Genomic DNA, 232,388 nt, shown 5'->3' with positions numbered 1-232,388 from the left:
TGGGCAGCTTCCAACCGAATATTAAAAACGCAATACATCATTAAACATTAAAATCTTTCCTAAACAGGGCTGCCTTCAGGTGTCTTCTAAAAGTCAGACAGTTGTTTTTCCTCTTTGACATCTGGTGGGAGGGCATTCCACAGGGCGGGTGCCACTACTGAGAAGGCCCTCTGCCTGGTTCCCTGTGACCTCACTTCTCGCAGTGAGGGAACTTCCAGAAGGCTCTGGGCACTGCACCACTTATTGACAGCACCAGAGCCTTGACAGCGGATTCATAGCTGTCAACTTTTCCCTTTTCTTGCGAGGAATCCTATTCGGAATAAAGGAATTTCCCTTAAAAAAAAGGGAAACGTTGACGGCTATGAGCGGCTTGCAGATGTGGGCATTTCGACAGAGGCTGGATGGCTACCAGGGATGCTGAAGTGATTTGATTTCCTCCTTCCGTCTTCGGGATGGAACACGATGCAGCCGCCCCCGCCCAGCTCTGCCAAAAGCTTTTTAAATTTCCCCATTGCTTCCTATGGGGAGCAGTCGCTTGTAGGATGGGTGGAAAGGGGTCAGAAAGCAACCCGGAAGTCCTGCCTCAAGAAAATCGTATTGTCAGTCTACCACTTTCATAAGTCTATGATGACACTAGAAACAGGGGAGGTGGCGGTGGAGGAAAACCATGGCAACTGCGGCGCAGGCGCAAAACGCCTCCTCTACGTCACCGGCCCTAGAAAGATGGCGTCGCGAGGCTCGTCTGCGCATGTGCGGGTCGTGAGGGAGCGCGACTCCCGGCAACGGCCAAGATGTCGGCGCAGGGGGACTGCGAGTTCCTGGTGAAGCGGGCGCGGGAGCTGGTCCAGGGGGACCTGTGGGCGGCCAAGGCCTGGCTTATCACCGCGCGGAGCCTCTACCCCGCCGACTTCAACATCCAGGTCGGTGAGGGCGCGCCAGGCTCCGTGCGGCCTCCCTTTACCGGCTCCTTTTCCCCACAATGCTTTGCGCGCTCCCTTTTTTTTGCTGCTGTCCTGCGGGCTCAGCTCCATAGAGATAGGAACGCTTAGCACGCCCTCTTCCTTTACCTATTTGGGGGACAGCGCTTCCGACTTCCCCTGTTTTCTTTTCCCTACTTTGTTTTTATTTGCCTGCTTGTTTAAAGATGGGAAAGCTGCTCTTGGGAGGCGGTGGAGAAATCCAGGCTTCTGCCATACGAGTCGTTGGGTAGCAAGAGCGCCCACCCTCAGTAGCAGAAGCCAGTAGCAGTTATGGTGCCTGGAGGCGGTTGGAGGATGGATGGCAGCTAACAGATTGAGGTTGAATCCTGACAAGACAGAAGTACTGTTTCTGGGGGACAGGAGGCAGGCAGGTGTGGAGGATTCCCTGGTCCTGAATGGGGTAACTGTGCCTGAAGGACCAGGTGCGCAGCCTGGGAATCATTTTGGACTCGCAGCTGTCCATGGAGGCACAGGTCAATTCTGTATCCAGGGCAGCTGTTTACCAGCTCCATCTGGTACGCAGGCTGAGACCCTACCTGCCCGCAGACTGTCTCGCCAGAGTGGTGCATGTTCTGGTTATCTCCCGCTTGGACTACTGCAATGCGCTCTACGTGGGGCTACCTTTGAAGGTGACCCGGAAACTACAACTAATCCAGAATGCAGCAGCCAGACTGGTGACTGGGAGTGGCCGCCGAGACCACATAACACCGGTCTTGAAAGACCTACATTGGCTCCCAGTACGTTTCCGAGCACAATTCAAAGTGTTGGTGCTGACCTTTAAAGCCCTAAACAGCCTCGGCCCAGTATACCTGAAGGAGCGTCTCCACCTCCATTGTTCTGCCCGGATGCTGAGGTCCAGCTCTGAGGGCCTTCTGGCAGTTCTCTCACTGCGAGTAGTGAAGTTACAGGGAACCAGGCAGAGGGCCTGCTTGGTAGTGGCACCCGCCCTGTGGAACGCCCTCCCATCAGATGTCAAAGAGATAAACAACTACCTGACGTTTAGAAGACATCTTAAGGCAGCCCTGTTCAGGGAAATTTTTAATGTGTGACATCTTAGTGTATTTTTGGTCTTTGTGGAAGCCGCCCAGAGTGGCTGGGGAACAAATAATAAATTATTATTATTATTATTATTTGAATTTGTTCACTGCTTTATTCTGCCCTGGGCAGCCCAGAGTGGCTCTCACAGCCAAGCAACCTCCCCCCTCCCCCGCCACGTAGATACCTTAAAACCATGGGTTGGGAAAGAAATACATTAGAATAATAATTTAATAATAATAATTTATTATTTGTACCCTACCCATCTGGCTGGATTTCCCCAGCCACTCTGGGCAGCTTCCAACAAAGATTAAAAATACATTAAAAATCCATTAGAAACACCCCAGTCTCTTCTAAAAGGCCATAGACTGTTTTAACTAGCCAAAGGGCTGTCTGTGTTTTAAGGCTTTCATCAGGTAAAGGTTTTTGATGGATTGGAATGCTTGTTTGCTTCTTTGTGTTTTCGTAGATCCTAATATACTAAGGTTACCAGATTTTTTTCAATGAATCCGGGGACACTTTTCAACTTCCTACTAAATAGATGGATTTTGTCAGGGGACTGATTTGTAAATCTGGGAACGTCTGGTAACCTTATTAAATATACCCCACTGCAAAAGTGTAGGAAGTAGTACAGTACTATAATAGGATATACAGATACCTCAAGTGAACTCATTTGTTTATGTTCTAGTGCCCATTGCTCTAAATTGCCTGAAAGTATCACACTGCAATGTTGAGAACAGGCAGCGGTGTAAACATGCTCCAAACAAAACACACTTCACATTTTGGTAAAGATAGATTTAGATGCAATACTCCCATCAACTTACGTTTCAACCCCTACTCTCCAATCTCTACATTAAGTTACTCTACATTACTCTCTACTCTACATTAAATGCACAGGCACTTTGCTTTCATACCTCTCAGAGTTCTAAATGGAGATCCCAAACAAATAGGGAAAGGGTTTTTTCTGCCTGTGTCTCTGCCTGCCTTTTAAAAAAACACATGTGTGTGTGTGAGAGAGAGCATGTGCATGGATGTTTCTGCCCTCCTCATTTTTTACTGTGGTAAGGTAGAAAGATGTGATATTGAGAAGTTTGATGGAAGGTGTTCTGTATGGCTCATCTTCTGCCCTTGTTTTTTCAGTATGAGATGTACACTATTGAACGGAATGCAGAACGTACGGCATCAGCAGGCAGATTGCTATATGACATGTAAGATGCTTTCCAATTTTTTTCTCTCTAATTGTCTGTAAACCACTCTACTTAAAATTGTACTGCTTTACGGCAGCGTTTCTCAAAGCTGGGTCTCCAGCTGTTGTTGGACTACAACTCCCATCAATCCCTGACCACTGGTCCTGCTAGCTAGGGATGGTGGGAATTGTAGTCCCACAGCATCTGGGGAGCCAAGTTTGAGAATCACCAGTTATAAGGCACGATAGGGAAAGTTACAGAAAATAAACAACCTCAGTTGGGGGTTGATAAAATTATGTATGGTGTGACAGAAGTGGATAGATTTTCTTAATCTGTACTGAAACTTGTTGTCACCCAGTGAAACTGATCGGGATGGGCAAAAAAGAGTACAGTGGTGCCTCGCAAAACGAAAAGAATCCCTTCCGCGAGTCTCTTCGTCTTGCAGTTTTTTTTGTCTTGCGAAGCAAGCCCATTAGCGGCTTAGGGGCTTAGCGCTATTAGCGGCTATTAGCAGCTATTAAAGGTTTAAGGGATTAGCGGATTAGCTGCTAAAAGGCTATTAGCAGATTAGTGGGCTTAGTGGATCAGCTGATAAGCGGCTTAGTGATCAGCTGTTAAGCGGCTTAGCGGCTTGGGAAAAGGGGGGGGGGGAACCCCGCAGGAACTCGCAAGACATTTTCGTCTTGCGAAGCAAGCCCATAGCAAATTCATTTTGCGAAGCACCTCCAAAACGGAAAACCCTTTCGTCTAGCGGGTTTTCCGTCTTGCGGGGCACCACTGTACTTGTTCACATGGAATCTGCTGCCCCAGTAAGTGGTGGTAGGTATAAAAAGGTTTAGATATAGTCATAGAAGCGCATAGGTCTATAGCTACAGTAGCTAAAAAGAACCTCTAGCTTCAAAGCTAGTGTACCACATTTGAGGGATATTACCCTGTCTTTGGTCTTCCTGGAAGCATTTACCTGCCAATTCTTAGATTCAGAAAAGAGGAGACCTGCTTTAGTTCCTAGAGGAAACAAGAAACGTTTTCATTTTAAGTAGTGTGGCTTTCCTAGTAAAATTTCTGTTCTTGATTGATTACAAATATAAATAATTCCAAACTTTTCCCCATTCTTTATTTCAGGTTTGTTAATTTCCCAGACCAACCAGTGGTGTGGCGGGAGATTAGTGTCATTACAGCAGCATTAAGGAACGATTCGCAGGACAAGCAAACTCAGTTTTTAAGAGGTATGCCTTTCTTCCACTGAATCCCTTGCAAAACAGTTGACTTGATGATGATCAGTGCTGCAATGTATATGAAGGCTCTTGAGGAACGTTCCTCAAGTAGCTTTTCTCCAAATTCTCCCAGCCAACAAATTACTTGGCTTCTAGTTTCCACTCAAACCCTTTTTATTATTTTAAATTCTCTCTTCTTAGCCATACCCCAGATTGTTTGCTTCATTGCAGGGCCTGCAAGACAGAGCTGTTCCACCAGGCCTTTGGCCGGGGCACAGCCTGACCCCCCTCCTTTGGCAATCCTCACAGAACTCTAGCCCAATGGTTGCCATTAATCTGATTTGAACTGATTTTATAATGAACTGGTTTTAGAATGTTGTATCATTTTACTGTTGTTAGCTGCTCTGAGCCCGGCTTCGTCTGAGGAGGGCGGGATATTAATAAAATTATATTTTTATTATTATTACTATTATCTTCCCTGCTACAGGTTTATTTGAAACCCTTCCAGGTCGGGTTCAGTGCGAAATGTTACTGAAAGCCACAGAGCAGTGCTTTAATACGTTGGAACGGGCAGAAATGTTGCTTCTGCTTTTGCGGCGTTTCCCTGAAACTGTGGTTCAACATGGGGTAAGAGAGTGGTGTTTTCTGTATTTCAAATACTTTTTTGTTCTTCCTCATTCTCATACCTGACTGCAGATTGGTAGAAATAAAAAAAAAGTGGCAGGACATTCTTTGGAGGACTGTGTGATCTTTGTGCTACAACTCCATGAGAGTTGTGTGAGAGCCAGTGTGGTGTAGTGGTTAAGAGCGGTAGTCTCGTAATCTGGGGAACCGGGTTCGCGTCCCCGCTCCTCCACATGCAGCTGCTGGGTGACCTTGGGCTAGTCACACTTCTCTAAAGTCTCTCAGCCCCACTCACCTCACAGAGTGTTTGTTGTGGGGGAGGAAGGGAAAGGAGAATGTTAGCCGCTTTGAGACTCCTTAAAGGGAGTGAAAGGCGGGATATCAAATCCAAATTCTTCTTCTTCTTCTTCCATGCTAAAATTAATCAGAATAGCAAAGCAGTCCGTGGCTGTAGAAGAACAACTTTTGCCAATGCTAATTTAAGACACTCAGAAATACAAAACTTGTTGATTTATGAATATTTTGAATTTTAAAACCCCCCACTGTTTCTCAGCTTTGTACTGCTGCTAATAAAATAGTGCAGGTGTAAACTGTACATTGTTCAGGAAGAGGTGAGGCAGGAAGCAATTACTTTTCATTGTTCAATATGGTTCTGGGGAACAAAATCTTGAACTAATAGATTTAAAATTTTATTTAAACTTTGCAAAGGTGGGCCTCGGGGAAACATTATTAGAAGCAGAAAATATTGAAGACCAAGAATCACCTGTCAATTGTTTTAGAAAATTATTTGGTAAGTAAAATAGTACTTAAATGACAGGACTTGACGCTATTTATAATAAACGGATATTTTTGCTGTCTTGCTCATCATAACCCACGTATATAAAGAACAAAAAACTGGATAAATCCTTGGGAGATTATCCTTGTTGGGGAAAAAAACTTTGAGCTTTATCTGACTCCACCTGACTTGCGTTAATCTTTTTTGCAATATTAAATGTGCAAGCGAGGCTAAACTTACGAGGGGGGTTATGTCCTGGGGATAGTGCAATACATCCGAAATCCCATATAATCAAAACACATTGGGTGCAATGTCGGGTGGGATTGCCAAAGTCTTTTTTTCTGGGCGCCTGCCAAGTGCATAAAGCTGAATGCTCACAAGTTAAATGTTGTGAGCTACCTGTATAATAGAAAAGTTGTATTCTAGTTCATACTGTGGCTCTGAGATCCAATAAAAGGGGACAAATCTACAGTAGGCCTGCAACTGTCCCTCGCTGCCCCACAAGCTGGCAGAAACATTATTTCTTGGGGAGAAACTACAGCATTGTAATTGTAAGGGATTTTCTGGAGTTTGAAAATGCACCAAGAGGTAAAAGCTCCTCTCAAAAGTCAGGCCTGTCAAGCCTCCACTATTGATTTAGGTTCCATAGAGGTGTTAATAATGTACCGTATTTTTTGCTCAATAGGATGCACTTTTCCCCCTCCAAAAATGAAGGGGAAATGTGTGTGCGTCCTATGGAGCGAATGCAGGCTTTCGCTGAAGCCTGGAGAGCGAGAGGGGTCGGTGCGCACTAACCCCACTGCGCTCCCCGGGCTTCAGGCAGCTATCCGCAAGCCTTCTGAGCGTGGTGGGAGTTCCCGCCGGGCTCCGAAGGCTTGCCGATAGCAGCCTGTTCTGGGGGCTGGGGTCGGGGGAAGCTCGGGCTTCCCCCGCCGCAGCCCAGCGGCTAAAAACGAAGCCGCGCGCAACCTCTCCCAGCTGGAGAGGTTGTGCGTGGCTAAAGAGGAAGCCAAGACAGCCAGCGGGATGGATCCCGCTCGCTGTCTTGGCTTCTTTGCTCTTTGGGCAATTTTTTTTCTTTATCCCCCCCCCCTTAAAACTAGGTGCGCCCTGTGGTCCGGTGTACCCTATGGAGCGAAAAATACGGCAATAGATTTAATTGCATGGCAGAACCTTATATAAAGTACTTTAGTAGAGTTTCTTCTGGTGTAGGGATGGGGAACCTATTGCCTACTCCCATTTGGGGGGGGCGTATTTCATTGATTTATTAGGGAGATGACTCTTTTGAATGGTTTTCAGTGGAGTGCTTACTACGGTAATAGTTTTCATCTCTAAAATAAAAACAACTAGGGAGAAATGTTTTTTGGTGGACTGCTGCCTCCGTCATGCTTGACCACTGGCCATGCTGGCCGCAAATGATGGAAGTTGTGAAGTTCAGTGACAATTGGAGGGCCACAGGTTCCCCATACCTGCTTTTAGAAGATGACGTGTATCTTTGAAATCTATTGCCTAATTTAATAAGCTATTGGTTTAACCTGTTGTTAGCAGGGCCTTGTTTTAGAGAAGTCTCAAAGCAGCTTGTCACTCACTTTGCTTGGTTAAATTGCATTGTCAGGACAACTGGAAATCCTAAAATACTGTTTTTGGGTCCTTTTTAGTCTGTGATGTCCTTCCCCTAATAATTAACAACCCTGATGTGCGTCTTCCGGCCAACCTGTTATATAAGTATCTGAATAAAGCAGCAGAGTTTTATATTAATTATGTGACAAGATCTGCGCAGACTGAAAATCAATACCAAGGTAAAAGCACTGGAGCCAAATGCACTAGCAAACTTCGGAATGGAGGTTACTGCATGTCAGAACAGTATGTGGGATTTTGTGAGGGAGTGGGGGGTGGGTGGGTTTGGACTGTGAATTGCTGCAGAGCTCATCTGTGTCTGGCTGTAGCAGTCTCTATTTCCTCCCCACATCTCCCGCAAAATATTAAAGAAGGCTGAGCTAATTGACTTGAAGGTAGCTTGGTTTAAGACCAAAAAAAAAAAAAAAAATGCCATGGGTTCCATTTCTAGAATATTTGTTCGAGTCAGATTTTGCTTGTATTTTACTTTTGAATAGATGCCTTGGGAAATTTTAACTGCCACCTGCTTTGTTAGAACCACAGCCCATGATTCTAACAAGAAATAAGAAAACTTGTTTGAATCTTCACATCCTTAAAAGTAAAAAGGTAAAGGTACCCCTGCCCGTACGGGCCAGTCGTGTCCGACTCTAGGGTTGTGCGCCCATCTCACTTAAGAGGCCGGGGGCCAGCGCTGTCCGGAGACACTTCCGGGTCACGTGGCCAGTGTGACAAGCTGCATCTGGCGAGCCAGCGCAGCACACGGAAATGCCGTTTACCTTCCCGCTAGTAAGCGGTCCCTATTTATCTACTTGCACCCGGGGGTGCTTTCGAACTGCTAGGTTGGCAGGCACTGGGACCGAGCAACGGGAGCGCACCCCGCCGCGGGGATTCGAACCGCCGACCTGACGATCGGCAAGTCCTAGGCGCTGAGGTTTGACCCACAGCGCCACCCGCGTCCCACTCCTTAAAAGTGCTTGTCACCTAATCCCACACAAATGGATAATACCAGACTTTGTGCAGTCCAGCAGTGCATTAGAGGGGAACCAGTCCATGAAGGATTTTGAAGGTAGATATGAGCAGTTTGTGCAGAATCCAGAATTAGTTTTCTCCTCTGTATTTGAGATTTGTCCCTTTATTCAAGTTTGGACTATGATATATGTTTGTGTGTTTGCGTATGGTTGGGTGTGTACGTACACACACATGCATATAAACAGTGTAAGAGGCATGGCCTGCAGGATCTTAAGACTGTTGGACTGATTTTGGGTGATGAACTCAGGTATGCTTCTGTTGGTTTCTAGGTACACAGGATACATCTGATCTTGTGTCCCCCAGTAAACGAAGCTCTCAGAAATACGTAATAGAGGGCTTAACTGAGAAATCTTCTCAAATTACGGATCCTTGGGAAAGGGTGTTCAAGATACTGTCCATAGTGGGAGTAAGGTGTGAATGGCAGATGGACATGGCAAGAAGGTTTGTTGTTATTACAGTATAATCCCGTTATTATTATTATTATTATTATTATTACTAGTACTACTACAGTGGTGCCTCACAAGACGAGATTAAATCGTTCCGCGAGTTTTTTCGTAGAGCGAGTTTTTTTCGTCTTGCGAAGCACCACGGCGGGGAGGGGAGGGGAGAAGCAGGGCAGCTGCCGCAGCCGGTCCTTGGACTCACCCGCGCCTTGTGGACACCGCGCGACGCGGCTGCTGGAGGGCGGCGGGGCTCAGGAGCGCGACTCCGGCTGCAACGCTGGCTGCTGGAGGCAACGGCTCTCTCAGAGGAGTGCGCGAGGGCGGTGGGCAGCGGCGCGAGGCAGCCGGAAGGTCAGAGGGAGCCGGAGGAGCCGTCAGCAGGAAGGTGGGAGGGAGCCGGAGGAGCGGGGAAGCGAGCGTGCGTGCGTGCAGTGACCGTCGCCATGACAGGAGAGGCAGGGCTGTTTTGTCTAGCGAAGCAAGCCCTTAGAAAAATCCGTCTTGCGAAGCACCTCAGAAAACGAAAAACCCTTTCGTCTAGCCAGTTTTTCGTCTTCCGAGGCATTCGTCTTGCGGGATACCACTGTATTATGTTTAATCAGAAGCAGGTCCCATTGCGTTTCATAGCACTTAATGGCATGTAAGGGTGTCTAGGATTGCAGGCTGAAGGTGAATGGCTTGGATTCTAAAATAAGTTCAGAGATGGAAAGTTTCCTTTTGTCCTTGCAGTCACCTGAAAAGCTCTCCAAAGAGCATGGGTCCTGAAAAATAGGGAATGGGACATGCGAGTACAACTGATCTCTGTGCGAGTTTGGGTGATTTCTTCCCGTGTCCTGTCCCATCTTGTTCAAGAGTGCCCTTGACCATCCACGATGCTTGTTGAAGGGTGCAGCTGGCTGCAGGAGGAGAGGGCATACTTTGCTTCAGTGAACATATTAAAAAGATAGCATATTAAAACTACCGGATTAGAAAGCCTATTAACTTTGTATGCTTGTGTCTTCTTCAGAAGCTTTGGTGACACATTGCTCAAAATGAAAGATGTCTGCAGATACATCAGTAACTACGATAATGAATCTCACGCAAAATACAAGACCCAAGTGGTCTATTCCACAATGCTGGTCTTCTTCAAGAACGCATTCCTGTATGTCAGCAGCATCCAACCATCTCTCTTCCAAGGTGAGTTCATGGTCAAGTACTTAGTTAAGAGCAAGTGTAGGTTCACCTGCAGCCCTCCAGATGATGTTGGACTCTTTGGTTCCCATTTGGACCCCCTACTAACATGGCCAACGGTCAAGGATAATGGGATCTGTAGTCCAGAACATCTGGAAGCCCATAGGTTAGCCCATCCCATAGATGAACCTGTTTGGTTGTAGGTTTTTATTTCGTTTAAACCAAGAATCCTGGGATTCTTTGAAGATACAGTGGTACCTCTGGTTAAGAACTTAATTCGTTCTGAAGGTCCGTTCTTAACCTGAAACTGTTCTTAACCTGAAACACCACTTTAGCTAATGGGGCCTCCTGCTGCCGCTGCGCCGCTGCTGCACAATGTCTGTTCTCATCCTGAAGCAAAGTTCTTAACCTGAGGTACTATTTCTGGGTTACCGGAGTCTGTAACCTGAAGCGTGTGTAACCTGAAGTGTCTGTAACCCGAGGTACCACTGTATATCAGGGGCTCCTCAGTGAACAAGTCAGAAATGAACAAGCATCTTGACAAGAGCCCGTGCAGATGTGCATCCCACACGGCGCCCACAATAATAATGAATGCACTGACTGTGGGGAAGAGTAGAATATTCCCCTAGCAATGGAGTGTTGCTGTTTTGGGTGGTGAGCAAGCGCAGACTTGAGGGGAAACATGAGGAAGGCCATAGAACATACAGCCCTGTGTGCATGTGATGCCAAACTCAATGTGACACTAAACTCATCATTAGAATCCATCTGTGCGAGGTGCCAATAGAAATTGTTTTGGGGGCCGATAGCATTACCTAGGAGGGATTTTCATCAGGACCATAACAGATTGGATGGGGGGGGGGGGAGTCCTGGTGAAATTATACAGCTCATTCCTGATTGCTTTAGTTAAGAGGGCCCCTTTAGATCAGGGGTCAGCAAACTATTTTAGGAGGGGGCCAGTCCGCTGTCCCTCAGACCTTGTTGGGGGCTGGACTGTATTTTGAGGGGGGGGGGAATGAACGAATTCCTATGCCCCACAAATAACCCAGAGATGCATTTTAAATAAAAGCATACATTCTACTCACGCAAAAACACCAGGCAGGCCCCACAAATAACCCAGAGATGCATTTTAAATAAAAAGACACATTCTACTCATGTAAAAACATGCTGATTCCTGGACCATCCGCGGGCCGGATTGAGAAGGCGATTGGGCCGGATCTGGCCCCTTGGCCTTAGTTTGCCTACCCATGCTTTAGATCTTCCTACAGTAGCCCAGGAGTTTGTGATTTGCTCAGTGTACCACGACTGGCATAATATTTGTGGGCTTTATATTTTGATGATGAACCTCCCTTGTTATCTCAGTTTTATAGATGATAGAGAGATTTAGCCCTTAAATGGCTGGCCAAGGATTCATGGGCTCAGAAATAAATTGTGGGTATGACCTCGTGTCAAAATACCTGATTACTTTTAGGAGGATTTGGCATGGGTGTTGATTTCTCCATAAAATTATTATTTTACTTTTGTGTGGTATTGTGAAGTATACACTTAATAAGTTGCTTATAGTACAACTAGATGCTTTCACCATACTGCTGAAGTGAATCTTCTGGTAGCTAGAAGCAGATTCCAGTAGCAGTCTCTCAGTTGCAACTGTGCTTAAGTGGTGTGTTTCATTTTAAACATAGGACCAAATGCCCCAAACCAAGTTCCACTGGTTTTGGTGGAGGATGTTTCCAATGTTTATGGCGATACAGACATGGAACGGAGCAAACATGTGCACAAAAAGAGGAAGCTTGCCGAAGGGAGAGAGAAAACCATGGTAACGTGTTTCATTCTTGGCATAAATGGGATGTAATTTGGCATAGGGTTTTAGGATGTGCGTTTGTTCACAATTATTCTTTCCGGAATTTGCATGTATTTTTTTTTTTTTAATACTTACACATCACACAAACAAGCATTGAATAAAACAAACAAACAATACAAAACAGAAAAAAATGAAAAAACAAATTTACAAGGATGTAAACATAATAATATAATCTGCAATCAAAAATACAAAACCTAATGTTCTCCCCAAAAAGGAAAAAGAATGAAAACATGAAAAAAAGGAAAAGGAAAAAAGAAATTGACTTCCAACTAACTCCATGTGGATCTTTATTCCTCATATCACAGGTTGTCTGTAATGATTAAATCTTTGGCCAAACTTGCAGGTTTAATAAGAAATTATTCTAATGAGAAAATAAGGAGAGAGTGGGAAGTCTTTATAAATTATATAAAGAGAACCGATTCCCAGATTCATGCTTGGCTTAGCTTAGAATAAAAATCTCACAGGTTATTAGAATAATTCTCCAAGAATTTGCATGTATTTTGGTTTAGTAAGAAGAAACATCTTTCGTTTTGAAGCCTACATTGCAAGCATTGCGTGATGAGTGAACACCTGAACTGACCTTTAAAGTTTGCAATAAGTCTAGCGTCATTAATTTCATTCGGTGGTGGCCCTCATTCATTCGGAGTTGTAATGTGAATAGAAATTGATTATGCTTTGTTTGTTGCTGTGTTGCAACTGGCTGAGAACTAGTGAGAGTATTTCCTTCAGTTGTAGTCAACACTATATCATGTGACTTAAGCAGTGCTTAAGGTGATATTTGTAAGAAGTTGTTTGTCAGAGTCAAAGGGTTTAGAATTCAAAGCATATAGTTTGACATGATACTTAAGCATTGTCTCAACCTGCAGAGAAAGAAGATTGGGGCTCGAAGAACAATTAATTTTGGGGTGCAGGGAAGTTAAGCAGTAAATGAGCGCAATATGTGATATTGCAGAGCTCACATGACACAGAAGCTAAGGCAGGTTATTGTTGGTTTGAGTGAATATTTAAGCAGTTTTGACAGTTTCCTTGGAACAAACACTTTTTGATTCTGGAATACCTAAATAAGTGTATTGGGTTACTTTAGAAGTGGCAGAAAATAAGTATTTTTACTATCCTGCCTGCAAAGTCATTTTGGCTTTTTTAAAAAAGCATTGCCAACTTTTTCAAAAGTTTGCTACCAGGAATCCGGGAGTAACTAATGTTCTACAAACATACGCTATGGACTGCCAGTTTTTTACACAGTTATCTCAAATACAACATTTATGTTAGCCTATTGCTCAGTTTATTTATTTATTTTATTTAAAATGTTTTACGTAAGCATATTTACAAACAAACAAACAAACAATAAAGTACACACACTTAACCCCCAAAACCAAAGAGAGTAAAGGGAAAGGGCAAGAAAGAAAAAAGTACCGCACCCATTTGACTCCCCTCTATCAGCACTCGTCCTCTTTGAGTCATTTAAGTTCTTATTTACATTGCATATCATTTATTGCTGTAATTACTTCTTTTATAGTACTGTTATGGCATAACATCAAGTCACCTTACAAGCTTAGTCTAAACAGTTTATTTTGCATTGGCTTTTGACCAGAGCTCTGATGACGAGGATCCTTCTGGGAAGGGGAGGAGCAGGCACATTACAGTAAATGCCGCAGACCTTCCAAACGCCATTGAAGTACAAGAAAGCTTTAGGTTGGCTAGGGAGAGCTGGGAACTTCTCCATTCTCTTGAATCTTTGGATAAAGGTATGTATGATGGTGTGCTGACAAGCTTTATGTATGGGGAAATACACACACACACACACACACACACACATATCTAGATCTAGATCTAGATAGATATGGACGCGGGTGGCGCTGTGGGTTAAACCACAGAGCCTAGGACTTGCCGATCAGAAGGTCGGCGGTTCTAATCCCTGCGACGGGGTGAGCTTCCCGTTGCTCGGTCCCTGCTCCTGCCAACCTAGCAGTTTGAAAGCACATCAAAGTGCAAGTAGAGAAATAGGTACCGCTCCAGCGGGAAGGCAAACGGTGTTTCCGTGCACTGCTTTGGTTTGCCAGAAGCGGCTTAGTCATGCTGGCCACATGACCCGGAAGCTGTACGCCGGCTCCCTTGGCCAATAAAGCGAGATGAGCACCACAACCCCTGAGTCAGTCACGACTGGACCTAATGGTCAGGGATCCCTTTACCTTTATATATAGATATAGATAGAGATATATAGATATATATGTATATAGATATATAGATATGCTTCTGGAACTTGACAGTTACATCATGTTCCATCCAGGTCTTCTGCCTTTTGGCAAGGGAACTGGCAAGTGTCTTTCGAGTCTTTGCTCTAATGTGACTCACGGAAAGCCTTGGTAGAAGCAAATGGTTCTTCATTTGCCAGCCTGGTGATCCCAAATGAACTGTTGACATGGGGAGTGGTTGACCCCTTTTTAGAGCAGGGGCTCCCAACCTTGATTAATATGGTTCTCCCTGAGCATGTTGTTGTTGTTGTTTAGTCGTCTAGTCGTGTCTGACTCTTCGTGGCCCCATGGACCAGAGCACGCCAGGCACTCCTGTCTTCCACTGCCTCCCGCAGTTTGGTCAAACTCACGCTGGTAGCTTCAAGAACACTATCCAACCATCTCGTCCTCTGTCGTCCCCTTCTCCTTGTGCCCTCCATCTTTCCCAGCATCAGGGTCTTTTCCAGGGAGTCTTCTCTTCTCATGAGGTGGCCAAAGTATTGGAGCCTCAGCTTCACGATCTGTCCTTCCAGTGAGCACTCAGGGCTGATTTCCTTAAGAATGGATAGGTTTGATCTTCTTGCAGTCCATGGGACTCTCAAGAGTCTCCTCCAGCACCAGAATTCAAAAGCATCAATTCTTCGGCGATCAGCCTTCTTTATGGTCCAGCTCTCACTACTCACTCCCCGAGTATACACATCAATTATTTTGACTTCCTACAGGAGGTCCAGGAACCAGATGCAGCCCCCTGGGCCTTTATTTGACCTTTGAAACTCTCCCCAGACCACACACCCTCCCAAACTACTCTCCCCAACCCTGCTTTGCACCCTCCTTGAGTGTTGTCTGGCTTAAAAGTGTATTTGACTTGCTCATTGCTTGACCCTCTTTTGCCTCAGACCTGGGCCCCCGCCACTGACATCTGAACCACCCTCCCTCCACCCTCCTGAAGGCTTTCCAGAAGAGAATATACCGTATTTTTTGCTCTATAAGACTCACTTTTTCCCTCCTAAAAAGTAAGGGGAAATGTGTGCGCATCTTATGGAGTGAATGCAGGCTGAGCAGCTATCCCAGAAGCCAGAACAGCAAGAGGGATTGCTGCTTTCACTGCGTAGTGATCCCTCTTACTATTCTGGCTTCTGAGATTCAGAATATTTTTTTTCTTGTTTTCCTCCTCCAAAAACTAGGTGCGTCTTATGGTCTGGTGCGTCTTATAGAGCGAAAAATACGGTAGTTCCTGGGCTGCAAGAGGTTCCCCCATCTCTATTCTAGAAGAACCAGGTTGTCTAGCAGCAGAGTTTGGGTCTAGGCCTGAGAACAATGTCTGAAGAGTGTTCACTACCAAGTTCATGCCAGTGTATTTCTGCGCTGTGTTTGCCTGAAGGCTTGCAGAGAGAGCTAAAGCAAGCAATTGCCCTGATATATTTGCCCGTAATCCATTTTATTTGCAGAATTCACAAGAATCTGTGTGTCATGGAAGACCGAAACTTGGCTTTGGCTGCGGATTTTCCTCACAGATATGATCATCTATCAGGTAAAAGCTGCAGATTCCTTCCGTTTTACTGTAATGCTTAGCCAAGAATTCTTTTCTGTAGGAACTCAGCCCAAACAAACAAATGGTTGCGTATTGCCTATCAAACCGACTGTCAGTGGGGGCACCTGAAGTTCAACTGTGTGTACTTGTGCTCAAGCATACAAGGTTTGGACTTCAGGGTTCCTGCTTGGGTGTCATCAGTTCTCAGCCCTGTTCCCAGCAGTAACCATCAAAAGTTGGGCTGCTCTGAGGATTGCTGAAGCAATGCCCTTTAAGTGTTCTGAACCCTCAGTGTTGTATAAATACAGTAAATATAGAGCTGGTGTAACTAGCAGCAAAGAGCCATGAATCGAGAATCTCACCTCTTTCATGAATTCACCAGGCGCTCTTAGGCAAGCTGTGCTCTCTCAGCCTTCAGCTCTTCTTCTGCAAAATGGGTGTAATCATGCTCACCCTCCTTAAGAAGCTGCTGTAACAATTACTGAGAGCGCACATGTAAATAGTAGTAGTCGTAGTAGTAGTAGTAGTCTTGTCTCCATTCTTAATATTAAGCATGGTGTTTTTTAAACTTAGCTTTATTTAAAGTGTAGTATTTTGTTGCCTAGAGACCCCTGATTTCTGAAAATGGTCAAATTAGAGTGGTCTGTCTTTTGTTTCTGTCTCTGGAAAGGGTCAATATAAGAAAGCAATTGCCAGCTTGCATCACTTATCGGCTCTGCAGGGATCTCACTCTCCGCAGCAGATCCTGGGGCAAGGATCCCTAGAGAATCAGCGATCCCTAATCCAGCTTGCAACCTGTCACTTTGCCCTTGGAGAATACCGTGTAAGTCCCTGTGCTCCTCCTTAATCTAGCCCGCCTCTTCCCTTTCTTGCTGTTGACCTGCTGCAAAGAGTGGGATTTATGGGACAGAGTGCAGGTCTCAAAGGCTCTCAGCTGGGCTGTGGATGCTAACCAAAACTATTGTAGTCTTTCCTCCCATTGGCTCAGAAAAGGGATGGTGCTACCCCCATATCTTCTATAGCACTGCTTGGCTGTTGCAAGCAAAACTGGGGAGCCTCCTGCTCGAGATGGGCTATGCTTCTCACACCAATTCTGTTTGCAGAAATCAAGAAGGACCATTGGCTTCTACAAGCAACCTGAATCGACCCCTTAACAAGATAGTGACAATCTCAACTGTCTAATTATTGCGGCTTATCTGCTGGCTTGTGTGGGTTCGCTTCTAAAATCGTTGATCTTCTTTTTTCTTGTAGTTGACCTGTGAAAAGGTACTTGACCTGATGTGCTACATGGTGCTTCCCATACAAGAAGGGGTTAAGCTTCCGGAAGAGCAGCCTACAGTGAAGTCCAAATTCAGGAAAGGTACTGGATTACTTGATCTCTGAATAGCAGACAAGAAAACTCTGAATTAAAAATCCTAGTGATCTAGCCCCTAAGTCTGTTCAGAAAAAGTCTGTAGTAACTGCTAAAAATACACCTTTTCAAAAAAGCATAAATGAGGTCCCTGAGGTCCCCCTCCAATCAACCAACCAATCAATCAATCAATCAATCAATCAGTCAGTCACTGGGTTAAATTATGATGATTTGGATCTCTGTTCTTGTTACAGATGTTATTGAGTTGGGAAGAAGAGGTGGCACTGGCAAATTGGGAATTATTTTTAATGGCTAACTGTTGCGACTTGGTTCTTAGCAAAGTCACAGATTTTGTAATAATTATCAATCTGTCATTTGTCTTTAGCTACGGAGTTGAAGCTCTGGCCATGTACCAGTAAAGCAATTATGCCCTATTGCCTACGCTTACTGTTAGCTTGTTTTAAGGTAAGCTGTTACTCCATTTGTAGTGAGGAAAATATGCCTTGTTACCACTTGGTTTCTGGAGTGGATAGACTTGGTCATTTCTATGATCCTGTTAAACAGAATCATAGAATTGGAAGGGAAGATTTTTATCATCAGTGGGGAATGGTTACCTATATCCACTGAAAGAGTTTACAAGATTTGGCAATAAACTTTCTGACTATGTTTGCTCCAAATTAACATTCCCAATTATTGTATTTATCCTCCCTCAAAAACAGGAATTTTTTTTTTACTGCTTTATATGAACTAGCATATTGACTAAGAGGCTCTGCTGTGACTTAAGGGAATCCCCGGTTCAAAGCTTGTATCCTCCATGAACCCAACCAGGTGTCCAGGGCAAGCCACAGTACCCCATCTGAAATATCATTATAATACTAGTGGTCTACTTTACAGTGTTGCTGCAGTTGTGCCCAGTTCTGGGCACCACAATTTAAAAAGTATATTGAAAGGCTGGAATGTGTGCAGAGGAGGGTGAACAAGATGATCAAGAGTCTGGAAACTTATGAGGAACAGTTGAGGGAATTGGGTATGTTTAGCCTGGATGAGGGGCGCGGATGGCGCTGTGGGTTAAACCACAGAGCCTAGGGCTTGCTGATCAGAAGGTTGGCGGTTCGAATCCCCGCGACAGGGTGAGCTCCCGTTGCTTGGTCCCTGCTCCTGCCAACCTAGCAGTTCGAAAGCACGTCAAAGTGCAAGTAGATAAATAGGTACCACTCCAGCGGGAAGGGAAACGGCGTTTCCGTGCGCTGCTCTGGTTCGCCAGAAGCAGCTTAGTCATGCTGGCCACATGACCCGGAAGCTGTACGCCGGCTCCCTCGTCCAATAAAGCGAGATGAGCACCGCAACCCCAGAGTCGGTCATGACTGGACCTAATGGTCAGGGGTCCCTTTACCTTTACCTAGCCTGGATGAGAGGAGATTTGATAACAATCTTCAAATATCATAAAAGGCTGTCACAATGTGGGTGGAGCAAGCTTGTTTTCTCCTGTTCCGGAGAGTAGGAATCAAACCAACAGTTTCAGTTTACAAGAAAGGGAGATTCTAACTAAACATCTGGAAGAAATTTCTGACAGTGGGAGCTGTTCGACAGTAGAACCGGCTCCCTCAGAAGGTGGTGGACTCCCCATTTTAAGAAGAGGTCTCTTATGTCTGATCTAGTTGAGATTCCTGCATTGCAGGGGGTTGGACTAGATGAACTTTGGGGTCCCTTCCAACTCTACAATTCTATGAATTATTGAGATGACACAAATTACTTTGAATGCTAAGTGGTGGTGTGTCACAAGTCTCTAAAGTCTGCTTGCGACTGATTCAGCCTCATTCCAAAAGCCAAACAAGTACCGTATTTTTCGCTTTATAAGACGCACCAGACCATGAGACGCACCTAGTTTTTGGAGGAGGAAAACAAGAAAAAAAATATTCTGAATCTCAGAAGCCAGAACAGCAAGAGGGATCGCTGCGCAGCGAAAGCAGCAATCCCTCTTGCTGTTCCAGCTTCTGGGATAGCTGTGCAGCCTGCATTCGCTCCATAAGACGCACACACATTTCCCCATACTTTTTAGGAGGGGAAAAGTGAGTCATAAAGCAAAAAATATGGTATTTTTGGAGATTCTGAACAGTTCCTTGAACTTGTAGGTTCTGTTCTGCCAGCCGTCTACATTGACATGCTGCTTAGAGCAGTGCTTTGTGGATAGATATGAATGTCGTAATCTGTAGCCTGGCAGAATCTCAGGAAATGAGATTCACATGCAAAATGGGAAGCAACTCCTCTCAAGTGTCTCTGCATTTTTTCCCTTGCAGCTGAGAGCTTTCACAGACAACAGAGACGATATGGCATTGGGTCACGTGATTGTGTTGCTGCAGCAGGAGTGGCCAAGGGGAGAAAACCTGTTCTTGAAAGCAATTAACAAAATCTGCCTACAAGGAAACTTCCAGTATGAAAATTTTTTCAACTATGTTACAAGTATCCTTTTTCCAAAAATGCCCTGGGGCCAGCTTAACCATTCAGGAAGCTAACAGTTTCAGAATTTCCCAAGAGAAGAGGGGTCTGATCTTAGAAAATGTGGGGTAGAGGTCTAGTGGAATGGAATTTAAGTTCTATAATAGCTGGGAAATGAAAGGGGCGATGGAGCAGGAGGAAAGAGAGAGACTCAGGAGAATGGTGATACACATTTAGGATGGCACAGGGGCCCAGACACTTCTGTTTGTGGGACAACCTGTTCATGGGAACTATGGCATGTGTTAACTGCTGGATACCTTTAAGTGTAAAAAGTTCCCTTCCTATTGCAAGACTGGTCAATGTGCCGCAGCCAACACTGTACTAGCTGCTTACAGCAAAAGATAAATTAAATCCATCCATTTGCCTACAGTTAATAAAGGGGAAACATAAAGTGATTTACTAGGACAATAACAAGGGACAGGATTTTGAAGATCACTTGCAAAACACATCGTAATACTTTTTTCTGTGTTCAAATCTTTCCTTTTTGGACCTGAACAATTGCTCCAGATATTGATATGCTGGAAGAATTTGCCTATTTAAGAACACAAGAAGGAGGAAAAATTCACTTGGAATTGTTGCCAAATCAGGGAATGTTGATAAAGTAAGAAGACTATTTTTTCCAATTTTAGAGTTGATGAGAATATAATTTATGTGATGTGGCTAGTTAAAGCAGTGTACGTACTGGAAAGCATCCGACTTAAGTTGATAGGTCTGTGTCTGTTGTACATTTAATATTCCAGGTAAGCAGGCAACTAAATGCATACAATATATTGGGGAAATGGGAATTTTAAACTTATTTTTGGCATTGGAATCAACTGTGGGTGATCTTGTCAGTGCAGTGGGACTGTGTGAAGCCTGGCCAGTAAGTGCTAAGTCTCTGCAGGGCTGTAAAAACTTAAGTGGCCTAGAGGGGAAAGTGTTTCCAACTGTGGCACAATGCTAGGGAGATGGTATTTCATAGCCACATAGATTATTGCCAAGCAGACTGCTCCATTTAATACTGAGGGCAGAATCGCAAGACCTTTTGTCTAAAAGCATATAGTCTTCTGTGATTGTAACAATGAAGAACGGGTAACAAATAATTTTAAACAATTGCAAAGTCAGCAGCTGGTTAGTCCAGGAATCTCAAATAAGAGTTCTGTCATGGTGAAATCCCCAGGTGGGTTGATAACTGGAAACTGCTACATTCCCTTTCCATAGATTGCACAAAAAAACCCCATAAGCTCAGCTGTATTGTTTCAGGCTATTGAATGAATGGCTTTTATCCATTTTTAACTTTTCCTATGAGAGAAAAGTTATTTTGCCTCTTTAGTTCTATAAGGGTGTGATGACTGTTTCAGAGTGTATCCCGAATTGGGCAGGTGTGGGTTAGGGGAGTCCTGTGATATTTGGGGTACCGAATCCAGTGGCATGTTCCCTGGTAGCTCTGATAAACAGTTTCCTGTGTCCAGTCTCTTTCCCTTGCCTCCTGTTCATATTCCTTTCGGCCACAATTGTGGCTTCCCTCAATTATTATTATTTTTTTTGTATACCTGAATGTCCATCAGCTGATCTTTGTCAGCACCAGACACGTGCCTGGGTGAATTTGAGGAAGTGACCATTCATTTGAGTAGAAATATTCAGGAATTCATGGCAGCCCTGAAATGGCTCCGCACATTGGCAGTCAAAGGGTAGCATGGAATTTGTTCCCTAGGATGGACACAGGGAGCATCCCATGGGAATGAGGGTGAGGGGAGCTAGGGGTAGCAATAAGTCCACTAGTCTCTGACAGGGGAAAAGCAAGGCAATCTCCGAAAAAGGGTGACAGCTTAGTAGCATGCCTCGGCTGATGACAACAATCTCACAAGGCGTCAGTCCTCATAGGTGTTCATATCTCTGAGAGATTTGGATAAATGATCAAGACGGAGGAGGGAAGAAATAATAATGGAGAGAGGATCTGGCAGAGGCTCACTATTTATTTATTTTTTAAAGTGCCTTAGATTCTCAGGATGCTGAATTATGAGTTTGTATGGTAGATACAGGGACGCAGGTGGCGCTGTGGGTTAAACCACAGAGCCTAGGACTTGCCGATCAGAAGGTCGGCGGTTCGAATCCCCGCAACGGGGTGAGCTCCCGTTGCTCGGTCCCTGCTCCTGCCAACCTAGCAGCTCGAAAGCACGTCAAAGTGCAAGTAGATAAATAGGTACCACTCCAGCGGGAAAGTAAACGGCGTTTCTGTGCACTGCTCTGGTTCGCCAGAAGCGGCTTAGTCATGCTGGCCACATGACCCGGAAGCTGCACGCCGGCTCCCTCGGCCAATAAAGCGAGATGAGCGCTGCAACCCCAGAGCCGGCCACGACGGGACCTAATGGTCGGGTCCCTTTACACAATGCCGTGAACTTCACTTGCTGATATCAAAATTGATGCTGAAGCTTCTTAGGATGTGGAGGGGCGGCACCAGTGTGCCCATTGGAGCAAGAGGTCACAACCCAGCCCATCTGAACATACGTGCTTTTGGGGAAAGGGGATACAGCACACTGCTACCCAAAAGATGAGCAGGACCAATCTTTACTTTCCATTAGGCAATGAAAGCCACTTGCTGATGAGGGCAGCAGATCAAGAATATTGTTTCCAAACCTGGTTTCCCCCACCCCAATATGCAGTGAAATGAAATGCACGGGACAATGTACCATTTTGGTTATCAATAAGTGAATCAGGGCAGGAAAGGGGTAATTCCTCTAGCTGTGAAAGCACGGCTAGCTGACTTGCAAAAGGAGACACCCTCCACCTTCCGCTTGAGAGCAGGAACCCTTTTGCTGCTCCCAGACTACATCTGGCAGCAATGTTAGAAATGAACAATCTCCTGCTTTCTCCGTCTGTTGCGTGAGACAGTTCTCTCTTCCTGCCATGTAGAGTATTCCTTATCCTGTGCTGTTGGGGCACAGGAAAGGAACACAGAAAGGCCACATTCCTAGTCACGCAGGATAAGGAATACTCTACACTGCCAAGCTATGCCTGCTTTCTTCCATCTCCCCACCCGAAAGGATGAGAAAGGGAGCATTCACCAGCAAGTCCAGCCTATGGTTCATGCCAAGATGCCTCTTACCCCAGCTGCCTGGGGAGGAAAAGAGCAAATTGAGAGCCACATGACTGCTTGGGAAGGCCCCCTGGGGGAGGAAGACCTTGATAGTGGCTGGGAAGGAGTTATTCTGGTAGAGGAGTATGACTCTGCTCACAATTATGATTAGTCAACTGTCCGAGACCTGTCTGCTCCAATGGAGGTCCTCACCATCTGATTCCATGACCCTTGATGCCTTAGAGCAGGCATAGGCACACTCGACTCTCCAGATGTCTTGGGACTACAACTCCCATCATCCCTAGCTTAACAGGACCAGTGGTCAGGGATGATGGGCGTTGTAGTCCCAAAACATCTGGAGGGCTGAGTTTGCCTATGCTTGCCTTACAGGTTATTACTTCTGGAAGCTGCCTGGCGGATTAACCAGGGGGTGGATTAATTGGGTGGTAAGGAAGGGTGTTAGGGACGCGGGTGGCACTGTGGGTTAAACCAGAGCCTAGGACAGAAGGTTGGCGGTTCGAATCCCTGCGACGGGGTGATCTCCCGTTGCTCGGTCCCAGCTCCTGCTGACCTAGCAGTTCGAAAGCATGCAGTGCAAGTAGATAAAATAGGTCCCGCTCCGGCGGGAAGGTAAACGGCATTTCCGTGTACTGCTCTGGTTCGCCAGAAGCGGCTTAGTCATGCTGGCCCTGTGACCCGGAAGCTGTACGCCGGCTCCCTCAGCCAATAAAGCGAGATGAGCGCCGCAACCCCAGAGTCGGCCACGACTGGACCTAATGGTCAGGGGTTCCTTTACCCTTTAAGGAAGGGTGTTGCAGCCTCTCTTGCCAAGATTAAGTGCCTAGTGCACAGAAGGGAGAGGTGTTTTCAGTCCCAGCTCCAACCTTTCCTCCTGTTCCACTTCCCTGCCCCAGTTGAGGTGACAGGGCAGGAGCTATGAGCAGCCTCACCTTTCTTCCAGCCCACTAGATAATTATGCCCTGAGCGCCAGTAGTAGATAGCACACCTTTCCCCCATGACCCTACTGCAAGGGACCTGTCACAGTCCATCTCGTTATGCTAGAAGAGGATGTCCTCAGGAGCAAGACACAGAAGACTTGCACCCTCTATCTTTTTTACCAGAGCCAGGAATCAATTCTGCCAAACTTCTCCCCATCTCTTCTGTCCCAAGAAGAAATATGTTTCACAGAAACGTCATGCCAGATGTACAGATGACATTCTGATAGTCTCAAACCCAGATCCCGGGGGTTAAAATTGCCAGATCAAGTATTAGAGAGATAACTGAATGGGTACAGATCAGTCTTTCTCTGCCAGTGAATATTGCAGCCCGCTCCATCCCTAGCGCAGCTACACCACCCACCTTGAGCACCAGTTCCCTTCTGGAAGCTAACGAGGAGACAGCAACCTGGGCTTCAACTTCTACTTTTTTGTGTGCCATTATTGGATAGATAGGGACACAGGTGGTGCTGTGGGTTAAACCACAGAGCCTAGGGCTTGCCGATCAGAAGGTCGGCGGTTCGAATCCCCGCAACAGGGTGAGCTCCTGTTGCTTGGTCCCTGCTCCTGCCAACCTAGCAGTTCGAAAGCACGTCAAAGTGCAAGTAGATAAATAGGTACTTCTCCGGCGGGAAGGTAAACAGCGTTTCCGTGCGCTGCTCTGGTTCGCCACATGCTGGCCACATAACCCGGAAGCTGTACGCCGGCTCCCTCGGCCAGTAAAGCGAGATGAGTGCCACAACCCCAGAGTCGGCCACGACTGGACCTAATGGTCAGGGGTCCCTTTACCTTTTATTGGATAGATGCCTTTGCCTCTGATGCTGCCTTTTGGTAGGAAGGTCCTCTAGCAGGTTCTGTGTAGCCAAGGTACAGTGGTACCTCGAGTTACAAACACCTCAGGTTACAAACGCTTCAGGTTACAAACTCTGCTAACCTGGAAGAGTTACCTTGAGTTGAGAACTTTGCCCCAGGATGGGAACGGAAATCGTGTGCCGGCGGCACAGCGGTAGCAAGAGGCCCTATTAGCGAAAGCACGGCTCTAGTTAAGAAGAGTTTCAGGTTAAGAATGGACCTCCGGAACGAATTAAGTTCCTAACCAGAGGTACCACTGTATAGTTGTCCTGACCTGAGGTTCCAGCATGGCTTTTCACATCCCTTGTTGACTGATAATAGAAATTGGGATTACTATGGATTCCCTTCTGGTTAGTAGGCCAACCCACCCTGTTCCATGTTCTGGGGTGGATCGTGATCACATGAGTAGTTGCCCTAGAATAGGACTCCATTGAGTTCCTTCTGCCTCTGCTCTTTTCAGTTGCAGCCTGTTACCTCGGGCTGGATCTGATCTTTAGTTGAAGCTTGTGTGCCAGGCATTTGGATTTGAGGAATTGGCTCTGCTGCTATATTCTGAGAACCAGAGTTCCCCTCTCCAGAAGGGCATAAAATTCTGCCAGCTGTCCCTTCAGCTGAAACAAGTTACTCCTTGTGTGTCTGCTGACCACAAGGGAACTTCATGCGGGTCTAATTTCCTGATTGTCCACAGAGCTATAGCAACTGCATTCCCCTTAGGTCAAATTTATGTTGAAATAAAGCTGATTTTGTTCTTTTATCTTCCATGAATTATTGGGGGTTGGCAGCGCATCTGAAGTGAAGAGGAATGGAAAAGATTCTGAAATGTCTATCAAAGCACGTCCCACCAACTTAATCTAATTATATATTGAATGATGAAGAAAGCGGGCTAACTTGTGGTTCTGATTCATGTTTGCTGCTGATGTTTTAAGAGGCTCACCAGAATTGTAAGCTCATCCCCTGTCAGGGAGACACTCTGCGCACTCTCCACCCCATTCCCTCTGCCTTTACAAAAAGCTTAGTTGCCCCATCTCTGGAGGCTTTTGGATAATTCCCCTTTGGTTAGTTTAAATGATTGTGGGAAATAGATTTTCTTCTTGATTAAAATGAATCAAACACAACCATTTGGGCCAAATTTTCCCCCGTTTGAGGCATCTCTGAATCTTGACTTGCATCTCCTTGAAGTTACTATAGCTTTTTGCTTTGTAACATTAACACTAAAGCTGGAAAAGGATTCAGTAAGGTTGAAGCCAGCCAAATATGGGAGCTGCTCTCGTCTGTACCTTAACAGTTGTGAAAACCAAAACGAACAGCAAAACTTAAGTGGCATCCTGTTACAGTTAATGCGCCCAGAGTATGTACTCTATTTAAATATATGTTTGCAAAAAGAGATCCCTGGGGCTTTATAGCAGAACAAACCCAATTGCTGCTTACGGACCCATGGCCAAAGTACCGTATTTTTCGCTCCATAAGACGCACCATACCATAAGACGCACCTAGTTTTTGGAGGAGGAAAACAAGAAAAAAAATATTCTAAATCTCAGAAGCCAGAACAGCAAGAAGGATCACTGCGCAGTGAAAGCAGCAATCCCTCTTGCTGTTCTGGCTTCTGGGATAGCTGCGCAGCCTGCATTCGCTCCATAAGATGCACACACATTTCCCCTTACTTTTTAGGAGGGAAAAAGTGAGTCTTATAGAGCAAAAAATATGGTAAATTCCCCAATGCAGTTGTGCGTAAGGATGCTTCTCCCTAGCCAGAAAATCTTTAACCATTTCTTTTCCAGTCCATTTTCTCCAAAAACTACCACGTCTCCCTTCCCCACAGTTGCAGACCTGTGTGTGGAGAAAAGACTACCAAAGGAAAGGAATAAACACCCACCGCTGCTTCTCTGGTCCTCCCTGGCAGGCTTTGCAAAGAAGAAGGGGATAGCAGGACTTCATTATTCACTTTAACGTGAATAAGTACTTGCTGGGACTCCAGGCTAAAATGTTGCTACACCCGCTGAGGAACATAATGCAGGAATTATTTTGTCGCAGTTTGCAATTCTTTGTAAATACAACATATTATGTAGTTCATATTATGCCGTTGGTTTTTTGTTTTTTAACTTGCAGCGGCTTCTCCAGTATTGCATTTGGGACCCCCAAGCCTACTGGATTTAGTTCGTTTTGCTTTCCTAATCCCAAACGAAAGATCCATTGTGTGCCTTCCGTACTAGGGTTTGGGCTCTTGGTCTGCAGCCCCTTTCCTCTTTTCTGTGTCTAGTTCTCTGGAGCGTTGATTCTTGTAGCACAGGGGAAGTTGGTGTGAGTATTTGAATGCTGCTGTTTGCTGTTTTTTAAAGGACTTCTAGCCCTCCGCTGGGGTTACTGCAGCAGGAATTCATGCCTGTACTACAGCCCAGCATGCAGACTGCTGACAGGTACCAAGCAGGGGAATTTCCCTGCTCATAGTGTGCTGTCTTTTTTGTCAATATGTTTTACTGCCCATGGTTATCAGCCCTTTGTTAACTCCGTAGTTTTTATCCATGCTTTCGTTCTCCATTTGTGCCTTACATCACTTGGAAAGCCATCTTTTTACAGTTGTTAACATTTTTGTTGTTTTTCCATAAGTTACCGGCACATGTATGTTACTCTATTTTTAAATGGGTCTCTCTACAATCAAACAAGAATGGTGCCCCAGAAAGATTTTTGTGGACAGTCCAGTCTGTTATTTTATTCAAATACTCCAATTTGGGTAAAGAAGCCCCTCCCAATTGTTAAATATGTTAATTATGCTGCTAAGTTCTCTTGCCTTTTACTTGCTTGCTCCTGTTTTCTTTGCCTCTAAGATCTGGATTTGTTTCACCATCAGCAGTTAAAAATTCCATCCTATGCACATTTCTGCTAATAATCCTTCAGCACTGCAAAAATATGTTGGCCGTTTTCTGTCTGCAGTTTGCACAGGAATAGGAAGTTAGTCCCCCCCCCCCCAAATGTTACTTGGGCAAGATGGAGGCACTGAAAAAGCAGGGCATAATACCGTTTAAAATACTAGGTTTTGGGGGGAGCAAGTCTCATTGAATAGGACTTACTTCTGAGTAGACATGGTCAGGATTATGCTGCCAGGTGTGCAGGGGTTAAAGTTATTTTCAATCAAGTTAGATGCATTTACTTAATGAAGCCATCTTTTTCAGGGGGTGCACACACTTATCCACTTCTTGTGGGGTAGTGTGTATTGGATTTTGGGTAAAGACTGCCACAATAACATATAAGTTTAGGTGGTATACGAGTCCTGCCTGCTGCCTGTGTCCCATTCTTATTTTGGAAGTCTCTGCAACCAGGCATTGCAGCTCTGCAATGCCCTACTTAGCGCAAGGCACCCTGTAGCACCCTGTTTAGTAGATGTGTAACTGTTAGGCTCTAACAGTTCTTTCTCTTATTGACATCCTGATTCCCAATCCATGGAATGGACCCTTTTTAAGAGACATCTTCCCCTTCCCTCCCAAACTGCTTGAAAATTAGTGGGTCATTTGCAGCAGCGGGGGGAGCAAATTCTATTATCCTCATATTCTGATGGGGCAGTTTTGCAGCTCTTGGAGCTTCAGTAGTATTTGTTAAAGAAGCTTAGTGTTAGGACCAAGAATAATGGGACTGTTGATTTCTCTGGCCCTACTGGGCTTCAAGACCCAATGAATTTCTCAGAGAGTTAGTCTTTGGGCAGGGATCAGATTGGTTGCTAACATCTCCAACTTTCTGCATGATGCTCATTTCTTAAGCTGTTTTTACCTTGCCTTGGGCGAACAACTTACACTAGCAAAGCAGCTTGTTTTGGTTCTTTCACTATTTGACACACCAACATGAAAATACCATTCGTAGCAGTTGTTCTTTTATACATGAAAAATCCTCGAATCTCCCTCGCTAGGGTGTTGCCCAGAGGTTTAAAAATCAGGCGGAGATTTGTTGTATAATTTTGTGATAAAAGTATGGCATTCCTGGAGAACAGGACTTTTTTCCCCTTAATGAATGTTCTTAGAAAGGCTAAGCTGGGAAGCTAGGTTCCACAAAAACCCACACAGAATGCAAAAACATTTAAATGGAAATGGTAGCTCCATGCTGTTTTAATTATTTTGTGTATTATAATTGCAGGCATCACACAGTTACCAGGGGAATAACCAAAGGCGTAAAGGAGGATTTCCGCTTGGCAATGGAGCGCCAAGTGTCGCGCTGTGGGGAAAATCTGATGACCGTGTTGCACAGATTCTGCATCAATGAGAAGATATTGCTCCTTCAGACGCTGACCTGAGTACCATGAACTTTCTACTGGAACAACTTGCTAAGGATAGGCAAGCAGAGTAGAGAGCCATGTGGTTGCCTTGAAGTCGGACTTGAATTCCCCTGAAATCCATAGCTCGGCTTGCTGAAGAAGTGCTAGTTGAGCATGGTTAACTAAAGTCTCAATGGGTGGTTCATACCACCAAAACTTCAAGCACCATTCAGTGAAACCTTTGAGCTGGGTACTGTAAATAAAAATGTTTTTTTTAAATGCATTTGAAAGTTTAAGTTTTTGATAAAAGGTGCTGGGTTTCAGCCTTAAACCCTCGGACTCTCGGGGCCTCTTCCAACTCTACAGTTCTATGATCCTATAATCCCCATTTGTGTACAGTGGTGCCCCGCAAGACGAAAAGAATCCGTTCCGCGAGTCTCTTCGTCTTGCGTTTTTTTTCGTCTTGCGAAGCAAGCCCATTAGCGGATTAGCGCTATTAGCGGTTTAGCGGCTATTAGCGGCTATTAAAGGCTTAAGGGATTAGCGGATTAGCTGCTAAAAGGCTATTAGCGGCTTAGATCAGCTGATAAGCGGCTTAGATCAGCTGTTAAGCGGCTTAGGGGCTTGGGAAAAAGGCTGGGAGGGAAAAAAAACCCCCAGGAATCGCAAGACATTTTCGTCTTGCGAAGCAAGCCCATAGCAAATTCGTTTTGCGAAGCACCTCCAAAACGGAAAACCCTTTCGTCTAGCGAGTTTTCCGTCTTGCGAGGCATTCGTCTTGCGGGGCACCACTATATCTTGGAAGAGGGAAGAATGAATGGTCATTAGCTCAAGGTGTCATGCAGCAAAGAATCTATAACTCTGGGTGGAATTACGGTCAGTTTTTTTCTGAGGCGATCAGGATGAAGGAAGCTAGCGAGTCGAAAAGGCACGGCTGAGCTCATTGGTTTGGCCTAGTCGGGTCTATCTTGGGATGGAGCCATGTTGGAGCTTCAAGAGCTTATGAATGACTCTTTTTCATTCCACTCTTGTCATTTTGAGTAATGTCCCACAAACAGCAACAGCATGCAGATGAAAAGGTTCCTGGTTGACTTCTGCCAGTCTCAGGCACAGTTGTTTGGCATGGTAACAGTCTCTTAAAAAACATTTTTTATTTTCTTCTGCGTCTTCATATGAACCACGCATGTAACAGAGCGACTATCAGCTTGTGAAAGTCCTTTCAAATTGCTCAGCTTTTAAAAGCTGTTCAGTGTGTCGAGTTAGAAATGGAATGATACACTAAATACGTAGAAGCCTTGATTTAGCTAAATGGCAAGTCGGTCAGCAAATTTTAAATATGCAAGTCTCTTCGAGATGACCTGGAATGTAAACAAAACACACGATCCCTTTCTTTAAAAAAAGTAACATCAATATGTTGGGAGTAATTAATCCAGTATTCTTATACCACAAGTTCCTTTGGCTTCTTCAGTTAGATTTTCCAGAATATTCTCTTCCTGTAGAGTATATATGCTATGATAACCCATAAAGATGTAGCCGTTAAGTTCTGAGCCAAGTGTTCACTATGGGATTGATTATCCTTCAATTTCCACTTAAAAGGAAAGTAGTTTTCAAATACTTCATGCCCAACGTAGACGAGAATGGAGTTCATACCTTTGAAAGAGAACAAGAATGCCATCAGAAAAATTGCATGTTTCAGCCATACTGCATGACAGGAATTGTTAAGCAACAGAACACGACTGCTGACATTTTGGACCTGAGAGAAAAGTGATGTAGGCTGTTGCTGCCAAACTCAAGAGTGGAGTTGAGCAAAATAACATGCTTTAGGGGCATGTCTTCTGCTCTTGACACCATGTTTTAGTGACAAACAAGGCTGAAAAACGTTTTATCAGTGTGTAGCATAGAAGAATTCTGGGCTGCTGCCTGAACCTGCAGTCTGTCCTCTCTGTTTCCCCTCATTTCTCTTTACTACACTGCCACCACCGAGTCTCATGGCCCAATTGGATGAAATGTTTTCCATTTGGCATTCAAACACCTGCCTGTCTCTCCCCAATATCCTGACATATTTATCTCGCAAATGGGAGGAGACTCCCAAAAGGATTGCCATTAGGGTTTCACGAGACTCACATTTTTATCCTTTCCCTATTTTTTCTGGGTTTGTCAATTTATTCAGGGTCAAACTAGACAGTTGTGTAAACCATCTCCCACCATTTTTTTTTAACCAAGCAAACTTAAAAGCAGTATCGGAAACTTGACGGGGAGTAGAAGAGTAGCGGGTTTCTGCTCGAAATCGCACATACTTCATCTGCTTTCTCTTCCAACAGGAGGATGAATATGGCTCTGTTTCCCCCCCTTGCTGACTAGAGAAGATGATTTTGAGGGAATGAATGATTGGAACTGAGAGGCTTAAGCAGACTTTCCTACTGATGTGTATCATTTAGATTGGCCTTCATCCCAGGGACTTACTCTGCGCTTGTTGGACTTGCCACAAGAACTTCTGCTTCCACCACATGTCTGAACAGGGATGCTTTGCTGATTTCAGGGAGATGAGCCAGTTGCTTAGCAACTGCTAGGCTTACTCCCTGCTAGAGGCAGTGGTGAGTGTGTTCAGTGACTGATGGATGCAATCAGCAAACCACTACATATTGAACGGGGGGGGGGGGGGGCAACCATGGCAAATGTCCAATCTGAAATACTAAATCTGGGTAGAAAACTGATTTCACAGACTCCCAAAATTAATTCAGAATTGTTTAGAAACCAAGCAAGGATTTTAGATGGAATAAATTGGAACCCTCACTGTTTTAAAAAGAAACCCAACAGGATATTCATGCTTTCCCCTTCCATTTCTGTATTTACTTAGTTCAAATAAGAACAATTTGCTTTAAAGCACACTTACCTGGATAGAAAAAGGGAGCACCTGACCACACCTTCTTCACATCTACAAGATAGTACACTAACAGCAGAAGCACAAAGGCAAAACAGCTCAGTGTCGTCACGTATGAAATGGACCTGCAGGAATTTCAAAACAGCCATTCAGGAAATGTCTAGCAAATGCTACCATACAGCATTGAAGCGACTTTTTATTCTGCTCACCATAAATTCTTGTTGACAGGAATAAAGCCTTGGTCTTTTGTGCCTTTGGTCAATACAGCGGAAATAACACCCTGAAAAACAGGTAATTTTCTGTTTATTAACTAAAAAAAGAATCCTGACACTAAAAGCAGCCAAAACAATCTAACGGAGGATGAAAGAAAGCCTATCACCCCAGACTCAGAACTATTCTGTACTGAAATTGCTACCCTTCATTTTAATAAACTTCCAAAGTGACTTAAAGCAAACGTACAAAGCGCAGTATTCCAGGTGTAGTTGCACCATAAATCTGTACAAAGGAGTTCAGATATTGACCGTTTTATTTTTCAATCCCTTTCCTGATGCTCCCTAGCATATATTTCTTTTTTCACAGCTATGACATGCTGGGTTAGTATTTTTACAGAGCTATCAACTTAGTCAGTCGGACCCTCCTCCAGCTAAAACTCCATCAGTGTATATGTGAATATAGGATTTCTTGCTCCCATTGTGCATCATTCTACACTTACTTACACTGAACCATATAGTCATACCTCATGTTGCATCCACTTCAGGTTATGTGTTTTCGGGTTGCGTCCTGCAGCAACCCGGAAGTACTGGAACAGGTTACTTCTGGGTTTTACTGCTCGCACATGCACAGAGGCACTAAATCGCACCACGCACAGACGCAGCACTTCAAGTTGTGTCGGTTCCGTGTTACGGTCGGGCCTCCGGAACAGATCCCGTCCATAATACGGGGTTCCACTGTATTTGTCACTTTGTCACACATTCCGTTTAGGGAGATTGGAATTCTTCACAATTTATTATTGTTTTATCTACCATGAGTAAATTGGTGCTATCAGCAAACTTGGTCACCCTAACTGCTTACCTCTAACTCCAGGTTATTTGTGAGCATGTTAAAGAGCACCAGTTTCAAAACAAATCCTTGTGGAACCCCTTTTCTTACTCCCCACCACTGGGGGAAACTTCCATATATTCCTGCTCTTTACTACTACTGATATGTAGACCATTGTCCAACACAGATTTAGATGCCTTTGGGCCTTAACTCTGTACTGAATTATAGGGGTTGCATTTTTATTAAAGGTAAAGGGTAAAGGGACCCCTGCCCGTACGGGCCAGTCGTGTCCGACTCTAGGGTTGTGTGCTCATCTCACTTAAGAGGCCGGGAGCCAGCGCTGTCCGAAGACACTTCCGGGTCACGTGGCCAGCGTGACAAAGCTGCTCTGGCGAGCCGGCACCAGCGCAGCACACGGAAACGCCGTTTACCTTCCCGCTATAAAGCGGTACCTATTTATCTACTTGCACTTAGTGGTGCTTTCGAACTGCTAGGTGGGCAGGAGCTGGGACCGAAAGACGGGAGCTCACCCCGCCGCGGGGATTCGAACCGCCGACCATGCGATCGGCAAGTCCTAGGCGCTGAGGTTTTACCCACAGCGCCACCCGCATTTTTATTAGGCAGCAATAAAAAATGAGATATGATGGGTTTTGAAACAGACATTCACAGAAAAAGATATTCAACAGAGGATTATTCTGAACTAAATTCTTCAGAAGAAAAAAATGCTTTAAAAGGATTGGGAAGGAAACACTTTGAATTCAATTAATTCGGTATTTGTAACTTGAATTGTATTAATACAGCATTTGAGACTTACCATGACTATACTCCACACACAGAAGCGGAGCATTATTTGTCTGTGCTGGTCTTTGTAGAACATGAGAATTTTTCCTGCCTTAGAAGTAAAAAAAAAAAAAAAATGTTGGAAACATGAACATTGAAGAGAAGAAGAAGAAGAGTTTGGATTTGATATCCCACCTTTCACTCCCCTTCAGGAGTCTCAAAGCAGCTAACAATCTCCTTTTCCCTTCCTCCCCCACAACAAACACTCTGTGAGGTGAGTGGGGCTGAGAGACTTCAAAGAAGTGTGACTAGCCCGAGGTCGCCCAGCAGCTGCATGTGGAGGAGCGGAGACGCGAACCCGGTTCCCCAGATTACGAGACTACCGCTCTTAACCACTACACCACACTGGCTCTCTCACATTGGCCTTGCCTAGAATGGGTTTAATAGGGAAAGGAACTAACTAACTGAAATTGGGGGTGGTGGTGGTGACAAGAGCATCACAGCCAAAATCTAAAGTAGAATTCAGTAATTCTGCAGATTTTCCAAGATATTGATGCAAACATTCTCCCCACGTCTTACATAATAATGCTGCTTCAAAATATCTATGCAAAATCTCTAACCCCCCTTCTTGTTGTTTGTCCTCTTTGAGATGGATTCTTTCTATTTCTATCCTGGGACAATCGTCCGTGGTGCTGAACACTGCGTCATATCTGCAATGCCAAGATTATATTATGGAGAGATGTTCTGAGATAGCCATTCATACGCCCTACAAGTTTATAGGTTTGGGCTGTTATGCTCTGTAGAGAAGGAACTTAATCACTACAACACCTGCGTTTTACAGTAATATGCCATACGGCTTTCCTGCCTAAATGGGACAATAAGGTATCCTACCTGAAGTCCGAAAAATGCCATGACAACAGAATTGATGGTTCCCAAAATTCCTTCAGGGTCAAAGGCTACTGTCGTCAGGTAAAGAACCTATAAATGAAGAAGTGCACACTATGAAAGGCTGGCAGACTTTCTGCGAGGTGTTTTATAACATGGTCCCAACTCTCTAAACAAGGTGGTGGTATCCCTGCTTCAAAGTGTATACCTGGGGTCTACTGGATCCTTCCTTGCCATCTGAACTAAGCAGTGATAGATCAGAGAAATTTGAATTATTTTTAGTTTTTATTAAGGTACAACTGGAACAAACATAAAATAAAAAGCAACACATACAAAGTTATTGATTAATATAAGTTAGTTTTGCTTGGTAAGTAAAAAGTGTGTAAAATTGCATAGAAATCATTAAAAATGATTGCCAAGTACTTGCAGTTATATTATAATTATTATTTTATGCATTACCTGACATTTTCAGAAGGAAAAATTAAAATTCTTTGGTTTTCCCAAAACAGTTTATGTGCTGCTTCATCAAATGTAAATTTACCAAGCTAGATGTTGTTCAGTCACAAAAATTATAGCACATTTGAATTCCTCACATCCAAAAACGCTTTTTTAAGATGCCTCACTGAAGAAATTTACAAAAATTAAGTTTGACCCCCTAAAATGACATGCCCTATTCATCCAGGTCCTTGCCTTGCTTGTTCCAGACAAGCTAAGCAAATTTGGTTTCCAAACACAGTATAAAGGCTCCCTGCATTAGGTTCCGCATTTCTTAATTTAGATGTTTTTCAGACTGGCATGCCAAATATCTAAGCACATTTCCTGCTGAAATCTGTAACTTAAGCGTATTTCCTGCTGAAGATTCAGTTGTTTTTCTCTTCTTGTCTGCGTATGTTGAGAGTTCATAACTGCTCTTAGCTATGTTAGTCCGTTAATTCTATGTCCCCATATTTTGTGTCTCTTGATTTTCCTTAAAATTAATCAGAATATGATTTATCAGCTACGTGTATGTATGTGGAAATGTGCGTGTTATTCTAGTCTTACAAGTCTGCTTAAGCTAGAGTCTCCTTTTTTGTCCACATACTATTCTGGTATTTATTCTCCTCAGTTCCAATTTGGGTTTAGCACTGGAATCACTGTTCAATGTTCAGAAATGTTGTCTGCTTGCATGTTACCTCTGTCCCCAAATCCCTCTGTGAGATTAGGGGAAAGTCTGGGGCCCGTGCGCTTACTCTCTGCACTCTGAAAGTAACACTTGCACTGAGAACCCACCCCCACCCCTTACTGATCTCATTCACAGAAATTCAGAGATGGAATAGCAACTGAAGAAACCCAAAGTTGGTTCACTCGAGTTACTGTGATATGGTTGCAATATTGCTGTAGTGATAGCAGCAACCCATTAAACAGTACAATGGTGCCTCGCAAGACGAAAAGAATCCGTTCCGTGAGTCTCTTCGTCTAGCGGTCTTTTCGTCTTGCGAAGCAACCCCATTAGCGGATTAGCGCTATTAGCGGTTTAGCGGCTATTAGCGGCTATTAAAGGCTTAAGGGATTAGCGGATTAGCTGCTAAAAGGCTATTAGCAGCTTAGTGCCTTAGAAAAAGGAGGTGGGGAGCGAAAAAAAATCTCAAGAATCGCAAGACATTTTCGTCTTGCGAAGCAAGCCCATAGAGAAATTCATCCTGTGAAGCACCTCCAAAACAGAAAACCCTTTCGTCTAGCGGGTTTTCCGTCTTGCGAGGCATTCGTCTTGTGGGGCACCACTGTATTTCCTTGGCTATGAAGCCTCACTTGTGTATCCTTGGCTATCAAGCGTCACTGCAGTAAATAATTTGGCCGCATAAACTACCTTAGTGAGATCTGCTCCTGGTCCTTGCCTAATTTTTTGGCATGAGTGAAATTTGACTAATCCTGGGGTGTGCGGCTATAAAGCTACTACAATTAAAGTACAGGGTGTTGATTTCGTTTGAGCAACCATTTATAGAACATGATTCCAAATCTGAATGGAGCTGAGAGTGAACCTTATCTCGTCAGGTGTGTGTTTACATGCCGTGTCTTCTGCCACTAAAAATAATACTGCATTCCTGTAAATTATAAATCCAGCATCTGTTCTAAGTAAAGGTAAAGGGACCCGTGACCTCTCTTCTAAGTAAAGCAGCGCCAAATAGCTGGTAGTTGCATTAAAGAGCTGAAGAACTGAAAAAATACACACCACATTTTGCCATGTAACTTTGTTCTTAAGAATAACCAGATGATAAAAAAAATTAAGCAGGCCACTGATAATCGATTCATTTTGGAGATGGCCGATAGGTGCACGAGAAGCTTCAACCCACTTACGTTAGAAGATGGATGTTGGTAGATGTGTTTTTCTCCTAGAAGCAATTGATCAATATAAGCAGCTGCTCCTCCAGTACAGTTGGGGTACATTCCAAAATCTCCAATGCCTCCAGGGCCAAGGTAACCTCTAGAAGGGGGAAAAGGAAGTGAGCCACATGGTCAGAAGTGGCCTGAGATGAGTTATTGGAAAAGAGACGATTATCTCCTTTTGTTCAGCACTCTGGGGAAATCTAGTGTGGCTGGAAATCAGCATCCTGAGTTGTCAGGTTATCAGAGTGGCAAGGCATTTGCTGGGACCCCACCACCTGGAAAACAGCCCACCACCCACCTTGGCTGCTATTCTCACTTTGCATGGAGCACCCAAGAATGTCACAGGCAGCAAGACATTCTGCTGGTTGCTGGCTCCAGGATTTGTGGGTCCTTGGGAAAGGCACTGAAGGCACAAATCCTGGAGCCAACAACCACTAGAGTTGCTTGTCCATCAAACTTCAGCATTTCCACACAGAGGTCCTGACAGAAGAATAATAGAATCAGAGTTGGAAGAGACCACAAGGGCCATCGAGTCCAACCCCCTGCCAAGCAGGAAACACCATCAGAGCACTCCTGACATATGGTTGTCAAGCCTCTGCTTAAAGACCTCCAAAGAAGGAGACTCCACCACACTCCTTGGCAGCAAATTCCACTGTCGATCAGCTCTTACTGTCAGGAAGTTCTTCCTAATGTTTAGGTGGAATCTTCTTTCTTGTAGTTTGGATCCATTGCTCCGTGTCCGCTTCTCTGGAGCAGCAGAAAACAACCTTTCTCCCTCCTCTATGTGACATCCTTTTATAGATTTGAACATGGCTATCATATCACCCCTTAACCTCCTCTTCTCCAGGCTAAACATGCCCAGCTCCCTTAGCCGTTCCTCAGAAGGCATCGTTTCCAGGCCTTTGACCATTTTGGTTGCCCTCCTCTGGACACGTTCCAGTTTGTCAGTGTCCTTCTTGAACTGTGGTGCCCAGAACTGGACACAGTACTCCAGGTGAGGTCTGACCAGAGCAGAATACAGTGGCACTATTACTTCCCTTGATCTAGATGCTATACTCCTATTGATGCAGCCCAGAATTGCAGCGATCATAAAGTGACTGCCACAGGTAGTAGATGAAGATTGGCAGAATTGTAGGAGACAGAATTGAGCTGTGGGCACTATTCACCCCACCCCGTACCAGGAAATTCCCCTACATAAGCCCTGCTAAAATCAGCAGAGGCTGCCCAAGGACGTAGCAGTGCTACTGCACAACTTCTATTAATTTCAATCAGGCTTGCAGGTGAAAATGTCATAGCAAGTTCTGCCTCCAAGTCAATTGGGGGCAGGGTGGGGGGGAAGGAAGGTGTCATCTGGATTTCCAAATGTCAGACACCAAAATGTGGGTGGCCTGGAGTCCAAATGAAACCAGTTCTCTAGATATATGGAAAAGACCACGCTAAGAAAAGCAAACAAAGTGAAAAAAAGATCGAAGCTTTGACTGACTTTGGACACCCAGGTACGTTTAACAGGAAGGTGAGGCACAGCCAAACTGCTTCAAGCGTCATCATGAAAAGCCACTGGGGCCAATATGGAAGAATATCTTGGAGAGCAGAGTATGGAGCTTCCTGTTGAAACAGAGAAGAAAAAGTAAATTTTGACCGAGTAACCCAATAGATGATGAACGCAGGTGGCTCTGTGGGTAAAAGCCTCAGTGCCTAGGGCTTGCCGATCGAAAGGTCGGCGGTTCGAATCCCCGCGGCGGGGTGCGCTCCTGTTGTTCGGTCCCAGCGCCTGCCAACCTAGCAGTTCGAAAGCACTCCCGGGTGCAAGTAGATAAATAGGGACCGCTTACTAGCGGGAAGGTAAACTGCGTTTCCGTGTGCGGCTCTGGCTCGTCAGAGCAGCGATGTCACGCTGGCCACGTGACCCGGAAGTGTCTGCGGACAGCGCTGGCCCCCGGCCTCTTGAGTGAGATGGGCGCACAACCCTAGAGTCTGTCAAGACTGGCCCGTACAGGCAGGGGTACCTATACCTTTTAACCCAAAAGATGACATGCTTTCAAGAACAAGCACCACCACTAATCATAACTGCTCGGCTATCTAAAAACATCCTGGCTTGTTTTTTCCTATGCCTTTGTCAAGTGACCCCTCCCCCAAACATTTTCTACAGGTTCCAATTTCATCATATGATATTTTTCTTTATTCTATTTTAGGTATTGGATCTAGGCTTTAAACAGGTGGATTACCACCTCATAATGTCAGCAAAAGGCTTTCTTTTTCTTGGTTGGCAGTACCGATTAGAGTACTGCTTTTATGTGTTTTTGCTTTAATTTATGGGTGGGAGAGAAATACAACAATAAAAAGGGGACACTGCACAAGTTGCAAAAAAATCATAATGAACAAGTTACAAAATTAAATGCCCTTTCACCTTTATAGGACCACAAATTGTGTCTGAGCAGTGAATGAAGGTGCAGCGTATTTCTGCAATTGCTAAAAGACCATTTCCTTCTACATGCCACATCCTCTTATGGCTGCTGTTTTACATAAAAAGGTAAAGGGACCCCTGACCATTAGGTCCAGTCACGCATGACTCTAGGGTTGCGGCGCTCATCTCGCTTTACTGGCCGAGGGAGCTGGTGTACAGCTTCCGGGTCATGTGGCCAGCATGACTAAGCCGCTTCTGGCGAACCAGAGCAGCGCACGGAAATGCCGTTTACCTTCCCGCTGGAGCGATACCTATTTATCTACTTGCACTTTGAGGTGCTTTCGAACTGTTAGGTTGGCAGGAGCAGGGGCCGAGCAACGGGAGCTCACCCTGTCGTGGGGATTCGAACCGCCGACCTTCTGATCGGCAAGCCCTAGGCTCTGTGGTTTAACCCACAGCGCCACCCACATCCCTTCAGTTTTACATAGGTAGCATTATATTTCATTGGGTACTGAGTTTAGGTTTTAGTATCATCTTGCTGCTTCTTATTTTATGTTCCTATGAACCTTATCTTCTATTTATTGTCCCGTGCCTCATGTAACTTTTTTAACAGCACTCATTAAGAAGAATGTATGCACAGAAAAGGTTCTACTTCTGGAGCCATTTCAGCTTTCCTCTGTTAGACTATGATTGTGCTGCTGCAGGCAATGGTGACCAAAGAGGCCTTCTGTTCACTCCCTATGTTCAGATCCAGCTGTTCGGCCATTCACTTACCAGAGCACTGTTCTCAGGCACAGGTGTGGCAAAGAGGAGCTCAAGCACAGCAACCACAAGGTATGTGCAGCCTAGTCTCTGAAGCACACCTGGAATTCGGAGGTTGTCCCAGGACACTGCAGAAGGCATAAAAAGCAATGTAAAAGTTCTGCATTATTAGAGAGCTAACTGATGCAAATCTGGGTCTGATGAGAAGACAATACATGCTGTTGGAGATGGAAGTTTCATCTTAAGATGTTTCAGCTGCTTATTTTAATCGGCGCCTTAATTGTGCCCAGAATATTTACTGCAGAAGTAACTGGGACTGAGTCTAATCCTATGATAACCTCTGGACAACCCAGTTCTGTACTGCTTATGCTATATGTTAAGCTGAGCTTTTCAGTACTGTATTCTTCTATTATAAAGTCTGAAATTCTATTCACTAAATAAAAACTTAGACAAAGGGCCTCTCTCTCTCTTGTTTCTGCAGTCCTTTAGGTCTGAGGGCCCCTGGTCTTCTGCGTGACCTTCCAGGAAGTCAGACTAGAAAATTATCCTTTGCACTGTGGGGTCTTGAAAAGGCTTCAATTCTTCTGGGACCATTTTATCCCATCTAATACATGGGGGGGGGGGGGAGTAGCGTCACAACTCTAATGGGATTTGCCACAGAGATTAAGGGGGAAGCAAGCAACACAAGGGGAAGCTCTGTAAAAGTGAAGCGGCACATTTTGCAGTCGGCATGAAAATAAACAAGTCTCTCAACACTTACATGGCCCAGCGCAGTAATTTGGGTTCACAACTATGACTCCTATTAAAAACAAGAGGATGCTTCTCCACAAGACTTTCCCCAGCAGCTGCCATTTGGAACGTCCCCTTCTCAACATGGAACTCAGCGACAGTGAAATGGAGGTGCCCATGATGAACACAAACCTAAAGAGGCAAGAGGAAGAGGGGGGAAAAAATCATGCCTGCTCAAGGCAGATCTAACCAGCATGTCGTCCAAAGAGCAGGGGATTTGGGGAGCCCTTCACTAACAGATGTGGTGAAGGCGACGGTGGGAGAGGAATCCACAAATACTGAAAAGGTATCCACCCTCATTCGCTCTACGCGGGGCTGCCCTTGAAGCTGTCCCAGAAACTCCAGCGGGTGCAGAATGCTGCAGCGAGGCTCCTCACGGGGTCTCTGCCATGGGAGCATATTCACCCAGTGCTTTTCCAGCTGCACTGGCTCCCGGTGGAGTACAGGGTCAGATTTAAGGTGCTGCTTTTGACCTTTAAAGCCCTTCACAGCCTAAGACCCTCGTACCTACGGGACCGCCTCTCCTGGTATGTCCCACGGAGAGCCTCAAGGTCCATAAATAGCAACACCCTAGTGGTCCCGGGCCCTAAGGAAGTTAGATTGGCTTCAACCAGAGCTAGGGCCTTTTCAACGCTGGCTCCGGCCTGGTGGAACATTCTGTCTCATGAGACCAGGGCCCTGCGGGATCTGATTTCTTTCCACAGGGCCTGTAAGACAGAGTTGTTCCGCCTGGCCTTTGGCTTGGAGACAATTTGATTCCCTCCCCCTCTTTCTTTTTTCTTTTCCTTTCTCCTCCTGCGATGAGGCTACATTTTAATATTTTAATGCTTCAATATTTTAATCTTGTATTTTAATTTTGTTTTTAAGTTGTATTCATTCAACTTATTTTTATTATTGCTTGTTTTTCTGTTGTTTTTTTTAAAATAATATTTATTAAATGTTTAATAGTTACAAAAAGAAAAAGGGTGAAAAGAAAAAACAGTGAAAAATTTAACAAACAATACATCAAAAATAGAAAGAAAAAACAATACAGCAAAACAACAAGAAAAAACTAAAACATTTAAAAACACATCGAAATTTCATTCCTTTATCTTTCATATGCTTGTTTCCTCGACTTCCTCGCACCTCCCTTTTTTGTATTCTAGTTCAAATTAGCTGGTTCAGCAAATCCTTTCCCTCTTTCTCATTTTTTGTTCTATAATTTATCTTGACATAGTTTAACTTTAAATTTTCCACTTTAGCCCATTAACAATCAATTTTTATATAATTCTTAATAACACTTCTGCTAAAACCATGTAACTTCATTCCAGTATTTTTATTATTGCTTGTTAGCTGCCCTGAGCCCGGCCTTGGCTGGGGAGGGCGGGGTATAAATAAAAATTATTATTATTATTATTATTATTATTATTACACCCATCACCCCTGAGCATAGGCCACGCTGGATGGTGGTGGTGATGGGAGTTGTAGTCCAGCAACATCTGAGGCCCCTCAGTTGGGGAAGACTGTCACTGGAAAGTTCAGTGTCTTATTTTGTGGGGTGGGGGGGGTATATTCAAGGTGTGGGCAGTCTTTAAAACAGGACTTTGAATCTTTTTCTCTTATATAAGGTGAGCCCACTTTCACCTATTCATGCGTTGCCTATTGGCATACATATTCAACAGCAAACTGAATTCTGTCGCATATATGGCAGCTCCCAATTTTCAGGCAGGCTGTCTGTCTTCTGTACTCCGGTTTTAAATTTGATTTTTAAAAAGCCCAAACCAAATCAGTTTTTATTAATGTTGAGAAACTGGTAAAGGCGATCGGTGTTCATAAATAATGCCACGGTTCTGCCAATTGGTGCTGTGCACAGTGGCCTTCTGTAAAAAGGCAAAATTAGTCTCCCCAAATTTTATGAACAAAACAGAGCCGCATCGCAACAAGCATACGCCCTCAAACATGAGAACTCCGTCTCTTCATGGTAACTGTTTCCAAGGGATATATATTGAATTTATATACAAGCACAACATGTAAAGTGAAAATCGGTATATAGGTGTATGGCAGGAATCTGTCTGTCTTTTCAGGATTTCAAAACTGATTTGTAAACTTAAACATCAGCTTATTCATTTTTGGACACCCTGTTTCAGGAAGATTTAAGATTTCATGCTGCTATTTGTGCTTTTTTACTTTAAAATTACAAGAGTGAGGAAAAACTACAGTAATTCTAAAAAACAATTCTGACGATTGAACCTGTTGAGAATTCAGGACAAAACAAGTTTGATCCAACTGACATGCAGTAAAAGAAAACCAAGTATGGGTCTCTGCTGAATAAACTTCCCTGACTTCTGTAAAGTCATAATAACAATCAGGATGAATTACCATGGAAAGACAAGGTCTGCTACGGTTAGTCCTATAAAGAGAAAATGAGAAATCAATTAAACTTCATAATAAAGGGTCAACTAGTAGTTAGTCTCTAGGTAGAAACCAAATGTTTATTTATTTATTTAAACAATTTTTATTGATTTTCCAATAAAAAAACATCCAATTAATATATCCAATCATAATACTTCAATTAAAATAAAAAACTAAAATAAAAAGATCAAATTATAGTCCAAATTGTATTTATTAATTTCTCGGAGCTCCTCACAATCTCTGAAGCATATCTCCACCATCTTAGTCCTGCTTCTCCTTGTCGTTTCCATATTTTCCACATCTTGATTTTAACGGTTCCTAATTCTTTGTCCCTGGGTCCACCAAATGTTAATAATAATAATAATAATAATAATAATAATAATAATAATAATAATTTATTATTTATACCCTGCCCATCTGGCTGGGCTTCCCCAGCCACTCTGGGCGGCTTCCAACAAAATATTAAAATACTGTAATACATCAAACATTAAAAGCTTCCCTAAACAGGGCTGCCTTCAGATGTCTTCTAAAAGTCCGGTAGTTGTTGTTCTCTTTGACATCTGCTGGGATGGCGTTCCACAGGGTGGGCGCCACTACCGAGAAGGCCCTCTGCCTGGTTCCCTGTAACTTGGCTTCTCGCAATGAGGGAACCGCCAGAAGGCCCTCGGAGCTGGACTTCAGTGTCCGGGCAGAACGATGGGGGTGGAGACGCTCCTTCAGGTATACTGGACCGAGGCCGTTTAGGGCTTTAAAGGTCAGCACCAACACTTTGAATTGTGCTCGGAAACGAACTGGGAGCCAATGTAGGTTTAGACCTAAAACATATTAATAACTTTCTTCCCTTGCTAAAATATGTGCAACTGAGAGTTTAACTAATTGTTACAAGCAAAATGCGTGTAACCAACAACACTTTTCTTCTTTTTAGGAAAAACCAATAGAGGAAGAGGGACTTTGTAGTGGAGAAGTAAAATGGGCAGGTGAGCCTTAACTCGTTCCAACCTTTTATTCTCTGCTCCAATTCACACACACACACACACACACACACACACACACACACCACTGCTTTTCTTCCCGCATGGCTATGAATGTGTGCTTTCCCTCCAAGCGTAGGATAAAAACACTTCAAGAAGAGCAATTTAGAGCAAATAAGTGATAGGAACGCGGGTGGCGCTGTGGGTTAAACCACAGAGCCTAGGACTTGCCGGTCAGAAGGTCAGCGGTTCTAATCCCCACGACGGGGTGAGCTCCCGTTGCTCGGTCCCTGCTCCTGCCAACCTAGCAGTTCGAAAGCACGTCAAAGTGCAAGTAGATAAATAGGTACCACTCCAGCGGGAAGGTAAACAGCGTTTCCATGTGTTGCTCTGGTTCGCCAGAAGCGGCTTAGTCATGCTGGCCACATGACCCGGAAGCGGTACGTCGGCTCCCTCGGCCAATAAAGCGAGATGAGCACCGCAACCCCAGAGTCGGCCACGACTGGACCTAATGGTCAGGGGTCCCTTTACCTTTACCTTAAGTGATAAATAGGTAAAGACTTAAATATCCCCTCACCCTCCCACTGTTTTTCCACTACAAATTGCCCCCTCCTGAAGAAGCTTTTCCTGAAAAGGGGGGTTGTTGGGGTTCAGCTATGTGCATTTACATGCCATCTATAGTTAGGCCTTGGCAAGTGTGGCCTAGAGTGGGCTTTGTTACCTGCACACTCAGCTTCTCTTGCAGACATTTGGTATTTGGTCCCAGAAAGCAGATCAGGCATGTTTGGCTCTCTCTACCCATTTCTATCCATTCTTATGGAAATCAGCCCTGAGTGCTCACTGGAAGGACAGATCCTGAAGCTGAGGCTCCAATACTTTGGCCACCTCATGAGAAGAGAAGACTCCCTGGAAAAGACCCTGATGCTGGGAAAGATGGAGGGCACAAGGAGAAGGAGACGACAGAGGACGAGATGGTTGGATGGTGTTCTCGAAGCTACCAGCATGAGTTTGACTAAACTGCGGGAGGCAGTGGAAGACAGGAGTGCCTGGCGTGCTTTGGTCCATGGGGTCACGAAGAGTCGGACACGACTAAACAGTAACACCCATTTTCTATGAATGAAGTGAAAGTCAAGAACAACATTTACCATTCCAGCTCTGATGCTTGAAGAACCAGTACTTTCCTCCACCGTAATTGACGAAGACCATAATTACAAGGGCCAACCTACAAAGGGGAAAGCAAAGGAAGATTATCTACCTCATATATTTCACCATGAAAATGGTTAACTATCGCTGTCTGAGAAGAAAATTTCTAAATTATTATATATTCGGTGCTTTTTTCCTAAAAAAAATGTCTAGGGGTACTCTAATTTTGACTCAAGAAAATCACCGTTTTATACTTCAAATCGGGAAAAATAAATACAGTAAATGGACAAAAGTACAAAGATTCACAAAATGTTTAGGGATATGCGTCCCCCCAGAAAAAACCCACTGTATTTATTTAATCCTACAAAGTATGGTTCAGAGGCTTCTCTGATGTAACCTTATCTCCTTGTGAGAGGAGGCAAAAATCTAGTCCAACCCCCTGTAATGGAGAAATTTATCACCCAGAGTGGGGCTCAAACCCACAACCCTGAGGTTCATGCTTTCGACTGAACTATGTACTTTGTTAAGAGGAGGCTACCTTGTTTCATTACTTCCACAGTGGTTGGTTTGCAGGTGATTATAACTGACTTTAAGTTCTGAGACTCTAAATAAATCTATTACGCTTTTTTGGTCCCAGTTCTGTTACAAATGGGAGAATGGAACAAATCTGCATACGGAAGGCAGAAGGTGACAGTTCCTACCAAATGCTCTTCTCTATCTGCCAAGCAAAGGTTATAATGCAGAGTTTGTGTTTTCCATTTTATTCCAGCATTTCCCTGGGCTTGCTATGTTTTGGGGACTGCCCACAGTTAAGGGATAGAGAATGAACCAAGAGATCATGCCTTCTTTCATGTGCTGGAGCTGAGAGGAACTGGGGAGGGGCGGCATGTAATCTGTGGCTGGGTTGAATCCCTTAAGAAACAGGCAGTGTTCTGTTTTTACGGTTGCTGGATTTTTCATGGCAGCTAGCACAAACGGATTCTCATCTCTATGAGCCCTACTGCCACAGAAAACAGCATTACCGTATTTTTCGCTCTATAGGACGCACCCGACCATAGGACGCACCTTGTTTTAGAGGGGAGAACAAGAAAAGTAATAATTCTCCCCCTCTCTGCTCAGCGCCCCTTCAGCGAAGCAGGAGAAACAGAGCCCCTTCCATTTCTCCTCCCGCTTCGCTGAAGGGGCGCTGCGCAGCTCTCCCTCTCTGCTGAAGCCAGGAGAGTCTTGCTCTCCCAGCTTCAGCAAAAGGAACCCGAAGCCTTTGGAGCACAGCGCAAGTTCCCACTGTGCTCCAAAGGCTTCAGGCGGCTATCCCTGAAGCCTGGAGAGTGAGAGGGGTTGGTGCGCACTGACCCCTCTCGCTCTCCAGGCTTCAGCAAAAGCAACGCGTAGCCTCCGGGGTACGGAGGGAGCGCTCCCTCTGCGCTTCGGAGGCTTCGCGTTGCTATCGCTGAAGCCAAGGAGCCTGCATGCGCTCCATAGGATGCACACATATTTCCCCTTAATTTTTGGAGGAGAAAAAGTGCGTCCTATAGAGCGAAAAATACGGTAACTCTGAAAGCAACTGGTTTTAATTTCCCCGAACACATTACAGAAAAGTCTTTGAAGCTTTCTGGTATGAAATCCTTCAGAGCTGAACGTTACCCTCTAAACGTGTCCAGGGACCGAAGCCTCTGCAGGGAGGAAGCTGAACTCCATACCCCAGCCGGCAAATCGCCACCAGCAGAATCTGCTCTGCTTGGGGATCCAAGCTCCTTGAACAGAAAGGAAACAAGGAAAAATTATAGCAATGAGGTGGATGGTCTCGAATAAAGCCCAAGCCATTTAGAACAGGTTTATAGGCATCAGAGTCCCAGGCCTCAGAGAGGTTAGGCTGGCCTCAACTAGAGCCAGGGCTTTCTCGGCTGTGGCTCCGATCTGGTGGAACGCTCTGTCACAAGAGACTAGGGCCCTGCGGGACCTGACATCTTTCCGCAGGGCCTGTAAGACAGAGTTGTTCCACCAGGCCTTTGGTCAGGGCGCAACCTGACCCCCTCCTCTGGCAATCTGCACAGAATCTTGCTTAATGGTTGCCATCAACTTGATTTTAACTAATTTTTATAATGAAAGGTTTTTAGAATGTTGTATTATTTTGATTGTTGTTAGCCGCCCTGAGCCCAGCTTTGGCTGGGGAGGGCGGGGTATAAATAAAATTTATTATTATTATTATTATCTATTTATTTATCGTCTTTTGTGAGAGTTCCTCTTTAGCGTTACCGAATTCCAAATATGAGACATGGGTCCAGTGCCTTTCCAAAAGCGCAGCTTCTCATCATGCTACTGCCGTGGTGACAGGAACCACACCTACAAAAGTATTTCTCTACACAACAGGGCCACTCACTCCAATTAATCTACTAATCCTATGATTATTCCCATTGGGCTGGCTATTGATCAGATGTTGGGTGTTACCCTGCTTCCTGTATAAAGAAAGACACACTAAAGGAAGGTAAAAACCATTCCTTACACCAAAAAATCAGCCTTTCAGTGAAATACCCTCCCCTATCAAAGCTATAACAAAATTAATGTTACATTAGTAATTTGTAGCCAGCATAGTTTCAGGCTTCAATCCTATATATACATTTACCAAGCAAAAAAACCCTTAAAAGCAATCAGTACTCTTAATGTAACACTAATGTCTCAACAAATGAAACTGATCTGTAGAAAATGTAACTTGAAAAAAGAGACATTGCACATACTTTTGTAAACCAAGAAATCTTTAATAAAAAAATATGTTTAGAAAAAGAAAGGCAATCCGTACTCTTTTTCAGCCAAGAGACCTGATTCATACACATGTACAATCATTTGATGTCTGACTTAACTGCATTGCCACCCTGAAAAAGGACTGCATTTAAGGTAACACTGGGTGATGGCTGATCCGTGATAGTGGTTTCTAGGATGGAAGTAATAACTTTGGTGCTGCACTCATCAAGTAATCAACAGACATGTGTGAACATGCCTTAACTCAGTCAATTTACAAGGCAAAAAACTGAATTGTTATACAGTGTGTTTAAGTTTTCATGACCTATGTGTGTACCCCTCAAACTTCACAGCAAATTCTTGACAGTGGTTTTTTTTTTTTAATGGGCAATTTGTGTTATTCCAAGAACTTACTGAATTAATTAGTCGATCAGTTTCTGTAGGGTTCATCTTCTTGTAAAGCCAGTTTCTGATTGGTTCGATGCTGTGAATTAAGCAGTAAAGAAAGGTCCCCTTTTATTCTTTACTAGGAACACCTTCAGTGATTGAACTAGCTAGCTAGCCACTTAAAGCATTTGATCACCTGTCCTTCACTTTGCAATGAAAATCTGAAGGACGTTTACAGGGACGACTAAAACAGTAAAAACCAAACAAATTATGCAAGGCAGAAACAGCCTCAAAGTTTCCACGGTTTCCGGGGGCGGCGCGAAACCGTGATGGCGGACCTCTTCGAGCTCTGAAGAGGGGCACCGCAGAAAAGGGTTGTTCGCGACGGCGCAGCGACAACCCATCAAGAGAAACCACGGGCAGAGTGAGTCCGTGGCCGTGGGACCCGGCGGGCACCTGGAGCGACCCCGAAATCACGAAAGGAACCCCGTAAGGGGCTCCGGAGTGAAGGAGGGGGAGTGGTGCTGTGGGTTCATCGCTCTTTCTGCGGAGGCGAAGCCGCGCGGCTGTCACGGATGAGCGCTGATCCTTCTTCCAAGAAACATCGGGCTGAAACATCAAACCCGTGAGTAAGGACCTAAGATCCTACAAATTAATTCGGAAAATTTGGCTGAAAACGGGAGACGAGAAAGAGGAAGTCCGTCTTCCGGCACTGCTTGCAAGATCAAAGCAGATGATCTAAAGAGCGGAAAGCGCTGTGAGTAGAGAAGCTTTCAAGCTTTAAATTGGGACTTTCGTGCACATTGGAAACTTTCCTTTTAAGAATAAATACAGCATAAATTGGACCTGAAGTGGTCCCCCAAGGGGCAAGGGAAGACTCTAACTCCATATTCCCGGGTGGCCGGTCAAAGTTGTATAAACTGCGGAACTGTTGCAAACTTCCAGACACTTTTTGTAATTGGAAAGTGTAACTTTGAGCTTATTTAGCTGAAGTGGATACATTTGCAGGCACCTTGCTGGAACTTTGTTACATGTTTAAAAGTGCTCTGCAGGACTCTTTTCTTAGTGCGTTGGAACTAATTCGCCTTTAAAGGTGCTTTCAAAGGTGCTTTAAAGGTGCTTTCAAAGTTGGAACAAAGGGACTTTGATGGCGGAAAAGTTACCTTCTTCTCACTAAAATTTTGGTGGCACTCCCCCTAGAGGATATTGGTAATATAGAGGCCTGGGAAAAGTTTTTTGTTTATCCTCTCTCAATGGACTGTGTTTAAATTTGGGCTTGTCTTTCCCATGGGACTATAACATTTGACCTTGAACATTGACTGATGAGTGGCGCAGGAAAGACAAGAGCAGCCAAAGCTAAAGAAGCTAAGGAGAAAGAGAAAGCAAAAAAGCAGGCACAGCTTGTTCAAACAACTTTAACTCAGGGACGCAGATTATCAGTTCCAGCTGTGCTTGCGACACAAAAAGTAGAAACCGAAAAGCCTGAAAAATCAGAGGAGGGAGATATGGCAACAGGAGGAGCTGAGGGTGTACTGAAACAAGTTTTGGAACAATTGGCAGTGATAAATCAAAAAATTGATAATCAATCAATAAAAATTGATCAATCAACATCCTCAATCCAGAAGTTGACAGAGCAGGTTTCCCTACATAACCTAGCAATTGAAAAATTGCAAGGAGCATCAGAAGAGAATCGTAAACTGGCAGGGGAAGCCGCTCAAATTGCAATATCGGCTAAAAAAGAGGTTGAGGAAGTTAAAGCGGAAGTCAAACCTCTTTACAAACAGATAGGTGACCAACAAACCTATCTCTCATTGGTGGAATTGAAAAATCGGGAGACTAACCTCAGGCTGAGGGCAGTCCCAGAAATTGAGCAAGAAGATTTGATTGGACTCTTGACAACAGAGTTTACAAAGTTCTGGGATCTAAAAGAAGAAAGTGACTTTAAAATTGTATCGGCTTTTCGGTTGGGAAGATTGGTAAGAAAAAATAGATCCAGAGACTGCTTAATAGCTTTGAGATCAAGGGAAGAGAGAGACAAAATACTAGGCCTACACTTTAAAAACTCAATTGTGATACAAGAGAAAAGGGTGGAAATTTACCGAGACATTCCCAAACAGTTATTGGATTTGAGAGCCACCTATTCAGAATTGGCTAAATTGTTGAGACTTAACACAATTCCTTACAGGTGGGAGTTCCCACAAGGACTATCATTTACTTACAAACAGAAGAAGGCTAAAATAAGATCACCAGAGGACCTACAAAAGTTCCTGCACGACCACGGAGAAGATCTCCAAAAAGAAGCAGCAGCTAATTGGCCTTTACCCAACCCAGGTGGACCAACGCCTGCACCTTCGGAACCAGAGGAGAAAGAAGACACACCGCTCTAGGTGTGACAGAATAGTTCAGGATGTCTCTGCGGCTACTCAGTTGGAATATTAATGGCGGAAATTCCCCGGAGAAAAGAAGGAGGTTATTTCACATATTGAAGAAAGAACAATTGGACATTATTTGCCTACAAGAAACTCATGTGACCAGGCTCCATAGAAAGGTTTTAGTTAATAAAAGATTAGGCCAAGAATTTATATCGTCGGACAAAGTAAAGAAGAGAGGAGTGGTGATTTATGCTAAAGAGAGTCTGACACCTAAATTTTTATTCAAGGATGAACAAGGTAGAATTTTGGCAATTGAAATTCAAGCTCAAGGAGAAAGAATATTGATATTAGGAATTTATGCTCCAAACGATGGGAAATCAGAATTTTTCAAGAAGCTGCATGAGACGCTGCTGGACTATCTGGATTATGCTAACATCATAATGATGGGAGACATGAATGGAGTGGTGTCTACACACATGGATAAGTCTTACAATCAGAATTTAACATCAGATGGCAGACTGCCTAAAACTTTTTTTGAACTGACTGACAATCTGGATTTGATTGACATATGGAGGACAAAGAACCCCCTAGGTAAAGAAGGAACTTTCTTCTCTGAGGCCCATCTGTCCTGGTCAAGGATCGACCAAATTTGGACCTCCAGGGGGATGGCACCAAAGACTAAAAAGGTGGAAATCTGCCCAAAAACATGCTCCGACCACAACGCCTTGAAAATAGAATTTAGACTAACTCAACCCGGTTCCTTCAGATGGAGAATGAATGACACATTATTAAGAGATCAAGAGATTGTGAAAAAGGCCCAAAAAACACTAAAGGACTACTTTGAGATAAATTTGAATACTACAGTAGAAAAAAGAACGATCTGGGACGCAAGCAAAGCCGTTATGAGAGGGTTTCTGATACAGCAGAATACAATCAAGAAAAAATTCTGGAATGGAAAGAAAGATAAAATATTGGAGAAAATACACCAAGGAGAGAAAAAATTGAGAACTAAACCAAAGTCAAAGGAGGTGCTGAGAGAAATTAAATTCCATCAAGCAGAATATTCAAAATTGATTAATCAGGAGATTGAATGGAAAATAAAACAGATGAAGCAAAGATCCTTTGAATCAGCGAATAAATGTGGAAAGCTGCTAGCATGGCAGCTGAAAAAAAGACAAAAGTTAAACACGGTTACAAATCTAGAGATTGAAGGAAGGATGATTCAGAAACCAGAAGAAATCAGGAAGTGCTTCCACAGATACTTTAAAGAACTGTATGCACAGGGGCCTCAGAAAGAATCAGAGATAGATCAATTTTTAAAGACAAATGGATTATCAAAGATAACTCAAGATAAAAAATTAATCTTGAACTCTACAATAACTTCACAGGAAATTGAAGGTGCCATTCAGAATATGCAACTAGGCAAATCTCCAGGCCCGGATGGGCTTACCTCCAAATATTACAAGACTTTGAAGGACTATTTGATACAACCCTTGTTGGAGGTATGCAACCAGATCATGGAGGGGAAGAGGGCACCAGAAACGTGGAAAGAAGCCTTCATCACATTGATACCCAAGTCAGAATCTGAAAAGACTCAGCTCAAGAACTACCGTCCCATCTCACTCCTAAATGTGGATTACAAAATATTTGCAGACATTTTGGCAAATAGACTTAAAAAAGTATTAAATGAAGTAATTCATAAGGACCAAGCAGGCTTTCTCCCTGGTAGACACTTATATGAAAATACTAGAAACATCATTGACATTTTGGAACTTTTGCAGACTGATAGGAACACAAGGGCGGTGTTAATCTTTATTGATGCGGAGAAAGCATTTGACAACATATCTTGGATGTTTATGAAGAAGAACTTGGAAGGGATGGGAGTGGGACGGGGGTTTGAGAATGGATTACAAGCAATTTATTCAGAACAAAAGGCTAAATTAATAGTGAACAATGTGGTGACGGAGGAATTTAGAATTGAGAAAGGGACACGACAAGGGTGCCCCCTATCCCCTCTGTTATTTATTTCAGTCCTGGAGGTGCTATTGAACATGATCAGAGAGGACCGGTTGGTACAAGGGATAGAGGTCGGAGTGAAACAATATAAACTGAAAGCATTTGCAGACGACCTAGTTTTGACACTGCAGGAGCCAGAACCCAGTACAAAAAGAGTTCTTGAACTTATATCTGAATTTGGTCGGGTGGCGGGATTTAAGTTAAATAAACAAAAAACTAAGGTGTTGACCAAGAATTTGACAATTACAGAAACAGAGGGGTTTCAGAGAGAAACAGAATTGAATGTGGTAAAAAAAGTGAAATACCTAGGGATCTATTTGTCCTCCAAAAATTTGAATTTATTTAAGGATAATTATGAGAAATGTTGGTTGGAAGTTAAAAAGGATTTAGAAATTTGGTCAAGATTGAAACTTTCCTTGTTGGGAAGAATCGCAGCTATAAAAATGAATGTGTTGCCGAAAATGTTATTTTTGTTTCAAACCTTGCAGATCGTGGACAGAGTGGATTGTTTTGGAAAATGGCAGAAGGACATATCTAGATTTATCTGGCAGGGCAAAAAGCCCCGAATAAAGTTTAAAATACTAACAGATTCAAAAGAAAGAGGGGGGTTTGCCCTGCCGGACTTGAGGTTGTACTATGAGGCTGCAGCCTTCTGCTGGCTGAAAGATTGGTTTTTGTTGGAAAACACTGATGTCCTAGATCTGGAAGGATTTAATAATGCTTTTGGTTGGCACGCATACCTATGGTACGACAAGGTTAAAGTACATAAATTGTTTAAAAGCCACATTGTCAGAAAAGCAATTTTTGCAGTCTGGATGAAATATAAAGACCTACTAGAGAGTAAAACTCCGAGGTGGTTATCACCAGTGGAGGCCAAGGCCCGAAAAAGACCCAATATGGAGGCCTACTGGCCGAAATATTGGGAACTAATTGAAAAAATTGGAGACAATTGGAAGCTGCAGAGCCAGGAGAAATTAAAAAACAAGGTGCGAGATTGGTTACATTATGCTCAAATTCAAGAGGTTTTCAAAATGGATAAAAAAGTTGGATTCCAGGTGGAAAAGTCGAAACTAGAGACAGAATTGTTAGAACCAAAGACAAAGCTGTTATCTAGAATGTATAACTTGCTGCTTATGTGGAATACACAGGATGAGATAGTTAAATCTGCTATGATTAAATGGGCACAGGATGTTGGACACAACATTATGTTTGAAGACTGGGAAAGGTTATGGAACACCGGAATGAAATTCACGGCAAGTACTGCCTTGAAGGAAAACATCATGAAAATGATATACCGGTGGTACATGACCCCAGTCAAGTTAGCTAAGATACATCACCTGTCTGACAACAAATGTTGGAAGTGCAAAGAAGCAGAGGGGACATTCTTTCACCTCTGGTGGACTTGCCCAAGGGTTAAGGCCTTTTGGGAAATGATTTATAATGAGTTGAAAAAGGTATTTAGGTATACCTTTCCCAAGAAACCAGAGGCCTTCCTGTTGGGCATGGTGGACCAGAGAGTGTTAAAGAAGGACAGAATTTTGTTTATGTATGCTAGTACAGCAGCAAGAATACTCATCGCTAAGAACTGGAAGACACAAGATCTACCCACGCTGGAGGAATGGCAGACGCAGTTGATGGATTACATGGAGATAGCTGAATTGACCGGCAGAATCCGAGATGTGGATGTAGAAACAATTGAGGCGGACTGGAAAAAATTTAAAGATTATTTGCAAAAGTATTATAAGCTGTATGAATCTTAAGATTATGCATGATTTGGAAATGATATGCTTTAGCAACTATGATTAAGTGAACAGTAAATTAAGTGAGAAAAGAGAAAAGGAGATAATATGAATTGAACATGTTACGTTTATTTTTAAAGGTATAAAAATGGTGACATAATATATTGAATTTGGATACATAACATGTGAAAGTTACAATAAGGTATGATATAAGGTAACAAATTGCTGACATTGTTAATACAAAGAATGCAGAATCGGAAGGGGTGGGGAAGTCCAAGTTAGGACTCTTTTTTTGGTTTGATTTATATTGTTTTGCTATACAAAAAAAAAAAAAAAAAAAAAATGGTTTCTTGTAAATTTGTAGGTATGTTTGCAATGCACAAAATTTGGAAAGAAACGCAATAAAAAATATTATAAAAAAAAAAAAAACAAAGTATCAGTGGTATTAGCAAGCTGAAGAGGAAAATAAAAGTAAAGAAATAAAAAATGTAAACGTCTCATTAATAAAAAGGTTTTCACCAGACACTAAAAGGGAAAAGTCAGTGCTCTCTGGGAAAAGATGGGCCCTTCCCACTCCACCAAAAATGTTCTTTTCCCTGCAACCCACCTTCAAAAGAAAAATATATGCATATAACCTCTGTGTTTGGGCAAGATCATGTAGGGTTAGGAAGTCATTGGGTCTTAAGCGGTATAGGGGTCTAAAGGTTAAAATCAGAGCTTTGAACTGTGCTCTGAAGTAGACTAGCAGCCAATGAAGTTATTTAAGCACTTGTGACATTTGTTGTTGTTGTTATTATTATTATTATTATTATATTTATTTATTTATTTATTTATTTATTTATTTATACCCCGCCCATCTGGCTGGGCTTCCCCAGCCAACAAAATATTAAAATACAGTAATGCATCAAACATTAAAAGCTTCCCGTTTGACTAGTTCCAGTCTATTGTCAACCACTGTGTTCTAGACAAACTGAACCTCCTAAGCAGCCTTCAAAGGCATCACCCATGTGCCACATATTGTGATAGTCTAATCTGGAGGTTACCAGAGCACCGGCAACAGTGATCAGGTTATTTCTGTGCAAGGTGTCAAAGCTGGTGCACCACCTCAGCTAGTAGAATGTTGACACCAGCTGGGTGTCACCAACTTACTGATGGCACCCTCACTCCAAATTTCTAAATAACTCCACTTGTACATTTCACATAGACTCCCCCAGCCCCCCAAAAAGAAGGCACTGTGGAATACCAGAGCTCAAGTGCTATGCGGTAGAGCAGTTGTCTTCCAGAAGCAGTTTCTGGCAACATCCCTGCATCTAGAGAGAAACGGAGCCACTAGATTTCAGTGCCCTCCATCCCTGTTCTGGAATGTCAGTCCAAAAGGATACGAGGATCAATGATGCATACCCTTTGGAGGGAGCAATGTGATCCAGCGCCGAGGGCCTTCTGGCGGTTCCCTTGCGACGAGAAGCCAGAAGACAGGGAACCAGGCAGAGGACCTTCTCGGTAGTGGCACCCGCCCTGTGGAACGCCCTCCCACCAGATGTCTAAGAGAAAAATAACTACCAAAATTTTAGAAGACATCTGAAGGCAGCCCTGTTTAGGGAAGCTTTTAATGTTTAATAGGTTATTGTATTTTAGTGTTCTGTTGGAAATTGCCCAGAGATTATTATCATCATCATCATCTCTGTAACACCAGAGAGGACCCTTTAATTGTGTAGGGTCTTGCTCTCCATAGTGGAATCCCTGGATCCCAGTTACCCAGATCCCTGGCACCCAGGACACTTTCGTAACAATGTCCCAGCAAGTGATGCAGAGGGAGGCCTGGACACATCAAGAAAGGTTTTGCAGTAAGTGCTGGCACCAGGCAAGTAATAAAAGGAATGGTGGAAAAGCTGCACATAGACAGTCATCAATGGCAGCACGACATTGTTCAAAGAAGGCTTGGAATAAACAGAGATACTCTGTTCTTTATTTTTCAGGGAGATTTGATTGTTCATTATATATTTTGCACTTAGGAGCCAGGTTCTCAGCTAATGCTCTTTGAGACAGACCTGAGGACTGCTCCACAAGCCACATTCCCAGACTGCATAAATGGACTGTTCTCAATTAGCCAGCAGGAGAAACATTTAAAAGGAAGTAACAGGAATATCTTATTAAGACATTTTACTTACTTCACACAAACCTGTCCCAATGCCAGAATGGAGAAGAACCCCATGTAGATGAGGAACGCAAAAAAAATTGCTATACAAAGGAAAACAGGAAGTTTTAATTCCTCCAAATTGCAAAGTAGAATCCTGGGCCAGAATTCCACATATCTGCAGAAACTAAAAACACCCCCAGCCCAGTTTTTATTGGAACATTTGCTAACATCTCAAGACAGTAAACAAAACGTAATAAAAACACAGAGGAGGAAAAGTGTGATAAGCTCAAGCATAGAAGCATCTCCAGCTAGATTCTTTTTCAAACTGTCTAGCTCTCTGTGATGATCCAATATTACAGCTACACCTCTTTCAGAATGTTTCCTGCAATAAACAGCTCACAGGAACATGAACAGGGGCTGGAATATCTGCTCAGGAAAGCAACAACGGGAAAACAATCCTGGTTAGAGATTGCAGGGGAGAGGGGCTTGTTAGTCAGGCTGTAATGAATTAACTGAATTGAAAAAAATATGCATACAAACAGGGGCATTGATAGTAGATGAGCCCTAGTTTTTTAATGCAGGGTCCTGGATTGCCCACTTAATGATTTTTCCGCCTCTTGTAGCAATTTTAATGTGATGTGCTAGATGCTGTGTGGTTTTTAATTGTGTTTTTGCAGACATGCCACGGACTACCTGAATGAAGTTACTGTCAGTGGACCAAGGTTCCGGAATCATAGAATCATAGAGTTGGAAGAGACCACAAGGGCCAACCCCCTGCCAAGCAGGAAACACCATCAGAGCACTCCTGACATATGGTTGTCAAGCCTCTGCTTAAAGACCTCCAAAGAAGGAGACTCCACCACACTCCTTGGCAGCAAATTCCACTGTCAAACAGCTCTTACTGTCAGGAAGTTCTTCCTAATGTTTAGGTGGAATCTTCTTTCTTGTAGTTTGGATCCATTGCTCCGTGTCCGCTTCTCTGGAGAAGCAGAAAACAACCTTTCTCCCTCCTCTATGTGACATCCTTTTATATATTTGAACATGGCTATCATATCACCCCTTAACCTCCTCTTCTCCAGGCTAAACATGCCCAGCTCCCTTAGCCGTTCCTCATAAGGCATCGTTTCCAGGCCTTTGGAACCCCTGATCTACACTGACTGGCAAGGGTTCTCAAGTGTTTCAGACAGCAGACGTTCGTTGCCCTACCTGGAGATGCCAGGGATTGAACCTAGAATCTTCTGCATTAAAACTAGATGTTCCACCTCAGTGCTACGGCCCTTTCCTTAACCTTAATTTGCCCAGAGGCATCCATCCATATAGTCATACCTCATATTGCGTCCGCTTTAGGTTATGTGTTTTCGTGTTGCATCCCGCGACAACCCGGAACTACCGCAATGGGTTACTTCTGGGTTTTGCCGCTCACACACGCTTGCTAAATCGCGCTTTGTGCATGCACAGAAGGGCTAAATTGCACTGTGCGCATGCGCAGACGCAGCGCTTCAGCTTGCATCAGTTCCGTGATATGGACGGGCTTCCGGAACGGATCCCGCCCGTAACACGAGGTTCCACTGTATAAATTAGAATATACAATTTTTACTTTTAGTATGTTTTGATATTTGGGATTAAATAAAAAATTAAAAAACCATAAACATATAAAGCAACTTACGGAGGTAGCTGTTGGAAGGTCTTTGATTGACAGTTATATTGCATGAAATCTTCGGTATGCTGCCCTGGAGACTCCCAACCACTAGGGAATAGTTTCCAAATTCTCCAAAATGATAATGTAACCTGCAAACAGCAAAGGGAAAATATCCGGGAAGTTACTTTTAAATTAGAACTACCTCTGAAATCACACTGACACAATGCAGTGTGATGATACCTTCGAAGAGCCAGACTTAAATAATTACATGTTAGCACGGCCTAAAAGCTGACCCACTGTTTTCTGGTGTGCTAACACACTGCTATAGGTAGCTGTGTGATGACTTGATGCAAGCACACCCCCACACCCTGATGCCAGCTGATCCAATGATCACAAGTTGTGTAGAAACAATGCTTTAAATATGCCTGCTGTGCTCACCACCCCATGGCCTGCAGAACACACAAAACAAACGGTTTAGAACCTGTGTCCATTTAGCTGACAGCAGGGTAGAGTCTTAAGAGGATCTGCTAAAACTTTTGGGATTAGTTCTGTTTTCTGCTTACCTCTCTTCACTTTCCTGATATTATGCAACTCTTCTGCTCTACAGTCTCTTCTATCTATGCTCCCATCTAAGTTCTTCAGCACTAGGCTGATTTCCTACGTCTTTTTCTCTCATTATGAATTCAGATTGTCTTTGCTAGTTCTGCTGCTACTGAAGAAATGAACCTATGCTGCCAATTCTCATAGTAGACTAGTATAAAGTAAGCGGCACATAAGCAGCACACAAAACACTAAAAAACATTCTAGGTTCTAAATCTTACGTTAATAATCCAAAAATTGAGAGAGCTATGTACAAGATCTACTACAGAAGCCACAAACAGAAAACTCATTCAACTTGTGTCCAAAAGGAAGATTCAGTCTTTAAAGGTTCCTTTAGCCAGCCTCCTGTAGATATCAACAAGGATAAGTTTGATCAAACGGAGTGTCAGTGAAGTTACTAACGCACAAGAGTTAGACAAGGTGCTGGCATTTGTCACCTGTTTCGCCCATGAGGAGTCTTGGGCTTCTTCAGTAAATTCTCGCTCATGGTTTTGATATACAGTGGTGCCTCGCAAGACGAAAATAATCCATTCCGCGAGTCTTTTCATCTTGCAGTTTTTTCGTCTTGCAAAGCAAGCCCATTAGCGGATTAGCGCTATTGGCAGTTTAAGGGCTATTAACGGCTTTTTAAGGCTTAAGGGATTAGCGGTTTAGCTGCAAAAAGGCTATTAGCAGCTTAGCGCTTCAGAAAAAGGGGTTGGGGAGCGGAAAAAAAACTCAAAAATTTTCGTCATTTTCATCTTGCGAAGCAAGCCCATAGGGAAATTCGTCTTGCGAAGCGCCTCTGAAAACGGAAAACCCTTTCGTCTTGCGGGTTTTCCGTCTTGCGAGGCATTCGTCTTGCGGGGCACCACTGTATTTATAAACATTCAAGTCCATATGTTATATTTCTTCTTAGATTAAGCTATAATATTTAATTTCTTTCTTCAGGAAATTCTCCCTCAAGATTTTGGTGTATTTACATACATTCAACTTCATATGCCAAGTTCTTTCTTGACTTAAGCATCTATTCATTTACTAAGCCTAAGATTTAGAAGGTAGAATGGTTTTTTAGTGTTTTGTGTGCCGCTTATGTGCTGCTTACTTTATACTAGTTCGGCTGCTTCAGCTGCTGCAGAATTACATAAACTCTCCAATAATGGTTAATGATGGAACTATGCTTACATTACAGTATATTACTGGACTTTCATTAAAGCCTGTAATTTCACTAAATAAATAACCACAGCAGAGTCATGGGGACATTGCAGATGCTGGCAACTATGAACTATTTCAAGGAACAGTACACTAAAATAAGGTTCTGACCTGCAAATTTCTTTGTTGTCTTTCGTGTTACTGACCAGCAGGGTGACTGCATGCTGAGAATCCACAGCAGCAGTGCTAATACTAGGCTCTTCAGGTGCTTTGTTGATGGGAATCAGTTCCTGAGGCAAGCACTGGAAAATAAGGGGAAATGAACAATAAGATATAGAAGTGACCAAAACTAGACACCATAAAAAGACCATCTTTGAAGTACAGTCATACCTCATGTTGCGTTAGGTTCATGTTGCGTCTTTTCAGCTTGTGAACGCAGCAAACCCAGAAGTGTATACTTCCAGGCTTTGCCCTGCACACACACGCAGAAGCGTTCTGCGCACTTTGTGCATGTGCAAAAGCGTTCTGCATGCTTCGCATATGCACAGAAGCGCTCTATCGCCGCCGCCCCCCCGCACTTGCGCAGAAGTGCCACTCTAGTTGCAGACTTTTCGGGGTGCGAATGCCACCCCGGAACGGATCGTGTCCGCAACTAGAGGTACCACTGTATAACACAAATAGAAGGGTCTAATCCAGCGGTTGTCAACCTGTGGGTCCTCAGATGTTGTTGGACTACAACTCCCATCATCCCTGACCACTGGTCATGCTGGCTAGGAATGATGGGAGTTGAAGTCCAACAACAGCTGGGGACCCACAGGTTGAGAACCACTGGTCTAAAGGAAAGTAGTGGTTTGTTCTGAAAAAAAGAAATGATTATCAGACAAAATTGTACAATGGTATCTTAAAATAAAAAATACTACGTGATCTGTTTCCTATGTTAAGAGTTATACTAACTGAAATGTGCATTAGCACCATTGGTTTGTTTGCACATTATCTTGGGATTAGAGTCTAGAACTAATTTTCTCCACTGAAAATATATCAGCATTCATGCAGGCTCAGTTCAGACATGGATAATGGTTTACAAAGCTTAACTGTGGTTTGTCACAACCTCTAAATCAACAACCCGTGGTTTTACCCATCGCTCTACCTCCAGCACATTAGCAGGCCCCAGACACAGGAGTGGATAGAAAATTAGACCATTTCAGTTCTCAGTGTCAATTTCCTGAGTAAGTACCCTCCCATACCATTCTAACCTATAACCATGTCTCTTTCCCCAGTTTTTATTCTGCAAATCAGGAAAAATTCTGGAAAGTACCCATATACCCATACTTGCATAGTCTTAACTACTGAGCTGAGACTAGGCTTCTGCATGGCTATAATGAGCCAGCTATAAGCAATAATGCCAAAATCTGGCTTCTTCTGTGTGTTTCTTCCCTTTACCGTGAAGTTATTTTGTTAAATTGTACATGACAGGGATGCTCTTCCACACCCCTGAGTGCTGGAGGGCCCCTCTTAATTTTCATGGTCCTAAATCCCCGTCCTCCTTTCCCAGGGGAGAAATGTCAGATTCTGGAAAATAATGACGTGTTAAACTATACTGCATCATTGCTTTCTAAATGTGAAAGTTTTAGGGCATCATTCAATAACTCCCACCTACCCATCAATTGAGGGACGCGGGTGGCGCTGTGGGTTAAAGCCTCAGTGCCTAGGGCTTGCCGATCGAAAGGTCAGCGGTTCGAATCCCCGTGGTGGGGTGCGCTCCCGTTGTTTGGTCCCAGCGCCTGCCAACCTAGCAGTTCGAAAGCACCCCCGGGTGCAAGTAGATAAATAGGGACCGCTTACTTGCGGGAAGGTAAACGGCGTTTCCGTGTGCGGCTCTGGCTCGCCAGAGCAGCGATGTCACGCTGGCCACGTGACCTGGAAGTGTCTCCGGACAGCGCTGGCCCCCGGCCTCTTGAGTGAGATGGGCGCACAACCCTAGAGTCTGTCAAGACTGGCCCGTATGGGCAGGGGTACCTTTACCTTTTACCCATCAATGAGTATGAATTACCTGGTAGCAATAATCAGAGATCCAGGAGATGGTTAAGTTCTCACCAAGCAACTCATTATGAATTTGTAGCAAAGCCTGGTCAATTTTCAGATCCCAGGGTTGTCTTCTGGATACGTCTGTGAGAGATAAAGCATGGAGAGAAAGCTTCACCGTTTAGCCAGTGTTGCTGATGAACTGGGAATTCTGCAAAGACAGATCCTTTCCAGATTACATACTCTGAGGCATCATACAAACCCCAAACACCTTTGCAAATGGGCTCAGAGGCAGAGATGGAAGCTAAGTCACCTCTAAGCCCAAGAGGATGTCAGCCCATGAAGGTGCAGTACCAAGCTGTGCCCAGACACCATAGTGCCTGGCTTAGTCCTCAGAAGTAATGGGCTACTCAAGCACAGCAGTTTCCTCACAAGTAGACCCAAATCCTTGGTTAGCTCATATGTCCAACAGCTGTGCCTAGGAGGGGGGCTTATAAGGCTGCTGCACATAAGCATTCAGTCACTGCAGAGATATTGGAACAATTTCTTTACTCCAGCTCTTTGGTATGTCTTGTTGCTTTGTTGTGAACAATCTGGAGTGTGGGTGATATTGGATTGCTACTGGCTTTTGCCTTTCTCGCCGACACCCCCAAACACGGCTGTGGGTCACGACTTGCCTTTGTTCTGGGAATCTATGTATTTGCCAAACAGGTAAAAATGCTGATCGTAGAAGACTATAATGGCTAATCTTTAGAAATGACAAACTCAAAAAATCATGTTCCAAAAATATATTTTTACATCAACAATCAAACATAATGCCAGGGACTGTGACTACAGCCTAATGAATGCAAAACATATGCTTGACCACTGGACGATGTCATATCCTCTGAGCTAGGGGCCTCTAAGCATGGGCTAATCTTTTTAAAAGAGAAACTAATGGCTAATTGGCCCTGATCCCTTATTGCCTTCTGCTGTTTGGCAAAGACTTTTCTGTTCCAGCATACTTTTGTCTTGCTGAGTAGATACCTTTATACAATGAATTTGGCTGAGCCAGTTTCTATGTTTATATTTTTTATAAAGCCTATGACACTTTAAGCTTCCTTGAGAAATGCATCTGCACAAGGATGAGGTATAGCCTTTTGAATAAATAAAGTACCGTATTTTTTGCACCATAACACTCACTTTTTTCCTCCTAGAAAGTAAGGGGAAATGTCTGTGCGTGTTATGGAGGGAATGCCTACGGGTGGCGGGGGAGGATCTGCTGCAGTCGTGAGCAGAGGATCCATGGTTCCCCTTCCTTCCCTCCTCCGTGGCTCACTTTGAAACAGCAAAGCGAGATAAGAGCCGCTGAGTGGGGAGAAAAGAGGGACACAGAGCCTGCTTCTTTAAAGGAGCAAAGCGGGAGAGGAGAGGAGCCTTCTCCCCTTATACCCCTCTTCTGCATTATTAGCAACATCCTTCTCCACACACCCCACACGTGCTCCTTGATCCTTGAGTGCTTTTCCTTCCCTCCCCACTTAAAATGTGGTTACAAAGCATGGATCCACATGGATCCTCAGGATTTTTGCATTGGGCTACTCCAAACTCACTGTCAGATCACATGTCTGTGGCCACAGCATGAACCACAAAAATCATACATCCACTGTTTCGTTTAGAATATTTTTTTTCTTGTTTTCCTCCTCTAAAAACTACGTGCGTGTTATGGTCGGGTGCGTGTTATAGAGCGAAAAATACGGTAAGTGTGAAAAAATGCTTTTCCATTGAGAAACCTGTCTAGCTAGACACTTGTGGGGATGGTCCCTGGCAAAAACATTAGGATTTGTTTGTTTTAAACCATGTTGCTTAAGTGCAATAACCTCTAAGCAGTTCACAGAGATAAAATACAAAAAATGAAAATCACTACAAAACCAAACTTCAATTAGAATGCCTGCTGGAATAAAAATGTGTTCAGTATAACCCAGAAGTTCAGAAAGGAACTAAGCCTGCAATGCTAAATGCATACCTCCTGGGGCATATGAGCTGTGTATCGAGCCATGGCAGACCACTGAAAATGACCTCAGTGATCAGGCAGGTTTATAGAGGATTAGGCAGTCTTTCAGGTATCCTGGGCCCAAATTGTTAAGGGCCTTGTAAATTAGTACAAGACCTCTGAACCTAGTAGCGAATGTGGAGTCAGTGCAGCATTTTGGACACTGGAGTTATGTGCTAGTGATAGTATGTTCCTATCAACAGTCTAGCTGTAGCGTTTTGCACCAGCTGAAGCCTCTACATAGAGTGCATTGCAATAAGCACTGCAAGGCTTGAGCCTTGAAGTCCCCCATGCATCGATCATTGGGGTTAGACCATATCTGTTCAAGAACAGCTGCAGCTGACATACCAGCCATAGCTGGTAGAAGGCACTCCTAGCCACTGAGGCCACCAGAAGTTTCCAGAGACAGAGACGAATCCAGGAGCACCCCTAAACTCTGCACCTGTTCTTTCAGAAGGAGTGCAACTCCATCCAGAACAGGCAACTGCCCCAAAACTCCTAATGGCTGCACCCAGAGGCTTTTAAAACCAGCATTGGGGAGGAAAATTTACTGTATTTTTTGCTCTATAAGACTCACTTTTTCCCTCCTAAAAAGCAAGGGGAAATGTGTGTGCGTCTTATGGAGCGAATGCAGGCTGCGCAGCTATCCCAGAAGGCAGAACAGCAAGAGGGATTGCTGCTTTCACTGCACAGCGATCCCTCTTGTTGTTCTGGCTCCTGAGATTCAGAATATTTTTTTTCTTGTTTTCCTCCTCCAAAAACTAGGTGCGTTTTGTGGCCTGGTGCGTCTTATAGAGCGAAAAATACGATACCTTGTGGTAGACTGCAGCACAAAGTCCATGGAGTGGAAAGAGTCTCCCGTTGCTACTTTCCAGACATGACCTTCTTGGTAGGAGCGGAAGCACTGAGAAAAATTGTCCCTTATACCCATCCCACAAGTGTATACCACAGTCTGTGACATCCCCTGGCCTATTCCTGATACAGGTCACCCAGCTGATTTAGTTCCTGAACCGTGCCTGAATCCAGATTGTGAAATGAATCCAGGCAATTCGTATAATCCAGTAGCTCTTCCACCGCCCTCTCTACCACCTTGCCCAATCAAGGGTGGAAATTATCATTTTTTAACATCTGCCAGGCTGATGAGTCAATCTAGGGAGACATTGCAAAACTTTTTGAAATCCAAGTAGTGTGGGAATATTGGATGGGGAAGTGGGTTAAATATGATGATATTTAAAGCTTTACCCCCCAAAGTATCTTATTTGGTTGGAATATTGTTCTGGGTCTTGGGCTGGGGTTTTGTTTGCGGCAGGGGAGGGGAGATGTTGTTGCCACCACTGACACAGTATTAATTTTTGGTATCTTTATTTTTCGCTCTTCCTACGATTCATGTGGAAATTGTTCTGTTTGGTTGCGTTCTTGCTGACACAATTTTATTTATTGTTTATGGCTTCTGTCACATTCATGGTTACACAGATCTATGAGTCGGCTTGAAACTGTGGGAAAGGGTGGCATGCAAAACAAAATGGCGATGGTGGCGGCGGCAGCTTTCCATTTTAAAAGCTAGGTTAAAGCATATCTTAGAGCTTGCAGCTTTTTATTTTAATCTGCGCCGTTTTGTCTTTCGCGAGCTATACTTCCGTGGTTGTTAAATGGAAGACAAATGAGCCTGTAATAATATTTTCTTTTTTTAAGCCTTGCTGAATCGTTCCAGCAAAGGCCAGCTGAGTCCAACATCCTATTCCCAGGGCGGCGCAACCAGAGTGCTAGTGTGCTAGTGTGTTAGAGCACCGGACTAAGAGACCCCAAGGCTGAGGCAGGCAGGAATGAGATCAGAATTCGAATCCCTCACTAATCCTGTCTCTCAGCCCCAACCTGGCTCACAGGGCTGTTGTGAGGCTGAAGCAGGGTGGGGATGTGGGGGGAGAGCCATGTACATGGGTGTAGACAGGATTTATTTGGGGGGGGGTGGCAGGAGACCCACCTGTCATCCTCTGCCTGGCTCTGTCTAGCAGATTGGGAAGGATGTGTCTCAACAACCATTGTTTTAAATTACAGTGGTACCTCGGTTTACGAACTTAATCCGGAAGTCCGTTCTTAAACCGAAACCTTTCTTAAACCGAGGCGCGCTTTCCCTAATGAGGTCTCACACTGCCACCATTTGTTCGTAGACCAAGGTAAGTTTGCAAACCGGGACACTATTTCCAGTTTTGCGGAGTTCATAAACTGAATACAGTGGTACCTCGGGTTACAGGCGCTTCAGGTTACAGACGCTTCAGGTTACAGACTCCGCTAACCCAGAAATATTACCTCGGGTTAAGAACTTTGCTTCAGGATGAGAACAGAAATCGTGCTGCTGCAGCACGGCGGCAGTGGGAGGCCCCATTAGCTAAAGTGGTGCTTCAGGTTAAGAACAGTTTCAGGTTAAGAACGGACCTCTGGAATGAATTAAGTACTTAACCCGAGGTACCACTGTAGTTCGTAAACAGGGTTGTTCGTAAACTGAGGTGCCACTGTACCGTATATTTCTGTGTACAGTGGTACCTCTAGATGCGAACGGGATCTGTTCCGGAGTACCGTTCGCATCTAGAAGCAAACATAACCAGCGACGGCACGTCTGTGCACGCGCACATCGCTTTTTGCCACTTCTGCGCATGCTCGTGATGTCATTTTGAGTGTCTGCGCATGCGCAAGCGGCGAAACCAGGAAGTAACGTGCTTCCTTACTTCCGGGTTGCTGCGGAGCGCAACTCAAACGCGCTCATCCCAAAAGACATTCAACCCGAGGTATGACTGTACAATGGTACCTCTGGTTGGGCACGGGATCCGTTCCGGTGCTTGGGTCGGATCCCGAGGAATTTGCAACCAGAGGTGCCGCTTCTGCGCATGCGCGCGGTTTAGTGCTTCTGCCCGTGCAGCGAAACCTGGGGAAATACTTCTGGGTTTGCCGCGTATGTATCCCGAAGGATATGTAATCAGAGGTGAACGTAATTAGAGGTACCACTGTGTAAGACGGCCCCATGTATTATTTTTTGAGCCCCAAATTAAGAAATAAATATTTTCAACGTTTTGTGTATAAGACAACCCCCAATTTTAAACTTAAAAAATTTGGTTTAAAAATACAGTCTTATACAGTGGTACCTCGGGTTAAGTACGTTCCGGAGGTCCGTACTTAACCTGAAACTGTTCTTAACCCTGAAGCACCACTTTAGCTAATGGGGCCTCCTGCTGCCACCGGAGCACAATTTCCATTCTCATCCTGAAGCAAAGTTCTTAACCTGAAGCACTATTTCTGGGTTAGCGGAGTCTGTAACCTGAAGCGTATCTAACCTGAAGCGTATGTAACCCAAGGTACCACTGTACATGGGAAAATACAGCACTCTCTTTTGGCCCCTAGTGCTCAGGGAAACCTGCCAAAACCTCCAGTTTCTTAACTTTTGTTTTTATTTATTTACTTTAGTTGTCCCCTCAACCCCCCCCCCCGCCACGCCCAGGACCATGTGCACCACCACCTGAGCTCCTGGGAGGGGATAAAGTGGCATATAAATGTAATTTAAAAAACCTATAAGCACTTAAAAACCTATAAGCAGCGCCAACCACCTACCTTTCGCCCTGAGAGCAAAAGCGGGGCAGGCGAAAAGCCTTTCAATGGCGCCACCCCGTTTTCCTTCCCTCACCCCAAATAAAATCCGTGCCTTTAACTCTAGCATTATTAACTAACTTTGCATAACAAGCCCTTCAGCCGCGCCATTAAAAAATAAAAAATAAAAACACGAGATGGAAATATGCATTATAAAAACGGGGGGGTGAGGGAAACAAAAACCCGAAGCGAGAGAGGAGCTGGAGGGACGGAGGGCTGAGGGAGGGAAGGCGGCGGCGCTTACCGTGGCGTTGCGTGTGGTGGGGCTGCGCCAAGCCCAGCACGAGCAGCGCCAGGAGCGGCCCGCCGAGGGAGGAGGCCCGCTGGCCCCAGCCGCCCGGCCTCAGCGGTGCCATCCCTGCCGCTGTCGAAGCCGCACGGCCGCCGACGAGGGACGGGCCCTGCGCCGGCCGGCCGCCCTCCTGGAGGAGGAGGAGCAGGAGGAGAGGCGGTGGCGGCTTCCCGGTTCCTCCACCTCCTCTTTTTCCCCTCAGGAAAACGGCCGCCGCCGCCGGTTGGCCATCGCCGCCCCGTTTGCCTCAGCCAGTACAGTATAAGCTCAACAAGCTATATTATAGTTTAGGGCAGGCGTAGGCCAACTCGGCCCTCCATATGTTTTTGGGACTACAACTCCCATCATCCCTGGCCTCTGGTCCTGCTGGCTAGGGATCATGGGAGTTGTAGGCCAAAAACATCTGGAGGGCCAAGGTTGAGGAAGCCTGAGCTATAGCTTAGGGCAGGCACAGGCCAACTCGGCCCTCCAGATGTTTGGGGACTACAACTCCCATCATCCCTGACCACTGGTGCTGCTAGCTAGGCATCATGGGAGTTGTAGGCCAAAAAAACAGCTGGAGGGCCGTTGAGGAAGCCTGAGCTATAGCTTAGGGCAGGCACAGGCAAACTTGGCCCTCCAGATGTTTGGGGACTACAACTCCCATTATCCCTGGCTAGCAGGACCAGTGGTCTGGGATGATGGGAATTTTAGTCCCAAAACCGCTGGAGGGCTGAGTTTGCCTATGCCTGGCTTAGGGCCCCACTCTCTTGGGGGCCTCCCAAAAAACTAAAGGAAAAAACAACAACTGGATGTATGTACATTTCCAAAATATAAGACAAAAAACAAAGAAGATGAAACCTACATACAGCAACAGTGTTTTGTGTTGATGTAAGTAATGGGCCCCACCTGCTAGCCTGCTCCCTAAAATATCAACTGGTTTGCTCATTTCTATGTATAGGGTGCTAATATTCTGCATGTGCAAATGGCTTTAGATACCTATTAGGTCCTATAGGGACCTATAGGGACACGGGTGGCGCTGTGGGTAAAAGCCTCAGCGCCTAGGGCTTGCCGATCGGAAGGTCGGCGGTTCGAATCCCCGTGGTGGGGTGTGCTCCTGCTGTTCGGTCCCAGCGCCTGCCAACCTAGCAGTTCGAAAGCACCCCCGGGTGCAAGTAGATAAATAGGGACCGCTTACTAGCGGGAAGGTAAACGGCGTTTCCGTGTGCGGCTCTGGCTCGCCAGAGCAGCGATGTCACGCTGGCCACGTGACCCGGAAGTGTCTCCGGACAGTGCTGGCCCCCGGCCTCTTGAGTGAGATGGGTGCACAACCCTAGAGTCTGGCAAGACTGGCCCGTACGGGCAGGGGTACCTTTTCCTTTACCTTTACCTATTAGGTCCATAAATTACCATATAGCATATATTCAACACAAAAAACAGCGGCAATTTGTTGTTGACAAAGGAGAGCTGGACATATAAAGGGCCCCATTACCTTCAGTAGTTTAGGGCCTCATCAAACCTAAATCCGGCCCTGGGTGGCAGCCACATCCCATCAGTGTTTAAAGCTCAACCCCCAGCATGGTTATTATATGGGGCTCAGATTTGAACAGAAGCTGTTCAATCTATAAGTTCCTAAGGCGATCCCCCCCCCCGCCCCCCATTCCAAATTCTGTGTTCAAAATTCTTCATTGCTCTTGAAGGCTAACCTCCCCTCTGTTGAATGACAGATTTGGCGCAGGACATTTAATTGCTGGCTTCACTTTAAACCCTATTGGCCTTAGTATTGCAAGATTGTCACGAGAGCGCTCGAATTAAAATTGTCAACCAAAAGCTTTGTTTTTCTTGGTTTATTATCGCCACAACGGTTATTAACTCTGGGCTTCAGTAAAGCGAATAATTTAATCGGATGGCGCCTCTATGATATTGAGCGACAGAATAATTTGGCCACAATAAGGAAATTTAGCACATCAGCACCCTGTTTGCAAAATTGTAACAGTTCCAAAGTACAGATGCGCTTTCGCAAGATGGAATATCCCGACTTCGGCTGCACTTGAGGGTCGATTCCAAAAAATTCTGCTGGAAAAAGGCTGATGTCCCTGTGGAGATGGCAGTATTGAGTCAGTGGCTCATCTTTTACCGTGGAAAATGTTTAAATACTTGCCCTTTTCTTTTTTATTTCGCTTCAGATAATGTGCTCTAGATGCTACATTTGCAAAAAATGTACTAAATCTGTACTGATCAAGCCTGTACATTTAGCAACTTAGTGGACTGGATTTACCGGTACTTTTTTCCATAGAGTTTTGTGGCAGTGTAATTGGTGTCAGTGAAATCTCATGGAATGCACCTTAGCCTGCAAAACGACGATTGCTGCACCTTACTCTTGCTGAACAAATCCTGTAGCACCTGGGTGGGGCATAATCAGCATGCAATCTCTATTTTTGAATTGAGATTATATTCACATATTACTGCTTATTCTAAATCCAGTGCTCACCCGCTGCTAATTTTTGTAGTCACATTGACACGTTTGAGTCAGTCCTGTAGTTTCTTGACAAATACTGCTGTTTCTGCTTCAATCAAACTAGCAAACTTGGCAGTTGGATGGTGTGTGAATAACTTGTATTAGAAAGATAAAATGATGACTGCTTAAGACAAAATGTAGGAAATCGGGACCGGATCATTAACAGTGAATTTGGCAGTGTTGTCCCTGTTCCCTGTTTTACATCAGTAAGACTGAAGTTACCGTCCCCGTGTTATATATTTGGGTGGCCAGGGTCTGAGACTTGCAGATATAACTCTAAAGTCTTTTAAGAACAATCAATGGGTGGCTTCCAGACAGAGACCTTATATGTGCTGTAAGCTGCCAAGAGTAGCTGGAGAAACCCAACGAGATGGTCAAGGTATAAAAAATAGATTTATTATTGTTGATGTTGTTATAATAATATTGTGGACGAACCATTCAGATCCTATTTCTCTCTCTATCTGTTTGGCACATTGGCTTCCATACATTCCCCTTTTTTAAGTCCTGGTTATTAATTGCTAATCCACTGCTTGCTGTTCACACTCCCACACTCTCCACTGTCTTTTGCTTTTCTGGAAATTGCATGCAGATATTTCTCTGTGTGTTCCTTTTTTAAAAAATGTCCAGGAAGTGTACATGTTTACATTGGACAAAACGGAAGCTTGTTTTTTATTCTTTCTTCCTTCTTGCAGGTCCAGGGACCTTATTCATTTCCATTAAAAAAAAATACTGAGGTCTTGCACAAGTGTTACTGTATATTTGCCTGAGTAAGACTTGCGAAAGAATGGCAGAAAGGTCTTGCATAAAACGTCTCTGTTTTTCCCACAGAGTCAAATGTATGTACTAAATTTACAGTTTCCAAGTTGCTGAGATTCCAACATGCCTTTTAAAGTTGGTGTAAATGGGCACACTTGTATCACTTGGGCCACTGGCAGAAACAAAATGCCTAAGTTGTGCTCAAGTGAGGAGCAAACTGAAGTAGAAGTCTGGAAGAAGCCACATCTATCAGAATGCCGCCACACATGACAAACTGCTTGCCAAATAAAGAAATGCACCAAAGAGATTCCACAGCAGCAGAGACTGCAGATTTATAAAAGTACGAACAGGCATTTTGATGCTGTTGTGTGAGTGCTGCAAAAAACTTGCATGAACAGAAACAATTTCTCAATAAGCTAGTATCTGGAAGTGCACTGATTTGATATTTATTGGCAAAATAAAGGGCTGCATATGCACATTTCTAGGACGCGGGTGGCACTGTGGGTTAAACCACAGAGCCTAGGGCTTGCCGATCAGAAGGTCTGCGGTTCGAATCCCCGCGACGGGGTGAGCTCCCGTTGCTCGGTCCCTGCTCCTGCCAACCTAGCAGTTCAAAAGAACATCAAAGTGCAAGTAGATAAATAGGTACCGCTCCGGCGGGAAGGCAAACGGCGTTTCCGTGCGCTGCTCTGGTTCGCCAGAAGCGGCTTAGTCATGCTGGCCACATGACCTGGAAGCTGTACGCCGGCTCCCTCGGCCAGTAAAGCGAGATGAGCGCCACAACCCCAGAGTTGGTCACGACTAGACCTAATGGTCAGGGGTCTTTACCTTTATGCACATTTCTACTGTGGTGCAATGGGTCAGTATGCCTTGCTGCTAACCAGAAGGTTGATGGTTCAATCACACCCAGGGATGTCTGTGGGCAGGATTCCTGTACTGTAGAGATTTGGATTAGATGACTCTTAGGGTCCCTTCCAACTTTACAATTCTGTGATTCTGTGCTTCTAATACTATGCAGCCTGCAGAAAACTCAATAAAACAAAACACAGTTCAATCTCAAGTGAATCCATTTCACTTGCACTGCTCACATGTTTAAAAAGGTAAAGGACCCCTGACAGTTAAGTCCAGTCGCGAATGACTCTGGGGTTGCAGCACTCATCTCGCTTTACTGGCCGAGGAAGCTCACGTTTGTCCACAGTTTTGCCGGGTCATGTGGCCAGCATGACTAAGCCGCTTCTGGCGAACCAGAGCAGCGCACGGAAACACCGTTTACCTTCCCACCGGAGTGGTACCTATATATTTACTTGAACTTTGACATGCTTTCAAACTGCTAGGTTGGCAGGAGCAGGGACCGAGCAACGGGAGCTCACCCCAGAAATCAAGCAGAAGACACTTCATTCAAAGCACACCTCATGTTGCAGCCAATGTAAACCTGGTTATTTCCCTAGCACCAGTAGCAATTGTTAAATGCAAGCGCGATCTCTTCCCCATTCAGCTCAATCTGTTTAGCTTTGCCCCTTCCCGAGGCTGTGAAATGACGATCCCAAATTCAACTCTACCCTCTTATCTCTATGTTCAAAACAGGGAAGGCGTCACGTGACTCATGTCAGGTGGTGTTGGCACTGTCATGGCAGCTGCCAGCTGATGAGAGTGATGCACTTCAGCCCAGGGTAAGGTAAGCCTCGTTTCTTTGAGCAGCAAGCTGCAGAGTTGGGCGCAACCGAGGTTGCTGCTGGATAGCAGAAATTATTGCGAGGTGATGCTGAGATCTTGAAACGATTTTCAGTCTTTTTCTCCTGGCTGGATCTGCTGCTTCCTCTTTGTTTGGAAGTATCCAAATTTTAACCTTATCCCAGGCATAGGCAAACTCCGGCCCTCCAGATGTTTGGCACTACAATACCCATCATCCCTGACCGCTGGTCCTGTTAGCTAGGAATTATGGGAATTGTAGTGTCAAACATCTGGAGGGCCACAGCTTGCCTATGCCTGCTAATCGATGTATGAGAAGACGGGCTTTCTGTAATCAAGACATGAATGAAAAAGCCTGCAATACTTTAAACAAATGTTGTTGTTGTTATACATTTATTTATACCCCGCCTTCCCCCCTAATGGACTCAAGGCAGCTTACAGATAAAAATTGTTGTTGTTGTTTAGTCGTTCAGTCGTGTCCGACTCTTCGTGACCCCATGGACCAGGGCACGCCAGGCACTTCTGTCTTCCACTGCCACCCGCAGTTTGGTCAGATTCATGTTTGTAGCTTCGAGAACACTGTCCAACCATCTCGTCCTCTGTCGTCCCCTTCTCCTTGTGCCCTCCATCTTTCCCAACATGAGGGTCTTTTCCAGAGAGTCTTCTCTTCTCATGAGGTGGCCAAAGTATTGGAGCCTCAGCTTCACGATCTGTCCTTCCAGTGAGCACTCAGGGCTGATTTCCTTCAGAATGGATGGGTTTGATCTTCTTGCAGTCCATGGGACTCTCAAGAGTCTCCTCCAGCACCATAATTCAAAAGCGTCAATTCTTCGGCGATCAGCCTTCTTTATGGTCCAGCTCTCACTTCCATACATCACTACTGGGAAAACCATAGCTTTTACTATACGGACCTTTGTTGGCAAGGTGATGTCTCTACTTTTTAAAATGCTATCTAGGTTTGCCATTGCTTTCCTCCCAAGAAGCAGGCGTCTCTTAATTTCGTGGCTGCTGTCACCATCTGCAGTGATCATGGAGCCCAAGAAAGTAAAATCTCTCACTGCCTCCATTTCCTCCCCTTCTATTTGCCAGGAGGTGATGGGACCAGTGGCCATGATCTTCGTTTTTTTGATGTTGAGCTTCAGACCATATTTTGTGCTCTCCTCTTTCACCCTCAATAAAAGGTTTTTTTAATTCCTCCTCACTTTCTGCCATCAAGGTTGTGTCATCTGCATATCTGAGGTTGTTGATATTTCTTCCAGCAATCTTAATTCCGGCTAGGGATTCATCCAGCCCAGCCTTTCGCATGATGAATTCTGCATATAAGTTAAATAAGCAGGGAGACAAAATACAGCCTTGTCGTACTCCTTTCCCAATTTTGAACCAATCAGTTGTTCCATATCCAGTTCTAACTGTAGCTTCTTGTCCCACATAGAGATTTCTCAGGAGACAGATGAGGTGATCAGGCACTCCCATTTCTTTAAGAACTTGCCATAGTTTGCTGTGATCGACACAGTCAAAGGCTTTTGCATAGTCAATGAAGCAGAAGTAGATGTCTTTCTGGAACTCTCTAGCTTTCTCCATAATCCAGCGCATGTTTGCAATTTGGTCTCTGGTTCCCCTGCCTCTTCTAAATCCAGCTTGCACTTCTGGGAGTTCTCGGTCCACATACTGCTTGAGCCTTCCTTGAAGAATTTTAAGCATAACCTTGCTAGCGTGTGAAATGAGTGCAATTGTGCGGTAGTTGGAGCATTCTTTAGCACTGCCCTTCTTTGGGATTGGGATGTAGACTGACCTTCTCCAATCTTCTGGCCACTGCTGAGTTTTCCAAACTTGCTGGCATATTGAGTGTAGCACCTTAACAGCATCATCTTTTAAAATTTTAAATAGTTCAGCTGGAATACCATCACTTCCACTGGCCTTGTTATTTGCAATGCTTTCTAAGGCCCATTTGACTTCACTCTCCAGGATGTCTGGCTCAAGGTCAGCAACCACACTACCTGGGGTGTACGAGACATCCATATCTTTCTGGTATAGTTCCTCTGTGTATTCTTGCCACCTCTTCTTGATGTCTTCTGCTTCTGTTAGGTCCTTACCACTTTTGTCCTTTATTATGGTAATCTTTGAACGAAATGTTCCTTTCATATCTCCAATTTTCTTGAACAGATCTCTGGTTCTTCCCATTCTGTTGTTTTCCTCTATTTCTTTGCACTGCTCATTTAAGAAGGCCTTCTTGTCTCTCCTTGCTATTTTTTGGAATTCTGCATTCAATTTCCTGTATCTTTCTCTATCTCCCTCGCATTTTGCTTGCCTTCTCTCCTCCGCTATTTGTAAGGCCTCATTGGACAGCCACTTTGCTTTCTTGCATTTCCTCTTCATTGGGATGGTTTTCGTTGCTGCCTCCTGTATAATGTTTCGAGCCTCCATCCATAGTTCTTCAGGCACTCTGTCCAGCAAATCTAAATCCTTAAACCTGTTCCTCACTTCCACTGTGTATTCATAAGGGATTTGGTTTAGATTGTATCTTACCGGCCCAGTGGTTTTTCCTACTTTCTTCAGTTTAAGCTTGAATTTTGCTATAAGAAGCTGATGATCTGAGCCACAGTCAGCTCCAGGTCTTGTTTTTGCTGACTGTATAGAGCTTCTCCATCTTTGGCTGCAGAGAATATAATCAATCTGATTTCGATGCTGCCCATCTGGTGATGTCCATGTGTAGAGTCGTCTCTTGTGTTGTTGGAAAAGAGTGTTTGTGATGACCAGCTTGTTCTCTTGACAGAACTCTATTAGCCTTTGCCCTGCTTCGTTTTGAATTCCAAGACCAAATTTGCCAGTTGTTCCTTTTATCTCTTGATTCCCTACTTTAGCATTCCAATCCCCTATAATGAGAAGAACATCCTTCTTTGGTGTCACTTCTATAAGGTGTTGTAAGTCTTCATAGAATTGGTCAATTTCAGTTTCTTCAGCACCAGTAGTTGGTGCATAAACTTGGATTACTGTGATGTTAAAAGGTCTGCCTTGGATTCGTATAAAATAAGAACAGTTAAAAACAGAGTTTGGGGAATAAATAAAAACAATTAAACACTGGTAGAATAAAACTTACGGTATATATAAAAGCATACAGATAACGACAAAAAAAGCCTAATATGGCACCAGCTCTTTCATTCAAAATGTCATTTCCCAAAAGCTTGTTAAAACACTGAACTAGAAAATCTGAAAATACATTCCTTGTGTTTTACTGTTTCCAGTAGTTTAAAACTGTGACTTTTTGCTATGCTACATGGCTGAAAATATAGCTAGAACACTCAGGCAAATTATTAGGCTGCTGGGATAAATTCAGGATTTACACACTTGCTTGCACATTTTGAGGTGCAAGGCTATTTCTAATATTACAAAGCATAAGATATAATTGTGGGAGTTCATTTATGCCTCCTTTAGTTTTGTTACTTCAGTATCAATAATATTTCAGTATCAAGAATTACACATAAGTGAAGAATAAGGAGAAAGCAAAACAGCTTGATTTGGAAAAAGGAAATTTATCAGAAGAGTATTGTGGAATATTTTAATATTCATTTTTAAAATTATATTATAAATACTTTCTTATTTAGTAGTTATTCTGTACTAAATTGATTATCATACTTGATACATTACTTGTGTTTAAATATGAGATACTGTATTAGATTTTTTAAAAAGCTGATTAATATAAAAAGCTGTAAAGAAAAACCATACACCCATTTTAATTGTAAAATTTTAGTGTGTGTTTATAGTTATGTGTGTGTGAGAGATCTTTGAGGGGACTTGGTTAGTAAAAAGTACAATGTTTTCAACATAACTGAGGCATTTAGTTCTGTATGAACCAGCCAGTGGCGTAGCGTGGGGGGTGCAGGGGGGGCCGGCCGCACCGGGCGCAACATCTGGGGGGGGGGCGCGCTCGCACTCGCAGCTCTCTGCCCCTACCTGGCTCACTCACTCTCTCTCACTGCAGTGCTGGCTGTGCGAATCCGATCCGAGCCGCCGGGTCGCCACCCACTGTGGAGGGGAGGGTGCCAGGCGTGCAGTGCGGTGCGGAGAGAGAGCGAGGGACTATCTGGGGGAGGGACAGTGCAGCGGGGGGGGGGGGGGGCGCAAATTACTTGCCTTGCCCCGGGTGCTGACAACCCACGCTACGCCACTGGAACCAGCCCAGACCCTGTGATCATAATCTGCGGTCCTTCTTCGTGTACCACCTCCACAAGAGGTCCTGAGTCTAGTAACATGAGAACAGGCTGCCCATTTGTGGAATGCTCTCCCCAGGAAGGTTCGCTTGGCGCCTTCATTACATATCTTTAGGCGCCAGGTGAAAATGTTTCTCTTTAACCAGGCCATTGGCTGATGTTACTTCTATATAATTTTAAATGTGTTTGTGGGATGAGAATTATTTGTTTCTTTTTGGTTTTATTATGTATTTTTTTTTAAAAAAAATATTTATTAAAAGTTTAATAGTTACAGAAGAAAGAAAGAAGAAAAAAGGTACAATAAGAAAGAGAATAATAAAAAAAGAGAAAAAGAAAAAAAATTAAAAATACATAAAACAACACCTCCACCCCACTAGAGAAAGAACAAAAACATTAAAAATACATAAAACAACACCTCCACCCCACTGGAGAAAGAACAAAAACATTTAAAAACCCTTCCATTTTTTCACAATTCTATCCTTCAATGACTTATTTCCTCGACTTCCTCCCACCTCCCTTTTTTGTATTCCAGTTAATAATTAAGTCAGCAAATTCTTTCCATCTTTCGCTGCTTCACTGCTTCACTGCTTCATTTTAACCTTATCTTCCCATGTTTTTATTATGTATTTTGGGTTATCATTTTGTATTTTTAAGTTGTGAACTGCCCTATGAATTTTGGATGAAGGGTGTTATAAAAAATTATAAGATACTATGTTGTGTTCATTTTATAGTTGTTTTGCATTCCATCTATAGTTACTGTATTTTAATATTTGATTGGAAGCCGCCCAGAGTGGCTGGGGAAGCCCAGCCAGATGGGCAGGGTATAAATTAATTATTATTATTATTATTAGTAGTAGTAGTAGTAGTAGTAGTAGTATTTTCCCTACAATTGCTGTATATAATAAATTATTATTATTATTATTATTATTATTATTATTATTATTATTATTTTCCCTACAATTGCTGTATACCAATTAAAAAAACATTCTAAGTCTCTTTATTTTCAGAGGGAGAGTTAGTTACATGCTTAAGGCTGCAGTTCTCTATAAACTTATTAGAAATAATGCCTGTTGAATTCCATTGATCTTCCATATCCCTACAGGTATATGATTGCCTCATTGAGATCTCCCACTGAAATTAATGGATGGTACCCATGATGAGTGGGACGCGGGTGGTGCTGTGGGTTAAACCACAGAGCCTAGGGCTTGCCGATCAGAAGGTTGGCGGTTCGAATCCCCGCGACGGGGTGAGCTCCTGTTTCTCGGTCCCTGCTCCTGCCAACCTAACAGTTCGAAAGCATGCCAAAGTGCAAGTAGATAAATAGGTACCGCTCCCGTGGGAAGGTAAAGGCGTTTCCATGCGCTGCTCTGGTTCGCCAGAAGCGTGTTAGTCATGCTGGCCACATGACCCGGAAGCTGTACGCCGGCTCCCTTGGCCAATAAAGCGAGATGAGCACTGCAACACCAGAATCGGTCACGACTGGACCTAATGGTCAGGGGTCCCTTTACATTTACCCATGATGAGTAACTGGTTTTCATCAGGGGCCCACAAAATTGTCTTATTACCAAGTGCTTTTGTGAAAACAAGTGATACTTAAATTACCAGTATTTTTGGTCCAAACACTTATTGGTCCTAATGGTAATCCCTGAAAAGACTAGACTTCTTTCCTATATCCACATCATATTGGCCATTGCAATGCTTTCTCTTTCCATGTCTGTAAAGCTGTTTGCTGGATCTCTATCTATGGTAGGAAACCATCACAATGGTTAGCAGAGCTATTAATCTGCTAGTACAGTGGTACCGCGCAAGATGAATGCCTCGCAAGACGGAAAACCCGCTAGACGAAAGGGTTTTCCGTTTTTCAATGCGCTTCGCAGGACGAATTTCACTATGGGCTTGCTTCGCAAGACGAAAATGTATTGCGAGTCTTGAGATTTTTTTCCGCTCCCCACCCCCTTTTTCTAAGCCGCTAAACCGCTAATAGCCTTTTAGCAGCTAATCCGCTAATCCCTTAAGCCTTTAATAGCCGCTAATAGCCGCTAATAGCCGCTAAACCGCTAATAGCGCTAATCCGCTAAGCCGCTAATAGAGTTGCTTCGCAAGACGAAAAAACCGCTAGACGAAGAGACTCGCAGAACGAATTAATTTCGTCTTGCGAGGCACCACTGTAGCATGTTTCATGTTTAATGCCTGTTTGTAGTATTGCTATGTAAAGTTAGGAGAGATTGACTGTGTTGGAATCTCACCCCCCCCCTCAAAAAGAAGTGTATCTCAGCTGGCCCTCCCCCAGAATTGCTAAATTAAAGTAACAATTATAACTCTAATGTCTTGCAGAAAATCTGAAAGATGACTGTTACAACATGGAGAAAAAATCGTTTGATACGAAATCTGATCTTACGCAAAAGCTGATTCCTCCCATCTTGTATCTTATTTTGGCTGTGCTGCTTGCGAACTTGCTCCTCTACCAATATTTCAGCTACATATATCCTTCCTATGGACAGGCTGATGTTGAACACAACTCTTGCCAGCACGGTTACTTCAGATTAGGAACAGTGAAGAACTGTTCGCCATGGTTGTCTTGTGAAGCGCTGAAAAGAGAAGTCCGCAAACTGAAACGCATTGGTGAAGGAGCTGTGAAAAGGGTTGGTTTGTCATAATGAATCTTGAATATAATAAAAAATGTTGCTCTGTAAATTTGAAATTCACGTTTTTTTGTACCACAGGGGGAGTGCCTTGACATATGCTTCAGAAAATGAGATTGTCAGCTGGGAGAAAGGCTGATAGGATTGTCAAGCTCCAGCCATGGGGGCAAGCGGACTGGTTCTGGCTGGCTGCGAGCTCCTGAAGTGGAGGCAGCTGCTCAGAGCTTGCATGCCAGCCAGGAAGTAGCTTAGAGGCACACTACATCTCAGCTGGGGACGCGGGTGGCGCTGTGGGTTAAACCACAGAGCCTAGGACTTGCCGATCAGAAGGTCGGCGGTTCAAATCCTCGCAACGGGGTGAGCTCCTGTTGCTCGGTCCCTGCTCCTGCGAACCTAGCAGTTAGAAAGCACGTCAAAGTGCAAGTAGATAAATAGGTACCACTCCGGCGGGAAGGTAAACGGCGTTTCCGTGCGCTGCTCTAGTTCGCCAGAAGCAGCTCAGTCCTGCTGGCCACATGACCCAGAAGCTGTATGCCGGCTCCCTCGGCCAATAAAGCGAGATGAGCGCCGCAACCCCAGAGTCGGCCATGACTGGACCTAATGATCGCTTTACCTTTACCTTACATCTCAGCTGAGAAGCAGGGAAAAAGCAATGTGTTCACGTTGCTGCATATAAACTGCAGCTGACGCCATGAGAATGGCTAGGAGGCGGAGAAGGAAAGGTGGACAGAGATCAGAATAACAGGGCAAGGAGGGTCCAAAGAGGAAGAAAGGACTGGATAGGTGGGGAAGGCACAAAGGGGGGGACAATTTCAGGGTGAACTGGAGGTAGCAAGGGAAAGAGGAGGGGTGTTTGGGCTTGCCTGAATGGAAGCTCGAATCCTGTAGCAAAAGAGAGTAACAAGGGAGGGAGGACTTAATGGAGGACTTAGAGGTCCCCTCTACTCCATGGACACACCCAATGGGGGTATAGTTGACAAGCCTCTAAATTGAGGATGCTGTATGTTCGTTCCGCCTGTGACCTGGGCCACCTCAGATGTTAAGCAAAACCTTCCGAAGGAGGCTAGAGGAGATGCTTGCTTACTTGCAGTGGATTCTGAATAAAGACAAGCTTTGGGAATGGCCACTTGAGATAACTGGTCAAATATCCCGCTTGCCTGAATTTGACACCTGACCGAATCAACTCAGAGCTGTAACGAGGGTCATAAAAGGGAAACTTACCATGAACAACTGAGGGAAGGAAGGTGATGGATGTGAGTGGCTTTGATGTATGTTTCAGTGAATCTTAAATTTGTCCTTGTTTATATGTGGATGCTGACAATCCCAGCCGAATCTACGTCTAGAAATATATATCTACAGTGGTACCTTGGTTTACAACCATAATCTGTTCCGGAGGTCTGTTTGTAAACCAAAACAGGTTGTAACCCAAGGCATGCTTTCGCCAATGGGGCCTCCAAAAATTTTTTGTTCGTAATCCAAAATAATGGGTTGTAATCCCAAAAAAGGTTGTAAACTGGGACACGTACCACCGGGCTTGACTTGTTGTTCCACCAGGCCTTTGGTCAGGGCCCAGCCTGACTCCCTCCTCTGGCAACCTGCACAGAATTTTGCTTAACGCTTGCCATTAATTTGATTTTAATTAATTTTTATAATGAAATGTTTTTAGAATGTTTGATTGTTTGATTATTTGATTGTTGTTAGCCGCCCTGAGCCCGGCTTCGGCTGGGGAGGGCGGGATATAAATAAAATTTTTTATTATTATTATTATTATTATTATTATTATTATTATTATTATTAAGACGTATGCAAGCCAAGGTACCACTGTATTTCCTCATGTTGCAGGAGCACAACTCTTCTCCTCACAGAATGCTCACAGTTATGTTTGAGTGACTGTACATATCCACCTCTCTGTTTCCAGACACTCTGGGATTTGTAAACCTTACCAATTTTCAGATATTTGCTGTGACATAACTTGCTTTGTTGTGGCATAGAGCTTGTATCTATTCATGTTTTTTTGTTCTTGTGTGTGTGTGTTTAACACATAGGTTTGAATTTCCGTTTGTCAAGACTAATTGTCCCCCATATTGAAAAACAGCTTGGCTTTCACAAACGGCATTTCAGAGTTTGGACCTCAAAGTCTGAACATTGTTCTCCTTGTTCTAGGTCTTCCTTTCTGAGTGGAAGGAAAACAAAGTCGCCCTTTCCCAGCTAACTGTGCCGGAACTTCAAGAGGACTTCATTCATGGCTTGCAGATGCTGAAATCTCTACAAAGCAGACATGTGGTCAAGCTGATTGGATATTGTGAGGAGGAGTTCACCGTTCTTACGGAGTACCACCCCTTCGGCTCTCTGAAGAATCTGAACGAGGTATTGAACCTCCCAAAGTACAAGAGCTTCAACACATGGCACACCAGGTTCTTGCTTGCCATCGATTACGTGAGCATCCTCCATTACTTGCACAACAGCCCCCATGGCACCCTTGTGATGTGTGACTCCAGCGACTTGGATAAAGTTCTTTCTCAGTACTTGCTGACGAGCAGCTTCCATGTTATTGTGAACGACTTGGATGCTTTGCCTCTTGTAGACAAGAATGCTGGCAAACTGATCAAATGTGGCCATCGGGAACTTCAGGGTGACTTTGTTGCTCCAGAACAGCTTTGGCCTCGTGGGAATGAAATGGCTTTTGAAGACAGCCTCATGCCTCCTTACGATGAAACGACAGATATATGGAAAATCCCCGATGTTTCCAATTTCATCTTGGGGGACGTCGATGGGAGTGATCTGGTCAGGTTCCACCTCTTTGACATCCACGGGGCCTGCAAAAGGAGCCCAGCTGAAAGACCTTCTGCTCAGACTGTTTTGGACACATACAAGAATGTGCTAGCGTCGCTTGTGAGAGAAACAGTTATGCCAAGGACAAGGGACATGTTATAAAACACACACACACACAAACCTCATGGACATGCCTTAGTACATATTTAGCACATTTGACTCTTCCCGATCTGAGAAGTACGTGGAAACTTAAGGATAATTAGAAAAACTCTAAAATGGCTTTTTAAAAATGACTCCCGATTGCACCTTCTGTGACAAATTGTTGAGAAAATGGGGGGGGGGGGGGAATAGTATGTGTTATGTGTGGTAAATTTCTGAACAAGTATTTCTTCCTAAATCAAGTTGGCATAGGCAGGATAGATGTAGCTACAGTGGTACCTCGGGTTACATATGCTTCAGCTTACAGACTCTGTTAACCCAGAAATAGTACCTCAGGTTAAGAACTTTGCTTCAGGATGAGAACAGAAATCGTGCTCCGGCGGCGGCAGGAGGCCCCATTAGCTGAAGTGGTGCTTCAGGTTAAGAACAGTTTCAGGTTAAGAACAGACCTCCGGAACGAATTAAGTACTTAACCCGAGGTACCACTGTATATGATCAATGGTTCCTCTTCATCCTGGAGAAGAGTGACTAGTGGGATGCCACAGAGTTCTGTCTTGGGCCCGGTCTTATTCAACATCTTTATCAACGACTTGGATGATGGGCTCAAGGGCATCCTGATCAAATTTGCAGATGACACCAAACTGGGAGGGGTGGCTAACACCCCAGAGGACAGGATCACACTTCAAAATGACCTTGACAGATTAGAGAACTGGGCAAAAACAAACAAGATGAATTTTAACAGGGAGAAATGTAAAGTATTGCACTTGGGCAAAAAAAATGAGAGGCACAAATACAAGATGGGTGACACCTGGCTTGAGAGCAGTACATGTGAAAAGGATCTAGGAGTCTTGGTTGACCACAAACTTGACATGAGCCAACAGTGTGACGCGGCAGCTAAAAAAGCCAATGCAATTCTGGGCTGCATCAATAGGAGTATAGCATCTAGATCAAGGGAAGTAATAGTGCCACTGTATTCTGCTCTGGTCAGACCTCACCTGGAGTACTGTGTCCAGTTCTGGGCACCACAGTTCAAGAAGGACACTGACAAACTGGAACGTGTCCAGAGGAGGGCAACCAAAATGGTCAAAGGCCTGGAAACAATGCCTTATGAGGAACGGCTAAGGGAGCTGGGCATGTTTAGCCTGGAGAAGAGGAGGTTAAGGGGTGATATGATAGCCATGTTCAAATATATAAAATGATGTCACATAGAGGAGGGAGAAAGGTTGTTTTCTGCTGCTCCAGAGAAGCGGACACGGAGCAATGGATCCAAACTACAAGAAAGAAGATTCCACCTAAACATTAGGAAGAACTTCCTGACAGTAAGAGCTGTTCGACAGTGGAATTTGCTGCCAAGGAGTGTGGTGGAGTCTCCTTCTTTGGAGGTCTTTAAGCAGAGGCTTGACAACCATATGTCAGGAGTCCTCTGATGGTGTTTCCTGCTTGGCAGGGGGTTGGACTCAGTGGCCCTTGTGGTCTCTTCCAACTCTATGATTCTATGATTCTATGATAGATGTAATAGAAGTGTAAGTATTTCACGCCTCTGATGCTCCAGATGAGATTTGTGTAAATCACATGCCTGTCTGGGAAGAGTGTGGGAACGGAAGACAGTCTTATCTCTTCCGCTGTATGTCCTGTTGTACTGTACTTTTGCTTTTACTTGTTCCTGTTCTTCTCTCGGAGCTGGAGAGAGAGGTTGCCATGACTCCTTTGTCTGTACATAGTGTGTAAATAAATACATAGATTAGCTCTATGATCTCTCACGCTTCTTGCTGTGTTACGCTAGAAGATTAGTGTGCATATATCATTTGATATATGTCGCTGAAGCGTGCTGGAGAAGAAGGGAAATGCCGTTTCCAGAGCTGCGCATATCGGAGGACGCTTGGAGTTTGGGGGCTGCAGGGGCACCCCAGAGTGTTTTCCAACAGTTCTTGTTCTCTTCGAATTATTGCCTACTTTGCTTTTCTTCTCCCCTCCCTTTCAGCATTTCTGGACTCCTATTTACCCCCATCTCCTCCAGCAGAACAAAATTGCTCCTTGGAACCTAACTCCATCCAACCTAACATTAAGGCGGTCCTGAGTACAGCTTCTACAGTTTCTTCTTATCAATACACATAGGCAAATAGATTATATAGAGCTAGCAGAATCAGGAAGTGAGGCAAACTTGTACTTTTGTATCTAGTTGTGGTTAGTGCAGGAGTAAGTTATGGGTTCAGGGACGCAGGTGGCGCTGTGGGTAAAAGCCTCAGCGCCTAGGACTTGCCGATCGAAAGGTCGGCGGTTCGAATCCCTGCAGCTGGGTGCGCTCCCATCGCTCGGTCCCAGCGCCTGCCAACCTAGCAGTTCGAAAGCATCCCCGGGTGCAAGTAGATAAATAGGGACCGCTTACTAGCGGGCTTAGGGACGTGGGTGGCGCTGTGGGGAAAACCTCAGTGCCTAGGACTTGCTGATCGCATGGTCGGCGGTTCGAATCCCCGCGGCGGGGTGAGCTCCCGTCGTTCGGTCCCAGCTCCTGCCCACCTAGCAGTTCGAAAGCACCCTTAAGTGCAAGTAGATAAATAGGTACCACTTTATAGCGGGAAGGTAAACGGCGTTTCCGTGTGCTACGCTGGTGCTGGCTTGCCAGCTGCAGCTTCGTCACACTGGCCACGTGACCCGGAAGTGTGTTTGGACGGCGCCGGCTCACGGCCTCTTGAGCGAGATGAGCATGCAACCCTAGAGTCGGACACGATTGGCCCGTACGGACAGGGGTACCTTTACATTTACCTTTTTCTAGCGGGAAGGTAAACGGCGTTCCGTGTGCTGCGCTGGCTCGCCAGATGCAGCTTGTCACGCTGGCCACGTGACCCGGAAGTGTCTGCGGACAGCGCTGGCTCCCGGCCTCTAGAGTGAGATGAGCGCACAACCCTAGAGTCTGTCAAGACTGGCCCGTACGGGCAGGGGTACCTTTACCTTTTTTAAGTTATGGGTTCTGAGATGACTGCTGTGTCCCGAGCAAGCAGTGCTGTTCACACAGGGAAGACATGTTAGATGCTACAAAGCAAACACCAGGTTCCCAGTCCCTTTTAATGCTAATGTAGGAATAAGCAATAGCTGGCTGTGCTTTCTTGAAAAGGACCCCCTCCTTCAAATACCGTATTTTTCGCTCCATAAGACGTACTTTTTTCCTCCTAAAAAGAAAGGGGAAATGTCTGTGCTTCAGATGGAGTGATTGTGTGATCCCTGGAGCCAAATTGCCCAGGGGCAAAAAGCAGATCATGCGTTGTTTTTTTTTAAAAGAAAGAGGGATGGGTGTGTTGAAACGAAGCCGCCGAGCAGCTGATCAGCAGGGAGATAAGGGATGCTGGTGATAAAGGAGGCTGCCTGGGAGGGCGACAGGAATACTAAAACATGCAATGAGGAGAGAAACTAGAAGAAAAGGAGGAGCAAAAAACTGCTGCAGCTAAGGAAAAGACGCTAAGGCAAACAAGAGGGAAGGGGGTGTTGAAACGAAGCCACTGAGCAGCTGATTGGCAAGCGATCAGGAGGGAGATAAGGGACGCTAGTGATAAAGGAGGCTGCCTGGGAGGGGAGAGGTAAAAGCACATGGATCCTCAGGATTTTTGCACTGGGTCACCCCAAATTCACCATCAGATCACATAGCATGTCCATGGCTACAGCCTGCACCAAAAAAATCACGCATTCACTGTTTCGTGAGGCTGCAGTGGCGCAAAATCTGGTTACAAAGCACGGATCCACATGGATTCTCAGGATTTTTGCATTGGGCTACCCCAAACGCACCATCAAATCACATATCATGTCTGTAGCTACAGCGTGAACCACAAAAATCATACATCCACTGTTTTGTTCAGGATATTTTTTTCCTTGTTTTCCTCCTCTGAAAACTAGGTGCGTCTTATGGAGCGAAAAATACTGTGCTCTGTGACTTGCAATGAGCCCACTGGGGGCGGTGGGCAAGGAATCCATTTGCAGGGGAGAACTGGTGGGTGTGAGGAAGGTTAAGCAAGCACCCCCCCACTAGCTGATCTGAGAGATATCTGCACTTCCTCCCCATCCTTGAAGCAAATACAAGTTTGGAGGCATCCTATGGGCAAACACATAAGTTTGCCAGAATGATAGAAAGTTCCATCTTATACAAATGGAAGAAATGAGCCAAATTTTGGGTCTAAAGGCAGGGTCCTTTATAGCTGTCTGGGCCCCCACAATGGGAATATCTGGATGGAGCAACAGGCCAGGAGAATTCCATGCTGTCAGCTTCTTTCATACTGTCAGCTGAGCCCCTAGACCCCTAGATCTGTCCTATGTGACCAGGGCCCTGCAGGATTTAACTTCCTTCCGCAGGGCCTGTAAGACAGAGCTATTCCGCTTGGCTTTCAATTTGAACTTAGCCTGATCTTTTATTCCCCTTCCTTCCCTCCCCCCCCCCCTTTCTATGAAGATTACCCGCTCTGGGATCCCACACCTAATTCTCCTCACGGGCCAAAGAGGACTAATTTAGCCAGCTAGCCCTGGTGATCATTTAATGTTTATTGGATGGACTCCCCCCCCAAACTGATTTTTGAATTCTGAATTTATTGTTATTCACGTTTTATACTGTATTTTATGCTGTTTTTTTGTTGCATCAATTGTTTTAAATTTGTTGTTAGCCGCCCTGAGCCCGGTTTCCTGAACTGGGAAGGGCGGGGTATGAATAATAAAATTATTATTATTAAGATAAATAAGTGAGTAAGCAGTGAAAGATGGAAAGAATTTGCTGACTTAATTATTAACTGGAATACAAAAAAGGAGGTTGGAGGAGGTCGAGGAAATAAGTTATTGAAGGATAGAATTGTGAAAAATGGAAGTGTTTCTTTTTTAAAGGTTTTTGTTTTTTCTCCTGTTGGTGGGGTGGAGGTGTGGTTTTTATGTATTTTTAATTTTTCTCTATCCTTGTTTTTTTTCTTTATTTTATTGTATTTTGTCTTTTTCAATTTTTTTCTGTATTTGTTAAAATTGGAATAAATATCATTTAAAAAAATAAATTATTATTTATAACAGACATGGAGTGTGGGGGTGAACTCAGATCCCTCTGTTAGCTGCACCCAAGTGACCTCCCTGGGTGCAAGCTTGGGCAGTGTGTGTGGAGGTCTTGAGCTGCCCAGACAACAGACTCTCAGCCTTGTTGATGTGGTTGAAAGGAAAGGAATATGTTTGGCACTAGCTTGGCTGCAGGAGTTGACGGAGGGAGGTGTGCGAGAAGCCCTCCAACCGCCTTAGGGTCCCCACTCTGGATTTGTGTAGGGTTCAATCTTTTCCAGTGGCGTAGCATGGGTTGTCAGCACCCGGGGCAAGGCAAGTAATTTGTGCCCCCCCCCCCGCTGCACTGTCCCTCCCCCAGATCCCTCACTCTCTCTCCGCACCGCACCGCATGCCTGGCACCCCCCTCCCACAGTGGGCGGCCACCCGGCGGCTCGGATCGGATTCGCACAGCCAGCACTGCAGTGAGAGAGAGTGAGTGAGCCAGGTAGGGGCAGAGAGCTGCGATTGCGAGCGCCCCCCCCCCAGATGTTGCGCCCGGTGCGGCCGGGCCCCCCTGCACCCCCACGCTACGCCACTGATCTTTTCTTCTTCTGCAGATGTCCCACAAGGCAGCAGAGGTTTCCTGCTCCTAGACGGGTTAGAGATGATGGAAATTAAACTTCAATAACATCTGGAGAGACACCTGTTTGTTGGCCTCCAACCCTGTCTGTTTTTGACTTTACAGAAGCTGAATGGGAGTTGTTTCTCCATGGGTTCATATCATGTCGCGGCTGTAATGTGTGGATCAATCGTGTGGGCGCTCTACAGCTTCCCAGTACGTTTCCGAGCACAATTCAAAGTGTTGGTGCTGACCTTTAAAGCCCTAAACGGCCTCGGTCCTGTATACCTGAAGGAGCGTCTCCACCCCCATCGTTCCGCCCGGACACTGAGGTCCAGCGCCGAGGGCCTTCTGGTGGTTCCCTCACTGCGAGAAACCAAGTTACAGGGAACCAGGCAGAGGGCCTTCTCGGTAGTGGCACCCGCCCTGCGGAACGCCCTCCCTCCAGATAAGGAAAATAAGCAGCTATCCTATCTTTAAAAGGCACGTGAAAGCAGCCCTGTTCAGGGAAGTTTTTAATACTTAATGCTGTACTGTTTTTAGCATTTGATTGGGAGCCGCCCAGAGTGGCTGGGGAAACTCTGCCAGATGGGCGAGGTATAAATAATAAATTATTATTATTATTATTATTATTATTACAGATGATTGTTAGCTGGCTGGCATTGGGGATGGCATCAGGAGGTAGGGATCAGTACAATTGGTCCCGCCCATCTATAGTGGCAAACTTCTTAATGTTTCAGCAACCCAATGAGATGAACCTATCAAAATTATGACCGGCTGTCTGAAGGCACATTGCCCTAACTCTGATTTACAGAATTGCCTGAGATACCCTGCAGGAACACTAGATGACAGCAGACAGTAGAACGTATGCAAACCTCCTGTGGTTTCTAGCTCCAAAATCGCTTCATCCATTGCCTGGTGAAGCGAAACCTGAACATGAGTAGGGTATCAATGGTCACAGAGCGTAAACTGTAAAATAGACTTTACTATCAAACAATGGCTTAAAGGCAGGTGTGTTTGTATGTGTGTGGTGGCTGAGAGAATAAACCTAGCGTTTCCCACCAGTGTTACCAGTGAAGTTGGCTTACTGGAATAAGAAGTCATTGAAGGGCTCTGACCACATGGGTAAGTGATAAATATTGTTAACGGTAAAGGTCAAGGTAAAGGGACCTCTGACAGTTCAGTCACGGATGACTCTGGGGTTGTGGCGCTCATCTCACTTTATTGGCCGAGGGAGCCGGCATACAGCTTCCGAGTCATGTGGCCAGCATGACTAAGCCGCTTCTGGCGAACCAGAGCAGCGCACGGAAACGCTGTTTACCTTTCCGCCGGAGTGGTACCTATATATCCGCTTGCACTTTGACTGCTTTTGAACTGCTAGGTGGGCAAGAGCAGGAACCAAGCAACAGGAGCTCACCCCGTCATGGGGATTCGAACCACCGACCTTCTGATCGGCAAGACCTAGGCTCTGTGGTTTAACCCACAGCGCCACCTGCATCCCTTAACAGTAGCTTGGTCCTATTGTTGCAGACACTGGGGCGCAATGTTCAGAATAGCAGTGTGCTGGGAGAGGGAGAGAAAGTGAGAAGAGTTCTGCTGGACCATCCCAAAGGTTTTACCTGGTCCAGCATCTGGTCCAGCCAATTAGATGCCTCTGGAAAGCCCATAAGCAGGGTGTGAATCATAGAATCATAGAATCATAGAGTTGGAAGAGACCACAAGGGCCATCGAGTCCAACCCCCTGCCAAGCAGGAAACACCATCAGAGCACTCCTGACATATGGTTGTCAAGCCTCTGTTTAAAGACCTCCAAAGAAGGAGACTCCACCACACTCCTTGGCAGCAAATTCCACTGTCGAACAGCTCTTACTGTCAGGAAGTTCTTCCTAATGTTTAGGTGGAATCTTCTTTCTTGTAGTTTGGATCCATTGCTCCGTGTCCGCTTCTCTGGAGCAGCAGAAAACAACCTTTCTCCCTCCTCTATGTGACATCCTTTTATATATTTGAACATGGCTATCATATCACCCCTTAACCTCCTCTTCTCCAGGCTAAACATGCCCAGCTCCCTTAGCCGTTCCTCATAAGCCATCGTTTCCAGGCCTTTGACCATTTTGGTTGCCCTCCTCTGGACACGTTCCAGTTTGTCAGTGTCCTTCTTGAACTGTGGTGCCCAGAACTGGACACAGTACTCCAGGTGAGGTCTGACCAGAGCAGAATACAGTGGCACTATTACTTCCCTTGATCTAGATGCTATACTCCTATTGATGCAGCCCAGAATTGCATTGGCTTTTTTAGCTGCCGCGTCACACTGTTGGCTCATGCCGGCCCTTTCCCATTGTTTGCCCCACATCAACTGGTTTTCATAGGATTTCTGCCTCGCATTCAGGAAGTTCTCTGTTGCTATTTGATGAATAGTCATTGATAGATCTTGTATCTATAGAGGCTCCCTGTACGTTTTGGAAACAAAAACGTCAGCCGTAACCCTGATACTCAAAGGGACACAAACACACCATTTCCCCATACAGTGGTACCTCAGGTTACATACGCTTTAGGTTACATACACTTCAGGTTACAAACTCTGCTAACCCAGAAATAGTGCTTCAGGTTAAGAACTTTGCTTCAGGATGAGAACAGAAATTGTGCTCTGGCGGCACGGCGGCAGCAGGAGGCCCCATTAGCTAAAGTGGTGCTTCAGGTTAAGAACAGTTTCAGGTTAAGTATGGACCTCCGGAACGAATTAAGTACTTAACCTGAGGTACCGCTGTACTTCCATTCCTCAAAGGCAGGTGAAACGGTCAAGAAAGCAACTCATACGAACCCTTCCAACCACCTGTTGGTTCACATCATAGAATCTGAAAAGGGGAACTCATGTCTTCGTGCAAGTTCCTTTGTAGGGCCACAGTGAATACGTCACATGAAACTCTCCAATGGTGCCTACTGCTTTTGCCCATAGATTTCAGAACATGGGGTTCTGTCTGCCAATAAGGACATATGCAGCTTTATTAAGGTGGCTGTTGAGGTCTAGCTTTTCCTTCTTACCCAGGGTGAACTTATTCCATGGGATAAGGTAAAGGTAAAGGGACCCCTGACCATTAGGTCCAGTCATGGACGACTCTGGGGTTGCGGCGCTCATCTCACTTTACTGGCCGAGGGAGCCAGCGTACAGCTTCCGGGTCATGTGGCCAGCAGGACTAAGCCGCTTCTGGTGAACCAGAGCTGTGCCGGAAACGCCGTTTACCTTCCCACCGGAGTGGTACCTATTTATCTACTTGCACTTTGACGTGCTTTCGAACTGCTAGGTTGGCAGGAGCAGAGACTGAGCAAGGGGAGCTCACCCCGTCATGGGGATTCGAACCGCCGACCTTCTGATTGGTAAACCCGAGAGGCTCAGTGGTTTATCCACGGGATACAGGAGTTAATGCTCTTTATATTAATAAACTATGGTTTATGGAGCCATGGACTAGTGCCATGGCTGCACACTCCTTCCTAAGGAGGTGTAAGGGTAAAGGGGATGGCCAAATAATTTCACCAGGCTCCTAGAACCTCAGGGATAAAGGGTGCTGGGTTGAATTGAAAGGCTGCCCTTAGAACTTCCTGGATCATCATGAGTAGCAAGAAGGCATGAGTTTAGTTGGGAGACTGAAGACCACGTCCGTCAGGTTGTTGTTGTTTTAATTAACACGTACACAACACACTACCTAATTTTCATAACATAAAACATACCTACATTACTCTACATCATAGCTGTCAACCGTCCCTTATTTGGCGGGAAACTCCCTTATCCCAGCGCCGTGTCCCGCTGCTGTCCCTTATTGATGAGGTCCCTTAAATTTCCCGGGTTTCAAAGGAAGCAGCTCCTCTCCCTCCCTCCCTGCTGTCCAGGGAGGAGGGAGGCTCCAGCTGTGTTGCTTGGCTGTTTTGCTCACCCAATAAGGAGTCTAAGAACGACTGGGGGGTAGAGCTTGCATGCCTTGTGCCGATCAAATTGGCCGCGTTGCCTGGGGACTCGCTTTTGCTCAGCGCTTCCCAGTGGAGAGGTGACGTGGTTTTCCTTGCTGCATCCCCTTTGCCGGGTTGCTGCGCTGTGGGAACCACCGCTTGAGGCTTCGTTTGGCTGCCTGCTGGGCTTTCTGCCTTTGGCTTGGAGGGGCTCAGAAGTTGAACATACCTGTGCCTGGAAAATCCCTTATTTTGGCTGCTGATCCCTTATTTTTGAGGTTGCTGGTCCCTTATTTTCAAATCTGTAAGTTGACAGCTATGCTCTATATAATACCTACCTATACTATACATACATACCTACACACCTACCCCATACGAACACCCACCAAGTGACTTGACTTCTTGTTATGCTACTTTGTCTTTCCAACTAGCTTAAATGCATTCCATTATTTCTTTAATCTCTTCTTTTTCTCTTAACTTTACTCTCCTTTCACTCTAATCATTTTCTGGATTCACTCGGTATCTGTCAGAAATTTGACTTTTTCCACATAAATTTTGATGTATTCCTTAAAGATAGCCCAGTCCTTATTCACTTTTGGTACCGTATCTCCTCTTATCCTCCCTGTTAGCTCGGCAACATGGAAGTATTCCATCATTTTAGGTCAGCTTGTTTTGACCATCTTCTTTAGTGATTGTCCAGTGGGGAGAAAAACAAATATTTGATTGTTAATGTACAGAGCGGTCTCCATTCAGCATTGCAGACTTGACAGGCTGTATAGAAGGGGAACGGGAAGGCGGGAAAGCACCAAACCTCACGACTGCATCCTATCTTATTGCTGCATGAAATGAAAGAGGGGAATAAGTAGCCATGTAGGGCCATAGCAAACCCCCCAAAGGCCTTTCTGAGAAAGGAGAGGTCTGTCAGGAGAACAAGGCTGGCATTGATGGAACAGGCTCAAATGTTTCTTATTCAAGGTTGTAAAGAGATAAGCAAACTCAGGAATACACATGGCCCTGGTGTAGTGGAGCCATGGCAGGAAAGAGGGAGTCAAGAGCTTACATGGTGTCAGGGAACTGCCATCGGAGCCAGAGGGAGAGGGAGGGCTCCAGAGGGATTCCGGAGAGCGTCCCGGGAGGGAGAGAAGCAGCACATCTTCTGGGGAAGGAAATCAGCGTAGCACCAGTGGAGGAGGGGGGCAGATGGGGGAATCGGCGAGGTGGCTCCAAGACTCCTTGCCGGGGACCAGCAGGGAGAGTAGAAGTCCTCCGATGCCTACGCCCTCCTTGTGCAGAAGGCTTCCGCGCAAGGAGAGTAGGCGGAGACTAGGCGTCAAAGAACTTTTATGCTGGAAGAAGTTCAAGAAACGCCCACTGACGGATTCTGCCAGCGATTGAGACAGCCACGGGCGAGTGGCTGTCCAGACAGAAAGGGTTCACTCAGGCAACCCACCCAGGTGTGGCGCCGATTTACGCACGAGCAATCCCTAGAACCATTACACATGGTAATAGGAACTTGCTATAACTTTCGATTTCCCAGAAATCAGGTGGTTTACAAGATATCAGGTGGTATTGTATTCTGCAAATGTATAAAAAGCTGGCTAGCTCAGAATTCGGGGGCAGACATCGGGCAAACGCTTGTCTGTACCATTTTTTAAAAGGTAAAGGTAAAGGTACCCCTGCCCGTACGGGCCAGTCTTGACAGACTCTAGGGTTGTGCGCCCATCTCACTCAAGAGGCCGGGGGCCAGCGCTGTCCGGAGACACTTCCGGGTCATGTGGCCAGCGTGACATCGCTGCTCTGGCGAGCCAGAGCCGCACACAGAAACGCCGTTTACCTTCCCGCTAGTAAGCGGTCCCTATTTATCTACTTGCACCCGGGAGTGCTTTCGAACTGCTTGGTTGGCAGGCGCTGGGACCGAACAACGGGAGCGCACACCGCTGCGGGGATTCGAATCGCCGACCTTTCGATCGGCAAGCCCTAGGCGCTGAGGCTTTTACCCACAGCGCCACCCGCGTCCCCATTTTTAGTCATGACAAAAATAAATGATTTTACTGCTGTCCAATTGACTCTTTGAAGTGACTTCTGATGCTCCAAGGATTACAAGGAACAAAGGGAAGGTCCTACAGCCACAGCACTTGTCTGTGGCTTCATAAACCATGGTTTATGAAGCTATGGATGAATGCCAGAAGCAGCCGTTATATCCTTGGGAGAAGGAAGCTCTAGCAAACAGAAGACAGCCCGTTTCCTACAAATTCAATCAGAAACAGGGGACTGCATTCTCAATGACATAAGTGAGATAATTTTGTTGGGTTGAGTTCCTGTGTTTCATTCTCTAATGGACCAGCGGTTATAAGGGTTAACATCACCATTAAAAATAACATAGTTAAAGCTTAGAAATTGGTTCCCTCTGGCATCTTAAATTAAGCAGACTATTATTATGCACTTTATTCAGTGGAAGCAGCTGCTTCAGGATGCTGCAATTACTGTTTAGCAGAATTTACTGCTCTGCTCAAAACCTATGGTTATAGACTCGGCACCCGATGGAAATTGAGAAGACAGTGGGAAAGGAAAACTAAGACAAATGCATCCTTCTTTTTAAGTATGAATTAGAGGTTTTCCTCACATTTTTTCAACAATTGGAAGCTATTGGAAAGTATATCTGAAGGAGTGTCTCCTTTCCCATCATTCAGTCCGGACACTGAGGTCCAGCGATGAGGGCCTTCTGGCAGTTCCCTCCCTGAGAGAAGTGAGGTTACAGCTTTGATTCCTTTTTTCGTTTCCAGAGATTTCACTTTTCTCACGCTTCTTTTGCCTCTTAGGGCTTTCCCCCCTGGGAAAAACAACAACAGCTCTTTAGTGCTCATTTGGAACAAATGGCCATTCGGGTTTTCTCCAGGTGGATATTTGCTCCAGTTTAGAGCTAAAGAGCTCCCTTGAAAGGAAGAGGGCAAGAGGAAAAGCAGAAAACTGCTTGCCTATAAACATGTCTAGAAACCATGGGGCAATGACTGCTCCCCGCATAAAATGGGGGGCGCCCTTTGCGTGGACGCGCCTGGCCCCTGGATCTGGAGCGGCTCCATCAGCACAGGTTTGGCTTCGCCTTCCCTCAGGTGGCATACCTGGAGGTCTCCGCCTACCTCAGTCAGTTGCCCAATCCCGCCTGGGGGAAGCGTTGCCAAGGAGACCAGGCCAGGTAGGGGAGGGACTACCTGCCCACACAATAGAGGGAGGATCTTACCTGGGAATCCTCACTTGGCTCCAGAGCTTCTCCCACCCTACCCACCCTCAGTTAATGTCTTATTTTGCAGGTTAACTTTTCTTCACAGGTTTTGCAGGTTAACTTTTCTTCACAGGTATGTGGGCGCTGCTACGTTAAGGTCGCTGTTAAAGGTCCAGAAAGGAATTCCCCTGCATTGGCAGGTTTCGCCTTTCCCGTAGCAAAACGTCACAACTTTGGCAGTATCAGGCCTTGGGCGGAATCCTTTAGTCCATCTTCCTCTTTGCAGCGGCGATACCAGGGTTCCCCGTTAAAGGGTTTCTGAAGGGAGGCTTTGACCATACGCCGAGAGGTCGTCATTGCTCTCCCCTGCGGCGGCGGCGTAACGGGGGCGGCTATCTCTGCTTGAACATATGTTCTCCAGAGCCAGCCCATCCCCCCCCCCACTGGATAACCCTGATGCTCCCTAGGTCCCCGGCAGGTGGACTGGGGAGGGAGAACGTCCAATGCCTGAGCCAAGGTCTACCCACATTTGAAATTTAATAAAGTTGTGGCCAGTTTAATCCCATAGCATGTTGTCTTGAGTCGTTATTCCACATGACAGGGGGGGGGCACTCGGGATCTGGGGGACTCCGCCTGTCCATGCAAACAGAGGTGTGGAGAAACCCTTAGCTGGCAGTGTGTGTGTGTCACACAGAATCCCTCAGAGGGACCCTAATCGATTCCTGCACCAATCTATCACATGCCACATTACCTGGCCATATCTCTAATTCCCACAGGTCCACATCCTTAATTTTAAACTCTATTAGTATACTGTATTGCATTTGCTATACTTAAGAACTACTAATCTCATGTAGACATTCTCAGTGCCGCAGGAATAAAAGAGGCTCCGGAATATGACTCCACAAGGGAGGTTTGTTTCCTCCTTGGATCTGCCTTGAGAACAGCGATGTTCTTTTGGCAAAATGATCTCTGTAACCTCGCTAAAATTAAGCCCTATTCTACTCTAATTTACTCGAGTAAGTCAACTTTCAGTTCACCGTTTCAAACAGTGTGTGTGTGTGAAAGAAACAGGAAACTTTGTTTAGTGGTTCCCACAACATTATGGTGTTTCCTTGGTGTGTTTTAATGAAGTATTATTATGCCTAACTGATATTTATAGTTTCCTTGCATCATTTAACTCCCCCCCCCCCTTCAGGAAAGGAAACACAGGTATGGCGATTGGAAGCAAGTGTATTGTTCTTGTAAATCTGTCCCTGAGAACTTTCCAGTTGAAGACCGCGGAAAAGTCATGAGTCAGTGTTTAATTTGCTGTTTACAATTTTGCTTGTTTACTGTTTTCCAAAAGTAGATTAAGCAATACCCTTAAGTATATGCTATTATGGATGAATGAAGCATAATTACATATAATACATATTTATTAATTCCTACCTCTAATCTAATGGGACGCGGGTGGCGCTGTGGGTAAAAGCCTCAGCGCCTAGGGCTTGCCGATCAAGAGGTCGGCGGTTCGAATCCCCGCGGCGGGGTGCGCTCCCGTTGTTTGGTCCCAGCGCCTGCCAACCTAGCAGTTCGAAAGCACTCCCGGGTGCAAGTAGATAAATAGGGACCCCTTACTAGCGGGAAGGTAAACGGCGTTCCGTGTGCGGCTCTGGCTCGCCAGAGCAGCGATGTCACGCTGGCCACGTGACCCGGAAGTGTCTCCGGACAGCGCTGGCCCCCGGCCTCTTGAGATGGGCACACAACCCTAGAGTCTGTCAAGACTGGCCCGTACGGGCAGGGGTACCTTTACATTTACCTTTACCTCTAATCTACATCATTAGATCAATGTAATTTATTCCAAACAACAAACGCCCAGAGTTGTTCACCCACTATCCAGAAACAAGAGATCGTGTCCCCACAACTCTATTACTTCCTCACTCTTGAGCGATAGGAGGAACATACTGTGGAAAGAATTGATGGAGCCTCAAAAACTGGAAAACTTTACTGGAAGTTGATATAGTAAGAGGCATTAGGGAAAAGGGAAAAGGACCCCTGGATGGTTAAGTCCAGTCAAAGGCAACTATGGGGTTGTGGTGCTCATCTCGCTTTCAGGGCCAAGGGAGCCGGCGTTTGTCCACAGAGTTTTCCAGGTCATGTGGCCAGCAGGACTAAACCGCTTCTGGCGCAACGGGACACCGTGACGGAAACCAAAGCACACGGAAATGCCATTTACCTTCCCACTACAGTGATACCCATTTATCTACTTGCACTGGTGTGCTTTTGAACTGCTAGGTTGGCAGGAGCTGGGACAGAGGAACGGGAGCTCACCCCGTCACGGGGATTCGAACCGCCAACCTTCCGATTGGCAAGCCCAAGACTCCCAGTGGTTTAGACCACAGCGCCACCTGTGTCAGTAGGAGGCATAGAACTAATTTGAGACACGTCTCCCTAAAAAAATCAAACTAGATTTGAGGCGACACCAGTATTGGGAGCCGTTTCAAGATTTCCATCATATATGCAACACACATACATGCATGCAGTGGAGATTTAAAACCAGGGTTTTTCTTCTCTGCGATGGGCTGCCTTGCCAGGCCGACAAGCCCCTCTGCCCCTCACTTCCCTCTACAGTACCTGCAGACCACTGGAACCACAACTGGTCTCCTCTGCTCAATCCACCCGAGCCTGTCTCTGTATTAACTCTCTGAGGGTTTGAGAACCATTGGTTGCCCTCACTTGCTTTAGCTGGCTGGTCAAAGCCTTCCCTGGGGTGTGGCTGCTGCTACAGGCTGGTGGCTTTTACAGACCCTCCAAGTGTCCCTATTTTCCAGGCACATCCCTAATTTGGAGAAGCCGCCTCGGTTTCTGATTTGATCCCACAACGCCCCACTTTTCCTTAGGATGTCTCTATTCTCATTGGAGAGATGTTGGAGGGTATGGAGTTATCCAACCCCCGAGCTGTCTGAAGACAATCCTGTATAGGGAAGGTGTTTTTTTTTAAGTTTAATGTTTTATTATGTTTTTATATATGTTGGAAGCTGCCCAGAGTGGCTGGGGCAACCCAATCAGATGTAAATAGTAAAATTATCATTATGGAATGGGACATCCCTATTCTCACTGGCGAAATGTTGGAGGGCCTGCTTTTAGAAGCCCCAGGCGACCATTACAAGACATTTGTACTGACAGTAAACACAGAACGAAAGTAATATATTGAAGCATTTAATGCGCCTTGTTTTCATCAAGGTAAACCACATTCTTTGTTATTTTAATTCCAGTAAAACCAAACCAAATACAAACAGCCAACAAGAGTACAAGTCCCTGCTCTCTGAGGACAAAGGGCAGCAGGGAGGGAGGGAGGGAGGCAAGGAGCCAACTCACTGCTCTATTAGTGGGGAGGACATTCACTGTGTTCACCTCAGCTATGGCAGGATGGATGCTTGGTGGCCCAGCAGAAAAAGGATAAAACCCGCATGGGGGGAGGGAAAACCTAAAACCAGTGGGCCGGTCCCTTTCCCCTAAAGCAGCCTTTTTTCTAAACAAGCAGAAAGGCAGATCAGATAGGTGTGGAGACCCCTTGTCCCACTGGCTAGCAATTGTACAGGAAGGCAGTGAGAGACTGCTGACGAAGGCATGCCAGAGCACTGCCAGAGCCAGTCTTCCTGAGCAAGGAGATGGTGCAGGGAATGGATGGGGGCAAGGCAGAGGGGGAGGTCAGCGCCCTCTCTTTAATCCACCTCCTCCATGCGTGAGGCATCCTCGTCTCCTTCCAGAGGGGGAATATCTTCAGAGACAGCGGCACTAGGCTCTTCAGCAGCAACCTCATCTTTCTCAATCCCGAGCCCCAGCTTGATCATCCTAGAGATACGCTTGGAGTGAGTCTGTGGATCCTCCTTAGAAGCCAGAGGAAAGCAGTGCTGTCTCCAAGAGCAGCACCACAAGGTCCTGGACGGCCTGGTCGTTCTTGTCTGCCTCGGCCTTCTGACGCAGCGTCTCTACAATGGGGTGGTCAGGGTTGATCTCCAGGTGCTTCTTGGCCATTATGTAGCCCATGGTGGAGTTGTCTCGCAAGGCCTGGGCCTTCATGATACGTTCCATGTTGGTGGTCCAGCCATAGGTGCTGGTGACAATACAGCAGGGCCAGGAGACCAGCCTGTTTGAGACCGTCACCTTTTCAACTTTCTTCCCCAGGATTTCCTTCATGAGTTTGCAGAGGTTCTCAAACTTGGCTTTGCTTTCCTCCATCTTCTTCTTCTCGTCCTCATCCTCTGGCAGCTCCAGCCCTTCTTTGGTGATGAACACCAAGGTCTTGCCATCAAATTCCTTCAGCTGCTGGACGCTATACTCATCAATGGGCTCTGTCATGTACACCACCTCAAAACCACGTTTCCTCACTCGCTCCACAAAGGCAGAGTTAGCCACCTGCTCCTTGCTCTCACCAGTGATGGAAGAGATGCTTTTCTGGTTTTCCTTCTACAGGATACATATTCGGAGAGGGAATTCATCTCGGCGCCGGAGTGGGAAGTGTGGTACTGCAACAGTTCTGACAGGCGTTTCCTGTTGGTAGAGTCCTCATGGATCCCCAGCTTGAGATTTTTGGAGAAGGCCTCGTAGAACTTCTTGTAGTTTTATTTGTCCTCCGCCAGCTCTGCAAAAAGCTCCAGGCATTTCTTGACAATGTTCTTGCGAATCACTTTGAGAAGCTTGCTTTGTTGCAGCATCTCACGGGAGATGTTCAGGGGCAGATCCTCGGAGTCCACTACACCCCGGATGAAGTTCAGGGACTCTGGGATGAGTTCATCACAGCTGTCCATAATGAAGACGCACCTCACATAGAGCTTGATGTTGTTCTTCTTGTTCTCAAAGAGGTCAATGGGACCCGGCGTGGGATGCAGAGAAGCGCCTGGAATTCCAACTGCCCCTCCACAGAAAAGTGCTGAACAGCCAGATGGTCTTCCCAATCATTAGTCAAGCTCTTGTAGAACTCGCCATACTCCTCCTGAGTGATGTCATCAGGGTTTCGGGTCCAGATGGGCTTGGTCTTGTTCAGTTCCTCCTGGTCGATGTACTTTTCCTTGATCTTCTTGGTCTTCTTCTTGCTCTTGCCACCTTCCTCCTCTTCATCTGAGCCCACATCTTCAAACTTGGGCTTCTCCTCCTCATCCTTGGGGGCTGCCTCTTCATCCTCCTTCTCCACTTTTTCCTCTTCCGCCTCATCGTCGCTGATTTCCTTCTCACGCTCCTTCTCCAGATAGAGGGTGATAGGGTAGCTGATGAACTAGGAGTGCTTCTTCACCACTTCCTTGATGCGACGTTCCTCCAGGTATTCAGTCTGATCTTCCTTCAGGTGCAAGATCACTTTGGTACCACGGCCAACGGGTTCACCATGGTCAGTTTTGACAGTGAAGGAGCTGCCTGCAGATGACTCCCAGGCATACTCTTCATCATCGTTGTGCTTGGTGGTAACCACAACCTTCTCAGCCACAAGGTAAGCAGAGTAAAAGCCCACACCAAACTGTCCAATCACGGAGATGTCTGCACCAGCCTGCAAAGCTTCCATGAAGGCTTTGGTGCCAGACTTCGCAATGGTGCCCAGATTGTTGATAAGGTCTGCCTTTGTCATGCCAATACCACCAATGTCCACCAAGGTGAGGGTGCGATCATGGGGATTGGGAATGATATCTATCTTCAGCTCTTTCCAGCTTTGAGGGATCTGTCAGACTCTCATAGCGGATCTTGTCCAGTGCATCAGAGGCGTTGGAAACGATCTCCCGCATAAAGATTTCCTTGTTGGAATAAAAGGTGTTGATTATCATGGACATAAGCTGGGCAGTCTCTGACTGGAAGGTGTGCATCAAAACAAGTGCTGTACAACTACTGTTTAGATGGTTTCCTTGAACCCACAGGGACACAGGTAAGAAACATTTTCATGAACAGAAGGATGGAGGATGTGCGCATTATACGAAACCAAGTTTGTGTTCAACCAAAAGATGAGGATCTCCCATTCCTTCACTCTGTGCCGGGTCGTTCAGAATATCTTCAAAACCGATGCAGTCACAGTTGCCTTTCCAGATATCCAGGGACAAGTTAGCACTAGGAAGGAAAGGAAAACGCTGGAGCTGCTTCACTGCTTGGAATTCCACCTGCAGCTTCAGTGGTGCATGCAGCCCCGGAATATTTCTCAGAGTAGAAAAAATAATCTTATCTTGAATTAGGAACAACAACAACAAAATTATCCGGTGTGTCCAAAGGATGAACAGGGAAAAGTTCACTCTTCACATTCAAATGCTTCAGCAGCTGACAAATCAGAAACCGGAATACAGTCCTTCAGCTGAGATCCAAACGCTCTGGAATTCGCCTCAAGCTGTGTTTTTTTATAAAAAAAAGAAGGGAGGAAAGGACAGTGGTCAAAGACAATGGGAGCTGTAGTCAAGCAACCCCTGTAGGAAGGCCCCCAGCCTTCTCCCCGCCCCATGCAAGGTTCCCTTCCTCTTACCTGGTCTTTGGGGGGGAGGCTTGGGCAGCAGCCACAGCGGTGCACGGTCGAGATCCTGCAAGAAAGAAGGCATCTTTGAAGCACTGCTTCTTGGGCTCGAATCCTGTTGGCTGCTTTCGCAGTGGCATCTGGGTGGCCCCCGGGAGAAGAGGAGGCTGGACCAGATGGGCCCTTGGCCTGATCCTGCAGGCCCTCTTTGTGTGTTTCCTAGGGCCCCCCTCCTCCCCCCTGTCCCATTACCTCAGGGGCGAGAGGCCGTCGTCTGGGCTCCAGTCCCTCCCGGAGGAATGCGGCGGTTCCACGGCTGATCTTCTCCCTCGCTGCAAAACAAACAGAGACATCAGAAGGCTCCTGTATCCCAGCCACGCTAGCCCCAGTCTGGGGCAGGAGGGGGGGGGACCTGGGAAGGGGCATTTCCACTTACCTGATCTTATCAGGCCTCCCCACTTCTCCACCGTACGGGCATCCGACCGGCCTAGCACAGAAGCAACAGCCAAAGTCTCCTCCCTCACCTGAGAAGCTGTTTTAATGGGAGGAAACTTTGGCTGCTGCTTCTGTGCCAAACCGGGCCAGGATGGAGCCATGCCCGTACGGAGGGGGGGCAGTGGGGACGCGCCGCGAGGGACGACAGCCGGGAACCGCCGGGCTGCTGTTCTGTTCTTCATTCCGGGAGCCGGATCTGGAGCCTCATCCCTGGAGGCGTGGTCCTGTGGAGGAAGAAGGACATCACATGAGAATGGAAGCCACAGGTGGGAGAGTATTTCTAAGACTCCCAAAAGATGTCTCACAAGGATCCCTTTATTCCCTCTGCCCTCGTACCTGATGTTCGCCACGCCTCTTCAGGGACTTGGCCAGAACAAAATATGTGTTCGGGAAAGGCTCCCACACTGCAAAGAAAAAAGAAACATGAGCCTGGCTCCCTGCCATTCTAGCCCCAGTCTGGGGCAGGAGGGTGGGGGACAAGGGAAGGAAGCATTCCTAAAATATGGGGCACTCAGTTGGCATTTCCACTTACCTGAGCTGGGAGCCTTTCCCGCTTTGCTCTGGCCGGCCTCTCGCCTAAGGAAGAAACAAGCTCAGTTAGTATGATTGGGGGAGACAGGGAGAAATCTGGGATTGATCTCCACCAGAGCCAGATTATTCAATGGAGAGAGTAGGCCTATGGGCCAGGCAACAACGGATCAGAATAAGTACTGTTTGTTTTGCCTATTAATTATTGTTGGTTGCTAAAATCAAAAACGTATCAGGATATGATTTGCAAGGAGCCCAGGGATATTTTGACTGCCTAGGGGCCTCCACAGGTTTTAATCTGGAACTGTGCCCAACCAAGCGCCAACTTTGGGCTCTCAAATGTCAAGGGCGCCCTGTAGGCAGAGCCGTAGCTGGGTGATCTTGCGCCCCTGGAGAACCGTCCAGATCACGCCCCCTAGCCACGGTCAAATGAGCTCTTCTTTCTGCCTCTCCTCCAACCCTCCACCCATTCAATTCACCCTCTATCAAAAACCTTTTCTTATGAGGCAATAGCCCAGTGTGAGCGCACCGGCCGTGCCATCCTCAGACTGCCCCACCCCTGCCACAGAAGGGCACAGCATACCTGCAGATGTTGGTTTGGGACGTGGCACCGCTGGGCTGCTGCTTGGCCGGAGCCTTGACCGGCACTTCCAAACCACGGCCCTGCAAAGGAAGAAGGACATTTTACTCTCCTGCCATAGGCATCCACTCTAGGGGACAGAAGATTTTCTTCTGGGGCAGATCGCCCTCCATATTTTCTCTCCCCCCAGCCACATCAGGGGGCGGCCAGCCAGCGGAGGGACCTAGGGGGCAGGTGGGAGGGTGAAGGCCGCTCCCTGCAAGGCCCTTTCCACCTGGCCTGGGGGGCGAGGCCCAGACCCACCAGCCAGACCTACTGAAGAGGCTCCTCCTGAGGCCAGAGGAACATCGCCCAGCTATTGTTTTATTGTTTTATTGATTTATTATGCTGTAAACCGCTTGAGATTTTTATTAAAAATATAAAGCGGTATAGAACTATGAATAAACAAACAAACAAACAAACATGTGGGAAATGGATTCCCCATGGAATTAACATACCACTACTTCTAATGGCTCCCCACGGCGCCAGAGCAGCGGTTGTGGCCTTCCTGCCTGAGAACCTGTGAGACAGAAAGGAAAATAAAAACAGAGGAAGTTACCAACCAGTAATTCACAACAGAAAATATCCTGCCCACAGCCAGCCCTAGCTGGGTGCCAAACTCCGACCATCTCCTTCCAGCCAGATGCACTGACCCCTTGCAATTCTGCCTGGGCTGGAGAAAGGGGAGAGATGTTTTGCTCTCTGTCCCTCAGGACATAGATATGAGAGCCACACCATGCAGCCCTCTCAATATCTCAAGGGCCGTCACAGGGAGAAGGGAGGAAGCTTGTTTTCTCCTACTCCAGAGGCCCTTAGGACCTGATGCCGTGGATACAAGTTACAAGAAAGGGGATTCCAACTCAACTTCAGGAAGAACTTTCTGACAGCAACAGCTGTATGACAGTGGGAAGAAATCCCTCAGTGGGCAGTAGACTCTCCTTCCTTGGAGGTTTTTCAGCCGAGGTGGGATGGCCATCTGCCATGGATGCTTTAGCTGAGATTTCTGCATTGCAGGGGGTTGGTCTAGATGACCCTCAGGGTCCCTCCCAATTCTACAATTCTATAATCCTATGGGGTCCCAGGTTCTCACCTTTGCGAAGCTGACTCATTGCGGAGCAGTAGAGCAGGGTCAGGTTTGGAAAGCCGTACAGCAGACTTGAAAGCAACTCTCCTTCCTTGAGAGTCTGAATGTTGGTGGGGAGGCGGTTGAGAGTTGGTTGAGAGTGGTGGGTTCTAGAAGGGGGGGGGGAGGGAAGGGACGGCTTCTGATTGGCTGCAGGAGCTTCCTGCATTCAGAAGGAAGCCATGTCAGATGTTGGGCTTCCAAAGAACGTTCCCAAGCTGGACACTCACTTATAATTATTTTATTGGTTGAATTTATATTGCACCCTTTCTCCCGAAGGAGGCCAGAATGACATGAGATGTGGGTCTGTTCTTGGCAGTTTCCCGTAGATATGACACAGCTGAGGCGCAACTGGGAACACTGTGTGAATAAAAACCACTGACTTCAAAGTGCCAAAACTTACCTGCTTCTTTAGATGTGTGTCAGCAATGCAGACAGTAGTGGCTAGCTTTCCTATTCTGTTGGATTGCTGCTAGATTCTGGCTTCCTCACATATAAATGTGGCAGACACAACTAAAGAAGAAATACTGTTGCTCCCATCATGCCTACTTGGACCCATCAACCCTTACATCTGTGCCCTATTTTGCATGCTTAAATAATTCAGTAAATAAACTCAAACTGTGGATATGTGAAAAATTCACTCTGTGTGTTTTTCTCCTATATTGTTAGTTATTCCCCTTGCAGAAGAAGAGGGTGGGGCTCTTTGTCTCCCTGCCCATCCCTTTCCCCACAGAAGCAGCCTTCCGCTTTCCTTACACTTGGCTGAATCAGGCCCCACAGGTTTAATCAGATGGGCATCCAAGGGCCAATTCTGACTATCTGTACTATCTGCACCCAGTCTTCTGTACGGTCCTCTAAGGAGGCCTTTCCCATCCACTGTCCTCTTTTCCAAAGAGCGTTGTTGGTAGCGATGGTCTTGGCTATCCATGCCAATGAGCCTTTGATAGTATGTCCACCGCTTAGGAGTCCCAACGAAAGCAGAGCAGCAGGGGTGCTGCTGCTGCTGCTATGGAGCTTGTGGCAGAGCTTGGGCTCTTAACTCTTCCTTTAGCATCACAGGATTGTGAAGGGACCACAAGGACAATCCAGCCCCCTGCAATGCAGGAATCTTTCAACCAAAGTGGGGCTTCAACCCACGACCCTGAGGTTAAGAGTCAGGCTCTCCTGGCTGAGCCATGATTGGTGGTCAGCATTGAATCTCGGCCTCTCTGGCAGTGAGGAGCATTGCACCCCTTTGCACACATTTGGGGGTGTTTTTGGAAGAAGCCAGAGGCCACCACTGTATACTCTCCCATATTACATATTTAAGGTTACATGTTATCTTTATCATCCCCATTCTATAAATCAGAGCTTCCCAATTTTAAACACAATATATGCAGAATAAGGTCTTGGGGCTTACTTGCATATGAAAAGATTTTAACCCAAAGATATTGGAAGTAATAATAACTACCCACTGACAGTTATGTCATTTTAATAATCCATCGTCCTTTTTCCCCCTTTATTTGTGTTCTTCTGGAGACTGGAGTTTTTTCCCCCTTAAAAATTTTTTGGGGCCCCCAAATGTTTTGAAGAATACATGGATAAACACTGCTCAAAAAAGAACAGGCTGATATGCTTAGACTAAAGGAGTGAAGTTGGAAAGGCACGTTTTAGAGAGATTAAATCAAAAACCTAATGATTGCAACGATAGCATTGAATATAACATATGAGGAAGTCTAGGAGTTGTGGAGGGAGTCATGGGGAAGTCTGTAAATAGTGGTTTATTTTTGTGTGTCTCTGTATTGGTCTTGTGTTGTGTTTTTTCCTTTTTGCATTATCAAAACTCAATAAAATTTAAAAAAAATTTTTTGGGGGCCCTAAGCTATAGGTTCTTTAGCTTATACGTAAACCCGGCACTGCGTGTGCCAAAAAGGCGCTTGCAAAGCTCCGTCCCAACCCACCCGGAAGCCAGCAGCGGCGCGCGATGGCATTGCAATCGCCTTTCTTTGCAAATCCAGGGCTCTTTCCGCAGGACGTGACATCAGGCGCCGGCCTCTTCCTCCCTGTTTCCCTGCCCGGCTGCGGGCGCATCTCCGCTGGGCGCCGGATTCTCACCCATGGCCGGGGCGCGCGTACTGGGCGAGAGCGGGGGCGGCGGGGGCGCGGCCGCTGCAGCCGCGGCCCCCATGGACTACTCGGTGCACGAGGCTTGGAACGAGGCCACCAACGTCTACCTGCTGGCCGTGCTGGCCAGCCTGGCTCTGCTGGTGTACGCGCGCAGGTGGGCTTCCCCCATCTCTCTTTCGGTGCCAATAGAGGCCGGCAGCACTGCAGCCTGCCCATCGGAACTCCCCGCCACTGGGATCCAGCAGGGCGCCTGCAGAGACACCCGCTGCGCACTGTTGGGAACCCCTCCCCATCGCATTTAGCGTGGCGGTGCCTGCCCTTCGGAACTCCCCGTCACTTGAGATCCAGCAGGGCGCCTGCAGAGACGCCTTTAGCGTGGCGGTGACTGCCCTTCGGAACTCCCCGTCACTTGAGATCCAGCAGGGCGCCTGCAGAGACGCCTTTAGCGTGGCGGTGCCTGCCCTTCGGAACTCCCTGCCACTTGAGATCCAGCAGGGCGCCTGCAGAGGCACCCGCTGCGCACTGTTGGGAACCCCCCCCCATCGCATTTAGCGTGGCAGCGCCTGCCCTTCGGAACTCTCCGCCACTTGAGATCCAGCAGGGCGCCTGCAGAGACGCCTTTAGCGTGGCGGTGCCTGCCCTTCGGAACTCCCCGTCACTTGAGATCCAGCAGGGCGCCTGCAGAGACGCCTTTAGCGTGGCGGTGCCTGCCCTTCGGAACTCTCCGCCACTTGAGATCCAGCAGGGCGCCTGCAGAGAGGCCCACTGTGCACGGTTGGGAACCCCCCCACCGCCTTCAGCGTGGCGGTGCCTGCCCTTTGGAACTGCCCGCCACTTGAGATCCAGCAGGGCACCTGCAGAGACGCCCGCTGCGCACTGTTGGGAACCCTCCCCACCACCTTTAGCGTGGCGGCGCCCGCCTTTTGGAACTCCCCACCACTTGAGATCCAGCAGGGTGCCTGCCCTGCGCTCTTTCCGGCGCCAGCCAAAAGGAAGCCCGCTCAGGGGCTTGGGAAGTCGAGGTGGCATGAATCTGCTTGAGTGTTTCATTTTTTTTTTGCTTTGCGTGTTTTCGAAGTAGGGGTGTGTGGATTTTTCTCGATCTTGTTGTTTTGAGTCATTTTGTGTGGGGTTTTTTCTTTTAAGCTTTGAAGACGTTTTATGGCACATGCAAATAATGTGTAAAAAGGCAATTGTGATAATGGCGTGAAGTGCATTTGGAAGGATGGGATAGAGCAAACAGGGACGTTCAGAGTGGGGCCAGCCTGTGTGGTCTTTAATAATAATAATAATAATAGTCTCTGAAGGGGTGGTATGCTGCAGTGGTGGTAAGACTTGCCGCCTAAAGGAACAGGCTATTTCTTGTGCTACGGTCGTCTAATAAATGTCCTAAGCAAGCACAAATTTCATGGTTCTGCAGATTATCTTGCCACTTGCAACCGGAGGAGACATGATATGACACTTTATTATTTAGTACTTTATTGTTTACATGTTGCTTGTCCTTTTGGATTTTAGAAATAAAAGGAAGATCATGAGGATTTTTACGCTACCTCCTGCTGTAGAAGTACCACCTGAGCCAAACTTTTATGATAGCGTGAAAAAAATTCGTCTACGGCAGCAGCTAGAGATGTACTCTATCGGTAGGTATACTCCATCGGTAGGCTCCCAGTACGATTCTGAGCACAATTCAAAGCGTTGAATTAAAGCTGTAAAACGGCCTTGGTTCAGGATACCTGAAGGAGCGTCTCCAGCCCATCATTCAGCCCTGGCACTGAGATCCAGCTCCGAAGGCTGCCTGGTGGTTCCCTTTAAAAATGTGTTGTTGTTTTTTTGGGGGGGGTTATTGGGTTGTTGTTTTTAGTTTATGTATTTTGTGGTTTTATATTCTGATTTTATTCTGTGAGCCGCCCTGACACCTGCAGGTATAGGGTGGGGTGTTGTTGTTGTTGTTTATTTAAAGATACAGAGCTTCTAAAGATACAGAGCATCTATTCCCTTTTTTAAAAAAATATTTTTTATTAAATTTTCCATTTTAACAATCCAATCAAATCACATTAAGTGTTCCAGATTATACAAATACATATCATATAGTCCAAATATTCTGCCAAATTATAAATTCAACAAAAATCCAGAACATCTATTCCTTGTTGGAATTCATAACTGAATATATGTCAAAAGGAGACTCAAAATAGAAATAAACATTCAGGATATTTCAAAACTCGTAACAGAAGGATGTTTCAAAAGTTTCCAAGCTTACGATGGTACAGCTCTCTTCGTGCATGTTATACAGAGAGGTGCAAGAGGAAAGTCAAAACCAGGGGTCAGCGGGGGGTCCAGTCCACTGTCCCTCAAACCTTGGGGGGGGGGGCGGACTATATTTTGGGAGGGGGGGGAAATGAAAGCATTCCTATGCCCCACAAATAACCCAGAGAGGCATTTTAAATGAGAGGCACAAATACAAGATGGGTGACACCTGGCTTGAGAGCAGTACATGTGAAAAGGATCTAGGAGTCTTGGTTGACCACAAACTTGACATGAGCCAACAGTGTGAAGCGGCAGCTAAAAAAGCCAATGCAATTCTGGGCTGCATCAATAGGAGTATAGCATCTAGATCAAGGGAAGTAATAGTGCCACTGTATTCTGCTCTGGTCAGACCTCACCTGGAGTACTGTGTCCAGTTCTGGGCACCACAGTTCAAGAAGGACACTGACAAACTGGAACGTGTCCAGAGGAGGGCAACCAAAATGGTCAAAGGCCTGGAAACGATGCCTTATGAGGAACGGCTAAGGGAGCTGGGCATTTTTAGCCTGGAGAAGAGGAGGTTAAGGGGTGATATGATAGCCATGTTCAAATATATAAAAGGATGTCACACAGAGGAGGGAGAAAGGTTGTTTTCTGCGGCTCCAGAGAAGCGGACACAGAGCAATGGATCCAAACTACAAGAAAGAAGATTCCACCTAAACATTAGGAAGAACTTCCTGACAGTAAGAGCTGTTCGACAGTGGAATTTGCTGCCAAGGAGTGTGGTGGAGTCTCCTTCTTTGGAGGTCTTTAAGCAGAGGCTTGACAACCATATGTCAGGAGTGCTCTGATGGTGTTTCCTGCTTGGCAGGGGGTTGGACTCGATGGCCCTTGTGGTCTCTTCCAACTTTATGATTCTATGAAATAAAAGCACACGTTCTGCTTATGTAAAAACACCAGGCAGGCCCCACAAATAACCCAGAGATGCATTTTAAATAAAAGGACACATTCTACTCATGTAGAAACACGTTGATTTCCTGACCGTCCACGGGCCGGATTGAGAAGGCGATTGGGCCGCATCTGGCCCCCAGGCCTTAGTTTGCCTACCCATGGTCAAAACTATAGCATTGTGGAATGTCAGTCAGTATACAGGATCAACATAGCTTGTGAATAAGGGGAGTCACAAATCCCAATGGATGTTCCAGAATTTGCAGTTGGTTAGCTATGCTGGTGAATCTTGCCGCATTACTGCCTAGCTGGGCAGTAGGCTGTTATGACCACGTGGTCATAAGAAGGCATACAACTGTTCATATGTTTTGCCTCCTATTTACTGTTAATGAGAAGGGAGTAGTGTTCATTTTAGTTATGATGTCCTGGTAAATGGATGTTCAGCCAGCATAGATCAGAAACAAGTAGGTGCAAAAGTGGGACTTGCAAGTAAATGTTGCAGGGTGCTGTTCAGGGGGCCAGCCAGCCATGCTTTTTTCTAGGATAATTCCTCCATGGGATTTCATGTGTCCAGCCACTCCACCCCACCCTAACAGATACTTAGTGTTGGACTTTTGCGAGAAAAATGTTTTTTTGTGTGTGTACGTCTGCAGACCCCAAGACTGCTTGATGTTGTTGTTGTTTAGTCGTTCAGTCGTGTCCGACTCTTTGTGACCCCATGGACCAGAGCACGCCAGGCACTCCTGTCTTCCACTGCCACCCGCAGTTTGGTCAGATTCATGTTTGTAGCTTTGAGAACACTGTCCAACCATCTCGTCCTCTGTCGTCCCCTTCTCCTTGTGCCCTCAATCTTTCCCAACATCAGGGTCTTTTCCAGTGAGTCTTCTCTTCTCATGAGGTGGCCAAAGTATTGGAGCCTCAGCTTCACGATCTGTCCTTCCAGTGAGCACTCAGGGTTGATTTCCTCCAGAATGGAGAGGTTTGATCTTCTTGCAGTCCATGGGACTCTCAAGAGTCTCCTCCAGCACCATAATTCAAAAGCGTCAATTCTTCGGTCCAGCTCTCACTTCCATACATCACTACTGGGAAAACCATAGCTTTTACTATACGGACCTTTGTTGGCAAGGTGATGTCTCTACTTTTTAAAATGCTGTCTAGGTTTGCCATTGCTTTCATCCCAAGAAGCAGGCGTCTCTTAATTTCGTGGCTGCTGTCACCATCTGCAGTGATCAGACTGCTTGATACCTCTCTGTTTTGGTGTTGCTTTGGTTTGATGTTAGTATATAGGATGACAGTGTTTATCCTTTGAAATCATGGTCCAGGTATTCTCCAAAGGAGGTTCTCCATTCAGCATAATGAAAACAAAAGGAATACCTGCGAGACTGATGTGCACAAAGCTTTGCTCAAAGCCAAACACAAAATACAAAACTAGAAGTTGGCCAGTTTTCCCTGCAATAGAGAGCGACATGGTTTTTTTTGGGGGGGGGGGCTACTCTTGGCCTTTTTGTCAAGCTTCCCATTTTTTATTCTAGGGATGTAAAACCAGTTTACAGAATCTAGGTTGCAGAATTACAATGGGTTTCTTGTTTGCGAGTGATTTTTCTTACTGACAGTGTCCCATTACACCCCCCCCCCACTTTTCCTTCTAAGCTAGCCCTCTGAAAAACAAAACATCATTCCATGTATAACCTTAGTATCAATCTTTGTTAGCAGGTTGGGGGTGTGATTTTGCAACTTCTTACTGCCTGCCATTGTTGGACATGTGCTTACATCGATCGCTTCTATGACTTTAAATCGCTAAATGATGTGCCTTTAACAGTTACTATTAAATGTGGACATTTTGCACTCGTGACAGAAGGCAAATTTTTATCCTTAAAATGTGTGCATTGGAATTTGCTGAATGTGTATTGTGCTGAATTAGTTTGTTAGCTAACAGATAAACAATGGGTTTGAAGTAACTACATGTTGTGGCTGTTTTTTTGAGGAGGGGCAGAATCTTACAATAGGAATTTAACAATTCCCTGTATGTTTACTTGGAAGCAAGTCCCACTGAGTTCAGTAGGGCTTAGTTTCTAGTAATATCGCCTCTCCTGGTATGCCCCACGGAGGATCTTAAGATCCATAAATAGCAACACCCTAGAGGTCCTGGGCCCTAAGGAAGTTAGATTAGCCTCAACCAGAGCCAGGGCCTTCTCAGCACTGGCCCCGGCCTGGTGGAACACTCTGCCTCATGAGACCAGGGCCCGGCAGGATCTGATTTCTTTCTGCAGGGCCTGTAAGACAGAGTTGTTCCGCCTGGCCTTTGGTTTAGAATCAGTTTGATTCCCTCCTCCTTTCTTTTTCCTTTCTCCTCCTGTGAAGAGGTTGCATCCTAATGTTTTAATGTTGTATTTTAATCTTGTTTTTTAAATTGTATTTTAATCAACTTCTTTTCATTATTGGTTGTTAGCCGCCCTGAGCCCGCTCTTGGCTGGGGAGGGCGGGGGTATAAATATTATTATTATTATTAATACGTTTAGAATTGCAGTCTAATATATCCAAATGTGTTTATTTTTCTAGCAAGGAAATATGATCACCAGCAGCAACCGCAGAAGCAGACTGATAGTGTACAGCTATTGGTGGAATGAAGTCTCGAAGCTCTGAAGCTGAGAGGATGACGGAAAGTTTGGGATGTAGTCATTTTCAATGCGACTTGAATAGTATAGTGAATTGTATTCGTAAATATGGCCTTGAGAAGACGTATGTAAATGTACAGCGAGCATTTTCTGAAATCGGGAAAATTAACATGGCTGATACATATTGGTCCTGTTTCCCAGTTTGCATTACAAATGATTTCCAGTAAAAATAGGAGTAGATAAAGTTAAAGCAGGGCTGCTGGGACATTCAGTGTGGGTATCACAGCTATTCCCATTCAGAAGGGATGAGAAAGGCTCACGACATTTGATGTGCCCCAGTGCGGTTAATAAAGTAGTTGGTGCTGGCAGAAAACAGAATATATACTTATAGGCTCACAATAAATACCAAATGTCCTGTTTGGGTTATAGAATATAGATGAAGAGATAAAAATATTAGAATGTACAAATTTTCCTTTTTGACCTGGTAAAGAGTGGTGGATAAAACAATAAGTAGTTAAGGACGTCACTTATTTTCAGGTGGAGGCTCTGCAGGGCATGAATATATTTTTATAACCTGTTTTACTTGTCTTCCTGGTGTTTTCTTTAATCTTGTTAAGTTCCATTGTTGTTGCAGCTGCTGTTATTTTTAAGCCAGGAGACTTCCAGTTAAAATTACTTAGGACCATTGAACTCAGTGGAATTATGCTGTTTTGGCAGTTGTGCCTGGGTAGTCTGTGGTCCTAATTAGAATTAAAATAAACTTAAAATGTTTCTGGAGAAATGCCCATTTGACTAAGTCAGTAGCAAAGCTGCAATTCTTTATGGGGTGAGCACATTTTCTTATTGGGTTGTTAAATGGCGCTTTAATGCGGCACTGTTACAAAGAGGGTTACATAGCTGGAGCACAAGGTAATAAAACTGTTCTTAGCGATTACAGCCAGAAATGCTTGGAATACAGATCCACCTTTAATGGTCAGTTATAACTGTATTTGCAAATATGTCAGACAAAACGGATTATGATGGAATTATGGAGTGATTAGGTGATGCAAATAATTTATATGTAGGTACTCATAAATATTTGAAGAAATGGGAAAAAATTGCTCTAGGCACGTTTGAAAACATAAACATGTGATGAATTAAACAATGAATTGCATCCCTAAGTAGGTGGTGACTTTCCAATTATGGTCAAAAATAAAAAGAGCAGATTAACAAATTCCTGTCTAGTGTTAAATAGCCATTTCCAACACTTGTCAGTTTTTTTTTTTGTTTATGCCCCACGTCTCCTGAACTGCTGTCCTGTGCATAAAAGACTTCTAGGAAAGTAATGTGCTCAAGTATCTGATCACAGCCAAAGTTCCTTATTCTCCCTTCCACTTCCAATAGCATTTCTGGTGTGAAAGTTTAATGCTTTGGCTGTAGTGAGAAACTATTCAAAGAGTTTCCTATTTGGACTGCAGATGGAGTTCAGTAGTCCATCCTTCTATACTTGGGATTTGGCCTCTCATTATATCACCACGACCCCTCTTTGTGATTCTTTGCAGATTTCATTACATTTGCAGCACAGACTAGTGGGGATGAGCTTTCTATTTCAACAAGTGTAATCAATCAGATGAGCAGTTTGAGGGCTGATGTTCACATCACGTTGGGGCAGCTTTTTGTAGATATAAAAGTTATCCCCAGATCTGCATCTCTGGGTGCTATATCGTGGGAGCTTGGCGCTTGCTGTAGCGACTTCAGTGATTGTGTAGTAACAACAAAAAGGAAAGTGAATTTCTTATGCTGTATGAGTATGAGGAACCCAAGTACGTCCTAGTGCAGGCATAGGCAAACTCGGCCCTGCAGATGTTTTGGGACTACAACTGCCATCATCCCTGACCACTGGTCCTGTTAGCTAGGGATGATGGGAGTTGTAGTTCCAAAACATCTGGAGGGCCGAGTTTGCCAATGCCTGCCCTAGTGTATGACTTGTGAATATACAACTACATAGTATTATTGTAATATAATGTATCACTTCCATTGGACTGTCTGGTACTATTGTGCCCTGGGTAGCAGCTGTACACTTGCCCTTGCAAAATGCTCCCGTACTTTCAGTGTATAAAATGTTTTTGTATTTTATTTTTAACAGTAAAATGCATTTAAAGTTGGGTCTGTGTGAAGCTTATTTTTCCTGAGCTAACAGCATTTTGATGGGTAACATGCATGTAAGTTTTAAAATACATTTCTTACAAGGATGCACATTTTTTTATTTTATTAACTGGCACGTGAAGAATTATTTATCAGACCTAATCTCTAGTGAGGGATGAGGGTGGCGCTGTGGTCTAAACCACAGAGCCTAGGGCTTGCCGATCAGAAGGTCGGCGGTTAGAATCCCCGCGACGGGGTGAGCTCCCGTTGTTTGGTCCCTGCTTAATTTGTTCCGGAGGTCCGTTCTTAACCTGAGGTACCACTTTAGCTAATGGGGCTTCCTGCTGCCGGCGTGCCACTGGCGCACGATTTCTGTTCTAATCCTGAGGTAAAGTTCTTGACCAGAGGTACTACTTCTGGGTTAGTGGAGTCTGTAATCTGAAGTGTTTGTAACCAGAGGTGTTTGTAACCCGAGGTACCACTGTACTCTATTCCGAACTTAAAAATGGAAAGCTTAATGCTGGTAGTCAACAAAAGAGGTTTAAAGACTCTCTCAAGGCAAATCTTCGAAAATGTAGTATAAACACCAACAATTGGGGAACGCTGGCCTGCGAGTGCTCCAGTTGGAGAACAGCCTTCACCAAAGGTGTTGTGGGCTTTGAAGACACTCGAACTCAGGACGCAAGGGAGAAATGTGCTAAGAGGGAGGCATGCTTGTCAAATTCACACTGTGAACAACTCCCACCCAGAAAACAATGTCCCCACTCTGGAAGGACGTGTGGGTGCAGAATTGGCCTCCACAGTCACTTATGGACTCATTGTGAAAACTGTGTCTATGGAAGACAATCTTACTTGGCTATGAGGGACTGCCAAAGAAGAAATACTTTTAGAAAGAGCATGGACCACGCCACATGCTGGATCTCTACGGGCAGCTTTCGCTTCTGGCCCAAGGGCAGCGTGTGCCCAACCCAGGAAGCGCCAGTCAGACATGCCTAGAGGCACAATAATAATGTTGTTCAGTTGTGTCCAACTCTTCGTGACCCCATGGACCAGAGCATGCCCGGCACTCCTGTCTTCCACTGCCTCCTGCAGTTTGGTCAAACTCATGTTCGTAGCTTCGAGAACACTGTCCAACCATCTCGTCCTCTGTTGTCCCCTTCTCCCTGTGCTCTCCATCTTTCCCAACATGTTTTGTACTGAGTTGAATAGGATCCAAAATGCAGCAGTCTGATTGGTCCTAGAACAATTGGATCCAGAATGCAGCAGTCTGACTGGTCCTAGAACAATAGGATCCAGAATGCAGCTGTCTGACTGGTCCACAGGAACCACCCAATCCAGCTACAGGTGGAAGTGAATCCGCAACCTGATTGGCCTACAGGAGAATCCTGGAATTAGCCAATCACGTGGGGCCCATTGTGTAAATAATGTATATAAAGCAGACATTCTGGGGGGACTTCCATTCCTCCTCACCACTATGAGCTGAATAAAGAGAATGAAATCTTTTCCAGGGAGTCTTCTCTTCTCATGAGGTGGCCAAAGTATTGGAGCCTCAGCTTCAGGATCTGTCCTTCCAGTGAGCACTCAGGGCTGATTTCCTTCAGAATGGAGAGGTTTGATCTTCTTGCAGTCCATGGGACTCTCAAGAGTCTCCTCCAGCACCGGAATTCAAAAGCATCCATTCTTCGGCGATCAGCCTTCTTTATGGTCCAGCTCTCGCTTCTATACATCACTACTGGGAAAACCATTGCTTTGACTATACTGATCTTTGTCGGCAAGGTGATGTCTCTGCTTTTTAGGATGCTGTCTAGGTTTGTTGGATGGATATAATATAATAATAATAATAATTAATAATAATAATAATAATTTTATTATTTTTTTATACAAATAAACCACCCCTAAGCTCTTATTCGTGCCAAACTAGGCTCCGGGGATTTACTGAAGAATGGGAAAAGTTTGCAGAATATATGCATAATTTAAGTGAAAAACAAATAACGCTTGTAACTTTTAATGAAGCTTTGTAAAAAAAGAAAGATTAGAACTGGAGTGAAACAAGATTTAATTTATAAATTAGATGAGATTTTGGAAATGTGTAGGAAATTAAGAAGGGAAGGAGTGCCAGCCAAGTTGAGGGAAGTCAAAAAAAGAGAATGGATTTAAAAAATTGTATGAATTGTATTCTAAACTGAATAAAAATTATATTGAAAAAGAAAAAAGGGGAATAAAAACTAGGCTCCGGGGAACCTGCCCGCCCCATAAAAACCAGAAGCACCCAGGCGGCGGGGTGTTACCCCATTCGCCCTCCGTGCTTCTTCCGCTTCCGGCGGCGCTTTCCTATTCCCCCCCCCTCCACCTCTCCACCGCGATCTTATTTTCCTGGTGCACATCCGGGTCCTTGCCGGCGTGCTTGGCGCCCGTTGTGTAGGAGAGCGGCGGGCGCGCGCGGGCGCGTGACACACATACACAGAGCGAGAGCGAGAGGCTGAGAGAGGAGGCGGGCAGGCGAGGCGCCGGGTCTGCAGAGCGCGTGGCTGGACGGTGAGGGAAGAGAGCGGGCGGGCGCGAGCGCGTGTGGAGACGGCGGTGTGTGGAGACGCGGTCGGTGGGTCGGGCCGCGTGTCCCGGTCACGGTCACGGTGACCGTGAAGAAGTCACGCGGGCTTGGGACCGGCGTCGCCGCCGCCGCCGCAGCGGCCTCCCCGACCCCCGCGCCAGCCGCTTTCCTTTCCCCCTTCACGTGTCGAGGCTGAGACCCGCGCGTCTCGTGTGAATAGCGAGCGGCGCGGGGAGAAGGCGGCGAGGGCGTGTGAGGGGGCCGGGAAGCGGGGTGGGGGGGTGGGGGAGAAGAAACCCCCCACCAAATAAAAACGGAATAACGCCTCACCTGCCCCGTGGAAGCCAGGTGCATGTCCCCTCCATGAAGGTTTGCGTGTCGCTTCTCTCCTTGGTTGAAGAGAACTTTTTTGTGTTAGTTGCTTGACTCGCCGGCCAGGATGCACATGAAGCCCTTTCCCGCCCCCTTCCCCCCCCCCAAAAAAGTTCAGCTGTTACCACTGTTTTTTACCTTTTGGTGAAATGTCCCCTGATTGTCCTGTCTGGCTGGGACGAAGTCCCTTTTTCAGTCAGTTCCTACCCAGCGTCGAGGTTGTATCGACTATTCTTTTCTGTGTTTGTTTGTTTGATTGATTGATGGATTCCCCTTTTCGTCTTGAAGAAGAGGGGCAGCAGCAGAGATAATCTCATTTATGTTTGTTCCATTTCTCAAGTTTCATAAAATGCAGTGGCGTAGCGTGGGTTGTCAGCACCCGGGGCAAGGCAAGTAATTTGCGCCCCCTAACCCGTGGATTTGCGCCCCCTAACCCGTGGATTTGCACACCCTAACCCCCAGATGTTGCGCCCGGTGCGGCCGGCCCCCCCTGCACCCCCCACGTTACGCCACTGATAAATGAGAGGCAAAAAGAGATGATAGGTGGGAACTGAAGGGGGTTTTTCTAGCCAGAAAACCTTGGAAGGCTGCTTAGCTAAGCATCCCTGCACTAAGTGACTCGTTTTCTGTTAATCTTATGTATGATCCTAAGCATGTCTGTTTAAAAATAAGGGCACGTTACTTTACCCAGGATTTAAAATGCCTACGGTCAGAGTTATAGCCCTACTCTCTCCCCCCCCCCTCTTCTCCATAAGGCAGTCAGGCCAACATTTGCTATAAAAAGGTACCTAAATTGTTGAGGAAGTGGTACACTGCTGTATCTGGGAGGGGTTGTTGCACATAAAGTGGGCATGCCTGAACTATTCCTGTGCTGCTTTGTAAAGATAATATTTTTTGTTTTATTTTAAGCATTGTTTCCATGTTATGTGACTGGACAGGCCAGGCTAGGCTTGATGTTAGTTGTATGGCTAGCTTTGGCATGCATGAGTTTTAATACATAAATACCTACCAATGGGAGCTTTTCTCCCCATGCCATTGTTCCAATCTGATTTAGCCCTGCACTGATTATTTATGTCAAACTATGCACAACATTACTAACCACTAACAATATCTAGTTAGGCCCTAAGATATACAGTGGTACCTCGGGTTACATACGCTTCAGGTTACATACGCTTCAGGTTACAGACTCCGCTAACCCAGAAATAGTACCTCGGGTTAAGAACTTTGCTTCAGGATGAGAACAGAAATCGTACTCTGGCAGCGTGGCAGCAGCAGAAGGCCCCATTAACTAAAGTGGTGCTTCAGGTTAAGAACAGTTTCAGGTTAAGAACGGACCTCCGGAACGAATTAAGTACTTAAACCGAGGTACCACTGTATTTACAAAGAGGTTCAGACGTGCAGTTATTACTGTGTTCCCCTTTAAGGTTCCTGCCTTATTTGAAGGACACACAAAATAATACTGCATTCCTAACTACACTTAGGAGACACGGGTGGCGCTGTGGGTAAAAACCTCGGCGCCTAGGGCTTGCTGATCGCATGGTCGGCGGTTCGAATCCCCGCGGCGGGGTGAGCTCCCGTCATTCGGTCCCAGCTCTTGCCCACCTAGCAGTTCGAAAGCACGTCAAAGTGCAAGTAAACCGCTTGCAAGGGACTGCTTTCTAGTGGGAAGGTAAACGGCGTTTCCGTGTGCTGCTCTGGTGCCGGCTCGCCAGAGCAGCTTCGTCACGCTGGCCATGTGACCCGGAAGTGTCTCCGGACAGCGCTGGCCCCCGGCCTCTTAAGTGAGATGGGTGCACAACCCTAGAGTCGGACACGACTGGCCCGTACGGGCAGGGGTACCTTTACCTTTTTAACTACACTTACCTGGAAGTAAGTCCCATTGAATTAAGTAGGACTTCTGAGTAGGATTGCACTGTAAGGAAAGTTTGTAGGCAGTTCTTCCTTTCTCTGTGCCTGAAGACCTATTTTATGTGTCATGGCCGAGTCTTTTATAGACAAGTTTCAGCTAATATTTTTGGGTGGGTCCTGAAAGTACTTTTGTAGGCATGTTGGCACATGGACATTGTAAAGCTCAATACCTTTTACATGCATAAACATAAGGGAAACGAATAATGTCTAAAGTACAATACATTGCAATACTTGTAGTTATCTATGCTGAATCAAATATCTTGCTTGAAGAGGGCAAAAGAGCAACAGGTTATATCTAAGACAAGCTGGAGTGGCTGTTTAACAGGCATTTTGGGAATGCTAAGTATGTAACAAAAGTAATAATATGGAAGACATGTGGTCATTCACATCCATTAAAAGCTTATGGCAACATTTTATTGATGGCTCTGTATTGTCGTGCAGCTAGGCACATGACTGAAGAGCAACAGACCATTGTTAAATAAATATGCAAGTGGTGATGAGTGTGGTAGGTCCTCATTGACCTCAAATTATAGAAGGTGCTTGTGTGAAGCCTCCTGAATCTGTTGAGGCTGCCTGCATGTTCTTCAGCCTTGATTTTCCAAACAGTTTCAGAATGTCCCTCATTTTTGATCAGTCATTAAATTTCCTTCTGTTCCCACCATGAATCCCACTCTTAGTGTGATTCCAGTGTGTTCCAGGAAGACTTAACTTTGCACTACTGTTAGAATACTGCTTTTTGTAGGCTGGGAGGGAATGGGATAGCAGCAGTAAATAATATCTTAATATTTAACCCACCTCTGCCTCTGTTGGTCTTGCACTGCTGGTACAGGCATTGTTTCACAGTTTGCCTTTTGGCTTGTGCCAAGTGTGCTTCCTTTAGGTTATCTAGCGGGGAGAAGAGATAGATCAACCTAGTGAAGAGCCACAGGCAGCTATGGGTATGCAGTCATTGACCACACAAGAGGATAAGTGTACTATGTAATTGCATTGTCTATGTGAAATTTCACAATATTTTAACTTCAGGGTGGTAATGGCTTCATATTTCACTGGAGATAACTTTTAAAGACACACAACTTTGTCTTCAATCTCCTGCCACTGAGCTGGTAAGATTTTGCTGCTACCCGTAACCCCTGTGCTTTGGATATACAGTGGTACCTTGGGCTACATACGCTTCAGGTTACAGACTCTGCTAACCCAGAAATAGTGCTTCAGGTTAAGAACTTTGCTTCAGGATGAGAACAGAAATCGTGCTCCGGCAGTGTGGCAGCAGCAGGAGGCCCCATTAGCTAAAGTGGTGCTTCAGGTTAAGAACAGTTTCAGCTTAAGTATGGACCTCCGGAACGAATGAAGTACTTAACCCGAGGTACCACTGTATCAAGTATTATTGGCAGAGACAAAGAAAGCTACCTATTACCTCAACGGGCAGTCCTGACGCTGTTTGGTCCTGTGCCAAGTTTAAGGTTTTGTTGCTGACTTAATAAAACATTGAATACTTTTGGACCTGGTTTTCTGTTCATCTAAAATAGTATTTGTTCACCCAGGCCTTAGCTGGTCATTGAAACCAGTGCCATTAAGAATTTTCTAGCGACTGTGATTGTTACTGGTTTTAATGTATTTATTGGATTTTAAAATCCTGCTTTTATTGTTGTGTTTGAAATTTTCCTGGAACTTTTAATGAAGTGTGGTATTACCTGCCAATAATAAACTAGTGTGGTTGCAGCTAATCAAGACGCCATCTGTGAGGAGATGAGGGGAAATGTTTGCTGAATGGTGTTCTTTGCCCATTTCTATGTGTGATGTTGGTGCTAGAGTAGTATGATGATTTGGACATGAATTCTGTTCTTTCTCTCCACCCAACATATCTCCACAAGTCAGTTGTGAGGAGAAAATGGCAAGAGCGGGGTGCCCTATGCATGCTTCTCTGAAATCCTTTGGGCACAAGCTTGCTTCAAATGTAAAAAAACCCCAATAGATTAGTGACTGGTTTTGGGTGCTTCTTGCTGTGCTGGATTGCAACACGGGTCACCATTAGTTCCTATAATTCTTGAATACATTTAGAAAAACAGTGGCTGAATCCTGAAAGAGGATAAGGAGATATTGTAAAATTAAATATCTCATTAAGAGATTTAAATTTCAGGTGAGATACAAGATGTTAGACTGATATCCTTAACTGGGTTTGTTACTTGCCTCATTGGTTAAAAGAGAATGTGGCAAACATTTGTGATTTAATGAACAATTCAGGCAGAATGCAAAAGCATGGGTTACTTCTCAGTTCTATACACATAAAAAGATGGATAAAACAAGCACTAATTTCAGGTGCAGTATTATTCCAGTCATATCATAAGGTTCAGGCCATACTGCTGGGCTTCTAGTAATAGCCTATTATTCGTTTAATGTCTCCTGCACAGAGTTTCCTTTTTAGGGCAAATACTGAAAGACATTATAGCTGCAGTGTGTGGAAGGAAATGTTCGAATAGAAGTGCGGTAACAAGTCTGATAGTTTGTGATTGTTCAGTTGCTTCCAGTTATTGTATACACGTATGAATGACTGAAATAAGCAGACCGAAGCTTTGCTACTGCCTTAGTGAATATGTTGACCTATGGTAGATTTACCAGCATGCTCTGCATCTATCACTGTTTATGTCTTGTTTACCAAGGTTGTTGTGGTGATCTAACAATGTTTTGCATACAGGCTAAAAAACATTTTCCCATTTAATGTACCAGAAAAGCTCTGAAGTTTTAATCAGATCCTTGTATCCTTTTCCATTTATAAGAGTTTACCTTACTAAAGCTATGTTCTTTATCTCTAGGGCTGGTATAGTGACAGCCTTTCATCTCTAGAATGCCATTAATTAATTAATTAATTTCTATACCGCTTTATATTTTTAAGAAAAATCTGAAAGCAGTTTACAGCATATTAAATTGTTAAAACATAAATAAAACAATCTTAAGAAAGTCAAATGTAAAATATACAGTCAAAGCAACATAACAGAAAACTAAACTATTATCTTAAAGATTTCAAAATAAAACAAATGCAGTGGTAGCGATGTAGAGAGGAAGGGATTTCGCCTCAACACTAATGTTAATTAATTTTGTTCTTTATAATTATTGTGCTTTGAGGGCTGTTGAAAGAGAAGGCAAATGAGGGGCAATGCTAGTGAATGAGAGACCATTTGCTGAAATGCACTGAAATTGGGTAAGCAGTTCTAGGCACTGCTGAAAATGTTCATTTGAAAACTGAATAGTTTTAGTCCAGATGAGCTGAAAACACTATATCTAATCTCTGTAGCTGATTACCATTCCCTCAGTGCTCACCTGATGGTTGGAGCATCCTGTTCTATGGGGTCTTGCTGATAGTGATCAAAGGCTATGCCCATACGCCAGAGGCAAATGTGTACACCAAATTCTTTTGGGGGGTGTTGACCTCAGTGAGCCATATTCAGAAGTATTACAGAAGGCATACTATAGATGCAGATCTGGGATTGCATTATAAGGAGCGGAGCGGCGGATCAGACTGGGCCCCAAAGGCCTGGCGGAACAGCTCCGTCTTGCAGGCTCTGTGGAAAGATGTCAAATTCCGCAGGGCCCTGATCTCTTGCGACAGAGCGTTCCACCAGTTTGGGGCCAGGGCTGAAAAGGCTCTGGCCCTGGTCAAGACCAGTCTAACCTCCTTGAGGCCCAGGACTTCCAAGATGTTATTGTTTGCAGGGCATACAGGAGAGGCGGTCCCATAAGTATGAGGGTCCTAGGCCATAAACCTTTAAAGGTTTAAACCAGCACCGTAAACCTGACCCTGTACGCCACTGGGAGCCAGTGCAGGTGGTATAGCACTGGATGAATGTGATCCCACGGTGAGGACCCCATAAGAGCCTTGCCGCGGCATTCTGCACCCGTTGGAGTTTCTGCATCAGCTTCAAGGGCAGCCCCGCGTAGAGCGAATTTCAATAATCGAGCCTAGAGGTGACCGTTGCATGGATCACTGTGGCAAGATCAGGGCGGGAAAGGTAAGGGACCAACTGTTTAGCACAGCAGAGGTGGAAAAATGCTGCCTTTGCTGTAGCTGCAACCTGCACCTCCATAGAAAGGGAGGCGTCATGACAGAAGGCGCTGGCACCAATTGAGCCCCCGTAAGAGATGAGTTGGCCCCCCCAACCCCATGTCACCCCGACCCAGCCAGAGGACCTCTGTCTTCGAAGCATTTAACTTCAACCGGCTCCCACACAACCATCCAGCCACAGCTTCCAAACATCTGGTCGTTGTGTCTGGGGCCGACTCAGGGTGACCACCCATCAACAGATAAAGTTGGGTGTCATCAGCGTATTGATGACAGCCCAGCCCTAAACTCCAGACAAGTTGGGCAAGGGGGTGCATAAAGATGTTTAAAAGCATCAGGGAGAGGATTGCGCCCTGTGGCACTCCACACACCAAGGGGCGCCGGGACGACAACTCCTCCCCTAGTGGCACCCTCTGTCCCCGACCTGAAAGGAAAGAGTGCAGTCATTGTAAGACTGTGCCCTGAATCCTCATGTTGGCAAGGCGGTGGTCCAAAAGTTTGTGGTCAACCATGTTAAAGGCTGCTGACAGATCTAAAAGAATCAGCAGTCCTGACCCACCTCGATCCAGCCGCCCACGGAGGTTGTCAAAACCAGAGCCATCTCGGTCCCATAACCAGGGCAAATGCTGGACTGAAATGGATCCATTATGAAGTAATCATTAAGCTGTGGCATATTTGATTCCTGCATTGCCTGAAATATTTGCAGAAAAATAATGCAAGCTCTCAAACTGACACCCACACATTCAATAAATAGTCTCCTGACCCCCCCCCCCCTTTGAGCTGCTGTTTCCTTATAACGTGAATATTATACAAGTAAGTGCAGGACAAAATGGTGGGGCAAGATGTTACATAAGGAATGGAATGAGTTGAAGGATCAACCATTTCTGAAGCATGTCTATAAATTGCCAAAAGTGATGCGGGACTTTTATTTTTCTGTAGAAAGTTTTCCAGTTTCAGAACTTCATTGTTAGATGACATTAATTAGTAACATGATGAACATTAATTAGTAACATGTTGAACACAAGGTCAACTTGGGAAACTGCAATGTATGCAGGACATAACAATCTGAAATCAATCTTATAGAGTTGTGTGCAACTAAGTTTTACTAAGAGTAGACCCATTAAAATTAATGGGCACCGGTTATTTATGTTATTGTTTTCAGTGGAAAAGCAGGTGGCACTGTGGTCTGAACCATTGAGCCTCTTGGGCTTGCTGATCATAAGGTCGGCGGTGCGAATCCGCACAATGAGGTGAACTCCCATTGCTTTGTCCCAGCTCCTGCCAACCTAGCAGTTCAAAAGCATACCAGTGTAAGTAGATAAATAGGTGCCGCTAAATAGGTTTAGTCATGCTAGCCACATGACCTGGAAAGTTGTCTGCGGACAAATGCCGGCTCCCTTGGCCTGAAATGAGTGCTGCACCCCATAGTGGACTTCGAATGGACTTAACCACCCAGGGGACCTTACCTTTACCTTTGCCTTACTCAGGGCTAGCACTGATAGAAGCAATAATGTTTCCTTTCCCTCCCTCCCATGACTATTCTTAGGAAACACGTATTTATGTGCACACCTCTTCTAGCATGTTAAAATTAGTATGTTAATAGTTCCTCAGTCCTTAAAATTGAAGGCTCCAAACCTGTGCTCGCTTAACTGGGAGCAATCCCCATTTAACTTGCAAGTAGACATGCATAGGGACGCAGGTGGCACTGTGGTCTAAACCCCTGAGCCTAGCGCTTGCTGATCGGAAGGTCAGCGGTTCGAATCCTTGTGACAGGGTGAGCTCTCGTTGCTCAGTCCCAGCTCCTGCCAGTCTAGCAGTTTGAAAGCATGCGAAAGTTCAAGTAGATAAATAGGTACCACTCCAGCGGGAAGGTAAACGGCATTTCCATGCGTTGCTCTGGTTACACCAGAAGCGGCTTAGTCATGCTGGCCACATGACCCGGAAAACTGTCTGCGGACAAACACCAGCTCCCTCGGCCAGTAAAGCGAGATGAGCACCGCAACCCCAGAGTCGTTCACTTAACTGTCAGGAGTCCTTTACCTTTACCTTTTAGACATGTATAGCATTCCACTGCAACTAATATATGAAACGGTATGCTATTAGGTTGGCATATCCTAAAATACCTGTAGGTATTCCAACTATTTTTAACTCAGTACCATATTTGCTGTATTGTAAGCTATTTTATAAACGTGTGGCCTTGTAAAGCTGGATATGAATACATTAATAAATTTCCAAGCTTTGAACTTGTCAGCATAAGCACACCGGCTCAGATCCTAAGTTTTTCATTTTGTGAATGGTGATTTTTGCCAGTTTCTCCCAGCAGCACCTTTCACACAGTTCTGGAGGTGCCTCAGCCCTTTCTGAAGATGGAAAGGGCTGCAGGAAGAAGGGTGAAATAACTGAAATTGCTCTTCCCTTTTCTCTGTTTGCTGGATCACAATGCACAATTGATTTAAAACCAAAGGATCTGTGGCACTGGCACCTTTTTTTCTAGAAGAAAGGCACTGGTTAAAGGTGTGGCACATACTGTAACAACTTCATGGTGAGTACCAGTGCCATTTTTTCTAGAAGAAAAGCACCGATTGTAAGCATTCCTTGTAAGGACTGTCTTAACTGTTGATCTTTGTAAGTAGTTTGGGAACTTTTATAGCTGGGTATTTTTTTTTATAATTGGCTAACGTAAATATAAAAAAAGCTTTCTAACCTTCATGTTACTTTATTTTTACTGGATGAATGATTCTCATTTGGAATATATATATCACACATTCACACCAGATTTTCTGGAAGAATCTGTTTCAGAGTGGTGCAGGGGATTGATCATTATTTTCCTGGAAGGCTGCCTAGTCCTTTGAAAAGGATAGCATGAAATCTCAGTATAAGTAAATTATAAGTAATTGCCTAAAACATATGAAGAACAGCTTTTCTAGTCATGACTTTGTCATCTATCACAAATTGATGTTTCAGGGTTATGATTTCAAAGGATAAAATTTTGCTGTGTTTCATAATTAGGCAATGAGAAACAAAATATATATCCTAACATGGAGTTAGAAGCTTAAATTAGAACTATAAATAGTGTTATCCTCAACACTTTTAAACTATTAAGATGATATAGTTTCTATCACTGGCTGCTGAACAAAGGCGCTGGTGTGGGGACTTTTGGGTGTTGGGTATTAGGTGACACAGTGAATGAATGTATTTTGAAGTGTACTCTTGTAATCTGAACTAAGGAGTTGCTGTAAATCTTGGGGGAATATGGGGTATCTGACGCCCCATATCTTAAAAGGCATTTTGCTCATTCCATGACAGGTCCCCTTTATTCCACGTTTATGTTTCCATAAAATGCATTGGAGTGTATTTGGTCAGGTCCTGTTGATCCAAAGTGGTCCTTTCATTTTGAATGGTCATCATTATATCTATGACATAAGTTTTGCCTGGTAGGACACTGGAGGAACTTACACTTTAGGACTGCAGTGGAGCTATCCCTGCACCTTTAACAGTAGTGTGGTTGCTTTAAAGACAGAGGATGAAGAAAGAGCCCTTGTTAAAATAATGATGGCCTTGCAGGAGCGGGAAATTATAGTTCCTTCTTTATGGGGAGTTGCTTGAGGAGGGACACAGCACTGATTGATTGATTGATTGCTGTTATAGCCTATTTCATACCAAGGGTTTGGCAAGGAAACAGTACATTTAATCTAACAAAAAATTGACGAGGAAAGGTCTTCTGAAAGATATGTCAAGTCTCAAGGAGGAGAGTATTCTTAAGTTGCATGACAGCCACTGAGGTTTTTTCATTATGCACTAGAACTCATCTGCAAGTGCCTATAAAAGTTTTAACACAGTAGAAGAGCCCTGCTGGTTCACACCAAAGGCCCAGTTAGTTCTGGCATCCTCTGGAAAGCTCCAAATCTGGTCATTAAAGTATTAACTCTTTATTGGTCCCCAGCAACTGGTATTCAGTTGCTTATAAGTCAGAGTTGTTCCGCCTGGCCTTTGGCTTGGAGCCAATTTGATTCCCTCCCTCCCTCTCTTTTTTCCTTTCCTTCTCCTCCTGCGTTGAGGCTACATCTTAATATTTTAATGTTGTATTTTAATTTTGTTTTTAAGTTGTAATCATTCAACTTGTTTTTATTATTGCTTGTAAGCCGCTTTGAGCCCGGCCTTGGCTGGGGAGGGCGGGGTATAAATAAAAAAAATATTATTATTATTATTATTATTATTATTATTATTATTATACTGAATGGGTGTTGTGTATAGTCACTGAGGATGAGCCAGTGAGGACACTGATGCACCCATCTTTCACACAGCTTAAAGCCAAGCTGTTGGCCATTGCCACATAATGCGATAGTGAATCATAAATTCCATATTGTGTGAGGCTGTATTTGCCTTTGTCCAGCAGATTCTGATCAGACAATTTTATTGGGTGTGCATGAGTTCTAGGGTTATGAGAGAGGAAGAAAAGTGTCTACTTTTTCCATGTTGTCCATAACTTTATAAACTTCTGTTGTGTCATATCCCTCTTAGGAAAAAAATATCATAGAATCATAGAATCATAGAGTTGGAAGAGACCACAAGGGTCATCGAGTCCAACCCCCTGCCAAGCAGGAAACACCATCAGAGCACTCCTGACATATGGTTGTCAAGCCTCTGCTTAAAGACCTCCAAAGAAGAAGACTCCACCACACTCCTTGGCAGCAAATTCCACTGTCGAACAGCTCTTACTGTCAGGAAGTTCTTCCTCATGTTTAGGTGGAATCTTCTTTCTTGTAGTTTGTATCCATTGCTCCGTGTCCGCTTCTCTGGAGCAGCAGAAAACAACCTTTCTCCCTCCTCTATGTGACATCCTTTTATATATTTGAACATGGCTATCATATCACCCCTTAACCTCCTCTTCTCCAGGCTAAACATGCCCAGCTCCCTTAGCCGATCCTCATAAGGCATCGTTTCCAGGCCTTTGACCATTTTGGTTGCCCTCCTCTGTACACGTTCTAGTTTGTCAGTGTCCTTCTTGAACTGTGGTGCCCAGAACTGGACACAGTACTCCAGGTGAGGTCTGACCAGAGCAGAATACAGTGGCACTATAACTTCCCTTGATCTAGATGCTATACTCCTATTGATGCAGCCCAGAATTGCATTGGCTTTTTTAGCTGCCGCGTCACACTGTTGGCTCATGTTAAGTTTGTGGTCAACCAAGACTCCTAGATCCTTTTCACATGTACTGCTCTCAAGCCAGGTGTCACCCATCTTGTATTTGTGCCTCTCATTTTTTTTGCCCAAGTGCAATACTTTACATTTCTCCCTGTTAAAATTCATCTTGTTTGTTTTGGCCCAGTTCTCTAATCTGTCAAGATCGTTTTGAAGTGTGATCCTGTCTTCTGGGGTGTTAGCCACCCCTCCCAGTTTGGTGTCATCTGCAAATTTGATCAGGATGCCCTTGAGTCCATCATCCAAGTCGTTGATAAAGATGTTGAATAAGACCGGGCCCAAGACAGAACCCTGTGGCACCCCACTAGTCACTCTTCTCCAGGATGAAGAGGAACCATTGATGAGCACCCTTTGGGTCCGGTCAGTCAGCCAGTTACAAATCCACTGAGTGGTAGCATAGTCAAGACCGCATTTTACCAGCTTCTTTACAAGAATATCATGGGGCACCTTGTCAAATGCCTTGCTGAAATCAAGGTAGACTACATCCACTGCGTTCCCTTCATCTACCAGGCTTGTAATTCTGTCAAAAAATGAGATCAGGTTAGTCTGACATGACTTATTTTTCAGAAATCCATGCTGACTATTGGTGATCACAGCATTCCTTTCTAGGTGCTCACAGATTGTTTGCTTAATGATCTGCTCCAGAATCTTCCCTGGTATTGATGTTAGACTGACTGGGCGGTAATTATTTGACTAAACTTTAACAATCCCAGATATTTAGCCTTTCCTTATAGGGCGTGTCGTTTATACTCTTGATCCTTTTGGTTATCCTTATCTGCATCTCTACCAGCTCTCAAATATCCCTTTTTAAATGGGGAGAACCAGAACGCTACATAGTATTTTAAAGGAGTAGCACCATAGAATTGTATAAAGGTGCTACAATACTAGCTTCTTTTTCCTTAATAATTCCTAACATTGAGCTTTGCTTTTTCATTGCTGCTGAACACTGAGATGATTTTACATGGAGTTATCCACCATGACTTCAGGATCTATTTCTTGTTTAAATCTGCCAGTCCAGTTCCTGAATATATGATGTTTGGGTTTATTTATTTTCTGACCTGATGTTTATCACTTTACACACACCAATCAGTCTCCTTTGCCATCTTGTTGCTCAGTTTAGATGTAGCATTTTAGAATGGAGTGATTAAATTTTCATCACCTTGAATTATTTGGAGTCATTCACAAACTTGGATACATTACTTTTCATTCCTAATGCCAAATCGTTTACAATTTTTAAGTGGAACCTGTCCCAATAAAGATTACACTGTTCAGTTCTCCCCATTGTGAGAATTTATCAATAACCTCTGATTCCTGTTGTTTAACCTTAATCCAGAAGACAACCCACCTCTGTGTCCCATGTCTTCTAATTTTACTTAGTAGTCTTTGGAAGTCCAAAATATGAAATGTCTCCTGCACATGTGGGCAGCTGTTGGGCTGCATGTGGTTCTCAGACCTCCCATTTATCTTTCAGTGGGTGCCAAAGCTGCTTGCTTCTCAATCAGTGGAGAAGTAGATCAAACAAAAAAGGGTTAAATCCTCTTCTGGAAGACAGGGGAGCCAGAAGAGAAGAGAATCATTCTCAAGTCCTGACTTTTTACGTTTGTTTGGACAGCAGGATTTATTATTGGCTCCTGAATGTTATCCCTGTGTACAGGTGTGGTTCTTGATCTTTTTTGAAGTGTTAGTTTTGGATTTATTCTTTGGTTATATTCTGAAGGTGCTCCTGAGGAGCTATTTCTCTGTCCTAGTCCCTCCGTCAAGTTTTTAGCTAGAGTGGCAGGACTCCTAGAGAGGTGAGTAGCTGGAGGAGCCCAAAAACACAGGAAGAGCGGCTCAGAGGCACAGCTTTGCATTTGAAGTTGCTGGGAACCTTCCCAGGCCCCTTGTATGCTTTTCTCTAACATTTTGAGTGTCTGATGCAGTTAAAGAATGTGAGAAAAGCAGCCAATCATCCCACAGTACCCAGGGAGTGGGGAATGGAAGGGTGGTGGGTTTTTGGATCAACTTTCTTTATTCTGCTCACTGAAACATGCATGTCCTTTCTTCTAGCTGGCCATTAATACGTTCTTATAGTTTTGACCCTGCTTTCTAGAAGAGGATTTAACTCTTCCCTGTATACTCCACACTCTGCTGATCAGAAGAATACTTCGCACCAAGTTCAACTTTTCATAGCTGCTGAGTTTACCCCCTTCACACATCTACTTTTGCTGCTTGAAAGGGAGTGTAATGTCGATTGTGTTCTACATAGCCTGCCTAACAGCCTCCTTTAGTCTTCCATTCTTCCTGCCTGGGTGGAGAGCACTCTACCCTTCTTCATCCCAGCAGGGATAGATTTTGAAAGCAAGAATTATGCTGGAAACGAACCAGCAAAATTCCTGCTTTCAGAGGACTTCCCCACCCCACCCCTGCTGCGGTGGAGAGGACTCTGACCTTCTATGTTTTCAAAAGATATGTGAGTGTATGCACCCACACCATAGCTACTGGCATGCAGCCCCTGAGTGTCCACCTATCAATGTACATAGCCTTGGGGAGGGGGGAAGGTTGTCCACCCTTGGTCCACTGGATATCCCTTATGCAGAGGCTTGTGGGCACTCTCCAAGAACTCTAGAAGGCTGTTGAGGGACAACTTTTCATTTACAGATGCAGTGCTGATTTTCAGCAAGTCTTATGGCTTTCCATCATTTTTTCCAGGAACCAAATATAAGCTAACTGGCATGTACTTTACTGGATGAATTTGTTACTTGGGTTACTTTTATGCTCTGGTATGGCGGTACTTTTAGAGACACGTTGCATATTCTTGTTAGATTAATTTCACATTTGAATTCTTTCAGAACTATTGGACAGATGCCATCCAGACCTAGCAATTTGATGTTGCTACTTAACTCAGTTTTTCAGATGCTGTTTCTGAAACAAACATGTTCAGGCATCTGTCTTGTAGCTTTTTCGTCTTTGGCATCCAGTGATCAGGCTCCTAGGCTGCATTCTTTTTTCTTATTTACCTTATTAAAGTTTCATTGTGAGTTTCAGTGGATTTCAAAAGCTCTCTTTGGAATCTTTTTGCTTCCCTTATCAACTTGCACTTGTTTTGCCAGTTTTGTGTTCTTTGTTCTCCTCATTTGGGCATGAATTCCTTAATTTGAAGGAAGCCTTCTTGCCTTTTATCAGTTTCCCTGTTTTGCTTGCCAAACACACCTGCTTCTTCCTGGGTTTGTTGCTACCTAATCTGTTATATGCCCTGTTAGTGAGACTTCTGTTACTGTGGTTTTAAATGATCTCCAAGCATCTTGGAGAGAATTGGCTTTCCTAACCCTCCCTTTCAACTTCCTTTTTCATTAATATAATTTTTTTTAGCAACTTTATCCTTTTGGGGGGGGGGGGAAACAATTGTGTTGATTGGTCTGTATTATTACTGTGCTTGCTTGGGACATGCATCAGGAAAATAGGCTCAGTGATAAAAAAATAACATCCCAACATACATGAAGCAGCAATGTCAGCTATATGCTTGACTGCATTCTGAAGGCCTGGGTAACCAAAATATTTGTTTGTTATCCTAAACCTTTCGGTAATGTATGTTCTGCCTGAACACATCAGCTGGAGGTCAGGCGTGGATTCTTGGCATCAGGGTAAATCCAGAACGAGCAGAAGCTATTCTGACACCATGGCAAGTCTTCACTAGGCCAGAAAGCAAAGGGTTAGGATGCAAAGTTGGGCACACACACCAAGACTTCAAAGTGTGGGTTGGGCAAAGTAGCTGCCTGACGGACTGCTCTCAAGGAACAGGCAAAAATCCAGAAAAGGGGAGGGAGATTCTCAGTCCAGTCAAATGAGCAAAGAACGCAGCGGTACAAGATCAGTTTCAGCTTTGAAAAAACAAAAACTAGGGTGGCATTTGAAAGGGAGATTTCCAGCAGAACAAAAGGGCTGGGTTGTTGTGCTTTTCTGAATAGGGGGTGGCTTCACTCTAAGTGTGTTTTGCTACCAACTGGTGTATTGCTTGCATTCGGATATGAGGGATTTGTGGCCTTACTGGATCTTAGCTCAAAGCAAAGAAATCAGGATCTAGATTGCTGACCTTGTCTAGCTGAGGTTTCAGACAAGATGTAGAATGACTCATTCTCATAGTGTGGGGACAACATGGAGGAAGTTTGGTGCTCTTTGGTAATGCTTAGCATCTTTCCAACTACATATGTGTTGAATACTACAGTTCTATGAGTCTATGAATGTAATTAAGAGTACATTGCTGATTGATTCTGAAGGTCACGCTGTACCATTGGGGGAGAGATGGAATCTTAAAAAGGTAAAGGTAAAGGTACCCCTGCCCGTACTTGCCAGACTCTAGGGTTGTGCGCCCATCTCACTTAAGAGGCCGGGGGCCAGCGCTGTCCGAAGACACTTCCGGGTCACGTGGCCAGCGTGACAAGCTGCATCTGGCGAGCCAGCGCAGCACACGGAACGCCGTTTACCTTCCCGCTGGTAAGCGGTCCCTATTTATCTACTTGCACCTGAAGGTGTTTTCGAACTGCTAGGTGGGCAGGCGCTGGGACCGAACGACGGGAGCGCACCCCGCCACGGGGATTCGAACCGCCGACCTTTCGATCAGCAAGTCCTAGGCGCTGAGGCTTTAACCCACAGCGCCACCCACATCCCTATGTAAGATGGAATCTTACACAAATTCAAATAATGCATGCATAATGGAAGGAGACATGTTAACATGTAATACTAAAACCATGGTTTGGTGCTATCTAAATGAGCCTCAGCGGGTCCAAATGAAGCTTTCAGTTTGCACACTTATATCTCCCCCTCCTGCACATCCAGCTTATTTTTAAAGAACCTTGAATGAATTTTGGATTTAAGCCCGTGACCATACTTTAAAACAACAAATAAGCGTTAAAACCTGGAATTTGAAAATGACTTACTATGTAGTTGACTAGTGTTTGTTTGGGGGACGCGGGTGGCACTGTGGGTAAAACCTCAGCGCCTAGGACTTGCCGATCGCATGGTTGGCGGTTCGAATCCCCGCGGCGGGGTGCGCTCCTGTCGTTCGGTCCCAGCGCCTGCCAACCTAGCAGTTCGAAAGCACCCCCGGGTGCAAGTAGATAAATAGGTACCGCTTTATAGCGGGAAGGTAAACAGCGTTCCGTGTGCTGCGCTGGCTCGCCAGATGCAGCTTGTCACGCTGGCCACGTGACCCGGAAGTGTCTGCGGACAGCGCTGGCTCCCGGCCTGTAGAGTGAGATGAGCGCACAACCCTAGAGTCTGTCAAGACTGGCCCGTATGGGCAGGGGTACCTTTACCTTTACCTTTAGTGTTTGTTTGAGCTTACAAAACTGGTTTTCAGTATCATGTCTTTGAACTAAGCCAAGTGAATTGAACTGCTGTAAATCTGAATTTGCAAAACATAAGAGCTGACTTATAATTTGTTTTGGTCATGTAGGGCAGTTGCCATAACGTTTCTGATGTTCACAGCTTTGTTTTTAGTTGTTTTGTTTTTAAAAATTACTGCGATGGCAGTTCTCTTCACTCTCCCTCTGTTACGTCAAAGTGATTGAATATTAGAACTAAATTTCTGAGGCCAGGGTTTAGAGGAAATACTTGCAACAAAGTATTAGTTGGTTGACTGCCCACCGGTAATAACCCCATCCTTAATTTCTCGTGATTAAGTAAATTGAGGGTTATCAGGCAAGAGGTTCAAGGTGAAACTCAGCCTTTTCTCCCCACCCCAGCAATTTTGTTACATGTTACATATGTTCTGCAAGATAGAAATATTGTTGCAGAATGAGAAATGGCAGTTAAAATTATTGTAATACTGTATATACACAACTGGCAAGGATGACAGGACGAATCAGAGACAATACAGAACAAGCGTTTAATAGAGAGTGGGACCCCTATATAAAATATCTTAAATAATATTGTAATAATGAGAATTCCCTGACAGACTTGCATTGATTCCTGTAGAAACATATATAACATAATTATATATCGGAAAAGTGTTAAGGAAAGTGTGGAAAAAAGAAAGAATGAAACTCTCGATGGTGTGACTGGAAGTCATAACTGAAATTGTGATGTAAGAAATTAATTTACTTTATGTAATCTGTTTTATTATTTGGTGTTTTTCTTTTAACAATTAAGCAAATTAAAAAAAGAAAAGAAATACTGTTGCCGAACATAGTTTCAAAGCAGTGTCTCTGCCTACTTTAGGAAGGTTTCAGTTTATCCATCTTTCCTGCATTGCAGTAATATTTCTGTGGACCTGAGTTAACTGAGGGTGTCCAATATCTTATAAACTTGCTGGCCATCATGCTTTGTCCAAGCCATGGTAATTGCAGACATTAGATCCCTGCAGGAAAAGTGCTGTGCATTGGAAGAAGGCATAAATCTTAAGGTTGCCAGAGCCCTCTCATAAAAGCTTGTTAAATGAGGTGACGATTTTATATGCCACTCTTACACTTAGAAAAGAGGCTGTGTTTTATGCTAGCGAGAGTGGGACTATTTTCCTTCATCTTTTTCCATGGCATAGAAACAGTATGTATACTAGAGTTCATGTCCCTCAGTGGGTTTGCATTTAATAATTGTCTTCAACATGACTCACTTCCAAACTTACTGATCCTCTTATTTGAAAGGTGGGGCATGTGATACCTTTGGGAAGAATACATCAAATAAGAAGCTGTATTTTGGATTGTATGGAGCTTAACATATGCTTTAAAAAAAAAAAAAAAGATTCCTGTCACAGGAATCGGAGGGAACATATTTTTTAAAATGGCACTAGGGTGACTTCCAGAGAAAACCAGTGGCTATTTAAGTGTGCCATATAAAGTCTGACTTCTTGAACCATTTTTGTATTGTCTTTTAAAATAACAACAACACTAATAATTTTATTATTTGTAAGTCGCCCATCTGATGGGGTAGCCCCAGCCACTATGGTGCCTCCGAACAGAATAGTAAAAACATGATAAAACATCAAACATTAAAAACTTCCCTTAAACCGTCTGTAAAAGGCAAATGCTTCTTAGGAGTTCTGAGTTGAAACTGCTATGAAGTATTTTGAACCTCCATTAAGAAGCTTTGCTAGTTATTCATCAGTATTCAGTAAAACACTCATTTTGAGCTTTGCTTCTGTGTTTTGAGTTTTTTTTCATAGCAGAATAGATTCTTTGCTGAAAACTGAACAACAGTGCCAAATGTAGGCAAGTGCCAAAAGCTATGATTTTATAATATAGGCATGCATGTTCCTAGGGATAGTCACCTGAAAAAAATTAATTACAACCTTGAACCCGCCCAACTTGAGTAATAATGTCCACTTATCATGTCGCTGATTCCTAAATATGTATAGTTTTAGAAATGGGGAACTTCACCCCACTTTAACCCGCATATAAGATGGGTACTCAAAACATGCACTGAATTCGTCATACTATGGCCAGAATGATCAAACTTACACACATTTTAGGAAAGGAAGGAAAACAACAAATTAACAAGTCACGATTAACTGTGCTTTGGTAGCCCCTAGGCTAAACAATTGCAGTTAGTTGACTCTCAACTTTTGCAGGGGTTATGTTCCAGGATAGCTCGTAAAGCTATTATTGCGTGTGGCCAATGCAACCATTAAAAAACTAAAAAGCACAGCTCAGCACTTACTACTTTCTTACTACAGACTCGACCTGCACTCTCCCTGGGTGAGTGTAATGGTGGGTGGGATTGCCAGTGGTTTACCCCTGCACTACCACCCCATTTTTTAAAATTTTATTTATTTATTTATTTTCATGTTTTCAGCCAAGCGAGTAAAGATGGGATAGCGCAAGCACATGAAGGTGTTAAATGTGTGTAATTTGTGAGTCTCCTGTATTTGGAGTTACCTTTTGAGCTTTATTCAGGAACCTGCAAGGCTGGGTAAATGTGACACACCAGTTTAGCATGGTGCACAAGTTGGGCCAATGCATGTCAAGGATTTTGAACACTTTCAGTATAAAGACAACATCTAAATACTGTGTTTTGTTGGTCACACTAAGCTACCTGATGGGCATCCGTTGAAGTCGTGCCATGATCCCTCCATTATTTCTTAGTGCCTCTGGTTACAACCTCTGCAGTCCGCATTTGTAACATAATGATGGGAAGAGAATAAAATGCTACAGGGTCATAGTGCTGATTGAAATGTCACCTGTGTCATCCCCAAAATAGAGATTGCAATGGCTTTTGACTGTGAGTGTAGGGTGTCAGTTCTGAGTTCCTGTGTAAGAAGGATGCATGGTGTTGTGTAAGGCTTCCATGTGATGTTATTTATAGAACTTGTCTCAGATGTCTTTCCATGGATAAATCAGCTGTCAAGAACTTTATACAGCTTACAGCAACAAGAGTAAGAATCCTGCACTGTAAGCTATATGTAATTTACAAAGCACAAATATTTGGCTTTTTTTTTGTTTTGTTTTCCCCAATTAAAAGTGTATGTTTTAAGTCTACACATTGTTTACCCTAAAGCAGTTGCTGCTGATTTCCTGCAAATTTCCAAAGGAAAGAACTTCAAGGTTAGTAAGACATTCATATGTGCAGAAAAACCATGCAAAACTGTCAGACCCACCACCTTATCATATCTAAGCATGTGTTCTTGTTGGATTTAGCTGTTAAGGAAAGGAGATACCTAACTATGCATTTGGGAAGTTAACGTACCATTGCACCATCAATTGTTGAGGCTAAACTTAAAATAAGCAGAGAAAGCTGTAGCTATCACCCATTTACAGGCTTAAAAGTAGCAATTTTAAAGTAGGGATTTCTAGAGAGCAGCAACAAGCAGCAAAAGACCCAAAATGAATACCTTCATTGGTTCCTAATAAGTTTCCAAGTTAGGGTGGATAAAAATCAATGATTTAAAAAAAAAAAAGGTTTTTTTTTAATTTAAATAGTTTTTTTTAAAAAAAATATAAGTTGGATTTTTAAAATAAAACACTTTTGGAGGAAAAATCTTTCTAAAGATAGTTTTCCATTTAAGTTACATTGTAGTCCAAAGGCTATTATTCATCAGGAAATAAGGGTTTGTTTTAAGTTCTTCATTTGTGCTAAAACTCAGTCTTAGGTGGTGTCAGGGGTTCAGGAGCAGAGTCACAGGAGAGGGAAGAAACGGAGAGCGAGGGGGAGGAGTCGGAAGGAAATGTCAGCGGCGACAGTAGTCCGAGGTCTCTGAGTCTCTCCAGTGACTCGGAGGATTCACAGAAAGGGGCCCCCATGGTCAGGGCAAGGGGAGAGCCCAGGGGGACACCTCGGGAAGGAGGGGACTCAGGGAGTAGCAGCTGGAAATCCGGGCCAGCGTCCCCCCCAGAGTGCAGTAGGGGGGAGGAGTCCAAGGCATCGGGATCAGGGAGCGCGCAGGCAGAGGGAGAACGTGAGGCAGGACTGACCACACCCTCGTCAGGGAGCGAGGAAACGGTCATCCGGAAAGTAAAACGCGCGCGCGCGCCAAGTTCAAATGTACAGGAGGGCGGCAAGGTGGGCAGCCCGGGTAGGGAGCCAGGTCCTAAAGCCCGCCGAAGAGAGGGGGAGGAGTCAGAGGGGTCAAGCTCTGCGTCGGAAGAGTCCAGGAGGAATGAGACCCCGGGGGGTAGTAAGACCCAGAGGAAGAGAGAGAGAAGGAAGAGGTGGAGTAAGATTAGAGTATTAAACTGGTGCACAGGGGGCGGAGATCCAGACAGAGCTTCGCCGGTCTAAAGTCCAGACGTAGGGCTGGGACGCTAAGACTTGTAAATGGAGACTATTCTTCAATAAAGACTTTGTTACTGTACGATCGGCTAGCGTTGGTCCTTGGTGAGCTGGGACCCGGAGCCAGCTCTGACAGTAAGCTCTGTCTCCAATTTTAAAGTTTTGGCACCAAGAACCTCGCCACGTGAGTCGACGCAGCGAGGACAGAGGAGGGGTGCTTACAGAGCTCACAAAACTCAGGCAAGATGACGACGGAAGAGCAGATAAAAGCCCTGCAAGAAGCGGTGACGCACCTCAGCACGGAGGTAATTGCATCCAGGAAGAGAGAGGAGGAAATGGTTACCTCCTGCCGGGATCTCCAGGCCAGGTTGGACGTGCTTTCTAAACAGGGGCAAACGGGATCCAAGGCAGAAGGCATTGGCTTGGGGAGGAGGGGAGGCAGCCTTGTATCGCATTTCGACGGGAGTTTGCAGCAGTACCCCAACTTCAGAGCAGACCTGCTGTTTGCGCTGGATCTCCTTGACAAAGACTTTAGAGATGAGAGAGAGAGAGTGGGGTTTATCCTGTCCCATTTGCATGGGGAAGCCAAAACGTGGCTGCGGAATCTATGGAGGGACAATGATCCAGCGCTCCAAGATGCGAAGGCTTTTATTAAAGCAATGGACTCATGCTTTTTATCAAAGGTAGACGTCGATATTGCCAGGAGGGACATACATGGACTTAAACAAGGCAAAGCCAGCGTGCGGCAGTACCATACTCGATTTTTCGGACTGGTTCATGCCCTGGGGTGGGAAAAAGATTCTGCGCCAGTCAGAGACCTCTTTTGGGAGGGGTTGAATGCAGATGTAAAAGCGGAGATTGGAAGAGGGGAGAGACCAAAGAGCACCCAGCAGGTAGTCCAGAGGGCTCTGGAGATCGGGGTGCATCTGGAAGAACGTCCTTGGAACAGGGAAGAAGGGCGTTGGGGAAGGGCACCAGCCAGAGCACCTCCCTTCTTTCCCAGAGAAGCAGCGCGTGCGCACTCCACACCCTCGCAGGGAGGGGGAGAAGAGCCGATGGAGATAGGAGGTGCCAGGGCTCAGTCAGCTAACAGAGCCCTAACGCCGGGAGCAGCCAAAACGAAGCCTCCTAGAGGGAACAGGAAGTGCTACATCTGCGACAGTGCTCAACACATGGCGAAAGAGTGTCCCCAGAGGCTCCACAAGCACACTGCAGCCTCGGCAACAGTCGCTGAAGCAGCTCAATTGAAAACGCAGCAACAGTTAAACGACGGAGTCTGGCTGGAGGAAGAGGCACTGGGGTCCAGCCAGACAAGTCAATGAAACAATCCCCAGCACTTTTGCAACCCACAGACCCCCTCCCACCCAAACCAGTGGTGCAGCTTACAGCGTCTCTCCAACTGCCCAATGGACGCACTGTGGAGGTGCCGATCACCATTGACTCCGGCAGCAACGCTGACTTTATAGGACTGGAATTCATTCAGCAGCACAATATACCACTGCTACCAGCCACACTGCCCCTGAACGTTGTCACGGTGGATGGCAGAGACTTGTTAGGGGGGCAGGTGGTGCAACAAACGCAACCAATGGTGATGCGGATTGGAAATCACCGAGAAGTCATCAGCTTTAACGTCACCCACCTGTCGGACACGCCTGTAGTCCTGGGCATGAGTTGGCTGCACAGGCACAGCCCAGCATTAGCGTGGTACCAGCGCCAACTGACCTTCGGCTCCTCCTATTGCGCGGAACATTGCATCCTTCCTAGCCCGGAAGAAGGAGGGGACGACCCGCAGCTACAATTAGGCACGCTGCAAGCAGTGCCGCGCAAGTACGCAGCGTTTTTGGAGGTTTTCTGCGAGAAGGAAGCGGACAAGCTGCCTCCCCACAGGCCCTATGACTGCAAGATTGACCTCCTGCCAGGAGCGACGCTGCCAGCCGGGAAACTGTATTCCATGTCTGAGGACGAGCTGCAGGAGCTCAAGGAGTTCATAGACCTCAACTTGAAGCGCGGTTTCATCCGGGAGTCGAAGGCAGCGGGGGGCAGTCCTGTATTCTTTGTGAAGAAAAGGGACACGCCCCAAAAAAGACTTGTGGTAGACTTCAGGCTCTTAAATTCAAAGACCAAGCCCGCGGCCTTTCCCATGCCCAAGATAGATGACCTGCTGGCGATGGCGAGGAAAGGACGCGTTTTTACAAAGTTGGATCTGCGAGGGGCGTACAACCTGATTCGCATACGGGAAGGAGACGAGTGGAAGACTGCCATGTTCACGCCCCTGGGCACATATGAATACAGAGTTATGCCCTTCGGTTTACAAAATGGCGCCCACTGTTTTCAAGCTTTCATGCATCACGTCCTGGCGGGTCTCCTCTACAAGACATGCGTCTGCTTCTTGGACGACATCCTGATATTCTCAGAATCTGAGGAGACCCACGAGAGAGACGTCAAGGAAGTTCTGCAGAGACTGCAGGAGCATCGACTGTATGCCAAGCTGGAGAAGTGCCAGTTCGACAGGAAGGAGGTGGATTTCCTGGGCTACAAGCTGTCGGACAAGGGGCTTGCCATGGACAGCGCCAAGGTTCGCGCAGTGTTGGACTGGAAGAGCCCGCGCAATCGGAAGGAGGTCCAGCGGTTTGTGGGGTTCGCCAACTTTTACCGCAAGTTCATCAAGGGGTTTGCGATGCAGACGGCGGCCATTACGGACACGCTCAGCTCTAAGAAGAAGAAGTTCATCTGGACGGAGCAAGCGGAGCAGTCCTTTCAGAACCTTAAGCGTCTCTTCTCGTCCGAAGGGCAGCTACTGCATGTGAATCCCAGCAAACCGCTGAGGGTTGAAACAGACGCCTCAGACAGAGCCGTGGGCGCCGTACTGTTGCAAGAGGACCCGCATGGGGACTGGAGACCGTGTGCCTTCTACTCTAGGAAGCTCAGCAAGTCGGAGCAAAACTACACCATCTGGGACAGGGAGTTGCTGGCCATTCATGCAGCATTCAAGGCGTGGCGGCACTTCCTCGTCGGGGCCAAGCACACCGTGCAGGTTCGCACGGATCATAAGAACCTGGAGTACTGGCGCACGGCAAGATTCCTAAACCAGCGGCACATCAGATGGGCGGAATTTTTCGCGGATTTCGACTTCAGGATAGAATACATCCCAGGCGACAACAACATCATGGCGGATGCACTGTCCAGGAAGCCGCAATACCTTGAAGAGGCGGCACCAGCAGCGGCCAAGCACATTTTCGCTCCGAAAGCGTGGGCGTGCGCTGCAGCAACCGTGGACTTGGAGGCGGTCCGTCGAGCACTGCAGGGGGACCCCTTTGCACAAGCCAAGATGGAGGAGGTGCACAAGGGCACGGTGAAGGACGACGAGTTCCAAGTACGAGACGGATTGCTCATCCGCAGAGGAGCTCTCTATGTACCGGGAGACGACCTCCGGGCGAAGGTACTGCAGCAGTTACACGACGCACCCACCGCCGGGCACTTTGGCAAGGAGAAGACGGCAGACCTTGTTGCCAGGGATTTTTGGTGGCCCAAGATGCGGGGGGAAGTCGCGGAGTACGTCTCGAGGTGCGACACCTGCCAAAGGGCCAAATCAGTGCACAAACCTCCGGCGGGACTGCTCGAACCGCTGCAGACTCCGAGCGAACCGTGGGAGAGGGTGGCCCTGGACTTTGTCACGGATTTACCCAGCTCAAGGGGTAAAACGGCAGTGCTAGTGGTGGTGGACATGTTCACTAAAATGGCCCACTTCATTCCGTGCGCGAAGGTGGCCACGGCAGAACAGACCGCCAAGCTGTTCATAGACCACGTCTTCAGAGTGCATGGACTGCCACGGTCTATTTTGTCCGACAGGGGGCGCCAGTTCATTTCGAGCTTCTGGCAGAAGCTGATGGGTTTCCTGAATGTCAAGATCAACCTAGCGTCGGCGAGACACCCGCAGACCAACGGACAAGCGGAACGCGTCAACGCCGTCATGCAGCAGTACCTGAGATGCTATGCAAATCAACAGCCGACGACATGGGTGGACTACCTGCCGCTCGCTGAGTTCGCTTACAACAACACGAAGCACGTGTCCACAGGGGTGACGCCGTTCTTCGCCAACAACGGGAGGCATCCCAGAACCTTCCCGGGATTAGAGAGACTGGGGGAGGGGGAGCCACAGGCAGCGGAAGTCTTGGCGGCGGAATTGCAGGAAGTTCACGAGCAGCTTCGGAGGCAGTTAGAGCTGGCAAAGCACGCATACAAACTGCAGGCTGACAAGCACAGGAGGGTTGGTGAAGACATACAGGTGGGAGACTGGGTGTGGTTAGCGGCCCACGCAGTGCCGACAAGATCCTTAGCTAAGAAGAAACTCGGACATAAGCAGCTAGGACCTTACCTAGTTGAGGCACGGATCAATCCGGTGGCCTTCCGGTTGACACTTCCGGAAGGATCCAGAATGCACCCAGTATTCCATAGGTCGGTGCTCACGCCCTACAAAGCACCTCACCGATTTCAGGCGCAGGGCACGGCACCAGACCAGTATAAGGAGATCCCCCCAAGGAGGGAGTCGCCAAGAAGGGAACCCATCAACCAGGTCACAGAGATTTTGGACTCGAGATGGGGGGAAGAGGGAGTCGAATATTTTCTCGCAAGGGAAGGTACCCCGGCCAGCGCCAACAGTTGGGTGCCGGACTATGCCCTGGACGAGCCTCTCCTCAAAGAGGAGTTTCATGCCTTGTTCCCACACAGGCCCATGCCAGCCGAGTATTTCGACGACTGGCTTTTCACACCCACGCTTTCTACCAGCACGTTCCAGGGATTCACCTCGGACGAAGAACCAGCATTAGAAACACGTTCACCGGAGGGCTCGCCCTCGGGGTTTGCCTCAGACCGCTCCTTTTGGTGGGACAATCGAGGAGAGGAGAGGTGGCTGAGGGGCCCTTGGCAGGCAACGGACCCAGAGGGGAACGAGGGTGAGAGGGACATGGACGTGATGGGGGAGGACGTTGGGTTCGAGCATGGCGGCACGGAGATGGAAGCAGAGGAGAACGAGGTCGGCGAAGACATGGAGGACGAGCCGGATTTCTCTAACTGGATGCACGCCACGGGGGACGAACTGTATCCACCATTCACCCCCACAACGACGGAGCACCCAGCACCCCCGCCGGAGGAAGGGAAGGGGGGAAGGGGGGGCTTCGAGGGGGGGATGGATGTCAGGGGTTCAGGAGCAGAGTCACAGGAGAGGGAAGAAACGGAGAGCGAGGGGGAGGAGTCGGAAGGAAATGTCAGCGGCGACAGTAGTCCGAGGTCTCTGAGTCTCTCCAGTGACTCGGAGGATTCACAGAAAGGGGCCCCCATGGTCAGGGCAAGGGGAGAGCCCAGGGGGACACCTCGGGAAGGAGGGGACTCAGGGAGTAGCAGCTGGAAATCCGGGCCAGCGTCCCCCCCAGAGTGCAGTAGGGGGGAGGAGTCCAAGGCATCGGGATCAGGGAGCGCGCAGGCAGAGGGAGAACGTGAGGCAGGACTGACCACACCCTCGTCAGGGAGCGAGGAAACGGTCATCCGGAAAGTAAAACGCGCGCGCGCGCCAAGTTCAAATGTACAGGAGGGCGGCAAGGTGGGCAGCCCGGGTAGGGAGCCAGGTCCTAAAGCCCGCCGAAGAGAGGGGGAGGAGTCAGAGGGGTCAAGCTCTGCGTCGGAAGAGTCCAGGAGGAATGAGACCCCGGGGGGTAGTAAGACCCAGAGGAAGAGAGAGAGAAGGAAGAGGTGGAGTAAGATTAGAGTATTAAACTGGTGCACAGGGGGCGGAGATCCAGACAGAGCTTCGCCGGTCTAAAGTCCAGACGTAGGGCTGGGACGCTAAGACTTGTAAATGGAGACTATTCTTCAATAAAGACTTTGTTACTGTACGATCGGCTAGCGTTGGTCCTTGGTGAGCTGGGACCCGGAGCCAGCTCTGACAGGTGGGTTTTTTAAAACCGTTTAACCACATCAGTTAACAAACATGGATACATATGCTCTAATGTTATTGTTTTAGTTAAGTAAATTGTTTAAATTGTTATTGAGGAAATGATTATTTTTCTCCTTCCAATAAAGTACAGCAGAAAAGTTGTCCAAATATAAACAGTTAACTTATTAAGCCTCACAATAATTTCATAATTATCTATGTATTTCTAATAAAAATTTTTCCAAATCAGTAATTTTTGATATAACTGTAAAAACTACTCTGAAAATTTATTATTCCAAAAATGAAACCTTCATGTGGTTGTAAATATTAAGATTATTCCAGCAAGAATGAGTCTTTCTGTAAAAAAAAAGAAAAAAGATTTAAAGCAAGTCTTACTAACTAGTGATTTAAATTGAGGTCTTGTTACTATCATTTAGCCACCATGCAAAAACGTTTGTTTTCCTAGGAGTTTAAGAACTGGTAATGTAAACCTTTTTAACTTGGAGTAATTTGATTTTTCGGCCTATTGGACGATTGCTGCTTTAGTTTATTTTCTTTTTCTCTCTTAGTTTGTATGCTTTTTATTTATTTTTAAATTGTATTTTTGTTTCTTACTATTCTGTTGGCTACCTTGGGGAGAAAAAGATATGTTGCACGTGTGAGATATAAATTATGCAAATAAATTTTCCACATGGTGCAAATATCGCAAGAAAAATTCAACACTTTTATTTTAGTATCTTATGCGAAAACTGTCTTAACATTATCTTGGGCTGAGTCATATGAAGTGGAAACAATACCTATTTGAGCTAATGTTCCCTGGGACCAATTCAGATCCATGTCTAGTTATTTGATAAATTTATTTCAAATAAAAGCCTATTTTGCTAGTACAGTGTGTTGGTGTAATTTTATCTTGGGGTGAGGGTCCAAGGCTAAAATGGTGTCTCTGTTTAGCCATCACAGTGCCAGGTGCACAAAGCATAGTAAAATGCCTGTCTTTATCATTAGGTTTCTGTCTTTATAACTGCATGAACAAATGGAAATAGAGTTTGTTGTAGTTATACTGCAAAACAAGACCGTGATGGTTGATCCTCTAGTTTTATTCTCATCAAAGACCAAATCAAAATAAGGGAACATGCCAAACCACTCTGAATTCAAAAGCAGCATCTATTTTTTTCTTTTGTTATGAGACAGCTGTCTGTTTCTTTAAGGTTTTGCTCTTTACAATTTTTATTTATTTAACTAAATCCTTCCCCCCCCCCGCTCTTCAGTGGGTGAGGGAACCTCCCAGAGTGCCTTCTAAGTAAGGCAGTTCATGCCTTTAAGGCTTATCATTTGAAAGGCATGACACCAAAGGAAAAGAGATTGGGAGGGAGGAGGGGGGAAAGCACATTGGGACACTACCGTAGTTCTTAGTCACATAATTTCCATAATGACCAATTGGACTGGGGAAAGTTCAAGGAGAGGAGGAGCCAAATGTTGCTGATCTCACAGCTGAGACCCTGCAATTCCAACTCTGCCTCTAACCTGTTGGAATGGCTATGGAAAGCTGTGTAATGTGGTACTAGTTGTGAGCTGGGGAGGACTGTGCACTCTTGCATTTTGGCACATCATTGAATACTGCAGGCTTAAAGAAAGACAACCTTATAGTGGATCAAAATGTGGTTGTTTTATATTGAAGATTCTCTACCAAATTGTAGTCACTTAATCTCACTGCATGCAGTGCTAACCATCAAGAGAGCTGGTTCCCTGTAGTTCTCCATTACAAGGGAACCATTCCACAATGCCATCCATTCCTTTGGCCAGTGTGGTGTAGTGGTTAAGAGCGGTAGTCATGTAATCTGGGTAACCGGGTTCGCGTCTCCGCTCCTCCACATGCAGCTGCTGGGTGACCTTGGGCCAGTCACAGTCTCTCAGCCCCACTCACCTCACAGAGTGTTTGTTGTGGGGGAGGAAGGGAAAGGAGAATGTTAGCCGCTTTGAGACTCCTTAAAGGGAGTGAAAGGCGGGATATCAAATCCAAACTCTTCTTCTTCTTCTTCTTCTTCTTTGCATGTAATATTCTAAGTGTCAGCCATATAGCAAGTGGTTGCCATAACGTAAGCTCTTAAAGATGCCTCCTAAAATTACCTTCAACTACATTCTGTAGTTGTCATATAACTTGATTTGTTTTCTTCCTTAGCATGCAAGAAACTTCTGCTGAGTTAGGAGGACAGTCTTCCGCGCCTGTGGGAAGGGGTAAAATTGACTGTAATTCTGTTCATAGAAACTTTGAGAACAGAAACTCAGGCTGAGAAGCTATAGATGTGCACAGTTATGTGGGGTTCACTGTATTTCCCCCTTAAAATGTCAAAAGATTGATGCAAGACTCAAAGACAAGAACCATCCTTCTTTCTGGTGATGTTTCCTGTTTTGCTTCTTGAGATACAGGTATCATGAAGGGGAGCGCTTCTGGAACAAGTTGGAATGGAGAAGCACAAAATCAAGAAGCTGATTCAAGCGGTCATTAAACGCACTGGATGTTTTGGGGATCACACTCTGAGAGGAAATCGGCAAAGTGGAGACATATAACTCCAGTTATTGAGCAGGGACATCAGAATCTGTAACACACTTTTTAAAGTTGACTCTTCATCTCTTATAAATGGTGGCATTCTGCACCGTTGTGTATTATCTGCCATTGCTTCAGAAAAAAAAACAACAGCTTCTACTCTTGTACCTTGGACAACTTGGTCAATGCAGTTTGCAAATCTCATTTTTATGAACATGCAAAATCCAGAGAAATCAATGCATCCCAAGTACAGATGGAATATGGACTTGTGCACATACAGAGCGTGTTGTGATCCAAATGATTAAATATACACCAAGAGTTGACAGAATAGCCAATTGGCAATATTTTGCAAATGCAGTGCATGTCTTCAGAAATAGGTTTCATCCAAAATTCTATGGTGCATTTAAAACACTAGAAAAATGGCATTCGTAAACTGACCAGAAATCACTGAACGAAATTTCCCCCCCTCTTGTTATTTAAAAAGTTTGGAGGTAGTGAGTGCTCTCCATTGACTGTAACTTTGGATGGTGCCTTTCTTACATTGATCTAAAGGAGCAAAAGCTTATGTTGTTGGGGATATCCAAACGATAACAGTTTAGCAACGTATAGGAAAAATTAAGGTTCTGTTGGAAGCTGAGAGTCATGCAAGGTTTGTTACACATACAAGTCTCCGTAATCTCTTTAACGCTCTGATCTAATGGCATTTTTGTGAAAGAAAGTTAATGGATTTCTTTGGAACTTTGAAGTGATGTGTGTTGAATAATTCTGCAAGTTGGAGTCTAGAGGGGGAGTTCTGTTAACACAATACAGTGCTCTTGTTTTATCTTAAATACTAAAAAAATCATTGTGGCATAGGCTTTTGTGCACCAGACACCATGCCTTCAAAAGCTTGAAGGATTGTGCTCAGTGGCAGATCTGCCTTTTCATCTGTTTCATGATAGACTTGAGTCCGCACAGTTTTTTGCCACAGTAAACCTTGCAAGACTGTATGTGAGCCAGGTTAGCAGGAGATATCTTTATTTTTGCTGTTTAATGTCTGCATTTACTAGTTCCACGAGAACTTCTACCCTGCACTTCCAATAGACAGGCATTAAAATCACAGCATCAAGGAAAATACAATGGAGGCAGGAAGAACATATAGAAGCATTATCTGTTTGGTATGGAAAAGGCTGGCTTTGCTATCCAGGTTGCAAGGGAAATACTGAGGGGTTTTATGTTGGTCCCCAGAGCATAGTCCAATTTCCTAGACCAGTTTGTGCTGCCACATATGTGGGAAGTACTGTATTATAGTACAAAACCTGTATCAGTTAAACAGACTTTGGGCTAAGAAGGTATGCTCTGCTTTCTCTTTTCCTTTAATAGGTTAGGTTAAGTAAGCAATGTTAAAAAGTTAAGGCTATCAAGCCCCGAAACAAATAACTGCTGCTGCTTTTAACAGCTTCATAGAAGAAAAATACTCCACCTTCCCTTGCCTTGAAAGTAACCTGCTTAAATAATCTGTCATCTTATTTAAATGTTACATTTATATCCATGTTTCCTCCAAGGAGCTCATGGTGGTGTATATGATCCTCCTTTCCCAATTTTGTTTTCCAAAAAAACACGATAAGGTTGGTTAGGCTGAGAGAGGGAGACTGCGCCAAGGTCACCTAGTGAACGCCATAGCTGAATGGAGATTTGAACATGGATCTCTACTGTCCCTCACCATGTGTAGCAGGTGTAAAGGAATCTTTGGCCCTCTGGTGTTGCTCAGCAACAAATCCCAGGAACTCTAGCCATTGGCCATACTTGTGGGGCTGGGGATCCTGCAAGTTTTAATCTAGCAGTATCTGGAGAGCCAATGGTTCCCCACACCTGGTCAACAGGCTTGATGCTAAAATGGCCCATGTCACCTGCCATCATGCATACCTGTTCTGCTGTACTTTAGGAGAAGTGCACTTTTCTGACATTATCCTGTATTCCCTCTTTGTGTGTGAAATAGCCAAGAGTCTTTGCTGGTCAACAGCCCTACATTGTATTGGGTCCCCCTGGTTCAGTTTAAGGAACATTGTTGGGTGATCGGCTTTAATGAATTCTGTAGAACTGAAATTGTATACTGGTATCTGATCACTGACTCGCTTGGTCTCTGCTGAATGTACCTGCTTCCAATGTAGGTTGTTGCAGTGACTCTGGAAAATGTAGTTGTGGTTTTTATAAATGTAGTAGGATCCCAGAATAGACGAGTCTGCCATAGGGATAACAGCTGGATGCCATGGGACCAAATCTAGTCCTCTGAATTCCAGTACCTGAAACCCTAGTTGCCAACATGAAGAGATATATTCCCCGGCTCAGTCAGTGGGCACTTCACTACTGTAATGTGTGTGTGGGGGGAGAAGGTCAACGGTTTGGCCGACCATCCTCTCCTCAAAGATGCACTCCTGTAAGTTGATAGGTAACTTAGGGTATGGTTTTAAGCAGAGTGGCAGGATTCCTGCTGAAGGGTGCTGGGGCCACATTGTAAATTATTCCACCACAAAACCCTGTTATTCCACCTCCACCACCACCTCAGATGTTCTTATATATATTTCCGAAATTTACACACTGTTTGTTGAGTCATTCCTCATTGTACTACCTTGGATATTTTTTCTACAAAAGCACAATAATAACAGAATATTTCTGATGTGAAAATGTATTGTGTAACACATGTTTATTTTAGGTATGTATTGAAATAAGTATGTATTTTCTGTAAATTTTGATTGCTGTATTTGCTGTAGATTGGCATCAGTTTTTGAGTTCTACTTTTTGGCAGTTTCTGCCTTGAGAAACCTGTTTTATGCTGCATTATCAGAATATGCCTTCCTGGTGTACTTTCCCATGTCTTGGGGTCTGATAATTACAAACTTCTGAAATATTTTCATTCCCTGTTTGCTCTTTGATATAAACGTTTGTTTTTATTTTGCTGTACATGTAGTAATTTTAGGGATAAAACTAAACCTTGATATCTGTTGTCTGTGGGAACTTTTTAGAGTCTTCCCACAATACTGCTATTAAAGGACTAAGTGGGTTCATGTGGCTGAAGTTTGTCTTGATTGGTTAGAATTAAACACATTCTTTTAAATCAAACAAATGTTCTTTTTTAGCAACATAGTCTCCTTTGATTGTTGGTTCTGTCACTGGATTTAATGACCAGATGGACGAGTTGAAGCTTGTGGGAATTTAGAGCCTGAATAGGGCTTTCTCACTCTTTAAATGGGAGGATGACTTCATTTAGGGATTTAATGTTGGTAGTGGAAGGTTGAAAAATTGTTTTCAACTCTTGGCAGGCTGAAGCCGAAGATCTGTAGAAGAGTATCGTAAACTGCACCTGTGTCAAAAATACCATTATTAATGCACTGTCCTTCCAAGTGCTGGGTTGCAGCATTGCCAGAAGTTTGATGCGGAATCATCACTGCTGTTTCCTTTTCAAAGAGAGAGTATTTGTATTATAATTCAGTCACAAAGGTGTGCCTCAGTACCACCTTGCAGCACTAACATATGATACTAGAGTCCATGCCTTAGCTGAGACTCTTGTGTGTCCTCCAGGACAGTAGGGGCTTATTCCACTTTATGTTGCAGAATTTCATGTGGTGGTGCAGAGGAAGGATACTGATACATGATAACTTGTAGACAGTTTGCAACCTGATTTAATTGTAAAAGAATCTGTAGAAGATATAATAGTCACAGACAGTCCTGGGCAGTGGCGTAGCGTGGGTTGTCAGCACCCGGGGCAAGGCAAGTAATTTGCACCCCCTAACCCGTGGATTTGCGCCCCCTAACCCGTGGATTTGCGCCCCCTAACCCTAACCCCCAGATGTTGCGCCCGGTGCGGCCGGCCCCCCTGCACCCCCCACGCTACGCCACTGGTCCTGGGGCAGGGAGAAGGGAAAAGGAAACACAGCCACATGTGTGAGGATTCAGATCCTATGTTGTGGGTAGGGTTGCAAGTGTGTCTCAGGTCTTGGAGCCTGCTGCCTGAAAATAATTGTATCGGTTGTAGAGCTGAGCAGCAATACTATACAAATTCTCATGCACACACAAAAACTATGAATGTTGGTTTCGGTTTTCTTAAGCGATATATTGGAGCAAGATATAAACATCCTAGAGAAGAGAAAACACTTTCCACATGCAGGAAGATGTCTTTGGTTGGATACTAAAAGAACAAATGGGCTTTTCGTTGCTTTTGTTTCTGCTGTAGATGTGCTCCAACTTGCAGTATGCGTGCTTTGGATTTATTATCCTAATTCTGTGTATAGAATGTGGTGCAGTTAAAGGCATGTCAAGGAATGTAGTATTTTTTGCTAAAATATTCAGTACAGTTTTGATGCACTAATTGTCTCGAGTAGACCCTGGTCCATGAAAGTTTATGCTGCAAGCATATTTGTTGGGATTTTTTTGCTGTGAGAGACTAACATGGTTATCCCTCTGCTAATATGTACCTGATTATGATGCCAAGTTAAGCCAGGAGCAATCAGTTTGTCTTGAAATGGCCACATGCTGCTTGTGAACGTCAAATGGTTAACCAGGATTTAAACTGGCATGATGTGTGTTAGGCCTACATATTCCCCACTGGCAATTTGAATTATGTTGGTTGGCATGTGCATTTTAATAGTATCATAATGGGATAAAATACTCTTATTTAATAAACAGCACACTTAGATTTCCAAATCTAAAAACGAGTAAATGTGTTCACTCACTAGAATTCCCCTTTGTGCCGCAAAGCATTGAGACAGCTATGAAGCTCAGGTAACTTTCATTTTATTTACCTATTATTGCATTTTTTTGCCTGCCTTTCCTCCAAGGAACTCAAGGTGCCACATACACTTCTCCTTTTCCACATTTTATCCTCACAACAACCCTGTGAGGTAGGTTTGGCTGAGTGATTGACTGTCCCAGGGTCACCCAGCCTCATGGCTATTGTATCACACTGTGATTTGCCACCACTGTGACTTAGCAAGAACAAACACAGGTTTTTAAAATCTGTGTTTGCATGTGCATTCTAAGCATTTTCCTTTTATTAAATTAGAATAATTCTGACTGTTAAATACTAATGTAATGTTTGCAACTGCATGTCTGGGCAAAATGTAAAAATGTGCATTTTCCTAGCCTTTTATTTCGTGCAGTCCAATTCAAGCACTGAATTATTTTTCTGCACTTGCTAAATATTGCTAGTCTGTGTGAACTGATTTTTTTTCCTTAAAGAAACCGTAAACTGAGAGGCACAATCAACTGTCCCTTTTGTATTCATGTTTTGTGGGGAGGAGGTGGGGCAGATTGACAGGAGCTCTCTATAAATGAGCTTCATTTGGATTGGCTTAACTCAAGTAATCATGACGCTGCTGCGCTGTGTTTCAGTAACCACCCTCAACAGAGTGTCCTGTTAAGAGGAGGCATGTTTTCACCTTGAGTAGAAACTCTTGGTTGATGCTTATGAGTGTTGCCTTGTTTTGCAGTTCTCTCGGGAGTTTTATCTGGAGCTCGCTCTGTAAGTTGTAGAACGGTTCACTTTGCTTGAGATCTCTGCTCCTGAGGTGTGAATATGATAGGGTATCTATTTTAGACATAAGGAATGCATTTGTGACCAGCAAGGCAGTTACTTGAAGAATTAACTTTGCTTCTCTTTGAAACAGCTTCAAAGCATTGAGTAAGTTTTTAATAATGGGGTTTCCCCCCTCTTGATAAACCTTTATAGAATTTTTAAAAATCGTACACCTTCTATGGAAGTAGAAAAGAATGAGAGGCTGTTCTATGACAGTTTTCTGATTCATGATGGGGTGGAATCTCCCCTTTGTAAAAAGTACTTTATAGCATCTGTTAGCAAGAAATAAATTGAGCTGAAAGGAGGCAGATATGATCTTCTGTTTTAAATGGTTGAAAACTACCTTAACCTCAAGCATCACTGCATTATTATTGGAAGTAAACTTTACTCTAGCTGAATACAAATATGTGTAGTATGTATCTGAAATATATAGTCTATAGTATGTGTAGTAAATGTGTTTGTACAGTAAATGAAATGGGTTTTATTCAGGGAAGATAGTTTTTACTGCCAGGTTTTTCCTAATAAATGATAGTCTTTCTGTAGCTGAAGGTAACAGAAGCCAGCATGAGTTTTTGAAATGCAACATACCAGTGCTTGTCGTGTGGGATGGCTTACAATTAAGCAAGCTATATAAGGATGTGTAGGGAAAGTTGGAATTGGTTGGTGAAGTAACCCTTTTATATAACTGATATTTATTAGGCATTATTTCCTTCCTGGAGTATAAATCTTTCATCCTCCTTGGTCTTATTGCAAGCTTTGTGCATGTAATTTTAGAACCATGTAGGGATGTAATTTGCCTGGAACTATTTTAATTATCCTGCCTGCCATAACAGGGTCTGTTAAATTTTAAATACTTCTATGACTTTAACCTGTGGGAGGGAAAAAGCCATCTTATCCAACTTGTCTGTGCCTGGCATTACAAGCCAGATTTGATATTTTATTAAGTATTGTAAATTAACTATGTTATGTAAGAGGGGTGTGTGTATATGTGTGTACACCCCCAAACAAACAAAAAGAATTGCTTGCAAGTTGCTATGAAATAATCTGTTGTTGTAAACTAAACCCCAAACCCCGTGTTATTATCAATTAGAAACAAGCTTTGTCTTTGTGGCTCAATTTGATTGTTTTATAGGAAGCTCTATATGGTTGCGGTTAGTAGTACAATCCTGCTGGGCTTTCTGTTTTGAAGAGGAGGATGTGTGCAAATTTTGTAACATTTGCCTCTTTTGCTTTTAAGCAGAAAAAATGTTTTTCCATGGGTTTCTACATACCAATTTTAGATGGATTCCCATGGGTAAGATGAGGTCCATATTAAGGAAAACTAATATTTGCTGGTTGGCAAATATTCCTCTGTCACTAGTCCATAATAGTCCATAATTCCTCTCACTAGTCCATAATAAACGCCCAAGTGATCTGTTGCCTCTTAGGTTTACATGGGGTAAAGTTCAGAGTTCTTTCAGGGCAAGTGCCTTCTGACCTATATTGTACGGGTTGAGTTGCATCTGAGTCCTTCTTAAATGCTGGCAAAGTACTGGCAGTAATTAATCTGCCACATGTAAACAAGCTCCGTAAGTCAGCAGGGTTTGCCCTGGATTCTATCACAGAGGAAATCTAAGGATAACCCATTAGAATTCCCTTTAAAGTTCCTTATTTCCATTTGTGTACACTATTCTGCTGTTGGCTGGGAATAAATTGCAGTTTCCTTGGAGTTTGAACTTGGCTCTGCAAGTGTCCTGCTTGACCGCTCACCTTTGTTTTCTGTGATAGCCTTCCCCTTGGATATACTATTTGGCTGGGTAGAAGGGTATAAAGTGTTTTTACAAGTCTCTACTACAAATCTGCTTTTTGGGATTGGGCGTTTTACTGTACAATAAAGGGCCTACTCTACTTGGCTTCTGTTTGTAAAACCATCAAGGCTTGGCACTTGCTTAATATTTTCTGATTTTGGAGATTATTATTTATTTGAGTAGTGTTTTGAGTAGAGCGCTTTACAAAATATTAGCTTAGTCTCTGCCCAAATATTTCTAATCTAACACAAACAGAAAGCAAACGGATTAGTTTGAACGGTATACAGAGCAAGCCTTGCTAATTGATGGAAACTCATCCTTTCTTTAGTTCGGTAAATCTGCAAACTAGGGGGTGTTAAATCTGGACTAGGAGGTGGGATGGAATGACGGTACCAGCCCAAGACTACCCTTTTCATTGACCTGCATTGCAATATATTGGCTGGAAAAAAACCTGCAAAGTATTTCCATAAAACCTAATTAAGTTTTCTATTTCATAAACTCTATTGAGGAACCCTGTTTTTCAGAAGGCAAAGAGATTTTGAGTCCTGTAGGTAATACCACTTGTGCCTTTGTATGAGTGTGAAGAATAGTCCCCCTGAAAAAGATTTCACACAGTCTTTCAAATAATTTATGTAGTGTCTTAATGAGATGTTGTTGATGTGAAGTTGGTATTTAAAGTCAATAAATTTGGGACATTTATTGTAGTTTACTCTCAAGGCTTCTGTCTTTTGTGAAGATATGCCTGGAACAACAGCAGCAGCAGCAGCAACAACAACAACAACAACAACGACAACAACAACATATTTTATAGCACGATCATAGTGCATTTTTAAGTAGCAAGAGAGATCCCTGGAGTGAAAAGCTTTCAGTAAGAAATTTGAAGTGATAGATAACATTTGGAATCGGGTGGAGGAGAGGGTAAATGTGCTGAAGACTTTATGGATAACGTGGGCACTTAGAATGGGTTTGAAAGAAGACAGAAGGCATTATTTAGATATTCAAGAAAGCCATTCTAGCCAGAAGGGGCAACAAGGGAGAAACTGTAGGCATCTAAGGATGTTTGGAGACCTTTAGATGGCTGAGGGTGGTGGAGGTGGAGGAGAAAGGGAAATTGTTTTGGGATGGGAAAAAATGATTTTTAGTTATTGTAATAAATCAGAGTGAAAGACTAGGATACAAGAGCAAAAAGAATGGGATTAGGGGCATAGCTATGGAGGTTTTTGAAGCCAAGAATGAGGAGTTTATGCTGGGTTTGGAGCAGACATGGACCTGCTGAAGGCGCATAATGTGATCAGAACAATGAGTGAGCTAAATGGTTTTGGTGGCAAAGTTCTGGATAGAAGTGAAGAGGCTGAAGTGTGACAGTGGAAGACAAGATGAGAAGTTACTAGTGTGAGAACTAGAGTTTTTGTCGGGGGCACAAAGAGAAAGGGGTTTATTTTTGCCATTGTTGTAAAGTGGCATGTTATGGTGCTGAGCTGAATGTGAATGCCAAAGGAGAGGGATGATAGTGGATAATGATGCTGTCGGTGGTTATAGAAAATATATGAGGAGTGGAGGTCTTGGGAGGAAAGACGACGGAGGTTAATTCTCAACCCTCACTGTGTTTGACACCGTGATTAAATATTAAGCAGAAATAACAGACAGGTAGGCAGAGCTCTGAGATAGAGGAGGGAGTTCTGATGTGGAAGTAGGTGTCATAAGCACATAGATCTGGAGTGCTTATTTCAGACCAATGGCTACATTCTCATCTGGACAACTTTCCAGGAGCCACATGGCATTGGTGGGTGGCACCAAAGCCAAAAAGTGTAAATTTTAGCATTGTACCATAGGTTAGTATCTACCCACCATCCGGGCAACCAAGAAACACTGCCAAAATTCAAGGACCACATTTCAGCCAGGCAGAAACACTTAAGGGGTGTGCGAAGCAGGGCTGGTGAGGGATGTACCCTTGGGAGAATAGGAGTGGCTGAGAAAGGGGAGTGGCCTATGGAGAGTCCTGAGGGTCATACGGAGAGTGGGGAGGGTCACATTTGCTCCCTCCCACCTGAGGTCCCCCACCCCTGATTTAGTTGATATTGAAAGTTTTGGTATGTGATGAGGTCACCAAGGGAGAGTATATGCGGAGGTCACAACAGACCATGATGGAGAGGGGGGAAAGCAAAGGAAGAGCTTCCCTCCCCTGTGGAAAAGTTGAATGAGCAATTGCGTCCACAGGAAGAGAAGCAGCTGAGAGGAGTCATGGAAACCTAGGGCATGAAGTGAGTCAGGCAGGAGAGAACCATCAGTTGTTCCATAGGCCGCAAAGATAGTTGCCAGTGAGGAGATATCAGTGAAGGGCTGATCTACTGAGGGCAGAAGCCAGATGTTATGGGGTCAAGAGAAGCTGTGGTAGAGAGAGTTGACAGTAGGTGTAACTGATACATCCCAGGAGTTTCGAGATAAAGAACACAAGAGAAGTTGAGCAGTAGCTGCAGAGGCAGGTTGGGTCAAGGGGGTGTCCTTTTTGGAGAGGGTGGAAAGTGTTAGTGTGTCTAAATCAGCATTTCCCAACCTTGGGCCTCCAGCTGTTTTTGGACTACAACTCCCATAATCCTCAGCTAGCAAGACCAGTGGCCAGGGATGATGGGAATTGTAGTTCGAAAACAGCTGGAGGCCCAAGGTTGGGAAACACTGGTCTAAATGCAGAAGGCAAGGAATGTGCTGATGAGATGGGGGGAGGCAGAGGAAAGTGGCATATTTATTAATTTTATTAAATTTGTATACTGCCCTTCATCCGAAGATCTCAGGTCAGTTCACAGTGTATTTGATTGAGGAGGAATAATGGGAGGAGGTAGATAGAATCAAAGGGGAAGATAACAGCGGAATAATGAACTAGATGGGAGGAAAGAGAAAAGGATTCAGGGAGGTGTGGACTTCAAGGAAAGAGAGTTAGAAAGGTGGTTGTTTTATTTTTATCAGGCAAACCCTTCAATGTGGAGGGAGGGCATGAAGTCCTACTAGGACTTCAAAGGATGGAAGAGGTGCTGAAGATTCCTAGAGTTGGTGTGGATCATAGCAGTACTGTGGTACCTCAGGTTACATACGCTTCAGGTTACAGACTCCGCTAACCCAGAAATAGTGCTTCAGGTTAAGAACTTTGCTTCAGGATGAGAACAGAAATCGTGCTCCGGCGGCACGGCGGCAGCGGGAGGCCCCATTAGCTAAAGTGGTGCTTCAGGTTAAGAACAGTTTCAGGTTAAGAACAGACCTCCAAAACGAATTAAGTACTTAACCCGAGGTACCACTGTATTCTTGATGAGTCATATGGCAAGCAGAAAGGAGAGGATGACTTTTACAATGGACAAAACTGCTCAGCTGTTTGATTCTCTCCCAGAGGCTTTCAGCTGCATGAGAGCAGGAACACTGGACCTGAAGAGAGGCAAGAGGGCTGAGGATTAGAGGCGTGAATACTTCGTTAGTGGAGAAGTACAAATGAGCCAAGAGAGGGCAAACAGGCACAAGTTGGGTGAGTGGGTGAAAATTGCAGATTCTGAGGAGCAGATAGAAGAGGGCGAGGGCTAGATCTGAGAGGGCTCTGAATTAATAGACTGCAGGCTGGGGGGAAAGTAAGGATAGAAATGTGGTTTGGGAAGAGACTGTAACAGTGTTAAGGGTGCTGTGGTTAGACCGAGAATTCCACAGCTGAGGGATAGACTTGAGAACTGTTCTTGGTGATGACAAAGTAGCATTTTTAATGTTAAAACGTCCCAGAAAGAGACTGTAAGTGGAAACTCAAATGCTTTGGTTTTGAAGTGTCGTGGCTTTAGTGGCTGACCATAAACTCAAATGTTAGAAAACCTCATAGAAGTGAAAAAAATATGTCTACTTATCACAGTGCTGGCGTCTGTTACAGTAATGCAAACACCAGATATTGTTTGCCAAATACATGCTGATTAGCTGCAAAGCCTCACCTTGTGTTTCAGTATATTTCTTTGTGTAGAATATTTTGCCTTTTCTGAATTTTGGGTTGCCTTTGTTTTGAATATAATTCCTGGAGGCCCCCCCCCCCCCCCCGCCAATAGTTGCCAAATTGTATGTCAAGTTCTGGCAATCATAACTGTCATGCACAGAATAATTATGGCTTTTATGTTTTTGATTTTAAAAGTGAAATAAAATTTGATTTTTAGCAGGGTCTCATTATATTATTGCCTTTTTGAAAGCATTCGTGGTACTTCCTAAAACTACTGCAACAATTTACCGGTAAACTATCTAGCCATTTGGTCATTAGGTGAATGGTCACTTATTAGATACTGTCCTCGCTTAGGAGCTGTAGCTGTAAGCTATGAATGGATAACAGTTTTCAGTGAAACTGTGAGCACACACTTGTGTAGTGAAGACGATAATTTGTTCCGCAAGCTTTTCCATTAAGGCAAATTCCCCTTGATGCCATTGATTGGTGTCAGATTAACTTCCATTCACAACTCAAGGAGAGTGCTCTCTGTGACATGGAAGTGAATTGTGTATGATCCAGGACTTTGCGTGGATGCAAGGCACTGTCAGTGGTGTAAACTTATGCCGACAATAGCCAGATAGGTTTTTAAAAAGGAGGATCAGGGGTGTGCGCCCTAGGCATGTTTTGTGACTGCCACAGGTCCAATTGCGACCACGTGGAGATCTCTGAATGCCAGGTTGGTGGCTGACATCTGCATTTGGCTGGGCCCTCTAGCTTTCTTAAGCAGCTAAGCAGAAGAGCTTTTATTTATTGCATTTATATCTCACCTTTTTCTTCAAAGAGTAAATGGTTCACCTCAGTTAATCCCTACAGAGACCCTGTGAGGTAGATTAAGAGGCGGTGACTGGCTCAAGGTCACCCAGTGAACTTCATGACTGAGTAGTGATTTGAACCTGATTTCCCACATCCTAGTCCAAAAATCTAACAACACAACACTGCCTTTCTAGAGTCCTTGTGCTACGAGGCAGCTATATACATTAAAAAGGTAAAAGGTAAAGGTACCCCTGCCCGTTCGGGCCAGTCTTGCCAGACTCTAGGTTGTGCGCTCATCTCACTCTACAGGGAGCCAGCGCTGTCCGCAGACACTTCCGGGTCACGTGGCCAGCGTGACAAGCTGCACGTGGCCGTTTACCTTCCCGCTGGTAAGCGGTCCCTATTTATCTACTTGCACCCGGAGGTGCTTTCGAACTGCTAGGTTGGCAGGCGCTGGGACCGAACGACGGGAGCTCACCCCGCCGCGGGGATTCGAACCGCCGACCATGCGATCGGCAAGTCCTAGGTGCTGAGGTTTTACCCACAGCGCCACCCGTGTCCTTTATATACATTAAGTAGGTAAATAAATATGGAGCAAGCCAAATGTCACTTAGAGAAGAATCTGAAGTAATTTCCTTGAAGCTTAAATTTGTTTTATTCTGGATTGTTTTATTATTTGATGTTTTAATGTGCTGTAAACCACTTTGAGGTTTTTCCTTTAAAATATTAATTGGCATAGAACAGAAATCAACAACAATAATAAAATCCACTGGAGAAAAATTGGCACCTAGATTTCTTTTGTGGTGACCATAACCCAGGTTTACGGTGCCATTTGGCGATTAGCTTATATATCTGAGTTTCTAACTCTGAATGTGTACCTCCACATGAATCCTTGGGCCACCTCAAACCATACATTCACACCCCCAGGAGAGTGTTTGTGCATATTTTTGTAATTAATTGGTGTGTGCCCATTTACGTACTTGTCAGCCTTTTGCACTCAAAAGAAAGTATTGGGTTGGTCTTAAATTGATGCCATCTCATCCTGGATGTATGATTTGTGATAGGCCCAAGTTTACTGTGACAATGTGAGGTGCACACCCCAGTTCCTAATTCTTTTTGACATACTAGAGCTATGCAGTATTTTGCTCCCAAAGCATTGGACCAGACACAATTCACTCCTATCTCTTGGAGGTGAGGATATGTAATTTGGGTGGCTTAATGATTATTTTGGGGGTCACACCTCAATTCCTAATTCCTTTCTACATATTTTAACTATTGTTGATATAGTATAATATATTAGTTAGCATTATTGAAACATACCATAAATTTGACATAAGTTGTATGGATGTAGGTGCCATGGTTCTCAGTTCTGTAGGTCAGCAGCTATTTTCGAAAATGGCTCTCACAGACTTTTGCCAACCTGCAGATGATGTCATCTCAATTGTTTTCATTGCAAACGATGTCTGCTGTGCCCTCCAAGTAGATACCGCTGTCAGTAATGATTTTCCTATAGAATTCAATTACAAGGACAACAGGAAGACAGCAAAGTGTTTCACTTGAACTACCTTGAACCAGTTTCATTTGGCCTCTTCAGATTTGCTTACGATTTGATCTTGTTGGTGACTTTACCTCTGTCATACATCTCTTAATTCATTCTAATCCGAATCCTTGAGCAGTTCCTCCTCTTGTGGATGATAGAAAAGCTGATGTCCAAGGACAAGAGCATTGTGCTCTCAATTTTTAAACTATGAACCCAGCAGTGAAATTTAGACTATGTAGCAATATTGCAGGGAAGGAAAGGTTGTGGGTTGGGAGAAATGGGAGAGATTGCCATTATCATCCTTACTGTGATTGAGCCAGTTGTAAAGAAGAGTTGCATCAGTAGATAACTTGCATAAATTGCAGATGTCCCTATCAATGCGACTACAGGAAAAATATGAGTCATTGAATCAAAGTCTCTTGTAACAGAGTATACCTAAGGGCACTCCAGATTCCCTTAAAAGATATTGGGAAGTTAATGCTGTTAGTGCAGGATGTGGTTATAAATATGCTACTTGTAGGTTGACTCAGTAGGAGCTCCCTTAGCCCTTGGACTAACCCAACACGTATCTTCTAAAATCAAGCAAGCAGGATGATACCATTGCAGGTTGAGAAATTTTTAATTGAGTAGTTATCTGCAAATTGTTGTAGGCAATTTCAGATCTTGGCAGGAATTCTCTAAATATATCTTACTCGGGATTATTAAAGGTAGATCTTATGTAATGTAAGGTAAACGGCCATTTGTACTGTGATTTTTGACCTCAGAGGAAAAACTTCATTTTTGAGCCATCATGACACAGGTTTTATTGGGTTGCTCTGAAGTATGTTTACCTCTTGTATTAATCAGAGGATACATATTAATTGTTGCTTAGCACTCATTATACCTTTGGTCTCTTCTTTTCTTCGTTACATTACATGGCTCATCTTTGTGGCCCATATTGGAATTGAGCAAGTGGATTTATGGTTATGGAAATGGGTCTTACCAGGCCTTTGACCATTTTGGTTGTCCAGAGGAGGGCAACCAAAATGGTCAAAGGCCTGGAAACGATGCCTTATGAGGAACGGCTAAGGGAGCTGGGCATGTTTAGCCTGGAGAAGAGGAGGTTAAGGGGTGATATGATAGCCATGTTCAAATATATAAAAGGATGTCACATAGAGGAGGGAGAAAGGTTGTTTTCTGCTGCTCCAGAGAAGCGGACACGGAGCAATGGATCCAAACTACAAGACAGAAGATTCCACCTAAACATTAGGAAGAACTTCCTGACAGGAAGAGCTGTTCGACAGTGGAATTTGCTGCTGCCAAGGAGTGTGGTGGAGTCTCCTTCTTTGGAGGTCTTTAAGCAGAGGCTTGACAACCATATGTCAGGAGTGCTCTGATGGTGTTTCCTGCTTGGCAGGGGGTTGGACTCGATGGCCCTTGTGGTCTCTTCCAACTCTATGATTCTATGTGGATGCTTCCCTAGAAGGTGGGGTTGTTTACTGTACAGGCAGCTTACTCACTGGGAAACAGAAAAAGAATGTGCTCTGTTCATCAGTGTTCTGGAATTGAGAGCAGTAAACAATGCAGAGACGTACAGTTAACTGCAGGCAATTCCACCAGCAGATTATTACAGTAGATCAAAGTGAATACTATACACCACAGTGCAGGGAAGTGATAGCGATTGATTGACGTGTCATCCTGAGGGAAGTGACTTTGTGACATCTGGTTGACCCATTCCGGTTCTTTTTTGTTAAGTCATCCTGGGGTGAAGCCTGTGCATTAGGAAGGATGTTTCTTCAGTGCTTGTCTGTGCAACAGTGTTGTAACTTAACAAGCCAGTTGAACCTTACTTTAACATGCCTAAATCCTGTCATTTGATCTGAATCCCAAGTACATTGTGTAGACATAAGAATTCTAGAATACAACCATCATGGAGTAGTGGTTAGGGAATGTTAGGGCTGGGATGTGGGAGATCAAGGTTCAAATCCACACTTGGCAATAATAATAATAATAATAATAATAATAATAATAATAATATCTTTATTGTCATTGCCCCCTTCGGGGACAACGAAATTACAATGAGCCCCTCTCTGTGTCCATCCTTACCTCACAGAGGTGTTGGAGGAAGGGGGCTGGGATATAAATTACCGTATTTTTTGCTCTATAAGACGCACCAGACCGCAAGACGCACCTAGTTTTTGGAGGAGGAAAACAAGAAAAAAAATATTCTGAATCTCAGAAGCCAGAACAACAAGAGGGATCGCTGCACAGTGAAAGCAGCAATTCCTCTTGCTGTTCTGGCTTCTGGGATAGCAGCGCAGCCTGCATTCGCTCCATAAGACGCACACACATTCGCCCTTACTTTTTAGGAGGGAAAAAGTGAGTCTTATAGAGCAAAAAATACATTACGTAAACACATTTATAAATATGTCATCCATACCCAAGCATCCATTGTGCCTACTGAATGTGTTTCTTTTCTATCTCTCCATTGGGATGAACATATGTCTCCTGCACTTGCGTTACTGAGTAAAGATCAGCTGACTACTTAGCAAATCTTCTAACACTCTGGGTAACTTTGTCCCCAGCAGCTGAATACATGACAGACATGAAAGGAACAGTGAAAAGTCTCAGTCTTATGACCGTTGCTACTCACACCAAGGTATCCCGCGCCATTCAGTAGGAATGCATCGCTGTATAGATAATATACTTCAGTAATTATGACTGCCCATATAGTCAGTGTTAGCAACTGAGATATGAAAGGTAGGAGCCAAATGGCACCTTAAACCTAGGTTATGGGTGCAACAATGGAGTGTCTAGGCACGCTTTTTTATAACAAGAATACAAAGCTGCAGCTAAAATATTATGTTCGTTTTTTTACATGGTCTAGGCCTTCCCCTGCCCACTCCCCTAATATTTTCAGGAGGCTCTCTTCTCCATTCTTCTGAGAGTAGCTGAAAGTGGGGAGGCAGAAAAAGGTCCTCCTTTCCTTCCACTCTGCAGTTTTAATCTGAAATCTCAGGCGCAGTACTGTGCCCAGAACTCAGAAACTGCTCGCATTAATGGAATTCCCTTTTGCAAAATGCACCTGAAGCAATGGGATTTTTGAATACTGCATATAGCATCTAATATATCTGAGGCACATGACCTATGCACAACACTTAGCTTATGTGTACAAAACAGCACAGAAATAGGGTAAGGAGGCAAAGTTTGTGAAGTAAAGGTAAAACAGAACACTTCTCATCTTATGCAGTAGTCTGGTAGCTGAGTGTTGTATTAGAAGGCAGTGGCATGAATTTTAATGACCACTCTTTCCATCTTTTCCACTTAAAAATACTAGAAACATTGTGTACCTTGATGTACAAATGGTGTTCCTCTGTTGCAGCTTAGGAGCTGCTCACAATTCTTTGTGAACATATGAAGCTGAGTCCAGCTAGCTTAGTACTCTTCATTGGGTGACAGTGGTGCTCCAGGACAAGAGATTATTATTAAGTTTCTATGGTGCTGTGGTCTAAACCACTCAGCCTCTTTGGCTTGCTGATCAGAAGGTCGGTGGTTCGAATCCCCGCGACAGGGTGAGCTCCCGTTGCTCGGTCCCAGCTCCTGCCAACCTAGCAGTTCGAAAGCATGGCTGTGCGAGTAGATAAATAGGTACCGCTGCGACAGGAAGGTGAACGGCGTTTCCATGCACTCTGGCACTCGTCACGGTCCTCTGTGCGCCAGTAGCAGTTTAGTCATGCTGGCCACATGACCTGGAAATCTGTCTGTGGATAAACACTGGCTCCCTTGGCCTGAAAGCGAGATGAGCGCCACAACCCCATAGTTGCCTTTGACTGGACTTATCCATCCAGGGGCCCTTTACCTTTTTACCTTTACCTTTTACTGCCCTTCATTTGAGGATCACAGGGCGGTTTACAGTATATGAACACAAAAATATACAACATAACAAACAACGACGAGCCTCCCGGGGGAGAGTACATTCCACAAACAGAGCCACTTCAGAAAAGACACAAACCTCTGTTGCCGCCCTTCAGACCTCTCATGGATACACAAAGAAGGACCTCAAATGATTATCAACAGGGTCTGGGACAGTTCATATGGGAAAACACAGTCCTTGAGGTATTGTGGCTCTGAGCTGTTCCAGGCTTTATAGGTCACAACCAGCATATTGAATTGGGTCTGGAAACCCAATTGGCAGTCAGTGCAGTTGGGCCAAGATTAGTGTTATGTGTTCAAGCCACCTTGCCCTGGTGAGCAAACTGGCTGCTTAATTCTGCACCAGCTGAAGTTTCCAGACTTCCAGAGGCAGCCGTCCACATATAACATGCCGCAACAATACATTAATATCTGTTTCATTGCTGAGATACCAGGAATTTTAACTGGGAGATTTTTGCATCACCATCATCAAGCTTTCTTAGTTGCTTTACATAAGCATCTCAGAGCAATTTACAAATATAGTAAAATATGCAATGCCACTCGTGACAAGCAAGGGAAAAAGCAGAGCACAGTAATCAAATCATAAAACAATCATTCCAGCCCCTAACATAGGTCTTACCATAGCAGATGGCCAAAGTCAGATAGACGGCAAGATATCACCAACTGCTTCAAAGAAAAGTTTAACACTTGGGAGAAGAAAATGTTGGTGCCGAGTGAGCTTCCCTGGGGAGACCATTCTGTGGATGGAGGCTGGTTCCTCATGATCACCCTCCAGACAACTGCCTGCCCCTCATTACGACTTCAGGACATGGGCAGGCTCATATAAGGGCCAGGAAGGTATTGAGGTCCTGAGTCATCTAAGGCTTTATAGGTGAAGACTACTACTTGGTCATAGGGACGTGGGTGGTGCTGTGGGTAAAAGCCTCAGCGCATAGGGCTTGCCGATCGAAAGGTTGGCGGTTTGAATCCCCGCGGCAGGGTGCGCTCCCATTGCTCGGTCCCAGCGCCTGCCAATCTAGCAGTTTAAAAGCACTCCCAGGTGCAAGTAGATAAATAGGGACCGCTTACTAGTGGGAAGCTAAACGGCGTTTCTGTGTGCGGCTCTGGCTCGCCAGAGCAACGATGTCACGCTGGCCACGTGACCCGGAAGTGTCTCCGGACAGTGCTGGCCCCCGGCCTCTTGAGTGAGATGGGCGCACAACCCTAGAGTCTGTCAAGACTGGCCCGTACGGGCAGGGGTACCTTTACCTTTACTACTTGGTCATAGAGCTCTGAAGCCAGGCTATGCCCATCCATATTGGACCACCAACTGAAGCTGGTGGAAGGTGCTCCATGCCGTTTAGACCACTTGTGTCTCCATTGACAGTGATGTATCAAAGGGTTTATCTCTGCATCTGATCTTTCAGGGGAAATGCAATCCTAAAGTAGGCTGCATGCCACCTGTCCAGATCAAGGAACTGTTCTCTAGCCATCTGTCTTGTCTGGATTGAGCCTCAGTTTTTGGCTGTCATCCAGTTCATTGCCACAACCAGACACCTGTTCAGCATGCGCTCTGCTACACCTGCTGAAGATTAAAATGGAGCCGTGTGTCACCAGCTTACCGATGACAACACACTCAAAAAGTCTGGGTGATCTCACCCAGCAGTTTCATGTATATTGAAATAGCATGGGGGATAAGACTTGAACCCTGTGGAACGCCATACTGAAGGCTCCATAAGACCAGGCCAAAATCACCCAGGATCACCTTTTGAAGCTCGTTACTCAAGTAGGAGCAGAGCAACCACTCCCCCTGTCTCTCTCCTGGCAAAGGTGGTCTCAGTGCTATAGCTTGAACCCTAGTTGAAATGGATCAGGATTGATAAAAATCAATGATTTAAAAAATAAATAAATCCGATTTTTAAAAATAAATAAGAGTTTTTAAAATAAAATGCTTTTGGAGGAAAAATCTTTCTTAAGTCAGTTTTCTATTTAAGTTACCATACTTTTCCGTGTATAACACGCCCCCTATTTTGGGGGACTAAAATTAAGAAACTGGGGGGAGGAATTACCCAGAGTTGTTGAGCTTTTTTAGGGAGGAAATCACTCACCCATCTGGCTGCCAACACTCACAGTAGTGCACATCACAGAAGCCGCCAGTAGCCACAACAACAGCCAATCAGCAGCAGCCCTTGCTGCAGCCACCAATCAAATCCACCCTGAAATGGATCCAGAAATTTGGCATGTGTTCCAGTAGCCCATCCCCTTCATAACTGGAGGCTAGACTGATAGGAACAGGGCATTTCCATTGATGATGCTTTTCTTTAGATGACCCTCACCAAGGAAGCTTAGGAGGTCGTCTTTTCCCTTACTTTACAGTTATGAGGTTTCAGAAGGTGAGGTGTAATTTTGTTTTAATAGAAGTGGGAGATGGTTTTTGTACTTGGTTCATTTTTTTATATTGGGGGTTTTCATGGTAACTGCATTTTTGTAAGCTGCTGTGGCGCCCCATAGGCCATTTTGGCAGGGCTTAAATGCAAAAATATGTTGGTGACTAGCATCTGGGGCTAGTCCCGGTTGTATTGCTGAGTCTGCCTGGTTTACAGCAATAGTGTTGGCCCAAGGGATATGGGGTGGGTATAGTGGTGGGTCTTGCATCCCTCATTTTTCCGCATGGAACCCTGTACACTCACAGTGGTAGTTTCTTCCCTGGAATTGTGGACACTTCTTCACCTCTCCCACACACAATGCTCTCTTATCTGTCCTCTCCTGCTATGCTGTGCATCTGAGTTGTTGGTGCCTCCTGCCTAAACATGGTGAAACTGTGTTAGAGTGATGTGATGTCGCTTCATGCTTGCTGATTGAACGTAGCACAGCATCTACCTTTATTGCATGAGCAGAAGGAGGCTTACTTGCATAAACAGAAGGAGGCCTAGCTTGTTCACGTGCCCCATTGCTAACATAATCCTGTTCCCTGCTATCTGAAAAACTATTGTGCAAACAGCATTGCATATTTCTGCAAAGCTGTGTTCCAGTGACTTGCTGTTTAGAGGTACCTCGAACTTTGGATATCATTTTTGCTTCAGTATTTGGATTTCTTCCTTATTTGCTGGAACCTTGGGTGTAATGTGTAGAAAAACAAGAAGAATAAGCTCTGCTAGCTCACTTTTGTCACACACAAGTTAAAAACACACACAGCTTTCAGATGTTGGGGCTTTTCTGAAGCTCCAAAAGAAAGGATCAACTCCTGTGAAGAATACTAGGAGGAGGGAAGCCAGGTAAGGGGGAAAGGGTGGGAAATGAAGGTTCTCTAGAACCCGTTGCTTCCTCTGCCCACATACCAATCTTTCTTCAAGGCTGGTTGCTTTTAGGGAATCATTAGGTGCTGAAGCATGTAAAACTCTATTTCTCTCTCTTTGATTGCTGGATTCAGCAAAGAATAGTTGGGAAGTGATGTTCTTGTCATAGCTTCCATGACTTACTGCAATATGGAAGCCTGACGTGGAAATGTCTCTGAGCGGTTGAAGTGGTGCAGAATGTGGTGGTCAGCTTGTTAACCCATACCCACAATGGTGAATATATCTCCTATGGACTTAAAATATTTTCACTGATTTCTAGCTTGTTTTCAGGCACAGTTCAGGGTTTGACCTGTTACCTGATCCCACACCATTTATTGTAAGAACTGCTTTAATTTAATTTAATTTAATTTTTTAATATTAACCGGAGAGCTTTCTCTTGTCGTCCTCTGCTTTGCAAATTAGGCAGGTTGCTACCAAAGAGAAGGACCCTTTCTGTGCTTTCCGCATGAATTTGGAGCATCTGTCTTTTAGGTGACAGGGAAAGTCCTTCATGCTTGCCCATGCTTCTGGTAGGCTGCTAGGTTTTATTGCTGCTTTGACTGTTGCTAGCTTGGTTTTGCATCTTGAGTGGTATGCTTTTTCCTGACAGCTCATACGTCTTTAGCACTGATTTGAATGCTGTTTAAGGCGTTATTATGAATTTTGTGAGCTGTCCGAAATCCTGTAGCAGTAGCTGTAGAAAAGGGGTTATTAAAAGAAGTAGTTTAAAGATTATTTACAGAAATACTGCAAAATTAATGAATGTTAAAAGAATGGTGGAATGAAGTTATATGGCTTTAGTAGAAATGTTATAAGGATTTAAGTATAAATAGATTAATAGAATATTATAGGTAAAATAAGGTTAGAATGTGTTAAGATAATTATAGGACAGAAAACAGAGGAAGATGGAAAGGAATTGCTGAAATAATTGATAGAAGTGGAATACAAAAAGGGAGGTGCGAGGAGGTCGGTGAAATAAGTGAATGAAAGACAAGATATTGAAACTGTTTGAGTGTTTTAAACTGTTTTTGTTTGGTTTTGTTAGTTTAATGTGTTAGTGTTATGTAGTGTCTTTGTATTGTATTGTTCTTTTTTTGTTTTTGTTTTGTTTTGTAGTGTTTAAATTGTTCAGAAATTAATAAATATTATTTTTTAAAAAATAAATAAAAGAAGAAGACGTAAGTATGATAAAGTGCATTGACCCAAGATTTATGTGAACTTCTGTGGCACGCAACACTTTGAGACTTTCTAGATTGAATTAATTCTTTGAAGAAGGGTGTGTCCTTTGCTTTGTTAAGGCCATGGTACTAATCTTTGTTTCTGATGCATTTATTTTTCTTCCTTATGGGGTTGCAAACTTGTGCCATATTCTTTCTTTAAAAAAAAAACCTCCAGTTTCGCTCAGTTACAGCAAAAGCAGTTTTGTGCAGTTGACAAGGATAGGGATTCTCACACTGTGGACTAGCTGGGCCTGAGAGGGATTGCGCCCAGGGGCCCCTTTTCTCTGAAAATAAAACAAATGACCACAAGGATTTGGCACAGTGTCAAATAGTTCACTCACTTATTTATGAGATTCTTATCCGTCCCTTCATGTTAAGGTCCCAGGGGCAGGTTACAACAATATAATCAAACAATTAGAATGGTGTATACCATTACAAAAACAATTAAACCAATTCCAAGTGAAAAGAAGCACAGTATAGGTTAAACAACACAGCAGAGGTTGCCTCCACGAAAAATGCTGTTAAAGATCGTGGGATAAAGGGTTGCGTTTCCAGCATATGGTGGAAGCTAGACAACAAGCTTAAAGATTTTAGTACCCCTTCACTAGGGCATTACGTTCCATGTGAAACAACCCATCAAGAAGAACAGAATGCAAAATGTGTGGCTTGTATGAGTTCTTTCTGCTCTTTGCTGTGACAATGTGTAATTATGAGCTGGTTACAAATGTCTAGCTTGCTGAGTTCACCTCCAGAAATATGGTTCTCTCATATTTGGAAGTATATATTGGCTGCTGATATAAGCCCAGGCTGGATGATAGCTTAGCCATCCAGCTTCAGCTCCAAATATTGATTGGCAGTCTCTCTTCATTGTTAAATTCAATATGATTTTTGAGGAAAGCCCTTGGTACTTGGGAGAAGGGTGCAAAAGAAGGTGCTTGGCATGTGACAGGCACAGTCAGCCAGCCATCCCAAGATAGTATCTTGTGCCTGCCTTGTCATACTGAAGGTCTACCACCTCATTGTGCACCCTTTACGCCAGCCTTTCTCAACCTTGGGTCTCTCGATGTTTGTTGGACTACAACTCCCATCATTCCTAGCCAGCAGGACCAGTGGTCAGGGATGATGGGAGTTGTAGTTCAAGAACATCTGGGGATCCAGGTTTGAGAAAGGCTGCTTTACACTTAAGAGTATTTTTAACAATGGTAACAGGGGAGCATGACCATAGTATCTCTGAAGCAGGCATACAGTGGTGCCTCGCAAGACGAAATTAATTCGTTCCGCGAGTTTTTTCATTGTGCGAGTTTTTTCGTCTTGCGAAGCACCACTGCATTTAAACACTGACAACGGCGGGGAGGGGCAGGGAGAAGCAGGACAGCTGCCGCAGCCGGTACCTTGGACTCACCCGTGTGTTGTGGCCACCGTGCGACGCGGCTGCTGGAGGGCGGCGGGGCTCAGGAGCGTGACTCCAGGGAGAGAGAGGCGCTGGCGACAACGGCTCTCTGAGGGGAGCGCGCGAGGGGGGTGGGCAGCGGCGCGAGGCACCAACCGTCAGCCGGAAGGTGGGAGGGAGCCGGAGGAGCGGGGAAGCGAGCGTGCGTGCGTGCGTGCAATGACCGTCGCCATGACACGAGAGGCAGGGCCGTTTCGTCTAGCGAAGCAAGCCCTTAGGAAAATCTGTCTTGCGAAGCACCTCAGAAAACGAAAAACCCTTTCGTCTTGCAAGTTTTTCGTCTTCCGAGGCATTAGTCTTGCGGGGTACCACTGTATATTTTTTGCCAGCAAGTACTGCAATTACGATACTACTCTGCCATATACTTATTTCGTTCTTGGTTAATCTTTGCCAATGGATTCAATTGGCTGCTCCTGTGGCAGAGCAACATCCTGTCCTTTCCCTTGCACACTGTACTGCAGGGTCAGTTCACCAGGCCTTTTCAGGACAGCAGCATCTGTCATCAGCTTTCTTTGCTTTTCTAAGGCTTGCCGCTGGGACTCTGTTTCAATTCTCTTTTGTCACTGGACAGGCTGACGCTATTTCCACTGAATGAGGACAAAACCTAGATGGAAGCTTTATCCTTACTACCGGGGTGGATACACACACACACACACACACACACTTTTTTTTGCAATTTTAGTGATCCCAGGTGTCAGTCTTTCAAAGTAACTGAAATGTCAATATAATATAAACATGCTTCATTTTCTACTTCATTCTTAAAGCTTAATTTATGACTCCTGTCAAACGTGCCTCTATCATTCAGTGCGTGAGCGAGAGAAGCATTTATTTCATTTTAAAGCATTGATCATTAGGAACATAGGTAGTTGAGCGTGAGCATGCAGACTAGCAGGGCGAATTGCCTGCCTGGCATGAAGATCGCGCATGTTGCCCATCACCAAGTTAGCAAGGGAGATCGTGCTGGGGCAAAGTCCGTACTTGGGGGCACATTCACACTAATGATAAGGGTAAATGCAGTTGCAAGGTCCTGGAAGCCAAATTTAGGTTGCTAGGTAGAATGCTGAAAGCCAGAACCTCCAAGGTATGCATGGATGAGACAGTGGGAGGAGGGGCTTGGATTTATTAGTCACTGGGGAACATTCTGGGGCAAGACAGGCCTGTACAAAAGTGACAGACTCCACTTGAACTGGGCTGGGATCAGACTGTTGGCATTTAAAATAAAATAGGTGGCATAGCAGCGTTTAAACTGATTCACAGCGAAAGTCAATGGGACCTGAGGGATGAATATGATAAACGGGTGAATATTTAAATGGGGTGGCAGCGAACTCAGCACTGTGAGTGCCGGGGCGCAGGACAGCAATTCAGAGAAGCCAAAGCGCCGCAAATCAAAATGCAAGCACCAAAGACACTTCAAGAGAGAGACTCTGTGCAAGTGTTTATATGCGAATGCTAGAAGCTCCCAAGCCAAGATGGGTGAACTGTAGTGCTTGGTTTTAAAAGGTGGCATTGATATAATTGGTATTACAGAAGCCTGGTGGAGCAGAGAGAACCAGTGGGAGACAGATATCTCTGGATGTAAACTCTACTGGAAGGGCAGAGAAGGACATGTTGCTCTGTACATCCTCAGGAGAGGTTTTTTGGGGAGTGTTGAAAGACAGGAGGAAAGTCAGTGTATGTGAGCTTTTTCTCTGGATCCAACTCAATATCTTTTCAACAACTTTTTCAATTGTGCTTTGACTGATTGTGACCAGGTATTCTTGCTTTAAAAAACAAAACAAAACAAAATAAAAGCATAATGAGTTCATTGGTCGACTGGTGCAAGGATTGCTCTTTAAATGTTCTTGAAGCCTTTCTTGAAAGTATCTCAGTAACCAACAGGCAGAAGGACTGTGGTCTACTTTCTGCCACCCCTGATTCTGAGTTACTTTTAAATTGACTCTGATAGTCTTGTGTGCATTTATTGTTGTGAGTGCTACATGTCATTCCGCAGTATCGTCAGTTGATTTTAACCACTTGTAAATCTGTTATGTTTTATCCTCAAAAAATTATCTTTTACAGGAGAGGTCATCGCAGCTTTCACACTACTGAAGCAAAATATGGAATGGGTTTCACTGGTGACTGAATCCAGCCAAACAAACAGTATTGACAGTAGCTTGAAAATCACCAGTTAGCAGTTTCTTCACGCTCCAACACTGCACAGCACTTTCCAGAGAGAACTCATTGTGTGCAAGAAATCTGCTTTACAAATCTGTCCTGGTACCCTACAGCTTTGTCTGGTTAAAACACTTACAGAAGGCGAAAGAGAACCCGGAGAAACATGGAGGAATACCTGTGGATGGTTATTGTCGGTTTTATAATTGCTTTTATTTTGGCATTCTCGGTTGGGGCAAATGATGTTGCCAATTCTTTTGGTACTGCCGTGGGCTCCGGTGTGGTTACTTTGCGCCAGGCCTGCATTCTTGCTTCGATTTTTGAAACGACTGGCTCAGTGTTACTAGGAGCAAAAGTAGGTGAAACGATTCGTAAAGGTATCATTGATGTGAACCTGTACAACAGCACTGTGGAACTACTGATGGCAGGAGAAGTCAGCGCAATGGTTGGTGAGTAACTTTTGTTTTATATTCAATGTCAGTTTCTTCAAGCAGTTTTGTGCTTTTCCAGACCTGCTAAGAAATGTGACCAAAGCCTTTTGACAAACAGTAATACAGCAGGGACGTGGGTAGCGCTGTGGGTAAAAGCCTCAGCGCCTAGGGCCTGCCGATCGAAAGGTCGGCGGTTCGAATCCCCGCGGCGGGGTGCGCTCCCGTTGTTCGGTCCCAGTGCCTGCCAACCTAGCAGTTTGAAAGCACTCCCGGGTGCAAGTAGATAAATAGGGACCGCTTACTAGCGGGAAGGTAAACGGCGTTTCCGTGTGTGGCTCTGGCTCGCCAGAGCAGCGATGTCACGCTGGCCACGTGACCCGGAAGTGTCTCCGGACAGCGCTGGCCCCCGGCCTCTTGAATGAGATGGGTGCACAACCCTAGAGTCTGTCAAGACTGGCCCGTACGGGCAGGGGTACCTTTACCTTTACCTTTAATATAGCAGCTTGAGTTGTTTAAGCAGAGGCTTGACAACCGTATGTCAGGAGTACTCTGATGGTGTTTCCTGCTTGGCAGGAGGTTGGACTCGATGGCCCTTGTGGTCTCTTCCAACTCTATGATTCTATGATTCTATGAGTCTTGGACACTAATATTTCTGAATGTGCAAATTTGCCTTTTGCTATTGTTAGGAACTGCCAGGGTTGATGTAGAATCTACCCTATATAGATGTTTCACTGCTCAACTCTCAACCGTGCTTAAGAATCTGGGACCTGGTAATCCCTCTCATCCCCTGTACAGATTCCACCAGCTCCCCGCCCCCCATTGGTACCACAAATGGCTGAAGATTATTCTTACCAAGTTGATCTTAAACAGAATATCAAATGAGGGTTTAGAGATAACTAAAAGAATCTGGTTAGCGTTGGCTACAAATAAAATCAGTGCTTTCATGGTGAGAGAGAACTTTCATGCCCTTTGCTGCTTCTTTATTAACCAAGTTGAAAGAATTGAGGATACTAACATCTGCTTCAGTTCTTAGTAAGGCTGCTAGCCTTTTATTACTCCAGTAGAACTATACCATGTGCATTGTACTGCATATAACACCAAACTATTAAAATAAATGCTTGTGTTTATTTTGACATGGGCGTTAAAATTGTGTGCAAGAACAGAGAAAGATGACACGACTGTGCAGTTTTAAAAAGGATGATCTCAATAGGATGACAGAACAGGTTTTTTGGTAGCGCCTCCCCCCCCCCCCCCGCCCCAATCCAAAATAAAGCTCAGGAGCAAAAGAATTTCCATACCTTGTGGTTTCACTGGCTAATGCCAGTTTGGAGATATGTGATGTTCCAACAAAATACATGAAGGGAAAGAGTGAAGAATAGAAGGAGTTGGTTAAGTCTAACCATCACTTCTCTGGGCTGGCTAAAAAAAAAATTAATGGCTCCCACTTCCACAGAAAAAAATAATCTCATCTGCTCTGAAAAAATAAGATGATTGATTAGTGTGCTGCAGCTTCATTTGCTCTTCTTTAAACTTCTAGCTGTTTCGTTTGCATTTATAACCAGACAGTATGGCAAGTTTGTATGTTAATTATGCACACTTGATTGAAAAGTCCATTAGATCCTACCCTTTGTCCCTGGGATCTAGTGTCAGTTCTTGTATACACTCTAGAAACCAAAGGCCTAGCTAATATCGGATGATCATATACCAGCTTATTAAGCCGAGATATGTGTGGGTCTTTTGCCCACACAGGTAGCCCCTTTGCTCAAACTATAGAAAAACCAAGATGCTTCTGTTATCTATAGTTTGCTGTTTTGTCTGAAATGAGAATCTTTGGTTACCAGTTTCAGAACACGTCAAGATAAACCACTGTTTGAAGTTGGTTTTACTATCCTGGCTTGTTCTGAAGCTGGGACCCATATTTCCCCAGTTCAGATGAAATGAGGAGCTATTGCTACTAAAAGACTTGTGCACATTTCTGCTTAGGTAATATTCATCTGAACTGGCTCATTGGTTTGCATATGTAAATCCTTATCAGGATTGGCTCCCACTGTGTCTGGGATCACAGTTTCACTGGTTATTAGGATGTTCTCACCCTCCCTTCTCCTGCTAGTCAGATGTCACATCCTCTTGACTCCTTGCTGTGCACAGAGAATGCCAAAATGAACACCGGGATATAGTTTTTGAGAGCTGCTGTCACGCGGGATGATACGCTTTCTGTCTCTCAAACTGCAAGCCCTAGATTCTTCCGTACAAGTGCATGTTTTTCTCTGCCTGTTTATAGAGAAGACCTTGTGCTGGCAGCTAACAGTCAATATTGCTTGCTCTGCTTCTGATTGGCTGCAACAAATCTCACAAGATTATGGACACCTGACATAGATGCAGGGAAATAATATTGCTTAAGCCTTCCAGAGTGGCTGGGGCAGCTCAGCCAGATGGGTGGGGTACAAGTAATAAATTATTATTATTATCATCATTATCATCATCATCATTATGGACCTTCTCGGTAGTGGCGCCCGCCCTGTGGAACGCCCTCCCATCAGATGTCAAAGCGATAAACAACTACCTGACATTCAGAAGACATCTGAAGGCAGCCCTGTTCAGGGAAGTTTTTAATATGTGACATTTTAGTGTATTTTTCATCTTTGTTGGAAGCCGCCCAGAGTAGCCAGATGGGTGGGGTACAAATAATAAATTATTATTATAATTATTATTGAAAAAGAGGTGCCAAAACTCACCATGAATGCCTCTCTTGTTCTTTTATAATGGCAGTGGCGCCCACCTGAGAGCTGAGTTCTGACTGAAAACAAGCCCTGGCTACACCACACTCAATAGCACATGCACATAATAACTAGTGAAACTGTGATCCTGGGCAGTGTGGATGGAGGTCCTGGACTGCCCAGACAACAAGACCCCCCTCTCAGCCTTGCTGATGTGGTCCAAAGGAAAGCAGAGCAATACGTTTGACACCTGCTTGGCTGCAGGAGTTGTCGGAATGAGGCGTACAACGTGCCACCCAACTATCTTAGGGACTCCACACCCGATTGGTGTAGGGTTTACTCCTTAGCCTTTTCTTCTCCTGAAGATATCCCACAAGGCAGCGGAGGTTGAGGATCAGATTTTTCCTTCTCCTAGATGGGCTCCTAGGTTGACGAGCCCCATCTGCCCCTCACCTCCCTCTACGGCATGTTCAGAAACCACCTTCTTGACCTTTGGGGCTGCTATTGGTCTCATCCGCTCAATCCACTGCAGCCTGTCTTTGCATGCAGGGGAAGTCCCTAACTCACCAAGGGTTTAAGACCCATCAGCTATCCTCACCTGGCTTGCTGGCCAGTTGAAGCCATCCCCAGGGTGTGGCCACATGCTGACAGCTTCTAAGAGCCACAGCTGAGAGGTGAGTGCAGGGTGCGGACCAAAGCGGGACAAACTACCCCAGAAGGATCACAATGTGTCCCTCACCTGAGGGTACCAACCCATGCCAGAAAAAGTGTCGTTTTCGGGAAAGTGAGTTTCTGTCCTGTTGTTCAGATTCCCTTTCCCTGCACTTTCCATTGGGGGAATCCTGCACATTTGCTGGTAGGCTGAGGGGGCAGGGCATATGACCACACCATTTTCTGCCCCCTGTCAGTATCAGGTTGATTGTGTCTCCCACTCCGTGATCCATGTGCAAAACTTCTCCCCTCAATGAGCCTCTTTTGCACCCTTCCCCAGCTTCACCGTTCCCCCGGAACTTGGCAGAAGTAGCTTTAAGAGCCTTTGCAACTGCAGTCTCCAGCCCTGACCCTATAAATATGTTCCAAATACTACCTGGTCGGCCAGATTCTGCAGATTTTCAAGGAACAAGTTTTGTTTTGTGAGCTGGTTAGGTAGAAACGCTGGAATGGATTTTTGTGTGGTGTTGAAAACAAATAAAAAACCAAATTCCTAGACTGAGTACGGGTGCATAAGCACCACATTCCTCCATCCTAAGCGTGTAGCAAGAAAACAGGGTGGAGTGGGTGGAGAAAGAATTGTGAACAAAAATTGCATAGTTTCTAAGAAAGTTGAAAGGGGCTGTGTCTAGTTTCAACATAGAATTTTGGGGCTTGTGTGTATGCAAGTCACCTACTAGTCCTAGCCCTTAATTTCAAACGTGAATGGCTGTTGGAGACTGCAGTTTCTCATTAATACTTGGAGGGATGCTCAGAGCCTGAGTTCAGCTCATTTCTGATGGTCACCTGTTGGTCACCATAGGCAACCAAATGAGTAATTACTTACTTAAATGAGTAATTACTTATTTTCTCTGCTTTTTAAAAAATAACTGGATAATCCTGAGATTTTATTGGGATTGGAGTACAGCAGATCCAGCCAGTCAAACATTGTTGTTTGGCCACTTTGTTGAGTATGACCTGGTTCGCACATCCCCGTATTTGGTAGTTTTTAACGTTTGATGTTTTGCTGTGTTTTTATTATGGTGGAGTAACTGGGGCAATCCAGTCAGATGGGCTAGGTGTAAGTAATTTCTTACTGTATTATTATTATTATTAAGCACACTGGCGCACACGGATGAAATTGTGGACACTTTGCTCTATTCATCCTGCTGCTGCGCTGTTAATAATCAAGTAACGTTATGACTTGTGCTGTCTGAACCTGGTTTGTTCTTTTCCAAATAAACCACAAAGAACAAATCCTGACTTACGCTCAAGGTTTGAAGGAAAATGAACAATGAGATTGAGTTTGGGTTACATAACAAGCTAGACTATAGCTTTTTTATATTCAACCACAGTTTATTTTAACTATGGCTTATTGTGATGTACGAACCAGGTCTATGTGTAGATTTGGTCTCAGATATTCTGTGAATACAAAAACACTGATTTTCATTGTTTCACAACCTTGTAAAAGGCGATTAGTGCACACATGCAGGTATATTCTGCCGTCCCTGCCCCACCGCACAATGATCATTCAAATGCCCAACACAAGCATTCCTAACTGGAAATACAGAGGTCTGAATGCCAGAGGCATGCAGTTTGTTAACCTGTGCATTTAGTAATATTGAAAACACTTTCTATCATTCTGGCCAGGTGACAATTTAAGGCGCGCTTGTGTATGCATTGTCCTGTGCGCGTGAAGACAACTGCCCATCTCATCTCAAGGCAGCATGTGGATTATTTGAAAAAAGGCAGAGCTGAGTCAATGTTGGATAGCTGATCATAAGCAAATCCACACTCATAACAGCAGTAAATATTTTCTACCTAATTTCAGCTTCGCTGCATGTATGAGATCCACAATTTTTTAAGCACTGTTTCATTGAAGAATCTAAGATCTGTGGCTTCCAAGGGGAACTTTTAAACCAGTCCATCCATGTGTCTCCCTTTTGGAATGCATTCCTCTTGTAGGGCTCAGGGTTGCTTAGTTGGGCTATTCTTAGCCTAAAACAAGTCAATCAAAGGCCTAAATTACGCAGCAGGTGGCTTCACTTTGTGGCTTGGAAGGTAGGCCTCAGCTAGGAATAGAAAAGTAAGTAGTTTAGGAACGGAGCGCCAGGAAAGAATTAGTTTTATTCATTGGCTTCCTAAAGGAAGTTGTATGTGGTGCTAATGGCTCGCTCTTAAAAGCAGAATAGATAGGCTCTTCTGGAAGGGAAATTGGGTAAGAGCTTTACCGCTTATAAAGTAATAAATCTTGCTCTGCGCTGTACATGCAACGGCAGCTTGCACTGTGCCGCTTTGTGGAGAGTTAATTTGGCAAGCCTCAGCGGGAACTTCATTAGGAACCGGACGCTGAGGGCCTCGCACTTTGAAGCTGGCACCTACGTCTTCAGGTGCTTGACAGTCCTGCCGAATCTGTTAAAGCACAACTTCAGCTTCCCATACATATATTTTAGCTTGCCTAGCGCTTGACAAACCTCCTGTTCCTACAGTCCCGGGCATGCAGCAAACATGAGCTTCACCATCCTAGCTGGTGGGCTCTGTTCATCTTGGCAGGTCATAAACTGTGAGGGGTTTTTTATCATTTGCATCTATAATAATAATAATAATAATAATGTTTGAGGGGCATGTGGCAAAATTAAAGGGTAAAGGGGACCCCTGACCATTAGGTCCAGTCGTGGCTGACTCTGGGGTTGCGGCGCTCATCTCGCTTTATTGGCCAAGGGAGCCGGCGTACAGCTTCCGGGTCATGTGGCCAGCATGACTAAGCTGCTTCTGGCGAACCAGAGCAGCGCACAGAAACGCCGTTTACCTTCCCGCCAGAGCGGTACCTATTTATCTGCTTGCACTTTGATGTGCTTTCAAACTGCTAGGTTGGCAGGAGTGGCAAGATTGGGGTGTGTATATTTTTCAATATATTGTGGCATTCTAGGATTTTTTTGGGGTGGGGGTGCTATAGATCATAAATTATATCTTGTAAGAATACAATCCCCCAGGAAGCTAACATCTGGACCAATATCCTCTTGTTTAAAGAGCACGACTCCAGCATACATTCATGCCCTTTTAACAGACTGGTAAATTCCCCACTCCAGATTTTATGCACTCTGATGCTCTTGACAGGGATGATACAGAGCTAGTACTGTGAGGAGTGGATAAGTCTTACTAATAAAGCAGTTTTCTTGGCCAGATTTCTGAAAAGTTCAGTTATATAGTCCGAATTATTAACATCTCTCCAGCTAAAGGTACTTTGGTGCCAATGGAGAACTTGACACATTAAAAAAAGCCCCCCAAAACTTTGGTTTGAATCTAATGGGGAATATAAATTTTGCGTTCTTTTAAAAATTAAACAGCAAGTGAAAATATAAAATTACATGAAATCGTTTTCCATTTTCTTTGTCTGTGCATATTGTTCGAAACAGAACAAATAAAGATTGTTAAGATTGTAGACGGCCGTTGGAAACTTCACCAGTTTTGATAGCTTGCTCTTTCTCTAAAGGACTTGTGCGTATTCCGTCACTTGCAAGACTATCCAGGCACCTTAGAATTCTACTAGTCCAGGTTTCTAAATTGCTATTCCTTGTCCTGTTTTGGAGATTGAAAGCTTAGAATGTAGTGAAGAGGAGGTGAATGGATAGGCTGCAAATGACAGTGTAGCAAAAAACCCATTATTCTACTGCAGTACTGGGCTAACATGCGTTAAATAGGGCAGAGGTTCATTAAGGCAAAAGAAGCATTGTGGCCTTTCTGCAGTTTAAATCTATTAGGAATACGATTTGTAATGCAAAATAAATAGAAGCAGTGTTGGAGAAAGCTTGTACTTGAGCTCTGTAATCCTTTCCAGAAATGTTTTGTGTCCGTCTACGAGCAAAAATATGCCGAAAGGCTGGGTTGGTGTGCCCTCAAACAAGAATGCTAACATAACTGTTTGGCCATTAATGTTTATACTAATTATTTTGTCCCCGCTTTAACTTTTAGGCTCTGCTGTTTGGCAGCTGATAGCATCGTTCTTGAAGCTCCCGATCTCTGGAACTCACTGCATTGTCGGTGCCACTATTGGATTCTCATTAGTTGCAATCGGCACAAAAGGAGTTCAGTGGATGGAGCTTGTCAAGATTGGTAATTGACATTTCCTTTTATTTGTGAAGGTTTGTGTACAAACATGCATTGACTGAAACTGGCATTATAGAAACATGATCGTACAATTTTGCTATACTTTTGTTTGGGAACTATAGCCAAATGATTTTGCAAAGCTTCGTTTGATATCCTGGTTTGGAGGGCTTCCTGGCCAGTGTAATTGGCCAGTTTGGACATAATAGCAAATTACCGTATTTTTTTCTCTGTAAGACTCACTTTTTCTCTCCTAAAAAGTAAGGGGAAATGTGTGTGCATCTTATGGAGCGAATGCAGGCTGCACAGCTATCCCAGAAGCCAGAACAGCAAGAGGGATTGCGGCTTTCACTGAGCAGCGATCCCTCTTGCTGTTCCGGCTTCTGAGATTCAGAATATTTTTTTTCTTGTTTTCTTCCTCCAAAAACTAGGTGCATCTTGTGGTCTGGTGCATCTTATAGAGTGAAAAATACGGTACAATTTTATTAGATCCAGAATAAACGTATTAGGGAAAGAGGTTGAGCTCATGGCAGTCTCTGTTTCTGTAGCATGATGACATTCTTTCACAACAAAGGGTTGGGCGTGACAAAAGAAAATAGAAAAAAAGTTTTATATCTGGAAATAACAAACACTAACTCACATGTCCTGGGTATGACTTCTAAACCAGATTTGGAGATCTCCCCTGATTCTTCCCATTCCTGTAATCCTAGTTAACCCTAATTCAGATGCCTGAAGTAGAACGCCTCTTCAAATCATGGTTTTACAGCATAGTTTCAAGCAGTCCTGATACCACAGTATCTGAACTGAGGTTAATTATGGTTAAACCATATCAAATCACAGAAGGGAGGAAGAAGCATGCAAGTGCCCCAAAGTCCATTTTGGAAATCAGGTTCCGTGAAGTCTGAACTGAGCTCATGTGCACTTTAAATACTGACATGGAGAGAGATAACAGAGCTGTTATGGCTGCTTTCCTGGGACCACTGGAAGTCAAGCTCTGGTTTCACGTCTGTTTTATTTCTCGGTTTTTAAATCCATGCCAAAGTTATGTGAGAATTGATAGCTTTACATTTCTAATTAAAGTGATCACAGCTAATATTTCAAAGCTTAATGTGCTGTGCATGCTTGTTGGGAACATGCACATTTCTTAAGCCCTCCAGAGCTGCAAGCCATCTGACCTAAAGTAGAATTTCTTTATTTTTAATTCAGTGTATTTGTGCTGAAAAATAGCACAAATTTAAATGACATCTGAAGCTATGGTGTTCCAAAGTACTCTGTGTTGGTGTTAGAACATCATCAGGGGCATAACCATGGGTTTTCCTACTGCGTTCAGCAGAGTGTTCTTTGTATTTTAAAAGACATACAGGACAGGCATGATAGCAGTCATTCTTAAAAACTTGAGTTTTTTTTACGAATTAAACTTTTGTAACTCCCTTGTGTAGTTTGGGACTTGCAAAAATGCTCAATTCTCTCTTAAATGCCAATGTTCTCTATAGAGTATCCCAGTACTGAGTTGAATGATTTTTCTATCATCCCTGTCTAGCTTCTATAGATTTTTATTTTTATTTTTCAAAATGGACATTGAGGGATGGGTGAGTGGGTGAGAAGATGCAAATTTTACTTTCACTTTAACAGTTGGTAAGCCTTTCAGGGAAAAATATGCTAAATATCCAGCTAAAAATATTCCCTTCTCATGCAATTTCGCACTAAAAACTCACATTAAAATCAATGAGACTTAAACATGCCTAATTTCAGGAGGATTGTGGGTTGGCACAAACTTCTTTTTTCTTCTAACCTGTAAGCTAACTTTTTTGCAGTATCCAGGATCAATAAAAAATAAACGTGCATTGTCAAAAGCTTATAATATTTTTATTGGATAGGAGTTTAGCACAGTTGTAAATTATATATTTTCAATTTTTTCTTCTTGTTTTGCTTTTATTCAGTTGCTTCTTGGTTTATCTCCCCATTGTTATCTGGTATGATGTCTGGTGTGCTGTTTCTGCTGATTAGATTCTTCATCTTAAATAAGGTTAGTGGCGAAATTTGTGCTTCCTGTTTTTGTTGCTGGTAAGACTGTAATGTAAGTGACAAATAGGCTTTGCTCTTCTTCACCGCCAGCTACCCACCACATACTCAAAATGCACTCCAGAGGCTGTCATATGCCCTATTCCCTTAGTAATCTCAATGCCTGTAGATTTTCTTTAAAGTCTGCAGAAGGTACATTTACTTATTCAAGTTTCAAAGTGTAGTTCATGAATGCTAAGTTCATCTTGAAATGGCTTGATATTCATGCAAGTTATGAGTTCCTAGGGTTCCATTGGGTTTTAGTGTTCCACCAAAAATGGAAGTCAAGGTGTTAGTGTGTAAATGAGACTGGGTTTTTACTAATGGTTCTTATTGGATTATGTGGATCAAAGTAAACAGGTTGTGGTGTGGTACACAGGTGATAGATTTAGCCCTCATTTTATTTTGTTCCCCATTTTATTTACTCCCATGTAATCAAATCACTCTGTTCACTTATTTCAGGGAACAGTAAAGGGTTTTTTTTGTGGGGACAGAACCCATTTAGAATCATAGAATCATAGAATCATAGAGTTGGAAGAGACCACAAGGGCCATCGAGTCCAACCCCCTGCCAAGCAGGAAACACCATCAGAGCACTCCTGACATATGGTTGTCAAGCCTCTGCTTAAAGACCTCCAAAGAAGGAGACTCCACCACACTCCTTGGCAGCAAATTCCACTGTCGAACAGCTCTTATTGTCAGGAAGTTCTTCCTAATGTTTAGGTGGAATCTTCTTTCTTGTAGCTACCCCAATATTGGTTCAGCCTCCACTAAGTGGTACTGTTTGTGATGTGTCACTGTGCACAGAAATGCATTCCTACACATAACATGCATCTTCCCAGTAAACAGGCCCACCCTCCATACATCACCTGCCACAGTCACTAGCATTTTCTAATGTCATTGTTTTTGGGTTTTCCCCGAATTTTTTTTTATTGCTTTTCAACATTTATCACAAAATAACATGACAAATTACACAAGAAAGAAAAAACACACACACCACACTATAATAAACTAAACACACAAGAAAAAAAGGTTGTCTCTTCAAATATCCAACTTTCATCACATTGATGACTGTGACTTCCTTGAATCCCCTCTAACTGAATTTCATTATATCACCTTTATAAAACAGTTCTCCAAATTCATATTTCTAATAATATTAACTCCTTTCATTTACTAACCTCTTTTCCTTTATTAATATTCTAATCCATAATGTTTACTACCACATATCCTTATTCTACCCCTAAGCCTATTTGTCACTTCCAAGGATTTTCTATTTATCTAATGTCATTGTTAAAATGGGTTTTGGGATGGCTGCCCCGTTGTTTTGCCTTTTGAAATTTAAATTGTTCATCGGCAGTCAAGACACCCAGGACACAATTTTAATCAGATGCACCATGTGTTCAAAGAGCAAAATTATTTTTGCCGTAAGTTTAGTAAATGGTTAAAATATTGAGCTCCCATCGTGTAAGGTTCTCAGGAAAGATGCAGACATTTTGTAAAGCCCTAAAGGGACTCAAATCAGTCATGAGGTTTCAGTAGCCTGTGTTAAGGACATCGGCACTCAAGTGATAAATTCATGGGTTCTAATTATGGAATTTGAATTTGCCTGAAAGCCAGTGGTGTTTTGAAATTAGATAGTGACATGCATAAGTCGAACTGACAGTAGGTTGCATGTCTGGCCCTCTTCTGGACTAGATCTGTCCCCAGAAGCAAATGTATGGGAGGGGAGCTGAAAGAAAACACATCATTTTGCTTCTTACTCCCACTGATCATGAGTTGCCATTTCTCACTTTCCCAGTTCCTTTTTTCTTATTTTAATATTGCAGAGAGCTAACAAGGACTCTGGAATAACTCTAAAACTGAAACGTAATACACAGCTACAAGCTGTAGAGGATAACTAATATATGCCACTGTTTGCGCACGGCTTCTCTCTGTTGACTAAATAAAGAAAAGTTTATCAACTGCACCTACAATTCAGAGTCTGAAACCGTTCTATTTGTTGCTGAGTTGCTTTAGGTGTGGGCATCTGTCTAGCAGCGTTGAAGCATCCAGAGATCAGTGTGTGCTTTCAGCACTGAAATGCAACCCATTTTAGTGGAACACTGCCACATCGCTCATCAGAAATGCCTGTAAAACATTCCTCTCCCCTTTCAAATTGCCAAAGCTTCAGAATAAGAGGCTGTGAAACTGTAAACAGAAATTATCCACTCAGTAAATCAAAACAAAGGATTGCAACCTCTTTCTGTAACCTTGATCTGATTGCCTATGATATCCACAACTTTGATGTCCTGTAACATTTTTTCTCAATAGCTACTTATACCCACACAAAGTCCCTATTTCAAAAAGTTCAAAAAGAAATGCTGGTGAAAATCTTAATATATTACTAGAAGCTGTGCCCCACTCTCTGCATTTGCCAACTCCCCTGTCACTTTTTCTCGCTCTACTCAAACCTCTGCCATTGTTTAAAATCGCTACCCCCAGTTTCCTTTGCTCAAACTCCTGCAGTTGTTTAAAAACCTGTCCTCTCTTTTGCTCTCTGCCATCATGACTTCATTCAAATTGAGGGTTGTGATGATAACAGGCACCACCCCACTTATGCACGATCATGTATATCCATGGTGCTAGGAAACAACCAGCCAAACAAAGAAATAAATTCAAACCAGGAAACGACGGGAGAGGCCTCGTGGCTCACAAGGAGACCCTCTCCAGAGCCCAAAGAGGATTTCAGTGAGGGCGCAGGAAGTACCAAAGAGACCGGAGGCGCAGCAGGGTTTTGTTTCCACTGCTCAGCCTCCCCGCCTAGCAGCTGACACTTGCGGTAGCGCAGCAGCAGTGGCCGCTTTTCTGCACATTCTCCAGACTCCAGGTGGCTCTAGAGCTTCAATTCTAGTTGAAGTGAGAGTTGTGTAGAGAGAGAGCTGAAGAGTAGGAAGAGGCTTTTAAGAGGGCGCTTCCCACTTACGCATTTTTTTACTTACGCGCCTGGGGCCCTGGAACGTAACCCCCACATAAGTGGGGCGGGAGACGCCTGTACACTACAAACCCTCCAGTGAGGGCTGATTGTTGATAGCCTTGCATTTTCATGTCTATGGGGAGGCAACATTAAATGTTTATTTCAAAGTCCCTCGATGTTTAAAGTTTTAGCACAATTAATTTTTAAATGAAGCGTTAATATGGTGGACAGATCCAGTTATCCAGTGACTGTACTTACCCATGAGGAGCTAAACAACGTTTACTCCCATGGTTCATTTCATTGGAATCTGTGGTTAATCTTAACTGCGGCTGGATTGAAACAAGCCAACTTCAAATTGGAATAAAAAAAATGTCTCTTTTAGGAGCACAGGGAAGTACCATACTGAGCCAGACCATTGGGTCCGTCTAGCTCAGCAAATGCCAGATATTGAACATGAGACGTTCTGTATGCAAACAGATAACTCTGCCAATGAGCTTATGGTCTTTTCCTTAGGGCTATTTTGCTTGCTTGCTTGAACTTCCAGTCAAACAAATTCATTAAAAAGAGAGGTGGTTTCCTGGCAGCCTGTGTTTTTACCATCAAACCTGGAGGAAAGCAAGGGATAGCATGGTGCATGTAGGGATACTGAAAGTTCTTGGAGACCAGCCCCGGAGAAGCATTTATTCTTTGTGGTTCCACTCCTCCCAGCAATTACTGCATAAGGACAGTGAACATAGATTTCTGTTTTGCCGTGATCTAATATGTAGTTTGGCAGCCTGCCTCCTGCTCTAATCAAAACACTCCCTTGCTTATGAGGCTAGGAAGGGTAAAGCTCATAGACCTCCTGATAATTTCCCTTTCCTGCCAATTCTCCCCAGGGAGGTAAAGTGCTTTAATCTTTCTATCTCCTAACAAGATAATTTTCTACACTCTAAAACTGTGCGCGTCTCTGAATGGGCAAACCAGTGAGAGGGAATGACAGACAGAACGGACTCATAAGGGATATAACTCAGACTGTCAGATCCTGTCTGCCTAGAAATCTGTCTGTACACCGTCCCCAGGTTCTAGTGCAACCATTTTCACAATTGTTTATTACTCATGGAAATAGGGGCCCTGTCCAGCAACAGAGTGACAGTTGTGTTTCTGTGTGTCTGTGACAGTATTTGCTTGGGCGTTGTTGCCTCTTACACTGGGGACAACAGAACCAGCTGAAGGTGCCTCTTACAGTTTTAACTCATCCAGCCGTTCGCTGTTGTCTGTCCTCATTTTTTAATTTGGGGCTGATTTCAGAATTCAGAAGCCACATTTTTCTTTTTTGCTTTGTGCCATATTTGGGTAATAAAGGCTGAATTTTTGCTAGCAGATATTCAGGGCCTCCTTATTTGGAGTGAGTTGAATTTTTTGACTGACTGTATCTGATGCAGTATCTCCAAAGCTGTGATATTTTATCTTCTTTTATTCTTTATACAGGAAGACCCTGTGCCCAATGGTCTTAGAGCCCTTCCAGTCTTCTATGCTGCTACATTAACAATTAATGTATTCTCTATAATGTATACAGGTGCCCCTGGTGAGTATTATCTGACTTACGATGTCTACTATGTTATATGCCGGCTGTAGTCAAACACTCTGTGAAGAGGGACAAAGGCTTCAAAAATTACCAAATGTAGGGGAATTCATAGGGAAATTTTGGGACTTCTGAATATCATTCTGGATGCTGGATGATTGGTAAAGGACAAAAAGAGATGATAAATGTTACAACTGACGAGGCTGGTTTTGCTTTCCGTAAAAGAAGGAACACATTCAGACAGCAGTTCCTGGAAAAGCAAGACTAGTTTGTGTGTTTTCACCTAAGCCATTGTACCCACATGGATTCACAGCCATCCACAGTCTCTTGACAAGTGTGCTTGCATGATGTGCATGTTTCAAGACACATATTTGTAGCACTTGATATGCTCACTTAAAAAACCTTAGGCACATACCAAAGTTTAACATCCAAAGTTGCCCTGATTTTGTTTCTGTCAAAAGCTGAAACTTCATGTTCTAAATAGGCACATTTGCTAATAAAGGGTAACTGAATAAAATGCATCCTCCTTCCTTTTTATTTTTTGTGATCAGTAGAACCAGGCAACACACCACTGTCCTCTATTAAGTTGAACTTGTAAACTGGCACAAGCTGTTATTGCTTTAGTTTTTACGGTTAACACCAGATGCAGTTCAGTAGCAATAGCAGATTGTCCCAATCTGATGCACAGTGCTCTGCCCATGTGTTTATAATATTACCAGTCTTTTGAGCAAGGAGCATGTGTCCTGAGTTTCAGAGGAAATGACTTGGATTTATAATCTTGTGCTTTTACTTGTATCACAAGTACCACCATGCCATTTATTTTTTTGATTTTATTGGTGTGTTAAAAATAGGCAGCTGTACCAGATCAGTTGTATGTAGAGTGACAAAAGATATGGGCAGCTGCCATTCCCAGTGAAATGAAAGTACTGACCCAATATCGACATATTATGTATCAGATTCAAGGAAAGGAGCTGTGCTTAACAATTGCTGGTTTGTATATCATGGGTGAAGTACTGTGAGGGCTTCAATGACAAAAGCACCAGAAATTATGCCCGTGGCTTTGGATTCCCATGCTGTTTTTACCAATTAAAACCACATTATATCTCCTGTCAATTGACAGTGCTGGCTTGCATGACCTGTGTACAGAATTGGGCCTGTAGGTATTTAAGAGTATGCATGCTGTGATGGAAGGCAGATATGTGCAGCAGTATGGCAAATTCAGTGGCCCACGTTGGAGTCATAGCTGGTGAGCAATCATCATGAGCTCTATGTGGAAATTCTTTTTAAAAGCTGCCACAAAGTGTAATAGATGTTTCCTTGGTGTAGAGATCAAGCCAAATGAGATGACCTTTACAGTGGGGTGGAAAGCCTCATTCCCATTTTTCAAATGAACAGAAATGTAGAGATGCCATAGTGAACGTCAGTGCTGAACACAGTGGCAACTCAAACCCTTGTGATCTGGGCAGCTTGCATGAGAGCGATAAAGATCTTGATGGTCTTAATAAGAATGGAAAGGGATGGTGGTAATTTGGTACTGCATTTGAATACATTTGCCACCTTGCTTCCATGGCTTGTTGTTGTTTAGTCATTTAGTCGTGTCCGACTCTTCATGACCCCATGGACCAGAGCACGCCAGACACTCCTGTCTTCCACTGCCTCCCGCAGTTTGGTCAAACTCATGTTGGTAGCTTTGAGAACATTGTCCAGCCGTCTCGTCCTCTGTCGTCCCCTTCTCCTTGTGCCCTCAATATTTTCCAACACCAGAGTCTTTTCCAAGGAGTCTTCTCTTCTCATGAGGTGGCCAAAGTATTGGAGCCTCAGCTTCAGGATCTGTCCTTCCAGTGAGCACTCAGGGCTGATTTCCTTCAGAATGGATAGGTTTGATCTTCTTGCAGTCCATGGGACTCTCAAGAGTCTCCTCCAGCACCAGAATTCAAAAGCATCCATTCTTCAGTGATCAGCCTTCTTTATGGTCCAGCTCTCACTTCCATACATCACTCCATGGTTTACAATCCTCAAAAATGCGAACTATGCTCAGTAAGGCCTTGTTCATCTAGCTGACTTGAAAGGACTTGAGCATACAGAGCCAGGAGGTCACTGCTTGAAATTTTGGGCTGAAACAATTTTTTTAAATGAAGTTTATGCAGAACGTGTAACAGAATGGATAAATAAAAACTGCAACACGCATAACAGAATCATTGGCATTGCACAAAGTGGAGAAGCAAGGAATTCAGTTTCCTATGACATGGTCAGAGTGATCATGCATCTCACAGGATTAAGAAACATCTCTTCAACCTAGAAGATGATGACGACAAAGCTGTATTCATAGTCTGTTAATCTCTCTGCATGTCTGATGCATGATTCAGATGATGTTTTCAAAAGCCATAGAACAGTTGAAGAGGTTCAGTGCATTCAGAATAGTACCTACAGAAGCCACAGAACCTGACAATAGCAACATGCTTCTGGTCTCCCTGACAACAATTGTGGCAACAGATGATGTTCCCATTAATTCGCTGAAAGCTAATGACCAGTGGATAGAAATCGCAAGACATCATTTAATTTCTTTTTCTGTAGGAATTTCTATACCGTTCAACATACAATTTATCAGAGATTAATATGAAGATTTGATTCATCAGGGCAGCTCCTACCTCATGATCCACTGGGGGGGAAAAATAACTTGATAAAACTTTTGCTTGTTTAAAGATGCTTACCTTATGATCCAGGTGTTATGATGTCTAGATGGAATATGGATTCTCTCTTTCACTGTTGCTTGTGAAGGTTGGAGAACAGATGAGCACCATGCCATAAGCAGGCTATTGGTGTAGATAACCCCACATGAGGTTCAGAACTTGTGATGGTAATGCACTAATTTGAGCAGCAGGGAAGCCTCAGGAGTTCTGACATTTTGTGAGCGTGCTGACAAATTCTTCTTTTTAAAAAAATAATATTTATTAAAAGTTTAAAGATTACAGAAAGAAGTAAGAAAAAGAGAAAGAACAAACAATACAAATCAATACATTACAATACATAAAAAGAAAACAAAAGACACAGTACATCAAAACAAAAACAAAAACAGTTAAAAACACATCCAATATTTATCTTCATCTTTCATTAACTTGTTTCATCGACCTCCTCACACCTCCCTTTTTTGTATTCTAGTTATTAATTATTTCAGCAAATCCTTTCACTGTTTTCTGTCTTTTAATTGTCTTAATTTATTTTAACCTTATCTTACCATTAAAACCCTAAAACTTCTTTGTACTTAACTCCTTATAAAGCCATGTAATTTCATTCCAACATTTTCCTAACATTTATTAATTTTACAATATTTCTCTAAATAAATTTTTTCCAATCTTTTTCCACCGTCTCTTCTCCCTGGTCTCGGATTCTGTCAGTCCTTTCTATCAGTTCCATATGGTCCATCAACCTGGTGGTCTTCTGTCCGAGGCTCTTAACTCTTTCCCATGTCCCTTGTGCTGACAAATTCTTCTGCTCTGTGGTCTGACACTTTGGGGGCAGTACTCCAGTCATTTTTGATGGATGCACGTGAGTCTGTTCCACAAAGGCTGACACACAACCCAAACAAATAGGTTCGAAAGAGGCAGTACTAAAGCACGTTGATGGGCCTGGTGCGCTGGTGTGAAGTCACATCACTGGGCAAAAAAAATGTTACGGTAAATGTTGTCTCCTTCTTTGGAGGTCTTTAAGCAGAGGCTTGACAACCATATGTCAGGAGTGCTCTGATGGTGTTTCCTGCTTGGCAGGGGGTTGGACTCGATGGCCCTTGTGGTCTCTTCCAACTCTATGTTTCTATGATTCTATGATTCTATGTTAGAAAACCAATGTGGAAGGATGTAATTTTGTTTCTTTTTTTTCAGTCCTAGGAATTGTTCTTCCTATGTGGGCAATAGCGCTAATATCAATTGGTGTATCAATAATATTCGCTATCTTAGTCTGGATATTTGTGTGTCCGTGGATGAAAAGAAAAATAGCAAGTATGTCTTTGGGGTGGGCTGGGGGAGGTCAAAATGTGTGTAATGTTAAATCCCGTGTTTGAGGGAATACCTTTCCAGTGTGTTTTCTAGAATAGTGATGCTTTAAATATAACTGCGACAGGTGACCTTTTTATGCTTTGCATATCATGACATTTTGGTTTTTAGTTGTTGTGTTTTAAAAAGGCAGGCCATGATCCAAAGAATGAAAGCTCACTGTGACTTCATACTTTTTAAAAAAAACAAGCAAAAACCCCCCAGGAGATTCCTATTTCGTATCTTAAATACCTTTGAAACTTAACTTGTTTCCAAAAATTACCGTATTTTTCGTCCCATAGGACGCTCCGTCCCATAGGACGCACCTACTTTTTTGGGGGGGAAATAAAGGAAAAAATTTTTTCCCTTTATTTCCCCCCCAAAACCAGGTCGGGGAACAGTGGGATGGCGGCGCTGCGCCTCCCCGCTGTCCCCCGACCTTGTGGGGCTGGCCGATGTCTGCCTGGCGCCAGGGCGCTCTGCTGCAGGGCGCCCCATGCGCCGGGCGGCAGGCTGCCGCCCGCAAGCCTTGCGCGCCGGGGGGGGAGTTCTCCCCCGGTGCGCGAGGCTTGCTGGCACTTGCGCGAAGCACGGGGAGTCCTCCGAAGGGCGCCCCGTGTCCCGCGCTGCAGGCTGCCGCCGCAAGCCTTGCGCGCCGGGGGGGAGTTCTCCCCCGGTGCGCGAGGCTTGCCGGCACTTGCGCGAAGCACGGGGCGTCCTCCGAAGGGCGCCCCGTGTTCCGCGCTGCAGGCTGCCGCCCGCAAGCCTTGCGCGCCGGGGGGGAGTTCTCCCCCGGTGCGCGAGGCTTGCCGGCACTTGCGCGAAGCACGGGGAGTCCTCCGAAGGGCGCCCCGTGTTCCGCGCTGCAGGCCGCCGCCGCAAGCCTTGCGCGCCGGGGGGGGAGTTCTCCCCCGGTGCGCGAGGCTTGCCGGCACTTGCGCGAAGCACGGGGAGTCCTCCGAAGGGCGCCCCGTGTCCCGCGCTGCAGGCTGCCGCCGCAAGCCTTGCGCGCCGGGGGGGGAGTTCTCCCCCGGTGCGCGAGGCTTGCCGGCACTTGCGCGAAGCACGGGGCGTCCTCCGAAGGGCGCCCCGTGTTCCGCGCTGCAGGCTGCCGCCCGCAAGCCTTGCGCGCCGGGGGGGAGTTCTCCCCCGGTGCGCGAGGCTTGCCGGCACTTGCGCGAAGCACGGGGAGTCCTCCGAAGGGCGCCCCGTGTTCCGCGCTGCAGGCTGCCGCCCGCAAGCCTTGCGCGCCGGGGGGGAGTTCTCCCCCGGTGCGCGAGGCTTGCTGGCACTTGCGCGAAGCACGGGGCGTCCTCCGAAGGGCGCCCCGTGTCCCGCGCTGCAGGCTGCCGCCGCAAGCCTCGCGCGCCGGGGGGGGAGTTCTCCCCCGGTGCGCGAGGCTTGCTGGCACTTGCGCGAAGCACGGGGCGTCCTCCGAAGGGCGCCCCGTGTTCCGCGCTGCAGGCTGCCGCCCGCAAGCCTTGCGCGCCGGGGGGGAGTTCTCCCCCGGTGCGCGAGGCTTGCCGGCACTTGCGCGAAGCACGGGGAGTCCTCCGAAGGGCGCCCCGTGTCCCGCGCTGCAGGCTGCCGCCCGCAAGCCTTGCGCGCCGGGGGGGAGTTCTCCCCCGGTGCGCGAGGCTTGCCGGCACTTGCGCGAAGCACGGGGAGTCCTCCGAAGGGCGCCCCGTGTTCCGCGCTGCAGGCTGCCGCCCGCAAGCCTTGCGCGCCGGGGGGGAGTTCTCCCCCGGTGCGCGAGGCTTGCCGGCACTTGCGCGAAGCACGGGGAGTCCTCCGAAGGGCGCCCCGTGTTCCGCGCTGCAGGCTGCCGCCCGCAAGCCTTGCGCGCCGGGGGGGAGTTCTCCCCCGGTGCGCGAGGCTTGCTGGCACTTGCGCGAAGCACGGGGAGTCCTCCGAAGGGCGCCCCGTGTTCCGCGCTGCAGGCTGCCGCCCGCAAGCCTTGCGCGCCCAGGGGAACTCCCCCCAGGTGCGCAAGGATTGCGGATAGCTTCCTGGAGCCTGGAGAGCAAGAGGTGTCGGTGCGCACCGACGCCTCTCACTCTCCAGGCTTCCGCGAAAGCCTGCATTCGCCCCATAGGACGCACACACATTTCCCCTTCATTTTTGGAGGGGAAAAAGTGCGTCCTATAGGGCGAAAAATACGGTACTTACTGTGTGACAAATGGGGAAAATGATACTTGAGAAACAGAAATCCCATTCAGCCAAGGTAGCTTTAGACTTATCGTGTAGTACTTCGCGTCCCAGCCCAGAGTATTTTATTTATCTAACAGCTAGGCTGCTTTGAGCTCAAGGAAGCATAGAACAAAAATTTATAAGATTTAGTGATCTAAATTAGATTGATGTGTAGGTGGAAGCAAATGTTCTGTTTCCTTGGTCTCTGGAGGGAGTTTAATCTTACAGATGTGGGCAACTTTCTGGGTTTCTTGACAAAAGAGCAAAGCAGTCAGTGCATTTATTTATTTAACTGGTACTAGTTATTTCTGTTGAGTGGATAATTAACCCATCCTTATTAAAGCTCTGTGTTTTCCTTAGGTCGGTTAAAGAAAGAAGGGGCATTATCAAAGATATCTGACGAAAGCCTTGACAAAATACAAGATGAGGATACACCTGTCTTTAAAGAACTTCCTGGTGCCAAAGCAAATGATGAAAGTACTATTCCTCTTACTGCCTCTGGAACAGAAGAGGCTGGTGTATCAGATAATATAGCAAATGGAAGCCATCCACGGGTGCCATATGGTGAGAAACCAAGAGCACATAAATTATATTCTGTTTTTGTGTTGCTGCCTGCTGATATTGTAATGGTTCTAGGGGTTGCTTGTGCGTAAATCGGCGCCACACCTGGGGGGTTGCCTGAGTGAACCCTTTCTGTCTGGACAGCCACTCGCCCGTGGCTGTCTCAATCGCTGGCAGAATCCGTCAGTGGGCGTTTCTTGAACTTCTTCCAGCATAAAAGTTCTTTGACGCCTAGTCTCCGCCTACTCTCCCTTGCACAGAAGCCTTCTGCGCAGGGAGGGTGTGGGCATTGGAGGACCCGTGCTCTCCCCGCTGGTCCCCGGCGATGAGTCTTGGAGCCACCTCGCCGATTCCCCCATCTGCCCCCCTCCTCCACTGGTGCTACGCTGATTTCCTTCCCCAGAAGATGTGCTGCTTCTCTCCCTCCCGGGACGCTCTCTGGAATCCCTCTGGAGCCCTCCCTCTCCTTCTGGCTCCGATGGCAGTTCCCTGACAGATATCTAGTGGGCAATTCCCTTCTGTGCAAAACCCCTTCCCATCCCAACTTTTTTGTTGTACAGGGTGAATAAAAAGAGAGAGTATGTGGTTTTCTTTTGCTTTTTTGGATAATTGCTCATGCTCTTTTTCTGGGAGCTTGTACATAACAGTTTTTTAAAGAACAACACACAGTTGTATGCTACACTGTGTAATTGTCTATTGTCTTCTCAAATAGCTACCTGTTCATTTACCACAGTTTCTTTTAGTGGATGATACATTTAAGGCTGCTGTCAAATCAATTTCTGATATCCTGGCAATGAACCACAGAAATGACATAATATTTTCGCTGAATTTTTAAATGGCGTCTTAATATTTGAGATACTGAACTATGTTTCACCAATAGACAAGTCTACGCCTTTGTCTTTGTTTTCAAAGACCGAGAGTATTTTACTCCAGTAGCTGAACAGGAATAAATAAATAAACATTTATTGCATCTATTCCCCTCCCTTTCCTTTAATGAGCTCAAGGCGGTATATATGGTGTGTGTCCCTCATTTAATCATCACAACAGCCTTGTGAGGTAGGTTAGGCTGAGAGGTAGTGATTCGCCCAAGGTCACCCAGTGAGCTTCATAGCTGACTGGGAATTTGAACCCTGGTCTCCCAAGGTCCTAGTCCAACACTCTAACCGCTATGCTGCAATGACTTTCCATATGCAGTTATTTATGTTATTATTACACCTAGATTGATAATTTAAAATAACATGTTTCCTGCCTGCAGATTTATAATCTGAAGGTACAGACAAGAGAAATTGGGGAGGATAAATTAGTTGGGGAAAGGTGGGTGGCTACCCCCCTCCCCTTCAACAGGCTTTCTTTCTTCTAACATTTAACCCAGAGTGGGTGGCTGACGCTTCAGTCCAAGAAGAGAAGGGGTTGGCAATTGGTGAGGAAAGAGTCTCAGTCTGTCTCCCAAGCAACAAAGTAGTGCCCCGCAAGACAAATGCCTCGCAAGACGGAAAACCCGCTAGACGAAAGGGTTTTCCGTTTTGGAGGTGCTTCGCAAAACGAATTTGCTATGGGCTTGCTTTGCAAGACGAAAATGTCTTGCGAGTTCCTGCGGGGTTTTTTCCCCTCCCCCCTTTTTCCCAAGCCGCTTAGCCGCTTAACAGCTGATCGCTAAGCCGCTTAACAGCTGATCGCTAAGCCGCTTAACAGCTGATCGCTGAGCCGCTTAACAGCTGATCGCTAAGCCGCTTATCAGCTGATCCACTAAGCCCGCTAAGCCGCTAATAGCCTTTTAGCAGCTAATCCGCTAATCCCTTAAGCCTTTAATAGCCGCTAATAGCCGCTAAACCGCCAATAGCGCTAATCCGCTAATAGCCGTGCTTCGCAAGACGAAAAAACCGCAAGACGAAGAGACTCGCGGAACGGATTCTTTTCGTCTTGCGAGGCACCACTGTACTTGGCTTGATCATGCCTGAACGCCATTTTCCAACTCTTTGACTAGTGTGGATTCCACTGAATATTCTGGTGTTCTCTCCCTACATATCTCTGACCAATTTGGTCACCAGAAAATGGCCTCGGAGCAGCAAATATGCTCTGATGGAGCATAAATGCTCATACAAATGATTTTTTTAAAAAAAGAGTGATATTTCTTTGGAGTTTCACTGTTCTGTTGCCTTTAGGTCTTTAGCTTCCTCTGGGGAAAAAAAAATACTTTTCTTTGCTGTTTTAGGAAGAGCATTTTCAATGACACAGAGTATGGTGAAATCTCCGATTTCCAATGGCACCTTTAATTTTGACGGGCACATGAAGAGCGATATCCATGTGTATCACACTGTGCACAAAGACTCGGGATTGTACAAAGACTTACTGCACAAAATACACCTGGACAGGGGCAGCGACAACCGGCCTACGCAAGAAAACAACTACAAACTGCTGCGGCGCAACAATAGTTACACTTGCTACACAGCTGCCATCTGTGGGATGCCAGTCCATTCGTCCTTCAAGGCGGCTGATACGTCAACCCCAGAAGATAGCGAAAAGCTAGTTACAGACACGGTTTCCTATTCCAAAAAGAGGGTTCGATACGACAGCTACTCCAGCTACTGCAACGCCGTGGCGGAAGCCGAAATTGAAGCGGACGAAGGTGGCGTGGAGATGAAGCTGGCATCTGAATTAGTAGATCCTAGCCACCCCCCTGAAGACCCCGCAGAGGATGAGAGAGATGAGAGGGACTCCTCACAGGTTCACCTGCTTTTTCACTTTCTCCAGATCCTCACAGCTTGCTTTGGATCGTTTGCTCACGGAGGCAATGATGTCAGGTAAGTGCTTGCATATGTGAACGATGTCATCATTTAAAAGTTCTGTTGTTTGTTCCAGCAGTCCAACCAGGTAAAACCTGCTGCAGAATCTTAGTGATGCTGATCTGCTTTAAAAGCAGGCCTTGCTCAAAAAGTTCCTGCATCTATAGCCGTATTTTCACACTGTGGGTAAAACTTCCATTTGTGTGAAGAACAAATACAGAAATGAAACCACGTATCTGAGATTGAGGGCTCCAAGTCTAAACTATTTTTGTTGGCTTTGCACTGGATTTCATCTTCCCTCTTGGTGCCATATTGCTTGTGTACAGGTCTAGCTAGAATTTATCAGCTCTATTTGCTGACTACTGTATTTTTCTGTGTATAAGATGAGGGGTTTTTTAAAAATGTAAAAAGATTGTTAAAAAATTTGGGCTTACCTTATACACGGTTAGGGGACATGGGTGGCGCTGTGGTCTAAACCACTGAGCCTCTTGGGTTTGCTGATCAGAAGGTCGGTGGTTCGAATCCCCGCGATGGGAGTGAGCTCCCGTTGCTCAGTCCCAGCTCCTGCCAAAAAGCACACCAAAAAGTGCAAGTAGATAAATAGGTACCGCTCCAGTGGGAAGGTAAATGGCGTTTCCATATGTGCTGCTCTGGTTTCAGTGGTCTGATGCGCCAGAAGTGGCTCAGTCATGTTGGCCACATGACCCAGAAAAACTGTCTGCGGACAAATGCCGGCTCCCTCAGCCTGTAAAGCGAGATGAGCGCTGCAACCCCAGAGTTGTCTGCGACTAGACTTAACTGTCAGGGGTCCTTTACCTTTACCTTTTTTTATATACACAGGTAGTGCATGGGGGGGGGGTTGGGCGATTGTTCGCAACTGCAAGTAGGAGATATACAGCGGTGATTGGGCGGGTGATTGATGTATGTGCCAAGGGCTGTTTGGGATTGGCTGTTGTTGTAGCAATTGGGCGGGCAATTTGTGGCTGCTGGCTGCGATTGGGCAGATGATTGTTGTCTTCTGTGAGCTGTGCGATTGGCAGCTACTGTCAGGCGGGTGAGCTCAATCATAGAATCATAGAGTTGGAAGAGACCACCAGGGCCATTGAGTCCAACCCCCTGCCAAGCAGGAAACACCATCAGAGCACTCCTGACATATGGTTGTCAAGCCTCTGCTTAAAGACCTCCAAAGAAGGAGACTCCACCACACTCCTTGGCAGCAAATTCCACTGTCGAACAGCTCTTACTGTCAGGAAGTTCTTCCTAATGTTTAGGTGGAATCTTCTTTCTTGTAGTTTGGATCCATTGCTCCGTGTCCGCTTCTCTGGAGCAGCAGAAAACAACCTTTCTCCCTCCTCTATGTGACATCCTTTTATATATTTGAACATGGCTATCATATCACCCCTTAACCTCCTCTTCTCCAGGCTAAACATGCCCAGCTCCCTTAGCCGTTCCTCATAAGGCACCGTTTCCAGGCCTTTGACCATTTTGGTTGCCCTCCTCTGGACACGTTCCAGTTTGTCAGTGTCCTTCTTGAACTGTGGTGCCCAGAACAGGACACAGTACTCCAGGTGAGGTCTGACCAGAGCAGAATACAGTGGCACTATTACTTCCCTTGATCTAGATGCTATACTCCTATTGATGCAGCCCAGAATTGCATTGGCTTTTTTAGCTGCCGCGTCACACTGTTGGCTCATGTCAAGTTTGTGGTCAACCAAGACTCCTAGATCCTTTTCACATGTACTGCTCTCAAGCCAGGTGTCACCCATCTTGTATTTGTGCCTCTCATTTTTTTTGCCCAAGTGCAATACTTTACATTTCTCCCTGTTAAAATTCATCTTGTTTGTTTTGGCCCAATAAGTCTGGGCAATCTCCCCCCATTTTCTTAATTTGGAGTCCCAAAAAATAGGGGTCGTGTTATACACAGGAGTGTGTTATACACGGAAAAATGCAGTACATTTTCAGCAAGTTTTACCAAGTTGCTGGCCAGTTTCTTGTTCATAAATTAGGAGAAGGTTGCAAGGCACATGTCAGTTCAGTGATTTGGAAAATAACCTCCTAGGCAGGCTTAGTTGTATTGTGCATCGAAACAAAAAGCAGCTACTGTAAACAAATAGCCTGCTGTAATCCAAGAGTTTGCTTCTTCCACTCCCCACAAATCCATTCTGTTTTTAATAAAGCGTAGCTTGTACAACAGGCTTGCCTTTATAGGGCCAGTTTTGGGTATCTGTAATCATATCCCATTGATTTTTATACGCACCCATTTGCCACTTCTGGCTCACCGCAGAGTCTTACAGCTCTTAGAACTTCCTGTCCTTGATCATATATCAGATTAATAAGATGAGAGATGAATGAGCCTTCTTGGCTTCACAGACAGCCACGTCGCTCCACTTTCAGCAAGCAAATAAACCAGGAAACCTTCAATTGAGTATGGCGTCTGAACTGCTTAACAACTTCGGAGCAAGCCAGGGCATTGAACCACAACTTCAAAGCATGGTTTCCTAGTATGGGCGAAATGGCAAGCTATAGTTCAAGGTTTCAAAACCTTAGACTTGGGTCTGTACGCTGCCCTCCAAGCCTCTCCGTTTGGCACTCAAGACTCAGCCCAGAGTCCCACCCCCTCTTGCCTGGTTGGAATGTGTCCGTCAGCTGTGACGTTGCATAGAAAGGGGTGTGTGAGCATGTGTAGAAACTAGCTCACTGTACAAAGGTAACATGTACAGGTGGTGCTATGCTCACTTTTCTCTCTGGCCCTGCCTGCTAAGGGTTCCCAGAAGGAAATGTGGCCTCCAGCTGAACAAGGTTCCTCAACAATGCTGTAGTTAATTGGAGACTTTGTGGTCACTCACCTGCCAAAAGGAAGAGCTTAAAGGGCTGTCTGTGCACGTGGCCAAGAAACTTAAAAAGGTCAAGGTACCCCTGCCCGTATGGGCCAGTCTTGCCAGACTCTAGGGCTGTGCGCTCATCTCACTCTATAGGCTGGGAGCCAGCGCTGTCCGCAGACACTTCCGGGTCACGTGGCCAGCATGACAAGCTGCATCTGGTGAGCCAGCGCAGCACACGGAACGCCGTTTACCTTCCCGCTGGTAAAGGTAAAGGTAAAGGTACCCCGGCCCGTACAGGCCAGACTTGCCAGACTCTAGGGTTGTGCGCTCATCTCACTCTATAGGCCGGGAGCCAGCGCTGTCCGCAGACACTTCCGGGTCACGTGGCCAGTGTGACAAGCTGCATCTGGCGAGCCAGCGCAGCACACGGAACGCCGTTTACCTTCCCGCTAGTAAGCGGTACCTATTTACCTACTTGCACCCGGGGGTGCTTTTGAACTGCTAGGTTGGCAGGCGCTGGGACCGAACGACGGGAGTGCACCCTGCCGCGGGGATTCGAACTGCCGACCATGCGATTGGCAAGTCCTAGGTGCTGAGGTTTTACCCACAGCGCCACCCGCGTCCCATTCAAGAAACTTACTAAGCTAAGAGATGATGTCCGAAGTCCCACTGAGGAAGTTGTGGCCATCGCAGAGGTTGTCCAGCCTGGATCCATGCCAGTAGCAGATAGGAGCATAGAAACTTGCTTTGTTTTGGCACTCACTCATTGAGTGAGTCCAGATAAACAGTGAGGCCACGGATGGGAAATCAGCTGTGGGATTCAAATCCCTGTGAGCATGAACTGTAACCAAGTTCTTAACTGGAGCACTTCCTGGGTTAATTATACAGTGTTTACTCTTTCTTTGTAAAGGAACACTCCCAAGTTATTTGGCATGGCAATGAAGTTTAGTGTTTTATGGTCAGGTGCCCTGTTAATTATTTAACGTGAAAATAGCAGCCAAAAGCAAAGGCCAGTTGTACGGCTGACATTTCATTGCCTATTTTTAATACAGTGCTACCTCGGGTTACAGACACTTTGGGTTACAGGTGCTTCAGGTTACAGACTCTGCTAACCCAGAAATATAGTACCTTGGGTTAAGAACTTTGCTTCAGGATGAGAACAGAAATGGCGCGGCGCCAGCGGGAGGCCCCATTAGCTAAAGTGGTATCTCAGGTTAAGAACAGTTTCAGGTTAAGAACGGACCTCCCGAACGAATTAAGTTCTTAACGCGAGGTACCACTGAACAGCTGATAAATAAATTCAAATAGACTGTTTTGTATAGTTCAACATTTAATGGAAATGTAATGCAGCACTTAATGCAGTGCTCAAAGGCATTGCATTATTAAAACATTCAACACAATGGGATATAAACAAGAATGAAATACGTCAGGTATTATGTAAAAGTGAAGATGCTACTGTGAATGGAATGGATGAGCTTTGGCTAAAAACTGCCGTCACGAAAGAGAACCACATGAATAGCTCTATAGCAGTGCACAAAAATGTCAGCTTGGTCCAATTACAATATAAACATAAAAGATGTGAAGAAGAAGCAGGAGCTGTACTTCTGTGTGATACACTTTTGCATAATGCTATGGAGCATTTATATACATTTGTATGTATTATGTATTAATGCAACAACTGTATGCCCAAGAGCATTTAATTATCTATTAAGCTTGAAAATAGAACCAATTCTGAAATGAGTGGAGATTTAATATTGTAGTAAAGCACTTGTTAAGGGACGCGGGTGGCGCTGTGGGTTAAAGCCTCAGTACCTAGGGCTTGTTCGAATCCCCGCGGCGGGGTGCGCTCCCGTTGTTCGGTCCCAGCGCCTGCCAACCTAGCAGTTCGAAAGCACCCCTGGGTGCAAGTAGATAAATAGGGACCGCTTACTAGCGGGAAGGTAAATGGCGTTTCCGTGTGCGGCTCTGGCTCGCCAGAGCAGCAATGTCACGCTGGCCACATGACCCGGAAGTGTCTTCGGACAGCGCTGGCCCTTGGCCTCTTTGAGTGAGATGGGCGCACAACCCTAGAGTCTGTCAAGACTGGCCCGTGCGGGCAGGGGTACCTTTACCTTTACCTTAAAGCACTTGTTGACATCAGTGAGTGCTTGAAGCAATTTTTTGATTTAGGCATATTGTGCACAAATAAGGCGTGCCTCTAAAGCAGGGGTAGTCAACCTTTTTATACCTACCGCCCACTAATGCATCTTTCTTGATGGTAAAATTACTTTAACGCCCACCAGTGCTCGATGGAAGGAGGATTCAGCCTGTGCCGTAGAACCCCCTACCGCCCACCTAGAATCCTGAAACGGGTGGTAAGGACCAGGTTGACAACCCCTGCTCTGAAGGTTCACAGAGAGGAGGAATATCACGTGTAGCACAGTGGGTAAGAATGGGAGCCAAAAAGTCACAGGTTCAAATTTAAGCCGACACGCACTCATTGAGTAATCCACTCTCTCTCAGCCACAGCCTGGCCTCTGCAACAGGAGGTTAATAATTCTGGCCTCATTTGAACACTGGAAATATTTTTCTTCTTCCACCTTTGGTGTTATCATTCTCATTCCAAGCGTGCCCGTAAGCTGTGTAGTTTGGCTGAAGGTGCCATTGGAATGGCAGCTCTCCATGGGTCATTGTCAGATTGGTGGGTGGGGATGGGGAGTGCTGAGCATTCCTCCCGCATGCTCCTTGATGTGGGCTGGTTGCTGGCTTCCTCCTTCTTTGCTATTTATAATCCTCTCCACAGTTTTATGGACCTGAATTGTGTTCTAGTGTGATGAATTGTGGCTTTATTTTCAGCTGGAATTGTGCCTGTTGCAAGCCAAGCCCTCTTCAGGATGGATTTGCATATATCACAGTGCTGCTTGCTCCAGGTGGCTGCAGCTCAGCCTGTTCATTTCCCTCAAGGATTGTCCCAGTGATATCTTAATTCCCCCTGCTTTTTCTGATAAAAACACAAAGAGATAAAAATGTCCTTTCTAAGTTAATGGAGCACAGGGTGAACCAGCAGCTTCTTTTGTCTACGCTGAAAGCATGGCAAATCAGGTTCTTTGGCTGATTCTGAGCTCTTAATGTGGTGGAACACACAAAAAAAATGTTCTTCCACCAGAGAAATTATTGAAATTACAGAATGAAAATTGAAATGTGTGTGAGAAGGGCTGAGCACAGGTGGAGGCTGGAATGTGAAGGTTGTGTTTGCAAGACAACCATGGCAGAAAGACGGAATGACACGTATGCAAGAGCTATTGCCATAACTGTTTAGGGCAAAGGAAGGAGGAAAAGATAAGAGAGTTGCTATGCCTTGTGATTAAACCGGTAGAAACTGGTAGAAGGAAGTATTGCCCTATATGGACATTACTACCTCTTTGCTTGTAAGTGTGTAAATGCTTGTGCAGCTTTCGTATTTGGTATGCCACCTTCCAGCTACCTGCTGGTTGAGCTTGTTTCACATTGGCCTTGCCACACCTGAATAAGCATCCTGTTTGAGTGACAATTTGTGTCTGGATTCTGTTGGCTGTTTCGGGCAGCCAATAGAACCCCAATATTTCCCCAAACTTCACTTGTGTGTGTCTGTTCCATGCACAGTTTTAGAAGCCTCTATCAAGTCCCTTCCCTACTCCGTTGTCTTTTCTTCCTAAAAGAAAAAGCCACATGCCAGGGGTGTGTGGCCCTCCAGGCCTTTCTGCCTGGCACTTGGAGCTCGGTCCATGCCACACCCTCCCCAGCCTTGCTCCCCACCTTCCTGGAGTGCCTGTTCCTGTCTGGAATTTCTGCCTTCAAACTCCGATAATGACCCTTGCTTGCCTGGAACGGAGAGCAGTCAGGATTGCATGGCTTTGTAGAAACCAGGTTACTCTACGGAGGCAACTCCATAGGTTGCCCGGAAGGGAATGCGACTGATGGGCTCAAAAGGTTTTCCAGCTCCTAAGTCTTGTAGGGAAGATCCCTGAGTCACATTGGCTTGGCTTTCCTGTTCGCTTTCCTGCTCTACAATATCCTTTTTGACATGAGATAACCAGAGCTTGTACGTGCTGTATTCCAAATGTGGCCAGTGCGTACAGTTATATAGATCTGTGTGCCTTACTTGAAACATTGCAGACCATCCTGTCAAGAGAGACCAAGCAAGCAGAGGCTTTCAGCCCAGGCCACACACTCCAGTACGTAATGCTTATGTGTTGCTTTGTTCACGTGACACATGTAGGCACTAGCGCTGCAGCATTACAGCATTTTTCATGGGTGGATGGGAGCAGGCACCAGGTGGAGCAGTAAGGGAACAGTGGTGAGATGTTTGAGGGTAGAGCTATGTGTGCCCTGCAGCCTGCCCAGCGCTTCCTCAGCTAACCTGCTGCCTTTCGGTGTTGTGGAAGACCCAGTTCCATTGCCAGTTTTAAATTGGATCCAACTGCATGTCTGGTTGACTTCTGTACATGATTTTTTTTCCCCGGGGGGAGGCATCTTGTCTTGGACTGTCCCTGGTCTAGCAACAGGAAACCTGGATAGGTTGGAGGTCACATACTAGATCAGGCAGGCAGGATAGCATGGGAAAAGGACAGGGCAGCTGATTCTGCTGGAAAGTTGTGGGTTTTTGTTAAGGCTGTGGGGTCAGCTGACAAAACTCAGATAAGTACTGCAGCCAAGAGAGCGGCCTTGAACCACAAAATTGGGATTGCCTGGCTGGCAGGAGGTAAGGCACTGAAGAGTTATGGTTGGAGGTCCCAGTTTGAGACATTCCTCATCCTTGGCACCTTACCCTTACATAACGTCAACGGTGAGCCAGAAGCGATCAGATTTCAACAGCACCTTTTTAATAGTTTCCCACTGAGCATTAATTTGAACACCCCGTGGGTACTCTGTTGTAACACCGCCAACATTTTGAGAATGATTGATTTTGCGTGGTGTGTTCTGCGTCTGCGATTGCATTCACTTGTGCTGTTTAGGTTTCTTTCTTCATACCACCCACGACATTTAAAATGCCGGAATAGGCTCTTCATTGAGCACCATGCAGCTAGGAACACAGCTGCCAACTGGAAGGCTTATTTACTTTATGAATCAGGTGGCAAGTTGATACCTGTGGTGGAGGCAGCCTGACCTGATGAATTCCCCTGAATAAGTCAAGCCTCTTATTTCCACAGCCATCAAGGCTGACGACTGCCCTGCCTGGGTGCTGGCGTTCCTTTGGTTGTGTGTTTTATTCATTGGGCACTGGCTCCTCCAACATTTGCTCTGTTCTTTGGAAATAGAACAGTAGCTTTCAGATTGTATTTTGTGGGTACTTATTGGGGGTTCTGGCCTGCCAACCTAGCAGTTCGAAAGCACCCCCGGGGGCAAGTAGATAAATAGGGACCGCTTACTAGCGGGAAGGTAAACGGCGTTTCCGTGTGCGGCTCTGGCTCGCCAGAGCAGCGATGTCACACTGGCCACATGACCCGGAAGTGTCTGCGGACAGCGCTGGCCCCCGGCCTCTTAAGTGAGATGGGCGCACAACCCTAGAGTCTGTCAAGACTGGCCCGTATGGGCAGGGGTACCTTTACCTTTTTATTGGGGGTTCTGCACCAAGTAACGTGGCCGTAAGGACATAGCAAGAGCCTCCTGGATCAGGCCAATGGCCCGTCTAGTCCAGCATCCTGTATTTATAGTGGCTGAACAGTTGCTGGTGGCAAACCAGCAAGCAGCATCGGAGCACAAGAGCAATCTCCCTTCCTGTGGTTTACAGCATTGGAAACATTGCTGTTTCCAACTGTGCAGGCATAACATAGCCATTGTGGGCAAGTAGCTTGAAAGACTGCCTGCTATTCCTGACCCTCCCTAGTTATACACAGCAGCAAAGGGCACGCTATCTGTTTTGTAAAGTAGGCTCCACAGGCTAACTTGAGAGTACATGTGTGTTCTTTGACTTGGTTTTCTTGGTCGTACAGAGCGTATAGCCAGCCACCTGTCTTTATATTCTTGGATTTCTTCCCCCTGCTTATCTTACGTAACCATGGCATGGTGAGGGTCTCGTGGAGCTAAAACCGTGTCCCCCAAGTTTCTTTTACTTTCTTCCATGAAGCTGAAAGCCTGCCGTTCACTCCTAATTGAAAAATGGTGATGTTGCAGTTGGACCCTGTTGTGTGAGCTGCATCTGTTCTTCTTGCACTGGGTAGAGCTAGGCATCCATCAACAGAAATGTCTCCCGGGGGGGAGGAGGGCTGTGTCTGCTTGCACAAAGCATATAGAGATGCACTGCACCCCCCTGAGGTCCCTACAATATACAATAACACCATTGTGGAGTATTTAAAGGATTAATTTAGCAGAAAGATGGTAGGGTCAAAAGCCAAGCTGTTGGAAAACAATGGAAATAAGTGTACTGTTTCAATTCAAGCCTGGTAATTGGATCATTCATAGCAAACAATGCAAATATAAATCTAAAAGGCCTGCAGTTCAGAGAGGGAATAGTTTTTCTTGACTTTTGTCATGGCACCCTACAGAGGCAGCCCAAGGGGAAGGGCTGCTATTGTGAGCTGCTATCTTTATCGTAAGGGACGCGGGTGGTGCTGTGGGTAAAACCTCAGCGCCTAGGACTTGCCGATCGCATGGTCGGCAGTTCGAATCCCCACGGCGGGGTGCGCTCCCGTCGTTCGATCCCAGCGCCTGCCAACCTAGCAGTTCGAAAGCACCCCCGGGTGCAAGTAGATAAATAGGGACCACTTACCAGCGCGAAGGTAAACGGTGTTCCATGTGCTGCGCTGGCTCGCCAGATGCAGCTTGTCACGCTGGCCACGTGACCTGGAAGTGTCTTCGGACAGCGCTGGCTCCCGGCCTCTAGAGTGAGATGAGCGCACAACCCTAGAGTCTGGCAAGACTGGCCCATACGGGCAGGGGTACCTTTACCTTTTTATCTTTATCGTAAGCAGCCCCAAATCCATCTAGAGCTCCTCTCGCTCCACCTGCAGACCTGGAGCCTGGATTTTACCCCTGTGACAAACAAGGAGGCACTCCTGAATGAGGTGGATCTCTGTTTTATTAAATCTTACCATTTAAGAGCCTAGAAATAAAAGGGAAAAGGAAGAGTGAGCAGTTCAGAAAGCTAAGATTAAATAGATTTTTTTTTAATTAACAAAAGCAGACATTTAAATTTAAAATGGCCATGAGTTTGGGCCAGTCCAACTTTGTACCTGGTGGAAGAAGAGTAGGGAAGGCACATAATCCCAGGAGCTCTTTACTATGGCCAGTGACTGGTGCCAAACATATGGGCTCGTCAAAACCCTGGGGTATTTTTAACATAGAGGGGGAAGCAGTCACTCTAGGTAAGGGCTTTTTGGCTTACTGGGTGGCACTGGTAAATTGTAAGTGACGGGTTGTACAAGACTGAGTTTTAAATTAAATTTCTTCTCCACCTCCTTGGCCCTGATAGCTCAACTGCAATTGGGGTTTAGTTGGTCTTGAAACACCACATTTATATGACTCTGCAAACAAAGTTGCTTGACAACCTTTTTCTGCGCCATTGCAGTATAAACCTGTTTCCTACTGAGCCGTAAGAGTCACTTGAGTTTAAGGATTTCATTCTGGTTGGCAGTTAGTGTTTTTTCTTTTTTCTTTGTTGGTAAGTTGACGACTGCCTTTAACTCCTAGGGAATGTGTCAGGCACAAAGTTGCAAGATTTATATCATTTGAAAGCTGGGGCTCGCATTTTTCAGAAAATATTAACTTCTAGACTTTGTTATGCACCATGTCAGACAGTGCCACTGCCCTTGTTCCAGCTGTGTATTTTGTCAAGGTGCTTAGACTAAATATAGCCAACACTAGTCCTTGTATCTAGCTGTCAGGGTCTTGGGTAGTGCATTCTGTGCATGCCATTCTCCATTGCCAATGTCCTGAGAAAGCTTTGGCTTGTTAATTCCTAAAACTTGGATCGTTAGTACTGGGTATTTTATGTATTTCTTCTGGTAACCAGTTCTGGCTTTCTATGCTTTCCTAGTATTAGGTAACAGATAGCAAAATCCGTGCCATAGAATATTGCACAGGGCCATGGATGATTGGCCTATTCATTCTATATTTGGCTTGCAGTGTTCTTGCTGTGAGCTTGTGCTTCAGAAGTGCGTGTCACATAGAACTTCCATCTCTGTTTGGTAAAGAATAAAAATGTGCTCAGCTCCGCCCTGGGGAGAGAAAACTAGATCAAATCGGTGTGCTTCTGAAATGTCCAGTTTTGGCTCCCAGGCTCAAAAACATTTAGGCAAGTAAGTGAGTTGTCATTGCATACCTTCAGGAGCATGGTTTTATACCACTAAGCTGGTCAGACATTTCATCATTATAGTGGTTTTCCCATGTTTCGTTTAGCAGGGAACTAGGTTTTGTGACCAAGTCACAATAGGAATCTGAAGCTAGTCTTGACTTTCTTGAGTGTTCCTGTATCATATCGGTATTTCCAAATATGTGTCTCATTTGCTTACTGCATTACATTTTGAGATGTACACATACAGTCACAGGAAAAAGAAAGTACAACCTCTTTGAATTCTGTGGTTTTACATATCAGGACATAATAACAACCATCTGTTCCTTAGCCGGTCTTAAAATTGGGTAAATACAACCTCAGATGAACAACAACATATGACAACACACATGTGTTGTTGTTCATCTGTGGTTATATTTACCTAATTTTAAGACCTGCTGAGGAACAAATGGTTATTAGTATGTTCTGATCTGTAAAACCACAGAATTCAAAGAGGGTGAACTTTCATTTTCCCATGACTGTACTCATGTCTTTAAGCAAATGCTTAAAAAGATAATCTGTGGCGCAGTGGTAACCAACATGATGACCTTTGAATGTTACTGGACTACAACTGCTGTCAATCATACTTGAGTTCATGGGAGTTGTATTCCAACAATATATGGAGGGGACCGCAATGGCTACCCCTGCTGTAGAGATCCTCCAATAATAAAGGTGAAAAATGTGCAAAGAATGTATGCTATTAGGTGTGTGGAAAGAGAGAGAGAGAGAGAATGAGAGATCATCCCTAGTTATTCTCACCCCTCCACCCCTCCCAAAATGAAGGTTAAAAATTACTGAAAATAAATTGTAGCTAGGAATCTATTTCCCATAAAACACATGGTATCGTGAAGTGACAGTACAGTGGTACTGCACAAGACGAATGCCTCGCAAGACGAAAAACTCGCAAGACGAAAGAGTTTTTTGTTTTTTGAGTTGCTTCGCAAGACGAATTTCCCTATGGGCTTGCTTTGCAAGACGAAAACGTCTTGCGCCTTTTTCTTAAAACTGTCAATGCATTCCTATGGGAAACCGTCAATGCATTTCCTATGGGAAACCGTGCTTCGCAAGACGAAAAATTCACAAGACGAAAAAACTCGCAGAACGAATTAATTTCGTCTTGCGAGGCACCACTGTACTAGTACACTTTCTTCAGAACTCACAGGGCTATTAGGGTTTATAATTGTTCAGGGAGGGAGCTGGGGGGGATCATGAACTTTCCCCTCCCCTCCTCTTTCAATGCAATGTCCTTCAACCTACCCCATTGTAACCATGATTGACTAACCAGGGGCATCCTTATTTCTGCTTATGGAACCCAGTATCAGATTCACAATGCTTTAGCTAGTGATGCATACATGCCAGCAAAAAATAGGTAGAAAAGTGGTCACAATCTGCTGTATGTTGTGAATGTAGGAACGGCAAAGGAAGCATTTCATAAAAGTGCATCAGGATATCTTCTGATTCCTACATTTTGCTTACTAAAAAATATTCAGCCCACCTGTCCTATGATTTTTCAAAGTGACTCACAAGCTGACAAGGAACAGAACAGTATCCTTTAAAATATTTTAGATGCCAATGAAACACCAGATTGTAGCTGAGTACCTTTGAACACTGCAAGCAGCAGGAACTGAAAAAACGGTTCATGCTTCTTGTTGTCCCCATAGTGGATAAAGAGGGAATATGAAGCATGGTCTCTTCTGAGGATCTTGGTGTGTGTATGGTGAGAAAGAAGATAGTAACCAGAGCAAAAGCACTTTTTAAAACCAGCACTTGGAATTGCACCCAGAAACCAATTGGGAAACTAGCTGTGATCACAATGGATCAGCCCATTAGCCTTCATTTTGTCCTATCTCTGTGACATAAGAAAAAGTTAAAACTCCAGTTTTCTGTTGTGTAGTAGCTTCACGTCTGTGAAAACACCACTGTGGTATTTCCTTGTAGAGGAAAATAGCGTGTCTCATCATCATGGGCGCAATATGCAGCAAGGAAGGCTGTAAAAAGGTAAAGGGACCCCTGACCATTAGGTCCACTCGTGCTCAACTCTGGGGTTGCAGCGCTCATTTCGCTTTATTGCCCGAGGGAGCCGGCGTACAGCTTCCGGGTCATGTGGCCAGCATGACTAAGCCGCTTCTGGTGAACCAGAGCAGCGCATGGAAACGCCGTTTACCTTCCCGCCGGAGCGGTACCTATTTATCTACTTGCACTTTGACGTGCTTTCGAACTGCTAGGTTGGCAGGAGCAGGGATCGAGCAACGGGAGCTCACCCCGTCGCGGGGATTCGAACCGCCAACCTTCTGATCAGCAAGTCCTAGGCTCTGTGGTTTAACCCACAGCGCCACCCGCGTCCCAAGGAAGGATGTGAATTGTAATAAATGAATGGCTGTTTTTGTAAGGTTCTTCCGTCTTTGTTCAGTGTGACTAGGAGGGTATTGAGTGAAGCATTTAGGATTTGATAATATGTTTTCATATATTTTCACTGCTATGTTTTCCAGCAATGCTATTGGCCCCTTGGTTGCCCTCTGGCTTATTTATGACAAGGGTGGCGTACTGCAAGAAGCTCCTACCCCCGTATGGCTGCTCCTTTATGGGGGCGTTGGCATCTGTGTGGGCCTCTGGGTCTGGGGGAGAAGAGTGATCCAAACCATGGGAAAAGACCTCACGCCCATCACGCCATCCAGGTACGTGCCCATCTCCTGCATCTAATTGCCCTGGCATCTCATGCTAGCTATGCCGTAGCATATGTGTGCCTAATGATTCCTGGTTTTGATCGGAGTAGCGATGTACGCAGCTTTCTCTTTAAACTAATGGCAATGTTGTTTGCATTGTTGAGGTCTAGTTGGGCAGAATAGCCTACCAATGTCTGAATAGCATAGAGAGGCATAAATTAGGAAATGGCAAAAATCAAAGTAGTTTTCCATGTGCTTCTGAATGATTAAGAAAAGAAACCAAACCTGTGATTTTTTTTTATTTGCTTTTAATGCATACTAGACCTCTGCTGCTAACCTGTTTACTAATTGAGCATGATTTATTGGAATGTAGTATAGGTTGTCAGTAGCAGCGAGCTGCTCAGCTAATTTAATGTGGATGTGTGTGTCCAGTTTTTGTTATTCAGCAGCTCTTTGTTCTCTCACTTAATATAACTCAATGACCAAAGATCAGTCGGAGGGAACCGGTTGGAGACGATGCTGGTAAGACGTTGGCATGTTGCATGGTGTCAGCCCAGACTGATTGATTACCCTTTTTTTTAAGAAAGAGTGACTGTGAAGTGTTTTTTTTATGCTTCCTGCAGTGGATTCACTATTGAGTTGGCTTCGGCGTTCACAGTTGTGGTAGCTTCCAATATTGGACTTCCTGTCAGTACTACACACTGCAAGGTATGCCTTTGCCATGTGACTGCAGCCAGGCCGGTCTGGACTGTTCGTGTTTTAACTCTGCTGCCCAGATCAGTTTATAGCGGCATGATACCACAATGAGGAAATGCACACGTCCATTTCACATCCAAGAATTCTCCCCACCCCACCCGTCACTCCACTCATATGAATGGGCAGCCCTCAGGTTCCCTTCTTAGACATCTCACCCTTTTTTGCACATTGCGGAATCAAAAAGTATTTCCTCTCCCCCACAAACACTTGTTATCAGATTATCCCCTACGCATCCACATGGAATTCGGCATAGTAGTATGTTCCCCGAAAGAGCAGTCCATCAACCATTGGCCTTTTGCATTGCCCATTAATTTCAGAAGGCTTTGTGCAGAAGATTGGTGGGGTTGCACGCCAGGAACCGTCTAATCTCGATGTTTTCACATGGTCATGGAACTGCACATGAGAACATTTAGGAATAATGACACTAGCCCAAATGTTTTAGAGTGTAGTAGGGGCGGATGGCCCGAGGCGTTTTGATGCCTGAGGCAAGAAATCCAAGTCTCGCCCGCCTACTGGAATTAAAATAACGAACTAAAAAATCTACATTGTGCTGCCCTTGACTGGTACACCAAAACTTGCTGCCATGCACGGTGGAGTTGGCCCTGAATAGCAGTAACTTTTTCCTCAGGTCATGCCATGTGAACGTTGATCTGCTGCACCCTTCTTTGTCCGGAGGTTCTGACACTGTTCATCGTTCATTCTTCTACTTTCCTGATGAATGCATGGCATGGGATTTCCTGTGTGTCACTCTTACACTTCAAAATCTCCATCTGTCTTTTTTTTTATTTCTTTACAGTGGATTTTGCATTGAAGTAATGTGTGCGCTAACCGTACTTGTAGCCTCAAATGTGGGTATTCCAATAAGCTCCACTCATTGCAAGGTATTGGAGTCTGCAGTGGTCACGTCAATTAAACACATGCTCAATCTTTAAAGAAAAAGAAACAAATAACAAATGCTGATTCCCCCACATCCCATTTTGCCTTCATTAAGTAATATACTACCAAGCAAGTTTTAAAATTAAAAAAGCAATAATTAAAATATGGAAATCTAGTTATTTACAAAATTATACAAAACATGTGAGTTGCAAATTCCCCCCAAATGTCAGAATGTTGGGGAGGTTTTCTTTTTTTAAAAAAAAGAGAGCGAAAAGAAAAAGAATGTATATATTATATTATTATTCTTATTGCTGTTTATAAAACACATTGTAGTATTCATTTTGTAGTGTATTAACAAGCAACAGTCATCATCTTAACTTTTAGTTTCCTTGCTTCTATATAAACTTAAACTTCTTAGTATTAGCTTTCGACTAACAGTTTCATACATTTTATTTTCTTCCCCCAGATTTGCAGTCTCTCATATGTAACTTTCATGGATTGTGGTGTGCATAATTTTAGGAGCATACATCACAAGTCATTGAAATACAGAACTGAGCATTCATGTATCTGAAGGCAAATGGTATTTGATTTCAAGCCAATCGGAACTAGAAGGTCTATACAGATTGTAGCTTTTCAGTGATTAATCTGCTTTTCTAACCTGTATTCTCATCAAAACGTAGTCAGCTAAACTTTGATAATGTTTAGAAATGGGTTAACTGATGCCAGTGTCACTGATACCCTCTAAAAATTGGGAAAATTCATGAAACAAAACAGAGCATAAGTTGAATATTTTTTAAAATTGGTGTTAAAAATAAATTGTGGTACTTTTCATATACATCACTATTCATGCTTTCAGACCTGCCCCCCTTTATTTTAGCATATATCATATCTCTACCACTGCCCACTTTCCATTTCTCTTATTCCCCTCCCCCAAGTTCCTCCCCCCCCCAATCTCTTTAAAAAACACCCTAACAAATAAAAAGAAAGTCGCAGTGGGGTGACCCATCTGCTAGAAGGAAAATCCGTAGCAAGTAATGAGGTAGAAGAATAGACAAAATCTCTAGGAGCTGATAACAGTTCATGTATGAACATGTCACTGTTCTGCTTAAAGAAGATTGCAAAATATTGTAATATGAGGTCGAATTAAACAATGTTTTTAGATACCATGATTACAGCCACATGTCCATTACTTTCAGGGCTAGAAAAGTGTGCTACACGCCCCCTGCAATTTCATAAGCAGAAGCCAACTCCATCCCCACAATCCAGGCAAAGATTCCATTTACAGAAGCCATCTGGACTGGCAATTGAATTTTACGTCCACATTGGTGACAGAACCGTGTTTTCTGCTGCACCTAAGAACAACAGGATAACTTAAACGGTCTTGGAAGGCTGCAGGGCACACAGACCTCTTGTCATCCTAAACATCACTGCTCACTCACCACTTTGCCCGGTGCCTGCGCAGATAAATGTTCCAGTGTTGCTGCACTAGTGCCAGCAGTTGTCATGTGAGCACACCTTGCATTTGCACACATGATTCTTGCTGGTGGTGTAGGCAGTGGTGTAGCGTGGGGGGTGCAGGGGGGGCCGGCCGCACCTGGCGCAACCTCTGGGGGTTAGGGTTAGGGGGCGCAAATCCACGGGTTAGGGAGTGCAAATTACTTGCCTTGCCCCGGGTGCTGACAACACACGCTATGCCACTGGGTGTAGGTCCTGTTCTGGAAAGGATCAGGTGAAACTTCCCCAGGCAAAATGAAGAACAACAAAGCATGTTCGTGACTATCCATTTTTATCTTATGGTCTAGGGGCAATGACTGACAAGGGGGAAAAGAAATTTATTACAGACGTTGAATGTTAGCCAGTAACTTCTTACTGTAACTATGATCAGACTTGTGGCTTTCAGAACTGATTTGATCAGAGATAGTCCTATGACTAACTCTTGGTTACTAAGACTGAGCTATGCCATCAACACTAATTGGATTGAATTAATCCTTTGGAATGTTGCATCCTAGTAATTTATCTGACAAACCGTAAATCTCTAGAATATTTTAACAGAGGTGGATATGCCTTTCTATTTGCACGGACTCTTCAGGAGGCAGAAGGGATATGCAAGTGAAGTAGCCATTTTCCTGCTATATCTTTTATTTTTATATAGCTGTCGTTGGCACTGTAGCATATATGGGCCCTTCTTACATTAATTCAGCAGTGTTCAAATCTGTGGACAGTCATTACAGTAAGAAAATGTGGTTTTCCCTACCACATCCCTTTTGAGGAGGGCCATAGCTTAGTAAGCACATGTGCCGCATCCAATAGGTCCTTGATTTAGTCCCTGCCATTTCCAGCTAAGAAAGATCTTGGGTAGCTGGGCTGAGAATTACTTCTTTCTGCTTGAGGTCTTGCTGGTTGCAGTCAAAGAAGGCCAGATGGACCAGTATCTGTTTTTAAGGCAGCTTCATATGTGTTACATATAGACTTCTAGTTATTTGGATGGGGGCAGGGGAGATTGGGAAGAGAGCAACCAAATGTGTTGTTTCAGATAATTCTGTATGTTACTGTACCACTTACTGTATTTTTCGCTCTATAGGACGCACCTTTTCCCCTCCAAAAATGAAGGGGAAATGTATGTGCGCCCTATGGAGTGAATGCAGGCTTTCGCTGAAGCCTGGAGAGCGATAGGGGTCAGTGCGCACCGACCCCTCTCGCTGTCCAGGCTTCAGGAAGCTATCCGCAAGCCTTCAGAGCGCGGCAGGAGTTCCCTTGGGCTCTGAAGGCTTGCGGATAGCAGCCTGCAGCCCGAAGCCCGGGGAGCGCAGTGCCAACTCCCCGGGCTTTGGGCAGCTATCCGCAAGCCTTTGGAGCGCTCCTCCAGCCCGCAAGCTCCAGGAGCAGCGGCAAGGCTGTGCAACCTTGCCTTCGCTCCCGGACCTGTTCTGGGGGCTGGGGTCGGGGGAAGCTCGGGCTTCCCCCGCCCCAGGCCCGCAGCTAAAAACGAAGCCGTGCGCAGCCTCTCCCGGCTGTGGCTAAAGAGGAAGCCAAGACAGCGGGATGGCTTCTTTGCTCTTTGGGGCTGGTGGGGGGGGGGGAGAGAAATAATTCCCCCCCTTTATTCCCCCCCCCCTAAAAACTAGGTGCGCCCTATGGTCTGGTGCGCCCTATGGAGCGAAAAATATGGTGCACCTGATCAGTCAATTCCAGCCAGCTCCAAACTTGCTTAGAAGGAAATACGAAGCCTTCTTATTTAGCGTCCTTCCTTTCACAATTGGCTTCCTTTTGCCTGTAGTATCTCTTCTCCAGATGCTCTCTGACAAGAGGAAGGCAGAACATGATAGTGTCTCAGTTGTACTCAGCCCTTAGGGAGAAATGTAGGGTCATAAGAGGAAAACCTTGGCAATACAAGAAAACAAACTGTGGACTTAATGGCACTTAGAAGGGAAATTGGGTTAAGCAGTTAAAAGAAATGGCAGTTGCTCACATAAGACAAATCACAGTCCATTATTTGAGATGTGAAAACACAGTTATTCTTTTGAGCGAATATATTGTATTAGAAGCCTTCATCCAGAGAACAGCTTCAGGCAAGCCCTAAAATGACAGTGATCAGAACAGGAAAAACACATACTTGTTCTATTTGACAGGGTGATAGAAGATTTGTCAGCCCTTTTGGCATATCTGAGATAACGTACCAATAGCAGGGATGGAAGAACACTAGATTTGCAGCTTGCTAGAAAAAGAGCTCTCGCTCTTTCCAGCACGGGGCTCAAAGCTGGACAAAATATCTAAGCTCCAACCTCAAGCCATATGCTCTTCACTTATGGAATCCAGCTTTGCCACCAATTTCCTATATTCTGCCACATAATTAATTTCCACTTTCTGTGACACAGGACATGGGTGGCGCTGTGGTCTAAACCACAGAGCCTAGGACTTGCTGATCAGAAGGTTGGCGGTTCAAATCCCCGCGACGGGGTGAGCTCCCGTTCCTCAGTCCCAGCTCCTGCCAACCTAGCAGTTCGAAAGCATGTCAGAGTGCAAGTAGATAAGCTAAACGGCGTTTCTGTGCGCTGCTCTGGTTCACCAGAAGCACCTTAGTCATGCTGGCCACATGACCCAGAAGCTGTACGCCGGCTCCCTCGGCCAATAAAGCGAGATGAGCGCCGCAATCCCAGAGTCGGCCATGACGGGATCTAATGGTCAGGGGTCCCTTTACCTTTACCTATGTCACGTGTAGCAAACTTCTGGGCACTTTATTTGTTATAACTTGCTAGTTGTAGTTTTTGCTACTGAGTGGTGGATTTTTTGTTTTTTGTTTAAATTACCTTGTTAAGTTGCTTTGGAAATGGTTTGCCCTGAAAAGCAACATGTATTACTTTAAATACATAAAACACGGTTGATTTTCTTATTTGTAATGTTTAGCCTTTCCTTTGAAAGGGGCATGGCTCAATAACTGCTATCACAGGCCTTAAATTAAGGAGAATGTCATGTAAAGCTAGAAATAATAAGAACAAGAACTGCCTATGGAATCCAAATTATGCAAGGCACTAAAAGGTGTGTTTCCCTGTCCCATCCCAAATAGTTTTCAGTTTGTGTGATAAATTCATGTAGAGCTCTTCTCCTGTGTGAAAAGGAAGCAGGAATTCCAATTTCAGATAATTTGTAAATCTGGGCTTCAGCTGACTGGCATTGGTTTTGTCATAGATTGGGGTCCATAAATGTGTTTGCTGGTTGGTCAGCAGTTGCCACAAGTCTTTCTGGCAATTGCAAGTCCCTGGAATACCCAGTTCAAAGTGGGAGGCTTGCATTACAAAGAAAATGGAGGGGATGAGGCATCTCATTTTCACGCAACTCGTGAAACGGGTTGATCTTCCTTAGTGCCAGGCTTTGGAGATACTTGGCGCATCTCCTGCTGCTTCCACGTGCCTCCAAAGCATGGTTTGGTTTGGCCCAGACCTTCCCCTGAATCGCCTTACATGCCAGAGGGACGGTAGGGTGGTGGTGATGATCACAGATACTAGCTGGTTACTAAAAGCAAACCCAAATTTATGGACCCCAGCTCATAAAGCATCTGTTGCCCATGTTAAGATGCCTTTGATTCTGATTCCCTTCTCAAACTTCCAAGGTTGGTTCTGTGGTGGCCGTTGGCTGGATACGCTCCAAGAAGGCTGTTGACTGGCACCTCTTCCGCAATATCTTTGTCGCCTGGTTTGTGACTGTCCCCGTGGCTGGCTTGTTCAGCGCTGCTATCATGGCTCTCTTCATGTACGCCATCCTGCCGTACGTCTGACATCGCTGCTCCTTCCATGGAAGAAGGGGGTGCCTCTGAGATAAAAGAAGCAAAGGTCTCCCCTCCAGAGCGCAGAGCTGCCTATTTAAACCATGCAGTAAGAGCTCATCAGCAAGGATTTGCCGTCAGAATCTAACATCTGCTGTACATAACATCTGTGTCATTGGTGACATAACATGTGGTGCCGTTTTCTTATGTATTAAAGAAATATATATATATGCTTACAGTAGGTAACACTACCTTAAGTTATAAGTGAGGTGAAAATAATTGCCTAGAACTTTAATCCCTAGTAAAACTTGTACATAATGTATCATTCAGTAGCCATTTTTTTAATCTTTTAAAAGAACCTGGGATGTGTTTGTCAGTTCGATAAATGATGAAGCAATCTGCAAAAAGATGAGATTCTTTTTTTTGTAAAAAAAAAAAAAAGTGCTGTTCAATGATACTGGAAGCAAAGTGCAGAAGTACATTGGCAAAAACTCGGTTCATATCATATTGTTGTGTATAATACTGTATGAACATTGAATTTGTAAATACTTACAAAAATGTAACTTTTTAATGGTGCATTTCCCTCATATATTTTGGATAAGAAAGTTTAGAAAGTACCAAAGAAGGGGGAATAGCTTGTCAGTATTATATTTGTCTATCTGTGTGCTGTTTCTTTCTCTCTCTCTCTCTCTCTCTCTCTCTCTCTCTCTCTCTCCTCACCCTGCAACCCATTTAACTTTCTAATTAAAGTTATTTTCTACCAGCCAGTCACCAGCAAAGCCAGGATAGTATCGCTCATGTTTTACTGTAACAGGTAAAGTGTCGTACTGCTACAGTCTTGCGTAAAAAATATCACCCACAGAGGATTTCACTAAAAGCTCAGCTTCGTTATCAATCAAACAAGTATTTTCCACCCCTTGTATATAGGTCCAATTCTCCTCTCAAAACAGCCATCTGTCAGCAAGCTCACGGGGGGAGAAAGATGGGGTTTCAGAAAGGTTTTGCATTGCTTTTTCCTGAGGCACCCAGTGCCAACGGTAACATAGATTGGCGCTGTTATGCCCAGTGTCTGAAAGGGAGCAATCTAGGACAGTTTGGGGTGCTAACGAACAGTGTTTGGTGGTTAAGATTTTTATACTACAGTTACCCTCATAACTGGAGGAGGAGTGAATACAAGAACCATTTCTGATCAAATGTCGGAGCATGTGGAAGGAATCTAAGCTAAAGCTCTCCCTGCCAGTTCAGCGCTCGCAGGGGACGGAGCTGCAGTCTGGGTTCCTCTGCTGTCGCCCGGGACTTAGGACATTGCCAAGGGTGCCTGGGAAAAATCACATTGCGGCTGCTTCGGAACTGCTAAGGGCAGTGTCCAATACTCAGAAACGCGTTGTCCCTTTTTGAAGAGGCATCCAAGTCTGCCAGTTGTCATATGAAGACACTACTGAAGAGGCCTACAAGGTCTCTGGCCCTAGAACTGCAATTTGTCATAATTTGGTAGATACACATTGATGACCCCCCCCCCCCAATCTTTACTAGTATAAAGGGACCGTATCAACCTGGCAGACAGTGGTTTGAACCCAGTTCCTCTTGCTATGGGAACCTTGAGTATAGGCTTTTGGGAATCTGTGTTCTTGAGCCATTCCCATCTGTTTCCATCGAGCTCATAAATGAGCACTTCCCAGAGGATTTTGCTACTTGTAACGGTGTCCAGGTTGGGTTTACTGGAGTGGGCTTGAGGAGGTCATGCTTGGAGAATGTTGGGAGCCTAGGACTGTTGAAATGCTGCTAAAAAAAAATTCGATACATGAGCTTTCTTGGTACTCCATTGTGATCCTTTTTCATTGGTCATTCATTCTAAATTTATAATAAAAGAATACATTGCCCTAGAACTGCTTTCTTGTTTCTTGGTTTTTTTTTTAAAGATACTGAACCATGTGTTTTTACTATTTACAACCTACTAAGCTGTGGGCGCTTCTTAACTCAAAGCATTCCTTGCTTACTTTGCATTTGTTATAATCCTTTCATTTGCTTTCACTCTGTGTGAGTTCTTGTTTAGAAATTTGTAACAATGGCCTGGAAGGGGGGGGGCACAGAGGAACACACCCATTGGCAAAGCCCAAATAAAGCCAAGCTCTGTGTAAAGCAAACAAAAACTTCCATTTATTTCACTTGGGACTGTTTGTCCCAGGATGAAGATCCCCTTATGAATTACCATAGCACTCTTTCGGTAGTAATCCCGTAATGAACATCTCATACATAAAAATGCAAATGAATGTGCTTCCACGAGCCTAGAGAAAGCGATGCTTGGACGCTACTGTCACAAGCACACTTGTGCAAAGGAAATCCAAGGAAAATATGTCCTCCTTATTCAAGACCCAGTGCTGCTGTGGTTCTTGGCTTTAAAACTCAACTCTGCATTGTTTTAACAACACAAAGCACCTGAACATTAACTCATGGCTCATGACAGGATGATATAACCCACTAATGACGCAACCGGCATAATTTAAACCCTTGGTGAACTTTGTACAACAATTTGAGAATGCTTCTCTGCTTGCACATAAAAAGGAGCATGTTCATAAAGCAAACAGATTCTTTCCAGTCTGGAACATAGTCCTTAAGGAGCTTGACAGCTTTTTGGTGTTTTTACAAAGTGCTCCATGAGCAGAGGATGAGATCAACCGACATATATTTGAACATTCAGTGTACCTTAAGTCTGTTGCAATTCCTGACCTGTGTGACTTTCCATGAGGAATATGAACAAAAGATGTGCTCCCTCTTTTTGGTGTGTTTAGGACAAAAGGGATCACTAGCAGGGGACTGGGTGCTGTTAACATGCTATCCGGTTATAGCCAACAGTCTTGGCCCCCTCAGCTGCCATGGCAACAGGAGTTTGCTTCATTGCAGTCAATGGGCGTAGGTTGCCAACATCTTATCAATAGGCATTATATGTCTCAACAGCTGAAGGTGTGCTTGGCATTGAAGCAAACAAAGCCCTTGGCTTTCAATTCTGTTTATTGACTTGACCCCCACTTTAAATCCCGCTCCAAGCTTCTTCCCAGTAATGCCAGATATTCAAATAGCAGTGTATCATTTGCCTGGTGTGACTTTGAAAAGGCTGCCCTCATGATTTATTTTTATTCATTTGGAAGCTTTGTAGCTTGCATTTTCACACACGTGCGGAAGGTGGCTCACAGTGTCAAATATGAAAACGCAGTAAAAAGAAAAGCAGAGCAACTGCAAACCAGCAGCAGAAAAAAAGCAATCATGTTAAGAGTCTGATGGCCTTCACCTGTTGCCTCAAAGAAAGGTGCAAGACCTTGCCAGGGAGTGCGTCTTAGAGACAAGGTGCCACTACAGAAAAGGCCCTGCGCCCATTTTGCCACCCACACACCTGGGGCAGTGTGTTCAGGATTTGGATAATGGCAGGAAGCTTGATTGTTTCAGCTATTGCAGCTACCAAAAAAAGCAGCAGAGCAAAGGAATATCAAACCATGCAGGTATCATTCCAGCGTTCTGTGGTCTTGCAATAGAACTGCTTTGCAATGGACAAGAAACCATCCAATTGGATGTGGCTTGCGCAGAGATCACTTGATGGCTGGATATGTGAAGTTTGGTACCTAGATGTATAAATGGGCTTCAATGAAGGACCCTGAGTATAAATTCTTGATGAAAGTGTTTTCTGTTGGGGGGGTCTAATGACATATAGGCAAAATTCTGAATGTTTCTGTACAATAAAATCACTCAGCAACATTGGCATCTAACAATTAAAATGCTGTTGTATAACATTCACGGATCCTCACTGCGTGTTGCAGAAACCTGGCTACTAGTTTTCACATGCAGCGTATGAGTTAGTAAAACTCTTTCCAGGCAGTTTTGCTATGCCATAATAAATTTGTTAGTCTTTAAAGTGTCACTGCAGTTCGTTTTTGCTGTAAAATATTAATGTGACCACTCTTGGTACCACTTCTGGTTAGTATTTGGGGAGAAGGTATCACACAATCGAATATTCAGCTATATAAAGTTTATAAACAACCTCTTGCCCATAGAAAGCTAAATATCTGGGACAACTAGCCCAGCCCTTTCATTGATGTGGTAACTTCATATGAAGTTTCTTTCATGTAGAAGGATTCAGCTGTGCAATCTCCTACAGGTAATGTTAACAGGTAACAGTCTTAGAACATTTTTACCACCGTATCCACATTTTCTTTGGGACATCTAGACTCGCGATTCGATTTCTATCTGGCTGTTGTTTGAACAAAGTGCTGTGTATTCAGCACCTCAGTTTAACTTGGCATTGTGCTATAATGCATCATAGCTTTGGCTGTGCTGCTTTGTCAACATGCCTAAATTCAGTTCAGCTTCTAAACTGATTTCTAGCAGATACATTTGAAGGTCAAGCTAGACGGTGATGGGCTTAGCTTCCCATACACCCCCGCCATACCTCCTTGTGCTCTGTTTTTTCAGACCTTTTCCTCCCAATCTGGATAATTTTTGGTACTGTAAAAATTAAGCCTCCTGCCCCTGCTTAAGACACAAACGGAAAAGACATGTAAAGAACAAGGACAGTTGTCCCGTTGCATTTAGCTTGACTCTGAAAGATGTCTCTGAGGATTTGTCGACAAACTCTTGCACGGTGCATAATTTTGATGGAATCATTCTTGCAAAGTTGAAGGAGTATTTTTCTGTGCACTGTTATATAGAAGTACAGTGGTACCTCGCAAGACGAATGCCTCGGAAGATGAAAAACTCGCAAGACGAAAGAGTTTTTCGTTTTCTGAGTTGCTTCGCAAGACGGCTTTCCCTATGGGCTTGCTTCGCAAGACGAAACGTCTTGCGCCTTTTTTTTTAAGCCGCCAATGCATTCCTATGGGAAACTGTCAATACGCAGTGGTGCTTTGCAAGACGAAAAAACTCGTAGAATGAAAAAACTCGCAGAACAAATTAATTTCGTCTTGCGAGGCACCACTGTACTTTTGATCTTGGCTCTTGATCCAGGATAGTTGGGTGAGAGCATCCATTTCTTGGTCACAGGAGAGGAGAATTGGCAGCAAAGGATGAACCCATCTGAAGACGAGAGCATGAACTTTGCATCTGAGGGGGTCGTGACATCCAGGAACCACATTCTGACATGTGCTAGGCCCTTATAGGGCAATCATGTAACGTTCTGCATTGCATTTTCTGCTGTTGCAATCCCCCCCCCCCCCCGGTTCTGGGAGAGGCCTCCTCAAAGGCACCATAAATTTGCTATACCTGCCTTGTGGGGCTGGATTAATCATTTCCTGTCTGCAATTTGGAACTTCTTGGGCAAGCTGAACTTTCCATGTATCTGCAGAAGCAGCTGAATAACTTGTAGCTTAAACAGACTTCTCACCTCCAGGTCAACTTGTCCCTTCATAAATGTGATCTGTCTTTTCCACCTGGGCGAAGCCTTTTGCTGTGTCACCGAGGCATATAAATCTCTGCTAATCTCTTGATTCATAGCATGGCTTTCCTTAATTTTAGTGCCAATGTGCTGCTGCAAGAGTGAGGCCTTCAGGCTGCGGAGACAGAACCAGGAGGAACCTCTGGATTTAAATGCATAAATCCCCCCCAGTGAGCTACAGGAACAGCTGCCTCACTTGAAACAAGCACATGGTGTGTAACCGTATCTGCAGTAGGAAAATGTTATGCAGAAATAGCATTGGGGTAGATGTTTCTAAACAATGTCGCCGCTTCTAGAGTTACAGTCCTGCCTAACATGCACTAATGTGCGGCCAGTCATGGGACGCTCACAGGAACTGTTCTGGTGTGTACAAAATTAAGAACAAAGCTCCGGCTTACCCAGAGCTTAGCTCCGGCAGATGCCGCTGCTAAAAATAAACCAACCCTTCATGATCCGAAATAATATAATATTACCAGCGTGTTTGCACTCTTTGGCCCCATGAGGGATTGCGGGGTCACTGGGTTTCTCGATTTAGATCCCCCTGGGCCAAGTAAGTGTTCAAATATCATCGTCTCATGCCGCTTCTATGAAACGCAGAGAAATGGATTTTGAGCTAAGACTCTGCAATTCCACAAAGGAGCATGAGCAAAGAATTTAGAAGCCGAGCAGAAAACTTTTGATTGTGCAGCAGCAGCTTGTTGTTGTTGTTTAGTCGTTTAGTCGTGTCCGACTCTTCGTGACCCCCTTGACCAGAGCACGCCAGGCACTCCTGTCTTCCACTGCCTCCTGCAGTTTGGTCAAACTCATGCTGGTAGCTTTGAAAGCACTGTCCAACCATCTCATCCTCTGTCGTCCCCTTCTTGTGCCCTCCATCTTTCCCAACATCAGGGTCTTTTCCAGGGAGTCTTCTCTTCTCATGAGGTGGCCAAAGTATTGGAGCCTCAGCTTCAGGATCTGTCCTTCCAGTGAGCACTCAGGGCTGATTTCCTTCAGAATGGATAGGTTTGATCTTCTTGCAGGCCATGGGACTCTCAAGAGTCTCCCCCAGCACCAGAATTCAAAAGCATCAATTCTTCGGCGATCAGCCGCCTTATGACGGTTAAATAACTTGTTTGGATTCTGTGCTACCCACCACACAGCAACATCTAAAGCACAACCATAGCTGCAGAGGGGGGAAGAGAGGGAACGTCATAACAGCAGCCGTTCCCACCGCATTCCTAGCAATTCTGTCACCAACCACCAGCCATAAGGCCATTCACTGACAACGCCCCTACATTTACCCATCCACGGAGGGTACAAATAACATGAACGCTTCTCTGTCAAACAGAAACTGAACCTGATCCATACTCTCTTCCATCCACGATGCAAGGTGTGCTGCTACAAAGATCCCACACTGGTTCCCGGTAGACCTGAAGGAGCGTCTCCACACCCATTGTCCAGCCCAGACACTGAGGTCCAGCTCTGAGGGCCTTCTGGCGGTTCCCTCACTGTGAGAAGTGAAGTTACAGGGAACCAGGCAGAGGGCCTTCTCGGTAGTGGCGCCCGCCCTCCCATCAGATGTCAAGGAAATAAACAATTATCTGACTTTTAGAAGACATCTGAAGGCAGCCCTGTTCAGGAAATTTTTAATGTTTGATTGTATGATGATGATGATGATGATGCTAGGAGCTGCCCAGAGTGGCTGGGGAAACCCACCCAGATGGGTGGGGTATAAATAATAAATTGTTGTTGTTGCAAAGCAGTGGCACAGCTCATGGGTCAATTGAACATGAAGCTAAGCCTGCAGCCCAAGGCAGCAGCGGGATTCCCTCCTTTGGCCAGAGAACTAGCCAGACACAGACAGATGGAGTTGCATCCCAGTATCAGAGTAACCAAGCAGTTCTATAGCTCAGGAGGTCTGCCCATATTATATTATTATTATTATACATACTGTATCTTTCTGTGTATAAGACGCCCCCATGTATAAGATAGCCCCAATTTTTTTTAACCCAAAATTAAGAAAATGCACTATGCGCTATCTGTGTATAAGACAACCCCTTATTTTAAACTTCAAAAATTTAGGGAAAAATATAGTCTTACACACGGAAAAATACAGTATATATTTATTTATACCTCGCCTTTTTCCCTGGCAGGGGCTCAAGGGCGGCTTACAGATAAAAATAAGAACGACTGAAAACGTAGGGGGGGGGGGGAATATCATTATAAAGCAAACAGTGTTAGAATTAAAGCTCTACCCTACAGTAAATTGACTGCATGGGGCAAAGTGATGGGAATTTGGCTGTGAACTGACCCAGATAAACGAATCCTCAATTGGGAAAACCCTAGCAGAATGGGAGACTTCTTGCTTCAGAGAGCAGTAAAACGAGCTCTGGTTTACTCTTCTTAGAGAGGAGGGTAAGCTGAGTTTTCAGTTTCAAAAGAGGACAGTACCCCTAACTATGGGGGAAAATTCCATGGGAATTTTTTTCCGGTGAGGGGCAGCAGAGTGCACCGAAAGCAGGCTGATTCCTCCTCCAAAATAAAATAATTGCCCCATGCACATTTAGTCCCATTTTTCAAGTTCTACAACTGCTTGACACCTTCTCTCTCCTAAATGAAAGCTGGGAGTTGAGGGATTATACTTCATCCTTTGTAGATGCCCATACCTCTACAACTTTTCACAGTTGCGGATGAGATTTGAGCAAGGACATGTGGTGGACTTGCAAAGAGGTAAAGGCTTTCTGGGAAATGGTATATAATGAGTTAAAGAAAATGTTTGAAAAGACTTTTGTTAAAAAACCAGAAGCCTTTCTATTGGGGATAGTGGGTGAAAAGATACCAAGGGAAGATAAAAGAGTATTTATGTATGCAACAACAGCGGCAAGAATTCTTTTAGCCCCAAAATGGAAACAACAAGAAGTACCAACGAAAGAAGAGTGGCGGATGAAGATGATGGACTTTGAAGAACTGGCGAAGCTGACAGGAAAAATCCGATCAAGTATTCCAAAAAGACTGGAGTAAATTCATCCGATATCTGAAAGATCATTGTAAGCAATTAACATCCCTAGCAGGGTTGTCTGAAGACTCGTAATGAGAAATTTTCTATATCATCTATATCTATCTATCTATCTATCTATCTATCTATCTATCTATCAATCATCTATCTATATCTATCATCTATCTATCTATCTATCTATCTATCTATCTATCTATCTATCTATCTATCTATCTCTATCTATCTATCATCATCTATCTATTTCTATCTCTGTCTCTATCTGTCTATCATCTATCTATCTATCATCTATCTATCTATCTATCTATCTATCTATCTATCTCTATCTCTATCTATCTATCATCTATCTATATCTATCTATCTATCTATATCTATCTATCTATCTATCTATCTATCTATCATCTATCTATCATCTATATCTATCTATCTATCTATCTATTTATCTATCTATCATCTATCTATTATCTATCTATCTATCTATCTATCTATCTATCATCTATCATCTATCTATTTTTGTGATATTCTGTAATGAGTGTAATTAGAATTGGAAAATGTCTAAATTGCAATGATATAAAAGTTAATTTTGAAAGCCATGAGGCTTTCATGTAAGGTTACTGAGGTAAATCAGTGTTGCTGTGAGGGAAAGACTCGTAGCCTCTTAACAATTCAGTTTGGCTAATCTAACTGGTCACGTTCCGGAATACCGCTGAACAGCACACCACACTTGAGTTGCACAACATGACTCCTGTTTTTTTCCTGCCCGCGCTCTGCCTTAAGTAACCTGCAGCTAATGACTTAACATTCTTCAACTCCTTTGGCCGCAGTCCACTAATACCCAGCTTAAGCCTTGCCGCTTATTTTCAAAGCGCCTAAGCAGCTCGTCTTTAGCAGCAGCATCTCCCAGCCCACATACCAAACCGTTATAGTCCATTTCCAAAGTGTGGCTCGTTCCCTGGAAGTTAAATTTGAGAATCGCTGCAGACTTTGACATTATTGAGCATGTTGGACGCCGTTGCTGCCTTGCATCGGAGCGCAAGTAGCAGCCAGAGGCAGCACCAGATTTATCAACAGGCAAAGCAAGCCTGCATCTCAGTCCCCAAATGGAGAAGGAAAAAAGGAAGGAAAAATGACTGTGTATTTTGGGGGGGCTGAAGGAGCATCTCCACTCCCATTGTTCTACGCTGAGGTCCAGCGCTGAGGGCCTTCTGGCAGTTCCCTCACTGCGAGAAGCCAAGTTACAGGGAACCAGGCAGAGGGCCTTCTCGGTAGTGGCCTCCGCCATATTGATATAGGAATGTATTAGATAATATGTAAAGGAATATACAGTAATAAGAGTACATTCATTTGTAAAAAAAGGAATATACGATGGGAAAGACAGGAAGTCTAGTGTGTTGGTATGTATATGATTTTTGGGGGAAATGGTTTTTAGTTTTTTTTCTTTGTTCTTTTTTGTTTCATTTTCTTTCTAGGTATATAAAATTTGTATATAATTTTTGTATACAGTGGTACCTCGGGTTACATACGCTTCAGGTTACAGACTCCGCTAACCCAGAAATATTACTTTGGGTTAAGAACTTTGCTTCAGGTTGAGAACAAAAATCGTGCTCCGGTGGTGCGGCAGCAGCAGGAGGCCCCATTAACTAAAGTGGTGCTTCAGGTTAAGAACAGTTTCAGCTTAAGAACGGACCTCTAGAACAAATTAAATACTTAACCCGAGGTACCACTGTAACTGTTGAAAATTATATTATAGCAAGTCCTGTAGCCATGAAATTAAAAGACGCCTGCTTCTTGGGAGAAAAGCAATGACAAACCTAGACAGCATCTTAAAAAGCAGAGACATCACCTTGCCAACAAAGGTCTGTATAGTAAAAGCTATGGTTTTCCCAGTAGTGATGTATGGAAGTGAGAGCTGGACCATAAAGAAGGCTGATCTCCGAAGAATTGGCGCTTTTGAATTATGGTGCTGGAGGAGACTCTTGAGAGTCCTATGGACTGCAAGAAGAACAAGCCTATCCATTCTTAAGGAAATCAGCCCTGAGTGCTCACTGGAAGGACAGATCCTGAAGCTGAGGCTCCAGTACTTTGGCCACCTCATGAGAAGAGAAGACTCCCTGGAAAAGACCCTGATGTTGGGAAAGATGGAGGGCACAAGGAGAAGGGGATGACAGAGGACGAGATGGTTGGATAGTGTTCTCGAAGCTACCAGCATGAGTTTGACCAAACTGCAGGAGGCAGTGGAAGACAGGAGTGCCTGGCGTGCTCTGGTCCATGGGGTCACGAAGAGTCAGACACGACTAAACGACTAAACAACAACAACAATCCTGTAATGTAATATGACAACGTTTACTGATGTAATATAAGAATGTTAACAAATAAATAAAATGCAAATTCAAAAAAAGAAGGAAAAAGAGCTGTTTGACAGTGGAATGGACTCCTTCGCAAGAGGGGTGGCATCTCCTTCTTTGCAGGTTTGTAAGAAGTGGTTGGATGGCCCATCAGCCATGAATGCTTTAGCTGAGATTCCAGCATTGCAGGAGGTTGGACTAGATGACCAACTACAATTCTGTGATTCTTTGTAGATCATTGCTGTCAACTTACAGATTTGAAAATAAGGGACAGCAGCCTTGAAAATAAGGGATCAGCAGCCAAAATAAGGGATTTTCAGAGCACGGGTATGTTCAACTTCTGAGCCCCTCCGAGCCAAAGGCAGAAAGCCCAGCCAGCAGCCAAACGAAGCCTCAAGCGGTGGTTCCCACAGTGCAGCAACCCAGCAAAGGGGATGCAGCAAGGAAAACCACCGTCATCTCTCCGCTGGGAAGCGCTGAGCAAAGGTGAGTCCCCAGGCAACGCAGCCGATTTGATTGGCACAAGGCATGCAAGCTCCACCCCCCAGTCGTTCTTAGACTCCTTATTGGGTGAGCAACGCAGCCAAGCAACACAGTTGGAGCCTCCCTCCTCCCTGGCCGGCAGGGAGGGAGGGAGTGGAGCTGCTTCCTTTGAAACCCGGGAAATTTAAGGGACATCATCAATAAGGGACAGCAGCGGGACACAGTGCTGGGATAAGGGAGTTTCCCACCAAATAAGGGACGGTTGACAGCTATGTTGTAGATGTTCCCTGGCATGTCTCTTTTAGAAGCTTTTTAGGTAGCAGGATTAGAGAACATCCCTTTCAAGGTCCTGAAGAACTGCTGCCAGCCAGCAGACAATACTCAGAGAGAGGAACCAATGGTGTGACTCATATGGCAGCTTCCTATTTTCTTAATACACTCTCAGGTTTTCATAACATGCTCTCAATTTACATTAATGAAAAGTGTGTTTAAAAATGGGTTTCATGGAGCAGAATAAATCACCCAAGAACCCAGGATGCCTTGGTTCTGTGGAAACGCTCATCAATTCAGGAAATATCTGGTTTCATTTTTACTAGACCTTTTAAAAAACCCTGAACCATGCACGCTGTCATCTTCTATTTTAAAAATAACTTATCCATGCTGAGCTTTCAAGCTCAGTGATTTCCAGAGAGGGAGAGAGAGCTTATTGAGGAAATTAAATTATTTTGACAGTCTAATGCTAGGAAAAGCTTATGAAGTGAGGGCTAACTTTATTTGGGGGTCATAAGAACTGGCAGGGGAACAAAGTGAGGTTTGTTTGTTTTTCTTTTAAATTTTTATTTATGATTTTCAGGTTTATACATTTCAATAATTTTACAGTCATTTTAACATTTCCAAACTTGACTTCCTTCCCCCTCTTTCTGCGGTTCCTTAAATCTATTTTAAACATCTTCTGCATATCCAAATTAACTTAATTTGTTCATTTATCCATCTACTTTAAATATATACTATCATGAAACTGCAGATTATTACAATAACCCTGCCAATATTCTTATTTGTTTACAATTTGTCTGCAAATATTCAATAAACCATTTCCATTCTTTTATAAAAAGTTTGTTATCTTGATTTCTTATTCTTCCGGTAAGTTTCATAGAATCATAGAATCACAGAGTTGGAAGAGACCACAAGGGCCATCGAGTCCAACCCCCTGCCAAGCAGGAAACACCATCAGAGCACTCCTGACATATGGTTGTCAAGCCTCTGCTTAAAGACCTCCAAAGAAGGAGACTCCACCACACTCCTTGGCAGCAAATTCCACTGTCGAACAGCTCTTACTGTCAGGAAGTTCTTCCTAATGTTTAGGTGGAATCTTCTTTCTTGTAGTTTGGATCCATTGCTCCGTGTCCGCTTCTCTGGAGCAGCAGAAAACAACCTTTCTCCCTCCTCTATGTGACATCCTTTGATATATTTGAACATGGCTATCATATCACCCCTTAACCTCCTCTTCTCCAGGCTAAACATGCCCAGCTCCCTTAGCCGTTCCTCATAAGGCATCGTTTCCAGGCCTTTGACCATTTTGGTTGCCCTCCTCTGGACACCTTCTAGTTTGTCAGTGTCCTTCTTGAACTGTGGTGCCCAGAACTGGACACAGTACTCCATGTGAGGTCTGACCAGAGCAGAACACAGTGGCACTATTACTTCCCTTGATCTAGATGCTATACTCCTATTGATGCAGCCCAGAATTGCATTGGCTTTTTTAGCTGCCGCGTCACAGCTAAATTTCTGCATATTCCGTAAGTTTTTGTATCCATTCTTCCTTTGCTGGGACTTCTGTTTCTTTCCATTTTGGGGCAAGTAACATTTTTGCTGCTGTAGTTGCATACAGGAATAAATCTCTATACAATTTAGGTAGTTCTGTCTCTATAATTCCCAAAAGAAAAGCTTCTGGGTTTGTTTGTTTTTTACAAACGTTATTTTTCAATTCATTATATATCATTTCCCAGGAAGCTTTCACCTTACTACAAGACCACCACATATGATAAATAGAACCTTCTTTCTCTTTACATTTCCAACACTAATTTGATTCAGATTTATACATTTTTGCCACTTTGCTCAGTGTTGGGTACCACTGATATATCGTTTTCATATCATTTTCTGTTAGACCATAACATGCCGTAAATTTTATATCCATGTTCCACAATCGTTCCCCTGCTGCCATATCTATATTATGACTGATATCGATTGCCCAGTGTATCATTGAGGATTTTACTTGCACATCCTTTGTCTCCCATTCCAGTAATAACTTATACATTTTAGACAGCACTTTTACATTACATTCCAACAGGTCTCTCTCCAGTTCTGATATTTGTTCCCCAAATTCTCGGAGGAGGATGGTTTGTTATGATTCTGCCAGAGCTGATCAGTAAGGCCTGAATCATAAGCTACCAGGATGGTAGCTTTATCGAAGGTCACACCCATATCGCACGTGAAAGAATCCTGGGAATCGTATTGTGAGGGACAAACTACATTTCCCAGGATTTTTTTTTTTGGGGGGGGAGCCCATTTAAATGTGTGTTGAATTTGTTTAAAATATATGGTATTGATGATCAGCAAACTTTTTCAGCAGGGGGCTGGTCCACTGTCCCTCAGACCTTGTGGGGGGCTGGACTACCATATTTTTCACTCCATAGGACACACTTTTTTCCTCCTATAAAGCAAGGGGAAATGTGAGTGCGTCTTATGGAGTGAATGGCGCTGCGCAGAGAGGGAGAACTGCGCAGCGACCCTTGCATGCCTGGAAGCCGGAGGAGGAACAGAAGGGTCTCCTGGAGTACTGTGTCTAGTTCTGGGCACCACAGTTCAAGAAGGACACTGACAAACTGGAACGTGTCCAGAGGAGGGCAACCAAAATGGTCCAAGGCCTGGAAACGATGCCTTATGAGGAACGGCTAAGGGAGCTGGGCATGTTTAGCCTGGAGAAGAGGAGGTTAAGGGGTGATATGATAGCCATGTTCAAATATATAAAAGAATGTCACCTAGAGGAGGGAGAAAGGTTGTTTTCTGCTGCTCCAGAGAAGCGGACACGGAGCAATGGATCCAAACTACAAGAAAGAAGATTCCACCTAAACATTAGGAAGAACTTCCTGGCAGTAAGAGCTGTTCGACAGTGGAATTTGCTGCCAAGGAGCGTGGTGGAGTCTCCTTCTTTGGAGGTCTTTAAGCAGAGGCTTGACAACCATATGTCAGGAGTGCTCTGATGGTGTATCCTGCTTGGCAGGGGGTTGGACTCGATGGCCCTTGTGGTCTCTTCCAACTCTATGATTCTGTGATTCTATGTTCCTCCTCCAGCTTCGCAGCGAGGCGCCTGTCTTGCGAAGCTAGAGAAAGAACAGAAGGGTCTCCTTCTGTTCCTTCTCCAGCTTCGCTGAAGGGCGCTGCGCCTTCTCCCTCTCTGCGCAGCACCTTTCCTGTGAAGGAGGGGCGCTGCACAGAGAGAGAGAAGGCGCAGTGCCCCTTCAGCGACGCGTCTGTCCTGGCTTCTGCTTTAGCCCTGCGCAGCCTCTTTGGGCAGGGGGAGCCTTCATCTCGCTGCCCTGAAGAGGCTTGGCGCGGTTATCCCAGAAGCCAGAACAGCCACATCCCTCTTGCTGTTCTGGCTTCTGGGATTCAAAATATATTTTTTTTCTTGTTTTCCCCTCCCCCAAACTGGGTGCATCTTATCATCTGGTGCGTCCTATAGAGCGAAAAATACGGTATATTTTTTTTTTGGGGGGGGGGAATGAATGAATTCCTGTGCCCCACAAATAACCCAGAGATGCATTTTAAATAAAAGCACACATTCTACTCATGTAAAAACACGCTGATTCCAGGACCGTCTGCGGGCCGGATTTAGAAAGCGATTGGGCCGGATCCTGCCCC

The 232,388-nt window shown here is 44.8% G+C and overlaps 6 protein-coding genes, 2 long non-coding RNA genes and 1 pseudogene across 29 annotated transcripts; 4 read left to right on the top strand and 5 right to left on the bottom strand.

Annotated features, from left to right (window-relative positions):
- Positions 1-720: 720 nt before the first annotated feature.
- Positions 721-28,959, top strand: INTS10 (integrator complex subunit 10). 3 transcript variants are annotated; one of them, XR_014503971.1, is made up of 18 exons: positions 726-920; positions 3,156-3,223; positions 4,325-4,428; positions 4,904-5,043; positions 5,749-5,830; positions 7,474-7,614; positions 8,731-8,902; positions 9,911-10,080; positions 11,754-11,887; positions 13,524-13,677; positions 15,612-15,694; positions 16,365-16,517; positions 16,946-17,054; positions 17,431-17,510; positions 19,343-19,476; positions 20,049-20,142; positions 26,780-26,857; positions 28,563-28,959. XR_014503971.1 is itself a non-coding variant. In XM_083407700.1 (18 exons), exons 1-18 carry the CDS (start codon positions 792-794, stop codon positions 28,717-28,719), a joined length of 2,211 nt encoding a protein of 736 aa, XP_083263826.1. In that variant the 5' UTR covers positions 731-791; the 3' UTR covers positions 28,720-28,959. The 3 variants fall into 3 exon arrangements, 2 of the variants coding, with proteins under 2 accessions (XP_083263827.1, XP_083263826.1); XM_083407700.1 differs by having other exon boundaries at positions 731-920; positions 19,343-19,505; XM_083407701.1 differs by lacking the exon at positions 26,780-26,857 and having other exon boundaries at positions 721-920; positions 19,343-19,505.
- Positions 28,960-29,814: 855 nt separating this feature from the next.
- Positions 29,815-62,073, bottom strand: HGSNAT (heparan-alpha-glucosaminide N-acetyltransferase). The gene is made up of 17 exons (XM_083407826.1): positions 61,896-62,073; positions 60,017-60,147; positions 58,142-58,263; positions 56,507-56,576; positions 48,239-48,308; positions 46,733-46,842; positions 45,091-45,167; positions 42,942-42,972; positions 40,555-40,715; positions 39,807-39,922; positions 38,112-38,233; positions 36,599-36,725; positions 34,271-34,357; positions 33,414-33,491; positions 31,771-31,841; positions 31,574-31,686; positions 29,815-30,330 (listed from the first exon to the last, which is right to left on the bottom strand). Exons 4-17 carry the CDS (start codon positions 56,548-56,550, stop codon positions 30,149-30,151), a joined length of 1,389 nt encoding a protein of 462 aa, XP_083263952.1. The 5' UTR covers positions 56,551-56,576; positions 58,142-58,263; positions 60,017-60,147; positions 61,896-62,073; the 3' UTR covers positions 29,815-30,148.
- Positions 62,074-72,649: 10,576 nt separating this feature from the next.
- On the top strand, positions 72,650-84,297 carry POMK (protein O-mannose kinase). 2 transcript variants are annotated; one of them, XM_083407938.1, is made up of 4 exons: positions 72,650-72,747; positions 79,309-79,616; positions 81,780-83,048; positions 84,058-84,297. In XM_083407938.1, the coding sequence occupies exons 2-3, from the start codon at positions 79,335-79,337 to the stop codon at positions 82,548-82,550; spliced, it is 1,053 nt and encodes a 350-aa protein (XP_083264064.1). In that variant the 5' UTR covers positions 72,650-72,747; positions 79,309-79,334; the 3' UTR covers positions 82,551-83,048; positions 84,058-84,297. The 2 variants fall into 2 exon arrangements, with proteins under 2 accessions (XP_083264064.1, XP_083264063.1); XM_083407937.1 differs by having other exon boundaries at positions 72,650-72,752.
- A 14,242-nt stretch (positions 84,298-98,539) lies between these two features.
- On the bottom strand, positions 98,540-101,162 carry LOC310661490 (heat shock protein HSP 90-beta-like; annotated as a pseudogene). The gene has a single exon. The product of its transcript is annotated as a heat shock protein HSP 90-beta-like (transcript).
- A 447-nt stretch (positions 101,163-101,609) lies between these two features.
- On the bottom strand, positions 101,610-117,507 carry LOC310661659 (uncharacterized protein). The gene is made up of 9 exons (XM_083408075.1): positions 117,457-117,507; positions 103,877-103,938; positions 103,383-103,462; positions 102,804-102,847; positions 102,608-102,675; positions 102,213-102,495; positions 102,029-102,108; positions 101,789-101,843; positions 101,610-101,656 (listed from the first exon to the last, which is right to left on the bottom strand). The coding sequence occupies exons 6-9, from the start codon at positions 102,451-102,453 to the stop codon at positions 101,652-101,654; spliced, it is 381 nt and encodes a 126-aa protein (XP_083264201.1). The 5' UTR covers positions 102,454-102,495; positions 102,608-102,675; positions 102,804-102,847; positions 103,383-103,462; positions 103,877-103,938; positions 117,457-117,507; the 3' UTR covers positions 101,610-101,651.
- Positions 106,486-114,595, top strand: SMIM19 (small integral membrane protein 19). 2 transcript variants are annotated; one of them, XR_014504007.1, is made up of 4 exons: positions 106,542-106,801; positions 108,163-109,096; positions 109,820-110,516; positions 111,234-114,595. XR_014504007.1 is itself a non-coding variant. In XM_083408068.1 (3 exons), the coding sequence occupies exons 1-3, from the start codon at positions 106,638-106,640 to the stop codon at positions 112,461-112,463; spliced, it is 357 nt and encodes a 118-aa protein (XP_083264194.1). In that variant the 5' UTR covers positions 106,486-106,637; the 3' UTR covers positions 112,464-114,595. The 2 variants fall into 2 exon arrangements, 1 of the variants encoding a protein (XP_083264194.1); XM_083408068.1 differs by lacking the exon at positions 109,820-110,516 and having other exon boundaries at positions 106,486-106,801; positions 108,163-108,287; positions 112,396-114,595.
- Positions 116,932-219,117, top strand: SLC20A2 (solute carrier family 20 member 2). Of its 15 annotated transcripts, none has more exons than XR_014503972.1 (12): positions 116,970-117,110; positions 172,394-172,935; positions 180,297-180,437; positions 182,369-182,454; positions 186,912-187,008; positions 190,884-191,000; positions 193,584-193,787; positions 195,997-196,585; positions 210,166-210,351; positions 210,963-211,047; positions 211,892-211,976; positions 217,079-219,117. XR_014503972.1 is itself a non-coding variant. In XM_083407722.1 (12 exons), exons 2-11 carry the CDS (start codon positions 172,653-172,655, stop codon positions 211,904-211,906), a joined length of 1,803 nt encoding a protein of 600 aa, XP_083263848.1. In that variant the 5' UTR covers positions 116,970-117,110; positions 172,394-172,652; the 3' UTR covers positions 211,907-211,943; positions 217,079-219,117. The 15 variants fall into 15 exon arrangements, 11 of the variants coding, with proteins under 11 accessions (XP_083263846.1, XP_083263848.1, XP_083263855.1 ...); XR_014503973.1 differs by having other exon boundaries at positions 211,892-213,526; positions 213,679-219,117; XM_083407722.1 differs by having other exon boundaries at positions 211,892-211,943.
- On the bottom strand, positions 152,047-162,412 carry LOC310661689. Of its 2 annotated transcripts, none has more exons than XR_014504065.1 (3): positions 161,873-162,412; positions 160,746-160,810; positions 152,047-152,352 (listed from the first exon to the last, which is right to left on the bottom strand). It is a non-coding gene; the product is annotated as an uncharacterized lncRNA (long non-coding RNA). The 2 variants fall into 2 exon arrangements; XR_014504066.1 differs by lacking the exon at positions 152,047-152,352 and adding an exon at positions 159,500-160,406.
- LOC310661699 lies at positions 187,821-200,486 on the bottom strand. Of its 2 annotated transcripts, XR_014504077.1 has the most exons (5): positions 200,006-200,486; positions 199,304-199,462; positions 197,002-197,131; positions 190,462-190,658; positions 187,821-189,902 (listed from the first exon to the last, which is right to left on the bottom strand). It is a non-coding gene; the product is annotated as an uncharacterized lncRNA (long non-coding RNA). The 2 variants fall into 2 exon arrangements; XR_014504078.1 differs by lacking the exons at positions 199,304-199,462; positions 200,006-200,486 and having other exon boundaries at positions 197,002-197,625.
- Positions 219,118-232,388: the final 13,271 nt, after the last annotated feature.

Source organism: Podarcis tiliguerta (genome assembly GCF_965153285.1).
Source record: "Podarcis tiliguerta genome assembly, chromosome: 13".
In the NCBI taxonomy this organism is placed as follows: Eukaryota; Metazoa; Chordata; class Lepidosauria; order Squamata; family Lacertidae; genus Podarcis; species Podarcis tiliguerta.
The sequence above is the reverse complement of the archived record's forward strand: the minus strand, read 5'-3'. Positions and strand labels throughout refer to the sequence as shown.

Bases quoted from the DNA above. Each gene is read 5' to 3' on its own strand.
- INTS10 (XM_083407700.1), top strand. From the start codon at position 792: ATGTCGGCGCAGGGGGACTGCGAGTTCCTGGTGAAGCGGGCGCGGGAG. The intron at 16,518-16,945 runs GTAAGTCCCTGT...TTTTTCTTGTAG, and splicing joins TTGCCCTTGGAGAATACCGT to TTGACCTGTGAAAAGGTACT. The intron at 17,511-19,342 runs GTAAGCTGTTAC...TTTCCCTTGCAG, and splicing joins TACTGTTAGCTTGTTTTAAG to CTGAGAGCTTTCACAGACAA.
- HGSNAT (XM_083407826.1), bottom strand. From the start codon at position 56,550: ATGGGGTTCTTCTCCATTCTGGCATTGGGACAGGTTTGTGTGAA. The intron at 31,842-33,413 runs GTAAGTCTCAAA...CCTGTTTTTCAG, and splicing joins GTGTGTGGAGTATAGTCATG to GGTGTTATTTCCGCTGTATT. The intron at 31,687-31,770 runs GTGAGCAGAATA...AAATTCCTGCAG, and splicing joins CCTGTCAACAAGAATTTATG to GTCCATTTCATACGTGACGA.
- POMK (XM_083407938.1), top strand. From the start codon at position 79,335: ATGGAGAAAAAATCGTTTGATACGAAATCTGATCTTACGCAAAAGCTG. The intron at 79,617-81,779 runs GTTGGTTTGTCA...TCCTTGTTCTAG, and splicing joins GTGAAGGAGCTGTGAAAAGG to GTCTTCCTTTCTGAGTGGAA.
- LOC310661659 (XM_083408075.1), bottom strand. From the start codon at position 102,453: ATGAAGAACAGAACAGCAGCCCGGCGGTTCCCGGCTGTCGTCCCTCGC. The intron at 102,109-102,212 runs GTAAGTGGAAAT...TTTGTTTTGCAG, and splicing joins GGGAGGCCTGATAAGATCAG to CGAGGGAGAAGATCAGCCGT. The intron at 101,844-102,028 runs GTAATGGGACAG...TCTTTCTTGCAG, and splicing joins GACGGCCTCTCGCCCCTGAG to GATCTCGACCGTGCACCGCT.
- SMIM19 (XM_083408068.1), top strand. From the start codon at position 106,638: ATGGCCGGGGCGCGCGTACTGGGCGAGAGCGGGGGCGGCGGGGGCGCG. The intron at 106,802-108,162 runs GTGGGCTTCCCC...TTTGGATTTTAG, and splicing joins CTGCTGGTGTACGCGCGCAG to AAATAAAAGGAAGATCATGA. The intron at 108,288-112,395 runs GTAGGTATACTC...TTATTTTTCTAG, and splicing joins GCTAGAGATGTACTCTATCG to CAAGGAAATATGATCACCAG.
- SLC20A2 (XM_083407720.1), top strand. From the start codon at position 172,653: ATGGAGGAATACCTGTGGATGGTTATTGTCGGTTTTATAATTGCTTTT. The intron at 187,009-190,883 runs GTGAGTATTATC...CTTTTTTTTCAG, and splicing joins AATGTATACAGGTGCCCCTG to TCCTAGGAATTGTTCTTCCT. The intron at 191,001-193,583 runs GTATGTCTTTGG...TGTTTTCCTTAG, and splicing joins GATGAAAAGAAAAATAGCAA to GTCGGTTAAAGAAAGAAGGG.